This window comes from Molossus molossus, unplaced genomic scaffold (genome assembly GCF_014108415.1).
Source record: "Molossus molossus isolate mMolMol1 unplaced genomic scaffold, mMolMol1.p scaffold_m16_p_13, whole genome shotgun sequence".
Lineage (NCBI taxonomy): Eukaryota > Metazoa > Chordata > Mammalia > Chiroptera > Molossidae > Molossus > Molossus molossus.
In genome coordinates this window covers 92,765,122-93,031,169 of record NW_023425348.1, presented here as the reverse complement: position 1 = coordinate 93,031,169, position 266,048 = coordinate 92,765,122, and the positions used below count along the sequence as shown (strand labels likewise).

Here is a 266,048-nt window from a genome sequence, read left to right as displayed (position 1 = left end):
CAAGTCCAGGTCACCTGGACCATGGCTCCCTGCACAAGGGCACCTGGCATGAGAGGGCTGGGCACCCCAAGCCTGCCTGATGTGTGGCTGGCCAGTGGTGTGCCCTGGCAGCGTCCACCTGCCGGCTGAGAGCCGTTTTCCTAAACCATTAGAAGCTGGGTGTGGGTGAGCAGAGCCCTAAAGGGGAATGGGGCAGAGCGAGGCTGGGACCTGACAGGCAGACCAGGCTGGTGCTTGCTACTCTTTCAGCCATGACTTTCGGTCATGGTCCCCTCCATGTGGAAAGTGCTTGAGAGGTGATGTTTGCTCAGTGAGGATGGAGACAGGGGAAGCACCTCTGCTCCCTGTGGACTGGCCAGGCGCCCGAGCCCCCTGCCCGATGACGATGATGAGCCCGCCACTCTGCCCCTACCGGCCCCCAGGTGGTGAACCAGGTGCTGGACAGGACCAGCAGCGGCGGCTTCGGAGGCAACCAGGGCTTCCTGTACCTGACTCTGTCGTCCATGCCGCTGGGAGGAGTCGGTGAGCCCTGCCCTCTGCCCTCCAGCCCCCATCCCAGGGAGCCTGCATCGGAACCCAGGCCCAAGAAAGCCCATTTTGCTTTCACTCACTGTTAACCTTGATCCAGGCCCTGGGCCTCCCAAGACCTCCGTTTCCCTATCTGCAACATGGCTATTAGAATGGCCCGGCTTTCCTTGAGCCCTCTGCCAGGGGTGGGCAGTGGGCTGCTGCTGAGACTGGGTGGGCTGCCCAGTCTCGGACCCTCACTCAGTGCCCATGCAGGCCACAGCGGGATGGGAAGATACCACGGCAAGTTCTCCTTCGACACCTTCTCCCACCACCGCGCCTGCCTGCTCTCCTGCCCGGGCCTGGAGAAGCTCCAGGAAGTCCACTACCCGCCCTATGTTGACTGGAAGAAGCGGCTGATAGGCTGGGCCGTGGGCCACCACAGCTGCACCCTCCTGTGAGGGCTCTGGCATCTCCACTGCCCTGCCCCCCAGCGCCTGCTGCCCCGGTGCTCAGTGGTCCTGAAGGGCCGGGTCCTGCCCTGGGGTGCAAAGATTCTGCTCCCGGGGTTTTGTTTGAACAGCCCCCTGGCAGACAGGACCTCGGGGCTGCCTCTCAGGGCCCAAATCCCCTCTGTATCCTCCTGACAGATGTGTTGACTTTTTTGCTTGGATATGTCTGATGACAGAGAACTCACCCCCACAAGTCCGGGTGGGTCTTGTGGTTAGAAAGCACTTCCTTGTATTAGATCTATAATTAGGTTCCCAAAATACAGAGCTATTTCTCACAGCTCCACTCACACCTGGTTTGGGGAGCTGGGTTTGTCTGACCTTGAGCCCCATCTGGCCAAGTGCCTGAAGTATGTAATTGACAAGAACTCTGATGCTGCGTGTGGAATCAATGGGAAGGTGTGCGACGATTGATTGGTGATGTCTGCCACAGGCACAGGAAGGCGTTGAGCACATGGGGGCACAGCTGTCATCCCTGCTCTAGACTCCCAGAAGATCAGAGCAGGCAGAGTCTACATCTGACCACCTTGTCTGACATATGGGGAAACTGAGGTCTGGAGACATGGCAGGGCTGAACTGAGTTTCCGCAGCCACGGAGAGCAGAGCCGTGATGGAGGGCCTCTACTGAGAAATGTGGGGGGGGATCAGCAAACAGAGCATCTCTGGGCCACTGTGGCCCGCTTCCTGCTCTCTCCCCAGTCATCAACCTGGAAGCCCACTCTAATACCTCCAGTCCTGCTTTGGGGGGCTCCTCGCCCCTCAGAGCCTGAGCTAGTGGCCTGAGGTTGAGGGAATAAGGGGAAGTATGATCTTCCTGCTCCCCTGGGAAATGTTGGGGACAGCTGCCTCCAAGGGTACAGGGTGGACTCCAAGGAGGTGCTTAGCAGGGTCTGTCGATGAGTGAGGACGGAAGGGTAAGGAAGGGAGAAGCCGGATGGAGGAGGGGGTGGATGGCGGAAGGATGGGTGGATGGTGGATGCCGGGGAAGACATGGGGGCTAGAAGGGCAAGTGAGAGCATGAGTGAGATGACAGCTGGTTGAGTGGATGGGTGGGGGCCCAGGTGGAAGCGGAGGCCCACTGGGCCTGGGTCTGAGACCCGCTCTCCCCACCTCTGCCCTGGGAAGTTGCTTTCTCAAAAATGACCACTGGACTGAAAGGAGAGAGCCAGAGGGATTGAGAGGAATCGGAGTGTGCTGTCTGGGCAGTGGGCCCAGTGAGCAGAGAACAGGGGAGACGCTCATCGACGCCCCTAAAAACATTGCTGCCCTCACCACACCTGATCTCGTCCCCTGGCCCCTCTTGGCCACTGGTTGCGGTGGTTCAGACCAGGGCCAGACCGCCAAGGGAGATGCGGCACTGGACGCGGGGTGGGGAGGGCAGCGCAGAATGCCCGGCTCTGGGGCTCGACTGGTGAGCAGTCACACGAGTGCATCCTGGCTGCGAGGGGGGCTGAACGCAGGTGCGCGCTCCTGCCCTGGGGGGGCTGTTCAAGAGCGGCCACACATGTGACAGATGTGCCCTATTCACTCCATCCCCCAAGCCCAGCCTGACCAGGCGCAGTGCTGAGACGGTGCCATCAGACACAGTACAAGGATTGCGTCCCGCCTTTTTGGACCCAGCACACAGGGGTCCAGAGAGCCTCGAGCCCTTTCAGGCTTTGGCTTAGCTGCTCTGTCCTCCCAACTCTCCCTCGTTCCCACCTCTTCCCCACCCCACTGCCCCCAGGGATCCAGCTCGAATTCCAGACTGGTCTCCCTGGGCCCGGCTCACAAGGAACCCTACGATCCGCTTCCCTGCTCCCCCTAGACGGCCTGTCTGGGTGCGCGTCACTCCGCGGCCAGCTCGGTACTGGCTGCCTTTGGGCAAGTCCCTTCGCTTCTCTGGGCCTCTGTTTTCTTACCTTGTGGACTGGGTTCCCACCTACCTCTGAGAGGTGGTGTGACGGTCAAATGAGGTCGCATGTGTCTGGGGCCCAGGGGTCTCCACTCGAGGATCCAGTGGAATCCCGACTCTTCTTTTTTATTATTATTATTTTTAGAGCGAGAGGAAGGGAGAGAGAGAGAAACATCGATGTGAGAGAGACACACGGATCGGCTGCCTCCTGCACGCCCCCTACTGGGGATCGACCGAGAATGGAACAGGGACCTCTCAGTCCACAGGACTGCGCTCAGCCACTGAGCCATAGCAGCTGGGTGAGTCCCGACTCTTCTGTGAGCCAAGCCAGCGTTGGGGACAAAGGCCCTGGCTGCAGAGGGGCCCCTGACCACACACCTCCCAGGGCTTCCTGGGGCTGTCACAGCCTCGAGAACCATCCAAAGGTCACTGGGGAGAGAGGCAGAGCTGGGCAGTGAACTGTCCAGTCCGATCACCTCGTGCCTGTTCTGTGCCAGGCACTGGGGCCCTGAGGTTGGACCCCGCCAAGGGCATCCCAGGCCTTCTTCGTGCCCAGACTCAGCCCTCCAAGGCCGGTGCAGCCCTGTCCAGAGCCAGGCCCGCCAGCTGGGGCTCTGGGGGCCAGGATCCGCCAGGCCGACCCTCTCTGCAGTTGCTCAGGTCACACTGAAGTCATGGTGAGGCCTGGGCCTGCCTCCACTCTCCTGTCCGCCACCCCTGATCGAGGGGACTGTGGCTCCCATCAGGGCAGCAGGTACCTCGACAGGGCAGGAATGATGGCGTGAAATCAGGTCACCAAGTGGTAGGACTCCCTGACAGCTTGTGCGGCGGGGGCACGGGCCCCTCCTCCTGGGCCGCTGTCACTCACTCTCGCAGTCAAGCCTGGGCTCCAGGAGGGGAACGGCTTGGCCAGCCGGTGGCCTGCGTCTGCCTCTCTCCCAGGCCCTGAGCACGCTCTGGGCAGGGGCTCAGGGTCCATGGTTGTGAGTCAGAAGCCACGGCCGTTGACAGAGGGGCCACAGCTCTGCTGAGATTCTGCTGACGGCAGGGCCCCTTGGGGAGGGAGGAGGGGTCTGCTCAGCATACCTGGCTATTTGGGGGTTCTGGGGGCCAGGATGCTTCCTGCTGGGCGGTGCTGGGCCCCGCTGTGGGAGGGCAGCAGTCGAGGCCCTGGGAAGTTTCATTGCCCTCGGCAAGGCTCAGCTTCCCTGTCTGAGGGTGTTCACGGAACGCAAGGGGGTCCGGGAGCTGCGGCAAGAGCCCCCAGAAGCAGCCCCAAACCAGACTGAGCGCATGTGTGTGTACGTGTGCAGGGGACCTGAGGATCTGTGGGTGTCACATGGGCATGTGTCTGGATGTGGGCCTGCTGAGTCCCACCTCTGAGCCCCAGGAAGTAGAGAGGTCCCCAAGCCCCCTTGGCTCTGACACCCATCCCTGCCAGGCTGTGTGACTTGGGGAGAGTCAGTGCCCTCTCTGGGCCTGGGCGACTACGAGGAGTGAGGGCGAGAGGGGCAGCCCCTGCTTGGAGACAGCACACACCCAGCAGGCCCTGGCATGACCCAGGGCAGAGGCATCGTCAGCGGGTCCAACCGCTCACTGCAGTTGGGGGACTGAGGCCCGAAGAGGAGCCAAAACCTGAGCCAACTCACAAAATTGTGAGGCTTGACCCAGGAGAGCCAGGTGACCAAGGAGCAGCCCTGGCCAGCAGCTTTGGAGGCCTTGCCTGACCGTGAACCGTCCTCAGGGTCTAACTCCCTGTGGCCCCTGCCCTGCTCCTGTTCACTCACAGACCTTCATTCCAGCCTGTTCCTTCACCCCAACCCCCACCAGGAACACCCTGCTCACTGGCCTGGTGCCCTGGGTGGGGGTGGGAGGAAGACTCACCCCATATGGCCCACTCTGGACTCTGGTCGGTCCCCACAGTGGAACTGGCACCTATGACTGAAGCTGACCCCTGAGCTCTAAGGGACCCTGGGATGGCCCCCAAGCCTCAGGCAGCAGAACCCCACGACCTCTGAACAAGGGCAGACCTTGAGGCTGTGGCAGAGCCCTGGGAGGTGCGGTCAGGGGCCCCTCTGCAGCCGGGACTCTGTGCCCGGTGCTGGCTTGGCTTACAGAAAAGTCGGGACCCCACTGCATCCCAGAGCGGGGACCCCTGGGCCCTGACTCATGCCTTCTCACCCCAGGTTCCAGCTCCACCTCTGTGCCCTGGTGCCCTTGGCACCCTGTCTGGGCCCAGGCTCCACACCTGTGAAATGGGTCTGAAGGTCATTTCCAAAGCAAGCTGAATCTTGACTCACACCCGACCCTCCAGGGCTGCAAGGGCAGAGCACCGTGCTGAGGGTGAGGGGAGGAGGCCATTCCTCAGCCGGGTGGCCGCCAAGGCATAGCCTCAACGAGTAACTCGCAGTGGCCTGGTCTGGTGGTCGCCCCGGCTGAGTGCCCGGCTCCGCGAGGCTGCTCCAGGCCCGCCCACCCTGCTGGACACCTGTGAAGTAAACACCACGTGTTTGGCCACCCTGGGGCTCTCGGTGGGGTGTTCGTGTTCATCCCAGGCCTCAAAGAGTCCCTGCAAGTGGTTTCCCCGAGCAGCTCCCCACCGGAGCCCCACCTGGCTCTGGGAGGTGGGGGGATCTCTATTCCTAGAGGAGGGGCAAAGGGCAAAGACACCGGCCTGGCTGCAGGGCCTGCACTCCATGGGCGGTGGCAGCCACCAGCAGGGGAGGACTGGGCGGGCAGACCTCAGCGCTCCTGACCTCTGGCTGGGCCTCGGCCTGCACCACCCACCCCTGCCCTCTGCCAACTCTTCGTCACAAACACTTCCTGCCTGGGGATCTTCCAGCCCATAAGCAGCTGTGGGCTAGCCGGTGTGCACCCAGCCCCGGAGGCCCAGAAAGCCCGGACCTCTCAGCAGGTAAGGGCTCCTGCCCTGCAGCAGCTCAGAGGAGCACACTGGAGGGCAGGAAGGAGCAGCGGTCGCCTGGAACCCTGACCGCTCACAGCCAATGCACGGGCGCTGTCGGCTCCCCTTGCTGTCTGTGCCCTGGTCTCCCCATTTTAACGTGGGCGTGCAATCCTCTTGCTAATCGAGGGTAACCTGGTGAATCCTTTGCTCTGAATGGCTGGGCCCCTCGTCAAAGGGAGCAGGGAAAGGTCTTGGAGAAAGGGGGGAGAGCGTGCTTCCCCTCCCAGAAAGGGCAAACCTTGAGCGAGGTCACTGGAGGTGCAGTGGGACTCAGCTGAGCTACCCTCAGTCACATCTTTTGAGAGACAGCTGACTTGTCTGGCTTGGACTCGGCAGGCCTCAGGGAGCTCACCACCACCGTCTGGCTCTGAGCACCGGATCCTGCATCTGTGCCGGCCGCCTGAGCAGGTCCGCCCCGGGGCCTCCACCCCACGCCGATGTGCTCGCTGCCTGTGCCTCGGGAGCCCCTGCGCCGTGTGGCAGTGACCGGGGGCACCCACGGCAATGAGATGTCTGGTGTCTACCTGGCCCGGTACTGGCTGCAGGCCCCGGGAGAGCTGCAGAGACCCAGCTTCTCCGCCGTGCCTGTGCTGGCCAACCCAGCAGCCACTGCTGCCTGCCGCCGCTACGTGGGCCGTGACCTCAACCGCACCTTCACCAGCACCTTCCTCACGTGAGTGTCCTTGTTGCTGTGGGGCCCCTGCCCGCCAGGCTGGCCCAGTCCTTGGACTGGCACTGAGGTCCTCACCTCAAACTCGCCCTCCAGCCATTAGCAGGGCACACCCCTCTGCTTTCGATGCCCATGCAGCTTAGAGAAATCTATACTGATAGCACCTCCTCCAGGAAGCCTTCCCTGATCTCGGGCTGGACAGGACCTTCTCTGGGCTTCCCAGACCCAGGGCTTGCCTCAGAACAGCCCCACAGGCTGCATTTACTTGTCTACATTTACTTGACTTCCTTTTACAGATATTCGCTGAGCCCCATCTCTGAGCCAGGCTCTGGCCACCTCTCATCAGAGAATGGGGAGCCGAACCAAGGTGTTATTCTCAGCTTACTGGGGGAGACAGAGAGAGAGTAACCACAATCCAGGAGGCTAAATGCAGAGCGGGGGCTACACAAACCTGACCAAAGGTAGTCAGGGAAGACTTCCTGGAGGAGGCAGTATCTCAGCCAGGCATCAGAGAGTGAATAGACATTAACCAGGTCAAGAGAGGAGAAAAGACGTTTCCAGGGAAGGGCCCAGCAGCTGCACAGGTCTGGAAGTGAGACCAACACGGGGCTCGGAAGTGTGACTGCAGTGAGAGCTGAGGCAGGGTGCAGGGCCAGGCCAACAGTTTGACCTTTGTGGGGGCAGTGGGGAGCCAGCAAGGGCCCTGAGGGAGGCAGGCATGCATCGGAGGAGGAAGGACCCGCCCTTGAGCTGCTCTGTCTCTCCTGCAGGGTCTCAGGGCTTCACTCACGTCAGAACGTGAAGCTCCCTGCCCTCCCCCATTAAACTTCTGATGATTGACCGAGACTGTGGGTGGCTGATACCCCCTTCCCTGCCCCTGTAGTGCCAGGGCCCACCCGGATGACCCATATGAGGTGACAAGGGCCCGAGAGCTGAACCAGCTGCTGGGGCCCAAGGCCTCGGACCAGGCCTTTGACTTCATCCTCGACCTGCACAACACCACGGCTAACGTGGGCACCTGCCTCATCCTGGAGTCTGCCAGCAACGTCTTTGCCATGCACCTGTGCCGCCATCTGCAGGTGGCCCTGTGCCCACTGCGTGCAGAGGGATGGGTGTGGGGAAGAGATCAGGGAGGTGTTGGTGCCTCCTCTGCTGGGGACCAGGGTTAGGGGAAGGGTACTTCCTGGGGTCCAGTCCCAGGGGCCTCCACCTGCAGGTACTTCGGGCCCTCGCGACCCCCGCCCCTCCCCACAGGGTGCGGGAGGCTTCCTCCATGCTCCGCCCTGGCTTCAGTGTCCCCTCCCAGGTAGGCCTGGGCCCTGACCCACGCCCCCACTCCAGCTGCAGAGCCCAGAGCCGCCCTGCCGGGTCTTCCTGTACCAGATGCCCAGAGAAGAGACTTTCAGCATCGACTCAGTGGCCAAGAACGGAATGGGTGGGCCCCCACCCGACCCCCTGGGAGAAGCTGTCAGGGGCCGGGAAGGTGGGGCCAGATGCTGGGCGGTGTCAGGAGCCTGGGGTCTGGAGGGCCTGCCTGACCCCTTCCCTCCTGGTCCCCAGTCCTAGAGCTGGGCCCCCAGCCGCAGGGAGTGCTGCGGGCCGACCTTCTCACTCGGGCGCGGGCCCTGGTGGCTGCGGCTCTGGACTTCATCCAGCTCTTCAACCAGGGTGAGACCCAGGAGGGGAGGGCCCGGCCCGGGGCCAAGCAGCCAAGCTCGTGGGTGGGGGGAACCAGCCCTGAGCGGCCCACAGGGCCCACTCCTCCCGGGCCGGAGGACGGACAGGCTCACGAACGCAGCCCACGCCCAGGCACCGCCTTTCCTGCCTTCGAGATGGAAGCCTATGGAACCGTGAGCATCGTGGACTTCCCGCGCACCGACGCCGGGGACCTGGCAGGCGCTGTGCACCCTCAGCTGCAGGTGTGTGTGGGGGGCAGAGACTCCTAGTCAGAGCCTTGGGAGGTGTCAGAAAACGGAGGCACAGAGGCTGGGACCACAGTGCTTCTCACAGTCGCCAGCACCTCAGAACCAGGTGCAGGGGGTTAGCAGCCTGGGCGCCCGTGCCCACCCGGACTGCCTCTGCAGGGCTCTGCGCCCGCCTGGAGCTCGGCCCAGTGATGCCGACAGTGCCCCGGAGGGCGCCTGGTCCCTCCGCAGCTCGGACACGCCTCTGCTGGCAGCAGAAGGGGGGGCGCGGGCACGACCCTGCGTGGAGGTACAGCTACAGAACCCTCGATTTTCCCATTAACTCCTCCAGCACCAGTGCGTGTTAGCAGCGAGTCCAGCATCTCCCTCTCCAGGCCTCCCCTTCCTGAATGTTCCAGGAAGGGGAGCATTCCAAGAAGGCCAGATGGGGGCTTGGGGAACCTTCAGACATGACAGGGGCCTCAGAGGGGGCCACCCGCCCCGTTGACACAGGCCCTCCTCACTCCACCTCAAGCTCCAAGGCTGAGCCCAGTGACCAGCCAGAATCCCCTTTTCCAGCCTGTGGGTCCCTGTGGGCCAGCAGGACCCTGTTCTGCCAGTGGAACCCAGGTGGGTGCCCTCTGGTGTCAGAGGAGACCGAGGCATCCGGAACCTCTGCAAGAATGGGCGTCTGTCTGGGGGCCTCCGCCTCCCTCGGGCGGCCCTGTCCGTCCCGCAGCAGACAGACCTGCACGAGCCCAGAGCACCGCAGGGCGCGGCCTGAAAGAGAGAATACTGGGAAGTTCGATGTTTCACAAGTGTTCTAAAGGACCAAAGTAACAATTGTAGGAAACATCAGAAGGTGGTTGGACTTTTTGTATCTGATTGCAGCCTCGCGTTTTGCTTTGAGGTGTTATCTTGTGACAATGCTATGGGGGAGGGGCGCCACCCTTTCAGGGTTCAGGGCTAGAGGGCCTTGCGCCGCCCATCTTCTGTGCTAAGCAGTAAGAGTCATTTTGAGTGATTTCTTCCACAATTTCAAATTTTATTTAATAACTTTTATATTATATTTACGAAGTGCCAAATACTTTTAAGCACTATTAGCCATACAATTTGAACCTCGGGGTGATAGAGGGAGAGATTATAATCCCTATTTTAAAGACGAGGAAACTGAGGAACAGAGAGGTTAAGTGACTTGCTCCAGGTCACACAGCTAGCAAGACTTTGAACCCAGACTTCACTACCTGCCTGTAACCATTAGACTATACTTCCACAATGACAAATGTCTTTCTAAGATGACTGGTGTCTCCATTTCTAGAAACAGGGCCAGTTGGCATCTTAGTAGACAGCCTGTCACACTGACTGAGGAAGTGAAGGAGAGAGTGGGGGAGGCCCTGAGGGGCATCTCTTGGGCAGTCCCTGCTGGGCAGGGGCAGAGGTCAGCCCCAGCGCCCTTTGCCCTTGGCTCTCCCCCAGGACCAGGACTTCCAGCCCCTGCTGCCCGGCGCACCCATCTTCCAGCTATTCAGCGGCAAGGACGTGCTCTATGAGGGGGGGCCCACCACGTACCCCGCCTTCATCAATGAGGCCGCCTACTATGAGAAGGGCATCGCCTTCTTCCAGACTGAGAAGCTCACGTTCTCTGTGCCCGCCCTGCCCGCGCTGGCCCCCGCCCCCACCCCAGCTCCCTGACCCGGGCCACCCTGCCCCACCTCAGCCCTCCCATCTGAGGCACAATCCCCAGCTCAGGGCTCTGCTTTGCCACCTACTATATACAGTGACCCTTGCTCCCCTCTGTGCCTCAGTTTCCCATTCTATAAAGTGGAAGATGTCCAGGCGTCCATGGTTTGTGTCCTCTGTCCTGTGTGGCCCCTCCCTGTGGCCGGCCTCAGGATCTGGGGCAAGTCTGGCCCCGGGTGGCCTTGGACATGCTGTGTGTCCTCTGGCCAGTGGTAGCTGTCTCTGTGTCCAGGGGGAAACTTTGTTTTTTGTTTGTTTGTTTTCATTTCCTTTATTGCTTTTAGAGAGAGAGAGGAAGGGAGAGGGAGATAGAAACATCGATGAGAGAGAACATCGACTGGCCGCCTCCTGCATGCCCCCCACTAGGGATCAGGCCCACAACCTGGGCATGTGCCCTGACCGGGAATCGAACCAGCGACCTCTTGGTGCCTGGGCTGATGCTCAACCACTGAGCCACACTGGCCGGGCCATGGGGGAAACTTTGAAAGAGGCTGTCCTCAGACCAGCAGAAGGGCTTCCAGAGGCCATGACCAGAGCGGGGTCTCCAACATTCTGCATCCTGGGGCCAGGGAGTCAGTCTGGGAGAGCAGAAGTAGGTGCCCATGTGCGTGCACACGCAGGCAGTACCACGCATGTGCTGCCCCAGTACCTTGGTGGTTCTGGGAGGGTCTGTGTGTGGCGGGCGCACAGCCTGGATGTGCATTTCCAGGTGTATGAGCCTGGCGTCCATAGGAGCTCAGGGGAGTCAGGGCTGGGGAAGGGGTGCAGCTCGAGAGTTCTCACCACCCAGGACAGCAGGTCCAGGTGCAGGCACACAGGGGGGAGGTGCCCAGGACACCCCACCCCATAGTCAGGGCAGGAGTGTGCCCAGGGTCTACTGCTGGGTCCCTCGGCCCTTACCTGGGCACTGTGTGCCAGGTGTCCACAGCAGCTGGAGCCGGCCAGGGTGGATGGGACCCTGAACACACCTCACACTGCCCACACTCGCCTGAGCCCGGCAGGACGTGGTCCTTGGCTGACGGGGGCTGGTAGAGCCCAGAGCTCCGTGCGACACTCCGGGCCCTCCACACCCCGCCTGGCCCATCCATCTCCCCGCGGCCACAGCTGCCATCTGCCTCCTGCTATTGAGCAGTGAGATGAGAAGGTGTGAAGGATACGGGGACACGAGGGACTGGCTGGCAGGCAAGATGGATGAGGGGGCAGGGGGCCAGTAGGTGCCTCCGGCAGGAAGGCTGGCCAGCCGGGGGGGCTGTGCAGGGAGCAGTGCCTGTGTACCTGGTGTGTGTGCATGAGGGTGAGTGTGTGTATCTGTGCACATGTGAACATGGGTGGTGGCAGGTTGGCATGTGTGTGCACGTGGGTTGGCATGTCAGTGTGGTCATGCTCACGTGTGGGGGTGTTTCCCAACACACACACCCAAGACATTTGCAAGTGCGCGCATACACACACACAGGGCTGGCCACCCCTGGAGTCCGGGCTGAGATGGAGCTACCAGGCCCCTCCGTCATCCATCCCCACTCCCACGTGCCCCACTGCAGATCCTTGGGCAGGATGGCGTGGCCATACCTCACTGGCTGGTCCCTGGGTGCCTCTGGGACCCTCCATCACAAGCGCAGAGAACCCCCCCCTATTCTGTCCAGCAGCAAACCTCAGATCTGGCACAGCCTCCCGCCAAGGCTGGGCGTGGGTGGGTGCCAGAGCCGGCCCACCTTCTCCCTGGGGACCCCTCCCGGCTCAGCAGGCAGGCATCCGGGACCTAGAGACTGCAGCGGCCGGCAGGCCTGACGGAAGGGAGGAGAGGTCTGCCTGAGGCCTGGGGCTCTGCGGACTAGCAGCTTCGCCCACTGTTGGCCCCGCTGTGCCCGTCTGAGGTATGGGCCTCTGCCACCCCCCCGAACCAGACTCTGGAGGAGGTTATGTGTGGGGCTGGACGAACAGCTCAGCCTGGGGCGCTCTGGCCTGCGGACTAGCCTGGGATGCTTGCTCCTGGAGTGGGCTGAACTCGGGTCCAGCCAGAGGTCCCTTCCTGGGCCATGGGGCAGGGCTCGGATAGCCAAACAGCACTCAACTGAGAGCAACCAGCTTTCGGGGACCCCCTGCCCTGTGCCTTCCTGAGCAATGATCCATGTGTCCCATGAATGCCCAGCACAGGGGCAGCAAGGGGCATCCTGGAGAAGATGCCCGGTCTGGCTGCAGAGGACAGACCGGTGGGCAGAGCAGACATGTACCCGGTGGCCTCCGCCCTGGGCCAGCCTCCCTGGGGACTGTGTGGGCCTTCCCAACCAGGACGGGGCTGGTTCTCCACTCCCCAGCCAGCTCCCCAGGCCGGGCCAGCCCATCCCAGACAGAAGAGAGTATGCACTTCGTTCATTTGGGGAAACTGAGGCATGGGGACTCTCAGGAACCTGCCAGCACAGCACAGCTCCTGGGCCAAGCCACAAGGGGGACTAGGCGCCCTGCCCCCAGGCCGGGGCTGTGTCTCCCCCAGCGCTTGCCGCTGCTGCCCTTGGACTCCTGCTCCAGCTCCCCGGGGGCCCCACCAGCAGCCAGGTCAGGGCTCTGGTCCTGGTGAGACGGCACCACCTCTGCTATTCAGCCCTCGATGCTCCTGCCACTGCTGTGGCCTCCCCGACCTCCCGAGACCCCATCGGCCCCCAGCCCCTGCGCTCAGCCAGGCCTGGCCCCTGCGGACCACCCAGCCCATCCTCATGACCGGCCCCACCCGGTGCCTAGGCCCATTGATCAAGAATGGCTGGGGGCTCCTCGCTGGGAGGGGAGGGAGCCAGGAGGGGCGGGCTGGGGAGAGGAAGGTTTGCCACGTCACAGCCTCCCACCTGCCCTCCTCCCACACAGCATCGCAGGACAAGCCCGGCCGGTGGCTCAGACAGTGCCGCGTGAGGGGCGCTTGGAGAAGGGGCCCCGCACAGCCCAGAGCCAGGGTCCCACTGCACAAACCAGGTGTAGAACAAGCCCCGAGAGACCCAGGAGGGAAGGACAGTCCCACCAGGAGACCGGGATGGGACGAGCACCTGGGAGCTGAGCTGGGCTGCTGAACGGACCGGAGACCACGGCCCTAACCGAGCAGGGCCGCCCCCGGACTTGGACACCTGCTGCCCCATGGCAGGTACGGTACGAGCCGCCAGGCCACCCCGGGGTGGGCTCAAGCTCCAGAGTGAGTGGGGCAGAACCGGGCCTGCGCGTGGGGACATAGGAAATCCCACTGGTCCCAGGACCTTGGGAAAGAGGGTGAGCAGGGGCACCCCAGGATGGCAGGGCAGGGACGCCGGACTCGCAGTCACCCAGGTACAATTACGTGCCGACAGGCAGAGGACAGAGTCCTTTTTGGGCGGTGAAAGCCTTATCAGGTGTGGGTGACCTTGGGCCTCCCCCCCTTCTCTGGGCTTCACCCCTTGAGGATCAGGGTAAGGGCTGGACAAGAAGCCCCAAATTTCCCTCCGGACCTGACAGCCTGCGGGAAGCTGTCATCCCCTGACCTGAGAGGGGCTGGCTCTCAGAGGAACTGGGCAGGGGACAGCGCCCCACAGTTTCTGAGGGCGCAGAGGGGCGGGGCACTGACTGGGATGAGTAGGGGGCTCGTGGAAGACTTGGGAGCCAGTGACCAGCCTGTGAAGCCCTCGGGCCCGGGGAAGCCATGAGCTTCTCCCTTGGGACCCACCACCATGGACCCTGGGGGCTGCCATCAGTTACCTGGATGTCATACCTGCAGCTGCCCATCAGAGCCTGGTTCCAGGTGGGGGGACATCCACCTATCTATCCTTCATGCCTCACTGGGGGATGCGGACCTGACATCCCGCCCTACCCACCCCAAACCCCAGAAATACTAGGGGCTTCAGAAGGTGACCCTTTTCCAATGTGGTCCTGGGCCCCACACTTTCACAAGACACCTACCGACTCAGTGCCCACTCTGGCCAGGTTAGCTCTTCAGACACTCCCTCCACCCGTCTGTCTGTCTGTCTGTCCATCCCTCTGCCGCCGATCTTCCACTCTGGCCAGGGGATTCCCATGGCTTCCCCAGGCCCTCGGCTCCCCCTGGGGCTGCTCAAACTGACCACCCGTGTTCCAGGATTTTTTTCCCCATTTTTACCTGTTTTTCTGCATAACAGAAAAAAATGAGCATTTTAACCATTTTGAGGCGCACAGCTCGGTGGCATTAAGCGCATCCAAAGGGTTGTGCAGCCGCCACCATCCAGCTCAGACCTTTCTGCGTGTCGCAAAACTGACACTGCCCCCGTTAAACACTAACTCCCCTTCGCTCCCAGCTCCGGGCACCCACCGTCCTGCTTTGTCTGTAAATGGACAAGTCCGCGGACTTCCTTTAGGTGGAATCGTACGGCGTTTGTCCTTCTGTGTCTGGCTTATTTCACTGCCATAATGTCCTCAGGTTCGTCCACGTTGTAGCAGGTGCCAGGATTTCCTTTCTAAGGCTGAGTGATGGCGAATCGTGCCTGGACAGACCACAGTCCGCTTGCCCGTCTGTCCCCTGGTGGACACGCGGGTCGCCTCCACCTGGGCTTCTTATGAATAACGTTTCTGTGGACAGGGACGTGCAGGCATCTGTTCGGGCCGTGGCTCTCAGTCCTTTGGGATATTACCTGGAGGCAAAGCTGCTGGGTCACACGGTCATTCTGCGTTGAATTTTTTGAGGAGCCATCATTCTGTTTTCCACAGCGGCTGCCCCACTGACATTCCCACCAACCGTGCGCGGGGTTCGGTCACTCGGCCGCTCCGCGTCCTCGCCAGCGCTTAGATCGTCTGGCTGTGTTTCGTTGTTGTTTTGTTTTGATAACCACCTCCTCGTGGGTGTAAAGTAGGGCAGCCGGCCCTCGGTTACCGCGGTTCATCAGCTCCAGACTCTGCCGCGATAAACGAATTTGCGCCAAGTAGGGTTCTTTACATACCGTCGTCCCTGCCGCTGGGCGCTTCGACTTTCGCGGCTTCTCTGTCGCGGCGTGGCGAGGGACGACTGTATCTCACTGTGGCGAGGATTTGTAACCAGCAGGGGGCGGGTAGCAAAGCTTCGGGCTAAGGCTGGAGCCAGGATTGCAGATGGCAGGATCTTGAGAACGAAGCTGAGACCAGGGCTGAAAGCGGCTCCTGGAGGCCGGATCTGGGCAGGCTTTCTGGTCAGAGATGGGTGAGAGCAGTTGTGGTCATCTGGGGTCTCTCTGCTTAGCTCGGCTCTTCTCACACAGGACAAGGCTGGGGGGTCTCCACGGAGCTGAGAAAGGCCCACCTCATCCACCACGGTCGCGCGTGTCCTGCTATCCATGTGTCGTTTGTGAAGGGCCCACTGGTGCTAGGCCTGTGGTGTCCTCACAAACCCCAGCAGCCCAGGAGGCGGGGGGTAAGAACCTCTTGTGCCCAGTCGGTGCGGCTCAGGGGACTGAGCGTCATCCGGTGGACTGAGAGGTCCGGGTTTGGTTCCCGGTCCGGGCACGGGCCCGGGTTATGGGCTTGGTCCCCAGTAGGGGGCGTGCAGGAGGAGGCTGATTGTTGTTTATCTCTCCCTCTGACCACACCCCTAAAAAAGACCTCTTGTGATGGATGTGGACACTGAGGCGAAGCGGTTTGCTTGGGCCCCACAGCCACGTGATGGCTCAAAGTCCCTGGGGAGCCAGGCAGGCCTGGTGCCAGCCTCCAGGAGCGTGAAGTGAGCACTTGCCTCGCAAGGCCATGCTGAGTCAGCTGTGGGAACACACACCTGGGCGTCAGGGAGTGCTTCCTGGAGAAGGGGGCACCTGGGTGCAGCCCGAGGCTGAGGGCTGGCCGGGCAGAGCGAGGGTGGGTAAGGTGCGCAGGGGCCCATGCTCTTCCTCTCCCCCAGCCTTCCTCTCTGCCAACCTGGGGGTACTTGCAGCCTCGGAGACCTACCACCTGCCCATGACCAGCTCCAGCTGGGAGCCCCGGCTGGTTTCTCCATTCCCATCAGGCCTGCCGACTGGCTCTACGGGGGCGCACGTCATGGGCGAGCCCACTGGACAGGGCCCCAAGAACCCGCATGTGTCCAGTGTGACGGTGCAGCTGGAGATGAAGGCTCTGTGGGAGGAATTCAACCAGCTGGGCACAGAGATGATCGTCACCAAGGCAGGCAGGTGTGAGCACAGGTGGGGTGCATGTGCGGTGGGCAGGGGCCGGGCCGGAGCCGCATTCAGGCTGCCGGGCACCTCCCTTCGCAGGAGGATGTTCCCCACCTTCCAGGTGAAGATCCTGGGCATGGACTCGCTGGCTGACTACGCCCTGCTCATGGACTTCATGCCCCTGGATGACAAGAGATACAGGTCTGGGGGCCACGGGGGAAGCGGCTCAGACCTCAGGTGCTGAGACGGGGAGGCAGGGGCCAGTCCCCGCAGGGTCAGGGAGGCCTGTCCTGGGCAGCAGTGGGGAGCCTGCTGGCAGGGGGCGCCCACCCTAGGTCAACCGAGTCTGAAGTGGGCAGCGGGCCAGCCCGGACGGGCAGAGCGGGCTAGCCCAGGGCAGAAGGTGTAGCCACAGGAAACTCTCGGAGCCTCCAGTTCGTCGTGTGGGGATAGTGACTGGGCAGCAGCAGAGATGCCAACAGCCCCGCTGCCCCGCCAGTCTTGGCTCCAGGTGCTGTGTGACGCAGACGGGGCACCCTCACCAGCCGGCTCTGCTCCCCAGGTACGCCTTCCACAGCTCAGCCTGGCTGGTGGCCGGCAAGGCGGACCCGGCCACGCCCGGCCGAGTGCACTTCCATCCCGACTCGCCAGCCAAGGGCGCCCAGTGGATGCGCCAGATCGTGTCCTTCGACAAGCTCAAGCTGACCAACAACATGCTGGATGACAATGGCCACGTGAGGCCCGGGTCACCGGGGAGGGGCTGGGCCTAGTCAGGGACGCCGGGGCCTGACTGTGACCAAGCCGAGGGCCAGGGCTGGCCGGGTCTTTGGTGCCCAACGGCCTTGCTGCCCAGCACCCCCACCCGCCGCTGCTGGTCAAAGCTGGCCCGGGTTGGACAGCAGAGGGCACTGTTCAGGCAGGTGGGGGAGTGGGCTGAGGGAGAGAAAAGGTTCCAGCCAACGCTGTCCTTCTCGTGGGCAATGCTCATGGGACACACGGGACTGGTGACAGTCAGACAAAGATCCCTGCCTTCACCTCCTGGGGTAGGGGGCAGATGATAAGCAGAAAATCCAGAAGACACTGGATGCAGTGTCTCAGATGGCGATCAATGGCAGGAGAAAAAGGACCGGGGAGGGGCTGAGACGGAGGGGCTTTCCCTGCCGGGCCCGGGGTCCGGAAGCTGCCGAGATCTTCGGACAGGGCTGTGGAGACGGTGGAGGGAGCCTGTGCGTACAGAGCGGGGGACGCTGCAGGTGGGCAGGGCACTGAGGCTGAGAAATGTCCGGGGAGCTGGGGGGAGCGCAGGGAGGCTCCCAGGGGCTGGACTGGCGGGAGGCGGGTGGGGAGAGGTCCCGGAGGCGCTGGGCTCGCCTGCAAGGCCCGCTGGCTGCAGAGAGGATCCTGGAGGGGTGGGAGCCACAGCAGGGTTCTGAGGGAGGGGTGACATGCTGTGGCCACTGGGGTTGCTGTGTGGAGAATGGACAGAGGGGCCAGGTGAAGGCAGGGGGACCAGCCAGGAGGCAGCTGAGGAAACCCAGGTGAAAGATGATGGAGGCCACCCTGGTCGGTTTGCTAAATGGTTAGGGCATCGGTCCATGGACCGAAGAGTCTTGGTTTTGATTCCCGGTCAAGGGCATGTACTAAGGTTGCAGGTTCAATCCCCGGCCCCAGTCAGGGTCATGCGGGAGGTAACCAGTTGATGTCTCTCTCTCACATTGATGTTTCTCTCTCTCTCTCTCCCCCCCCCTCCCTTCCACTCTATCTAAAAATAAATAGAAAAATATCCTCGCCTGAGGATTAACAAATGAATGATGGAGGCCAGATAGGGTAGAGGCAATGGGGTCGGGGAGACAATCAGATGTGGACAGTTCTGAAGGCAAAGCAGGCAGCTGAGATGTGGACAGTTCTGAAGGCAAAGCAGCAAGGATGCTCCAACACAGAGGGGCCTGGCTACAGACCCTGCCCCCCAGCATGAGGCAGGGGGCAGCAAGCCCAGGGCATCCTCCCAGCCTCAGCGAGAGCTTGCTGCTGTCCCCCCACAGATCATTCTCAACTCCATGCACCGCTACCAGCCCCGCTTCCACGTGGTCTTCGTGGACCCACGCAAAGACAGTGAGCGCTATGCCCAGGAGAACTTCAAGTCCTTCATCTTCACGGAGACCCAGTTCACGGCCGTGACGGCGTATCAGAACCACCGGGTGGGTTGGGCCACAGCTTGTGGGGCACCTGCCAACCCATTTCATAGAGATGGAGACTGAGGCTCAAGGTTCTTTTTAAATTTTTATTTATTTATTTCCTCACCCGAGGACCTTTTTTTTTGCATTTTTATCTTTAGATAGAGTGGAAGGAAGAGAGAGAGAGAAACATCAATGTGAGAGAGACACACCAAGTGGATGCCACCCACACCACCCCAACCAGGGCTGGGGACAAACTGCAACAGAGGTGCATGCCCTTTGTGGGAACCGAATCCAGGAATCTCTGGTCCATGGGCCGACACTCTAACCGCTGAGCCAAACCAGCCAGGGCTCAAAGTTCTTTTTTTAAAAATTATGAACCTTCCAGTTTTTTTTTTTTTTTTAATTTTTTTTTTTTTTAATTGATATTTTAGAGAAAAATGAAGGGAGAGAGAAACATCGATCAGCTGCCTCCTGCACATTCCCTACTGGGGATCGAGCCCACAGCCCAGCATGTGCTCTGACTGGGAAATGAACCGGGACCTCTCAGCCCATGGGTCGATCCGCAGTCACTGAGCCACACCAGCTGGGCTGAGGCTCCAGGCTCTTAGCTCCCACATGCACACAGACCCGAGCCCTTCTTTCCTTCCCTGGGACTCAGTGAGCATCTGCCCAGTCATTCCCCTCCCCTCACACCCACAGGGCCTCTGGACTGGGGGGTCCAGGGAGGTCAGGATGGGTGAGCCTGGGGCCCCGCAGCCTTTCCCCAGTTCAGTGCTGAACCATAGCTTCGCTTCTTCCTCTGCAGATCACCCAGCTGAAAATCGCCAGCAACCCTTTTGCCAAGGGCTTTAGAGAGAGTGACCCAGACTCCTGGTACTGTCTGACCCCTGCCAGTTTGTCCAACTGCCCTGACCCAGCCCCTCAGCCCCATCCCCAGGCATCTTCTAAGGCGTTGGCTCCTGACCCTTGTTTTAGGGTCATGACCACTGACTTGTCCTGGGGTTTCACTGGCTGACTCTGAACTAGACCATTGGCATGGTGCAGCGCCTTGACTCCCTGCCCCCATTCCCGCCCGCCCCTCTTCAGGACTGTATCTCCACGGCCCCTGCTCAGCATCCCGGCTGGGAGTCGAAGCAGCCTCAGCCCCTGTCTGCTGAAGGGCTCTGCAGAGCAGGGCAAAGGTCAGTCCCCAGACCCACAGACCCAGTGGGACCAGAGCGACATGGCGGGGGAGGAGCAACAGTGCACGGGGCCTCCAGGGAGGGCTCCAGCACGCTCAGCAGCCCGGTGGGCACCTGTGTGGACAGACGGGGGAAGCAGAGATGTCCGAGGCAATTTGGGGCCAGGGCAGAGAGCACAGGGTGCAGACAAAGTGCTGAGGGCAGGGGTGGGGGTGTCAGGTGGGCTTCCTGGAGGAGTGGTTCCTGCCAGCTGAGCCCTGGAGGACTGGGAAGGGTTTGCACAGAGGGAGAAGGTGGAAGATCCAGGCAGAGGGAAGAGCTAAAGCAAAGGCTGAGAGGTGGGCAGCTTGGGAGGGGAGGGGCAGATGTGGATGTGAGGAGGGTCTGGGGTTCACTGAGACCACTTCCTCCCTCAGACCCCAACAAAGCTCCAGCTTCCACCTCCAGGACCCCTGCCCGGCTCCACCATCAGCTGCTGGCCACCCCTGAGGCTCTGCTGGCCCCGGCCACCTACCGGGTCCTCACCTATCAGGACCTGTACCCCGGAGCATCAAGCCCTCTCGGAATCGCAAGGGCCCGACCGACACCATATCCCCTCCCCAATATCCAGGCTGATAGGAATAATGGGGGCCTGCCCCACCAAGCTGGGCTGGGGCGCTTGTCCCCCACTGCTGTGTCCCTGAGGCCTCGCCAGGACCCTCAGTGATGGTGGGTGGCCTGTGGACAGAGTCCTCTTACCCTGGAGCCCACTCCCTCCGGCCTCACCTCTGCAGAGACTCCCTCCCTTCCCAGGGAGAGCAGTGAAGATGGAAGCCTAGAGAGGGAGGTTACCTGCCCAGAATCGCGGCAAAGCTGGGACAGTGCCAGGCTTGGAGCCAGGCCTCCCCCCTCCCAACCGGCCCCTTCTGCCTTGGGGATGACTCTTCTAAACCCGGCTTTCCCTCTTCCTTACCCCAAACATTAAACCATTTGGCATGGGTGTCAGCACTTCTGTCCTCAGGGATCAGGGTGGAGGTCCTCAGGAGCACCCCATCCCGAAGCTCTCCCCGTGCCATTGGCATCCCTCGAAGCACAGAGTAAGGGTAAAGGGGGGGCACCTGCCGTGTGGTGGGGGGTTGTGTGAGGGAGCCTGGAGTTCCTGCTCCCCAGTTGTGTGCCCAAATGAGAACTGAAACTGTAGCTCAGAGCGGTACTTGCCCACGTCAAAGCAAAGTCTGGTGACACCTGCCATTCCACGTTTAGGTGCTGTGCGCAAGGGTGGGGTCATCTGGGCGTCCAGGGGCCAGGGCCTGGCAGAGCCTTACAGAACCACAGCAGGCAATGACCGCACGGCCCGAGGTGGGTGGGGGAAGGATCTGAGAATCTCATCAAGCCCTGGCTGGTCGTGGGTTCAATTCCTGGTCAAGGGCAAGTACCCCAGTTTCGGTTAGATCCCCGGGGGGGGGGGGACGTGTGGGAGACGACAATCCATGTGTCTCTCTTACATCGATCTTTCTCTTTCCCACTCTAAAAACCATCAATGAAAAATATCCTCGGGTGAGGATTAAAAAATAGTAATAAAGAGGGAATCTTTTCAAGACTCCAGACGGGAGAGTTTCTGGAGAAAGTGACTTTCAAGCAGGAGAAACTGCAGGGGGCGAGAGGCGAGCTCAGGGCAAGGCCAGGCTGGAGGGGCCCCGGGCAGGGCCAGGCTGGAGGGGCCCCGGGGCGGAGGGCGCCACGCGCCACCTGGCGGAACCAGGAGGGAGGGCCGGAGGGAACCCCGCTGCCCTGACGCCCTCGGCCTCCTACGGGGCGCCTCACGAACCCCCTGAACGCCGACCCCCCCATCTTGGAGCACTGCCTCTGAGGTCCTCGGAAAGGAGGGACGCACGCGGGCGCAAAGGGACGGGAACCCGGCGGGGCCTCAACAGCAAGACGCTCCGTTTCTGAACCCGGGTCAGAGGCTGAGCTCGGTCCCCGGGCCCAGCACGACCCGAAGTCAAACTCCCCATGTCCGTCCGCGCTCCGGCCGGGGCCAGGGTGTCCCCTCGGCGGGCAGCCCGGGCCGCCGGCCCCGCCCCTTCCGGCCCCGCCCACACGCGCGGCGAGGCCACTCCCTCAGGCCCCGCCCACCGCCTCCCGTCGGGGCCCCGCCCCGTCCTGAGGCCTCGCCCCTTGTGCCGGCCCCGCCCCCTACAGCCGCCCGACAGCCGCGGAACCCCGAGGTTGGGGGGCGGGGCGGGGCGGGGCGGGGCGGGGCGTTCGGGCCAATTCCTGCCCCGGCCCCGCCCGGGTCCCGGGCCTGGGGTAAGCCCCGCCCCCTGCCGCCCTCCGTGCAGCCGCAGCGCCGGGCCGGACATGCTGCCTGACTGCCTGTCGGCGGAGGGCGAGCGGCGCTGCCGGCGGCTGCTGGCGGAGGCCACGGCCCGGGTCCGCGCGCGGCCCGCGGCGGCCGCGGTGCTCGTGCCGCTGTGCGCGGTGCGCGGGGTCCCGGCGCTGCTCTACACGTTGCGGTCCAGCCGCCTGGCCGGGAGGCACAAGGGCGATGTCAGGTACACGGCCCGGGAACTCCTCTTCCTCCTAGTAGGAGCCCCCCCGAGCCTCGGTTCGCCCCTGTGGACTGGGTCTGCGGAGAGCGCGTCGGCCCCCTCGAAGCGCGTCCACAGCGCCTAGTGCCTGCGACTTCTCTCCGAGCTGTGACCCCCTCTCTGAAAAGGCAGGACCCCGCCCCCTCCCGGCCACGACGGGGCGATTGGCTCTCAGAGCCTTGGAAGCACTTGGGGCGGGGCTTCCCGCCCTGGCCCCGCCTTCGGCGGAAATTGGGGGACGCCCTAGGGTCAATGCCAGTGGGACCACCGTAGGCAGAATTTGCGTGTCTGAGTTCCATTGCTCAGGGAGGTAAACTGAGCCTGGAGAGGTCTTACGGTTTACCAGAGGCCTCACTGCAAAGCAGGGGCAGGAGCCTAGGTGGGTCACTGGCCCTCTGCTACAACTGCCATCCCCACCCCTCCATGGCCCCAATAGACCAAGGTATTTAGTTTCCCAGGTGGCAAGTGTGACCCCGCTGACCAGGATGTGGTGCACACAGCCCTGAGGGAGACCCAGGAGGAGCTGGGCCTGGCTGTGCCTGAGGACCACGTGTGGGGTATCCTGCAGCCTGTATATGACCAGGTGAGCCCCGCAGGCCCTGCGGCCACAGCCATCCCTTCCCCATGCCCTGCCTGCCCTGGGCCAGGAGCCGGGACGCCAAGGACAAGGAGCATAGTCATGGCCTCTGGCAGGTGTAGAACGCAGTGGAGCACCAGACACGCCTGGCAGTCGCCTTCCATCCCCACACTACCCATGGGGAGGGGCCAGGGGTATTTTTGCCCTCTTTTCGTGGGGATACTGAGGCTCAGGTTCCCAGGTGGAAGTGGCTCTGGGGTGAGCCAGCTCTGCCCAGTTTGGTGGGTGAGGGTTGGTGAAGGCTTCACAGGGTAGGAAAGGCTTGAATGACAAGTGGCAGATTTTATAGTAGTAAAGTAAGGGAAGGTTGTTCTAAGTGGAGGGAGCAGTCTGTAAAGGCCCAGAGGCCTGAATGGGGAACTCCTGGCTGGAATGAGCCCCAGGACAGTGGCCAGGTGGCCCTGGACTTGACTGATAAAGGCCTCCGGCTAGCAAGGGTGGAGTCTTCGTCTCAGCCTCCCTTCTCCAGCCCCAAAGCCCTGCTGAGGCCATGCCTGCCCTGACTGCCTGTCTTCCTGCCCCAGGCAAAGAACACCGTGGTGCCAGTGCTTGCCAGTGTGGGCCAACTGGATCCCCAGAGCCTCAAGCCCAACCCGGAGGAGGTGAGCAGCGGCAGGGATGCTGGGGGACTAGGTTGTCTCAATGGGGGGAGGCTGCAGTGGCCAGTCTGTCCGCCCTCCCACTGCCTCCTGTCTATAGGTGGACGAAGTGTTTGCACTGCCCCTGGCCCACCTGCTGCAGGCGCAGAACCAAGGCTATACCCACTTCTGCCAGGGTGGCCACTTTCGCTACACACTGCCTGTCTTCCTTAACGGGCCACACCGTGTCTGGGGGCTCACAGCTGTCATCACTGAGTTCGCCCTGCAGCTGTTGGTACCTGGTGCCTACCAGCCCCGCATGGATTTTCCTTGGAGGTCCAAAGGCTGAAGACCTGGTCCTAAGCCGCCTCTGCCTTCACCCTGCCAGGCCAGCTCCACTTCAGGACTGAATAAAGAGCCTTTACCAACTCTTTGGCAACTGTATCTTCTGTGCTAGGACGCTGACCTTGGGCAGACCCCAGGGGACAGCTGGTCTCCTGGCTGGGGCACCTCTGTCCATGCATACTGTCCCCCACGGCAGTGGACGTACTGTGTGCTAGGTACTCGGCATCATTTCTCTCATTTCACCCTCACCTCGGCCCTATGAGGTGGGGCCAGCACTGTCCCTGGCTGGTGAGACTGGGGCTCAGAGACGACAAACACCTTGCCCAAGGTCACCCCAAGCTAGGATTCGAACCAGGCCCTCTTTGACTAGAGCCCAAACTCTTAGCCACTGTACTGTTCCCTCCTCTGCCTGGCTGACCATGAGCCGGGAATCTGGAGAGGACCCCTGCACATTACGCCCACTGTGTGCCAGCTGCTGTGCTGGCCTGTGGGGGCTGAGGGAGCTCGGTCTAGGGGAGACCTTAGACCAGGTCACCCAGCTAATCATGTGATTGCACATTAATCGATCACATATAAGTAATAGTGGAATTATACATCAATTATGCAGACCAGGATTCTGTGAAAGAGTTGAGGGAGGAGAGTTGGGCTTTGACATGTGGACTGGGCAGTGTTAGCCAGGACAAATGTTAGAAAACTCCACCTACTAGCTGACTTTGCCAAAAGAGGAATGGTGATTACAAACTCCCGAGATACACTAGCTTCAGGCATGGTTGGATCCAGGGGCTCTCTTTCTCTGCTGTGCTTTCCACTGTATTGGTCTCACTCCCAGGACAGTCTCTACTCCACAGGGATGAGATGAGAGGGCAATAGCTCTCGGATGGCATGAGCATTCCACCAACAGAAAACAGTTTCTTAGCCAGTCTAACCCAGAATTGCACTGTACTGGCCTGCCTTGGGTCGCATGCCCTTCCCTGAGCCTGTCATGTGGCCTGCTGACTTTGGAATTCATTTAATGACAGTCTGAGGCACGACCCTGGGGAGGAGGGTGACCCTCCTGGACTGGGAATAGGGAAGGGGTGGCCTCCAAAGGACCAGTAGGAAGAGGGAAGGCTGAGCAGTTAAAAGCCAAGTCTACCTTCAGAGTGACCTTGAAACCAAGGGCGAGCAGGAATGAGCCAGGTCAAAGGGCAGGGCAGGGCATTTAGGGCGGGAACACACATGCACACAGCTTGGGGTCCTCAAGGAAACCGTGAAGAGTGATGTGGAGTTGAGGGGTGCCAAGGGGACATGCTTCAGTGATGGGTTAGGATTTTATTCTAAGCCCATAAAAGGAAAGAGGTGTTGACATGATCTGATCCATGTTTTAAAAAGCTTGAGCTGCATCTGACCTATGAGGGGCAGGGCAGATGCCCTCTTCCCCAGGTGTCCCCTCCTTCCCGGGCACCCCTCCCTCTCCACATGAGCCTTTCCATTTCACATCCCTGCTGCACCCCCTCCACACCTCCCTACACGCTCCCTCCTTCTGCACCCCTCCCCTCTCACCTACGTCTTCATCCCCACACCCCTCCCATTGCACCTCACACCCTGTGTCACTTCTGGGCATCTAGCCTTCTCCCCTTGGAGCAGGCCCCATGATGATAAAAATAACCAACAGCATGTGAACGTGGAGAGGGGCTGACAAGGGGGGCGGGAATCTGAGGCCCCCCTTCCCCACACTAAAGAAGAGACCCTTGGAGTTGAGGGCAGGGAGGTGCCCTCTCTTGAGCCCGGGAGGTGGGCTCTGAGCCCCCTCCCCCCGGGTACCTGGGAGTCCTGGGTCACACAGCTGAGTCGCCTCAGCCAGGCAGGCGCGCATCCAGCTCCAGCAGCGAACACAGCCAGGCGGAGGAGCTCTCGGGGAGGTAAGTGGCCCAGCTGGCACTCCGGCACACCGGGCGCCTCTCCAGCCCGGGGACCCCCACTTCTACCGCACCCGCCTAACCCTGCCTGCTGTGCTCAGGTGCTGGCTGCCACCCAGGACCCTCCTCAGCACCCTCAGTGATGCCTCTTCACCATGTCTCGGCCCAGTGTGGTCCCCTCATATCCCGTCCAAGGGGGCTTGTCTGAGCCCCACGTCTGAGCCCCCATGGCGGGCACTGCAGCAGCGAGCTCCAGGCGGCCACAGCGGGTGAGCATGCAGGAGCACATGGCCATCAACGTGAACCCAGGACCCATCCGGCCCATCCACCTCATTTCCGATTACTTCCCACACTTCTACCCCTTTGCTGAGCCCGTCCTGCGTGCCCCCCGCCCACACCGCGCAGTGGCCTCTGACATCCGCTCTGCACCCCAACTGCAGCCAGACCCAGAGCCAGAGGGAGACTCAGACGACAGCAGTGAGTTGGGGCAGGGGATGAAGACTTGGTGCCATGGTGGGGGTCAGGGTGGGGTTTGAGGCATCTGACCTATGAGGGGCAGGGCAGAAGGCTTGGTGCCATGGTAGGGGAGTTCAGGAAGGAACTGAATCTGTGTACCACCTGCCCTTAGCTACCCTGGGTACCCTGGAGTTCACACTTCTTTTCGATGCGGACAACAGCGCCCTGCACTGCACGGCTCACCGTGCCAAGGTAAGGATAGGGCAGGGGTCCCTGGGCCATGGGCCACAGGCCTGCCCCATATTCACTGTCTCTTTCCAGGGCCTCAAGCCACCAGCCTCAGGCTCCCTGGACACTTATGTCAAAGCCAACCTGCTGCCAGGGGCCAGCAAGGTGAGGGCAAGACCATGCCCTACTGCTGCCCCTTGGCCACACGCCTAGCCTGGCGCACCCGCCTGTTCTGCCCAGACCCTCCCCCACAAGGCCTGGGCATCAGGTCCAGAGCTCCTCATTGCTGGGTGGACCACTGGAGTCTACCAGGGAGGTGGGCCAGGGTGGGGCCCTAGGGCCTGAGGAAGCCCTGACCCACCTTGCCTGGTCCTCAGGCCAGCCAGCTGCGGACACGTACAGTTCGGGGCACGAGGGGACCTGTCTGGGAAGAGACACTCACTTACCATGGCTTCACCTGCCAGGATGCTGGGCACAAGACCCTGCGGTGAGGACTGGGTCTGGCCCCGAGGGAGCAGGGTGGAGTGGGGGCTTGCCTGTCCCGGTCTGACTTGGCGGCCACCAGGTTGTGTGTGTGTGAGGACCCGCGGCTGCGGCGACCTCGGCGACGAATGCCTCCCCTGGGGGAGCTGCGGGTGCCCCTGAGGAAGCTGGTGCCCAACTGTGCCAGGAGCTTCGATGTGTGTCTGGAGAAGCGCAGGCTGGTGAGTGGGGTGGCACACAGGTGGGCCTTCAGGGTCCAGCAACCTTGTGATGGGGAACGAAGAAGGCAAGGGCGAGGGGGCACTTGGGCGGCGTCCAGCCAAGGTAACCGGCCCTCTGCTCTTTCAGACCAAGAGGCCCAAGAACCTGGACACGTCCCGTGGCATGTCCCTGTATGAGGTGCGTAGGGCAGTGGAACAGAGCAGGGGTGTGGAGGGGACAGCCTGGGGTGCCCAGGCATCAGGCAGGGGCTGAGGTGGGCTTGAAGAAACCTCTCTCGTATGTTGAGTGCTTGGAGCCTGGGGAACAGCCGGCCAGAGATGGGCGCTGATAAGCAAAGCCCTCAGGGGGTAGAGGCCCAGGCCACCTACAAGCAGAGGCTGAAACTGATGGGATTTATCTGTGGCCAGAGAAACCGGGAGGGCAGGAGGAAATGGTCAAGATGGGGTCCCTGACTGCTAGGTTGATCCCTGGAACAGTGTGGGTGCCACTCCTGGGCTGGTAGCTCTAGAAAAGCCCTCATCAGGAGGCAGTGACAGTAACTGCAGGGGGCCCTGCAGGAGACCAAAGACTAGGCCAGAACCCCTTTGGCCTGGGACAGGCAGGGATACTGCAAGGCTGAGGCAGGACTGGCCCAGGCCCCTCTCAGATTGAAGGGCCAGGTGCTGCTGCCCTGCCCCTAGTGGAGCCACAAATTACTGCAGCTGCAGACGAGGCGAGGCAAGGCAAGTCCCGCCAGAGGGGGCAGGCACCTTGTGCAACCCACTCACTTCCTGTCCCAGACCCTACACAGAGCAGTGCCTGGTGCAAGGTGGGTGCTCAGGGAACAGTCCCATACTAAGAACTAAATGCTAGTATTGTGGTTGGGCTTTCGGCAAGTCGAATCCTATGTTAAGTACGGGAGACACACGTTCTTCCCTGCCTCCCAGACTCCTTTTGGAAGCACCTGGGGCAGAGTGTGGCAAGACATTCAACATCTGGTCCCCAGGATGGTGGGGGCTGAAGAGGGAGGGTTTTGTAGCTGAAAAGACCTGTATGACCTTGGGTAGAGAACAGCCTCTCAGGGGTTTGTCCAGGAGGAGGGTGGTGATGGGCACTTGTGGGAGGCCACTTAGCAAACTGCGGGCATGTCTGTGACACTCAACATCATCAGTTCCCTTCCTCCCAAGGCAAAGATGTGCTGAGCTGACCAGTCACATGGCCTGAGCAAGCCCCTCCCCTTCTTAGGCCCTGGAGGTACAGCTGGTCAATGGCTGTTTCTGGAAACGGAGCCATGAAGTCAAATCACTGGCTCCTGGTTTCTTTGCAGCCAGTCTAAGTTCTCACATCCTGGCTGATACTGGTGGGGGTGGGCTTTGGGGGACACGGGGCTGACCCCAGCCTACCCCGCAGGAGGAGGCGGAGACAGAGGTGGCTGGGGAGGAACGTGGGCGCATCCTGCTGTCACTGTGCTACAGCTCTCGGCGAGGGGGCCTGCTGGTGGGGGTGCTGCGCTGTGCCCACCTTGCCCCCATGGATGCCAATGGCTACTCGGACCCCTTCGTCCGCCTGTGAGTGTGAACAGAGGTGGACAGGTGGGCACGGGGGTTCCTAAGAGCCCCTCTGGGGCTCACCTCTCCAGAGCTACACCTAACCCAACCTCATCCTCCACAATCAGATTCCTGCATCCAAATGTGGGGAAAAAATCTAAGTACAAGACTAACGTTCGAAAGAAGACCCTGAACCCCGAATTCAATGAGGTAGGCCAGGGCCAGGCCAAGGCAGTCCTGGCTTCTCTGGGGTGAGGGAGGGCAGCATCCTGCCGCAGTCAGAAAACACAGGTCCCAGCTAACCTGAGTCCCGCGCCAGCCTGAGCCTGTTTCTGAAGCTGTGAAGGACCCGAGGCCGCCTCCCTTCCTTCCTGTCTCCTTCCCTGCAGGAATTTTTCTATGCAGGCCCAAGGGAGGAGCTGGCCCAGAAGACACTACTGGTATCAGTATGGGACTATGACCTGGGTACAGCCAACGACTTCATTGGTGAGTGGAAATGCAGGGGAGCTGGGTGGGGGACCCAATGGACTCACACATCTCCTGACCTCTATCCCCCAACCCAGGTGGGGTACAGCTGAGTGCCTGGGCCAGTGGCGAGCGCCAGCGGCACTGGAGAGAGTGCTTGGGCCGCAGTGACCACCGGCTGGAGTTGTGGCACCCGCTGGACGGTGCGCCCCTCCAGCTCCGCAACTAGCTGGGGCACCTGGCCTCGCCCTGCTCACTGCTTCTCCCCCAAACTGACCCAAACATCTCCACACAGTCGGGAGGACCCGGGGCTGCCTCACCCACCATGCCCAGCCCCTAATCAAATTGTTTCTTCCCTTTTCCCCTTTCAAATTTGCCCACTGCCAAATCAGGAAGCAAGAATAAACTCCTCCAAACCAGACGAAACCAAGCCTGTTCTTTCCTTGCCCATCGCCTCGTGGGGCAAACTGGGCTCTGCTCTCCTTGTCCCCACCCTCCAGAGGCCCAGGTTCTGACCCCAGGCCACAGCTCTCCCCTCCTCCCACCCGCTTCCTACACTGAAGGGTGGGTGTTCAGGATGGTCTAGGACAGACTCACTAACCCACAGGAGGCCAAGGTCCGGATTCACGACATGACCTTGAGCTGACCTTTTCAAGCTTCATCTGGGAAACGGGCCTCCATGAACAATGGGCCTCAGGTGGCAGGGCGGAGAGCAAGGCCAGAGAAGCTGCAACGGGGTAGTAGGCAGCACTCGCTTTATTGTCCCACCATCTGGACAGACGGACGCCAGCCCAGGGCGGCAGGTTCAGGCGGCAGCTTGCCTGACCTGGTGCTGCTGGGCAAACCGCTGCATCCGGTCCTCCAGCTCCGGCCGGAAGTGGCGGATCAGGCCCTGGGAGGGGATGGGGGCACTGTGTGAACTGGAGTCTACAAATCCCCCAATGCCCTGGGTTCTCTGCACCCCCCCAGAGCAGGGCAGAGTACCTGCACTGGCCAGGCGGCCCCGTCACCCAGGGCACAAATGGTGTGGCCTTCTATCTGCTTGCTGATCTCCCACAGGGAGTCGATCTCGGCCGGCCGGGCGTCCCCCCTCACAAAGCGCGCCATCACCTTGTTCATCCAGTCCACACCTGCAGCCACGATAGGATAAAACGAAGAGAAGCCACACATGCTGGAGGCAGCATCTATCTATTCAGGGACCAGAGCCCACCCTACCTTTGACCTATGCCCACCCCAGGCCCAGGGAGAGGCACAGAGAAAGCCCACCCTGCCTGGGGTGCTCACCCTCTCGGCATGGGGTGCACTGGCCACAGCTCTCGTGCTTGTAGAACTCGATGAGGCGGGCGATGGCTTTCACGATGTCCGTCTGGAGGACAAAGAGCAGTGAGCCCAGCCCTCAGAAGCAGCCCCTTCTTGTCCAACAGCGACCTGGCCACTCTCCAGCCCTCCGGGGGTCCTGTACTGCCCACTCTCCATGGGTACCCTGCCTCAGAGAGCCTGTCCCCTCCTCTCCCACCTGTGTCTCAGGCTGCAAAAGCTGGGGCCCAAGAGCTGGCGAGAGTTCTCAGAGAAGCCCAGGGAGGAGTGCCAAGCCCGCTGTGAGGCAGGACCTGGAGGGAAGCGCGGGACGGCCATTACCGAGCGGTCCATGACGATCACTGCAGCCGTGCCCAGGCCCGTCTGCGCCTGCACCAGTGCGTCGAAGTCCATCAACACCGTTTCACACACGGACTTGGGGATCAGTGGGGTGGACGAGCCGCCGGGGATCACAGCAAGGAGGTTGTCCCAGCCACCCGTGACACCCCCTGGGGTCCCAGTCAGTCCCCAAAATGATGGATGGTCAGGGCTGAGGCTGGCATACCTGCCTAGTCCTGAGCCCAAGACCTGTCGATCCTGATCCCAGCCCCAGCCCCAGCCCCAGCCCCAGCCCCAGCCCCTGCCCCAGCCCCAGCCCCTGCCCCAGCCCCAGCCCCTGCCCCAGTCCCTGCCCCTGCCCCAGCCCCTGCCCCAGTCCCTGCCCCAGCCCCTGCCCCTGCCCCAGCCCCTGCCCCAGCCCCAGCCCCTGCCCCAGTCCCTGCCCCAGCCCCTGCCCCAGCCCCTGCCCTAGCCCCAGCCAATGTTCCAGCTCCAACCCCTGCCCCTGCCCCAGCCCCTGCCCCAGCCCCTGTCCCAGCTCCAACCCCTGCCCCTGCCCCTGCCCCAGCCCCTGCCCCAGCCCCTGTCCCAGCCCCTGCCCCAGCCCCTGCCCTAGCCCCAGCCCCTGCCCCTGCCACTGTCCCAGCCCCTGCCCCAGCCCCTGTCCCAGCTCCAACCCCTGCCCCTGCCCCTGCCCCAGCCCCTGCCCCTGCCACTGTCCCAGCCCCTGCCCCAGCCCCAGCCCCTGCCCCAGCCCCTGCCCCAGCCCCTGCCCTAGCCCCAGCCAATGTTCCAGCTCCAACCCCTGCCCCTGCCCCAGCCCCTGCCCCAGCCCCTGTCCCAGCTCCAACCCCTGCCCCTGCCCCTGCCCCAGCCCCTGCCCCAGCCCCTGTCCCAGCTCCAGCCCCAGCCCCTGCCCCAGCCCCTGTCCCAGCTCCAGCCCCAGCCCCTGCCCCTGCCCCAGCCCCTGCCCCAGCTCCAGCCCCAGCCCCTGCCCCAGCTCCAGATCCAGCCCCTGCCCCAGCTCCAGCCCCAGCCCCTGCCCCAGTCCCTGCCCCAGCCCCTGCCCTAGCCCCAGCCAATGTTCCAGCTCCAACCCCTGCCCCTGCCCCAGCCCCTGCCCCTGCCCCTGCCCTAGCCCCAGCCCCTGCCCTAGCCCCAGCCAATGTTCCAGCTCCAACCCCTGCCCCTGCCCCAGCCCCTGCCCCAGCCCCTGCCCCAGCCCCTGTCCCAGCTCCAACCCCTGCCCCTGCCCCTGCCCCAGCCCCTGTCCCAGCTCCAGCCCCAGCCCCTGCCCCAGCTCCAGATCCAGCCCCTGCCCCAGCCCCTGCCCCAGCTCCAGATCCAGCCCCTGCCCCAGCTCCAGATCCAGCCCCTGCCCCTGCCCCTGCCCCTGCCCCAGCCCCTGCCCCTGCCCCTGAGGCCCTTCCAGCCCCTGCCCCAGCCCCTGCCCTAGCCCCAGCCAATGTCCCAGCTCCAACCCCTGCCCCTGCCCCAGCCCCTGCCCCAGCCCCTGCCCCTGCCCCAGCCCCTGCCCCTGAGGCCCTTCCAGCCCCTGCCCCAGCCCCTGCCCCTGCCCCTGCCCCAGCCCCTGCCCCAGCCCCTGCCCTAGCCCCAGCCAATGTCCCAGCTCCAACCCCTGCCCCTGCCCCAGCCCCTGCCCCAGCTCCAACCCCTGCCCCAGCCCCTGCCCCAGCCCCTGTCCCAGCTCCAACCCCTGCCCCTACCCCTGCCCCTGCCCCAGCCCCTGCCCCAGCCCCTGCCCCTGCCCCAGCCCCAGCCCCTGCCCCAGCCCCTGCCCCAGCCCCTGCCCCTGAGGCCCTTCCAGCCCCTGCCCCAGCCCCTGCCCCAGCCCCTGCCCCTGCCCCAGCCCCTGCCCCTGCCCCTGCCCCTGCCCCTGCCCCTGCCCCTGCCCCTGCCCCAGCCCCTGCCCCTGAGGCCCTTCCAGCCCTGGCTCTCTTCATGGCCACCCTACCCGCCCCGGCCCCAGGCCTCACCGGCATGCTTTTCAATCAGTTCCTTCAGCGGCACAGACATTTCCTCCTCCACAGTGCATGGGTGGTTGACGTGGCCAGAAATGTTGAATAATTTAGTGCCTGAGTTACGCTCGCGGCCAAAGCTGGCAAACCAGGCGCCCCCACGGCGGCAGATGGTGGGGGACACAGACACTGTCTCCACGTTGGCCACAGTGGTGGGGCAGCCAAACACTCCTGTGAGGAAATGGAACAAGAGACTGGTCGCTGCCAAGGGTGAAGACAGATTGGGGTGGTTTTCCTGGCAATGAGTCTGTGCCAGGGTCCTGCTCCCATGCCAGAGAGTGCTCCCCTTCTACCTCTTTATCATTCTCATCCCCACTGGACCCCAAACTCCGGCAGGTCCTGCACTGCCTTGTTCACCACCCTGCCCTTTGCCCCTGGAGGGATGTCGGGACCTGGGTGTCTGACGTGGGGGCTAAGGCAGGCGGCGCCGGTGGAGTCTGTGTTGTTACCACCCTGCTCTCTGTGCCTGGCTCCACTGCAGAAGGAACTCACAAATTCCCTAACACCAGTGGGGACCTGAACCCAGATCCCAGATTCCACAGGACAAGGCCCAGGGTCGAGCCGGGTCTTACCCACGTCTGCGGGGAAGGGTGGCTTCAGGCGGGGCTTGCCCTGCTTGCCCTCAATGGACTCAATGAGCGCCGTCTCCTCCCCGCAGATGTAGGCCCCGGCCCCTCGCACCACGAACACATCGAAATCATAGCCGGAGCCGCAGGCATTCTTGCCAATCAGACCAGCCTCATAGGCCTCTCGGATGGCCACCTGTGGGACAAGGATGAGAAGGGAGGGCACTGTCCCCAAGAACCTGAGAATACTGTGTGTGTGTGGAGGGTGGGGGGGAGGGCGGGGATACAGGCCCATCACCAAATCCAGGACAAAAGCCCCCTTATGACACGAGTGGAGGATGCTCTGCGAGGGGGTGAGGACTTCTACAGTGTGTGTGCTATTGTAACAACAACACTTAAAAATGATCCAGCCCTGGCCGGTTTGGCTCAGCGGTTAGAGCATCGGCCTGCGGTCCCAAGACACCCGGGTTCGGTTCCCGCTAAGGGCGCGTGCCTTGGTTGCAGTTTGTCCCCAGCCCTGGTTGGTCGTGCGGGTGGCAGCCACTCGATGTGTCCCTTTCACATCAATGTTTCTCTCTCTCTCCCCCTCCCACTCTACCTGAACAAAAAAATGGAAAAAATGTCCTCGGGGAGGAAAAAAAAAAAATGATCCAACTATATCTGTTTTTAAAAGAAAGATTTCAGAATAATGAAAATGTACCAAGTAGTTTCTCTAGGTAGTGGATCTGTGTGAGAGTGTTCTCTTTTGTCTGTGTGGTTTCCTATCTTCATAATAAGTACTGCTTCTTCAATTGAGGGAAAGACCCTAAAGGTTTAATTTTAAAATATATAACAATAATAAATCTTATACGTAATACTACTACGTGCCAGGCACTGTTCCAGGTGCTATTCCTGCATCCCTTGTCACTGTTGTGTAGGAACCTAATAGAAAGGTAAGACTCTGGCCCTGGACCAATCACTACAGGCATCACCAAGCTAAGCATTACTGAAATGGCCCAGCCGGTGTGGCTCAGTGGTTAAGTGTCGACCCATGCACTAAGAGGTCACCGGTCTGATTCCCGGTCAGGGCACATGCCCAGGTTGTGGGCCCGATCCCCAGTGGGGGCATGCAGGAGGTGGCTAATCGATGTTCTCTCTCATCAATGTTTCTATCTCTCTCTCCTTCTCTCTCTCAAATCAATAAAGAAAAAACAATTTTACGAATTACTAAAATGACCCCTTGACCCTTCTGCAGAAAATATGCCCTCTTATAAGTTCCCCTGCCCACCTGCACCCTAGAAGACATGGAGCCCTGGAAAACCTCCCAAGTTGAGGCTCTGGAGCACACTGGGAGGGCCCAGGGAAGGAGGCTTTGGGGGCCATGTCCCATTCACAATGCACGAGGGAGTGACCTCCCCTCTCCCAGTCTGACCCAGAGAGACCAGGTTCTAACATCCGAGAACAGCTGTGCCGGGTAAGTGGGTGTGTGAGTGCACAAGGAGCGCCCCCCCGCCCCCTGCCCACCTGCAGATTGGAAGCCTCATTGTAGAATTCCCCGCGGATGTAGATGTAGGCTGCACGGGCACCCATGGCCCGGCCCCCCACTAAGCAGCCTTCCACCAGCTTGTGGGGGTCATGGCGCATGATCTCCCGGTCCTTGCAGGTGCCTGGCTCCCCCTCATCCGCGTTCACCACCAGATACTTGGGCCTGTGAGGGGCCAGCAGGCCAGTTAGGCTACAGGGTCGCCAGGGATGCTCTTTCAGTCCCCACTCTACCCAGCAAAGTTTCAAAGATGTCTCCTCTGAGAGCCAATCCCTCTCTGCTCTCCCATGTTCCCAGGGGTTCTGCTTACTCACCACCCATGACAGGAAGCTCACTGTCTATTCCACCTTTGGGTGGCTATGACCACAGGAAGTCTTTGTTCTGCCCAGTCCAAATGCCTCTCCTTGTGCTTTCCCAAGAGCCCAAATTCTGCTCTTGGTCACAAAGGGCCTTCCTGAACCTCTGCCTTATCATTGGGGCCAAAAGGAGATAAAGTAGCTGACATTTATCATTTGCTTTCTATGCGCTGACTAATAAGCAGATCAAAAGGATTATTTCTTTAATCCCTACTAAATATAAGATCCATTTACAAATAAGAGCACTGAGGTTCAAAAAGGTCGAGAGACTGCCCAAAGCTAAATGATTAGAAGGCAGAGTTAGGAATTGATCAATTTAGTCTGTCTGAATCAAAATCTTGTGTTGTCCTGCCCAGGCAGCTTGGTTGGTTGGAGCATCGTCCCATACACCAAAAGGCTGCAGGTTCGATTCCCAGTCAGGGCACATACTTAGATTGCAGGTTTGGTCCCCAGTTGGAGTATGCACAGGAGACAACCAATTAATGTTTCTCTCTCATGTCAATGTTTCTCTCTCTCTCTAAATCAATAAATATATCTTCAGATAAGATTTTTTTAAAAAAAATCTTGCCCGGCCAGTGTGGCACAGTGGATTGAACTTCGTCCCACTGACCGAGAGGTCCCAGTTCGATTCCCAGTCAGGGCACATGCCTGGGTTTTGGGCTCAATCCCCAATAGGGGGCGTGCAGGAGGCAGCCAATGGATATTTCTCTCTCACATCAATGTTTCTATCTCTCTCTAAAAAAATCAATAAAACATATTTAAAAAATCTTGTGCTAATTCTGCTGCCTCTCAAGTCTCCCCTGAGGAACACCAGACAGAACTAAGTCCCACCTACTTAAGCTCCAGTAACATTTTCCCACTTGACTCACTCCAAGAAAACAACCCAAAGCCTGGGTAACCCAAAGCCACCCCAGAGCCACTCGCAAGGTTTCTCCTGCAACTCCATCTCTGCCTCCCTAAACACACCTGCCATCTGAGGGTTTATTCATGAAGCTCCACTTGAGGCCAGTGGGGAAGCCTGCACCTCCACGGCCCCGCAAGCCAGATGTCTTGATCTCACCCAGGATCCAGTCAGGCCCCTTCAGCAATATCTCCTTTGTCTTGTACCAGTCACCTCGACTCTGGGCACCTTTCAGCCTGGAGAGAGCAGGGAAGTCAGTGAAGGGAGGCCCTGCCCTGCAACCCACCAGGCTAAGGGCACCATCTCACCTCCAGTCATGGCGGCCATACAGGTTGGTGAAGATCCGGTCCTCATCCTTCAGCGAGCCAAATGAGGTTTTCTTGGGTGCTGTCTGGGGACAAAGAGGGTCAGGAGGTCCAGTAGAGCCCTGGAGTCATGAGGGGCCAGGCCAGAAGCTACAGATTCTTGAGTCCCCCTGATTAGAAAGGGCTGGGCTAGGGGGCAGACAGGGGCCTAAATCTTAGAACCCTTGCACCATCATAACTACCAACATCACTTAGTCAGCACTCCCTGTTCCGCAGGCACTAGGCTAAGCATTTTACATCCAAAACCCCATTTCCTCCGCATAACCCTGAAATAGAATGATTTTAGAGGAAACTGAGGCTCAGAGCAAAATGAGCTTATATAAGGGCACACAGCCAAAAGCAGCAGATGGAATCTGAGCTCAGGTCTATCCGTGGCCAAAGCACACAAGCACCATACTACCACTCTCAGTCCAGTGTGAAGTCGTGTCCATTTACTTGTCTGGCTTTCCTGCCAGGGCCTTATATTACTAACTGCTGGAGGCAAAATGTGTTTACTGATGGAAAAGAAATGCCTCACTAGGGCTGGGTGATGGAGGCAGACCCACTTGGGATAAAATTGATGAGAAGTGGGATCTCGAATTCCACACCGCCCGGTGGTGAGCACCCCAGCTGAGAGCTAAGGGGAACTGGCTTTCAAACTTCGACCCGCTTAAAAGCTACTACAGGAGGCAGAGCGCGGGTCGGGGAATCAGGCGGTGCACATCTCTCCAAAACTGTTTTCCACATCTGCAGAATGGGTCAATGACACATGCACGCCCTACAAGGCTGTAGCAAGGAAGGGAGGAGACACGGACGCTTCACCACCTGCAAAACGTCCCTCTAAGCCTTAAGAGTCTAAGGGAAGCCGGAGGTGGGAGGGAGTCAGCCTCCCGTTGGGACCAGTTCCCCTTCTGCACCATGCCGGAGGGGCAACTCCCTGCCGGGCTGCGGAGACGAGGAGAGCTCTCCAGGAGGCACTACAAACCCAAGGAACAGCGCGCGCAGAGATACGGCAGCGAGACCGCCACGAACACCCCTGGTCCGAGCCAGGCCGGGCCTCACCGTGCCGCCGCTGAACCGCACAGACACCCGCGCGGGGAGCGACCCGCCAAGCAGCCGCCGTGCCGCCAGCATCGCGGGGACTAGCCCAGTCACCTCCTGCTGTCACCTTCACGGACCTGAGGCCGAGAAACCGGCGCGACCCAGACGCCAGGCGGCGCACAGGAAGCGCGTCATGCGCCCCGCTGTCGGCGGCGCGCCCAAGCATCCCTGCGCCTCTCCCATCGCTCCCTCGGCCCCGCCTCCTAGGGGAGGCCGGAAGTGGCCTGTCTAACGCTGGGGCTGCTGGGAGATGTAGTCCGACCGGCCTCGGGCCCGCTTTTTTCCCGCCACCCGGCTGGCAAGCCCTTGTTCCCTGGGACAACCACTCGCCAGCTGCCTTAGCGTTTGCTTCGCGTCCCAGCCTTTCAAACCTCAAGTAAACAAAACTCGCGTGTCGCCTCCTGCCGGGTTCTGGTGTTTTCCATGTTCTACAGATTTAGCATTTAGTATGCAGCTGCTGTATGCACAAGTGTATGGGGGGAGAAGGAGAAAACAAGTCGGGTACAGCCCGACCCTCGTGACTGTGTTGTAAATATTCTATCCCAGTCCAAGCCCTCCTAGGCTGTGATTCTCGTGCCCCCTTGTATTTAGGGGAGGATTGGTTTATTAGCAGCAGAGAGCCAGGCAGCTCCAGAGGTAGGCAGAGGTTGATGGCGGAGGCCTTCCCAGTCCTTGTAGGATGTCAGTGGTATTTCCAAAAGAGGCACCAAAAACATTGGCACCTTGTCAGAAGTCTTACAGATGGGTAAGGCATTATCAGGCCCAGAGCCCAGAAGTCCTGGCTCCCAGCCTCAGCCCCCTCTCCTGGCTGGGGAAAGAGATTGCCTAGACAGATCTGGGGATTACACCGCTAATCCGGGGCTCAGACCTGAGTCCACAGATCCATCGCTCTGGAGCCGGAGAAGGGGAGTCAGACTGGGGCCAGAGGATGGATTCCTTCCTCATCCCTTTCTAGATGGGTCAAGAAAACACAAGGCTGTGGGGAGAAGGCAGCCTAGGACAGAAGATGGCTGGACATGGGGTGATGGGAAATGGAGAGTGAGGGGGCAGGATCTCCTGTTAATCCAGTGCCCGGCTCTGTGCCAAGCACTTGCCATGTCTTATCTCCTTAATCCTCCTGCAACCTAGGGTGTAGGAATAATGAGCCCTTGTCTTCAGAAGAGGATGGCGTATCAGTAACACTGAGTGGTCTACCCAGAACAGCACAGCTAGAACTTGGCTTGAGGTCTCCAGACCCTCCATCCCCCACTCCATCCTCACCCACCTGGAGCACCTGCTTGCCAGGTTCCCCTCTGAGTCACCTCCCAGGAAGCTCTTCTCCCAGGTGTCACAGGGCCTGGCTGTCACCTTTCCCTCTGCGCCTGTTCCATCCTATGCCACTGTTCACATCTGCCTCCCCAACCAGCATCCAAGCCAGAGTCAGGGAGGTGTCAAGATACCCTGTCCCCAGATCCATTGCGTCCTGCAAACTCTGCTTTCTGAACACTGTTCCTGTGCCTTGGGCCCCTGCCCTGTGGCCATGGGCCCTCAGCTTTCCCCTGGAATTTTGCAAAGCCTGCTTGAAGCCACCCAGCCTCCCATCTTGACCCCTCCAATCCCGTATTTGCACCCTGGAGCTGTGCCTCAGTTTCCTCTAATGGAAAATGAAAATATGCATTTGTTAGGGTTGACAACCATTAAGTGAGCAGTGCCTGACACGTAGCAAATGCCCAAAGAATGCTGGACTGTATACACTGGCCTGTTGATTAATTTAGAGAAGATACGGTCTAGACAGTATTGAGTCTTCCCACTCAGGAATCGGATGTCATTAATTTTTTCAGGTCTTTTAGGTCCTTCACTAAACAATTATGATGTTTTCTTTTTATAAAATCTGTAATTTTTTAGTATAGGAATTTTATGTGATGTTTTGCATTTCTATGTTTTTGTGATTTCTGTTCTAATAACATTTTCTAATTGGCTATCGATTGTGAATAAAGAGCTATTGATTTGCCTCTATTGAGTTTGTATCTGGATCCCTTAATGGACTCCTGTTATAAAAGTGGGTCCAGCCCTGGCCTGTTTGGCTCAGCAGCGGTTAGAGCGTCGACCTGTGGGCCAGAGAGTCCTGGGTTCGGTTCCCACTAAGGGCATGAACCTCGGTTGCAGTTTGTCCCCAGCCCCGGTTGGGGTCCTGTGGGTGGCAACCAGTCGATGTGTCCCTCTTACATCGATGTTTCTCTCTCTCTCTCTTTCCTCCTCTCTTCCTTCCACTCTATCTGAAGATAAATGCAAAAATGGCCTTGGGTGAGGATAAAAAAAAAAAGTGAATCCATTGAAGCTTTTCTGTTTTCTATGCTGATGATCATATTAGTGAGAAGCAATGAGAGTTGCGTCTCTTCCTGTCCAATATCAGGTGTCTAGCTTCTTTTTCTTACCTTCTTGCACCAACTAAGAGCTTCAGAATAAGGTTGAGTAGCGGTGACAGTAGTGAGCATCCTTATATGGGGTGTGATTTTACAAAAGTATGTAAAATCTCAATATGAAAGCCCCCAATTCCACTTGTTAGAATTTTTGTTTCTCCTTTTCATTTTATGTGCCTTCAGACTTCCTCAGGCCATTTTTCACTGGCTGCTCAGAAATGGAATTTCTGCGAATGGATGTCTGTTTGCCCCCTAATTAGTAATGGCTGATTGTGAAGGTAAAGACAGAGTGACTGCAGGAAAGGACCTTTGAAGTGGGCGTAAAAGGAGATGGAATTCTAAACAATAACACCATAAAGCTTTTTTAGATAAAGCTTGAGACTGGGGACATTCACAAAAGCGTCCTATCCTAGCTTTCCTCCAACATCCTTTCTTGACTTTTCCAAAGATCGTCTTCTTCCCCGTTAATTAGAGATACTTTTGATGACACCTGCTGCATCCTGGGACTGTACCCTTAGCCTCCACATGCTGTGTGGATCAGAGGTTCTGGGCACTAACCTTCGAGTTGCCCTACCTGATCTAGGTGTGGCTTGGTTGTTTATCCAGAGGCACATCAGAAACGGGCTCCTCCTCCCATCAGGCATGAAGGTAAAACTCCTAGAGGACTCTGGCCCCTTTCCTATCTCAAAACAATACATATGTATATTTGTCATGGCAACCTCTAAGAATGAGGTTTGCAGAGGCTTTTGGTAGAGACCTTGATTAGATGGAAGAAACTCTTCCAAGAAACAGTTTTATCTTGAAGAGATGCTCAATTTCATTGGATGGTTCCTCTACATCTGAGCTGATCATATTGTTTTTCTTCTTTCTTATTAATTATATCAATATGTTTTTCTGATCTATTGAACTATTGTTGACCTAAAGGGGCAGCAGAATGAGGCACCTAAGAGAACAGATTGAAGCCAGTTGGGACTAAATCTTGGGCTCTATACCACTTACCAGCTGGGCAAATTCCTTGACCACTCTGTGCCTCATGGCATCATTGGCACATTTTAATCTCTATGAAAAGAGTACAGGGCCTGGAACATAGTATGTGCTGTGTAAATGTTTGCTGTTCTCTTTATTTTAAAATATGTTTTTATTGATTGTTTTAGAGAGAGAAGAAGGGAGAGAGAGAGATAGAAACATCGATGTGAGAGAGATACATCGATTGTCTGCCTCCTGCACGTCCCGGGCACGTGCCCTGACCGGGAATTGAACCGGGACCTCTCAGTCCATGAGACGATGCTCGAACCGCTGAGCCACACCGGCTGGGCGGTTCTCATTATTTTATTACTCCTGAGACAAACCTTTTGGTCATGCTGTAATATTCTTTCATTGTACTGCTGGACTGATTTTTACATCAGTGATGAGGGTAGCCTATAGTTATATTTTCTCCAGGGAATCTTGTCTAGTTTTGTTAAAATGAGGTGGGCCACTTTCCACATTTTCCTATACATCACAGGAGTTTGCTGAGGGTAAACATGATAATTTCCTGAAGAGTGACTAGAACCCATAAGGCCTTCTCGAGTTAGGGCCCCTGCTTACAGGTGATCTGATCACTGTTTCCATTGTGTGTGTGTGTGTGTGTGTGTGTGTGCGCGTGCACGCTATTTCCTTTAGCCAGTTTTGAACACCTATATTTTAAATACAGTTTTCTTTATGGATTGTGAGTTTTTTTTTCTGATTTGAAATATTTATTTCTGTCTCTTTTAGTGATCTTGCTTTGAAGTTCAGTTTCTCTGATATTACTATTGCTACACAAGCTTTCTTTTTATTTGTAATTGGTGTTTTTTTCTTTTCATTTTCCACCTTTCTCTTGTTTTAAGAATACCTCTTAAAAATATATGTAATGAAATTTCATTTTGTTGTATTTTAATCCAACCAGTGTCTGTCTTTTAAAGAGAGAGTTTGACTCATTTACATTTATTTTATTTTTTATTTTATTTTTATTACAGATGTTTCTCCTTTTTTACCTCACTAACACCCTCCACCCCATCCCTCCAACCCTGTCCCCGGCTTTGTTGTCCATGTCCATTGGTTATGTGTACATGCATATAAGTTCTGTGGTTTATCTCTCCCCTCCCCCCACCATCCCCTCTTCTGAGGGTTGTCAGTCTGTACCCTACTTCCATGTTTCTGGGTCTACCCTATTCATCAGACTGTTATGTTTATTATATTCCACAAAGAAGTGAGATCATGTGGTATTTGTCTTTTTCTGCTTGGCTTCTTTCACTTAGGATAATACTTTCCAGGTCCCTCCATGTCCTCTCAAAGGATAAGAGATCTTTCTTTCTTACAGCTGCATAGCACTCCACTGTGTATATGTACCACAGCTTTTTTATCCATTCGTCTATTGATGGACACTTGGGCTGTTTCCAGATCTTAGCTATTGTAAATAGTGCTGCTATGAACATTGGGGTACATATATTCTTTCTGATTGGTGTTTCAGGCTTCTTAGGGTATATTCCTAGAAGTGAAATCACTGGGTCAAATGGCAGTTCAATTTTTAATTTTTTGAGGTAACACCATATTGTTTTCCATAGTGGCTGCACCAGTCTGCATTCCCACCAGCAATGTACTAGAGTCCCCTTTCCTCCACACCCTCGCCAACACTTGTTGTTTGATGATTTGTTGATGGCGGCCATTCTGACAGGTGTGAGGTGATACCTCATTGTTGTTTTAATTTGCATCTCTCTGATGATTAGTGATGTTGAGCATTTCTTCATATGTCTCTTGGCCATTTGTATGTCCGTTTGGAGAGGTGTCTATTCAGCTCCTCTGCCCGTTTTTTAATTGGGTTCTTTGTCTTCCTTTTGTTGAGTTGTATGAGCACTCTATATATTTTGGAAATTAACCCCTTATCTGATGTATCATTGGCAATGATGTTCTCCCATACAGTGAGTTGCCTTTCCATTTTGATGGTTGTTTCTTTTGCTGTGCAAAAGCTTTTTAGTTTGATGTGTTCATTTTCTCCTTTGTTTCTGTTGCCTCAGGTGATGTATCAGTGAAAATTCTGCTGCGTATGATGTCTGAAATTTTGATGCCTACATTTTCTTCTGGAATTTTTATGGACTCACGGGTCACATTTAAGTCTTTTATCCATTTTGAGTTTATTTTTGTGTATGGTATAAGTTGATGGTCTAGTTTCATTTTTTTGCATGTAGCTGTCCAGTTTTCCCAACACCATTTATTAAAGAGGCTGTCTTTACTCCACTGTATGCTCTTGCCTCCTTTGTCAAATATTAATTGAGCATAATGTCTTGGGTCCATTTCTGGGTTCTCTATTCTGTTCCACTGGTCTATATGCCTGTTCTTGTGCCAGTACCAGGCTGTTTGGATTACAGTAGCTTTGTAGTATAACCTGAAATCTGGTAATGTGATCCCTCCTACTTTGTCCTTCTTTTTCAAGATTGCTGTGGGTATTCGGGGTCTTTTTTGGTTCCATATGAACTTTTGAAGTATTTGTTCTAGTTCTGTGAAGTATGTTATTGGTATTTTGATGGGGATTGCATTGAATCTGTAGATTGCTTTGGGTAATATGGAAATTTTAATGATGTTAATTCTTCCAATCCATGAACAGGGTATGTGCTTCCACTTTTTTATATCTTTCTCTATTTCTTTTTTCAATGACCTGTAGTTTTCTGCAAATAGGTCCTTTACTTCTTTGGTTAAGTTTGTTCCTAGGTATCTTAATTTTTTTGCTGCAATGGTAAATGGGATTGTTTTTTTAGTTTCTTTTTCTGTGAGTTCATCATCGGTGTATAAGAATACCATCGATTTCTTTTTTTATTTTTTTCTTTATTTTTATTTTCTTTATTTATTTTTTATGAATTTTTTATTTATTTTTTTGTTACAGATATTTTACCTTTTTACCCCATTGGCACCCCCCTCCCCACCTCACCCCCGCCTCGTCCCCGGCTTAGTTGTCCATGTCCATTGGTCATGCATACATGCATATAAGTTCTGTGGTTTATCTCTTGCCACCCCCCCACCCCCTCTTCTGAGGGATGTCAGTCTGTGCCCTACTTCCATGTTTCTGGGTCTACTGTATTCCTCAGACTGTTATGTTCATTATATTTCGTATATAAGTGAGATCATGTGGTATTTGTCTTTTTCTGCTTGGCTTCTTTCATTTAGGATAATACTTTCCAGGTCCCTCCATGTCCTCTCAAAGGATAAGAGATCTTTCTTTCTTACCGCTGCATAGTACTCCATTGTGTATATGTACCACAGCTTTTTTATCCATTCGTCTACTGATGGACACTTGGGCTGTTTCCAGATCTTAGCTATTGTAAATAGTGCTGCTATGAACATGGGGGTACATATAGTCTTCCTGATTGGTGTTTCAGGCTTCTTAGGGTATATTCCCAGCAGTGGGATCACTGGGTCAATGGAAGTTCAATTTTTAATTTTTTGAGGTAACACCATATTGTTTTCCATAGTGGCTGCACCAGTCTGCATTCCCACCAGCATTGTACTAGAGTCCCCTTTTCTCCACACCCTCGCCAACACTTGTTGTTTGATGATTTGTTGATGGCAGCCATTCTGACAGGTGTGAGGTGATACCTCATTGTTGTTTTAATTTGCATCTCTCTGATGATTAGTGATGTTGAACATTTCTTTATATGTCTTTTGGCCATTTGTATGTCCTGTTTGGAGAAGTGTCTATTCAGCTCCTCTGCCCATTTTTTAATTGGGTTCTTTGTCTTCCTTTTGTGGAGTTGTATGAGCACTCTATATAAATTGGAAATTAACCCCTTATCTGATACATCATTGGCAATGATGTTCTCCCATACAGTGGGTTGCCTTTCCATTTTGATGGTTGTTTCTTTTGCTGTGCAGAAGCTTTTTAGTTTGATGTAGTCCCATGTGTTCATTTTCTCCTTTATTTCTGTTGCCTTAGGTGATGTATCAGTGAAAATTCTGCTCCGTATGATGTCCGAAATTTTGTTGCCTACATTTTCTTCTAGAATTTTTATGGATTCACGGGTCACATTTAAGTCTTTTATCCATTTTGAGTTTATTTTTGTGTATGGTATAAGTTGATGGTCTAGTTTCATTTTTTTGCATGTAGCTGTCCAGTTTTCCCAACACCATTTATTAAAGAGGCTGTCTTTACTCCACTGTATGCTCTTGCCACCTTTGTCAAATATTAATCGAGCATATTGCCTTGGGTCCATTTCTGGGTTTTCAGTTCTGTTCCACTGGTCTATATGCCTGTTCTTGTGCCAGTACCAGGCTGTTTTGGTTACAGTCGCTTTGTAGTATAACCTGATATCTGGTATTGTGATCCCACCTACTTTGTTCTTTTTTTTTTTTTCAAGATTGCTGTGGCTATTTGGGGTCTTTTTTGGTTCCATATGAACTTTTGAAGTATTTGTTCTAGTTCTATGAAATATGTCGTTGGTATTTTGATGGGGATTGCATTGAATCTATAGATTGCTTTGGGTAGTATGGACATTTTAATGATGTTAATTCTTCCAATCCATGAACAGGGTATGTGCTTCCACTTTTTTATATCTTCCTCTGTTTCTTTTTTCAATGACCTGTAGTTTTCTGCAAATAGGTCCTTTACTTCTTTGGTTAAGTTTATTCCTAGGTATCGTAATTTTTTTGGCGCGATGGTAAGTGGGATTGTTTTTTCAGTTTCTCTTTCTGTGAGTTCATCATTGGTGTACAAGAATGCCGTCGATTTCTTGACGTTAATTTTGTATTTTGCTACTTTGCCAAATTCATTTATTAAGTCTAGTAGATTTTTGATGGAGTCTTTAGGGTTTTCTATGTATAATATCATGTCATCTGCAAATAATGACAGTTTCACTTCCTCCTTTCCAATTTAGATCCCTTTTATTTTTTTCTTCCTGTCTAGTTGCTGTGGCTAAGAATTCCAGTACTATGTTAAATAAGAGTGGCGAAAGTGGGCATCCCTGTTTTGTTCCTGTTCTTAAGGGAAATGCTTTTAGTTTCTGCCCATTGAGTATGATATTGGCTGTAGGTCTTTCATATATGGCCTTTATTATGTCGAGATATTATCCCTCTATTCCCACATTGCTGAATGTTTTTATCAGAAATGGATGCTGGATTTTGTCGAAGGCTTTTTCTGCATCTATTGATAAGATCACGTGGTTTTTATTCTTCATTTTATTTATGTGGTGTGTCACATTTATTGATTTGCGAATATTGGACCAGCCTTGCATCCCTGGGATGAATCCCACTTGGTCATGGTGAATAATTTTTTTGATGTATTGCTGGATCCGATTTGCTAGTATTTTGTTCAGGATTTTGGCATCTGTGTTCATCAGGGATATTGGCCTGTAGTTTTCTTTCTTTGTAGTGTCTTTTTCTGGTTTTGGAATTAGAATTATGCTGGCCTCATAAAACAAGTTTGGAAGTCTTCCTTCTTCTTGAATTTTTTGAAATAGTTGGAGGAGCCCTGGCCAGTTTGGCTCAGCGGTTAAAGCGTCGGCCTGCGGTCCGGAGAGACCCGGGTTCGGTTCCCGCTAAGGGCACGTACTTCGGTTGCAGTTTGTCCCCGGCCCTGGTTGGTCGTGCGGGTGGCAGCCACTCGATGTGTCCCTTCACGTCGATGTTTCTCTCTCTCTCTCTCTTCCTCTCTCTCCCTCCCACTCTATCCGTACAAAAAATGGAAAAATATCCTCGGGTGAGGATAAAAAAAAAAAAAAAAAAAAAAAAAAAAAGAAATAGTTGGAGGAGAATGGGTGTTAGTTCTTTTTTGAATATTTGATAAAACTCCCCCCATGAAGCCATCTGGGCCTGGGCTTTTGTTTGCCGGGAGAGTCTTGATTACCTCTTCAGTTTCCTTAGTTGTTATTGGTCTGTTCAAGTTTTCTATCTCTTCCCGGTCCAGTTTTAGGAGACTATGTGTTTTTAGAAATTTGTCCATTTCGCTTAGATTGTCGAATTTGTTGCCATATAATTGTTCATAGTAGTTGTTAACAATCTTTTGTATTTCTGTGGCGTCAGTTGTTACTTCTCTTTCATTTCTGATTTTGTGTATTTGGGTTCTCTCTCTTTGTTTCTTGGTGAGTCTAGCTATAAGGGTCCATCAATCTTGTTTATCTTTTCGAAAAACCAGCTCTTTGTTATATTGATCCTTTGAATTTTTTTTTTTTTGTCTCTATGTCATTTATTTCTGCTCTGATCTTTTCTATTTCCTTCCTTCTACTTCCTTTAAGTTGTGAAGTTAGATAGTCTATTAGAAATTTTTCTTGTTTCTTGAGGTAGGCCTGTAGTGCTATGAACTTCCCTCTCAGAACTGCTTTTGCTGCATCCCATAGATTTTGTGTTGTTGTGTGTTCATTTTCATTGGTTTCCAGAAAGTTTTTAATTTCTTCCTTGATCTCCTTGGTAACCCATTCATTGTTTAATAACATGCTATTTAGCCTCCATGTGTTCAAATGTCTTTGCATGTTTTTGCTGCAATTGATTTCTAGTTTCATGCCATTGTGATCTGAGAAGATACTTGATATGATTTCAATCTTCTTGAACTTGTAGAGATTTAGTTTGTGTCCTATCATGTGGTCTATCTTTGAGAATGTCCCATGTGCACTTGAGAAGAATGTGAATTCTATAGTTTGGGGGTGTAATTCTCTGTAGATATCTATTAAATCCATTTGGTCTAGTGCTTCGTTTAGAGTCTCTGTTTCCTTGCTAATTTTTTGTCTAGAGGATCTATCCAGTGATGTCAGCAGGGTGTTGAAGTCCCCTGCTATGATTGTATTGCTATCGATTTCTCCTTTGAAGTCCTCCAGAAGATTTTTAATATATTTTGGTGCTCCTATATTGGGTGCATATATGTTTATCAAGGTTATATCTTCCTGTTGGATAGATCCTTTCAATATTATGTAGTGACCTTCTTTGTCTCTCGTTATGGCCTTCATCTTGAAATCTATTTTATCAGATAGGAGTATTGTTACCCCAACCTTTTTTTTTTTTTGCTTTCCTTTGCTTGTAAGATTTTTTCCATCCCTTCACTTTCAATCTATTTGAGTCTTTTGTTGTGAGGTGGGTCTCCTGTAAACAACATATAGATGAGTCATGCTTTCTTATCCAATCAGCTACTCTGTGTCTTTTTATCGGAGCATTCAGTCCATTTACATTTAAGGTGATTATTTTTATGTACTTATTACCATTTTTGTTGAGTTTGGTTATATTTTTCTTCCTATTTCTTCTACTAATTACCCATTTACATTTATTGTATTGCCACTGGAACTTATATCTGCCATATTATATTTTTGTTTAGCATTCTTTTTCTTTTTTTCTCTTTCCCTCTATTTTTCTATCTTCTGTTAAATTGAGTTTTTTGTTTATTTGTTTGTTTGTTTGTTTTTCATGTGTGCTAGTCCCTTCTCCCCCACTATTGGTTTGGAAGATATACATTTTATTTCTATTTTTAGTGGTTTTCCTTACATTTCTAACGGTCATAACTAATTTTTTTTCCAGAAAAAAAGCTAATTAACATGTCTATCCTCTTGCTGAATATGAATCTGTAACAGGGCATTTTGAACCCCTGCCCTGGCCTTCCTTCCCTCCCAAATTCGGCACCCCTATTTTTTGGGTTGGCTCCATTTGTGACATGGCAGGGAGGCCATTTCTGGTCCCCCGCTTAATGCTGCTGGTGAAAACTTGGCCTCAATCATAGGCAGCTCTCAGCTTTGCTCTCCAGAGCTGGGCACAGACTGAGGACCTGGCCCAAAGCCCTGTGCATTCAACCGGGCTGTGTTCCTGCCGTCTGGCTAAGTTCCAGCCCAGGCTGTGGGGTTCTTCCTATTTCTTTCCTTCAGCGAGAGGTTTATTTCAAGTCCACACCGAATTGCCTTTTTCATTTCTGTGTGTCTGTGATTTCATTCTTAACAGTTTTCTTGTCTGGTTTGATGTGTTTGACAAGGACAGGGTGGATTTCAGGTTGTAGTCTGCTCTCTTGCACTGGAAGCCCCCCCTTTAATTTACACTTGAGAAAGTAAAGTTAATCAGTCCTGGTTGGGGGCTCCACACGGAACTAGGTGAGCACCTTTGGGGAAGCAGTGCAACAAGGAACCTGGCCAGGTCTCCCCTGCTCTGCGGCACAGGGCGCCCTCAGCTGCTCTGCAGACTCTAGCGCTGCCCTGAGACACCCCCCGTTAGCCCGCCAGTGTCTCCGGGTCCCCCATGGCTCACACTGTCCTGAAGCACCGTGCCCTATCTGCAGTCCCCATCAGGGAGGACCTGGGAGGTCTAGTTGGATAGGTCCCAGGCACCGATTCAGTCTCCTTGGCCCACCCATCATGGCACCTCTCTGGCAGCAAACCACGTTCAGACAACCAGCAGAGTAGGTCTAGGTACCTGGAGCGTCCCCCACGTTGGTTCTTTGCCACAAAGACTTTAACACAAAAGCTTCCGTCTATTTTGTTTCACCCGATAGAACCCTGATGGCTATTTGGGATAATAGACACAGAAAGAACTCACATCCCCTTGACTAATCCCAAACTGTCAGAAATGTAATGCTCATCTTCCCCATTCCTCAAGGGTTCTGATTTTAGCCCTGGCTGGTTTGGCTCAGCGGTTGGAGCATTGGCCTGTGGACCAGAGAGTCCCGGGATCGGTTCTCGCTAGGGGCACGTACCAAAAATAAATGAATAAATAAATAAGTAAATAAATAAATAAGTAAATAAATAAATAAGTAAATAAATAAAAGAGTTCTGATTTTAGAAATGCCAGGCACTAGCTTGTAAATCAGCAAAAAGAAACGAGAAAAACCTGTTGAGTGTTCATTATTAGAAAAAGGTTGAGCCTGGCAGGTATGGCTCAGTGGTTGAGTGTTGACCCATGCACCAAGAAATCGCTGGTTCAATTCCTGGTCAGGGCACATGCCCAGGTTGTGGGGCCGATCCCCAGTGGGGGGCAGCCAATCGATGTTCTCTCTCATCGATGTTTCTCTCTCTCTCTCTCTCTGTCTCTCTGTCTCTCTCTCTCTCTCTGTCTCTCACTCTCCTCTCTCTCTCCCTTCCTCTCTAAAATAAATAAAGGGGGGGGGGCAGGTTGAGCTGTTTGTCTTCTGTCAATTGTCCTTTGTCCCATGACCACTTTGAACTTTGCAAAGATGGTTTCCTCCCAAACTCAGTCACCAGGGACACATGGAGGGGACTCTGTTGCTGCAATGGGTCATGATGCCACAGCCAGTATTTACGGCTTCCTTTCTCCTTCACGAACCCCACACCCCCTTCACCTCCAGCCAGCACCTCAGCTGGTCAGGGGGCTGCATCAGGTGGGGTGCTTTCATAACATAAAGATGTCACATCTCACCCTGGCTGGTTTGGCTCAGCGGTTAGAAAGTCAACCTGCAGACCAGAGAGTCGCGGATTCGGTTCCCGCTAAGGACACATACCTCGGTTACAGTTTGTCCCCAGCCCCAGGTGGGGTCATGTGGGTGGCAACCAGTCAGTGTGTCTCTCTCACGTCGATGTTTCTCTCTCTCTCTTCCTTCCTCTCTCCCTCCCGCTCTATCTGAAGATAAATGCAAAAGTGTCCTCAGGTGAGGATAAGATAATAATAATAATAATAAAATTTTTTAAAGATGTCACATCTCGCCCTGGCCGGTTTGGCTCAGCGGTTAGAGCATCGGCCTGTGGTCCAGAGAGACGTGGGTTCGGTTCCCGCTAAGGGCACGTACTTCGGTTGCAGTTTGTCCCCGGCCCTGGTTGGTCGTGCGGGTGGCAGCCACTTGATGTGTCCCTTCACGTCGATGTTTCTCTCTCTCTCTCTCCCTCCCACTCTATCTGTACAAAAAATGGAAAAATGTCCTCGGGTGAGGATTAAAAAAAATAATAAAAAATAAAGTGTTCCTCTTCTAATATGGAGGATGTTTAAAGATGTCACATCTCTTCAAATTAACCTATAAACTCACTGTGAAGTCCAATAAAAATCCCATTAAGGTTTTTCATGGAACTGGGAAAACAGATACTAAAATATAGACAGAGAAACAAAGAGCCAAGAATGCCCAAGCCGTTTTGAAGAATAAGGGGGGGGGGGGGCCTGCCCTGCCAGATAGCAAGAGTGATTATAAAGCTAGAGTATCGAGACCAGCAGACCCCCTGCTACCGATATGTGCTGCTTCTTTATCACAAGTTGCTGGAAGTTCTGCAATTTTGGTTTTGATTTCTCCTCTGACATGAGTCATTTAAAATGACTAGATTTATAAATCTAGTAGATTTATAAATATACTTATAACTAGTACAACTATGACTATTATATCTACAGATATTAGGGTCTTTTTGATTCCTGGTTTTAAATTTTGTTGCTGTTTTGTAGTCTTACAATGAGAGACTGTCATCTGGACGACTTCTCTCCCTCCGGAATGTCCCAAAACTTTCTCTGAGGCACAGTAGATGGTTAGTAAATGTCCCAAGAGCAACTGGAAAGAAGCTGCCTTCTCTTGTTGCCTGTTGTAGAGTTTGAAACCTGTTGTTTCCAGTTGCCAAAATCTTTATCTTCCCACTGGCTTTCGCTTTATAAATGTGGGGGCGTTTGGTGCATAGAAGCCCACGACTGTAACCACGCCGTCTCCCACATTCATGAGAGTTGGAGTGTGTGTTTTGGTTTTTCATGGTATATGCGACTTTGGGAGGATTCTGAGATTAGTGGGGATGCCAACTCCAACATTAAAAACTACAGGTGGGCCTGACTGGTGTGGCTCAGTGGACTGATGGTCGTCCCGTGGACTGAGAGCTCCTGGTTCGATTCCCAGCCAGGGCACATGCCCGGGTTTTGGGCTCAATCCCCAGTAGGGGGCGTGCAGGAGGCAGCCGATTGATGTTTCTCTCTCACATCGATGTTTCTTTCTCTCTCTAAAAAAATCAATAAAAACGTATTTTTAAAAAACCCACAGGCGGTGGCACATATTTCTTTTGAGTTTACCATCTATCTGATCCTCTCATACGCAATAACTATCACGGTACAAAATAAAGACTTAGTGTGGGTGTGTATTCCACTTTATTCTTGTGAGGACCTTGTTTAAGAACTTCATCTCCAGCCAAGGTCAGGCAGAAATCTCTTGCATTTTTTCTGTGAGTATCTCATTTTCCTCTCCTGTGTGCACGCGCACCCTGCGCAGGGTTTCTCGGTCTTGCCCTATGGACACTCGGGGCTGTGTCATTCTCTGTGGTGGGCAGCGTCCTGTGCTCTGTAGGATGTTCAGTAGGACCCCTAAGTGCCAGCAGCATCCCACAAGTTTCGACAACAAAAATGTCTCCAGACATTGCCAAATGTCATCTGGGGGACAAAATCACCCCCAGCCGAGAACTACTGATCTATCTGGAGTTTATTGTTGTATATGGTGTGAGGTAAGGATCCAGTGATTTTTCTCAATATGATGAATCAGTTTTACTACTGATAAAGAACTCTTCTTTTCAAACTTATTTATGATGTCACTGCTGTTACATAGCAGGTTCCTGTATGTGCATGAACCTGTCATTGCATGTGGTAGACACTGTGCCTGGGCAGAGCCCCCTTGCTTCCAGACGAGGTAGAAGAGGAGACTGTGACTTCCAGGTCCTGTCCAGCTTCCATGGGAGGACACAGAGCTGCTGGAGCGTCGAAGTGCTTTCGGGCATGTTTCAGGATCTCCACAAGAACTCTGATGCGGTTCCACACCCCTTACCCTGTGTCTGAGGGCTGTTTTGCTCTCTGGGAGGTGGCAGGGTCTTCCCTTTCGTTCCGAGGCTCTGCAGTTTCACCCTCTGCGTTGGTGTTGGTCTCTGGTCATTTTTCATTCAATATGTTCGGCACTTGTGACTGTCTACCGGACAGCGCATCTGCCCCAGTCCTGGGGTTTTATGGTGGTGTTCATTTGGTCACCTGCTCCCTCGTTTTTTTCCGCCCTCCCACTCTCCCTCTCTCTGGACCTCCTTGGAGAATCTCTATTTCCCTTATCTTCCCATGCTTTTATTTTTTTGTTCTGTTTTTCATAGGTATTTTCCCACTTCACCTTCGGAGATTTCTCATTTCTGCATCCTATTTTGCAGTTCCAGGACCTACTTGTTTCTCTGAGTTAAGAGTGTCCTCCTCACCCCGGTCGGTTTGGCTCAGCAGTTAGAGCGTTGGCCCTCGGACCAAACAGTCGCCCTGGTCGAGGTCGTGTGGGAGGCAACCAATCGATGTGTCTCTCACATCGATGTTTCTCTCTCTCTCTCCCTCCTACTCTATCTGAAGATAAATGGAAAAATATCCTCGGGTGAGGATTAAAAAACAAGAATGTCCTTCTCCCCCAGCCGGTGTGGCTCATCCCATGGACTGAGCTGTCCGGTTTGATGTCCGGTTTGATTCCTGGTTAGGGCACAGGCCTGGGTTGCAGGCTCGGTCCCCAGTAGGGGGCGTGCAAGAGGCAGCTGATTAGTTTCTCACATCGCTGTTTCTGTGTGTGTGTCTCTCTCTCTCTCTCTCTGAAAAATCAATAAAAACGTATTTTAAAAAATATTAATTCTAAAAAAAAGTGTGTCCTTCTGCCTTCTGGGTGTGGTGGTGTCTGTATTCTCCCTGAAGGTAATGAGTCAAGTTTATCTGAGGTTTTCTTATGCAGCCTGCATGGCCTCTATCTTGTCTGGGTTCGTTCTATTTTCCTGTTTATTATCTCTATGTTAGAGATTCTCACATATCTGACAATCCTTTGTTGTCCATGGACGTGTGCCATGTTAGGGGAAAGTTGACAGAAGTTCTGGATGAGAAAGGGGCTTGCACATGTCAGGGCAGCGTTCATGGACGCAGACCCGGGCTCTGGGGTTCCCCAGTCAGTTTCCACTTGTCCCACTTGGGGTGTAGGCTTCTCTTTGTCTGTTCCGGAGGCCAGGCTCGTGAGCCAGCGAGGAGTCCGGGGTGGGGTGTGCAGACCCTCCCCCGACCTGCAGCTGGCCTCACCCGCCCACGATGATGGCCTGCTGTGCCCTTCCTGAACTCCCGTGGAGAATGATGCCACCAGGTTTGTAATGTGGCAATAGGTGTCAGAAAACCTGAGCTGGGGAAGGGTGACTCAGTGACAGCTCCGGGGTGGGGGTCACTGCCCCCGACTGCTGGCAGCCTCTTTCTGCAGCAGGGTCGGCTGAGCAAGCATTCCCACGGGACATGCACACTGACATGCCGGGGCCACCCCCAAGGCCCTCCCTTAAACCTTCTTGCCAACAACCCCAACACCAGTCCTCCAGTCTTGCCTCTTCCCAGTTCCCGGATGCTGGCCTCTGGCCAGGACTGGGGATGCTGACCTTGGCCTTCTCTCTCCTGGCAAAGGGCACAGTGAGAAGTGCCACTTGAAGTCCTGCCCAGGGACTGCCTTCTGCAAGGTCCTTCAGGGCTGCCTGCACCGTCTGCAGCCAGCTAGCCACACAGTGCAGAGCCCTGAAGAAGCCACACTCGGGGTTAGCTCCTCGGGCCCTGCAGGCTCAGGTGTGGCAGGGGCAGCACAGTGGGGTGAGTCACAGGCTCCTGGCAGTTCCAGGCCTTGGGGTCTGCTCAGCAGGTCCTGCAGTAACCACGTTCTAGAGGCAGTGCCGTGTCGAACACCGTCTCTGTATGTGGCTGTGCTAACGGACCACCCAGACTGGTCCTCTTCTGTCCCTTGATCAAGTGTCCCCAGAGCCCAGACATGAGCCAGGAGCTGTTCCTTAAAGGAGAATGCTTAGGCTCTTGCTTTCTCCCTTTGGGAAGTTTCTCCACCTGTCTCAAAAGGCCCGAGGAAAAGGATTCCAGAGGGCAGCTTGGAGACTGAATTTGCAAAGGCGCACTGGCCAGACCAGGTGTGAAAACAACGCCAACCCGCAGCCTACACCACCTGCCGGGGAAACCAACCTCTTATCTGCAGTAACCAGCCAGGCCAGCCTGACGAGTCAGACTCAGGGAAGCCAGACCCTCCCTGGGAACAATCCAGAGAGCCAATCGCCCCAAACAGCCAGGACTTTGCACGTGACAGCTTCCTTCACCTTCACCCTTTTCCAATTTCGGAGCAACCAGAGAAAGCCAGATCCGCTCCCCTAAGCAATGCCGTGGGGCACCCACTGCCAGTCAGCCCCCCGAAGCTTCCCCAGGCCCAGACTCCCATCAGGCACACCTGAAGTCTGCTTTCCCCCTAGGGAGCTCTCCCCTCCTGCCTGCGAGTCTGCCAACTCGGGCAGCAGTGGCCGACCCCCGTGCTGTCACAAGCTCTGAGTCAGCAGCGCCTCTTCCTCTCATTTGTGGGACATTGACTTTCAGAGGCAGCTAACTAGCTGTGAGGGAAGTGGAGTTTGTGCCCGCGTGGGAAGAAGATGGGGGGCAGAGCAGTCTCTGGCAGTCCACGGGGCCGGCCTTTGGGGCACAGTGACTAGGTGCACATCTATGATTTACCCCGTGAGCCAGGAGCAGGCCTGGCCCAGCTCTGACACCATCCTTGGCTCTCCCCAGTGGCCACTCGGCTGGGATCTCCATAGCCACACACTGTGCCCATTGTCCTTCAACAGGGCACCCCAGCACCTGGCCAGGACCCCATGGTCTACTCCGCTTTCCCCAGCCCTGCAGCCACACATCCATGCCAATGGGAGGGCGCTTCAGTCTCTCTGATCACCTCCTTCAGCCAGGTGTCTCCCCCCAACCCAGAGGAGGAATTTTCTATTCCCCCATCAGGGCCTGGTCTGGGGGAGGCAGAAGGGACTGGTCTTGGAGAAGACTACCCCAAAGTCACAGCTCTCTTACTCTATCCCCTCCCATCACCTTTGGATCAAAGGTGATCAAATTTGGGCAAATTTGGGAGGTGACGTTTCCCGTGGTCCGAGCTGAGAGCAAGTGTCCTCTGCTCCCCAAGAGCCTGACCCAGGCCCCGTGTGAGGCTCCTGCTGGGCATTTATGCTGTTTCACTCCGCGTGATCAGTGATGCGACGAATAACCTCGTCTGTGCCTCAACTTACACATCAGCAAGTTACTTCGACTTCTGGTGACTCAGTTTCCTCATCCACAGTAGGGATGAGAGTGCCCACTCAAGAGTGGTGAGGACTAAGGAAGGTAACATACTACAGCCTGGTGCATAATGCCTGGCATGGACCAGAGATGCAATAAGCTTAGCAACTGCCGTCCTCATGCCCTCCGGTCACCCTCGGAGCCGAGCCCTGACCTGCTCGCACCCCAACGCTCCACTTTGCTTGGGGCTCTCACCACTGTGGACATGTGCCCACCAGCTCACCCAGCTTGGGTTGCTCGCTTTCCCAGGCTCCATCCTTTGGCTGAGAGGAGGCACCTGGATCGTCCAGTGTTGCTCATATGCCCGCGATGCCCAAAATGCCCACGGAAGCCAGGAGAGCCCCACCCGAAAAGCAGAGCGAATGGCCCTCCCCCCAACCCAGCCTGGGCTGCTCCGAGCTCCTCAGCCCCTGCCCACACCGGTCTCCTGAAGGGGCCTCCGCTCCCACAGTCCAGGACTGAAGTCCTTTGGCAAGCAGCCTGCGGGGCTGGAAAGCATGCTTGCACAAGCGAGCCTTTCCTCTCGAGCCTGTGGGCATCTCGGGTAGGGACCACCGTTTTCTCTCTTCCTGTTCCTTTTTTTTTTTTGGTCTCTTCTTGGAGTTCAGCAAACAAGACTGGGTTGAATGATCCCAGAGACACTGATTGTGTTTTAGGGTTTCAAGTACCCTAGTCAACTGCCACCTCCCGAGTGTGACCAGTGAGGGTCCCAGCCCCTCCCCAGGAAACTCAGTGCTCACAGCACCACTTTTCTCTTGAAATTTTATTGGACCTGGGGAAGGGGAGGCAGGCAGCCCCTGCCGCCTGATGAGGGTGCCCCAAGCTCTCACTGTTTCCCATTGCCATTGATGGGGCGGTTCACATGCTCGGGGGAGACCAGGAAGGCCTTGAGCTTGGGCCGGGCGCTGAGGCGGGCCACGTAGGCCGAGAGCAGGGGGAGGGAGTCCAGGCAGCCGGGGGCCAGGACCTGGTGAATCAGCAGCAAGTCCAGCAGGTTGTAGTCCGCGAAGGAGATCTGTGGGGCAGGGGCCGGGGGTCAGCAGGTGGAAATAGGCCAGGCGGTGAAGAAGGGAGGGGGGGACTAAGGGCCGGAGCCATTAGGTCTGCCTAGTAATGAATGGCTCACATCCGCTCTCTGCACCTGGTTCCCATCTGCAAGAGAGCGTGACATGGTAGGGGCAGGACAGGGACAGTCGCTCACCTGACTGCCCACGATGAAGGCTTGGCCCCCCTGGTTCTGGGAGAGCAGGGTTTCGAAGGGCTTCAGGCGCCCCGGCAGCTCCTTCACGTAGTCCTCTTTGCCTGCCTCCTGCCAAAAAGAGGCCACTTTGCATCAGCCTCCTGACCCTCACGCTGCTGCCCACCCCCGCCCGGCCCAGACACGCGCCCGTCTGTGGGCCCCACGTGAGAATCACCAGCCACCTGGAGCCTCGCTCACTCCCACCCCCAGGCTACGGCCACGTGTCCACTTCAGCAGCTTATTCTTTTCTTCTCTACTCTGCGCTCTCTCAGCTGACTCCTGCAGAAGCCCTGGAGCCTCCTTCCAAACCTCACATCTGGGCACCACCCCACTTAGACTCTCGGATGACTCCCCACTGCCGGCAGGAAAACGTCTCGGCCAGCGGGTTCAGACCTGCAGGCCTTGGGCCTGCTGCCCCCCCAGCCCCCCCTGCCGCCACCCTCTCTCTCACGCACAGCCACACACGCGCCCTGCCTCTGCTAAGGTCTCGGGTCCCGAATGTGCTCCGTGTCTGCGTCCTTTGTGCACCCCCTTCCAGAAGCGGGCTACAGGTCCTCCTCTTCCTCCACCTGCTCCAAGAAGCCCTCCTGACCACACCCATCCCAGGTGATCAAGAAACACCTCTGGCTCCATGTCTCCTGTCCCTGCGCTGTTCTACTGCTGGTTACTGGCCCCCAGCACAGAGCCTGACCAGACCAGGCCTCCAGACCGAGGGAGGGCTCGGCCAGAGCCAAGTGGTGTGGGCAGAGTTCAGGAAGCCCCTTTGGTTGCCGGTCCCTGTGCCCACCCCGTGCTCACGTAGTTGGTGTAGATGAGGGTGGCGTATTTGCAGCGGAGGTCCTCCACACCGTCGTTCACCATATCCACCAGGGCGGCCTCCCGCTGGTCCTTCCCATACAGCCCTGGGGAGGGGGGGGGAGCCCACAGCATGACTGGTCGCCTGACACACAACTAACTGCGGGCTGATCTACTGACAGGCCATTGGCTGCCTGTGGCCACGGCCAGGGAGGCGGAAGGAGGATGTGGACGGAAGAATGGAGCAGTCCTGACCCACAGTAGGTGCTCGGAACTTGGTAGGAGACAGCCATGGGGCAATGACTGAAGGTACACCTGGGCGTGACCTTGGGCAAGTCATATAACCTCCACCTGCCTGTATTTCCTCCACTCCACAGGGGTGCTGGGCAGCTTGATTTACTGGAAGAGGCTGGCGCTGGGCAGAACCAGCTGACGCCCACCCACCCAGCCCCGGACGGGGCCACCTGCACTGTCAGCACTCACCGAGGGAGCGGCCCAGATGGCGCAGGATGGCATTGGACTGGTACAGGGTCAGCTCTCCGTCCTGGAACTTGGGGAGTTGCCCGTACAGCTGGGGGTGGTACAGCTCTGTCAGAGGTGCTCAGCTGGGCTGCCCCCACCCTACTTTGACCTCAGCGCCCACCCGGTCAGGTGCCAGCACTCACACAGGAGGCCTTGAGTGAGCCCTGCAGCCAGCTGTCCTTGGTCACCACCTCCTCCTTCCAGCTCTGGCCCTGGTCAGCCAGCAGCATGCGCATGGCCTCGCAGCGCCCTGGGGGACAGCAGACGGGAGTGAGGGTGCAGGGACCCCAGCCTCACAGTGCCGGGGAGGGACCTCCTCCCATGACCTCAGCGCATGCTGGGGAGAGGCCAGGCCACAGGAGGCTGGGTACTCCAACCTCCGGAGTCAGGGACACGGGAAGGAAGGCCCGAGCTAGTAGCCACGTGAGGAAGGATAAGTGAGGTTTGGAGTCATCCCTAGGTGGGGGAGAGGCCACGGGCTCAGCCCCCAACCTGTCTCCCTCCCTCCCAGTCACAGGCCCCTACCTCGAACAGGAAAGTAGACGATGGTGTAGGGCGCCACTGGGGGGACAGAGAAGTTTGTTAGAGTGCTGGGAAGGCGCCCCGCGGGAAGTGCACCACCCGTCCTCCCTGGGGTCCCACCCCGTGCTCTGGGCGCTCCACCACACCCCGCTGGCGCCCTGGATCCTCGTCGCGGCTTTGAGGGGTGGGAGTGGGGGAGGGGAAGGGCTCTGCAAGGGCCCCGGGCCGAGCGAGGGTCCCGGCCGCAAGCGAGGCGCATGCGAGGCGCGCTCCAAGCCCCGGGGAGCCCTGCCCGCCTCGAGCCCCTCCGAGCCGCCGCGTGGGCTCCCTGCCCGCGTGGGCTCTCTGGCGCGTGCACTCACTGGCTGCGTGGGCTCCCTGGCTGCGTGGACTCACTGGTGGCGTGCAGACGTAGGCGGCGGCGGCTGCAATGCTCTGGCGGCGCGGTCTCGAGCCTCACAAAGGTGGTCCCGCCCCGTCCTGCCCGCTCCGCACCCACCCCTGCGGAGTCACGTGGAGCCCCGCCCCCGCCCCGGCCCCGCGGCCCGCCCCCCGCACCGGAGCTCTGCCCAGCCTGCTGCGCCCGCCCCGGAAGTTTTGCCCCACCTCCGCCTGGAGCTGGAGGACTCTCGGTAAGGGCTGGGGTACGGGTTCCAGAATCTTCTCCAGGCCATGTCTTTGCCCTCCCTGTCTGGCTCCTTTCTTTGCTTGGGTCGCAGGTTCCAGAGGCACAAACCTTTGCATTTGCTCCCATGAACGACATGAAAGACGCTGCACAAAGACGGACAGACCCCTGTGCCCTGTACACAAACACGCGTGCACTCTCACGCGTGCACTCACACTTTGTAAAGGACAAACACCCCTTGAGAACGTACAGTACACTTTTTCCCATTAGGCAGGCCTCACCCCCTGGACTTTAAGAGAACGGCAAGAACTAGCTGCTCCAGTTAATAGATAACCAGTGCTTTGTGCACACCGACCTGCTGACCTGCTTGCGCTCTCGGGCACAACGGGAGCCGCGGGTACCGGCTTCTGGACGAGCTTGCTGGCCCGCAAACCCGCACGCACCAGGCGGTGCTGAGGAACCAGAAGTGCAGGCTTTTTTAGGGAAAGACCTGCGGGCTACCGCTAAGGAGAAAATAGCAACCGCTGGTGCAGACTAAGGATTTGTAAACTTAGGGCTGGGGTGGGTGGTCGTCCTTGATTGGTCGGGGCTGGGGTCTCTCGAGTTTTTCATTGGCGGGGGCTGGGGTCTCCTGAAACTTGTTTTTCTTGTCCAGCGACCGTTTGCAGTTTTTTGGGGGGTAGGTTAAGGTGATTCCTTCACTCCATCTGCCTGGCTGGAGTGATGGGCTTTGGTGTCCTGGAATGAGAGGCTTGGGGCATCGGTATGAAAGTAAAAGATTTAAGAGGCTTGGGGCAGTAATATGGAAGTTAGAGCTAACAAAACCTTGAGCCCAAATTCCTTAACAGGGGCGAAGACAACTATATAAACAGCCCTCCCCCTGGGCTGGGGCTGCTCTCTCCTCTGTAGGATGGGACAGTCGCCACGTGGCTGATAAAGCTCTTAGTTTGAACCCAGTTCGGAGTCTGAGTCTGGTCTGTCTCGCTGGTCTACAACAACTTCACGCCGGGTTTTGCACACCTATCAGCCATGTGGAAGCCACCTTCGTGGTGCTTGTGCCCTGATGCTGTCTACGTAGCCATTTCTCTCTAAATAACCTCACTTAACTCAACACCTATTGAAATGGAACCTGTTTCACTCCTAAGTGGAAAGGGCACCAGTGGTTAAAAGCAGAGGTCACCATAACAATGGTGATGTGGCTCATGGTTGAGCGAGGACCCGTGCACAGAGAGATCTCTGGTTCAGTTTCGGCCACAGGCTCCATCTGGTAGGGGGTGTGCAGGAAGCAGCCAATCCATCTTTCTCACATAAGTATTTCTCTCTCTCTCTCTAAAAAATCAGTAAAAAATATTTTTAAAAAATAGTCACAAGGAGAACAATATGGTTTTTAAACCTATCTGGATACTAGGACACTGGACCCTCCTTTTTCAAAAGTAACATTAGCGAGTGTAGGTGTCGGTGGCACCAAACGGAGTGTAGGTGTCTTCGGGATTGAGGACAAGTGCAGACAATTGCAGAGGGTTCCAGGATGAGCCACAGCACTGTTTAGCCCCAGCTGTCTACCGGGGACCCCTTGCTGGAAGTTCAGGCCCTAATCTAGCATCTGCGGATGGCAGCGTCTCCCAAAGACCCTTCCCACGGAGCTGGCAAGGTGTGCTGAGGCTGCGGCCAGCGCCCCAGGTGGGGGCTGGCCTGGGCATAGAGGTGGAGGCTTCCAGACTTGGTGATTGGCGGGGAGGGAGCCTTCCAGGGAGCCTGAGGGGTCCTTCTTTCCCTGAGATGGGAGACCCAGGAGTCAGCCACTGAGGCACACTGCATTCCCTGGGCAACTGTGGGATTGGTTGGCAGGGGGTCCCCAGGAGGCGGACAGAAAACCCAACCGGGAGCTCAGCAGAGTGATGGGGTTAAGGCAGGAGAACCGGATTCCTGCCCGAGGGCTGGTGCCCTCTCTTCATCTTTGATGCCCCTTCCTGCCCAGAGCAGCAATTCTTCAGGAGCAATAAGGATGTTGAAAACACCATCAATATACCCTTTTTACTTTTAAACGTTTTTATTGAATTTTTTAGACAGAGAGGAAGAAAGGGATAGAAACATCAATGTGAGAGAAACATCGATGGGCTGCCTCCTGCACACCCCCTACTGGAGATGGAGCCCGAAACCAGGACATGTGCTCTCACCAGGAATTGAACCAGGACCTCTCAGTCCATGGGACTGCGCTCAACCCACTGAGGCAATACCATCAATACAAGGTAACTTTATATGTGGACAATAAAATTACCATTTCCTTATAGTGCCTCGGCAGGTAGAAGGCCGGAATGACACCTCCGGGACGGAGGGCGGGGCCTTCACCACCAGCACTGTGCCCCTGGGCCTTACAACATGCTCCAGGTTCCAGCCCAGGGGCCTGGGCACCCCACCCCTGGTGACCTTCTTCCCTCAGGTCCTGCCAACACCCTCTTTATCCCTTAACAGGCAAAACTCTTTTCTTATTTTTCTCCCAGAAGAGCATAATTTGCTGTTTTCCTTATGTTGAAAACAACCTGAAACTTGCCCAGTCCTCTGTAGCTGGTGTTCTGAGCTACAAAGGAACAAAGGAAAAGGCTAAGAAACAGTTGCAGTTTTATATCCGAAACAGTGTGCACTGTTCCCTTTCTGCTACATTCTTTCTCTGTGCAGCAAACTCCACAGCCCTCCCCCATCTCCAAAACCACACTCACACCCTTACACAACATGCACACACCCACGCACACACACTCCCCGTAGGGACTGGAATCATACAGGCAATCAGAGGCCTCCTGTGGGCTCTCCAGGGCCTGGCGGGGACAGCCAGATGTCAGGGTCTGCCTGTGTAAGTAGGCACCAGGGTCTGGGCTGTTTGACTGGAAACGGGGGGGGGGGGGGGGGGGGGCTGTGGCTGATGCTTCTCCTCCCCACCCCTCCTGCCACTGCTGCAGCCCCAGGTCTCTGTCCCCTCCCCACCTCTCTGAGCCTAACTCAGCATCCCAGTTTGTGTGGGATGTGCGATGCTTTGCTTACCCCGCCTTCACCCCTGTGCTGTGGACCATAGAGCTTTCCCGGGTTGTTTGAACTTGTCTGCTCCCTCTCCTTCCACAGCTGGGCCACAGGGTGGTCCTGTGTGCTGGACCGTGGGTGTGTGCATGTGCGTGCACACGAGTGCTCCTTAGTTTCTGGTGCTAGCCTGTGCTGGGTCCCCCCTGCCTGGCCCAAGAGTTTGGAGGACACTAAGCCCTTCCTTGCCCCTGACCCCAGGCTGAGCCCCCTTGGAAGAGGGAAGGTGGTCTGAGCCCCCTGGACTGGTTTATGACCCTTATCGCTTGTCCTCCCATCTCCCCTGGGATATTCCCAGATGCCTTTTCTGCTCCTCTGAGGCTGGCTCTTGGGAGCAAACCCCACCCCCACCCCCAGAGGCTCCCAGAGCTGTTCCACCTGTCAGGGGGCTGAGGAGCTGAGTCCAGTGTGGGAGAAGCTGGGGTCAGTTCTTGGGCCCAGGTGACTTTTCCCTCTTCCCTCTTGGAACACACACCCTCAGACCCACAGCCAGGGACCTGTCCTGGGGCGTCTCCAGAGCAGGGACCCCAGACCCAGTCCTGGCTGCCTCCAGCCCAACGCCAAGGTTCTGGCGCCCTCCAGGGGCAAAACCAGGCAGTGCAGCGGCCAGGATGGCATCCAGAGAATGCCACCAGGAGCAGCAGGTATTTCTGGAGCACCCACCAAGTACCTGGCGCTGCTCAAGGCACTGCGAACGGCCCTGGGATGAGAGTTTGCATCTACCTCCCTGTGCACGGAGCGATCGTGCTGGTCAATGTCCTCAGAAGTGCCTGCCAGTCCCTCCCTTCTCAGGGTCGGGGAAAAAAACCCAAATGTATCACTAAGCAGTCCCTGCTGTCCTAGGCGGGGCCTCCCCAGAAGGCAGAGCCGGAGACCAGGGCTTGTATGTGGGGGCTTATTTTGGGGAGTGGTCCACGAAGCAGGAGTGGGGACCGGGAGAGAGGGTGGGGCAGGGGCAGGAGCAGGAGCCCGCAGGCCTAGGGTGAAGCACCATATCGCCTGGCTCACAGCTCACTGCGTCAGTAAATTCGCTCTGGTCGAGTGGGGTGTGTGGCTGGTAGCCAAAACTGTCCTGACGAATCCCAATGGCAGAGGTGTTAGGAGGGAACCCTGCCGCTCCCAGGGCGTGGGGGCAGCTGTGCTGTTACACCTGCAGCATGTCACCAGGGTGGGAGGCAGAGACCTCCAGGGGCCAGCATAGGAGAGTGGACTGGGGTGAACCGGTTGTGAGCAGTTTACCTCCCCCCACACACATTCCGTAAAGGACCGGTTACATGTGACTTGGCCCTCCCCGCTGAAGTACGCAAAAGGAGCAAAAGGGCTCCTCGACAATGTTGACCTCTCTCTGCCGAGTACTTCTCAAGGCGTGTTCACCAGAAACCGTCATCAGTGCAAAGTCAGAAATTCCAAACCAAGTGATGCATGGGATCACCGTGTGTTGACAAGTGACTTTGGGGGGGGGGATCCTCACCTGAGGAGATATATATGTTTTCCCATTGATTTTTAGAGAGAGTGGGGGGTGGGAAACATTGAGGTGAGAGAGACACGTAGACCAGTTGGTTGCCTTCTACACATGCCCTGACCGGGACTGGGGATTGAACCTGCAACCCAGGTATGTGCCCTTGACTGGGAATTGAACCCGAGACCCTTCCATGCTTGGGCTGATGCTCCAACCACTGAGCCACACCAGCCAGGGCAACAAGTGACTAATTTTATCATGTGTGTGTAAACCCTAGCCCGTGCCTCCCCAGTAGGTATGGTTCAGAGAACCCGCTTCCCCTGGCTGGAACTTGGGGGAGACAGGGACAACACCCTTAGCTGGACAGAAATGGCTGCTAGGAGCCTGGGTCCCCAACACCCCAGAGAGTGAACACCAGCCCCATCCACATGACTTTGGACGATAATTTGAAAAAACCTTTCTAGCTTGTTTCCTGCCGCTACTTGGAGATTTTGTAACCTCAGTTAAACTTACATCTAATTAATACACAAGCTGAAGCAAGGATGTCATTACAGAGAAGCGGAAACGGTTAAAAAGAGTTTTCAGCATCTGAGAGTGAGTGTTTCTGTATACAGTCTTTAAAGGGGGGGGGGGGCAGCTTCTATGCAGCCAAACTAAAGACATGTTGAGCAAATATTTGAAGACTTTGGTTTGAAGGGGGAGCAAATCACTAGCCCACCTGTGGCTGCATTTCACAGCCCAACCCTCAACATTACATGATAGAACCATTAAGCATATGAAAAGGTGCTCAGCATCACTAGTCATCAGGGAAATGCCAGCGAAACCACAATGCCCATTAGGAAACCGTAGAGCATGGCCGATTGCAAGTGTTAACAAGGACACAGGCCAGCCGGAACTCTGTCGCAGCTGCGGTGGGCGTGCGGAGATGGCTCACCCACTTTGAACACCTGTCTGCTTTAGCTACGAAAGCGCCACTCCTCGGGGATGGTTAATTTGATGTGTCAACTTGGGTGCCCAGACATTTGATCAAACAGGATTCTAGATGTTTCTGTGAAGTCATTTTTTAGAGGACACTAACATTTAAATCAGTACACTGTGAGTAAAGCAGATGACCCTCCATACGGGTGGGGTGAAAGTAGGTTTACGGTTGAGTTCATGAAACACAGAGTATATTTTTGTATTGTTATTTATGAATTATTGTATTATTTTCCATATGAACAACCGTAAACCTACTTTTGCCACACCCTGTATAAGTGGGCCTCATCTAATCAGTTGATGGCCTTAAAAAAAGACTGACCTCGCCCTGGTCGGTTTGGCTCAGCAGTTAGAGCATCAGCCCGCAGACCAATGAGTCATGGGTTTGATTCCAGTCAAGAGCACATACCTCGGTTGTGGTTCGTCCTCAGCCCTGGTCGGGTCGTGCAGGAGGCAACCAGTTGATGTGTCTCTGTCACATCGATGTTTCTCTCTGTCTCTCTCTCCCTCCCTCCCACTCTATCTAATGATAAATGGAAAAATATCCTTGGGTGAGGAATAAAAAAAAAAAGACTGACCTCTCCCAAGGAAGAGGGGATTCTGTCAGCGAACTGCCATCAACTCCAACTCTTCCCTGGCTCTTCAGCCTACCCTGCAGACTTCGCATTCACCAAGCACCACACTCACACAAGCCAATTCTTTTTTTTTTTTATCCTCACCCGAGGATATTTTTCCATTTTTTTTGTACAGATAGAGTAGGAGGGAGAGAGAGGAAGGGAGAGAGAGAGAGAAACATCGATGTGAAGGGACACATCGAGTGGCTGCCACCCGCACAACCAACCAGGGAAGGCCGGGGACAAACTGCAACCGAAGTACATGCCCTTAGTGGGAACCGAACCCGGGTCTCTCCGGACCACAGGCCAATGCTCTAACCGCTGAGCCAAACCGGCCAGGGCCAAGCCAATTCTTTATTCATGACAACCCCAAACTGGAAACAACCCAAATGCCGACCAATAGGAAAATGGAAAAGTCGGTTGTAATGAGACAATGACACACGAGAGAGTACTGCCATGACCAAGGGCGAATCCCACGGACATTATAAAAATGAAAGACACCACCCAAAGGAATACATAGTATATCACTTCGTTTAGATAAAGTTCAAAAACATGCATCTTTGTAAAAATCGATTGGGCGTATCTGTGCGGGTTGTCTAATTACATGCAGCTTAATTCCTGATGCGTGTCTGTGTTTCGGTGTGTCCTTGTGCTACTTGCCCCGCCTGTTCTGTTCTCTTTCTTGTCTCCTTTGGGATTGGCTGAGTGTATCATTCCACTTTTCTAACTGCTAGTTGATATGGCGTTCACTCTGTTTCTGTTTGTTTCTGGGTTACCCTAAAAATTACCCACACATTCGCCAGTGTGCCTGCTGGTCTTCTTGCATCTCTGTTCTTCTACTTCGATTCTTCACCTTCTGCCTGAAGAACCTCAGCGGCTGATTGCAAACTGACCCCAAATCCTTCCCGTTCTCCTGCATGAGCCCCTCAGAGGTGGGAATTGGCTGCTCCTCCCACCAAGAGGCAAAGAATTTCTCTACCTATTCATAATGTGTTGAAGTAATTTGAAAATATATAGTTATCCCTATGTTCATTGAAACATTACTTACAGTAGCCAAGATATGAAAGCAACCTAGGTGTTCATCAGTAGATGGCTGGATAATGAAGGTGTAGTACATATATACAATGGCATATTACTCAGCCATAAAAAAGGATAAAGTTTTACCATTTGTAACAACATGGATGGACCTAGAGAGTATTATGCGAAGTAAAATAAATCAGACAGGAAAAGACAAATGCTGTATGATTTCACTTATTTGTGAAATTTAAAAAACAGTAGAAATGAACAAACAGGAACAGACTTATAGATACAGAGAACACACTGAGTGTTGCCAGATGGGAGGGGGTTGGGGGCTGGGTGAAAAGGTGGAGGGATTAAGAAGTACAAATTGGTAGTTTCAGAATAGTCATGGGGATGCAGAGGACACACAGGGAATACAGTCAATAGTATTATAATAACTATGTATGGTGCCGGGTGGGGACTGCACTCATTGGGGGATCACTTTGTAAGTTATAAAAATGTCTAGCCATTATGCTGTATACCTGAAAATAACATAAAATTGAATGTCAACTGTAATTGAAAAAAAATTGTAAGTAAATAAAGTATTGATTTAAAACGTTGAATAATAGCCCTGGCTGGTTTGACTCAGTGGTTAGAGTGTTGGCCCGCGGACCAATGAGTCGCAGGTTTGATTCTGGTCAAGGGCATGTACCTCAGGTTTCGGTTCGTCCCCTGCCCTGGTCGGGGTCATGCGGGGGGCAACCAATCGATATGTCTCTCTCACATCTCTCTCTCTCTCTCTCTCTCTCTCTCTCTCCCCCCTCCCTCCCTCCCTCCCTCCCACTCTATCTGAAGATAAACAGGGAAAAAAAGCGCTAAATAATAAAACACTGGGTTTTTAAAAACTGCTTGGAGAGGAAGTCACAATACTTATTCATTTTGTTCTAGACTCAAGTGCCCAAATGATTACTTGGCTGAAAGTGTCAAACTTCAAGTTTTGCTAGAGGTCAACTTACCACCTACCCTTCCTCTCGCTCCTTTGCTTCTTAGTACAAACTGTGCTGAAAGAAGACACGAGGCTCCCTCGGGACCGGGACGGCCCGAGCTGATGCCGATCGTCCTGCAGAGCGGGCTTCTTACGGCAACGGGTTCCAGCCATTCGGTGAACACATCATGTGCCAGGCGCTGTGCTGAGCGCGACGTCACCGTGTGTGGGTCTCTAGCTGGGATCACCCAGCAAGTACAGGGCAGAGTGGGACCTGACGTTCACCTGCAGGGTGGCCTCTTCAATGTGACTGAGCTGCGCTGGAAAAATGAATTACTGGAACGTGGCGTGGGTGCTGGGCCACACTGGGTCCACGGTCAGGAGTCGGGACCGTGAAAGGAAATGCTCCTGTTTGAGGTTATGTGGCTTTGTCCCAAGCACTGACCATCACTAATTCTAGGAGGGGCAGTATTCGTCAGAACACGGGAAATACAAGCCGCGGTTCCACAGTCTCTCGGGAGGTTGTGGTCAGGGTGGTGGCTGGGGCTGCAGGCGTCAGTGACCTCAGGGACCTCAAACCTCCACCGAAGGAACCAGGAAACCTCTGGAAAACAGCTCATTAAAACTCAGAGCACCTGCCTTGCCTTGTGAGCCTTGGAATCGGCTCCCCTTTGACCCACACTGTGGCCGGATGGTGTCCCTTGGTTCTGACGCTTTATCTATTTCTGTCTAACAAATTACCTCAGCGTTTAGCTGCTTAAAACAACAAGCATTTATTGTCTCTGTTTCTGAGTCTGAAATTCGGGAGAATTTGGCCGGGTGGTTGTTCACAGGGTTTCTGGTGTATTATTATTAGATATGGCAAAGCCAACAGATCGAGAGGTAACTGCCATCAACAAGGTAGTTTGTTACTCCCAGGGCCCAAGGGAACGGGCCATGCCACGGGCCCGCCACGCCACGGGGGCCGCAGGGGGCCGCACCAGGGCGGGCACGAGGCAGAGGGAGCCTGGCAGCTGCGGGCAGGAGCCTCTGCTGTGGTGAAGGAAGGAATGGGCAAGGCAGTAGGAGTGGGTGGTTAAGGTCACTCCAGCAGGCTCGGCCGCCGCAGGACGGTCAGGGCAGGGATAGTGGCACACTGTGAGAGCCCAGTGAAGGGGGTCCTGGGGGGGGGGGATCTGAATCCGTTGGTTTGCATTTGAAAGGCAGCTGCTCACCATCTCGGGAACAAGCTAATTCTAGGAGGGGCAGTATTTGGCAGAACACGGGAAATGCAAGATGCGGTTCCGCAGTCTCTCGGGAGGTTGTGGTCAGGGTGGTGGCTGGGCTGCAGGCGTCAGAAGGGCTCCCTGGGGCTGGAGACTCTCAAGGTGACTTTGTGCCAGCTTTGGTGGGAGGCCTCAGGTCCTCACCACCTGAGCCTCTCCACAGGGCCGCTGAGTGTCCTCGACAGGGCAGCGGGCTCCCCAGCACTGAGGGGAGGGAGCGGCAAGCCGCAGGCCCTTCTGTGACCCAGTCTCGGACGCCGGGCACCACTACCTCCGCGACACCTGTGAGTTAGCAGCCACTCTGTCCAGCTGCGCCCAGTGGGGTGGAACTTAGGTTCCACATTTTGAGGTGAAAATTGTCAAAAGATCTGTGAACATATTTTGAAACTATCATGGTCTCTTCCCACAGAAGTCACAGAAACTCATCTCCAAAAGGGCTGCATGTACAGCGGGCTCACAGGAGCAGCCAGGGAAGGGCAGAGTGGGGCTGGTTTCTCAGGGACTAGAATCAGGGACCTGCACACACACACACACACACACACACAACACAAGCACACACTGACACACACTCACACACACACACACATGCTCTCACACACACCAACACACACTCACACACACACTGTCACATGCTCACACACACAAGCACACACTGTCACACACACAAACACACATGGTCACACCCATACAAACACATGCACACTCTCACACTTCTCTGTACATGGGCTACACTCTCAGCTACAACCAACCCCACAGTCTGTCTGAACTCACATCCTCACAGCCTTGTGCACAGAAAGAAAAGCCCGAATCTCGAGGGCGCTCCTGGCGCCGGGCCCGCGGCTGCTGTCTGGACGGGTCGGGAGGACTGATGGACCCCGCCGCGCTCATGGGCTCACCCCTTGGGCCCAGGGCTCGTGAGTGGCTGGGCTGGGGTCCCACGAGTCGGGAGGACAGGGCCTTCCCAGCAGGAGACGATGGGGTCCGGTAGGGTTGCCAGGCTGGAGCTGAGTGGCCATCCCAGACTGCACTCTGCCTTGGCAGGGTTTATGAGCCAAAGTCGCAGTGTCCCTATTTTTGGAATAACAGGAAAAAACATCTGCTTCAAACTCTCAAAATGGTAACTTTCCACAGGTGTGGCCTAATCAGCGGGTCTGTCTGAAGACTGAGCCCGAATCTCTGAGAGGCCCCTTCTCATGGTTGAACCACTTTTGAGCCAGAAGCGGAATCTCGGGCGCAGCAGATGAGTGGGCCAAAGGTCTCTGTTTTGTTCTGTCCCCTGGGTGCCGCTCTTAGGATCAAGGCTCGTGAGAATAAGCTGCAGGGGCCACAAACGCAGCTCAGGCCTGCGGGACGCCGGCTGCACCCGGAGCCTGTCCCTCCGCGGGCTCAAAGGCTGCCCTACCCCGTCCAAAGTCTTCCGAGAAGGTTTGGAGCTCAAGTGTGGTTTCATTGCCAAAAACACATCCAGACAAACTGGGGGTAGCTGTCTGCCGGGTCTGTGAGGAGCCTCAGGGCACACGCTCACCCCAACTTCATCCTCAGTGTTTGCAGAGCTGGGGACAGCAGGCCAGGGCTTGGCTGTGACCTGTGCTCTGGCTTCTCACATTCCCTGTGGCTTTAAGTTTATTTCAATCAGGATATTTAACATTTAACTAACATTAACATTGTAAATAACCTCTTCAATGACCACTTTGTCCAGAGCACATTCGAGAGCATTTCCCGGGCTTTTGGGAGAGAAACGAGGCTTGGCAGGCAGGGTACAAGTTCCAGCTCTGACTTCAGCTTTCTCATCTGTAACACGAGATCAAGACCTGCAAGTGCCTGGCCCCGAGGAGGTGCTCAGTAAACAGTGTGGCGCTTTGTGATGTCAGAGAGGATCGGTCACTTGTCCAAGGCTGCACAGCTGGGGAAGGACAGGCAGGGGTCCCGACCGCCAGGCCCAGGTCCAGGACCAGAGCAGGGAAGAGAGTCTCAGGTAGCTCACCAGGGGCACTGAGGGTTGGGAGTTGGGGGGAGGCAGCCACAGCCTTTCAGGAGGGAGAGGTGGACTGGGCATGGGCACTGGGTGGGGCACCCCGCCTGGGGCTGACAGAGGTTCGCTGAAGCGGAGGGAGACCTTGTCCTTCCACTTGATCCCCAAGGGGAGGCTGACTAGAGCTCCAAATCTGCCTTCAGCCACACACCTGCTGGCCACCTGCTACACGGCCTGGGTGACCGTGGGTGACACACCAGCGCGGACAACGTGAGAGCCCATGTGAAACACCCAAGCGTGTGGGTCGCTCCCCAGTGTACCTGTGTGCACAGAAGACGGGGCTCATCACACAGACAGCAGGGTCTGTCCAGTACAGCCACAGCCACCCTGCTCTCAGATTGGGGGTCCCCCGTCACTGTAATCCGGGTGCCTCCGGCGTGGTTAGCTCCCTCTTGCAGGAAGTCTTCCGGATGCACCCCTGTGGTGTGGAGTCATTTTCCTCTCTGGACTCGAACTCCTCTGTCTCCTAGCAGCTTCGGGCCTAGAGCCATTCAGGGCCCAGCCTCCCAGCCACCAGCTGGGCCCTCCCTGTCCCTGAGGCAACCTGGGAAGGGACAGGGGGTCCCCTGTGCCCACCTGGTCCCTCATTGACCACAACACAACTTTCCTCCCACTGTGTTTATTGGTTCCCAAGGGCAACCCCTTTCCTGGGGCTGCCGAGTGGGCTCATATCTTTCGGGCTCCAAAGACGGGGCGGTTCACGTGCTCGGGGGAGACCAGGAAGGCCTTGAGCTTGGGCCGGGCGCTGAGGCGGGCCACGTAGGCCGAGAGCAGGGGGAGGGAGTCCAGGCAGCCGGGGGCCAGGACCTGGTGGTTCAGCAGCAAGTCCAGCAGGCTGTAGTCGGCGAAGGAGATCTGTGGGGCAGGGGCCGGGGTCTTGAGCAGGGTCAGGGGTGATGGGTGCTGGGGCCAGAACTCTGGCTGCTCCAAAGAAGCAGTCATGGCCCTGCTCTGGGCTTCTGTTTGCCCACCTGAGAAATGGACCCACAATGGGCCAGACCCCGCACTCACCTGGTCACCCACGATGAAGGCCTGGCCCCCCTGGTTCTGGGCCAACAGGGTCTCAAAAGGCTTCAGGTGCCCAGGCAGCTCCTCAACATATTGGGCCTTGTCCTTCTCCTGCGAACGGGGGCGATCCCAGTGGCGGATTGTAGTGTGCCTGGGCCGATGACCTCCCCGCCCCCGGGCCTGGCCCTGAGCACCAGCCTCGGCCCCCACGCACATAGTTGTGGCGGATGAGGTGACCACAGAGCCTTCGGAGGTCCTCCACACCGTCGTTCACCATGTCCACCAGAGCTGCCTCCCGCTGGTCTTTGCCGTAGAGCCCTGGGTCAGAGGCCGGGTCCGAGGCCGGGTCCGCTGTGTCTGCGCGCGCACCCTGCTGCGCCCCTCCCCCAAGGGCCCGCAGGCCTCAGGCCTGGGCAACCAGGTCCGCTCTGCTCAGCTCTGCCTGCTTCCAGCTTCCCGAGTCCGCCACATCCCTGGTGCCTGGGACTCAGTTTCCTGCCCAAATGGCCCCAAGCATCCTCCCCGAAGCCTGAGGTGACAGGCTGCAGAAGGTCTCTGTCCTCACCCTGGGTCCTGCAGAAGTTAGGGTCCCACTGCTCCTCACCCCCTTCCCTAGCAGCCACGTCCTCCTGGGACTGGGAGCTTTTCCGCACCACCACCCCCAGGCTGGCTGAAGAGGCAGCCACCTCCCTGAGCCACATTCCTGCCGTCCTTGAAAGGCCACAGGCCTGCCCCTGCACCCATGGATCTCCAGATTCAGAAAGGCCAGAGCAGGAAGAAATGGGCAGGAGGTCCACTTGGAAGCCCCTGGCCAAGCCCGCAGGGACCGCTAGCCTGCCACGCACACACGTGGGGCTGGCGGCGTCTCTGAGCTGGGCACAGTGACCCCATCTGGCGCTGCCTGGCTAGGGGCTAGCCTGAGCTGTGTGGCCCCTGCCCGGGTGGACTGGCCACCCCATCCCCGTAACCCAGAGCCCTCCTGACTAGTCCTGCCCCTTCCCCCAGGGCCCTCAGCCGGGCAGGGCCCTAGTGGCTTTGTGTGCAGCCAGGCGCCTCGAAATCCTGCTGGGACCGGCAGGTACTTTCCTGGATCTCAGCACTCACCGAGGGAGCGGCCCAGATGGCGCAAGATGGCATTGGACTGGTACAGGGTCAGGTCTCCATCCTGGAACTTGGGGAGCTGCCCATACAGCTGGAAAGATGGCACAGCTTGGCGAGGGACGCTGAGCTCAGGGATCCCCTACCTTAGTTTTGTCCCCCAAGGCTCAGTCCCTGCCCCGTCGGGCATCAGCACTCACACAGGAGGCCTTAAGGGGGCCCTGCAGCCAGGCGTCCTTGGTCACCACCTCCTCCTTCCAGTCCTGGCCCTGGTCAGCCAGCAGCATGCGCATGGCCTCGCAGCGCCCTGGGGACAGCAGACGGGAGTGAGGACGGAACAGAAACCCCAAACCTGCAGCCGTCGGGGAGCGGGTGGACCTCAGAAGGAGAATGGAGACCAGGCCCCAAGAGTGCCTTTGAGAGGGGGACACCCCGCCCCTCCGTGCCCCAGGGAAGACAGGAATAGCGGCAGAAGCCAGTCCCACCCCAGCCCCCGAGACCAGGGAGCAGCCTGAGTGTCTGGCCTGTGCCCATCGGTGCCCTTTGTCTTCCCCGAGGAGCAGGTGGCACACCTCGGGCAGGGAAGTAGACGATGGTGTAGGGTGGCACTAGGAGACACAGACCGACAGGGCAATGCAGGACTGCCCCCTGGACTGCAGGGCCCAGCGGCTGGCAGCCAGAGCCTCAGAGCCCTGGAGAGAGGGTGGCTTAGCCAGGGCCTGCCCCCACCCGGTCCGGCCCCTACTCACTGGCCGCGATGAAGGGCAAGTGCGCAGGAAGGAGAAAGGAGCCCAGAGGCCTTATATTTACCGTCCTGCTCCAAACCCTCAATCCTCCCTGTCTCGCCCCAGGAATGTGCCAAGTCACTCCGCTTGGTCCCGGGCGAGGCTGGGTGTGGTGGGGACAGGGCCGGACAGGCTTACTTGCTCCTCTGCAAGGGTGTTCCCTGCCCGCAGGGCAGCGGCTGCACCAGGGCCCTCACCCAGGCACTACCCTCCCTCCCTGCCGCACCCAAACACACGTAACCCTCCTCAGGACCCACAGGGCCAGGATGAGTACCCTGCTCACTGCTGGGTCCCCAGCACCAGCACACAGTAGGTGCCTAATAAAAGCTTGTTGCATTGCTGGCTGGTGTGGCTCAGTGCTTGAGTTTCGACCCATGCACCGGTTCGATTCCCAATCAAAGCACATGCCCGGATTGCAGGCCCGATCCCCAGTGGGGGGCAGCCAGTCGATGTTCTCTCTCATCAATGTTTCTCTCTCTCTCTCTCTCTCCCTTTTTCTTCCTCTCTCTCTCTCTCTAACATCAATAAAGAAAAAAAAATTTTAAGCTTGTTGCATGAATTTCAGTACTTACCCAGTTACACATCAACTGTCCATGATAATAATAGTAGCAAACCCTTAAGGGCTGAGGACTGTGTTGAGAACTTTACAAATATGACAACTGTAAGCTTGATACTGTTCTGATCCTGTTTTGTTTTGTTTTTTTTAATCCTCACCCAAGGACATTTTTTCATTTTTTGTTCCGATAGAGTGGGAGGGAGAGAGAGAAACATCGACGTGAAAGGGACACATCGAGTGGTTGGTACCCACACAACCCAACCAGGGCTGGGGACAAACTGCAACTGAGGTACGTGCCCTTAGTGAGAACTGAACCCGGGTCTCTCTGAACAGCAGGCCGACACTCCAACTGCTGAGCCAAACCGGCCAGGCTGATCCTTGTTTTATAGAGGGGGAAACTGAAACAGAGAAGTTAAGTGACTTTCCCAAGGTCACACAGCTAGTACCCAGGATTTAAACCCGGGTCTGACCAGCTTCAGAGGCCTCCCTTTGAGCCCTCACCCCTTCTCCTGCAAGGTCTACCCCCTCCACACCATGTCCACGTGCTCTGTACTCTTCAAATGTGGGCTGGACCTGGGAATATGGGTGGATGGAAAGACAGAAAGACTGGAGTGAGCAGGACCTCCTGAGACAGCACAGGCACTTGGGAAAAATACCGGGTGGCCAGGAAGCCAAGACTAGGCAGCCAGGAGGAAGGCGGGACAAGCTGGCCTCAAAAATGTCAAGACCTCTCCACTCCCTGCTCAGAAACGCAGAAGTAGCTGATTTTACCTCCCTCCCTCTAACAGCCTGCTTCCTTGCAGGTGTTGGAACTACCGACCCTAACGTGCATGATCAAGGCTTGACAGCTCCCTGAGCTCCCTGACCTTCCTGGCAGCGGGGGGGCACACCTCCGTCTCGCCCTGCAGGTGCGAACGTAGTTACCAGGCAACGCAGCAGGAAAACGAAGTCGCAAGATCCTGAAATGGAAGAATTTGCAAAACGCCTGCCTTTCCACGCAAGCCCGTCCTGTCCCCAGTTTACAAAAGCAGCCAAGCAGAGTCCGCCTCGGCCAGTTCGGAGAACCCGCCTTTCCTCTGGGCTGCCTCCCTTGTGCTCAAGCATGAACTTAATAAAATCTGCCTGGAAGTGTCTCTGGGGTTTCCTCTCAATTTCTGTCTTGGAGAACCCAAGAACCCCAATGCCGGTAACGCTCCTGGACCTGGGCGGGGGGGGGGCTGTGTCCTTCCAAGCAGAACCCAGTGCCCGTGTCCCTGCAGGCCCAGCAGGCTCCTGAACCCAGTTCTCCTCCATGCCCCGAGCCGAGGTGGGGACGTGGGGGTGGTTATCAGAGGGTGTGGTGGGCTTCCTTGGGAACCGAGTCCTGACAGAGCTGAACGTCGGCCTGGTTTTCCTGTCAGAGCTGCAAGGAGAGGAAGGGATCCTTCCCAGGGGCATAAGGCCCCACCCAGAGCGTGGGGAAAGTCCGTGCCTACTTGCCGGCATCCCTTAGCTCCGTTTGAGCTCTCCAGCTGCCTGGCACTGGGAGTGGGTGGGGGAGGGCGCCAGAGCTGAGTTCTATCCGATCCACATCTGGAGGAACATCTGCCCAGCACTTAGCAGCTTACAAAGAGCTTTCATATAAATGGTCTCGTTTCATCTCCACAATACCCTGGGAGGGAGGGAGTCTTATTCCCATTTTACAGATGAGGACACCAAGGCTCAGAGAGGGTCATTCACCTGCTCCTGCCTGGAGTATGGATGCCCTTCCTCTGTGCACAATCACCACAGACCTTAGAAAATGGGAGACCCCCTGCCACCCAGGGGGCCAGCCCCCTGGAGTTCACACCCTCCAGCCATCACGCTCAGGGCCCCTGGGCGGCTGTCACCCAGGACAGCTTGGTACTATGCTGTAGTGTTCCAGGTGGCTGCTTTTACCTGCGGTCCTCTGGCTCCACGGGCCCAACCTGTGGTCTAGCTCCGCGGCCACCCTGGGGCCTCCTGCTCTGGGGCCCAGGTGCACAGATTTCCCCGCCCACTGGGCCAGCACCTCCCTGTGTCCAAGTCCCACCTCCACTTCATGTACATGTCAGCATCTGTCTTTGGTGGGGTTTTAAATATGTATAAATAAACAGCTTTATTGCTACATAAAATTCACCCTTATAAAGCGTACGTTCTGGCCCTGGCCAGTTTGGCTCAGCAGTTAGAGCATCAGCCTGTGGTCCAGAGAGACCCAGGTTCGGTTCCCGCTAAGGGCACGTACCTCGGTTGCAGTTTGTCCCCGGCCCTGGTTGGGTCTTGTGGGTGGCGACCACTCGATGTGTCCCTTTCACGTCGATGTTTCTCTCTCTCTCTCTCTTCCCCTCCCACTCTATCTGAACAAAATATGGAAAAGTGTCCTGGGGTGAGGATAAAATAATAATAATAAAGCGTACGTTCTGTAGTTTTTAGTACATTCGGTGTGCAACCATCTAAGTCCAGAACGTTTTCGTCCTCCCAAAAGAAACCCCACACCCACAGCAGCCGTTCCTCGTTCCCTGTCCCCCACCCCTTGGCAACCACTAATCTGTTGTCGCTATGGATTTGCTTGTTCTGGACATTTTAAATCATACACTGTGTGGTCTGTTGTGTTTGGCTGCTTTCACCATGTGTTCTCAAGCTTCCTCTACATCGTGGTGTATGTCAGTACGTCATTGCTTTCCACGGCTGAACAGTATTTCATTGTGTGGATATGCACATTTCCTTTCTTTTTTTTTTTTTAATCCTCACCCGAGGACATTTTTGCATTTATCTTCAGATAGAGCAGGAGGGAGAGAAGGAGGAAGAGAGAGAGAGAAACATCGATGTGAGGGAGACACATCGACTGGTTACCACCCACACAACCCCAACCGGGGCTGGAGACAAACTGCAACCGAAGTACATGCCCTTAGCGGGAACCGAACAGGGGACTCTCTGGTCTGCAGGCCGACGCTCCAACCGCTGAGCCAAACCGGCCAGGGCAATACGCACATTTTCTTACCCAGTCGTGGTCGATGGACATTTGAGCTGGTCCACTTTTTAGCTACATGAATAATGCTGTTACGTACATCAGCGTACACGTTTTGTGGGAACTGACGTTTCAATTCCCTTGGCATACACCGAGGAGTGGACTCTCTGGGTCACAGGACAACTCGTTCTGCGGAACTGCCACACTCTTCCGAAGGAGCTGCCCCATCGTAAACCCGACGGCAGCATGTGAAGGGTCCCAACTCCACGTCCTCACCGACAACTGTGGTCTTTCACTTCCGCCAGCCCAGCGAGTAGGCAGTGGTGTCTCAACACGGCTCTGTGCACAGTGCGTACCAGGTGCCAGACAGGGTTTGGCTTGTGGGGAGCGGGGTGGAGGAGCCATCATCGCTGCCGTCAGAGGAAGCTGTTCTGAGTGGGGGGCTGGACAGACGCAAGTCTTCATTCGCACGTTGGTTACCACGTACCACGTAGTGTGTGGGCTAGACATCATGGGAGACACCAAAACAGGTAAGATCTTCTTACCCATCTCCACCCTGATGGACTCTTTTAATAAGAACTATAAGACCTTCGCCAGCAGTACATCTGTCTTTACGTCCATCAACACATCCATCTAGTCAATCATCTGACAGCCAGACATTTGACCATCAGAACATCCACCTGTCACTTTGGTGGGTGTTGCTCAGGGGTTGGAGCATTGGTCTGTGCACCAAAGGAGTGCAGGTTCCATTTCCAGTCAAGGGCATGTACCTGGGTTGCAGGTTCAACCCCCGGCCCCGGTTGAGGTGTGTGTGGAAGGCAACCAACTGATGTGACTCTCTCACACTGATGTTTGTCTCTCTCTCTCTCTCCCTCTCCTTCCCTCCCTTCCACTCTCTCTAAAAACCAAAGGGGAAAAATATGTCCTAGGGTGAGGATTAACAGCAACAACAAAATCCACCTATCCATTTATCTACCCATTCATCCAACTACCAACCAAATCAACCCACCTATCCATTCTTTTTTTTTTTTTACCTATTCAACCACCCAACCAACATTATCTATGTAATCATGCATCTATCCATCTACCAAGCATTTAACTACTAGCCCATCAAATCATCTACCCATCCTTCCATTTAGTCAGTCACCCACCTGTCCATCTATCCATCCAACTTCCCATCTACCTTCCAACTATCCAATCACCTGTCCATCCTTCCATCCATCTATTGAATCATCCATCCTTCTAACTACCAACCATTCAAACACCAATCCATCAAATCATCCAACCATCCTTCCATCCACCTGTATGTCAATCACTAATCCACCTGGACATCCTGGACACTGAAGCTGGGACCTCAGCTTGGCTAAGTCGGGATGGGCAAACCAAGGGCACCAAGGGGAATGCCCTAAGATGCTGTTCATTGAACTCAAGCCAGGAAGGATTTTCAAGCCAGGTTTTCTTCACCTAGACTCTAAGGCTTTGGTCCTTGATTGAAAACGCTTCTGCCCACTGTACCCTGACCAGTCATAGCCCCCACTCCTTTGGCTTATATTTTGGGACACCCATTTCTCACCACTTCTCACCTTCTTAGGTGGTTATTTGGACATGAGGTCATTTATTACATGTAGCATCCACCATTTTTTGAGCCCTACCTATGTGTCAGGAACCTACAAGATCCTTTAGCATTTAATATTCACAAAGGTACCACGACGCAGATATTAGGTCAACTCCCCATTTTCTGGATAAGGAGACTGAGGCTCAGAGACATGAAATACCTTGCCTGGGTCACACAGCAAGCTCATCGGCAGCCCTTTCTAGACCTTGCAGGAAATGGGAACGTTCCTACCTCTGGGAGGCAGTGCACTCCTGGCCCTGGGGGGAGACGTGACCGGGGTGCAGAGGCGCTGAAGGACGCTGAAGGCTGAGCCTTCAAATGGCCAACATGAATGGTCGTGATGAGCCCTTCCCACCCTTGACCACCTGGCCGGCGTCCACTTGCTCTCAACCCTGGCCTTTTCTCAGATCCTCAGACCCACTCAGGGCTGTGTGGCAACTGTTCCCTCTGCCTTCGTGGTCACCTGTCCCTCCACTCGGTCACTCCCACCTCCCTCTGGTCTTGGCTCACATGTCATGTCACTTCCACAGGCCCCAAGTGACAGCAAGGTTCCCCTCTCCTCCCTCTCGACAGCCTGTGGGCCTTCCCCGCACTGACCCCTCCACAGCCACTGGGTTTGCTGAGTGTGCGTCTCCCGCCAGGTGGAAGGTTCCAGAATGCAGGGACTGGGTTCCAGCACCCAGGAGGGCACATACCGCAGGTGTTCCACAAATGTTTGCTAAAGATTCAGCCCCTCTGAAATGTTCTCCATCCTCGTGCCCCCCATGCCCTCTCCAGGGGCTACTGAGCCCGGCCTCCCCCGAGGGCCTCTGTTCGACATATCCTGCCGACTGCGGCACCTGGACACCCGCCACCGCAGTCCAGCCCAAGCCCAGGTTCCACGTGGATGGGCGGTGCCGAGGATGTTGCCCCTCCCCTCCTCGCCTCCATGAAGCCTCCCAAGCACTTGGAGGTGGTCTGTTGGCCCTTGTCTGAGCCCCTGAGAGCAGGCCCTTGGGCAGAGGAGGTCTGCCGTGTGGCCCGGCAGCTTGCCTGGGTCTGGTTCTCGGCCGGCCTCGGGTGTTTGCAGAGGGAACACATGAATGGGTGGCACGCGTAGCGAGGGGCCAGAGCCAGAGCTCAGGTGGCAGGCCTCTGGCAGGATCTGGTTCCCTCGGACAAAAGCTGGGGGGTGGGCAGGTAAATAAATAATGAGGGGCCTGGAGCAGGGCTGGACAGCACAGCTGACCTCATTCTGGGAGGTGAGGAGCAGGCAGCCGGTGGTAAGTGGTCTGGAGACCTAATAAGGGGGCACCAGAGGCCAGCGGGGGGCTGCCTGGTTTACCCCCATCCTTTTGCCTGAAGCAGGAGGTTGGAGGTCAGCAGAAGGAGGGGAGCCGGGGAAGCACAGAGGTACCTGTGGGGGGGGTCTGGGGGGGGCCTGTCTTTCCACAATCCAGGAGCCAGGCTGTGAGGGGGAGGGGGAGAACAGAAGAACAAGGATGGACAGACAGAAAGACCAGCGTGAGAAAGAGCCCTCACAGCAGAGGGAGGGGCGTGAGGGAGAGGTGGGCCTGAGCGGTCAGAGATCCACAGACACCGCTGGACAAATGGCAGCAGGGGTGGGGGTGGAGAGAGGGACTGCAGGTGAGACAGACAGACAGAGTCCACGGAGCCAAGGGGCAGAGAGCAGGACAGACACGGAGGAGCGCCGGGAGCCAGAGAGGCTGGACAACTGGGGTCTGCGCAGCATGACGGGTGGTGGGGGCAGGGTGGGGGAAGAAGCTGTATGAGGGCATGAGGAGCTAGGAGAGATATGGGACTTGGGGGCCTGGGGCCCTCTCAGCCCTGGAGCAAGGAACAGGGAGGAGAGAAGCAGGAACCCACAGCTGCCCACTAAATACCCCTCCCACAGGACCAGGGAGACCGCAGTGGGGCGGTGCCCCTCGGCCAGCCAGAGGGGCCAAGCCCTCGTCTCCATGGCCCTTCCTCAGAGCCCAGAAAGTGACAGTCTCCCCACGGGGGTCCCTAAGCCCTCTGAGGACACTGCAGGGCCCAGCCAGGCCCCTGCCAGCCCAGCGGTCACCAGGCGGAAGCTACTTCTGCGAGAGCTTGAGGCCCAGGTGCAGGCGGCCTATGGGCAGGTACGTGGGCAGGGGTGTGGATTGGCCCCAAGTGCGAGGACCGTGGTGAACAGAGGGGATCCCACACCCCAGCGGGGGCCCTGCAGGGCAGACCTAGGGCTGAGCCTGGGGAGGGAAGCCTGGACGTGCATGTTGATTGAGGGGTCAGTGGGTCAGCTGCTCCGGAGGGGGCTGGTATCCCTCCCACCTCTGTCCTTACTGAGCCCTCCCACAGGCCCATGGCACCCAGTCAGCTCCCTTCAGCTCTTCATCAGGGGGCGGGTCCAGGCAGAGGTGCCAAGGGCAGGCAGGCGGGCAGGTGCTCTGAGGTGAGAGCCATTCAGACAGGAGAGATGCCCCAGACTGCCCTGGCACAATGGGCAACCTGGTTTTCTCCTCCCAGGTCCATGCCCTGCTTCTGAAGAAATTAAATCTCTCCTGATTGGGAGAGATTAGGGGTGGAGGTTGGGGGGGATTCTGGAGGGGTATCTGGAAGACCCTCGGGAATGAACACAGGGATGCTGAGCATTCCAGGGGGCACTGGGGCCCGAGTGGTCCCCCTCACCAGCAAAGATGCTCAGAGATAATCCTGGATTAGGATCCAAGCCCCCGGGCCCAGGGCTCCCCGCCTGCCCACACGCCTGAGATCTTCCCCACAAAACCCTTGGAAAATCCCCTGCCGGGATCCCAGACTCACTGGGAGCATCTGGGGGCTGGCGAGAGCCCACAGCATCCGCTGAGGCCCAGCTCTGGGTGGCCCCGGGGACTCCAGGCCCGGCATGGTTCAGGGGCCCATGGGAAACTGTACCAAGCGGCCCCGACATCGGGGGCCTAAGGTAGGAGGGCTAAGGGGGAGAAGCTCAGGCCAGGAGCCTGGCTGGACCTTGGAAGGGTCAGGAGGGTGGGCGGGGCCCTGTGTGAGGAGTCCGGCAGGGGTCAGAGGTGGGCACAGCCGGGGGATGGAGAGATTGGTTCCCACTGGGCCTCCCCCCCAGCTCAAGTCCCCCAGTTGCCCATCCGGCTACCTGACCCTGCTCTCTGCTAGTCAGTCTTGACTTGGGGACACAGCTTAAGCTCAAGGTCTCGCTCTGCCACTGGCTTTCTTGCCCTTGGCCAAGTCCTTTGCTATTTCCGGGCCTCGATTTGCCCAGCTGAACAGTAAGCAGGGGAGCCTTCCAGCCTAGAGTGTTAGAGGTGAGGTGCCAGGTGCCAAAGACAGGACAGGCTGATGAGGAGGGGTGCAGAGCTGCCCCAGCTCATGGTCGGCTCTGCTGCAGGACAGCTGGCAGGGGCCCGGCTTCCCCCCCGGGGGCTCCCTCCGCAGCCCCGAGGAGCAGGGGCGCCCCGGGCTGGGCGTCCAGGGCTACTCGGTGCTCAGCAGCCTGGTGGGGCCTGCCTGCATCTTCCTGCGGCCCAGCATCGCTGCCACCCAGCTTGTATGTACGGCACCTGCCCGACCGCCCACCGCCTGCTGCCCTTGTTCTCTCGCTTCGCCTCTTCCTAGTGGGAGAGGACCGAGTCGGGGGGCGGAGGCACAGAGCCAGGGGGTGGGGGCAGAGAGAGACCCAGAGAAATGTCAGAGACAGCCACCAGCGATGGGCAGGGAGGTGGCAGGGAGGTGGCAGTGCCCCTCGGAGACAGACAGTGACATGGAGGCCCCCAAGCCTGGGGTCTGCCCAACCCCAGACCCACCTCTGGCAGATGGGGCTCCGTGCCCTAGAAGAGGGTGGCGAGGGTGGAAAGGCCCTGGGAAAGGCCGGGCAGATGGCAGGGAAGAGGGGAACCCAAGACCTCCAGGCCAGTCAGCAGGGATGGGTGGGAGGAGCCGGGCCTGAGCGGGTCAGACTCGGGCCCTGTGCATACATGTGAGGAGTCGAGTGGGGAGCACAAAGAACAAGAAGCGAGGGGTCCCGGGGATTCCTAACCCCTCTGTGCCCCTCAGGACCGGGAGCTGCGGCCGGAGGAGATCGAAGGTAAAGGCTCTGGGGAAGAACTAGGGTGCTGGGAGGGTGGGCGTGGGCAGTGCACACGGGGAAGGGGGTGTTGCAGGGGCCTCAGCGGTCTCCAGGGGGAACTAGGAACAAGAAAAAGGCTGCAGGAGACCTGTTCGAGGAAACCGGGGACAAGACTAAGCAGGGACAGGTTGACAAAACCCCCAGCTGTCAGTTGCCTGGTCTTGTTTGCCAGGTGGGTCATGGGCCCGTTATATGTTTGTTCATCCACTGCCAACTTCCTGAGTGCCCACGGTGTGCCTAGCCCTGCGCTGAGCTCTGGGAAACATGGCCAGCTGGACAGGCATGGCCTGTGTCCTCTGCAGACAGATGTCAATAAATCAACAAGTACAAATGGTGCTCAGTGCTTTCAACTACAAACCAAATGGGCCGGAGGGCTCTGAATTTAGAGGGAAGACTTCCTTGAGTAGGTGACATAAGGGCCAAAGAGGAAGGGAGAGTGTTCCAGAATGTGAGCTCCATGAGGCTATGGATTTCCTTCCTTCCTTCCTTTCTTCATTGTCATACAATAAGTGTTCCTTAACTATTTGCTGAAAAAAATGAATTATAGGAATAGCATGTGCGAAGGTCCTGAGGCAGCAAAGAGAAACTGATTTTTAGGAGGGACTGCTTGGACCAAGGAGAAAAGAATGAGTTGATCCAAGCTGGGATCCAGGGAGACGTTGGGGAAGGACTGACCCTGCCCTGCTCGGCAGAGCTGCAGGTCGCCTTCCAGGAGTTTGATCGAGATCGCGACGGCTACATCGGCTACCGGGAGCTGGGCGCCTGCATGCGGACGCTGGGCTACATGCCCACTGAGATGGAGCTCATCGAGATTTCACAGCAAATCAGTATGTGCCTCAGACCCACCCCGTCCCCTGTTCTCAGAGGCCAGGGCTTGGGCAGCTGGACAGCCCGGGCACAGAGATGCCTGCACCAGTTTGCCCCCAGAGCCCAGACCTTGGTCATTCTCAAGGCCAGGGCTCTGCTTCCAGAGAATCTCAGCACCCTTATGATGTGAGCAGGGCAAGGACCATTAGTTCCATTTTTCAGTTGAGGCAATTGAGTATCTGAAAGGTGAAGTGACTTGCCTAAGGTCACACAGCCAGATCGTTGGATCCAGGACTTGAACCCAACCAAACTCTTCTGGAAAATTAAGGAAAGTCATCAAAAAGTACAGATGACCCAGCCTGTGGGGCCCAGCGGGAGGGAAGGGAACATTTAGTGGGGAGAGGCCAGAAGGGGAGGGCAGAGGGCTGAGTAGGGCCAGGGCTGGGCAGGAGTCTCTGATGGCCCAGGGTCTCTGAGGCACGTGACCCCCAGGTGGCGGGAAGGTGGACTTTGAAGACTTTGTGGAGCTGATGGGCCCCAAGCTGCTGGCTGAGACGGCAGACATGATCGGCGTCAGGGAGCTGCGGGATGCCTTCCGAGAGGTGCGGCCACCGGGGCTGGAGGGCGGGCGGGGGGCTGTGTGTCTGCTGTGAGTGAGGGGCTGAGTGAATGAACGACTCATCGGTGACCCAACGCCATGACCAACGCTGCCGCAGTTTGACACCAATGGGGACGGCTGCATCAGCTTGGGTGAGCTCCGGGCAGCCCTCAAGGTCCTGCTGGGGGAGCGTCTCACTCAGCGGGAGGTGGACGAGATCCTTCACGACATCGACCTCAACGGGGACGGCCTGGTCGACTTTGAAGGTACGGCCTGCCACCCCACAGCCTGGAAGGTTTTCAACAGATAAAGAACAATAAAGGCAGCGTTATCACTGTGTGCCAGGCCCTGGGCTAAGCACGCCGAGTCCTCTCCCAGTGAATCATCACAGGAACCCAGGAGGAAGGCACTATTATCATCCCCATGAGCAGAAGAAGTCAGTTCTTAGGGAAGTGCAGGTGCTCAGGAAAGGGAAGTCGATGCAGCCAAGGTTTGAATTCGGGCAGCCTGATCTAGAACCTGGCTCTTCCTCGACACTGTATTCCCACAGAGGGAAAACAAGGATTAAATAATCAAGGGAAGCCAAGAAAAATCAGTATGCAGAAATTCTCCAAAATTGTTCCTGAGCTTCCTACCAGCCAATGCAAAGAGAAAAATAGTTCAGTTACAAAATGTTTTCTCTCCACAAGACAAAGCCCCTCTTCTTAGCCTAGAGACCTATTACCTATCAGATCCAGGAGAGCCCCTCGCAGGCCCTGCCCTTGACCACAGCTCCCTCACACCTCAAGGCCGGTACATTGGCCTCACCCCTGGGGGGGTCCAGAGAGCAGACCCCAAACTTGGCTTTGTTCTGGCAGAGTTTGTGCGAATGATGTCTCGCTGAGCCTGCATGGAAGCTGGAGGCAGCAGAGAGGACTTGAGACCACAACCACTGGCCACGAGTGTGTCCTGGAAGCCCAGTGCCTCCAGCTGGGACCCTGTCTCTCTCCCCCACGCCCCCTTCCTGTGTGTGATGCCCTTGCCTGCCCTCACCTACCCCCACTCCTCCACCAAGCTCCTTGCCCAGCTCTGTTCCTCTGACAATAAAGTACCTTCCGATCTGGGGAGATGGCTTTCACTTCACTTCCTCACCCTGGAGGACCCAGTATTTGGTCCCCAAAAGTTAAGTCCTGGGCCACAAACCCTCTCAATGGTGAGTTCTGGGTGAGCAGGGATCCTGGGCCCTTCCACAGAAAGTGTCCGGAAAGGCCACCCTGGCCGCAGAGCTGGCCGTGCCTGGCCCCTCATCCGGCGACGCCAGATCCAGCCCCAGAGAGGGTGCAGCGAGCGTGCGAGGGCTTTCCCAACCCCGATCTCATGCACTCCTGCAGGGGTGCTGCTCAGAGCCTTCGAGAAGAACTTCACTCTCGGTTGGGAAGAGTGACTTCGCTGTGGGCTCTGGCTGTCGGTCCCTTCAGGATGCAGCTCAGCTGACGCCGCGTGGCGGGCGCCGGGATGAGTATAGCTCTGCCCCCTCCTGGCGGGCTGCGCCTCAAACCCCCCTCGGTGAGCCAGGCTGCCCAGGCCCCCCTGCCACCTGCTTTCCGGCCTCTTGCATTCCTAACTTCACCTCGCTGTCTGCTTCCTGGGGGACCCGAGTGACATGTCTGCTCGCCCGGCTCTGCCCTGGTCGTCACAGCCCCATTTTCCAGACTGAGGGAACCGAGAGGCCCAGCCCAAGCGCCCTGCTAGGGGTCCCGCCGCCCTCTCTCCCTTCCGGTCCTCGGAGCACACGCTGCGGATTATTCTCTCTAAAGTATCACTTGCGTTTTGGGACACTCCTGTTCAGGAACTGGCCTCACGATCCCCATGGTCCTCAGATGAACGCTGGCCCCTTGGCCAGGTGCGAGGGTGTCGGGGGGACAGGGGACTTGCACCGTCACATACCACTGGGGTGAGCGGAGCTTGCACTCAGGCCTGCGGACTCTGAAATCAGTGCCAGTGACAGAGGGTGTCTCGGGGTCAGAGCGGACCCAGGCCTGGCCTCAGCCTCCTCTGCCCCAGCAAAGGCTCGGTGTGCAGGGCACAGCCGGACTGGCCGGGAAGGGGGGGGGCTGTCAGCCCCGGCCGGTCCTCACCAACAGGGTGGCCTCGGGACCGAGCAGGCGGGCAGCCACCAGTACCCTGCCCAGCCTGGAGCCTGGACCGAGATGTCAAGACCGGCTGCGGCAACTTCAACACCGCTCTCCTGGAAGATCCCAATTCATCTTCAACCCTCATTTAGGTGATCTCGCCTGCCAGCCAGCCTGGCAGGCCTGGGGGGCGGGGAGAGTCGCCCCAGGCCAGGAGCTTCACTGGGTGCCATGGCCCATCCTCCTTCCCATCACCCTTCACTAGCTGGCACAGATGGCACTGCTGCCTGAGAGTGTCCTCTTTGCAGGGGTTGGAGGGTACATGCCAGGGGAAGACCAGAACTCCACTCAGAGTTAGCCTCCCACCGCCCTTTGGCCCCCAGCCTGGGAGGCTCCGTGGTTGGGGGTTGAGGGAGTCACTGGGATGGACTTAATTACCTGCAGTGTGTCTGCTGGAACCAGGCATGCCCACAGCTCCACCAGGTCTCACACATGCCCTCTTACCCCCAAAAGGCTGCTAGCCCAGAAGGTCTCAACAGGTCAGAGCTGGAGCAGGACCAGGGCCAGGAAGGAGCAGCAGGCAGGGGAGTTTGCTGAGCTGAGGGCCGCTTCCCGCCTCAGAGGTACACCTGCCCGTCAGAGCAGGCCAGAGCCGGATCGTGTGACTTTCCGAGAGAAGCCGCACATTCAGGTGTGTACACTAAGTCCACCTCAAATAATTTGAGTATAATATACAGTCAGTAAGGCGTATACATCTTGAGTACAGCTCAATGAACTTTTACCTTTGTATGCACCCAGGTAACCATCACCCAGCTCAAGATACTAAATCCACTTATTTTAGAACAATTCTTGGTTTACAGACTCATTTTGAGGATAATATAGTGAGTTCCCATATACCCCACACCCAGCTTCTCCTATGTATTAGACCAGGTTCTCCAGAGAAACAGAGGTTGTGTGTGTGTGTGTAAAGATATTTATTGTAAGTAATTGGGTCAGGTGATCCTGGGGGCTGAGCAGTCCCCAGACCTTCAGCCAGCAAGCTGGAGGCTCAGGAGAGCCACGGCGTAGTTCCAGTCCGCGCCCGAAAGCCTGAGCACCAGCAAAGTGGATGGTGTAAGTTCCATCAGGAGAACACTGATGTCCCAGCTCAGCAGTGAGGCAGGCCAAGTTCCCTCTTATCAAGACTCTGTTCTATTTAGGTCTTCAACTGATTGCACGAGGCTCACCACATCGGAAAGGGGAATCTGCTTTACTTAGTTCACTGATTCAACGAATGTTAATCTCATCCAGAAACACTCTCATACACACACACCCAGAATCACGTTTGACCACATGTCTGGGAACCCCATGATCCTGTCAAGTTGACACATAAAATTAACTATCACACTACTACTAACATCTTACATTGGAACGGCACATTTGCCACAGTCAATGAACTTGTACTGATCCATTATTATTAACTGAAGTCCACATTTTATGCAGGTTGCATCAGTTTTCTCTGGATTGTCCTGTTGCTGTTCCAGAATGCCATCCGTGACCCACATTTCATTAGGTTTCATGTCTCCTTAGGCTCTTCCTGGGGTGTGTGTGTGTGTGTGTGTGTGTGTGTGTGTGTGTGAGATCGTAACAGTGTTGAGGAGAACCGGTCAGGTATTTTATACAATGTCTCTAAACTGGGATTTGTTTGATGTTTTCTTCATGATTAGTGCTCATCCATCACATCAAGGGTGCATACTATCAACATGACATCACTACTGATGTTGACCTTGGTCAGCTGGTTAGAGGCCGTGTTTATCAGATTTCTATACTAAAAAAAATTACTCTTTTTTCTCTCTTTATATACTGTGCTCTTTGGAAGGAAGCCACCAACTTACAGCCCACTTTAAGGGCAGAGTATTGATGTGAATTACTTGGAATTCTTCCATATGGGAAATTGGTCTTTTCTCCCTCACTTATTCATTGATTTTATTTAATCAATCATGTATTTCTATCCCTATGGGCTCATACTTTAAGTTATAATCCAATACTTTAAGTTATAATCCAATACTATTTTATTTCTTCTGTTGTTCATACTTTAAGTTATAATCCAATACTATTTTATTTCTTCTGTTGTTCAAGTGGTCCCAGCTTTGGCCATTGGACACTCTCTCAGTGGGCTCCTCTCTCTTTGACACACCCCAATCATTGTAGGTTTTCTTTTTTTTCTCTGTTTGTTTTGTATTTTTTATCAAAAAAATTTTTTTTTCTTTATTAATTTTAGAGAGAGAGAAGGTGAGAGGGAGAGAGAGATAGAAATGTCAATGACAGAGAACATCAATTGGCTGCCTCCTACATGCCCCCCACTGGGGATTTGGCCTATAACCCAGGTATGTGTCCTGACCGGGAATCAAACTGGTGACCACTTGGTGCATGGGTTGATACTCAACCACTGAGCCACATTGGTCAGACTGTTTTTTTTTTGTTTGTTTGCTTGTTTTTTATCCTCACCCGAGGACATTTTTCTATTTTTTTGTTCAAATAGAGTGGGAGGGAGAGAGAGAGAGAGAAATACCGATATGAAAGGGACACATCGAGTGGCTGCCACCTGCATGACCCATCCAGGGCCGGGGACAAACTGCAACCGAGGTATGCGCCCTTAGTGGGAACCGAACTCGGGTCTCTCTGGACCACAGGCCGATGCTCTAACCACTGAGCCAAACCGGCCAGGGCAGTCAGACAGTTTTTAATTTTTTAAATTTATTGGAGTGACATTGGTTAATGAAATTATATAGGTTTCAGGTATACAGTTCTGTAATATATCATCTGTATTTGTACTGTGTGTTCACCACTCCAAGCCAAGTCTCCTTTGGGGTTTTGTTTTCTTCCCAGCATTTTATTACTTTCTGCCTTACAAAATGCTCCAGGATCATGTTGTATATTTTTTGCCCAGTTCTAGAATCAGCCATTTCTTCAAGGAACTCGGGTTCATTTTATTAGAGAATGGTGTTAGAAACCAAGATCTGGAAGCTAGATTGCTTCTAAGCCTCTCAGCTGAGACAGTGAGGAAGTATGTGTGTACAGTAACTTGTGTATACATACATTTATAAATGTTTCTGTATGTAACCAATTGTATCTATATTAAGCTAAACATGAGTTCATATTGATGCCTCTGATTCCAATCTATTACCACGGTGCATCATTCTAGCCTCCGCCCTTGGTTTAGCTGTAACTTCTCATTCCAACAGTGAGAAATCATCCATCTTACATCTACTTAATCTTCCCTTCTAGAGTACGTGTGCAGTGGTTTGAGTTGTTGACCCACACCCCCACGGGAAACCACTGCACCTACTAGAGTACAGTGATACGTGCAGGTCCTTTCACCGTTATTCCTACAGACTCCACTCATTTCCAGACTAGCACCTTATCCCCCTACCCCTTCACAAAGGCTGTTTCATACATCTGCAATACAGCTAGATTCTTTTGTCATATTCTGCATCCCATCCTGGGATCCCCAACCGCTTAAATGATTTTTTTGAATTTACACACATTAAAGTTTACTCTTTGACAAATGCTTACTGTATTGATTTCACTGTTACAGTCTCATACAGAATAGTTTCACTGCCCTAACAAAAGTCACCTATACTTCACCTACTCAATTCTACCCCTCAGCACCCTTGGCAACCAGTAACTTACTTTCTGTATAAGTTTGCCTTTTCCAGAATGTCATACAATAGGAATCACACAGTATGTGCCCTTTTCCAACTAGTTTCTTTCATTTAGCAATATGCCTATATTTGTCATTTTGTGGCTAGATAGATGATTTCCCGTTATTGCCGAATAATGGTCCATTGTAGGAATATATCACAGTCTGTTCATCTATTGAATGTCACCTCCTCTGGGAACACTATGTTGTCACCAGGCAGGCCCCTTCCTCTAAGTTCCAGTGCACCCTGTCCCAGTCTCCACATTGTCTTACTGCACTGTATGCCTTTGCCTCCCAGTATCTTCCTTGAAACTAGGGAACTCCTTGAGGACAGAGGTCATGGCCATTCATTTCCATATCAGTGTCTTACAGAGGTGGGGGACGTCCAGACTACAGGCCATACAAGGCCCTCGAAGTCAATACCAGCTAACATCACATGCCTCATCAAATTAGCCTGACCAAATATAGCAGGATAATTTTTAAGTTGATAATTTTGGATGGCCTGGTATTATAAATACTCAAATGGCCCTTGCAAGAAAAAAGGTTCCCCACAAGGTCTGGGATAGAGGACAGAGTCAGAAAAATGCTTGTTGGATGAGTGAATGAATGTTCTGGAGATGAAAAGAATCTACAGACTTGGGGGCATAAAGGGCACACAAGGACAGAGATTTTAGGGACAAGAAGCCTGGGAGAAAGAGTTAGTGTTTGGAGGAGAGTGTAAGATCTAGGGTAGAGGCCCAGCCGGTATATCTCAGTGGCTGAGCACCGACCCATGCACCAAGAGGTCACCAGTTTGATTCCCAGTCGGGCACGTGCCCAGGTTGTGGGTCAAATCCCCAGTGGGGAGCATGCAGGAGGCAGCCAGTCGATGTTCTCTCTCATCGATGTTTCTCTCTCTCCTTCTCCCTTCCTCTCTCTCTCAAATCAATCAATCAACCAATCAATAAAAAGGATCTAGGGTAAACATTTGATGGGAGGGGTCTGGGTGGAGAAATGGAAAGATTTGTAGGCACTGGGGTGGGACAGAAACAAGAATGAAACAATAAGCACTTTATAAATAAGCATTTAATCCATACAACAAGCCTATGAGATAGTTATTAGCATCTCCATTTTTACAGATGGAGAAACTGAGGCGTATTGAGGTAAGCAACTTGCCCAAGGGAAAATTGCTAGTGGAGGTGGAATGAGATTTGAACTATAATTCTGACTCCAGTCGGTGCTTTTTTTTTTTTTTTTGGTAATCTTCACCAGAGGATATTTTTTCCATTGATTTTTAGAGAGAATGGGAAGAAGGGAAGGAGGATGAGAGAGAGGAAGAGAGAAACATTGATGTGAGAGACACTTCGATTAGTTGCCTCTTGCACGACCCCAACGGGGTCTGGGGATCCAACCTGCAACCCAGGTACCTGCCCTTAACCGGGAACTGAACCCACGACCCCCCGTTGCGTGGGGCCCACGCTCTAACCACTGAGCCTCACCGGCCAGGGCTGGTGCTCTTTTTTGATACAAGGCCTGGCATGCAGTAAGTATTTAACAAAGATTAGCTATTCCTACTGCTGTTATTTATGTGGCACAGGAGTGGGGGGCCTTGCAGGAGCAGGTTGAGGGGTCTTTGAGGTCGCCCTTGGGCCTAACACTAGCCAAGACCCCAGGGGGAGGCAATTCAGAGGAAGAGGTGCGATGGTGGCGTCGGTGAGAGACCCATTTCCATGGGAACAAACGAACGCTTTAGGAGAGGGCGCATGCGCGGATCGTGAACAGGTTGTTGAACCGGCGAAAGGTGACGTAAAAGCGCACGGGGTGAGACGCAGGGCTCGGAACGTCAAAGCCCTGCGTCCTCCGGCGTCGGGGCGGAGGAAAGGCGCGCTCTGTGGCGGCGGCGGCGACAGCAACCCCAGCAGGACCAAGGCCACAGCAACCCCGGCTAGAACGAGATCGGGCAACGCGCAGCTGACGTGCGAAGCAACGCGACTTTGGCGGGGAGGCCGTGCCCGCGCCTGAGAAGACTCTCAGTGCGAAGCGCGGCGGACCAGACCCAGGTCCTGGCTTCCGAGGCCCCGCCTCTCGAGTCGTGGGACTAATCGGTTTGAGAGCGCGCGGTCCGGAGCCGCGAACTCTCCAATTGTGGAGGGCGTCGGCCACCGCCCAATCCGAAGCAGACAGGTGCGAGGTCCGGAAAGCAGAAACCAATCAGCAGTGGTTGCGGCCTGTTGGGGCCGGGCTCGGCCAATGAGGAGGTCCGAATGACATCTTTGCGCACCAATCGGGAGTGAGAGAGCGTTTGTGCCCGTCCGCCCTTCCGGCCTGAGCTCTATTTACTAGGGGCGTGCAGCCCGCCTGCCAATCAGAGCGCAGCTGAGTGGCCAGGCAGCCAACCCCGGAGGAGCGGCCGGCCGACGTCCGCCGCACCCAGGAGTTGGGGATGTCCTACAAACCCATCGCCCCCGCCCCCAGCAGCACCCCGGGCTCCAGCACCCCTGGGCCCGGCACCCCAGTCCCTACAGGTGAGGATCCAGCTCCATCCCTGCTCGCCTGCCCGGGCAGTCGAGGTTTCGAAAAGAAGACGGCCTGAGTTCTGCAGTACTGGGCCTGCCGCCTACACTCTCTGAGCCTCAGTTTGCTGGCCTGTAAAGTGGGCGTGGTCACGTAAGGGTCTGGTGGGGTTCAGGGGGAGGGGTTCGTCCCTGAAGTTAAGCAGCTTGGAATGAAGCATCCCTCTGGACGGAATCGGGCGAGTCCGGTCAGGGCTTGGAGTGCTGGGAGGAGATGTCCCTGCCTTGCGCTGACCTCTTAACTCACACATGTTGCAGCCGGAAGTGTCCCATCGCCGTCGGGCTCGGTGCCGGGAGCCGCTGCCCCTTTCAGACCACTGTTTAACGACTTTGGACCGCCCTCCATGGGCTATGTGCAGGTGAGTGGGGCCGAGAGATTGCCTGTGGTTGGAGACTGGAGGCCCCCCCCAGGGCCTGAGCTCACTGCTCTGTTCTCTTTTAACATAGGCAATGAAGCCACCCGGCGCCCAGGGCTCGCAGAGCACCTACACGGACTTGCTGTCGGTCATAGAGGAGATGGGCAAAGAGATCCGGCCCACCTATGCTGGCAGCAAGAGCGCCATGGAGCGCCTGAAGAGAGGTGAGTGCGGCCAGGCCCCCAACCCCACCCAGAAAGGAAGGACCACCTGAGCCTAGCTAGGGCCAGGATTACTATCCATAGGTGTGTTGAATTGAAATTTAGTCGGTTTCCAGGGAAGGACCAGAGAATTTATATTTCAACAGGGTCAATTTGAGGATTAGCTAAACCTCTAATCTCACCTAGCCCTTCATCATATTATGGTTAAAAGGAAAGGAAGTGGGGAGGGATGGGTTTTCCTCTGGAGCGCGTGGGTGGGACTGGAGGGTCGCTGTGACCCTGTGTGTTACTTCCCCACCCCCACCCCCATCCCCACCCCAGGCATCATCCATGCCCGGGCCCTAGTCAGAGAGTGCCTGGCAGAGACAGAGCGGAACGCCCGCACGTAACAGGAAGCATCTCCGCCTCCGAGTCTGGACCTTTCCCGGCCACTGCAGGGCACCTGCTTCTCCCTGGCCTTCACCCTGAGTTGCACTTCCTGTCCTGTGTCCCTTGGTGGGTGCCCTCCAGGAACCAGGGGTGGCTCTCACTCCAGTCAGCAGCACTAACTTGAGACCCCTGGAACACTTAGCAGCGAGGTCACTGTGAGTCCCACTCATGAGCTGCCATCGGTGTTGATCCAACTGGAGCTTTCTTCTTTCTGTGGCTCCCACCACTCAGCAATTACCCAGGACTTCGCACCACTTTGTCCCAGATCCTTCTCCCCCAGCAGGGCCTCAGAAGGCCTGTCACCTCCCTGCCTTGTCTCCTGGGCCATAGCCTCTCTTTTCTCAGTGTGTCTTTTGCTAAACTTGCCCTTTTTGTATAAATAAAAGATAATTTGGAGTTGTTCTCTCAGCTCTTAGTCTTTCTGAGTCTGGTACTTCTGCTAAACTGGGGTGGGCTGGAAAGAAAGGGAAAAAGAAGACTCAGAGTGGTGCAGTGGCCGACTGAGCCTGGCCCCACCTGCTCAGTCGACAGCCTCCTGCTCTCCATTGACCTTGGGAGGGACCCTGCCCCTGTCTGCCCTCAGTCTTCCCAGCTTTAAGTAGTGGAAAGAGCGCCAGTAGCTGAGAGCCTCGCCTTGCTTCACGTGGCGCCGCCAGGGGGCAGTGCAGGGCCTTGGCCTCCACAGCTGGAGGGCAGTGTCACTAGCCAAGGCCTAGAGGGTTCTACCTCTGGATTAGCTGTGATGCCTGGCAAGGTGGAAATGCCAGTTCGCTTAAGCCACGCCCTCATGCCTTACTACGCTAACAGTCAGCTGAACCAGCCCTCAGAGGCTGAATACGCCCCATCTCTGACTCCTCAGAGAGGAGGCACTGCTGCTTCCTTCCCCCCAGCACCTGCGAAGCAGAGCCAAGGGGAGAAGATAGGCTTCCAGCATGGGTGCTGCCATCCACTGTCCCAGCGCCTTTAGGGGACTGGGTGTGGTCCCACCAGCCCAGCCCACGTATTCTCAGCCTTTGCCCAGGGTCTGGTGGTGGCTGGTTGGCCAGACTTGTGGACCCGGAAGGTATTCGTGGGGCCACATGGAGGGGCTGGTCATAGGAATGACTGCAGGCCTCTGCTTGGGTGTGTAGATAAATGACCCTAGAGGCCTGGGGCGCTGGAATCTCACCCCTTAGGTAGAGGTAAGTCAGAGACCAGCTTCTGGCCAGAATTTGGGGGGAATGCATTTTCCCTGAGTCTCAGCTTTGAGGGGTTGGGAAGAACGGGGGTGGGACCCTGCCATGTTTCCCTAGCACATGGGGAGAGATGGACTAGGTTGGAAACAGAAACCAAGAGTGCTTTGGAGATTCCAAGGAGCACAAAGGTAGTAAAAAGCACCGGCATTTGGAGAACTGCCTCTTCCCCCGCTGCCTTGGGGAAGGAAGGAAGGGGCCGCCCTCCTCCGCTGCGGGCGGGGCTGCGGGGACCCCGCAGGGGTGGGGAGGGCCCGCCGGTCCCAGGAAGGGGGCGGGGCGGCCGCAGTGACGCGGCGGGCGGCGGGCGGCAGGGAGGGACGGCTGGGGCGCCGGAGGGCGAACAGGGAGAAAGGTCGGGGCCATGGGCCGGCGCTGCGGTTCCCGAGGGTCCGGCCACTGCTGGAACCCGAGACCGGGGGTGGGGGCGCTTAGGGCTCAGACCCTTAGCCCGTCCGCCCCCACCCGTGCCCGGTGAGGGGCGCCCGCCCTCAACTAGAGGTGAGCTGGGACGGGCCAAGAGCACGGCGGGGGAGCTGAGGAGCAGAGGGAAGTGGGGACAATGGGGCCTCTCGCCTGCTTCTGGCGGGGTGGTGGGGTACGATGGGTTCCTGCAACGGAACCGGGTCTCGGGTGAGCAAAGAGTCTCTCGGGATTGGAGCCCGTGGGATACCAAGTGGAGCCATTCAGCCCGAAGAGGAGTCAACCCCTGGGAAGGATGATGGGGTCCAGGAGGGATGCTGGGGAGTGGGGAGTCGAGGACTGGGCTGCGGCCAGGGTAGGGAAGGCAGGTCTGGGGGACGGAGGGTTTGGTTAACTGGTCCTGGAAGGCTGGTTCGGGTGTGGGGAACACTGACAGATGCTAATAGGAGGGGCGCACGGGGCTGCTCCGTGGAAAGACACCTGGGGGGATAAGGTTTTAAGTAGACGAAGGGAGTGGGGGACACGGGACCCCACTACTCCAAGTAATGGATGCAGGGGACGGCCCCGAAGGGCCGGTTGTGAAAGGCAGGCCCGGAAGGAGGGGCCCCGGGGACTCCAGGGGGCGGGTCCCCAAGGGATGCTGTTTCCAGGGGGCTTCGAGCACCGCTGGAAAGGCTAGGCTGGCCAGCCCCGCGCCGCCGCTCCGGGGGGCCCGCGTCAGCACGCGGTTGCCATGGCGACGGGCGGGGGGCGGGGGCTGTACCGAAAAGAGGTCAGTGCTCAGCCTAGCTGCGGCTCCGGGCCCCCAGCGGCGCTGGCGGCAGCGCTGGGTTCGCTCCTGCCTCCCCCGTGGCGGGCCCGGGCATGGGGTCCTGCGGCACAAACCCCTCGGCCTGCGCGCGGGGCTCGGGACTGCGCGCCGCCGCCCCGCTCTGACTGCCGCGCCGTGCCCTGCGCCAGGCGGAGCGGAGGCCGCGCGCAGCCGGCTGAGCGCTTTCAGGATGCTCATCAAGGAGTACCACATTCTGCTGCCCATGAGCCTGGATGAGTACCAGGTGGCCCAGCTCTACATGATCCAGGTGAGGGCGGTGGGAAGCGGGAGACCAAGGGGGCCACGCTTCCTGATACTTCATCATACTGCATGCAGGAGCACACAGGCCGCACCTGGAACAAGGGGCTGGGGCTCATCCCCCACCAGTCCTGCTCCAGGGCTTGAAAGGGCTCAGAGGCCAGAGAAGAGAGAGATCTCCCTTCAGATGCAGGGGGAGAGTGTAAAGGCTGTAGGGAAGACAGACAGAAGGGCCTGGCGGTGCCTCCCCACCCCCCAAGTGCTCAGCCCATGTATGATCGCCTTTAATCCTCAGAATCTGTAATCCCATAGAGAGAGGGAGCACATGAGGTAGAAGTGAGAGGCAGGGAGTGAGGAGGGGTCCTAGGTTGTAGAGAAGGCTGGGAGGGCGTCCCTAGAGGGTACAGGATCCTGGCAAGCCCAGGTCAGGGAGATGGGATGAAGATCAGGTACCAAAACTGAAATAGAGGGGCAGGCACGGACCCCAGAGGATAACGGAGGGGGTCTGGGCTTGGGCTGCGAGAAAAAGGAGCACGGGCAGGCTCTCAGGGAGGGGAGAGGGTTGGTGCAAGCCCGCGGGGAGGCCTGCCCCAGATGTGTTCCCCAGAGTTTTAGTATCACAGTCTTCAGGGACAAGAGGGCCAGGATCCAGCCTTAGGGCTGAGTGGGCCAAGTTTGGGCTCCAGAGCTATAAAAGGGCAGGATCTGAGCGCTCTGAAACCATGAGGGGTGTGGCAGGAGCTGGTTGTGGGGTCCCACAGAGAGAGGGGACTTAGGGTCAAGGTCCTCAGAGTGGTGGGGGCCCCTTTTATCCTCCTCAGTTCTCCCAGCCCAGCCTCCTTGCTGCCCCTGAGCCCGTGCAGCATGCTCCCACCTCAGGAGCTTGCGTTGGCTTTTCCTGTGCTTGAATACCCCCCCCCATCCACTCAGCACCCTCCCTCCCCTCCTTGAAGTCATGTTCAGATCTGTCATGTTATCTCCCTGAGGTCTTCCTGACCATCTGTGGAAACTATAATCCCCAAATCAATCCCCCTTACCCCATTCTATGCTTTCTTTTTCCCATAGCACTTACCCCTTCTAACATATCATTTGCTTTATTTCTGTGTGTCTCCCTCCATTAGAATGTAAGTTCCACAAGGGCAGGGGTCTTTTTGCTTTGTCAACATATCCTAATTAACACAATCCTAAACAGTCCCTGGACTAAAGCAGACACTCAGTAGACACTTGAATGACTGAATGAGGACTGGGTTGCAGAGCCCGTGCGGCACTGGACAGTGGCTGTGATCCTGATCCCAGGAGCAGCTGGGACCAGGGTAGGGTTTCAGGGAACTGGGAAGGCTAGGACTAGGGCCATAGAGCTGTTCAGGGGGCCAGGCACAGCTCGGGGTCCCAGGCGCTCAGCCCGGCTGAGCTCCATCCGCATTCTGCTTTGCCCTGGACTACAGAAAAAAAGCCGGGAGGAGTCGAGTGGTGAGGGCAGTGGCGTGGAGATCCTGGCCAACCGGCCCTACACGGACGGGCCCGGTGGCAGTGGGCAGTACACGCACAAGGTGTACCACGTGGGCTCCCACATCCCAGGCTGGTTCCGGGCACTGCTGCCCAAGGCCGCCCTGCAGGTGGAGGAGGAGTCCTGGAATGCTTACCCCTACACCCGAACCCGGTGAGTGGGTGGATGGGCCCGGGGCCATGAGGGGAACAGCCCTGCTGGGCACAGTAGTGACCCTTGGCCTACCCTCTGCCCAGGTACACCTGCCCCTTTGTGGAGAAATTCTCCATTGAAATAGAGACCTATTATCTGCCTGACGGGGGGCAGCAGCCAAACGTCTTTAACCTGAGCGGCGCTGAGAGGAGACAGCGCATCCTGGGTGAGGCCTGGAGCCAGGGGGGACCCTGGACACCCTCTCAGGCCACCTGACACCTTGATGGGCAGCCTCTGACAAGTCCCAGGCTCTCTGGGCCTTGGCTTCCTGTCTTCAGAAGGCTGCCCTGGGGTCCTGAGGCAGGGAAAGGGTGGCAGGGGCTGGAGCGGGCAGGTGGTGCTCAGTGCTGCTGGAACCCCTCAGACACCATCGACATCGTGAGGGATGCTGTGGCTCCAGGCGAGTACAAAGCAGAAGAGGACCCCCGGCTGTACCGCTCCGTGAAGACGGGCCGAGGTCCGCTGGCTGATGACTGGGCACGCAAGGCGGCCCAGACGGGGCCCCTCATGTGCGCTTATAAGCTGTGCAAGGTCGAGTTCCGCTACTGGGGCATGCAGGCCAAGATCGAGCAGTTCATCCACGACGTCGGTGAGCACCCAGCCACGGGAAGTTCTGTGTACCCAGCATGCATCAGCCCCTGTGTTTGAGCCAGGGTGCTCTCAGGCTACATGGGACACAGAAGCGTAAAGCCATCATTTCCATTTGATGTGGTGAGTGCTGAGGAGGGAGCAGCACAGCCTGGCCTGGGGCAGGGCAGATTAGCCTTGAGATTCAGGTGAGAGTGGGGAGCAAGAAGCTGGCGACGACGTGACCCTGAGGCCTAAGATTCTAAACCATTCTGTGCATCAAGTGAGACTCAGAGACCTCCAGGAGGGTCACCAACCTTAAGTGGCAATGTGCTAAGAATAGCAGGCTGAGGCTATGACTCTGATGTCATTCTCTCAGCGACCCTCCTAGCCCCAGCTCCCAGAGACCCATCCTCTGGCCATGGTATCCAGGAGCCCCTGTTTCAGTGCCACCCTAAACCCAACCCCACAGCTCCTGCCTCAGCCCTGCCCCACCTCCCAAGTCTGAGGGCAGGCCAGCTGCAATGAGAAGGACCCCTGGCCTGGAGGGGGGCATCCAGGGGCCTGGGTTCCACTCTCCTACAGACTCTCACAGAACCCCCAGCAAGCCACTTCCCATCTCTGTACCTCAGTTTCCCCTTCTGTGAACAAGGGGGAGTTTGGGCAGATGTTAAGAGCTAAGGTCGGTCACAACATGCAGATTCTTTGCTAATCACTTTTCATGCAAGATCTTTAACACACACAACACCCTCAAGGCAGGACTATTCCCATTTTACAGATGAGGAAGTTGAGCTCAGAGAGTAATACAGGCTCCTTGTCTTACATTTGGAAAAATGCCAAAAGGCACAAGTAAGAAAACTAAAAACACCCACATGTAACTACTCTTAAGATTCTGATATATTTCCCTCCAGAAGTTTATCATTGTTATAATTCAACCATTCTTACTGTATTTCCTAGATACTGAGGTTTCAAGCTTTATTCTGCTTAAGATGAAAATATCTGAATGGGTAATGGGTATCATCTTTCACTACAATCTTCATTAAGTGCGAACGCTTCCATTAACTATTAACACCTTCATTAACCATCAACAATTTCATTAACTGTTAACGCTTAATTGTTAACTCCTCTGAAGAAGTCAGCAGGAAGCCGGATGAAAGAGCGAAAACAAGCATTAGTTCTAGTTTCCTATGGTGTGCGGGTGCAGCCAGCGCTCAGAGTTGGGGTGTCCAGAGGGATAGAAGAGGCAGTGGGCAAGGAGAGAGGTGGGGCAGGAAGACAGACGCCCCAGTTTCCACTCCCATCCCCAGGATACTTGCCCTGCCCTACTTTGCGGCTCTGGGTAGGTGACGTGCCCAGGGGAGCCATTAACTGACCTCGAGGGCTGGGCATGTGGACGTTGAGCAGGGGAACTCGGCGTGGAGAGGGCATTGTTCTGATGCCTGGGTACCTACAGGTCTTCGTCGGGTGATGCTGCGGGCCCACCGCCAGGCCTGGTGCTGGCAGGATGAGTGGACAGATCTGAGCATGGCTGACATCCGGGCACTGGAGGAGGAGACTGCCCGCATGCTGGCTCAGCGCATGGCCAAGTGCAACATGGACAGTGAGGGGCCTGAGGCCCAGCCCTCCGGGAAGCCATGCACTGAGGCCCAGGCTGGGGCCAGCCATGCTGGCACCCCCGATGGGCCCGAGGTCCCCCTGGGCCCCGACGCCTCACCCGATACCAGCTTTGGCAAACAGTGGTCCTCATCTTCCCGTTCCTCCTACTCGTCCCAGCATGGAGGTGAGGCCGAGGCCCTGGGATGGGAGGAAGCGGCCTGCAGGCTGGCTTCCCAGGCTGACCCTGATGTGGCCCTGCAGGGGGCGTGTCTCCTCAGAGCTTGTCTGAGTGGCGCATGCAGAACATTGCCCGAGACTCTGAGAACAGCTCTGAAGAGGAGTTCTTTGACGCCCACGGTCAGCACTGCGGTCCTGGTGCAGGTGGGTGTGTCCCTGAAACGTCTTCCACCCCATGACACAGTCCCTTGTCTCTTCAGAAGGCTTCTCGGACAGTGAGGAGGTTTTCCCCAAGGAGATGACCAAGTGGAACTCCAATGACTTTATCGACGCCTTCGCCTCCCCGACGGAGGCCGAGGGGGTGCCAGGTAAAGATCTGGAATCAGGTTGCCAGCACCCCATATGCAGTGGTGACTTGGGGAACAAGTCAGTCCTGGGTTTAGTGGGGCCCTCAGATGAACGTCAGTCCAGAGGGGTGTCATTGAATGCAGGTGAACGGTGAGTGAGTGACAGGGATGCGGGACGGCTGGAGTACAGTCAAGGTTCAGACAGAGCACAGAGCGTGGAGGAATTCATCCGGAGGCCGGGAAGGCTCCACGTGGGCTGTTGTCTAAGCTGGGCACTGGCTGTCCAACAGCTTCTGTGGCGATGGTGATGGCCTATCCGTGGGCACATGTGGCTGTCAAGCACCTGATTGTGCTCAGCGTGACTGAGGACCTGACGTTTGAATTGTATTTTAATTATTTCCATGTGAAGAGGCACATGTGGATAGTGGCTGCCATTTCGGACAGGGCAGAATTAGGCATTTTCCAGACAAACGGGCATTGTGGGGAGAGGCTTCCCTGGTGGCAGAGGACCGGCACAGACTGAAATAACCTGGGAGAGGTGACTGAGTGACGGTCACAGGAAGGTGGGGGGGGGGGGGGAGTGCCACTCCGGCAGACAGAAGAGCAGGAGGATCTGAAGTGTCAGATGGAGGGACCCCCACAGACCCTTCAGTCTCCTTCACCGACTGTCCCCTGTCCTTCAGACCCCGGAGCCGAGGCCGCCAAAGATACGAGGGACAGGGCCCGAGGACCCAGGGACTCGGAGGTAAGTATGAGCAGTCACCGTGTCACAGTCTGCCCACCCGCCTGCTAGGCCACTGCTGACACCCCGGGCCCCCCCGCCCTGCAGGGCCCAGATGGAGCAGGAGAGCTGGGGGCCGAGGCGTGCGCCGTCCACGCCCTCTTCCTCATCCTGCACAGCGGCAACATCCTGGACTCCGGCCCTGGGGACGCCAACTCCAAGCAGGCGGATGTGCAGACGCTGAGCCTGGCCTTCGAGGCCGTCACCCGCATCCACTTCCCCGAGGCCCTGGGCCATGTGGCGTTGCGCCTGGTGCCCTGCCCACCCATCTGTGCTGCTGCCTATGCCCTGATCTCCAAGTACTGGTCAGGGGTGGAAGGGTGGGGGGTACACAGGGTCCCCAAGGTGCAGAGGTCTACCTGGGGGCTCCATGGACCAGGAAGACCCCATGGTGGGACGGGGAGGAAGCCGGGAAACGGGACACCTTGGCCAGTTGGCCACAGAGCTGGACCTCGGTTTCTAGTCAATGGCTTCATGACAACGGCTTCTGGGTGCTGACGCTGCCCATAGTGGCCCTCGGCACTAGCACTTGCTGGCAGGCCAAGGGGACGTGGAGGGGGAAGTGCAGGGGACACAGGCGCCTACCCACCCACCACACCTCCTCTTCCTACAGCCTGAGCCCCTACAGCCATGACGGCGACAGCCTGTCCCGTTCCCAGGACCACATTCCACTGGCTGCCCTACCGCTGTTGGCCACTTCATCCTCTCGATACCAGGGCGCTGTGGCCACCGTCATTGCCCGAACCAACCAGGCCTATGCCGCCTTCCTGCGCTCGGCTGAGGGCGCTGGCTTCTGCGGGCAGGTCAGGAGCCACGTTGCTTCCGGGGAGCTTGCTGTGGAGCCTCCATGCGCCTGTCCGCCCCTCCTGATGGCGCTGCCCTCACCCAGGTGGTGCTCATTGGAGACGGTGTCGGTGGAATCCTGGGCTTTGACGCACTCTGTCACAGTGCCAGCGTGGGCACGGGGAGCCGGGGCAGCAGCCGCCGAGGGAGCGTGGTCAGTGTGGCTGGACCCTGCCTCCTCAGGAGGGTGGCGTCCCTCCATCTCTAGGGCTCTGCCCCCTGGAACAGGACCTGTGTGCAGACAGGTCCCCTGCTGCCTTGTCCTGTCCCCTCTGGGGCTCTGCCTGCCCACTTTCCTGGACTCCCTGCCCAACATCCAAGCTTCTCTCCTCCTCACTTCCAAATAAGTAGAAAGCATATCTCCAGTCCTAAGGACTTTCTGTCCTCTGTTCCTTTTAGAACAATGAGCTGCTGTCCCCTGAAATTGGCCCAGTGAAGGACCCCCTGGCAGATGGGGTGGAGGGGCTGGGCCGGGCCAGCCCGGAACCCTCAGCTCTGCCCGCCCAGCGTGCCTCCAGCGACACAGCCAATCCTGAACCTGAGAGCTCTCAGAACAGGTGACATTCCTGCCCCATCATCGCCATCGCGGGTTTGTGCTGGGCCGTTGAGGCAGCAGCACTGAGCACCCTTCCCCCACAGCCTGCAGGTGGCCCCCATGACTGCCTCCTCCTCCGGGGAGCCCAGGCGGGCAAGCACAGCCTCCTGCCCACCCACTGCCACCTCTGAGGCTCCCGATGGCCCCATCAGCGCGGCCCGCCTGGACTTCAAGGTCTCTGGCTTCTTTCTCTTCGGCTCCCCGCTGGGCCTGGTGCTGGCTCTGCGAAAAACCGTGATGCCTGCCTTGGAGGGTGAGCCCTCAGGATGGGGTGGGGGCCGCGCGGGCCTTCATCTGCCCCTCCCCCGGCTCCTCGATTCATCTCACCTGAGATGCTGGCCTTGTCGCCATCCCCCACTGCACAGTGCAGTGGCCTAGCTAGAGAAGGGGAACCTGTGGCCCAGAAAGAAGGGACTTGCCAATGCCAAGTTTCCCACAGGGCACCAGGAGGAACTCATGCCCACAGATGCTCTGTGTGAGAAGAGGGTCCAACAAGCATGGGAACCGCTTCATCCTGAACCACCTCAGCAAATTGAAGGCTCTGATCTCTTCTTAGCCAAGAGATCTGTCTCGCTGAGCAGGGCCTGGTGACCTCCCAGGGAGTGCAGTGTGGGAAGCACTGGCTCAGGGTCACACAGCATGTCAGGGTGCTGCCTCCCAGAGCGCCCCGACGAACTGTCTCCCCTTTATCTCCTGGTACCAGTGGCCCACATGCGCCCGGCCTGCGAGCAGATCTACAACCTCTTCCACGCGGCCGACCCCTGCGCCTGCCGGCTCGAGCCCCTGCTGGCCCCCCAGTTCCAGGCCATCGCCCCACTGGCCATACCCCGATACCAGAAGTTCCCCCTGGGAGACGGCACGTCCCTGCTGCTGGGTATGCCCCCACCCATGACAAAGGGGAGGAGGCGGGACCGCACAGGGAGGGATGGGGATAGGCCCCTCACCCAAGGAGACACGAGGCAGTCTCCATAGCACTGGTAACCTGTCGTGTCACCGTCCCCAGGACTAGGCAGCCCCTTGGGGGGTCTGCCCCAGCCCCTTGGGGGGTTTGCATCCCCAAGACTCTCTGACACCCTAAGCCCAGGAGTAGGGGCGCGGTGACGGCTAGACTAGAGCAGGCAGTGACACTGCTATGCCAGTGTGAGCAGCCACCAGTGGGGAAGTGCGGGGGGACACTGTGCCACATGCACTGTGTTCACATATCTGTGGGGCATGTACCTGTGTGTACTTGGCCCCCTGAGACACAGTGGGCCGGCGTTGGGGTGGCGGTGACAAGCATTCTGGCGAGAACGCAGCAGGCCGTTGGGGCGAGCAGTTCGGCCGCCGTCAAGGGCTGGCAGGGAAGCTGTGGAGGTGTGGGGGCTGAGCTGTCCTGGGAGCCCTGGGTGGGAGGGCAGCTTGGCCCAGCCTGCTGCTGAGCTGCCCCTGCTCCCCCAGCTGACACTCTGCAGACCCACTCAGGCCTCTTTCTGGAGGAGCTGGAGATGGTGCCCTCAACACCCACCTCTAGCAGCGGTGCCTTCTGGAAGGGCAGTGAGTTAGGCGCCGAGCCGCAGGCCCAGCCAGCTGCCTCCAGTACCACCAGTGAGGTGGTTAAGAGTAAGCGAGCCCCCCAGCCCCTGAGACACCCCAGTCCCCGGCATCTGCTTTGGAAGCCCCTCCTCCAGCACCCAGCGTCCTAAGGGAGGGGGTGGGCGGCGGGTGGGCGGCCACCCGGACTCACCGCAGGCCTGGCTTGCAGTCCTGGAGCGGTGGTGGGGGACCAAGCGGATCGACTACTCCCTCTACTGCCCCGAGGCGCTCACCGCCTTCCCCACCGTCACGCTGCCCCACCTCTTCCACGCCAGCTACTGGGAGTCGGCCGACGTGGTAGCCTTCATCCTGCGCCAGGTGGGCGGGGACGCGGGGTGGGAGAGGGAACCCAAGGAGGGGAGCTGCGGGCGGGGACCCTGTTCACCTGGCCCAGCCCGGCCCTGTGTAGGTGATCGAGAAGGAGCAGCCGCAGCTGGCCGAGTGCGAGGAGCCGTCCATCTACAGCCCGGCCTTCCCCAGGGAGAAGTGGCAGCGCAAACGCACGCAAGTCAAGATCCGAGTAGGTGCACTGCCCCCTCCAGCCCTGCCTTCCTCCGGATCCCCGCCCCACCCCCTGTGGTCCTGGCCCCGCCCCTGGGGCCACTGGTCTCCTCCCCTCGCCCAGCGAGTTAGGTCTCTGACCGCTCACCCAGCCCAGCTGGTCCTCTGCCTGTGATCATGTCACAGCTCTACCCCCTCGGAAGCAGTCCACACACACAGGGCGGAGGGCTGCAGAAGCACCCACCCCCTGGCCTCGCTCCTGTCCCGCAGCGGCCCCTCCAGCCCCTGCCCCCTCGGGGCGCTGGTCCCTTCCTTCACGGCATCCCCAACACCTGGCTGCACGTTCATGCCATCTTCTCCCGCCAGAACGTCACTTCCAACCACCGGGCCAACGACACGGTGGTGTGCGAGGGCCGCCCCCAGGTGCTGAATGGACGCTTCATGTATGGGCCCTTGGACGTGGTCACACTCACTGGAGAGAAGGTCAGGACACAGGACCTTGGCCCCAGGGGGACCCACCCCCATCAGCTGACTTCGCCCCCAAATGGGTGCTCCCTGCCCTGCCTCCTTTGTCCTCCTTCCACCCCACCCCACCCCAGCTCCTGGCCTGTCAGGTTGAGTGCCCAGCCCCATCCACCCCTAATGACAGGCCTGCCCTGCCCTCTTCCATTCAAAGTCACGGGGTGCCAGAGGTCTCCACCCCATGGACGCTCTGGCCCCCTCCCCCCGACAGGTGGATGTCTACATCATGACGCAGCCACTGTCTGGCAAGTGGATCCACTTTGGCACCGAGGTCACCAACAGCTCAGGCCGCCTCACCTTCCCGGTGCCCCCCGAGCGTGCACTGGGCATCGGTGTCTACCCAGTGCGAATGATGGTCAGGTGAGCACGTGGTGGGCCAGTCCTTTGCAGGGTGGGACGCCACTGAACCTCGCCACCACACTGCTCACATCACCTGTGGACCTCAGGGGCGACCACACCTATGCCGAGTGCTGCCTGACAGTGGTGGCCCGCGGCACCGAGGCCGTGGTCTTCAGCATAGACGGCTCCTTCACTGCCAGTGTCTCCATCATGGGCAGTGACCCCAAGGTGCGCGCCGGCGCTGTGGACGTGGTCAGGTAGGAGCCGCCGCCCGGGCCGCCCTGGAGAGCAGCCCCACCCTGGCACCTGGAGCTGACTGCACTCCACCCTGCAGGCACTGGCAGGACGCGGGCTATCTGATTGTGTATGTCACGGGCCGGCCTGACATGCAGAAACACCGTGTGGTGGCCTGGCTGTCGCAGCACAACTTCCCCCATGGCGTTGTCTCCTTCTGCGACGGCCTCACCCATGACCCGCTACGCCAGAAAGCGACGTTTCTACAGAGCTTGGTGCAGGAGGTGCGGCGGCTGGGAAGGGTCCTGCTTCTGCCCTCTATGTCCGGGACCTTAACCGACGGGAGAGGTCCCTATGGTTCTGCCCTCTCATGCTCCAAGGGGCCCCTATCCTTAGGGCCAACTCAGGAGGTCCAGTTGGTCCTGCCTCCCAGCAGCGCCTGGTGCTGCAGGGCTCTGCCCTACAAACAGCTAGCTCAGCTCCCGAAACTCTCTGACCCAGGGAGCCCGCCAGACCCCGCCCCCAGCCTCATGCCTTGTTCCAGGGGTGGCTGACTGGCCCCATGCACCACAGGTGGAACTGAACATTGTGGCTGGCTATGGGTCCCCCAAAGATGTGGCCGTCTACGCGGCACTGGGCCTGCCCCCTGGCCAGACCTACATCGTGGGCCGCGCCGTGCGGAAGCTGCAAGCTCAGTGCCAGGTAAGGGCCGAGGGAGGACAGGACTGGAGGCCTGGGTCTGAGGCCGTAAGGTCCACCGTGTTAAGAGCCTGAGTGGGGAAGGGGTCCTGGCTAGTTTGGCTCAGCGATTAGTCAGCCTGAGGACCATAGAGTCACAGGTTCAATTCCGGTCAAGGGCGCAAACCTCAGTTGCAGTTTGGTCCCTGGCCCTGGTTGGGGTCATGCGGGAGGCAACCAATCGCATCGATGTTTCTCCCTCTTTCTCCCTCCCACTCTATCTGAAGATAAATGGAAAAATATCCTCTGGACCTGTAGGGGGGCGGCTATGGGAAGGCTGGCTGGTCTCAGGGGACCTGGGCTCCTCCTAGGACAGGGATCATGAGTAGCTTGGGGCTGCTGAGCAGACCAGTATTGATCACTCAGGCTGAAGTGCTGGCCCCACTGTAGCATGGCCCTGGGCAGGGCCTTGACCTTTTTAAGCCCCCGTTTCCCGTCTGTAAAATGGAAATGATAAAATGGCACTGACCTTGACAGCTGTCATGAACATCACGTGACTGACTGCGTGTCAGTGTGCACTGGGCTGGGCACAAAACAAGTGCTAAGTGTTAGCTATTACTACCTCGCCACAGAGAACCTCACTTTCTAGATGAGGAAGTGAGGCCTAGAGAGCAGCAGAGCCAGGAGTAAAGCCGAGGTACCGGCCCCAGCCTGAGGTTCCTCCCCGCCGACAGGAGGCCGGGTCAGGTTCTGCTAGGCCTGGAATGCAGCCAACTCTGTCCAGGAGCTTGGGGAGGGCAGGAGGGCAGTGTGTGGGCCTCAGACCACCATCCCCTCATCCCTGCCCACCTCTGCCCAGTTCCTGTCAGATGGCTATGTGGCCCACCTGGGCCAACTGGAAGCTGGCTCCCACCCTCACGCCCCTACGGGACCCTCGAGGGCCACCCTGGCCAAGAGCAGCTATGGTGGGGCTGCCCCTGTGGACTTCCTCCGCAAACAGAGCCAGCTGCTGCGCTCTAGGGGTCCCAGCCAGGCGGAGCGAGAGGGCCCAGGGACACCACCCACCACCCTGGCCCGGGGCAAGGCCCGAAGCATCAGCCTCAAGTTGGACTGCGGTGAGGCCTAAACTGTGGCTGGACCTGGGTTATTTATTCACACGTTCAGGGGCCCAAGTGACCACGTGTGGGAGGCTGGGGGCCCAGACCTCTGGCCCTGGTCCCCCAACTCCACACCCTGCATCTTTGCCTGCCCCTCAGTATTACTTCCCTTTCACGTGGGGGGACCCAGACCAGGGGGAGGGAGGAGGGAGCAACACGGGCCCAGAGGCTTTTCCAGTGTGTAAACCCATGAAAATAAACACCATGTACCTCCCACTTGATTGCCCACTTGCCTGGTCTCTCAGGGTGGCCAAGCCCACCATTTCCAGTTCGATGGGGACACTGCTGGGCAGAGGGGGTCCAGGAGGAGGCCTGGGCTCCGAAGGTCACGGGGGCTCTGTCTCCCCCTCTACACAAGCAAGACCTTTTTCTGGAGTCAGCCTACCCAGCCCTCCCCACCTGGGCCAGCCTTTCAATTCGCAAGGCCACCCTCAGCCCAGATTTGGCTTCTCGGTGAAACCTCTGCCTCCAGAAGCTGAGACCAGGGCACCACTGGATCAGAGGTTGGAGGCGGGAGGGAGACCATCCCACTCAAGCAGGGACTTCGTCTCCCCCTTAAGCCTGAAGGCTCCTGGGCGCTCAGCTCTGGCCAGCAAGAAACACTTCCCTTGTGGCAGAGATCATCCTCATTTCTCTGAGACACTGAGGCTCAGAGAGGCCTCAGGGCTGGTGAATGGGGTGCTGGGGTTGGAACCCTGATCCTTGGCCCCCAAAACCACTCAAGTACCAGGAAATCTGAAGTGATGACCCCACCTCTCCCAGTGGATCGGCTCGGCAGGCCCCGAGATAAATAAGGCCTTTATGTACAAAGAAGCGCGACACAGTGGGGGCGGACGGGCTGGCAGTGGCGGCAGTGAGCTGGGCAGGGTGAGCAGGGCCGTCAGTGGGAGAAGATGCCCCGGAAGCGGGCCTTGTCCTCTTGGTCCTTCTGCCGGATCCTGGCCTCCAGGGCCCGAAGCTCCTTGCTCACAATGGGTGCCAGGGCGGGGTCCAGCTCCAACACCTTGGCAAAGTCAGCCTGAGCCTCCTGGGCATTCCACACGGCTGCGTGTGCCTTGCCCCGCTTGAAGTAGGCCTTGACGTTGTCTGCAGGGGATATGAGCAGGCAGCAGGCATGCACGGGCATGACGGGGGAGCCGGCCAGCTGCCCATCTGCCTTCTAGCACCATTAGGTCCATCAGGGACAGAGGCCTCCTGACCTTCATGACATCACTCATACCTCATTGGCACAAGGCCCATGGCTCTGCCTGGCGGGGATATTTGGCTGAGCTGGGGGAGCTCAGAATGGGGGTGATGTCAAAGACTCAGTCTTGTACCCCAGTGGTGCTGGGGAGGTGGCGGCGCTGTCTGACCCCGCCCACCCTGGCAGCCCAGGCCGAGTGCTCACCATCGTACTTGTTGAGGATGGAGGAGCAGTGGTCCAGCACTTCGTAATACTCCTGGGCCACCAACTTGCACTGGCAGTAGTTGAGCAGCAGCGGAGTGATCTGCTGATCCAGCTGAATCCAGTCTGGGGATCCAGGCTGTTCCTGGCGGTGTGGGGGAAGGGGGAGGGGAACCAAAGCTGAGACCTGGGCCCCTGGCTCCCACTCAGCCCCTCCACCCCTGCCTTGGGCAGCACCTTCATCTGCAGGTTCTTGAGGCAGGCAATGGCGTCATAGTACTTGGCAGCGGCCTCCTTCACGTGGCCCTCTCGGTACAACCGGTTGCCCTCCTGGTGGATGACCGGCACCGCCTTTGCCTTCTCCTCGTCCGTCATTGCCCATGGGTCCTGCTGGTATGTGCCAGGGTCTTCCACCTGCAGAGCATGGGCCAAGTCAGGGGGAGCCCCAGGGCACCACAGCCGTTTGGCCCCCAGGCAATGGATACCACAGCCACAATCGCTTGTTCCCTCAACAACCATTGGACAAACATTTATGTAGCATCTCCCATGTGCCCAGCACTGTGCCAAGTTCCAGAAACACAACAGTGAGCAAGAAGGTGGAGATCCTTGGCCTCGCAGAGACCTGAAGCGGGAGGAGGTCCCAGGAGGGAGCCCCACGGGGACGGTCAGGGGTCTCACACAGGTGTTCCTGCCTGAACCCCCCCAGCAGTCTATCCATGGAGCCCATGAGCCCGGGGCAGGCAGGCAGGCAGAGCTGAAGCCCACCCTGAGGCTGGGCAGTGGCGGTTTGTCGAGGTGCCTGAGCCTTGGTGGCCCCTCACCTTAAGCATCTCAATGTCGAAGACAAGAGGCTGGGGGTTCTGCTGCAGGGCGTCCAGGTCGGCATGGCCCAGGGAACTGTGCTCGTGCATCTGGGCGATGCCACAGCAGTGCCGCTGGCCCTCCAGGGGGTCCTTGCCAGCTGCGATGTTGCGTAAACTCTTGGCCACCAGCGGATACAGGACCACGTGCTGCCGGAGGGCGAGTGGGCAGCAGGGGCTCTGTCAGTGTGGCCCCGAGGCCCAGCGCCCTGTCCAGGCACCACCTGAGAAAGGACACCGAGGCCCGGAGAAGAGCCGCAACTGGTTCAGCCCCACTCTGCTGAAACACAGGAGGGCTTTCCCCTCGGGACTCTGGCCTCCCAGCCCCTCTCCTGGTGAAGCCCCCCGCCCCTTCCACACGCTTTTGCCGCCAAACCAAGCCCAGCACTTACCCCCACAATCACACTCCCACTGTCAACCCATCTCCCCTGTCCTTACAGGCCCGGGGGAATTCTTACCTCCTCCTCCTCCTCCTCCTCCTCCTCCTCCCAGGAGTGCAGCCCACAGGCAGGACTCATCATTATTGGGGTCCCTCCATATTCTGTTCCCAGTCTTTGCCTTCTCTCCTGCCCCACCAGTACCCATTCAGGGCCTATCTCAGAGCTGAGCTCAGGGCAGCAACTTCAAAACCCACAGCAGGGAAACCCTCAGGCGGGGGGACCCAGCCTTTCACCTTTCTCTAGGAACAGCTGCTGGACGGTGGGAATAAGACTACCCAGGCCCGGCCAGCGTGGCTCAGTGGTGGAGCATTGACCCATGGACCAAGAGGTCGCTGGTTGGATTCCCGGTCAGGGCACATGCCTGGGTTGTGGACTCAATCCCCAGTGGGGGGCATGAAGGAGGTGGCTGATCGATATGTCTCTCTCATCGATGTTTCTATCCCTCTCCCTTCCTCTCTAAAAATCAATAAAAAATATATTTAAAAAAAAGACTGCCCCACCCCTAGTCTGACCAGCTCCTCTCACTGGCCCTGCTGTCTGCATACAGGCAGCAGACTCCCCTAGGCCTTGAGTCTGGGCTAGCCCACACTGGGCATTTTGAAACTGGAGAAAACAAGCCCAACCCCTGCCCTGAAGTAGCTGAGACCCAGGCAGAGTACCAGATCCTAGCCATGCAAGGCAAGATGGATTGGAGGACCCAAAGGAGGGGTTCAAGCCAACGACCAGCAGTCAGGGAGGGCTTCCTGGGGGTGGTGACCCAGGAATTCACTGGGAGGTATGAGGAAGGATCTTGGCCAAAAAGAGAATGGAAAGGAAAGGCAGAGAGGTGAGGGGGAGGGGAAGACTGGCAGGGGCCAGATCCTACAGGGCCAAGTAAGCAACCATAACTCATGCTCAGGCCTGATGGTGACCAGGGGCCTGAAGTAAGGAGTTGAGCGCGTCATCTGCATTTGAGAACCAGTTCCCTGGCTATTGTCCGGCTAATGAAGAGGAGAAGACAGAGTAGAGGCTGTGATGCTGGTGTCCTGGTGGTTCTGGTGACCTGGAGGGAGTTGGTGGTGACCTAGCCAGGGTAGAGGCCCTGGGATGGGGAACAGGGATGGCTGGACAGACATGGCGGACAGATGTGAGATGCCAGGCACCTTGACGTCGCAGTGGAACTGGGCAATCTCCCCTTCACGCATGGTGCTCACGATGGTCTCCCACACGGGCAGCTTGAACTTCTTGCCAATGATGAGCTCCATGGGCTTGCCACGCACACGGCTGTCGTCCAGCACAGTGCCCTCCTCATCGCTGTGCAGAGTCCGGTAGTGGAATGTGGCCTGCAGGCCAATGAGGGATCAGGCAAGGGCATAAACCCTCATCCAGCCCCCAAGAATAAGGCCGGCTCCCAGCCTGCAGATAGCAAACGGGACAGGGCTTGCCCAGGGGTACCTCTTGGCTTTTACCCCACCACCCTAGTGAGGAAACTGAGTCAAGGAGAGGGCAATAAGGGTCTCAAGTCACATGGCTAGTGGGTGCACAGCCTGGGAGGGGAGCCCAGCAGCCTGGCTCCAATCATTCTTCTAACAAATATTTACTGGGCCCCTACGATGTACCTGAGCTCTGTGTTAAACACAACAGTGAACAAAACAGACAAAATCCCTGCCCCATGGAGCTCACATGGGCCATCTAGAGGAAGGAGATGGGCCTCAAACTAAACAATATGCCATGTAAGGTGGAGGTGTCCTGTGATCAGAAAACACAGCAGCAGTAAGGCAGGAGGAGTTTCTATGGAATGGGGAAGGCAACCTTTAAGCAGAAATCTAAAGGGAGTAAAAGGAGCCTGGCCGGTGTGGCTCAGTGGTTGAGCATAAACCCATACACCAAGAGGTTGCCAGTTCAATTCCCGGTCAGGGCATATGCCCAGGTTGTGGTCCAAAGCCCCAGTGGGGGGCATGCAGGAGGCGGCCAATCAATGTTCTCTGTCATCAGTGTTTCTCTCTCTCCCTCTCCCTTCCTCTCTCTCTCTAAAAATCAATAAAGAAGAAAAAAAAATGCCCGGCCGGTGTGGCTCACTGGTTGAGCGTCAACCCATGCACCAAGAGGTGGCTGGTTTGATTCCCGGTCAGGGCACATGCCCAGGTTGTGGGTCTAATCCCCAGTGGGGGGCATGCAGGAGGCATGTTCTTTCTCATTGATGTTTCTATCTATCTACCTCTCCCTTCCTCTTTCTCTAAAATCAATAAAGAAAAAATATTTTATAAAAATAAAAATAAATAAAGGGAGTAAGGGGGAAAGCAAGCCAGGTAGATACTGGGGTAGCAAGGTGGTGTTAACTTTCTAGGCCAAAAGAATACCAGCTTTTGTAAAAGCCTCGTTCAAGAAGCAGCAGCAGAGTCACTGTGGCAGAAGCAGAATGACTGCAAGGGAGGGGTGCACCATGGAATCACGAGGTCAGCAGCGGTGGACCCCTGTACCCATGTGTGGTGAGAACATTGTTTTTCACTCTGAGATGGAAGCCACTCGGTGGATCCAAGCAGAGGAGGGACATGGCGTGACGCATGTCCCAATGCTGCTGGAATGAGAGCAGGTTGTAGAGGGGTGAGGGCAAAAGCCGGAAAGCGAGTTAGGAGGTTACTGCAATAACCGGGGAGAGGCCATGGCAACCTGGACCAGAGTGGTAATGGGAGAAGGGGTAAGACCTTGGGTGGATTTGGAGGATCTGCTGCGGGGTGTGAGAGAACAGGAGGAGCCATGGAGACTGAGAGATTTGGGGCCCAAGCAACCAGAATGCTGGAGGTGCCCTTAATCGAGATGGGGAAGGCACCGGTGGAGCAGTTTGTCTCAGTTGTCAAGCAGACATCCAGGTGTCAGTGGTGAGTAGGGAGCTAGATCTCAAATTTAAGAGAGCGGTAAAGGCTAGAGATACACATTTGGGGGTAGTCCAGGCATAGAGAATTTAAGAGATGAGACTGGATGAGGTCATCTGGGGGTGTGTAGAGAGATCAACAGGATATAGTTAGAGGAGCCCACACTCGTCACCACCACACCATGCTGCTTCTCTGAACTCAGTTTCCACATCAGTAAAACAAAGTCAACAATACTACTTATCTCACACTGGAAATTTAAGGAAATCAACTTGTAAAGCATTTAGCACAGTGCTTACATAGTGAGCACTAAATCAGGGCTGGTGATTGGTCATTTAATATCACCCGTCCCTGTTCTTTCAGTGTCACTGTTCTCAGATCTTTACTATCTTTACAGTGTTCTCTCCTCCTGGTGTCTGTTCCACCCAGACTCCCTTGTCAGGACCTTCTTCAAGGCCACCAACCCCATGGGGACATGCGCCACACCTACACCCTTCTCTCATCTGGGCAAGGATCCCTCTTAATATAAATGATCACTAGAGCTAAGCAGTTCCTCTCTGCTCTCCCGCACTCACACTGGGCCAGGCTAGAGTCTTTAGTCGTTTGCTTAATATGCCAGTCCTGCGTTCCGCTCTGCTGGGCACAGGGGCTTCCCGGGGAAGATCCTTACTTTACAGACAAGTGACACCTGGAAGGCGCTCCAGGAAGAGAAAACTGCAGGAGCAGAAGCAGGGAAGCCTGGAGATGCAGGTTGTTTGGGAGAGGGGGCAAGAGAGGCCTGGTTGTACAAAGGAGAAAGGGGAGGGGGAGGGGCTCTTCACATCCCAGCCTTGATCTGTCCAGAGTGATGCAAGGTAGACCAGTGGGCAAGCTACCTAAGGGTTCTGATCTAGGCAGACCTGACCTCTGGGCCTGTTCTCTGGGCTTGTGTGAACTGGAGTCTCAGTTTTCCCAACTAACGCTGGGAGCTTGTCTAAGTGTTTTAAGGAGACCCTTCTATCTATAAAAGGTCTTAAGTCTTGCAACCCAGAGTCCCCAGCCCCCACCCCCATCACAGTGTGGGGTCCCTCCCAGATCCCGGGTATCCAGCTCAGGGTCTTTTCCAGCGCCGGGTCCAAGCCAGCACTGAGGTCAAACCCCCGCCCTGTAATCTGTTTATGCTGCCTGTCAGCTTCCCGGGCCAATACAGCCACAAGGCCAAGGCAGGGGGCGGGGCAGACGTATCCAAATTCACCCCCTACTAAAATTCAGACCAATCAGCGTCGAGCTCCGCATGTGAGAGGTAGGGTCACCGGCCCCTGCTCTGCTGGCATGCGCAACCTCTCGCCTAAGTCCTCGTCCCGCCTCACGTGCCCACCGCGCAGCAGAAGGTTAAGGGGACGGGGTAAGACACTGACCTTGGTTCCATCCTTAAAGTGAGGGAGCTCTCCTCGGCCCTCCTGTATCACACGCTTTTGGATCCCGTCCTCCCGGAGTCTTGCGATGACATCCGCCATCCTCCTTACCCGCTGCTCTCTTTCGGCAACTTCCGGACTCGCTCGGCAGCTTCCGGACCTGCTTCGGCAACTTCTGGAGCTTCGGCAGCTTCCGAGGTGGCGCCATTTTGGCTGAGGGCAGACGCCAAAAAGGGACTGAACGTGGAAACGGAAGGTGATTGGTCGTCAGCGGTGCGGCTGAGCGCGCGGGTCTGACCAGGGGCGGGGCCTGAGGCAGGGGGTAGGGGTAAACCGAGGCCTGTCAGGGGGCGGGGCGAGGCGGGGTGGGGCGGGGCGGGGCGGGGCGCGGCGGGAGGGCGGGGAGCAAACATGTTTTGAATTGATTAAGACTGCGGCCCTCCCACGAGCCCTTGTGCCACTACATTTAAAGATGTAAAGATGGCCTGTTTGGCTCAGCGGTTAGAGCGTCGGCCTGCGGTCCCCAGAGACCCGGGTTCGGTTCCGCTAAGGGCACGTACCTCAGTTGCAGTTTGTCCCCGGCCCTGGTTGGTCGTGCGGGTGGCAGCCACTCGATGTGTTCCTTTCACGTCGATGTTTCTCTCTCTCTCTCCCTCCCTCCCCTCCCACTCTATCTGAACAAAATGTCAAAAAATGTCCTCGGGTGAGGATAAAAAATGTACAAGTAGTATAACAGCATTTCAGACCTAGGAGAGGGGAATGGGGCCAGGGTGGGGGGAGACCAACCTGATGCCACCCCCCAAAATAGTTTCCAAAACTATTTTGGTGTATTCCCTTCTGGCCTTTTCTTTTTGCATATCTAGCACAATAATCGTGACTTTTAAATCCCGTATTTGTTTTTTTCTTTTTCAAAAATAAAGAGCACGCCCTGGCCGGTTTGGCTCAGCGGTTAGAGCGTTGCCCGCGGACCACACAGTCCCCGGTTCGGTGCCCGCTAAGGGAACGCACCTCACTTCCTGTTCGTCCCTGGCCCTGGTTGGGGTTGTGTGGGTGGCAGCCAGTCCGTGTCTCTCTCGCATGGATGTTTCTTCTCTCTTCCTCTTGCTCTCCCTCCAGGTCTACCTTAAGATAAATGCAAGAATGTCCTGGGGGGGGGGGGGGAGACAGAAAGAGAGAAGTTACATATGTAACTCGCTCAAGGTAAGATCAGGACGAGGGAATGGTGAGTGAGGTGAGTCGTGCAAGGTTGAAGCTTGTCTTTAAAATTTTGATATTTTGTTCATTAATTTTTGCCTTAAATTTTTTAAAATAATGCATTAAAATATTATTGATTTTTCTTACTGAGTCTTTTGGGTGTCCCCTTAAATTTTTCACCCAAGGTGAATGCCTCACTCCCTTACCTTGCTCCTGCCCTGTCAAGACCCCAAAGCCAGTAAGGAGAACACTAGAATTCCAGTGCAGGCAGTTTGGCTCGAGTCAGTGAACTACTTTGTTGCAACTTTGCTAGAGAGTAAATAAAACTATCTGGCCAGCAGAAAAGAATGTTACAGCTGGCCGGTGTAGCTCGGTGGTTGAGCATCCACCCTGCACCAAGAGGTCACTGGTTGGATTCCCAGTCAGAGCACATGCCCAGGTTGTGGGCCTGATCCCCATTGGGGCCATGCAGGAGGCGGCCAGTCGATGTTCTCTCTCTTCGATGTTTCCATCTCTCTCTCCCTCCCTCTCTCTCTAAAATCAGTAAAGAAGCCCTGGGTGGTTTTGCTCAATGGTTAGAGGATTGGCCTGCAGACCAAAGGGTAGAGGGTTCGATTCCAGTCAAGGGCACGTAACTAGGTTTCAGGTTCAATCCCCAGCCCTGGTCCAGGTTGTGTGGAAGGTAACCAATTGATGTTTCTCTGTCATCGATGTTTCTCTCTTTCTTTCTCTAAAGTAAACAAAAACTTTTTTTTTTAGACAGAGTGGGAGGAAGAGAGAGAGAGAAACATCAACATGAAAGGGACACATCGAGTGGTTGCCACCAGCACAACCCAACCAGGGCCAGGGACAAACTGCAACCGAGATACATGCCCTTAGCAGGAACCGAACCCGGTCTCTCTGGACCACAGGCCGATGCTCTAACCGCTGAGCCAAACTGGCCAGGGCACATTTTTAAAAAATGAAATAAAGGAAAAAAAAATAAAATCAATAAGGAAAAAAAATCTTTTTTTTTTTTTTTTCTCACCCGAGGACATTTTTCCATTTTTTGTTCAGATAGAGCGGGAGGGAGAGAGAGGAAGAGAGAGAGAGAGAGAAACATCAATGTGAAAGGGACACATCGAGTGGCTGCCACCCGCACGACCAACCATGGCCGGGGACAAACTGCAACCGAGATACGTGCCCTTAGCAGGAACCGAACCTGGGTCTCTCTGTACCGCAGGCCGATGCTCCAACCGCTGAGCCAAACCGGCCTGGGCAGGAAAAAAAATCTTTAAAGAAAAAGATGTTGGAGGATATCTTTGTCACTTCAGGGTGAGGAAACACTTCAAACAAGACTCAAAGAGCACAAACCTGATGGATTTGACTAGATGAAATCCATGGCTCTAATTCAGAGCGCCTTAGACAAAGTAAGGAGACAGAGATGGACAGGGAGGAGATGTGTGCAGCATCAAAACCCAGCAAAGGATTAATACTTAGAAATGTACAGACATGCAAATCAGCAGGGGAAAAAAAAAAAAAAAAGACTAGAAACCAACAGAAAAAAATGGATAAAAGATATGGGCAATTCACAAGAGGGAACCACCGTGACAGACAAGTGCATGAAGAGCTGTTCACATTTTCCAGTCATCAGAGATCCCCAGATGAAAACGAGGTACCATCTTAGACTCTTCAGATTGGCAAGCCATTAGAAAGCTGGACTACCAAGTGCTAAGAGAAAATCAGAACCCTCATGGTGGGTGTGTAAATTGGTACAACCACTCAGGAAAGCATCTGTGGTACTTTGTGAGGTCAAGGACTCATGGACTCTGTGGCCTGGAAGTCCTACTGCAAGAAGAATTTTTGCCTGGCTGGTGTGGCTCAGTGGTTGAGCATCAACTCATGCACCTAGAGGTCGCAGGTTCACTTCCTTTTCAAGGCACATGCCCAGGTTGTGGACTCTATCCCCAGTGGGGGTGGTGCAGGAGGCAGCCAATCTATGTTCTCTTTCATTGATGTTTCTCTCACTCTCTCTCTCCCTCTCCCTTCCTCCCTCTCTAAAATCCATAAAGGAAAATAATTTTTAAAGAAAGAATTCTCCCACAGTCCATAAGGAGAAAATGTGAAGATGTCCCTAGCAGTGATGTGTGATGTGATGGGGGCATCAGGCTAAGAAAGTGTGTATCACTAGGGGTTGGGGGTGGATAATGAAAGTGCTAGATGCTCAATATGGTATACCACATGCAGCCAATAGAAGCAACAAATGAGATGCATGTAGAGAACATTAGTACTGGGTGTGAACAACCGAATGAGTTTTGTTTTGTTTTTCTTTATTGATTTTAGAGAGAGAGGAAGGGAGAGGGAGAGAGATAAAATCATCAATGAGAGAGAACATCGATTGGCCACCTCTTGCATGCCCCCCACTGGGGATTGGGCCCACAACCTGGGCATGTGCCCTGACTGGGAATCGAACCGGTGACCTCTTGCTCAACCACTGAGCCACACCAGCCGGACCAGAATGAGTTTTATACATGACCTCATGTTTGTAAATGCCTAATACACCCACACAGCAGCCAGAGACATGTATAGTAGAGAGCTAGGATTCAAGGAAGTCAACTGAGCACACTGATGTGCGTTCACTGGAAGGGAGGAGAAAGGAGGGAAGATGGGGAGAGGAGGGAAATTGGTCATAGTGATGATGTGTCACAAACTGAGAGGCATGATTGACACAGCTCTGTACATGAGTCATAAAATAAAGTGGGGTGGTTGGGTGGAGGAGAAAGAGCACTCCTGGAGCTAGGTTCAAATCCCAGTTCTTCCACTTGCAAGCATTTGGGATTTTGACAAAGCACACATTCCTTTCTTCCACAAATATTTATTGAGCATATACTTAGCTCCAGCCAAACAATGTTCTGGGCACAGTAGACACAGTGGTGAATAAAACTATAAAGGAAGGCAATTTCAGGTTCTGCTATCTGATGTGAAACTGACAGTTATTTTACATTGCATAGTCAGGGACAGCTTACATGAGAGGTGATAGCTGCTTTCCAGGCAGGGGGGACAGCAGGTGCAAAGACCCTGAGGTGGGATTAAGCTTGGCCGAGTGGGGTGAAGACTTTACAGAGGCATTTCTAACCACAATGGAAAACCAAGGGACTGTTTTATACAGAGAGAGTGACTTAATAGTCATGCTTTTTGAGAGGGCGGGGGCGTGCCCCTAGCAGGAACTGAACCGCTAAGCCAAAACGGCTAGGGCTAGCAGCATACTTTTTTTTTTTTTTAAATCCTCACCCAAGGACATTTTTACATATTTTGTTCAGATAGAGTGGGAGCATATTTTGTCGAGTGGTTGCCACCTGCATGACCCAACCAGGGCCGGGGACAAACTGCAACCGGCGTATGTGCCCTTAGCGGGAACCGAACCCCGGTCTCTCTGGGCCGCAGGCCGACGCTCTAACCGCTGGGCCAAACCGGCCAGGGCTAGCAGCATACTTTTTAAAGTTTCATTTAAGAACCACACACAGAGAGAAGAATCGGATATGTTTCTGAAGAACACTTGGGCTGCTGAGCGGAGGGCAGACTGGGGGAGAGTGGAGCCACGTCAACTCCGAGCCACAGCGTGCTCCGCGCAGGGCGGGGAGAGAGGCTCGGTGCGGGGTCGGGGTGAGCAGCGTGGGGACACCCCCGGATCTCCGTGGCAGGCAGGAGCGGGCTGGCATGCCGAGGCCGCGTCTCGGGCGGGAGGATGGCGCCTGGCAGGCAGCCCTCCAAGCCCAGGGCACAGACGTGGGCACCGCGTCCGAACCGGCTCCGGCTGCCGCTTGCGAAGGCGACCACTGGGCGGCACTCGGGGCGCAGCGCGGGCCGAACGAGCGGAGGCCCCGCCCGCTAGTCCGCTCGGCGCTCGGCAGCTCTGGCCTGCGGAGGGCGGGCGGGGGCGGGGCCGCTGCGCGGGGGCGGGGCCTGGCCGGAGGCGCCGGGCTCCCTGGACGACGGCGCCAGGCGAGGCCTGCGTGCGGGGGCGGGGCCACGGCGAGGCCGGGCTGCGGCGCGGATGGCGGCGGCGCGGGGTGCCTGACCTGGCGGGGCCATGAGCGCCGCCCGGCCCCAGTTCAGCATCGATGACGCCTTCGAGCTGTCTCTGGAGGACGCGGGCCCCGGGCCCGAGTCCAGCGGGGTCGCCCGCTTCGGGCCGCTGCACTTCGAACGCCGGGCGCGGTTCGAGGCGGCCGACGAGGACAAGCAGTCCCGGCTGCGCTACCAGGTGACCGGCCCGGCCCTCCTCACCCCCCGCCCGGCTCGGGGCAGGGCCCCAGACCGGACCCTGGAGGACCCCGGCTCCGGGGAGAATCTGTCCAGGGGCCCTAGCCGGAGTGGGAGACCGCCCCCCGACGTGGCCACTGATCGAGAGCCCTGCCCAGACCCTCAGCTCTGATTGGGGTCCCCAGCCATCACTTGAGAGCCCAGAGACGGGATCGGGAGCTCCCTCCCACCCCAGCTGGAGTCCTCACCCGTCCTGGGTACTGATCCCCCTCGTTCCTCAGATACTAGGAGGGGGTCAGGGGAGCCCTTCTGTACCTGAACCCCAGACCGTGTCCATATTCAGTGGCAGTTCCCTGAGCTCCAGGCTGGATGATCTGACAGGAACCTGCACCCCCTCTTCTGTTCTAGAAGTCTTCACTCCATCCTTTCCCCCAGAGCTGGGGGCCCCCACTCACATGAGTCCTTGCCCACATCTTGACTGCCACCAAACTGGAAATCCCCATTTTCCCAGATGAATCTCCAACAACTCTAGGAACTTTTTCTTGGAGACCTGGACCAGATTTCTGTGTCCCAAACCTGGAAACCATGGGCCTGCCCGTCCCTGACACCCCAAATCCAGAGCTTCCATATTGGACCCCTGAAATACCATCCTGACAGTTTGACTCCCAAACCTTGGGTATCTCCTGGCCCTGGGACCCCTGCACTCCTGCCATCCAAAGCTTCCAGCTCCCACATACTACCTGGTTTCGGTTTGTGAATCATCAAACCCAGCTGCTCTCCGGGGAGGGAGGAGGGGCCAGGTGAGCAGCTGTCAAGCAGCTAGGCAAACAGCTGGGTAGGCTTGCTTTCCTCCTCTCCCTGAGACGGGGGAGTGAGGGAGGGCCTGAGCTCAGTAACCCATGAGCCCTGTGTTCTGGAATAGAACCTGGAGAACGATGAGGATGGAGCCCAGGCATCTCCGGAGCCAGATGGGGGAGTCAGCACCAGGTCAGGGCCAGGTGGGGACCCACCCCATACCCCTATTGCTGTGCCTGTTTCCAGTTCAGTCCTCCACGTCACCTCACTGGGCTCTCACATCCTGCCCTGCAAGGATTCCCCACTCCTCTTCTGGGTTCCTTTGTCCTGCAGGAATTCCCAGCTTGAATCTCCACCCCTCCACCCCAGTCCTGCAGAAACGCCCAGCCCTTGAATTCCTCTTCACCTCATCCCATCAGTGCTTCTATCCTACAGGAATACCCAGCCCTAGTCCCTCCCCCTCCCCCGCCATCATCATGACTCCTAGCCCAAAGGGACCCCTTCCTTGCCTCGCCCTTCTCTTTCACTGGTCCACCTGTCCTGCAGGGATTCTGGCCGAACATCTGTCCGAAGCTCCCAGTGGTCCTTTAGCACCATTAGCAACAGCACCCAGCGCTCCTACAATGCCTGCTGCAGGTGAGATCCCGTCTCCCTTGAGCCACCTGGGGCAGAGCCCCAGTGCAGGCAGCCCTGGCTGTTCCTCTCAGCAGTCTTGGTTGGGGAGGATGACAGAAGGGTGGGCCCCTGTCACCTTTTTCACCCATCCTGCTCTCCTGCTATGCAGCTGGACTCAACACCCTTTGATCCAGAAGAACCGCAGGGTAGTGCTGGCCTCCTTCCTGCTTTTGCTGCTGGGGCTAGGTGAGTGTCGCTGAGAGCCCGGGAGGGGTCTGCCCTCCTCTACAGGCTCTGCATTTCCTTGGCACACTGAGCCTCCCAGCATCCTAGGAGGCAGCTGGCTACCATCATCCCACCCGTTTTACAGGTGAGGAAACTGAGGCCTTGAGAGGGGCAGGCCCAGCTTCCTGGTCACGCAGCCAGGAAATCACACTTAGTTGAAAATGGAACCTGGTTCAGTGTTCCAGGCTTTTTTTTTTTGGTAATTTAGCCTGTTTAATCCATTTACTCAGTGTCTTCAAACTGGGTGCAGGGCAGGCTAATTTTTCTCACCTTAAAGTCACACAGCAAGGAAAGGGCAGATCTGTGATCCAAATCCTGAGTGTAGGACCAGGTGCTCAGGGAGATGCCCATTCCCATGGCCAGGGATGCTGAGTGCCCTGCCAGCCTGATCCACAGGGCACCTGTCACTCTCCCTTCTCTAGAGAGCTAACAAGGACCTCTTTTTCACCCCCATTGCTCAGATGAGAAAACTGAGGCCCAGAGCAGGCAGATCTCACAGCCAGACGTTTTCTTACTCCCGTACTTTTCATTCTAGGGGGCTGAGGAGTCAGGGTCTCCAGAAGGGTTCTAGGATTGGGATCAAGGGTTCTAGGATTGGGCCCCCACTGTGGCAGCTGCCCTCCCTCCTCCCGGAAGGTCAAGTCCCCTGGACAGAAAGCTGAGCAGCGTCCTTGCCTCAGCTCTGGGTGTCTGTGTGCAGAGGAGGGAGCTACCACTTCCCCAGCACTGGCACACAGGCTCTGGTCACACTAGCCACCTGCCTTATCATTTTTCCTCTCTCTCAGCACCCAACAGGGCAAGCATAATTACCATCCCTGTCCAGAAATAAGGACTCGGGCAGGTGAGGGGACTTCCTCAGGTCACAGCTAAGAAGTAGACGAGCTGGGCTTTAAACCCACATCAATGACATTGCCAGGCCTGGGGGCCACCACAGGCCCATACAGGGCCTTTGTAGGAGTTAGAAAAAGATGCCTACTCTGAGTGGGCAAAGCCCACAGCCCTAAGCCAAGGTGCAGGGAATGAGTTTCAGCCCCCATTATATCCTTTTTGAGGTGCTCTGTACAGGGCACAAACCACATAGCAGTTCATAGTGGTCCCTCAAACCTCTGTGCTGTACCCCTCCACCCCCATTGCTGCAAAGCCCAGCTCCCCACCTCTCCCCAACCCATCCTCTACCTGGGGACCCAGGACTCTCTCTGGGCCTGGAAAGTTGATACAACTGTGACCACCTTCCCCAACGCCCACTGTCCTCAGCCAAAGTTCACATTCGTACCCAGGGCCTGCAAACTCCTCAAGCCCAGGCTCTTGTCTCTGCAGTCCCACCCAAAGCTGGACGCTCCTAGAAAGCCTGAGTTCCCTCCAGACTTCCCTCTGTCTGGAGTACTCCTTTCCCTCTGCCTGCATGAGGCCCCTGGCAAAGCTCTAGTCAGGTTGCACCACTTTCCAAGTACAGCCCTGAGCAAGTTACTTTCCCTCTGTGCCTCAGTTTCATCTTCTGTGAAATAGGGATAATACCTGCCTCATTCCGTGACAATTGAATAAGGTGTGCATGTAACACGCTTAACCCAGTGTCTGGCAGCACCTGGTAGGTGGTCGCTAAATGTCAACTGCTATTGCTGCTGCTACCGCTGCTCAGCTTACAGGCCTCCGCCTCCAGGAAGCTCCTCCCCCACCCCCCAGGCTCCCACGCTGTCCGATCTGACGCCTCCTGTCCTGACCACTGGGGTAGCCGCTTGGAGGTTCTCGTGGGTTGCTCTACTAGGAAAGGGCCTTGAGTGCAGGGACCTTATCTTCCTCTCCCTGCAGCCCCCAGGGATTCCCAGCACCAGGTGCTCCATGAATGTTTGTTGACTGAAAGGCCACATCAAGCCCAGGCCGGTTTGGCTCAGCGGTTAGAGCCTCGGCCTGCGGTCCAGAGAGACCCTGGCTCAGTTCCTGCTAAGGGCACGTACCTCGGTTGCAGTTTGTCCCTGGCCCTGGTGGGTCGTGTGGGTGGCAGCCACTCGATGTGACCCTTTCACGTCGATGTTTCTCTCTCTCTCTTCCTCTCTCTCCCTCCCACTCTGAACAAAAAAATGGAAAAATGTCCCTCGGGTGAGGATTAAAAAAAAAAAGGGCCACATCAAAGGGCAGATACAAGTCTCTCCTTACAGACATTTTCCAGGGCCTGCCAGAGGCCTTGCCCCAGGGAGGGTCTCTGCCCAGGTGGGGGAACACCATTCCTCTGCCTAAGCCACAGTTGGGGGTTGCGGTGGGAGGGCCCAGCTCCTGCCCCCTGCTCCCGCCCTCACCCGTGCGGCCCCATCTGTGTGCAGTGCTGATCCTGATCGGCGTGGGACTGGAGGTGGCTCCCTCACCAGGTGAGCGCCCCCTCACCTCCCAGGCAGCGCCCCTCCCCGCCCGGGATCCTTGGCAAGCCCTCACTCCTCCCATTACTCACCACCCTCCCAGCCAGAACCGGCCCCTTCCACTGCAGAAGGTGCCTCCGCCCTGACTCGGCCCCTCCTCTCGTCCCGAAGGTGTCTCCAGCGCCATCTTCTTCGTGCCCGGCTTCCTGTTGTTGGTCCCAGGAGGTGAGAGGGGCCGGGCGGGGCCAGGGGGGGGGGGAGGGGGGCTGAGACGGGGCGGGGCTTCGGCACTGACTGGCCCCGCCCCGCAGTCTACCACGTGATCTTCATTTACTGCGCGGTCAAGGGCCACCGGGGTTTCCAGTTCTTCTACCTGCCCTACTTCGAGAAGTGAGCCGCCAGCGGGGGCGGGGGCCCTCGTCGGCCCCTGGCCGCCGCCTCGTCCCCAGGAGACGCTCCTCGGGCTCCTCGGCCGTGCTGCCCCGCTGCCCCAGTTCCCTCATCTCAACAGAAGGGCCCCTCCAGAACCCTCAAACCCCCAACCCTGTACGGAGTTTGCTCAGGAAGTTTAGGGTGCACAGACTCGGGCCCACTACCTGGGTCTGGGAAGGTCGCTCCTTGCCTGCTCTGTGCCTTAACTTATTCCCGGGCCCTGAGGCTACTGAGTTGGTGGTGTTCGTGCTAATAAAAGATGTACTTATATCCCGCAGAGGATTGCTCTTTCCTTCCAGTCTGCCCGTCAGCCTGGCCATGCCACCCACTCCCCCGCGAAGGCGGGCCCTGGGGCCGAAGGGCGCCAGACCCTCCCATCTCCGCTTTGTACGGTGGACCGCCCTGGACGCCGCCAGCCTCACCGAAGCTGTGCCGTGGGGACAGGGCTGGGTCCGACACAGCGCTGTCTACCTGCCCATTTCCACCTGTAGGGGCAGCATTGGTACCTGCGCTGGCCAAGGGCATTCAGACGACACAGGCCTGGGCCTGGAGGCTGCTATCCTGGTTCCAGTCTGGCTCTGGGGCCCCGGGCTGCCACATCCAGCTCGGAATGTGGGCCGTGCCAAGGCGGTGGCCCAGCCCCCTCCACCCACTGCCCTACTTCCAGGCCCAGGGGTTGGGAGAAATAGGAGACAAAGGACATGGGATCTAGGGCCTTTTGATAGTGAACTTCAGTGATCAAAGACTCTTAGAACCACAGAACATTGGGAACAGATCATCTCAGGATTTTGAAAAATCCAAGTATCTTAGAATCTTAAGAACCAGGAAACAAAATCTTTGAGAACCCTGAAATCTGAGATCATAATAGCTACCATTTATCAAACTCTTAGAAGGCCCAGGGCCTGTGCTAACACTTAACACAGGTTATCTCTGGTCCTCGGTTCCTCAGCCCCATCTTACAGATGAGGAAACAGACCCAGGGCAAAGTTAGGAACATCACCCTTTGGTTCCATGACACCGTGGGGAGGAAGAGGGCACTGAGCTGGTGGTCACCAACTGGGCAACCAAGGGGCTGAATGAACACGTGTGGGCTAATGAGACCTTGTTCCTGTAATTCTGTATTAACAGTCTGTCTCCCCCAGGAAAACATGAGTGCCATTAAAAAGAGACTTGGCCTGGCTGGTGTGGCTCAGTGGTTGAGCGTTGGCCTGTGGTCCAGAGAGACCCAGGTTTGGTTCCCGCTAAGGGCACGTACCTCGGTTGCAGTTTGTCCCTGGCCCTGGTTGGGTCGTGTGGGTGGCAGCCAGTTTCTCTCTCTCTCTCTTCCTCTCTCTCCCTCCCACTCTATCTGAACAAAAAATGGAAAAAAAGTCCTCGGGTGAGAATAAATAAAATAAAAAGAGACTTGGCCCGGCTGGTGTGGCTTAGTTGTTGAGTGTCAACCCATGCACCAAGAGGTCACCAGTCCAGACACATGCCCAAGTTGTGAGCCAAATCCCCAGAGGGGGGCATGCAGGAGGCAGCCAATCAATGTTCTCTCTCATCGATGTTTCTATCTCTTCCTCTCCCTTCCTCTCTCTCTAAAATAAATAAATAAAACATATTACAAAAAAAAGAAAAGAGACTTGGCCCTGGCCAGTTTGGTTCATCAGTGTTAGCCCGTACACAGAAGGGTCTCAGGTTTGATTCCCTGTCAGGAGCATGTACCTGGGTTGCAGATTTGATCCCCAGCCCCTCTGGGACATGTGTGGGAGACAACCAGTTGATGTGTCTCACATTGATGTTTCTCTCTCCTCCTCCTTTCCACTCTCTAAAACAAAAACAAAACAAACAAACAAAATATATATATATATATCAGTGGAAAAAATATCCTCAGGTGAGGATTAACAAAAAAAAAAACAAAAAAAAAACAAGAGACTTGGCCTCCACTGTGGATGCAGTAGTCAGGACAGTGCGTTCGGATTTCTGTGACTTTGATGAGAAAAATGAACCCGCAGACCCTGCTCTTGCAGCTGCTCTCCTGGCCCACCAGACTTCCAGCCCTTGGCCCTCTGTGCAAGGCACTTTGGGAGTACCACTGGGATGCAGGGACTCCTAAATCACTGGTTCTCAAACTAGCTGAAATAAAAAACAATTTTCATTTCTAATTTTGTCATGAGCATATGCTTGAAGATAAAAACTAGAAAAGTGAAATAAAAAACAAAGATATACAAACTCAAGCCCACAGTTTGTATGGCCAGATTAATCAGACATAAAATTACATTTCAGCGCTGGTCAATTTGGCTCAGCGGTTAGAGCGTCAGCCCACGGACCAGAGAGTCCCAGGTTCGGTTCCCGATAGGGGCACGTACCTCGATTGCAGTTTGTCCCCGGCCCTGTTGGGATCGTGTAGGTGGCAGCCAGTCAATGTGTTTCTCTCACATCGATGTTTCTCTCTCTCTTCCCCCCTCTATCTAAAGATAAATGCAAAAATGTCCTTGGGTGAAGATAAAAAAAAAATTACATTTCAGCCCAACTGGTGTGGCTCAGTGGTTGAGCATCGACTCATGCAGCAAGAGGTCACTGGTTCAATTCCCAGTCAGGGCACAAGCCCAGGTTGTGGGCCAGTGGGGGGCGTGCAGGAGGTGGCCAGTGGATGTTCTCTCTCATCGATGTTTCTCTCTCTCTCTCTCCCTTCCTCTCTCTCTGAAATCAATAAAGAAAGAAAAAATACATTTTAATAAATATAATTAGAACAAACATAGGAAAAAAAGAAAAATCACAAAAGCATTCGTTAAAAGTAAGCAATAGTAGGCTCATAACTTTTTTCCTTCTGATTTTCATTTATTGTTCTTAGAGGAAGGGAGAGACAGAGAGAGAGACATCATCAATATGTTATTCCACTTACTTATACATTCATTGATTGATTCTTGTATGTGCCCTGACTGGGGATTGAACCTGAAACCTTGGCATATCGGGACAATGCTCTACTCAATTGAGCTTCCTGGCCAGGGCGCTCATAACTTTTTGTCATTCCAGAGTCTTAGCAAAGTTAGCCCCAAAGTGGTGATTCTCCATATGACGAGATTGTAGCAGGAGTCAACACGCCACAGTCCACAGGCCCGATAGAGCCCCCAAGCTAGGAAGGGTCTTCACATTTTTGTAATGGTTAATAGATATAGCATAATAGAATAAGATTTTTGTGATACATAAACGTTTACAGAGTTCAAACTCCAGTGTCAACAAATCAAGTTTAATTAATTCTTCTTTATTAAAGTTCCAATGCGGCCACACCTGTTTGTGCACACGCGGACTCGCTGCCTGGCCACACGTGTGACAGCGCCAACAGTGCAGTACGCGGCTGCAGCAGACGCCACGTGGTCCTCCGAGCCTCAGAGCCTCAGATCTTCGCTGTCCAGCCCTTTGCAGAAAACATCTGCCAACCCCTGAGCTATACAAACCCTTTGACACAACACCCAATTGAAACATTTCATAGTTTAATGTAGCCAGTGTGCTTGGTTTTTGCCGGCTAATTTATGTCATCCAAGTTGGATTGACAGCAACACTATCCTCAGAGAATAATGAATAATATCTAAACTCTTAAGTATACTTTGTTTTTAGTTGGAAAATATGCCACTAACTGCATACATTAGGAACATTAGATTTCCTTAGTGAATCGTGACTCTCTCCCTAATGCTTTTCGCCTCATATGTCATGCTTTCTTTGGGTTCATTTTCTCCTAGTAAATCTTTTTTCCAGGTTATCCCTTTCCGCCTTTCAGTTGTCATTATGCTTTGACTGTGTCTCCCATATCCTGCAGCAGCTGTGGGAAGAGTCTGATATCTGCCCTTTGGTGTTCACTCTCTGCCCTCGTAGCTGTAGAGCCTTTGGTTTTTAGATGAGCACATGGCCACCCAAAACAAGGATTGCATTTCCCAGCATCCTTTGCATCTAGGTATGCCAGGAGATGAGTCCTGCCTAATGGGGTATAATTATATGGTTCATGTTCTTTGCCTCCTTTTGTTTTTGTTCCTGCCACCTGGAAAACAAATGTGGGCACCCCCTAGGAGTGTCTGAGCACCCAGCAGAAGAAGCCTGGGTCCCTGAACACCATAGAGCTGGATTTCAACTAGGACTTCCTGTGAGGGAAATAAACTTCTACCCAGTTTAAGGCTTTGCTGTTTTGGTTCCTTGTCGCGCAAGGGAACCCATCCTAATATTGATACTTTCTTCTGGGACTGAGACTCATACTTTTAACTGACAAACATAATCTTTTATATTTAATGTAATTTTTTTTTTTTTCAGGAATCTACCTTCCGTTTTAATGTTTTCTACAGATTTTGTTTTTTATTGCTTCCCCCCCTTTCCTAGCCTTTACTGGCTTAATCAAGAACTCTTCCCTCTGCCCCTTTTCCTCTTTTATTGAGTGGAACATTCTATCTCTATTTACATTATACTAATGGTTACTCTTAAACGATTAAAAAACATCTAAAGTTAATCAATTAATCTGTCCTCTAGGAGAACATTTCAGCATGTCTAAAGCATCCCCTCCCACCTTCCATTTTGTTTGGTCTATTATCTTAGTCCCTCTTTGTTTTAAAAATCACCCAAATTAATTTTTAATGGTAAATGCTTCTTTAAATCTACCAATGTGTTCACTGGTTTCTTTCCTATTATTTAGTACATACTCTGCCTTCATTCTGGACTGAATTTCCTTCCTACTAAAGCCATTCCTTCAATGAGAGTCTGTGGGTGGGAACCCCTTTCACTTCCTTTTGTATTCCGCAGTTCCACTGCAGTGCGGCTAGATGTACATTTCAGTTTAATTACTCTCCTCTGGCTCCAGTGTTCTTCAGTCTGAGCACTTGTCTTTGTGGAAAACCATCATCTCTCTGAATACTGCCTCATGCCCATTCTCTATATTTTTTCCTTTTGAGACTCTCAATGACTTTTGTTATTGTCGCTGTTGTGAATCCTCACCTGAGGATATTTTTCCATTGATTTTTAGATAGAGTGAAAGGGAGGGAGGGAGAGGGAGAGAAACATCGATGTGAGAGCAGAACCTCCATTGGCTGCCTCCTGCACGCCCCCTACTGGGGATCAAGCTGGAAACCTGGGCATGTGCCCTGACCAGGAATCCAACTGGCAACTTTTTGGTGTGCAAGATGACCAACCAACTGAGCCACACTGGCCAGGGCAAAACTGCCCCATGTTTTAATGCTGCCAGTGCCAGGTGGCGGCCTACTTCCCTCCCAAGGGACTGGAAAGGTTCAAATCTCGCTCACACTGGGGAATGACAGGCAGTTGAGCACTTTGGGTGGGGAGGAGGTGAAGATGAGGGTGGGCAGGTGACAAGCCAACTCTCCAGCCAGATGTTGTCAGGGGCACAAGAAGCCTGGGGGCTGCTGGTCTCTTCCATCCTGGGGCCCCGTGGGGAGGGTATGCAGCGTGAACCCTGCTGGTCTGGGGCCGGCAGGTGAAAATCTGCTGGAGCCTCAGGGGGTGAAAAGCATCATCACAAACTCTGCAGGAGAGAAGGGCCCGTCCAGGTCATGGATCCCAAGAGGTGCTGGGCTCGGCCTGGGAGCTGGAGGGGTGGGGGTGCGGGGTTATCTGGGAAGGACACTTACCATCAAAGTCTACGGTGCCATCCCCGTTGAGGTCCACATTTCGGAGCATCTCATCCAGGTCAGGATCCGCCAGCGGCTCCCCGAGGAGAGCTGGTGCTGCCTGTCGCAGCTCTGCCACTGTGATTCGTCCGTCCCTGTCCCTGTCAAACTAGGATCCCAGCAGGGCTCAGCCCTCCCACCCAAAGCCGTCTCCACCTTACCGTGTGCTGTGCTTAATGCCCCTACCTTCCATAGCCCCAACCCTCCCCGCCCGTTCCAGGAAGTCCAACCCCTCCCTGGCCCTCATTCTGCATCTGCAGGGCTCTGGGCCTCCAGAGGCTGAGGTCCCCGTCTCTGTCTCCCCTGGCTGGGGTGGGAGGCCAGGAAGGATGGCATCCAGCCGCCCACGCACCGCCCGCCTCACCATGCCATCCATGCCCACACCTCTCGGAAGGCCATGCGCAGCTCCCGCACCCCCAGCATGTGCGCCGTCTCCTCTCTCAGCTTTGGGCCCATCAGTTCCACAAATTCCTCGAAGTCCACACGGCCACCCACTGTGGACCCAAACAGAGTATCATAATGGAGGGCTAGCGCCCAGGGAGAGACTCACAGGGCCACTCCCTCCTGGCTCTGCATTAAGGAAAGAACGCCCTCGGGGCAGGAGGCAGGACCCCCACTTTCCGCTGGGAGTACACTCAGTGAAGCACCCAGCTGTGGGGGAAAGAAGCCAGGCTGTGGAACCAGGCAGCCCCTGGTCCGAACCCTGGCTCTGCTGCTGATGGTGCGTGGCCTTGGATGACTGCCTAAACTGCCTTCCTTATCCTAAGCCGGGACGAGAGAACCTGCTCCTGGGTGCTCCTGGCGCTGGGGTTCCTGGCCAGCACGTCTGTGGACCCCTGTGGGCTGCCTTTATTGTATTTATTTATTTATTTTCTCCTCACCCGAGGACATTTTTGCATTCATCTTCAGATAGAGCAGGAGGGAGAGAGGGACAAAGAGAGAGAGAGAGAAACATCGATGTGAGAGAGACACATCGAGTGGCTGCCACCCGCATCACCCCACTGGGGCCGGGGACAAACTGCAGCCGAGGTACGTGCCCTTAGCGGGAACTGAACCCCAGACTCTCTGGTCCGCGGGCCAACACTCCAACCGCTGAGCCAAACCTGCCAGGGTGATAAATACCTTTAAAGAAGCATATCCATGCCAAGCTGGTGTGGCTCAGTGGACTGAGCATTGTCCCATGGACTGAGAGGTCCCGGTTCAATTCCCGGTCAGGGCACATGCTTCAGTTGCAGGCTCGATCCCCAGTGTGGGGCGTGCAGGAGGCGGTCGATCGATATTTCTCTCTCACATCAGTGTTCTCTCTCTCTCCCTTCTCTCTCTCTCCAAAAAGTCAATAAAAACATATTTTTTAAAAAGAATAAAAAAGTTAACTAATCTAAATGTCATTAAAAAAAAAGAAAGAGCCCTGGCCGGTTTGGCTCAGTGGTTGGAGCATCGGCCTGCGGTACAGAGAGACCCGGGTTCGGTTCCCGCTAAGGGCATGTACCTCGGTTGCAGTTTGTCCCCGGCCCTGGTTGGTCGTGAGGGTGGCAGCCACTCGATGTGTCCCTTCACATCGATGTTTCTCTCTCTCTCTCTTCCTCTCTCTCCCTCCCACTCTATCTGAACAAAAAATGGAAAAATGTCCTCGGGTGAGGATAAAAAAAGAAAGAAGCATACCCGTGTCACCCCTCTGTTCTAAGGTGCCATCAAGTATAAAAAACACTGATGATCAAATAACAGCTTTGGGGAAAGAAAAGAAGCATGAACCGAAATGTTCACATCAATTGTAAATAACATCCCGGCCTGGCCGGTGTGGCTCCGTGGTTAGAGTGTCGGCCCGAGCACAAGAGTCTCAGGTTCAATCCCTGGTCAAGAGCACACCCTTGGTTGCAGGTTTGATTCCCGGCCACCATAGGCAGTGAGTGTCTCTCACATTGATGTTTCCCTCTCTCTCTTCCTCTCTCCCTCCCTCCCTCTCTCTTTTTTTTTTTTTTTTGCATTTATCATCGATAGAGTGGGAGGGAGAGAGAGAGAGAAACATAGATGTGAGAGAGACACATCTAGTGGTCGCCACCCACATGACCCCAACTGGGGCCGGGGACAAACTGCAACCGAGTTACATGCCTTTAGCGGGAACCGAACCCAGGACTCTCTGGTCCGTGGGCCGACGCTCTAACCACTGAGCAAAAACGGCCAGGGCTCTCCCTCCCTCTCTTTCTTTCTCCCATTCCCTTCTTCCTTTCCACTCTCTCTAAAAATCAAAGGGAAAAAAATATCCTCCAGTGAGGATTAACAAAAATCAGTTGATCAATCAATCACATCCCGCTCTGGAGCCGTAAAGAAAAAGCCAGCGCAGCCCTGGCCAGTTTGGCGCAGCGGTTAGAGCGTCGGCCTGCGGTACTGAGAGACCCGGGTTCGGTTCCCGCTAAGGGCATGTACCTCGGTTGCAGTTTGTCCCCGGCCCTGGTTGGTCGTGCGGGTGGCAGCCACTCGATGTGTCCCTTCACATCAATGTTTCTCTCTCTCTCTCTTCCTCTCTCTCCCTCCCGCTCTATCTGAACAAAAAAATGGAAAAATGTCCTCAGGTGAGGATAAAAAAATAAATAAAAGAAAAAAAAAAAGAAAAGAAAAAGCCAGCGCAGTGTCGTGGAATGGAGAGAACCAGCTAACGAAAAGCACGGGGTCCACCCATCCTACATCTAAGCACAGGGAACAGCCAGGATTCTGTCACACTAGGCCTCGCTGAACCTCAGGAGGCTCTTTGTAGGAGCCACAGAGAGAGACAGGCAGAAACAGAGACAGAGTGAGGTGGCCAGTACTGGCAAGAAGCACTTTGTGACGAGGTCAGAGGCGGGGTTCTTCAACCTAAGTCCCCATGGAGCCCCAAGGGCCTCCCTTGGAGCCCCAGTGCCTTCCTTATCCCCCGGTGTCCCTGCATCTTAAGGGGCCAATGTCAACCTGTCAAACTGTCCTGGACATTGTCATCTCTCCGCCCTGCCCCACCTCCATCCCCCTCGCTGAACGCTTGGGGGTGGCGTCAGGCACTGACTTCGCATCTTGACGTGCTGGGAGACCTCGATGAGCTCCATCTCAGTGGGCATGTAGCCCAGCGTCCGCATGCAGGCGCCCAGCTCCCGGTAGCCGATGTAGCCGTCACGGTCACTGTCAAACTCCTCAAAGGCGGCCTGAAGCTCTGCAGGGGAGGGTGGTCAGGACCAGGAGCCAGGCTCAGGGACACCTCCCACCCGCTGCCGCCAGCAAGGATCACTCACCATCCAGCTCCTCGGGGCCCAGCTCTCGGTCCTGCAGGGCATAGTCCAGCATGTCCCCAAGGCCAGCCAGGACTCTGGCCATCTTCCTCCAACCCCACCCACACTGGCCTGGGCAGGGCCAGTTCCACAAGGGCAGGGGGAGGTGGTTGAAGTCCGGTGGGCTCCAGGAAAGACACACCCCCTTGCTGCTCCTGGGGCCCTGAACTCTCACAGAACCTTGGGTTTGAGGTCTAGCTCCCTCTGCCCAGGCCGGCCCAAGACCTACCCTTCCAGAAACCTTACTGAATAGCCAGGCTCCAGAGTCCCTGCGGGAGCGGCTAGAGGCCTGAGCTCTGGGGCAGGGTGGGCTGAACCTGAGGGCACAAGTCCCCACCCCCACTCCCAGGCCCTGTCTCACCTTCCCAAAGATGCGGTTGAGCAGGGGCCCATATGTCTTCTGAGCAGCATCATGCTGGGAGGCAGGACGATGCCGGTGGGACTGGCGACGAGAGGCTGGCCCGGGCGCCGCAGGTGCTGGCTCCTCCTGTCCTCCTGGCCTCGAGGGGTTCTTGCTGCTCGCTGGGGCCTCGGGGCACTGGATCGGGGTCTGCCTCCCAGAGCTGTCAGCACCTTTCCGGGACCCTTGGGGCCCCCTCTCCCTCCTGCTTCTCCTCCTGGTCAAGGGTTGTCCCTCAGCACCACTCCTGGGAGCCACGACCCCCACAGGGGGCTTCTGGGGGCTGGGGGCCCGGGCTGGGCCATGCTGCCCCCTCACTTGCTCTGTGGCCATGTGGAGACGGGGACGGGGCGCAGAGAGGCAGCACAAGGAAGCACCCTTGGCTCTCAGGACCCGTCAAGCTGCTTAGAGACCCTGAGAGCTGGTGGCCTGGGATCTGCCCTGAGAGGGATTAGGCTAAGTGAGGCAGGCAGCCCGGGCCCTAATCCGGGCCCTCTGCCCCATTTGGCCAGGGCAGAACCAGATGGGTCAAGAGGACCCGTCTCAGAACACGGTGGCTGTCATGAGCTTCAGAATACAACTCTGCCCACTTATGAACTGGGAGGCCCAGCAAATTCATCTCCAAGCCTCAGATGACTTATCTATAAAATGGGGGAGATATTGCTGAAGAGTCGAGGACTCAGCCCAGTTGTGTGACACGGGCAGAACTTAGCTAAGAGAGGACAAGGGACAGCATCTCAGACAAAAGGCATCTCAGTGTGGGCAAAGGCGGGAGGGGCAATGCAGGACGAACTGCCCGCCGCAGCCCCTCACAGGTGGCGTCCTGGCTGGAGCAGAGGGTGTGTGAAATTGAGGAAGAGAGGCCTTGAATGCTGGGTTTAGGGGCATGGGGGTGAGGTCAGAGGAGGTAGAACCTGGGGCTTCCAGAGCCTACACTGTGCTGGAGAGACCCAGAGTGCGGGGGTTCCGGCCATCTGGCATTTTCAAGAACGTGGGGCCCGGCCGGTCACTTGGTCCTACTGGGCCCGGGTTAGGGTTTCCTGGTGAGCAGCCCCATGAATGATTGATGTCCTCTCAGCTTGGGTTTCATGCAGGCCGCCTTAGCGCCGCCGGGTGCCATGCAGCAGGCCCAGGTGTGGGCCCTGCAGACAGCTGGACCTCTGGGCAGCCAGGCACGCCCTGCTCCTTCCGGCCAGCAGCCTTACCTCACAGGTAAGCCAAGCCAGGGCTCTGACCCAGCAGGGGCTGGAGCTTGCGGAGTGGGGTCTGCCTGAGGAAGAGCCCTGGGTGGGCACTTGTGGGGAGGCCACTGGGCTGAAGGCCAAGTGGCTGGGGCCACGGGCCACAGGTGGGACCCAGCCTTTCAGTGGCATCAGTTTCATCCCCTGACTCCACGCTCCCATCGGGGCTCTCTGTTCTCAAAGGGAAACTCGCTCCACCGGTGAGGAAAGTGGGGGTAGCAGCCACCCTCATCCTCATCACACTGCGGAGCCCCCTTCTCTGCGTAGTAGCCGCAGAGGACAAGTGGGGGCCCCTCTGTCTGAGCTGTGAGAACGGGGAGAGGGCCGCCACCGTGGGGCTGGAGAATGATGAAGAGGCTCAAGTTGCTCCCAGGACAGCCCTCCTGGCCGCAGGCCACTGGGGCCCTGAGCTGCGGACCTCACCCTGAGGTCACTGAGCTGTACTCGCTGGGGGAGGGGCCTACTCAGCCCCAGACTCTCTCACCCTTGAATTCCTGTGCACCCATGGGACCTGAGCCTCTGTTTTGGAATCTTAAACACTTCAACCCCAGGATACCAGACAAAAAGGGGCCTACAATGATCTGACCAGGTGGTTTTTAAACTGTGTTCCCTGGGGCCCTGGGGGTACTCTCTTTCCTTTAGTCTTAGTCCTCCCTTTAGTTCGTTGGAATTCCACTCTAATAGTTACTTAAAGAAAAGATTCACCAGCTTTAAAAATATGACATAAAACCTCTGGTTTCGTCTACTGGGACACACTGGGATTCCGAATGGCAGAGTGGTCAGGTCTGAGTTCAAGTCCTGGCGTCTTCCTTCCTACCTCTGACCGTGGGCAAGTCACTGACCCTCTGAATTTCCCTCTCATCACCTGAAAATGGATTGCATGAGGACTAAGTGAGGTAATCCATTAAAGTCCGTGGCAAAGGGTAATTACCCGAAAGGTGATGATGATGCCCAGGGAGGGTCAGGGACTTGCCTGGAGATGCGCAGCACTTTCTCATACCACCATTCATGCCTCCATTGATTTATCAGGCACCCTCCGTGTCCAGCGGTATACTGGGGACTTCAGATGGACACTGCTATGGAAGCCAACCTGGGTGTCTTTGGCCGTGGGCCCCGCACGGAGCTCGATGATGAGGACTACTACCCCCAGGGTAGCTGGGACACGGTCTTCCTGGTGGCTCTGCTGATCCTGGGGCTCCCGGCCAACGCCGTCATGGCATGGCTGGCTGGCTCGCAGGCCCGACAGGGAGCAGGCACGCGGCTGGCTCTGCTCCTGCTCAGCCTGGCTCTCTCTGACTTTCTGTTCCTGGCCGCAGCGGTCTTCCAGATCATGGAGATCCAGTATGGAGGGCACTGGCCGCTGGGGACAGCAGCGTGCCGCTTCTACTACTTCCTGTGGGGCGTGTCCTATTCCTCTGGCCTCTTCCTGCTGGCAGCCCTCAGCCTGGACCGTTGCCTGCTGGCGCTCTGCCCACGCTGGTACCCTGGGCGCCGCCCGGTCCGCCTGCCCCTCTGGGTCTGCGCCGGGGTCTGGGTGCTGGCCACACTCTTCAGTGTACCCTGGCTGGTCTTTCCTGAGGCCGTCGTCTGGTGGTACGACCTGGTCATCTGCCTGGACTTCTGGGACAGCGAGGAGCTGCCACTGCGGATGCTGGAGATCCTGGGGGGCTTCCTGCCTTTCCTCCTGCTGCTCGTCTGCCACGTGCTCACCCAGGCCGCCGCCTGCAGGACCTGCTGCCGCCGCCAGCCAAGACCCGCGGCATGCCGCGGCTTTGCCCGGGTGGCCAAGACCATCTTGTCAGCTTACGTGGTCCTGCGGCTGCCCTACCAGCTGGCACAGCTGCTGTACCTGGCCTTCCTGTGGGACATCTACCCAGGCTACCTGCTATGGGAAGTGCTTGTCTACTCCGACTACCTGATCCTGCTCAACAGCTGCCTCAGTCCCTTCCTCTGCCTCCTGGCCAGCGCGGACCTGCGGGCCCTGCTGCGCACCGTGCTCTCCTCCTTCGCGGCAGCGCTCTGCGAAGAACGGCCGGGCAGCTTCACGCCGGCCGAGCCGCAAGCCCAAGTGGACTCGGCGGGACAGACTCTGCCGGGACCAACTGCTGAGGCCCAGACACAGGTGAACCTCACAGCCCAGCTGCAGGAGAACCCCACGACCCAGCCCCGGGTGGATTCTGTGGCCCAGCTCCAGCCAAACTCCACAGCCCAGCCACCGTCAGATTCTGTGGCCCAGCCCCAGCCGAACCCCACGACCCAGCCACCGTCAGATTCTGTGGCCCAGCCCCAGCCGAACTCCATGGCCCAGCCACCGTCAGATTCTGTGGCCCAGCCCCAGCCGAACTCCACGGCCCAGCCACCGTCAGATTCTGTGGCCCAGGCCCAGCCGAACTCCACGGCCCAGCCACCGTCAGATTCTGTGGCCCAGCCCCAGCCGAACTCCACGGCCCAGCCACCATCAGATTCTGTGGCCCAGCCCCAGCCGAACTCCACGGCCCAGCCACCGTCAGATTCTGTGGCCCAGCCACCATCAGATTCTGTGGCCCAGCCCCAGCCGAACTCCATGGCCCAGCCACCGTCAGATTCTGTGGCCCAGCCACCATCAGATTCTGTGGCTCAGCCTCAGCCAAACTCCACAGACCAGCCACCATCAGATTCTGTGGCCCAGCCCCAGCCGAACCCCACGGCCCAGCCACAGGTAGACCATGAAGCCCAGCCCCAGGTGGACTCTGTGGCCCAGCCACAGGCAAGCCCTGAAGCCCAGATCCCTGGACCTGCTGCCAGCTCAGCCCCCAGCCCCTGTGATGAAGCCCCCTTTGCCCCATCCAAAGATCCCACCCCAGAGATCCCTGAGAATCCAACCACGCCTGCCGCCTCTGAATGAGAAAGCCCGGCAGTGCCCCGCAGAGGAGGCTCCTGGTGCAGAACCCACGTGGGGGCCCAGAAAGCCTAGGTCCGCCAGGGCGGCCAGAGATGGAGGAACCAGCCAGTCAGAGACGAGGGGTGTCGTGGAGGACGGCATCATGGAAAACCCTACCAGGTCTCGTGGGCCTGCAGGAGGACTTGGGGGAAGTGAGAATGAAGTGGCCAAAAGTCCCAGACGGTTTGTTCTGAGCACCGTGTCCCTGTCTAGGTCCCACCAAGCTCTTTCATGCTTGTCCCCCACCCCCACAGTGGCCCAATGGCTGAACTGTCACAGCTGGTGGTGTCCTGCTGGGCTCTGCCCTCCAACACCCTCAGGCCCCACCGACAGTTTAGTTCCAGCGGTGGAGGAGAAAGAGCACCGGGAATTCCCTGGGCTGCATCCGACTCCTTTCTGTCCTTCCCTCCCAGCCCTTCTCTCTATCCCATCTCTGACCTGGGCATGAGGGTGCCAAAGGAGGAAGTGCCCGCAGAGGAGGGAGGCATTCAGGAGCCAGCAGGAGCCCACAAGCGGTGAGGCTGGGGCAGGACTCCCCTCAGCAAGGTGACAGCAGCAGCGACGAGAGCGGCCAAGCCTGGATTCAAATCCAGCTCTGGAACAAGCGAGAGGCTTTGAGAGGCTGCAGTTCTTGCTCCTTAGACTGTTCGAGGTGTCATGGGTGAGTTCCAGCTCAGGGTGCACACGAACTTGCACCCAGACCACCTGTGGGTCTGGCGGAAGTCTGTGAACATGGACGAGAACCGGCGCACGTGGCTGCCCGTAACCATCGAGATAGAAAGTAGAGTCCAATGCTCATGCGTCAGGAAGACATCCCCCAGGGGGAGGCTGTGCGCCCCAGCCAGCTGCCCCCAAGCTCGCTGCCTTTGATGTGGCAGCTCTACCCTGGCAGACGGTACCGAGGCTCAGACTCCAGGTTCTGGGGCACAGTGTGCCACGTCGAGCTCAGCGGCACTGAGGACGTGCTCCTGGAACAGCTGCTGGACCAGCACAAGCGACGTGGTTCTGCGGGTCCAGTCTCCCGGAGCCGCAGTCTGCTGCCTGCAGTGGGGATGTTCGAGCTTCTGTTTGCCTTTCTGACCAGCCCTGTTCTGCTCTGCCACACCCGGGTCCGGGAGGGAATGGACGGGCAGGGGATGAGCCCTGCCCAGGGCCTGTGGACACGGCCTGCCGCCCCCTCGGCCTCCCCTGGCAAATTGGCACAAGAGAGCACCTGGGTCTGTATAGCTTCCCCCGAGTGCCCAGGCTATATTTGTATTTCTGGTTTCTCAGCTGCCTGATGGTTGTTGGCCTCTGTCTTTGTTCTGTCCCTCTCAGCAACTAATGTTATATGCTATGTACACGGGGCTGCTCCCCCTTCTCTTCCCTCAGCTCCGTGTACCCCTGGCTGCAAGGCAGTGGGGCTCACTCGCCTGAGTCCAGGCCAGGCCTCCGAGCCCTGGGACCAGCTCTCTCTCGTGGTGCAGGCCTGCACACAGCCATGTCCACAAAAGTCCCACTGCCAAGCAGGTTCACGTGCAGTTCACAGGAAGGCCTGAGAGGAGCCCTGTTCTGTGCTCCGCACTCAGAAGCCTGCCGGTCAAGGGTCCACAGCCCCTGACCTGCAGGAGGCCAGGCCAGTGAGCTCTGTGGACGGGCCCTCGGGCAGCCCTCCTGTAGGACAGAGGTTGCAAGTCCCCCCTCTTATAGGTACCCTCACACCTGGATGTTATGAGGTGTATGGAGCACGAACACTTTGTAATATTGATTGATTAAATGTAAGATAATTTATCTGAAAAACAAACAAACAAGCAAATCCAGCTCTGGGTGCCTCTGGAGCAGCTGCTCACCCCCAGCTCCTGTTCCCTCTGCCGCGGTGAGCACTGCATCAGAACCATGTGAGGCGTCTAGCAGGAGTGTGTGCGCGCAGTAGGGCTCAGTGACGGATATCATTCCTTCCCTGGCATCCAGGGCTATCCCTGCAGGGGCCGGGGGTCCCTGGCCTGAGCAGCATCTGGCAGCTTGGGAGCTTGGGGCCCGATCAGTTGTGCCCTTGACCAGTTCTGGGTTGCAGACGGCCCTGTGGCCTCAGAGATCATGGGGCCACCTCTGTGCCTTGGGCAGCCCCAGAGGACTTCAAGGTCTGTTCCATTTAAGGGTTCAGCTAGTTTCCACTTGTCCATCATGGTGGGAGTTGCAGGTACAGAGTGTCCTGGGCCTGCCTCCATCTGAGCCTTCCTATCACTCAGCCTAGAGGCAGAGATGAGAGTGTGTCCCAGCAGAGAGCCCTGGGGACCAGTGGCTTCAGAAAGGGCCAAGGTCCCCAGAGGTCACAATATCTCTGGAGCAGAGCCAACCAACCTCTTCCCTCTCAAGTTGCAGACAGTGCAAAAAAAAAAAAAAAACCCTAACCAAACAAACAAAAATAACTAGGAAGTACCGAAAGTCTATTTTCTGACCTCCACCCCCACTTCCCTTTCACACCCATCATTCTCTCTGGCACCCACCCCACTCAGCTTTCTCTCAACGCCCAGTGTTCCAAAACCAGGCTTCCTTTATCCTTTTCACACACCCCCAAGCCTTTCCCCTTAGCTCAGCATTGTGACCTTTAGCAGCTGAGTAATACCCCTATCCACAGATGTAAATGACAGGGGCATTTAACACGCTACCCTCCCCAAGGACGCCTGCATTTTAAAAAGGCAGCAGGCTGCACAGGCAGTCTGGAGTGGTGCGGTCGGACCTGGGTTCTGGTTCCTAGCTCTCTCTTCACCTCGGTGTTCTCTGTAAAATGGGGTGATGACATTCTCCTTGCAAGGTCAGCTGTTGTGACCCTTTCCTGTGCCCGGGACAGAAGCACGCTGGATGGTGGTGACACTGGCAGCAAAATCATAGTATTTCCTAGTGATGGGACTGTGGGCACTGAGGCCGCTGGGAGAGATTTCTGGACGATCACAAACTTGTTGAGTTCATTCATTCCGCCAGTATTTACTGAGCACTTGCTAGGTGCCCTTCCAGCCTGCCTTCCATTTTGGAGACATGTGGGTAGGTTTAGGGGCGTGGCCTATGGTGCCCCTCAGGGGTTGTTTGAATCCTCAGCAGCTGTGTGATCTCCAGCAAGCCTCTTGGCCTCTATGGGACTCAGTTCCCTCATCTGTAAATTGAGAATCATAATAATGGTTCCCATTTCCTGGGAGTGTTAATCCCAAAGAAGTGCTTGGATCCTTGCCTGGAACAGAATATGTGCTTAATAACTGTAAGCTATTAATTTGATTATGCCAGTGGGCACCCCCAGGCCTTATCCAGGCTTGGGACCAGCACTGACCCACGGGTCAGAGCCCACATGGCAGCATCCTGCCCATCAGGCATTGTCCCCTCCACCACACTGCCTCCTCCTCCATGCTTCACACTCCCCCACCTCCTTAGGGTGCACACTCTCTGAGGACAGGTCTGGACTGTGTCCCTTTGGGACTCTGCAGTGCCCTTCTCTCTTCTCCCAGTGATGGGTCCCAAAGCCTTTTCAACATGGCAGGCAGATCAGGAACTAACGCCTCAATGCCAGCCATCTGCCTTCAACTCTGGTCCATACTCCAAACCCCACCTCTTGTAGACTGGGCCAGCCCCAACCCCAAGGTCCCCAAGGGGAACCCACCCATAATGGATGACTGCTATCCAGGAGAAAGAGCAGTGCCATGAAGGGTTTTGAAGAATAAAGAGGAGTTCTCTTGGAGTCTCAGAGGAGGGTTTTGTGTTGGAGGAAATACGCACATCCAAGGCCATGGCAGATGAAGGGAGGGCTCACCCTTGACATTCCACAGCCCCTCCACCTCCCCCCAGCACACCTATGGGGATGGGTCCTTCTCTAGATAAGAGGCACCTACCCTCTCCCTCATAAGGGTCAGACCTTGATTCTGAGAGTTGTGAACACAAACATTTTTCAGTTCTACATTCAGAGCTGCTGTTCATTTATTCATTCAACGTACATTAATTCAACACATACTATGTGCTAGGTCTTCTCGTTCTAGATGCTGGAATACAGTGGGAAAGGAGACAAAGTGCTGCCCTCAGTTTGCTGACATTCTAGTGGGTAAGGCAGACAAAAAGCAAATACACAGATAGTCATCTAATATTATATCAGGTCGTGATTAAGAATGACACAGAGGCCCTGGCCGGTTTGGTTCAGCGGTTAGAGCATCGGCCTGCGGTCCTGAGAGACCCAGGTTCAGTTCCCGCTAAGGGCATGTACCTCGGTTGCAGTTTGTCCCCGGCCCTGGTCGGTTGTGCGGGTGGCAGCCCCTCGATGTGTCCCTTTCACATCGATGTTTCTCTCTCTCTCTCTGTTCCTCTCTCTCCCTCCCACTCTACCTGAACAAAAAATGGAAAAATGTCCTCAGGTTAGGATAAAAAAAAAAAAAATGACACAGAGGGAACAAAAATAAAGGTCAGAGATTGATGGGGGAAGGGGTAGTCAGGGAAGGCTGTTGGATGAGGTGACATCTGAGCAGAGACCTGGAGGAAGTGAGGGATGGAGACTTTTCAAGATCTGGGGGAAGAGTCTTCAGATGGAGGGAGCAGCATGTGCCAAGGCCCTGAGGTAGGAAGGAAGGTAGTGTGTTTCAGGGCCAGGAGGGTCAGTTTCACTAGGCCACATGCAGGCAAAGAACACTAGTAGCTAATGAGGGATAGTGGGCAGGGGTCAGACAGCTAGGGCGGGGTAGGGTGGACAGTCACTGTGGATGTTATCTGGTTTGGGCTTTAGACAATATGGAGAGAGAGGCTCTGTGGCTGCCTTCCCTCTTCCGAGCCATCCACATTCCTGTCCTGGGCTGGAGGGACTGGCCTGCCCAAGATTTATGGGGTAGTGGGCAAAGCAAGGACTTTGGAGCCAAACAAATGGGGCCTGAGTCACAGGAGGTGACCTGGGGCAGGCACCTCTCCTTTCTGAGCTGTTTCCTCAACAGGGTGTGGTGAAGGGAATGAGGTGGGCACAAGCCCCAGCCCACATGGGACACACAGGGGCCTTCACAAAGCCCTAGAAAGGCTCCTTGTGACTTCTGCTCTTTCCCCTCTCCCCCTGCACCCCATTCTTTCTGGGAAAGGGACCTTGTCCACCACCTCTTGGTCACCCAGGGCAGTAGCTGCTCAGAGAAGGAATGAGGGGAGGTGGCTAGTACCCCAGGGGCACCAGCCCCAGGCGAAGAGGCTCAGACTCTGCCTGTGAGACCTACAGGAACAACTAAGCCCCCCTTGTCACTGGAGCTGGTCAGAAGGAGGGAGAAGTCTGTGACTGACCTCCAGGTCTCCGTGGGAGATGGATAAGGAAAGACAGGGCCATATGAGGGACCTGGGGCGCATGGCCCCCTTTGTTTTTAATAAGGAGGCCAGCAAGCCCCGGAGTGTTCCTCGGTAAGAAAGGGTTGGCTAGGGCCTTCCACTCGCCCCTTAAAACATGTGTTTTATTTACACTGTTAACCAAGAGGTATACTTCTGTGACTTAGAAAGAGGCGCGTTCACAGGTCCCAGTGGATAACGTATTTTGGAGTGGGTACGGAGGGCGGACCGGGACCCCAGGAACGCAGGGGTAGGGGGTTGGGAGGGCGCACTTCCACCCACTCCGGGGCAGGGCCAGTCGGCCTCAGGGCTCCGGCCCGCCCCGTCGGGCCCCACCAGCGCCCCTGCCCCTATCCCTTTCCCCAGAGATACCGGGAGCCTGCGGGGCGGGGCTCCCCAGACCTCGCCCAGGCCCCGCCCCGGCCCCGCCCCCGTGGCCCCGCGCCCCTGCGCCCCTGCGCTCAGGGCCTCCAGGCTCCGCGCCCAGCCTCCCGCCCCGCCCCTCTGCGCGTGACCTCGGCCCCGCCCCCGCGGGCCCCGGCCCCGCCCCCCGCCCCCTGCCCCCCTCTTCTCTGTCACTTCCTGATTCCCGCTTCCTGCTTCCCAGAGGCCGGGATCCGGAGCCGCCTGAGGCCGGTGCCGCAGTCTCCGGCGCCCCCGGTGAGCGCGGCGGGCCGGGGCTGGGGCGCAGGCCGCGGGCGGGCGCGCCTGCGGGGGCGGAGCCTCGGGGGTCGGGTGGGAGATCGGAAGTCCGAGGAGCCCGTCCCCTCCGCGGCGCCCCACCCTCAGCCCCAACTCCCCTCGGCCACCCAGTCTCCCCCCTCCTGGGCCGGGGTCCCTGGAAGTTGGGCTCCTGGTTTACCTCGGACCCCGCTCCTGGGCGGCTCAGGGATGCTCTGCGGCTTTCTGACCCCCGCCCGGTCCTGCCAGGCCCTGTGGGCCGGCCTGGGGCTCCCTGCACATTCCTGCGGGCACTGCACATCTTCTGGGACTCAGAACTGGGACCTAACGCAGCCCCAAGAGTGGAGATCGTCCCTGCCTCCTCTGTCCGCCCCCCTCATCACCCAGCTTCCAAATCCTGGGCGGGAAGGAGCCTGCTGGGAATTGACTGGGACCCACTTGCTCTGGCTTCCGCCCTCCCCCCTCCCCCTCCCCCTCCCCCTCCACATACCAAAGTCAGCGAGGGCCCGAGAAGAGTCCTGCAAAGCCTCTCTGGACTCAGCAGTGTGGGCATTTCCCCCTCACCCCGGGGGGAGCAGCCAGGGTCTGCACCTGTGACCCCCGATCTGTAGGGGGAACTGAGAGCCAGGCAGGTTAAGGACCAGGCCCCAGTGGCATCCTCCCCACCTCCCTTCAGGCCGCCCTGGGCCCTGGGAGGCTGAGGGTCGTTGGGTTGGGTGGGATCTGACTAGGCCTCCGCACACTGCAGACATGTCCTTCCGAAAAGTGGTTCGGCAGAGCAAATTCCGGCATGTGTTCGGGCAGCCGGTCAAGAATGACCAGTGCTATGAGGACATTCGAGTGTCCCGTGTCACCTGGGACAGCACCTTCTGCGCAGTCAACCCCAAGTTCCTGGCGGTGATTGTGGAGGCCAGCGGTGGGGGCGCCTTCCTGGTGCTCCCCCTAAACAAGGTGGGGCCCGTGAGGGCTGGGGGAAGGACTGGAGGCCGCCGGGCCACTCCTGCCAGACACTTGCTCAGTCCACATCCCGTGTCCTGCCCACCCCACACTGCTGGGCAGGTGTCATGGCCCACATTTGCTGTGTCAGCTCAGAAAGAGTGTTTTATTACCACGGAGTCAGGGTCAGGGGCAACAAACATTTCCTGCTCACCTGGTGATGCCCACGAGGCAGAGGTGGGCCAGGAAGAGGAGTCACCTGTGGGCCGGGCCAGGTGCATCATTCCTGCTCCATGGAAGGGAAGACAGGCTCTGGGAGGGATGGAGCTTGGGGCCTTGAGTCCTCCTTGACTGAGCCCCTCATGCCCACAGACGGGCCGCATTGACAAGGCCTACCCGACGGTGTGTGGACACACGGGACCTGTCCTGGACATCGACTGGTGTCCCCACAATGATGAAGTCATTGCCAGTGGCTCAGAGGACTGCACCGTCATGGTGAGGTGTGGGGCTGTGATGGTCCCTGGGTCGCAGGTGTGGGTTCAAGGCTGTCAGAAGCAGGCCCAAGCCACGGGTCTTAGCTGGCAGCCCCTTCCACAGGTGTGGCAGATCCCAGAGAACGGATTAGTCTCCCCGCTGACGGAGCCGGTGGTGGTGTTGGAGGGGCACACCAAGCGAGTGGGCATCGTTACCTGGCACCCAACGGCCCGCAATGTGCTGCTCAGCGCAGGTTTGCACCACTCCCCTGCTCTCGCCCCCTCCTTGCACAGCCATGGAACCTCTCGCACCTCCGCCCAGGCCCATCTGACAGATGGCAAAGCTGAGGCCCTCGGGCCAGAGGTCGGGTGTGGTCCCAGGAGGGTGCTCAAAGGGGCCTGGCAGGCTGATGTTCCCTGACCTGGCAGGCTGTGACAATGTGGTGCTCATCTGGAACGTGGGCACGGCAGAGGAGCTGTACCGCCTGGACAGCCTGCACCCCGACCTCATCTACAATGTCAGCTGGAACCACAACGGCAGCCTCTTCTGCTCGGCCTGCAAGGACAAGAGCGTGCGCATCATTGACCCCCGCCGGGGCGCCTTGGTGGCGGTATGCTGCCCTGGAGGGCGAGGGTGGCAGTGACTAGGCCAAGGGTCTCTATCAAAGCGTTGCACTGACCACTCTGGCCCCCCAACAGGAGCGGGAGAAGGCTCACGAGGGGGCCCGGCCCATGCGGGCCATCTTTCTGGCAGATGGCAAGGTGTTTACCACAGGCTTCAGCCGCATGAGTGAGCGGCAGCTGGCTCTCTGGGACCCGGTGAGTGGCTGCAGCTGGGCAGGCTTGCGACTTGGGCCCCCCCATGGGTGAGGAGGGCGGGAGTCACCCTGGAGAGACCTGTGGTTCCCAGCTCAGCCTCGCACCGGACGCTCTCAGGACCCAGAGCCCTGCCAGCCTCTCCTCTGCCTCCAGCTTCCTCCGTGTCTTTGTTCACTTTGTTCTTGCCAACTAGGTGTTTCCCTCCTTTGCTCGCCTGCTCCCACCAGCTGCCCTCTGAGACCCAGTGTAGAGGCCCCTTCTCCAGGGAGCCTCCCAGCCCTTCTGAAATGCTCTGTCCACAGCTCTGTTCTGTATCCTAATCTCCGGGGCCCCTGAGCCAGGCTGATGCTGCCTGCACCCCCAGCTCCCGTGTGGTGGGGATGGTCAGCTCTTGCTCAGTGGCCTGGGATAGTCTGAAGGCCTGGAGCAGTCCAGGGGAGTGGGGCCCTGGGAGCAGAGGGGAGCAGAGGGGCCTCGTGGGGCACACTGTGTCGGCAAAGCCGAGGTGGGAGAGAATGCCAGCGGCAGCGTGGGGCTGGCTGGGGCGGTCCCGCTGGAAGGCTGGGACCCGGCGGAGCGGGGAGCTTCTGGCCTGACTGCACCTACCCCACGCGCCAGGAAAACCTCGAAGAACCCATGGCCCTGCAGGAGCTGGATTCAAGCAACGGGGCCCTGTTGCCCTTTTATGACCCTGACACCAGTGTGGTCTACGTCTGTGGCAAGGTGAGCCTGGGCGGGCCCGGTGGGACAGGGAAGAGGGATCTCTGAGCACTGAAGCCTGTCTCTCCCACCCTGCAGGGCGACTCTAGCATCCGGTACTTTGAAATCACACACGAGCCCCCCTACATCCACTTCCTGAACACGTTCACCAGCAAAGAACCCCAGAGGGGCATGGGCAGCATGCCCAAGAGGGGCCTGGATGTCAGCAAGTGTGAGATCGCCCGGTAAGAGGGGCTGCCAAGGCAGCCGGCTTCGGGGTTTGGAGATGGCCTAGGGCCAGGGTTGAGAGGTTAAATTATAGAAGGCTGTTTAGGAGGCCCTGGGGTCAGAGGTCAGCCTGGGAGGAGCTGGGGTAAGGACTGGAGGTGGAGAATAGAGGGAGCCAGCGGAGCTGGTAGGGAGAGTTCCTCCTACCAGCTCTCCTCTCTCCCTCCCCCTTTTCAGGTTCTACAAACTGCATGAGCGCAAGTGTGAGCCCATTGTCATGACTGTGCCAAGAAAGGTGAGGCCACCTAGTCCCCTGTCCACCTACTCCCTTACTAGCAGACAGGCCGCTTGGAGTGAGGCCTATGCATGAGAAATAGCTGAGTGTGTGTACAGTCATTGGGCTGGACACATGCCAGGGTGTCCCCATGTGTTGGGCTGTGCTGGGCAGGGGACAGGCTGGGATAAGGGTGAGCTGAGGCCCTGCCTGGATGAGCCACAGGAGACAGCCTGGAGGTCTTCTCGTCAGAGGCTGGCTGACCGTGCGGCGGGGGCAGGGCCTCCCGTGGTGGGCAGTAGGCCAGGCGCAGGCACAGAGCTGGGGATGGAGAGGGGGACAGGGAGTCTGGCTGCAGCGGAGGCCCCCAGGAGGAAGGGATCAGGCCACATGTGGCTGGGCCTCAGATGCCCAGCCAAGATCCTTGGGCGTGTTTCATCCTTCTCCAGCCAGCATTTGCTGAGTGTGCCAGGCATGTCCCAGGGAGCCGAGCTGTGAACGCGGCTGGCAGGGCTGCCTCAGGCGCTCACAGTCCTTGGCACAGCCATGGTGCCCTGAATCCCACCAAGCCTTGCTTAGAAAGGTTGGGGAAGGCTTCAGAGGGAGCAGTAGGCAGTGTCCAGAAGAGAAGTGAAGGGACAGACTTGACCTTAGGAAGGTGGGTGACTGGGGGCCAGGCCATGGGGGAATGAGTTGACGGGGTGCAGGCCTGAAAGCCAGGAGAGTGAGGAGGAGGTGGCCACCTAGAGTCCAGACCGAGAGGGCCCTGACGGTGGGCCCCCCACTGATCCTGACCTTCCCCCCCTGCCAGTCGGACCTCTTCCAGGATGATCTGTACCCCGACACAGCAGGGCCCGAGGCGGCCCTGGAGGCAGAGGAGTGGGTGAGCGGGCGGGACGCTGACCCCATCCTCATCTCCTTGCGGGAGGCCTACGTGCCCAGCAAACAGAGGGACCTGAAGGTCAGCCGGCGCAACGTGTTATCTGACAGCCGGCCTGCGGCCCCTGGCTCCACTCGCCCTGGGGCCTCCACACCTGCTGCCTCCATCAGGACCGCTGCCCTCGGCAGCAGCCTGGCTGGAGCCGGGGTATGTGCCGCGCGGTCTGGGTGGTGGTGGGAAGTCCCCGTGTGCTGTGCTCTCTCTGAGCCTTAGGTCCCTGCCTGGCAGTCGATTTGGGGAGGGCTCTAGTTCTGTGCCCCTGAGCACCCCCTCGTCCCTGCAGGAGGCTGGGAAGCTGGAGGAGGTGATGCAGGAGGTGCGGGCACTAAGGGCGTTGGTCAAGGAGCAAGGGGAGCGGATTGGCCGCCTGGAGGAGCAGCTGGGCCGCATGGAGAATGGGGACGCCTAGGACCACAGGCCGTGGATGCCACCCCCCTTCACCTCTTTCTCCTCTACCCCTTCTCACCCAGCCTCTGCTGTCAGGTCACACTGCTGGCTGGCTGCCCCCTGCCCCCTGCCCAGGGCCTCTGGGGCAGGTTCAGGGGCCAGTCCGCACCCTGACCCATCCCGTGGGCCCAGGCTGGAGCCACCGCCTGGCTTTAGTCGTTACTGTGGAGGATTTTTGTACCAAGGCAAGCTTATACTCTGAGGGACCACCTCCCCGCCCCTACCCGGCCCCCTGCTCCCTCCCTCCAGGAGTAGTTGGGATGGGCTCTATATTTTCATTCCAAATAAAATGCTCTTTCTAAAAGCCAGGCCTGCCATTCAGCTGCAAGGGCGGGGTGGGGAAAGAAGTCTGGAAACGGGACAGATGAGGCCCGCAGGGATCACCAGTGTGGGAAAGGTCTGAGGGCCATGAGCGTCCCCCGTCAGCTTCCCTGAATTCTGCCAGGTAGGGATACTGAGGCAGAAGACATGGAAACCTCTAGGGCCATGTCCTGCTTTGAGCTGGGTGCCCAGTTCCTCCTCCTGGAGGCCCGGTCACAGGCTCCACAGCCCCAGTCTGAGAGACCCGTGAGGACCTGGTGTGGGTCAGGGTGGTCCCTAGAGGCCCGAGGTCCCCCAGGGGCCGGTAGCAGGGATGGCTGGGTGGGGTGTCACGGGCAGGAAGCGGAAGCATCGAGTAACCCCTAGCTGCAGGCGAGGCGGGAGCTCACTTCTCACTCGGCACAGCTGGAGCTGGAGGTGGGCACCCGGCACTGAGGCCTGTGGACAGATGGTGAGTGTGGAGCCCCTGGGTCCTTGGGTGGGGGTGACGAGGTCAGAGTTGGAATCCCGGGGCCTGGGAGTTAAGGAGGGATTCCCCCTACTGGGGCCAAAAGCAGCCATCAGGCTGAGAGCAGAGAGCCAGGAGTGGGGCAGGAGCGGGCCTTCCTCTCGCCTCGCCTCGCCTCGCCTCGCCTCAGAGTTGGGCCTCCCTGGGACTCCGACTGTGGCCCCAGGGCCCCACTCAAGGACCAGACCCCCTTCAAAACCTTCTGTCTGCTCTGCTGGTGAGCACCCCTGAAGCCTGCCTAGGAGGGGAGTCTTGCTTGTACCTCTGCACCCCTCCCCCCAACCTCCACCCACCTTGTTCCAACCACAGGCTTCCTCTGGCAGCTGCACCCTCTCCCCCAGCCCGAGGCCCCTAGGGACAGAAAGTTGAACTGAACGGAAATGCTGCAGCTGGGGTAGCAGTGGGCAGTCCCGAGGGCTGGGAGGGAGGAAGAGGAGGCTCTGGGACCCCTTTCTTGGGACCGGTTCCTCCATCCCAGGCCTCAGGAAGAGCCAGCCCAACACCAGTCTGTCGGCTCCCTTCCATCACCACCCATACCCCTGTGGGAACAGTCTTGACACGGTCAACCAATATTTATTGAACCGTGTGCCAGGAATTGTTTAGGTGCTTGAGCCAGAAAGATCCCGGTCTTCCTGCAGCTGATTCTGGCTGGGATGCAGGGATGGGCCAGGGTTGTATCCAGGTCACGTTGGCCTCACTGAGGTACTTGGAGCTAAGGTGAACTGGTGAGCCGCGTGGCTCAAGGGGAGGGGAAAGGGACGTTCCAGGTAGAGTCCCATCTGACCACCCCCACAGGAGCAGGCTTATAAGGTGCAGTGGGAGGGAGGGAGGGAGGGAGGTGGACAGATATCACGGCGCAAAGACCTCGACCAAGTAAGGACTTGGGCTTTTCTGCTGCAGTCCCCATTCTGTCCAAAAAGCAACCGAGGACTCAGTCACCCAGCCTGCCCGTGGCCTGGCCCCCAGCCAGGGTGATGAGCCCTGCCTGTCTCCCCACAGGACCTGCCCTGTGCCCTAGGGCTCGGGACGCTGCTGGCCCTGCCAGGGGTCCTGGGCTCCAGTGGCGATGACACAGTGGGCTCCAGCTCTGTCACTGTGGCCCTACTGCTGCTGCTCCTCCTCCTGCTGGCCACTAGCCTGGCGCTGGCCTGGTGCCGCCTCAGCCACGACTCAGGAGGCTACTACCACCCAGCCCGCCTGGGCGCTGCGCTGTGGGGCCGCACCCGCCGCGTGCTCTGGGCCAGCCCTCCTGGCCGCTGGCTGCGGGCCCGGGCTGAGCTGCAGGCGACAGATGAGGACCCCGAGCAGCAGGAGGATGAGCAGGACGAGGAATACTACAGCCTTGACGGTGGCCAGGAGGCCGCCAAACCCCAGAAAGAGGAGCGGCGGTGTGGAGGGCCGCTCAGCCCACAGCAGGGCCCAGAGCCCGCACAGGAAACACACGACGGTGACACCGAAGGGGGCCTGGGCCTGGGCTCCCAGGGGCCGGAGGGCTCAGCTGGCAGTGCTGAGGCCCTGCTGAGTGACCTGCACGCCTTTGCTGGCAGCGCAGCCTGGGACGACAGCGCCATGGCGGCTGGGGCAAAGGGCCTCCATGTCACTGCACTGTAAGGGCCACACCCATCACTGTGCCTCTGCTTCCCCAGCTGCCATGACTGGACACTGCCTGCCCTGGACCCCACTGTCACCCCCACCACCATATGGAGAGCCTCAGACTGTCACTCCGCCCCCCAGTTTGTCCCCCAAGCTGTGCATCCCTGCCCCCTCCTGGAAGGCCACCCATTCCCAGGGGCACTGAGCAGCCATCTGAAATAAAATCCCTCCAGCCCTGTGGTTCTGTAGCGACCCTTCTGTCACTAGGCAGGGGTTCCTCTGGCATGACCCTGCCCACTCCTGCCTCCAGACGGCCAAAGAAAGAGGCAGGTCAGTACCATGATTTGATGCTTTAATTCTGTAAGCTCAGCTGTGGGAGGCCCTCCCCCGGCAGCCATGGCTGCAGCCAGCCCTTCTGCTCATGATTCAGGGGCACGGCCACCAACAGAGACACACGCTCTCACACTCGCTCCTCTACCCCTAGGTGCCCCCAGGGTTCTGCTGCCTTCACGGCCCGCAGGGGAAGCCGCAACAGCTGTCCTCATCCCTACCCATCCGCCTAGTGCCCAGGGCGCCCACGGCCCCTCTTAGACTTCTTGGTCCCTGAGGGGGGTCGGATGGGGAGGGGGACAGTGCTTGAGGGTGGTGGTGGCGGCAGGAGAGGAGGTAGCGGGGGCTCCATGGGCTCTGGCAGGCTGGGGCTGGGCCGGAACCCCTCAAAGGGTGAGAACTTCAGGGGGCTGCAGGAGAAACCAAGGCAGTCAGCACCTGCCGGTACCAGGGCAGGAGGGCCGACTTCCCCACCTGACTGGGCGCACAGGCTGGGAGGTGAAGGGCCCGCCCTGGCAGTCACTGCACAAGGGGCCCCATGGCGCATGGGAACCAGGCTAATGCTGGCGCAGAGACTCAGCCCAGGCAGCCCCGGGGTTCACGGCAGAGCCCCAGCTAGAACTGGCTCCTGCCCCAGCGACAGGCTCCCCTGTGCTCCGAGGTACCTGATGGGGGTCCGCGGGCTGCTGTTGAGGCGCCTGGGGGAACGCAGCTTGGGCTGGAAAGAGAAGCCCTCCCTGATGCTGTCCAGGACGGAGGGTGCCACGTATGTGAAGCCCTGGGGGGTGGGGCACGGAGGCAGGCCGGCAACACTCAGCGTCCGCTGCTCCTTAGCCACAACCCCCACCCATGTCCCCAGAACCCGAAAGCCCCCCGGACCGCACCAGGAAGGCCTGGTTGGCGCTCTCACTGAGGGTCGTGTCGTCTGGACTGTCCACTGGTGTCTGCCGTGTGAAGTGGGTGTCAAACTGGCTCACGTCCTCCTCTGACTGCTGTGGGCAGACCCAAGTGGGGAAGGGTCAAGGGGTGTCCAAGACGGGTCCTCCACCTGCCAGTGGGCCAACGGGACCACCACTCACCAGACAAGGCCTGAATGGGGGATCCACACGGCGGGCCAGGAGATCGTCCCAATTAATGTGCCGGAAAAAGGGGTGCCTCTGTGGGTACAGCACCCCCAAACGTGCCAACAGTTCACCCCCCTTGGCTCCCTCAGTAACTCCCTGCCCTGCGGCCCCACCCCATGGTGGTTCCAGACCCACCTGCACATCAGCAGCGTCCCCTGGGCCACCCCCAATCCGTTGGCTGGGATTCCGCTTCAGAAACTGTAGGACAGGGCAGAGGGTGAGGGTCTGGGACCGAGGCACTGCTCCTGTGTCCCCGTGTTCCCGGGGGCTGGCTGGGGGAGGGGAAGGGGGGGAGGGGAAGGAGAAGTGGGAGGGCAAGGCCTCTGGAGTGTGGTCTCCATCTACTGACACTCTCAGACTTCCAAGGTTTGGTCCAATGTCCCCTTCTCCATGAAGCCTTTGCAAAGGCATGTGGTTGCTGGCACCACCCCAGGGTGCTTTACTGGGGACCAACTCCATCTGCACAAGGGCCTACCTGCCTCTGCACCCTGACTGTCTATCTCTTTTTCTTTTAATACTTCACCCAAGGATATTTTTTCCACTTACTATCAGATAGACTGGGAGGAAGGGAGAGAGAGACACAGATAGAGCCACATCAACTGGTTGCCCCCCGCACGACCCAACCAGGGACGGGGAAGAACCACAACCAAGGTACGTGCCCTTGACTGGAATCGAACCCGAGACTCATTGGTCTGCGGGCCGGTGCTCTAATTGCTGAGCCAAACCAGCCATGTCCTGATCGCCTTTTTAATTGAAGAGCGGCTAGCTCGTCACCAGTGGTTTGCAGATTAGGATTTAGAGCAGGGCCTTGTCAGGGTCAGCGGCTGCCCTGCGTCCCAGCTAAGCCCGGAGCTCAGTGCCAGGCCTGCGAAGCCCGTGCTTCTCCAGCCCAAGGGCGCGCTGCTCAGGCAGCTCCCCACGACCCAGAGGCGCCCGGGAGCCTGTGCAGGGCCGGGAAGTGAGATGGGGCCAAAGGGCAGGAGGGACCTTTTTGACGAGGTCCCGGGCATCTGGGGTGAGGTAGGGGGGCAGCGCCAGCTTCCCTTTGATAATCTTGTCCATGGTTTTCTTCCGATTCTCTGCAGTGAAGGGTGGCTGGAGGAGGAGGAGGTGAGAGGAGCCTTGTGGGCCTCCCTCCAGGCCCTGCCCCTGCCCGGGAGAGGGACCTCCTCCTGCCCCCACTCCCACCCTCTCGAGGAGGCTGGACTTGCCGATCCAGTGAGCATGTCATACATCAGGGCCCCCAGGCTCCACCAGTCCACTGCCCGGTTGTGGCCGCTGCGCACCAGAATCTCAGGGGCCCTGGGAGCCAGGTGGAACCATCAGTTGGGCCAGGCCCTTCCTGGCTGTCCTCCCAACCCCTGGGCCCGGCCAGCTGCCACTTACATGTACTCAATGGTGCCACAGAAAGTGTGGGTGACGACACCCTCATGAATCGACTCCTTGCAAAGTCCGAAGTCTGTCAGTTTGATGTGGCCTGAGGAAGAATGTTGGAGGGGTGGTCAGGGCCCCGGGCCAGCCCATGGGGCTCTTCAACCCTCCCCAGAGGTGCATCGGTAGATACAACTACACATGCGCACCCTGGCTGCTGAGCATGATGTTCTCAGGTTTGAGGTCCCGGTAGATGATGCCGTGGGAGTGGAGATGGCCCAGGGCCAGTGTGATCTCTGCCAGGTAGAAACTGCAGAGACAGGACGGAACGGCAACAGTGAAGGGGGAGGCAGGCCTACGGGATCCCCGGGGCACCCCAGAGAGGCAGGAAGTCACACCCACCAGGCCGTGTCTTCTAGGAAGATGCCCTCTCGCTCCAACTGCGTGAAGAGCTCGCCACCTGCGACACAAACACGTCAGCAGCCGTGTGCTGGGACCAAGCTCCTTTGTCCTCCGAGTCTCGGTCTCTCCTTGGGGAGTGGGGCTCGTCATTCCCGCCCTACCTGCCTCACAGAGCTGCCGTGGGGTTCAATTCAATTCAGCAAACATCTACCGACGCCTACTCGGTGCCTGGCCCTGTGCTGGGTGAAGCTGGGGACACAGAGATAAAGAGACCCAGCCATTGCCCTCAGGATGCTCAGTCTAATGGGAGACAGACATGCCAGACTGAGGCGACAGCTCCCAGAGCTTAACCCAAAAACACCTCACAGAGGAGACAAAGGAGAAGAAAATCCCAAAGTGAGGACACAGGGGGACTTAACGGGGAAGCTGAGATGGAGCCCAGGGAACGGAGCTCCCGGGGTTCATCTGGTGGGGGGGGTAGGTGAGCAAAGCAGGCCTGGACCGCTCCACGGCGAACAGGAGGCCCCAAGGAGAGGCCAGGCTTTATGCAGTAGCTACAGGGAGCGTGAGTTCTGAGGAGTGTTGGGAACAGCCAGGCTCGAGACGATGGCCCTGGGAGTTAGTGGAGGAGACACCAGGAGAAGATGAGCTGGAGTTAAGACACAGCTGTGCCTCCCCACCCCCGAGAGAGGAGAAAGGATGGAGGACACGGCAGGGAATGACCCAACTGGACTTGGGACCTGACTGGACGCAGAACACACAGGAGAAAGGAACAGGACACAAAGGGACAGTGGAAATGAACAAAACAACCCTCTAGACCTCTAAACAAACTCCCACCATTCCCATCTACCCCCAACACAGGCGAGGGACACAATAGGCGCTGGGCAGATGTTTGCTGAATGAATGAATGAATTAGTGAATGAATGAATGAATGGACAGACAGACTGATGGATGGGTGTGGGGGTCCCCTAGCCATTCTACACGCCACTTCTATCCAGGCTTCCCCTACAACCCTCAGACCTTCCTGTGCTGGTTCCTTGGCCCTGCCCACACCCTTGCTGCGCCCCCTCATACCACTGAGGCACTCGAGGATGAGGTAGAGCTTGCCACCAGTCTGGAAGGCGTAGGCCAGTTCCACAATGAAGGGGTGCTTCACTGACTCCAGAATGTTCCGCTCAGCCCGTGTGTGTGCCGTGTCCTTGGCGTTGCGCACAATTTTGGCCTGGAGATGCAGGGATAGGTTAAAAGGTGGGCACCCAGAGCCCCTTCAGTCCCTCCAGCCATTATCCTTCAGCCAGCCTCTATCACTCCATTATATTTCTCCATAATTCTGCTCTATCAGCATCACGCTCTAGCAGTTTCTCAACCTCGGCACTGCTGACACCTTGGGCAGATGATTCCTTGGTGTGGGGGGCTGCCCCGTGCACTGCAGGATCGCTAGCAGCATCCCTGGCCTCTGCCCGCCAGATGCCATTGGCACCCCTCTATAGTCATGACTCCAAAATGTATTCAGGCACTGCCAAATGTCCCCTGGGAGGCAAAGTGCCCCTGGTTGAGAATGACTACAAAAACAACATACAGTTGTGCTGCATGACATTTCAGTCAACAACGAAGCACATTTATGACAGTGCTCCCACAGATTATAATGGAGCTAAAAATGCCTATGTAGCCCGGCCGGTGTGGCTCAGTGGTTGAGCATCGACCCATGCACCAAGAGGTTGCCAGTTCAATTCCCAGTCAGGACACATGCCCAAGTTGTGGACCAAGTCCCCAGTGAGGGGCATGCAGGAGGCGGCCAGTTGACATTCTCTCTCATCGATGTTTCTATCTCTCTCTCTCTGAAATCAGTAAAGAAAAACAAATTTTTTAAAGAATTCCTATGGGAAGTCCTAGCACAACGCATTCCTCGCATGTTTGTGGTGATGTTGCGCCACCAGCTGTATAAAAGCATCATACGATCGATATGTCTCTCTCACATCGATGTCTCTCTCTCTCTCCCTCCCACTCTGTCTGAAATGTAGAAATATCCTCGGGCGAGGATTAAAAAAAAAAAAAAAAAAAAAGCATCGTACCTACAATTATGGAGAGTACAGAATACTTGTGAACAATAATGATAATAAATGACTGTTACTGACTTATGTGTACTATATTTTGACCTATCTCTCCCCCTCCCAATACCTTCAGATAGAGTGAAAGGAGGAGAGAGAGAAAAACATCAACGTGAAAGAGACACATCGAGTGGTTGCCTCCCACAGGACCCCAACCAAGGCCAGGGACAAACCAAAACTGAGGTATGTGCCGTTGACCGGAATCCAACCTGGATCCAAACAGTCCACAGGCCGACTGTTTGGCTCTAACTGCTGAGCCAAACCTGCCAGGGCTGTATACTATACTTTGTATCTCTACTTTAGAGTGTGCTCTTTCTACTTATAAAGCAGTTTGCTATGCAACAATTTGTGTACTACACTGGCTGCAGCCTCACACGTCTTGCTTACAGCATCTCTGGATTGCATCCCTTTCTCGTGTGCTTGATTTAATTTTGTGCTATTTTTTATAGTAGTGTGCTGTACAGGCTTGTAGCCCAGAAGCAACAGGCTCCGTCACATAGCCTGGGTGTGCAGTAGGCGAGACCATCTAGGTTTGTGTATGTGCACTCTGATGTTCACACAACAATGAAGTTACCTAATAATGCATTGCTCAGAACGTATGCCCTCATTAAGCGGCACATGACAGTAATCACAACTGACAACAGACCAGCAAGTGTCCAAGGCAGGACTATCTCCTCCATCACCTTCAGTGCTGTCTTCCCAAAACCTAGTGTAGTGCAGCGGGAATAGCAACTACTCAGGGAGGATTTGTTGGCTGAATGAATAACTCACCTTCCTCAGGACTTTCATGGCATATATTTTGCCCAAGTTGGTGCCCTGCACCTTTCGCACCTGGAACACCTGTAGGGCAGGGAAGACAGGATCAACTTCCCTCTCCACACCCTATCTTCAAAAGGCCCCACCCTGAGGCACTGGGACCCAGAGGCTGATGCCCACCTAAGGGTGGGGCAGGAAAGATTTCACGTTTGATTCAGAGACGGTTTGCCTGTCTCTCCTTTATGTTTCCACCTCTTAGTTCTGCCGAAGGCTCTCCTGATTTACAAGCCTAGTTTGTTTTGAGAATCCTTTGCTGTGAGGCCAGTGAGGAAGGAGGTGGGGCCAGTACCTTGCCATAGCCCCCCTTGCCCAGCACACGCAGCAGCTCAAAGCAGTGGGGCCCAATGCGCTCAGGGCCGGGGTTCACACTGGTCTCGGTCAGCTCCACCTCTTCATAGTGCCCCACAGGCCTGTGGACACAGGAAGTCAGTGGGGGCTCCATACTTCCCAGGTTCCCTTTCCCAGCCCATTCCCTCCTCCCCCAACACGACCTTCACTCACTCCAGGCCAGCCGCCCTCAACTCGGCAAGGGGACACACGTCCTGTGAGAAACCGAGGGGTAAGAGGCAAGGGAGGTGCAGGATCCCCACCCCACCCCCGCCCCCAGGCTGAGCTGCTTGGCCCGGGGGAAGAGGGGTCAGGAATGGCAGCTGGCTGGTGATGAGCCAGGACCGGTGAGGAGAGGAAGAGGGCAGAAAAGGGAGAATCAGGGACAAGGAGGGCTGGGGTCCTGGAAGGCAGGTCGGGGTGAGGATCGGGTAGGAGCTCAATAGGGGCCGGGATCTGAGAAAGGTCGGGGTCTGCAGGAGCGGAGCCCACTCTGGAGGCGGGGAGCCGAGGCGATCCCATCGACAGGGTGATGGGATCGGCTCTGGGACCGAGCCGCACCCGGGCGGACCACTCACCGCGGGGCTGAACTCTGGCTCGCCCTCGCCCTCGCTGCCTTCCTCTGTCTCCAGGTCCAGGTCAAACACGGCAGCCATGGCGGCGGGGCCGGGGGCCCTCCGGCCCGTACCTGGCCGCGCTAGGACTGACAGCCCCGGCCGGCCTTGACGTTATCACTCCGCGACGGCTGCTGCGCGCGCCCACTACGCAAGAGTATCGCCCTCCCGGGAGCCAGCCGGGAAGCCTTGCGGGGAAAAAACATGGCGTCTGTCGCAAGGCATCTCGGGAATTGTAGTTCCAGAGTGCCAGAGTGCCAAAACCTGCGGAGCCCTGTTTGTCCAAACCTTCTGTCTTCCCTGCACAGCCCGCAGGGAGTGGTACCAGACAGGGGCGGCCTGAGAGTGTCTGACTGCGGACCAAAGAGTCGTGGGTTCAATTCCGGTTCAGGACACATGCCCAGATTGTGGGCCTGATCCCTAGTGGGGGGCATCCAGTCAATGCTCTCTCTCATCGATGTTTCTCTCTCTCTCCCTCTCCCTTCCTCTCTAAAAATCAGTAAAGAAAAAAAACTTGTTAAATAAAAAAAATATAAAAGTCAATAAAAACATATTTAAAAAAAAGAAAGGATAGATGAATGAATGAATGAACACACGAAACCTGGTCTGTGACTTTAGATCTGGGCACGGATTCTCGTTGGATGGGGCTCTGTAGGGGTGAATTGGGCCAGATGAGGCTTTGGATGGGTAAATATAAACTCGGACGGCCAGATTTCAGGGGTCTCCAGACGAGGAGGATTATCTGGTTAGATGTGGCCCTCTGGTAATTCCACCCTCACAAGTCCCTCAGGTTTAGCTCAGGTGTGGGTGCTCCTGGCAGGCTCCCACGGAAGGTCAACCCAAAAGCCTGGCCAGTGTGGCAGTTATCCGTAGCTCCAGATGCTACAGTTGTCCCCTAGACACCTCTCACTCCTCCCTTCCCCCATCTAGCTGAGCCTGACAGGTGTTGTCCAAGTCGCAAGAACCTATGCCAGACTCTGGACATTTCAGTAGTCCTTAAGCCTTTATTTGGAGAGGGATGCTTGTGGAGCTGTCCACAACTCCTATGCTGAGCAGAGACGGGAGTTCTTAAAGCAGCCTCCCCTGAATTAGGGAGTGTAGACTCTCCTCTGTCAATGCCAGTTAGGTGTACCAGAGGCCAAAGCACCTAAGCCTGGTGAAGATAACACATGTGCATGAGGGGGGTGTTCACGTGTCAGGGCCACATATGAATGAGGGCAGGGAGGTGAGCAAGGCTTGGAAGCTAAGTGGGCATGTAAGACTTAGTAAAAGCAGGAACCTGGACCCTACATCTTGTCCCTCAACGTTCCATCCACTGTGATATGATCTTCAGGCAGTGGTTTTTCCTCTTTGAGCCTGTTTCTTCATCTGTAGAATGGGGGCAATTATGTCTACCTAGAGGGGAGATGGTAGCTGCTGACCCCAGGTCACCTGCTTCTACTGCTCAGGTCAAATGAGGCAGGTGGGGCACTGCCAGAAGTTGTCAGCAGTGTCTAGACCTAAATGAGGGGGTGAGAGTAAGAGGACAGGGGGTTTAGTGTCAGGTTTTCTTGGAATTTGTCCAAGGCCAGGGCCTGCCAGGTTCTTTCCTCCTGCGGGTGGCAGGAAGAGAGAGATGCTTGGAGGGGTGGGGTGGATGGGCTAGGTTTGGGTCCACTCCTACCTACCTGGGGTGTGTGTGTGTGTGTTCAGCTGCTGTCCTGTCTCCATGGATAGAGCCCTGGGGCAGCTTTGGGCTGGACTGGGGCCTTTGGAAGGGCAAGAGGACCCAATGGCCTTCCAGTTACTTTCTTTTGTGGCCCTTAAATCTAGGAGGCCTTGGTGTCAAAATGGCCCTGCCACTCTGGAACAGACCTGAGGCCTGGGAGTGGGCTAGGCCAGGGTTGGGGCAGCGCTATGGGAAGAGAGGCAGGGAGAGTATCAGGAAGCTGAAGGCAACATAGCACCCACTTCAGTACTTTGCTCTGCCCTTTGGCCCCAGTTCTATTTGAAGTGGGACAGGAAATGGGCAACAGGGTAGTGGGGCCCATCAATGCCCAGGCCCTGGCAGAGCCCCAGCAGGCGGAGGCGGGCCTCAGCTGGGCTGGGTCCAGCACAGGCCACACTGCAGTAGGGCTCCTCATACTTGCCAGTCACCTGGGCCTCCTCTAAAGATATGAACTGATTGAAGCGCAGCACGCCCTGGTCATGAAGAGCCTGCAGAGCCTCTTGGATGGCAGTGGAACTCAGCACCTGCAAGTGCTGAGACACTAGGCCAGTGACACCCACTATGTGGCCACTGGCCCGTGGGTGGGCAGGCAAGGCAGGTCGCAGGCCACAGGCCACCATAGCAGCAGCCAGCAGCAGGTCCACACCGTAGAGTTCCAGGATCCAGTCCCGAAGGTAGAAGCCACCCATGCGGGGGTTGATCTCGATGAGCCGAGGACCAGCCTTGGTCATCTTGAGCTCCACGTTGAAGACCCCATCCAACAGCCCACAGCCGAGGCAGCAGCGGAAAGCCGCCTGCACCAGCTGTGCCTCCTGCTCTGGAGCTAGCCCAGTGGGCATGCAGGCTGCTGTCTCAGTGAAGCCAGGCAGCCGAGTGGGGCCATTGTCGGAGACAAAGGCAGCCAGCAGTCTCCCACCAAACAGCACCAGATCCACGTCGTGCTCAGTGCCCTCAATGAACTCCATCAGCAGCATGGAGTTGCCCCAGCCCAGCCCAATGCCAGGGTGATCGGCCTCGCCCTGCAGGTCATGGGCGATCTGGGAAAAGTGCTGGTGGCACTGCAGTGCATCCTTCACCAGCCGCACGCCCACTGCCCCGGCTCCAAACTCCAGCTTCATGACACCTGGCAGGGGCACCTGGCAGACAGCCCTCTCCACGTCAGCCTCACTCTCCAGTGGGCAGCAAGGCACAGCATGGAGGGAGGGTGCAGGCCAGGGCGGGCCGTGGCAGCACAACAGGTGCAGCTGGGTGCGGCTCTTCTGCTTGGCCAGGCGCATGGCGGCTGGGGGGCTGCAGGGCAGACCCAGCTCCTGGCAGAGCAAGGCTGTGAGCACCAGGCAGTCGTCCCAGTATGAGAAGCAGCCATCTAGCTGCAGGCCCCGTGCCCGCACTAGCTCTGCCAGCAACCTTGCATTCTCCTCATCCTTCCGATGCTCCGTCACATCAAAGTGGATGAAAGTCTGCACAAGCTGAGATGCAAAGTGGTTGGGGTCTGACTCCACCAGGTGCAGCTGTGGAAACCACATTTGTTGATAATTGAGTAAATGGGAGGTGCAAAGGTGGGAAACTTAATCCAGTCTGGCGGGGAGAGAAAGCATCCTAGAAGAGGCAATGCTCAAGCTGGAAACTGAATAAGAGCCAGGCAGAGGAAAGATGGCTGCAGGAGGGAGAGGGTAGAGGGGTGGGGTGAGGAGGGCAAGGGGCTCATTCCCCCAGGCAGCCTTGCTCTGTACAGGGCTTGTAGGGAAACTAGCAGGCTTGGGGCTCCGGACAGGTGGTCTGGTGTCTTTGAGCATTATGCTTTTGGTCATCCTTTATCTAATGTGTTCTGACACTGGGAGGTACCCACAGAAGAATCTAGTGGGGCCCCGCACCTCCAAAGCTCACTGCCTGCTAGGCAGATAGACACAAAGCAGCTGGTGCCCAGGGCAGTGGCAGCCCTTGAAGAGGGCAAGGGGGTGGTTGCACTGTAACACTTGGCAATGTGAGGAGTAAAGAGACATTCCAGGCGAACGCAGGGTGCAAGGCAGAGAACGTAGAGGCATAGGAATGGCTGGGGCAGGTGGCCTCTGGGAGAGGGGAGAGGAGGCCACTGTGGTAGATTGGGGCCAGGAAGAGCCTAGACATTTGGCCTCTGTTTTCTTATCTGTTCAATGGGAATAAGAATGTCTATTCTGCCTGCATGGCTCCAGATTCTGTAACGAGGACACTGTTGTGAACTTGCTTCGGGATCTGTAAGCTGCTCGCCAGCACCCTCGCACCCTCCTTGTCCCTCAGGAATTCAATCTCAAAGGAAGCCCCTGCCCTTTCTGCAGGATAGGGTCAGGCTCCTGAGCCTGGCATTCAAAGCCCGGATTCTGGAACTAGCCTTGGATGCCGCCCCCGCGTCTCCAGCCTGTCTACCCTAGGCTCCGCTTAAAACTGGCGGGGACAGAACTGGGACAGCAGCCAGAGTTTAGACTTCTAACCTGGGCCAGGCGGCGGACTCGCCTCGACGCCGGGATCCAACACCGAGCGGGTCGATCCCGCACAGACCCCGCCCCTAGTGGTGTTGGCCCCGCCTCCAAACGCCCTCCTTGCGCCTGGGCTCTGCTTCCACCACTCAGGGCGGAACCTGGCCCCGCCCCGCGCCCCGCGCCCCGCCCACCTTGAGCCCGTAGTCACGCGCCGCCTCCCACACGAACTTCTTGCCGACTCCGCCCGCGCCGATCACCAGCAGCTGCTTTCCCTCCACGAGGCAGCGAGCGGAGCGCCGCAGCATGGTCTCCACGAGCGGCGTGGCTGCCGCCGCCTCCTTGGTCGCCGTCCCCGAGCGCGGAGCAGCCCAGAGCCCCTCGAGCGCGCCGCACGCCTCCAGGCACAGGCCGCTGTTCAGCTCCAGGGCCACCGGGATAAGCGCGCCACCCGCCACCGTCAGGGCGAAGTCCACGCCTGGGCCGAGCGGGGCACCGGTTCAGCGCCGGCCGCCCTCAGGTCATGTCCCCCGCTCGCCCTCCAGGTCCCCAGCCTCCGGCCTGGCACTCACCGAGGAAGTCAGTGCAGGCCAGACGCCCGCCGCGCTGCTCAGCGCTCAGACCGGCCTCCAGGGCCAGTACGGCGGCCAGCGCAGCCTCAGACGCCGCCTTGACGCTCTGTCGCACCACCGCCACCTGTGCCGCCTCGCCCAGGCCGCACTGGGCCAGCACCACCTCCAGCGTCCGTGGCAAAGAATTCTGGTGCCGCAGAGGCCGGTCCCCACGGCCCACCGCGCACACCACCTGGACAGGGTGCGACTCAGGGGACTGGCCTAGGAGGAGTCCCACCAGGAACCACCACCCCCGCCCCTCCCCATGCATGCACAGCTCCCCCTGTGCCAGGATTAAGGCCAGACCCCTCTGGACATCCAAGAAACCTTGTTCTCCAATGTGACATACACTGTACAAACCACCTCAGCAGCCATTGCCCATCTGGTCCCTAGACCCCTGGGGGATTCTACCCACGTTCCCAGTCCCAGCTGGGGTCCCTGCTCCCTGAGGGCTCCAAGCATGCTGGCCCCTAGCTCCTGCAGCCCTGGGGGCCTGTGCCGCCCTGGTGCCCCAGGCCAGGAACTCCCTGAGGAGGACTGAGACTCTCTCCCTCTCAGCTTGGCCCAGAGCTGTACACCCAGGAGGGTCCCTAAGCTTTCCTGAGCTCCCCAGCTTGGAGGCCCCCCCTAAAGGGCTCTAGGCACTGGAGGTTTGTCAGGGACCCTGGGTCAGCCTCTTCTGTGGACAAGAGCTCCCTGGGAAGAGGATTCAGCCCTGAGCCCCAGCACGGGGATCAGTAAGGCTCCTGATGTGGGGGCTGCAGGAAGGGTTGGAAGAGGGGAAAAGGGTGAGACCCAGGAGTCCTTCCAGAGGCAGCCAACATCCCCCTTTATCCTCTTGTCCTGGCCAGTGTGGCTCAGTGGGTTGGAGCGTTGTCCTGTACACCAAAAGGTGGCAGGTTTGATTCCCTGTCAGGGCACATAATCAGGTTGCAGGTTTGATGCCAGTTGGGGCGCATGTGGGAGGCAACTGATGAATGTTTCTCCCTTCCTCTCTCTCTAAAGTCAATAAAAACATATTAAAATGTTATTTTAAAAAATTGCCCAGGCTGCTTTGGCTCAGTGGTTAGAGTGTCAGCCCGCAGACTGAGGGCCTCAGGTTTGATTCCAGGTCAAGGGCACATGCCTGGGTTGCAGGTTTGATCCCTGGCCCCGGTCAGGGTGGTTCAGGAGGCAACCAATCAATGTCTAGTTTTTTTGTTTTTTTTTAAATCCTCACCAGAGGATTTTTTTTTCCCCCATTTATCTTTAGACAGTTTTTTGTTGTTGTTGTTGTTTACTTTTAGACAGAGTAAGAGGGAGACAGAGAGAGAGAGAAACATCGATGCGAGGGAGACGCATCAACTAGCTGCCTCCCGCAGGACCCCGACCAGGGCTGGGGACAAACCGCAACTGAAGTACGTGCCTTGGCCGGAATCGAACCCGGGTCTCATTGGCCCACGGGCCGACGCGCTAACCGCTGAGCCAAATGGGCCAGGGCCTATGTGTCTCTTTCACCTCTCTCTCTCTCTCTCTCTCCCCCCAAACCCCCCTTTTCCTCCCTTCCACTCTATCTAAAATCAGTGAAAAAATATTCTTGGGTGAGGATTAACAAAAAATACAAATAAATTTAAAATATTTTTTTAAAAAGATTTTGTCCTTTCTCTGCCCAGGGGTCCTCATCAGCTCAGTGGGGCTAGACTGGGGTATGTCAGCAGGGTCATGACCTAAACCTGGGCCATGCTCACCTTGCTCAGCAGGGGCCTGTCACCCTGTGTCCGACACACCACAGCACAGATCCGCATAGCCAGCTCAGGACCTGGAGGGGCGTTCCCTGGGGGGGACGGTGAGCCTGAGCCCAGCACAGAGCAGCCAGGAGGCAGAGCCCAGCTCCCACCCCTGGCTGGCTCAGGTGGCTCTCACCTGGGAAAGGCAGTCGGGCAGGTGGGCACACAGCCTCCACTAGGACACTCCCCTCCTCCTCCAGTTCCTCCAGCAGTGCCACCACTGTGTCCGCCACTGTGCCCACCTCTGTTCGTGGGAACAGACGCAGTGCCTGCCGCCCCCGCCAGCGCCAGCTGCTGAGCTTGATGGCCACCTGCAACCACAGGAAGGGGAAGGGGCTTCCTCACCACCCACGTGCCTGCGGGATGAGAAGTCACACCATAGGAGCCAGTGAGTAAACTGAGGTAAGAAGGCAGGGGGTTGCCACAGAGAGAGCGGCAGCAGCAGGGCACAAAGTTGGGGGTAGCTTCCCAGCAGGACTTGGTACCCATCCGCAGGTCCCATCCTACTGGCATCTGCACGGACCTGGGGGCAGAGCCTGTTACCTGCAGGGCATCACCCAGGGCCTCAGAGTGCAGAAAGGCCCCTACTTCCTCCTTCACCAGTGCCTCCTGGCCCTCTTTGCCACTCAGCTCCACCAGCCGTAGTCCCGGGCTGGCATCCCCTCCCAGAAGCAGTGTGGGTGGCTTGTAGGTGAAGGCCAGGGTAGCTGGCACAGCCACACCACCCTTCTGGGCCAGTAAGTGCCTTGTCAGCAGCCGGTCCTCCAGCAGCCGGGCCAGCTCCGCTGAGGCTCCTGTAGGGCAGGTGAGGTCGCGGGCGAGCTCAGCTGCTTCCCTACCGTGGCCAGGCCCAGGTCCCAGGCCCACCAGGAAGTAGGTGGCTTGGCGCTGGGGGACAAAGTCATCCAGGAATGTCAGGCCCCCCGGGTGAAAGCTCACTGCCTTGGAGACCAGCAGGGCCGCCTCTCCTGGCCGCCCCGGTGCTGGCACCTTCGTCAGCCAAGCAGGGGACAGGCAAAGAAGCATGTTTCCTGTGGGCAGGTGGGGGAGAGTTGCTGGCCAGGGAAGACATCATGCCCCATGCCCTCCCCCTCCAGCTCCGGCCCCTGGGTAGTGGGGGCCACCCCCAATTTGAGCATGGCAACTGGTCCCCTGGAATGCAGGCAGTTGCCAGGGTCAGTGGGTATTTTGGGAGGTGGCTGGGTCGGGGCAGGGCTGCTCTTTCCGTAGGAAGGGTTGGGGAACTTGGGTACACACTCACCTGGACTCTGGACACCCCCCTCCAGCAGCACAGACAGAAAGGTGCTAGGGGATCCCAGAATGCACAAGGTCACCTCTGCCCCAGGGCAGCCTCAAGGGAAGAGAACATCGCCAAGCTCACCAGGGGCTCCCTTGTTGCCCACCCTTCCCTACCCCCATGGCCTTCTGGGTATGGATGATAAAAGTTAAGGGAACAGAGGGGAAGCTAGAGAGGGAAGAGGAAGCTACGGCCCATCCTGCCCTGTGAGGCTGGCTCCCTCTCTCTGCTGCTGGTCTAGAAGACACTGGAGGCTGGGCAAGCAGAGACCTGGGTTCTAGCCTGAGCTCTGCCGCTGACTTTCTGTGGGACCCTTGGCCCCTGTGCAGTGGGGGGAGGAGCCTCTGCACCTCGGTTGCCCAGTCTGCACAATGCAGCTTAACTCTTTGGTGGCCACCTGGTATGTAAAACAGGTAAAGCAGCCCGGCCAGTTTGGCTCAGTGGACTGAGCATCATCCGATGGGCTGAGACGTGCCAGTTTGATTCATGGTCAGGACACATGCCCAGGTTGTGGACTCCATCCCCAGTAGGGGGCGTGCAGGAGGTGGCTGATTGATGTTTCTCTCTCTCCCTTCCTCTCTCTAAAAAAATAAAAACATTAAAAAAAACAAACAGTTTTAATACTAAAAAAGAGATAAAGCAGAGGAGGAGTTGTGGGTCCCAACTGCCAACTGCCTCTCCAGCAGCTCCCAGGACACTGCCATGGAGGCTGTGGGTCCACAGAGGTGGCTGCGTATCCTGGGGCTGGATCTTCTGGGGTGGAGGGAAGCCTGGATCTCGGACTGGACTGGTGCCAGAGGCCCGTGGAAACACTGCCTGCCTGCCCGAAGTTGCCTGGCTCGCGGGCTTCAGACCTAGCCGGAGCGGGGGGGGGGGGGGGGGGGGGGGGCAGCTGACCTTGACAGGGATGGGAAGCAGTCAGGGCTGCAGCCCCTCCCTCATCCCAGGGGTTCCCCCTCCGTGGAGCCCTTGGGCACCTGTGCGGGGCACCTGGCTGCGGTCCTGGGTCTCCGGAAGGCCAGCTTGCTGCAGACAGCTCTGCAGGAGGCTGTAGTAGTAGGTGGTCCAGGCCCGGGCCTCTGCCCCTTCAGGGGAGCCCTTGCAGTCAAGGCCCACGTCGAGGCGCCAGGAGCCAGAGAAGTAGTCTGGGGGTGGCAGGCCAGAGCCTCCTCCCCATAGGCCCTCCTTGTCTTCCAGGTCCTTGGAGCCCAGGGGGCAGTTCCACTGGGGACCCAGCAGATCCGAGGAGAGCTGGGGGAGGGTGCCACAGAAGTGGTAGGTGTTGGGCAAGGTGGGCAAAGGGCACATTAAGTCACCCAAGAGATAAGCCCCCTTGGGTTACATTTAGGGCAGACCCTGTCCCAAGAACCAGGAGAGGATGAGGCTGGAGTGGAGAATGAAGACCAGGAACAAGTAGGTGGGACAGCTTTGTAGACGATGTGCAGTGCCCCAGGGTGGGGGTGGGGGGCTGGGTCTGCCCTGGCTTGGTTCACAGGGGCAGAGATTTTTGTGTTTTGTTCTTCAAGGCATTCCTGGCATCTAAACAGTGCCTGGCACACTGTAGCTGCCTCAGTGACCCATCTACCATCATGGAGTTCTGCTGAGACTTGAATATGTAGGTGAACCTGTTCCTTGTCATCTCCAGGTCAACCCTAAAGACCTACTGTGCGCCCAGCCCTTGCTAGGCAGTGGTAGGGAAGAAGCGGATGCACGTCTCTTCAGGTGTTCTGAGTCATGCAAATGTTTTCTTGGGATGAAATCTTACATTCCCGACCCTGTCTGAGCCTGGCTGACTCCCACATGGGGCTGCTCGGAGGCTTAGTGTGAACACAAGTGGGCCTCTCCTCCAGGGGACCAGCTGGGCCACGTTGGACAAGTCATGAGGTTCCTTTGGGCCTTGTGGGAGCTAGGTGTCTGCTCTATCCCACCCTTAGGTGCTGCTGAACCTTGGACCAAAAGCATCACCTTGGTCACTGGGGCGGGGGTGGGGGCAGTGGGCTGCACGTGGCCAGGAGGGCAGAGGTCTGGCCTCAGACCTGGGCTTGAATCCCAGCTCACCACTGCCAAACTGTGGGCCTTGGTGCCCTCCCTTAGAAAGCGAATTCCCTGAGAGCCCAGACTGGGTTCTTTGCCATATCCCCAAACCTAGAATGGTGCCAGACGGCTAGTAGGTGCTCAATAAATGTGCGTATGAGTGAATGCCAAAGGGGACCATCAGTGCCTGCCTCCCAGGGTTGATGGTGAGGCAGAGTGCCCGACACACAATAGCTGCTTGGCCCATGACAGACCCGGGAGACAAGGGGGCATTGCAGCTGGTTACGGGGCTGAGCGGTGTGCACGGGGCGGCCCCAGGGTTAGGCTTCTGGGTGCCAGAGGCTGCCCTCTGGGCCCTCTCTCCCGTGCGGTTCCTGGGCACTTTGCGGGAGGGGCCAGAGGGGACTCACCATCTTACAGGTGGAGAGCGGCTGGGAGCCTGAGGGCAGCGAGAGGGGGAGAGAACAGGGAGTCAGGGCCGCGGTCTCTACTCCCCTGCCCAGCCCCGAAGACTCTGGGGGCGGAGAGGTGGACACCGTGGGGCTTCTCTAGTCCCTGCCGGGAGGTGTCCCAGGCTGCCCCACCCCCACCCGAGGAGGCGGAGGGATTGTTGCCGCGCTGACCCCATGGGTCCTGCAGCCCCGGCTCACACATCCCTGGGCGTTGAGCTCCAGCCCGGCAGCGCTGGGGGTCCAGGCGCTCAGCCCGTCCCGCGGGGGGCGCGCGGGTCCCCGCGTGGGGATATGGGGGCGGGTAGAGTCGCGGGTCTCGCTGGGGGGCGCGGGCGCTCAAGGTCCCCGCGCCCGCAGCCCCTGCCCCTGCCCCACAGTTTCCCTCCCTGGCTTTCCCCTGCGACAGCAGGAGCCGGGGTACCTGGTGGGTGGCAGAGGCTCGTTGGGACTCGGCGGGTGGCGCGGACCAGGCGGGGTCTGGAGAGGGCACCAAGGCGACACAGCGCCTGGCTGAGACAGCGCTGCTTTATATAGAAGCGCCTGGGGCATGCCCAGTGCTGGACAGGGGCGGTGCGGGCCCAGGGGCCACACCGCCTGCGAGAGGACCCGCCCAGCCTCCCCCGCCCAAACCCGCCACCCGTCAGGAAATCCGAGGACATCTTGGGTCCCTGGGATGGGAGAACACCTGACCCGAAAGAGGCAGGGCACCAGGAGGGCGAGGGAGAGGGAGGGGCAGTTGGGATCCTCAGAGACACAGACTGTCACCAGGGACCAATGAATGGGGATCGCCAGAGAGGGTCACAGACCTAGGGCTGCGGTAAAGAAAGGACACAGATGAGGACAGCGACAGAGAAAGAATGTCCCGTAATGGAAGAGATGGGGTGGGGCGGCCAGGAGAGCCCCGGGGCACCCAGTCCAGAGCTCTGTCCCTGGACAGTGTCCTGAGCTGCAGCTGTCTGTCCCAGCCCGTTACTCTGCCCTATGGCAGACCCCGGGAAAGACCTTCTTGGCCACGCTCCCTGTGCATTGGGTCCTCTCCTCACCTCTCCCAGCCCCAAGCCGAGTAGTGACCACTCAGTAAGATGTCCCCGCAAGGGCAGTCCCGGTTTCCTGGGACACCCTCTGCACTACAGGGCCTGGGAGGGAAGGGGGTGGCTAGGCTGGGGGAGTTCCAGTGGGTCTGAGGGCTGGAAGGGCGTGCCTACAGGGTCTGTCCTGCCCATCAACACCCAGGTCAGCTGGACACCCGTAGTCTCCCCAAGACACACATCCTTACCCCACAGAAGCACACCCCAAAAGATCTGGCTCACAGCCACGAATTCACCCCAAGAAACACACTCAGAGACTCACACCCTCTACTCAAATGTAAGTGTGTCATACCAGGTGGGTTCCAATCCGAGTTCCAGCGTGGGACCTGGGCACCCCCCTTTCTGGTCTGAACCTCACTTTTCTCCTGCCTAAAATGGTACCAGTTCCCACCTCACAGGGCTGTGAGGATTGGCACAAGCCAGTGTCCAAAACATGTAGGCTATTGTTACAATTCCTCCACCTTACACCCCGGAACGCAGACCACTCCCTGGAGACCCCCTGGGAGCCTCCTGGGCTGGGGAGGGTACTGAGGGGTCCATGGCACTTGTAGGGACAGAGGTGGCAGTTTGGGATCCTTTCTGCAATTGTGTACGGAGCAGCCTGTGAGGACCCACCCCTGCCTACCCCTGGAGGCACTCAGAGGGGAGAAGCGACTTAGGCAGGGTCCCCCGCCCAGCGCACAGTCCCCACACGGCTTTGCAGGGCTGGTGGCTCAGTCACCCCCCAGCTCCAGGTCCACAGCCAGGCTCCGGGATGAGGTGCCATGGCCTCGGGACTGGCGTGGAAGTCATCGACGGGCATGAGCTTTGACACTTAACAAGAGTTGAAAGCCAAAAATTCAACTGAGCAAATTGTAAAGATCTCATGGGCTTTATTCAATGCTTTGTAAATTGGGCAGCTTCCAATCCAGCAGATGGAGAGGGGCTCCGAGGCGCTGTGTGAAAGGGAAGGCTTGATGGGCAGGGGGAGCGGGTGAGGAAGGTGACCAGGCCGAAGTGCAGGCTGGTCGGTGCAAGGTTGGGATGGCGTCCTTAGTGGATGGCAGGCTCTCCCTAGTGCTGACCAGGTGACTCCTGATTGACTGGTTCAAGAGTCCGTTTCTGGAAGAGCTGAAGCTGTAATTAATTCTCGGTTTGGTGACAACGTGTGGCTTAGCATAAGCGACTTCACTTGGGGCCTGTTATCTGTTTTTTTTCACAAGCTCTGCAGACGGTTTTCTCGGCCCCGGGGTCACCCTTTAGCGTAGGCTTGGCTGGGCAAGGAGCAGCCGGCAGAAGGTGAGCGCTCAGTAGCGGGACAGCAAGCATTTCTTGACCTCGTCCCAAGCGCTTGTGAGGTAGCAGTTCCAAGTCTCTGCCTTTTACAGATGAGGAAAGTGAAGCTCAGAGAGGTGGTGTTGCTCTGGCCGGTTTCTCAGTGGTTAGAGCATCGCCCCGCAGACCAAAGAGTCACGGGTTTGATTCTGGTCAAGGGCATATACCTCTGTTGCGGTTCATCCTGGCCGATTGGGGTCGTGCAGGGGGAAACCAATCAATGTGTCTCTCTCACATCAATGTTTCTCTCTCTCTCTCTCTTTCTCTCTCTCTTCCCTCCCTCCCTCCCTCCCACTCCATCTGAAGATAAATGGAAAAATACACTCTGGTGAGGATTTTTAAAAAAGGAAAGAAACAACCATAAAAAAGAGGTGGTGTTACTTGCTCCAGGTCACACAGCTGGTGAGTGGGGAGCTGGGCTCTCCCCTCTGCCAGAGCACGTGCACACATGTACAGAGAGCAGTGTGGTTCTGTGCCCACTCCCAGCAGGCTGGCAGGGTGGCTCTGCCCTGTCCTTGCCAAGGGTGCCTGGAGGCCACTGGAGGCTGAGCTGAGCCAGGAAGGAGCGAAGTGAGGGGAGACCATGCCTAGGCTGCTACCCAGCTCAGCTGAACAATAATCATGAGATTGTAGAGCACTCTGGGGCTGGAGTGGGAGCAATAATTATCCCATTACCTGGAGGGGGAAACTGAGGTTCAGAGGAGCGAGAGGGCCTTTCCCATGCAGAGAGTTTGCAGATCCAAGTCTGACTTCTAAGAGCCCGGGAGTGTGGGGATGTGGGGAACCTCGGGGGTGGGTAGCTGATGGAGACCACGGGCCCGCCCCCTACCAAGGCAGCATTCATTTGCCCTTCTTTTTTGCTTGCCCCACACTGCTGTCACCCAGGCCAACATAGCTCACTGGTGCCTTTGCGGCTACAGCCCCCAAGGCTGAGTGCTCCCGGGTGCCTGGCTGGCCTTCTCTGAGCCTCTTTCCAGAAAGGTTCGTAGGGAGCTGGGCCTGCCACGTTCACCACGTTTGGGTGTACAGGCTGCTCACTGCACCAAGGTCCCGGGCTGAGTGGTCCCTTCCCCTCTGCCAGGCAGGGCTGCATGTGCCTGGTGGAGAGGCATCCTTTCCCCACGTGGGGGCTGGTGCAGCCTTGTGGGGACAGCGTGTGCAGAAAGTGCTCCCAGGAGGGAGGGGGTGCTCTTCTTGTCTGACCCCTGGGCTCTGGCTCCCAGGCAGATGGTTGATGATAGCGCCTGTCCAGAAAATCCTTCCCTGGATAGAAAAGGCAGTGACTCAGCCCCACCTGGAGGCCCCCTGCTGGAGACCACCTGTCCCTAGGGTCTATACCCAGGGGGACTCACTGCCACCATGGCCCCTTCCCAGCCTCATGACAGATGCCTAGGCCAGGCAGAGGCTGTTCCTGTCCTGTTCCCCGACTCTCCCAGAGGAAGAGCTGAGCCCACAGAGGGCAGAAGTTCTGGGGCGACTCCAGGGGCAAGTCCTCCCATCCTAACTGCTACAGTGCCTGAGATCCCGTAGGCTGCCCCGCTCTAAGGCTAATGCATGGTCTACAAGGCACAGGGCGCTGCACCCCAGCTGGCTCTGGCCTCATTGTGACCTTGGGCTGGGTACTCAACCTCCCAGAGTCCCCATTTCTCCCTCGTCTAATGAGGCTGTCAGTCCACCTGCAGAGAGAGGGTGTGGGGAGGCTCTAGAAAGGGGGCTGTGACCTTCAGGTGAGTCATTATTAATGCAGCTTCCCTAGTGGGGGTGAAGGGAGGGAGGGCTTGGGAAGCTCTTTCAACTCAGGTGGCCCAGCTGCCCCACTCTCAGAGGGGCTGGGACCCAGGCTGGGCCAGCCGGGGAGTGGGTGGGAGCAGGGGAGAGAACCCCCAGGAAGGCAGACCAAGGTGGGTGCCCAGTGGCAGGGGGCTGGTTCATGGCTGCCAACATGGGGGTAGGGATAAACCCGGGGCCTGCCATGGGCAGCGAGGCCTTGGCCAAGTTCCCTCCCATCTTGAGCCTCAGTTTCCCCCAGGAAACTGCAGATCTGGGATTGGATCTCTGTGATGCCTCCTCCAGGCTCCTTGGGAAAGGGACGCTCTGCCCTGTGCCAGGGCCTGCAGGCACAGCACCACGCAGCATGCAGAGTGCACGCGTGCCCACAGCCTGTGGCCGTGTCACTACAGCATTCTGACTGGTGGCAGTGCAGGGTTCCAGCCCAGCCACTGGGACGGCTGACGGACTACTCCGCCACTGCAGCAGGGCTCTGATGCTTTGTCCTCTACGCCTGAGTCCTGCCTCCCACCCCCTACCTTCCCCCCTGCGGGGAGGGTGCCCAGGGAGGGAATGGGCACCCAGCGAGGCAAGCGGGCATTGGAACCAGCCCTGTTGTCCTGGTGATGGCTCCTGACCCAGGCACCCACGGGGGCAAGGAGTGAGTGTGGGAGGGGGTTTCCATGGTGGCAGTCCCAGGGGTTGCAACAAGGCTTCAGGAGGGGACCAGGGCCATTGGGACCTTTCTCCTTTGTCTTGGGAACACTAGGCCTTTGTTCCTGTCTGGCTCTCTTTGAAAATGGGACCAGGATCATGGGTGGGGTGTGGGCTTGGGTTAGAGACCCCCTCACCCCGGGGGTCCTGCAGCACACTTGGGGGAGAGGCAGAATAAGGGATGAGCCCCACTTCTGGGCCCAGCATCCCCTTGAGGAGCCCTCCTCCCACAGGGGCTACCTGCCACTAAGAGGCTAAACAAGACGGCCTACCATTGGGTCCTGCTGTGGGTAAACACCTTCCGGCAGCCAATGGGCAGGCAGCCTTGGTGTGTCTGGTGGAACCAGGCCGGACTAGGAGGGGCGGGGCTGTAAGAAGAGAGGGGGGGGGGGACGGCAGCTGGTCTCTGGTGGGGGTGGAGGGCATCAGACCCAACTCCAGCCAGGCTTCTGCTAAATCAGACTTTACTCCAAACCTTCCCAGGAGCCCTTTGGGGTCCCTTAGCCCAGCGTCTGCCCTGACCCTCGTGCTCCTTCAGTATTGCTTCTGTGCTTGCCAGGGGACAGCTCTGTGGGGCGAGGGTGGGCCTGGGCGCCCAAACCCCGTCTGTGACCTTCCTTCATCCCGTGCCTGACACGGTCCGTGGTGAGGAACGAGTGGAGAAGATGAAATCAGTAGCGCCAGGCTGGCACACGTGTTCACGGGGAAGTCACTTTATTTAGGTTAAGTGGCCTGAGGACTTCAGCTTCGGAACCGTCCTGTCGGTGCCTGGAGGTGCAGGAATTCCTGTGGATAGGACTGGGGGGAAATGGAGACCCGAGGGACGGATGTGCACAGTCCCGACCTCCGGGCGGCTGGGAGAGGGCTCTCTCCCCAACGCAGGACTGGTTCTACTCAAGAATGTACAGTAGAACTTGTTTACCGCAGGACTCTCAGCTGTTCTGTCTCCATCGGGACTCTGCGTATTGCTTAGTCTTGTTTCGGGTTTGCAAACCCCAAGAATTTTGAATAAATCTCGATCATTTACCTCTAGCCGGTGCCTCCTGGTTCATGCACTACGGTTGGTCCACGGTGATAAGGCAGCTGAGTCGCTAAGCCCCAGCCATAAAGTGCAGTGCCCATGTGTGAGGCTGGCATCACCCGTTCAGGTAACGGGTTGGGGGACACTGAATCCATGGTACCCTCAGAAGTGGGACCTTCAGAATCGGGTGTCCAGGAAGGAGGTGGAGCCTCGATGGGACTTGGGGGGGCCCTCAATAGGGGGGCCCCTAGACCGAGTCAGGAGCCCATGGAAAGTCTTGCCTCGGGTCTGGGGCTTGCGCCGTGGTGGCCTGGGCTCTTCTGGGGGCTGCACCACGATGCGGGGCACCTCAGGCCTGGTGCCTCCCTGTGCACCTGCCAGCTGCTGGGCCTCAAAGATGGCTTGGGCCCCGGCCAGACGGGCCTTTGGCCGTGGGAGTGGCCCAGATGTCGACTCTGGCAGCTGGGTCAGCTGGGCCTTGATCTCCCGCTGCAGGTCCTGCTCAGACAGAGCCACGCTGTGCACCTGTGGGGAGCGGTTGGTACTGAGTTTGCCTGGACTGCAGGAAGGCAGGAAACCACGAGGTCCCCACAGGGCGGGCAGTACACAGCCCCAGGAAGTGGCTGAGGGGCTGGCAGACAGCCTCGCTCGGGGAGTCACAGCAAGCGACTCGAGGCCCGGGGTGTTCACGTTATCTGCGGCTCGGAGGACAGGAACTGAGCACTGGTTCTCTCAGACTTCCGGTTCTGGGACTCAGTTTCCCCAACCCTGCAGCAGGGGAAGAGGGTCGGCAGGGGGCACCCACCTGGGACATGAAGATCTCCTCCTGAAGGTGGGCAGGGGGGATGGCTCGGAGGGCACCAAGTGTCTCCAGGAGCCCTGGGCAGGCCAGGCGCTGTTCTGAGGTGCCCAGTGCCAGGCGCACCAGCGTCAGCCCCACACGGAACAGCACCTTCACACCTGCAGACCAGGGCTCGCTCAGTGGGGCCAGCCCCGCCCCTCCTCAGTTCTGCACCTGAACCTGCCCTCTCCACCAGACCCCTCCCGCCTCCCCCAGCTCTACAGCCACAACCCACAACCCACTGGATCCCTTCCATCCTCCCACAGCTCTGTGACCACAGCTCACAGTCCGCCAGACCCCTCCACCCTCCCACAGCTCTGTGACCACAACCCGGAGCAAGAAATGAGAAGAGGGGTGCAGTTTGGGGTCACTGGTGAGTGTGTCTCAGCAGGCACAGATGCTCCTGAGCAGAGCCGCCTGCCAGGAGCCAGGGGCAACTGACAACCTCACACAGAGCCTTCTCTCTCAGGGCCTCAGCTCCTGGTCCCTACCAGGAAGGGCTGGGCAGGCGATGCCCATTAAGGCCCGTCCAGCTCAGTCTGGTTCCAGAAAGATTCTGGCCGTGGGCCATGCCCAGAACCCTCAGACTCCCTTCCAGGCCTTGGGTCTTCTGAGAAGAGCAGTCAGGGGACCAGCGAGGTCAAGCAACAACTGTGACTTGTAAAGAGGTGATGTGACGACTAATGCCATCTTTGTGAAGGGAGCCCACGGCAGTGCTTGTTGTCAGTGGAGAGGGCAAGAACAGCTCAGCCACACCAGTCAGGCGCCGCCCTGGAGGTCTGAGGCTGGAGGGGAGGTGACCCATAGATGGCGACCTGGACACCCATGGCCAGAGCTCTAAGCCAGCCTGGAGCCTACTGGGCACACAGCAGGTGTCCAACAAATGTACTGATTAATTTCTACCATTTTTAACTGGATTGCTGGACAACCCACATGGATCAGAATGCAGATGGGTTACTGATGGGAGAACTGAGGCAGAGCCCCAAAGACCCAGCGTCTAATTCAGCTCTGCCCTGACTCCCCGGTTCTTGGCCTGGTCCAGACATCCACCCCTCTCCGTGCCCGTGCTTCCCACGCCATCTGCAGTCTGAACGCTGTGGACGGTGAACTGCCTGGGCTCCCAGCCCCCACACTGCCCTGCGAGTGTGCCTCCTCCGCGGAGCGCCACAGGCCTCTTTAGAAGCAGCAATCTCCTGCCCTGGCCGGTTGCTCAGTGGTTAGAGCGTCGGCCTATGGACCAGAGAGTCGTGGGTTCGATCCTGGCCAAGGGCACATACCTCAGTTGCAGTTCATCCCTGGCCCTGGTCAGGGTCGTGAGGGAGGCAACCAGTCGATGTGTCCCTCTCACGTCGATGTTTCTCTCCCTCTCTCTCCCACCCTCCCACTCTCTCTGGAGATAAATGGAAAAATATCCTTGGGTGAGGATTAAAACATAAAAATATAAATAAAAGCAGCAATCTCTTCCTGCTGCTCTCCTAACAGTCACATCCCTTGCTTTATTTTCTTCATGGCAATTATGACAGTCTATAAATATCTTGTTAATTTGGGTGCAGTAGCCTTCCATCCCCATCCCCCCAGTGTGCAGGCAGCGCCTGGCCTTGTGAGCGCACACCAAGCAGGCACTGGGCTCCGGGGTGAGGACCTCGACCGTTGGCCATGTGCCCCTGTGCCAGTGCCTTAGCCCTTCCACTGCTGTGACTGTCCCTGCTTCTGCTCCATCTACCTTGAAGGAGCATCCCTGGCCCAGCCTCCCCCAGGTAGAAGCTGCCCCCCTTGCAGTTGGGCGGGGGCTACCATTCAGTTACACTGGGAGAGTGTGGCCTGGGGTTGGCCTGTTTCCCCAGAGCCAGCAGGGTGCCATCACCCTCAACACATCCTGGCACCCAGACCCAGGGCCAGGATTGGCAATGGCGGGCCGGACAGAGCAGAGCTGGCAGGCTTGTTCCTTGTGCGCACCGAGCACCCCAAGGCTACAGTCCCGGCCCCCCACCTGCGTGGCAGCGGCCCACTCACCCTCACTGAGGAAGGCGTCCCAGACACGCAGCACTGTGGGGAAGGGCAGGGAGCGGGCGAACAGGCACAGGAACCACTCGGGCAGGTAGAGCAGGGGCCCGACGCCCACCTGCTGCAGGTGCTTGTGCACACGTGGAAGCAGCCGCCGCAGCAGGGCCATGAACACCTCGGCGTCCAGCCTCACGGCCTCCTGCGGCCCACTCGTCAGCGCCTCCACTCCCAGCCGTCTGCCCTCCAGCCCCCAGGCCCGCCTGCCCAGCCCTCCCCTCCGCCCTCTGGCTTCATCCCGCCTCTCACCATGTGGGGCCCATAGTAGCCGGGCAGGTAAAGCTCGCAGATCTGCACCAGGCACCAGAAGGCCTCCTGAGGGCAGAGCACACACCGTGAGAGCCCACCACACAGGGGACCACAGGGGCGGGTACGGGGCACAGGGGAAGCCCTGGACACCATCTGTGGTGACTTGGGAGGATTCCAGAGTTCAAGTACCGGATTCTTGGGGTCATTGGGCCGGGAATCATGGTCACAGGGTTCAGAACTAGGAGTCATGAGGTCAAGGAGACAACCTCCAGACTCCTACATGTTATCTGGGCAAGGGGCAAAGGTAAAGGGTCCCAGGTTTCCAGAGTCAAGGTTATTGGGCTTGAAGGTCACTGAGTGGCAGTAACGAGGCCCTGGATCACTAGGACAGGATCTAGGAGTCAAGGATCCCAGGGACCTGAGGTCAGGGTTCCTAGGGTTAGGAGGTCATGGGTCCAGGGCACAGGATTACTAGGTCCCAAGGTCACTAGGGTTGGGGATCAAGGGTCCAGGTACCTGAATTTAGAGTCCCTTGGGTGGGGGACAAGGTCAGTGGGGTTGGGGGGTCAGGGCCTTGGGTCCCTGGCGCGGGGCTAGGGCACTCACCTCGGGGGGCAGATGCATGAGCAGCACAGCGGCCACAGGGCCCTGGGCCTGGCAGTAGCCCTGTTCCGGCCGATACAGGGTGTAGGCCTTGAGCACCTGCAGGAGCCCCTGCTGCCTGTGCCAGAAGACCCCATGAGGGGCCAGTCCTCCAGGGCCCTTGCCCACCCTCTGCAGCCTCTGCCCAGGCCTCACCACCCGAGCCGTGTGCGTCCCCTGAGATGCAGACATGAAGCTGGGGGCAGTGGCTAGACCAAATGACTGGAGTTGTGAGGCTAGGGGTCCCTGGGCATCACTGGCCTCATACCCATGACCCTGGGGTGACACAAACATCTCGTGCAGAGGGAACTGGCGGTGCAGGTCCCGGCCGATGGTCTCCATCCATTGTGGGTCTCCTGGGGCCTTGGCCAGTTCCTGTGGGTGGGCAGGAAGGTGGGTGTGAGGGCTGAGTGGCAAGGGGCTCTGGGAAATGCAGGTAGGAGCCCTGACAACGCCTTTACCTTATAAGTATCAGGGCTGTTCTTCTGACACACGTGGGCCCCGCACAGCAGGGGCCAGCACCGGGCACGAAGCGCTGAGGGGATGCCTTTCCGGCACTGCATCTTCACCTGTGGGTGAGGCCCAGGAACCCAGTGGGCCAGCTGGGCCAGCCCCCCCCCCCCCCCCCCGCTCTTCTTGGCAGGTACCAACCACAACTTGTCGTCAGGCAAGGGCCACGTTGGGTGGCAGGGAGAAAAGGCAGAGGTGCTGGGACACAGGAGGGTAAAGGTTGCCTAGGCCTGAGCAAGGCAAAGGGGAATGAGCCAAGGAGGCCCCGGTGGGGCCACTGTCCCTCTTACCTTCTTGTACCGCCGGGACATGGTTTTCTCCCAGTGCGAGGTCATCTCCACCCACTTCATCTCCCTCTGCCGGATAAGGTCTGCAGGAAGGTGGCCTGGCCTAGGAGCACATGGTACAGACATCTGGGTGCAGGGCAGCAGTTCCCTGGAACCCACATCTGCCACTCTCACGACACCTGGGTGGGTGACCTGTCACCCAGGAGTTGCCAGTAGTTGTCATGGAGACAGGAAAGGATGTGGCTCCTATGTGGGCGGAAGCAGGAGAGACTGAAGGGGGTGTGTAGGTGTGTGTTGGGGGAAGGGCCTGGTTGGCTGTCCCCCAGGATAGGAACACACACAATTCATAGGGGAAGCTGAGTGGATAGAGTCCTGTACTAGAAGCCAGGAGTCCTGAGTTTGAGTCTGGTTCTGTCTCTGAGCTGCTGTGTGACCTCAGGCAAGTTCCTTTGTGTCTCTGGACTTGTTATCCTATCTGTATATTGGGAAAGGGGGAGAATAGAGGAAAAGGTGTGGGTTTCTGTGATTTAGATTTGGGATTCTTGGGCCAGAGATTAAAAGGGGAAGGCTTTTTGGTTCCAAGGGTGGGTACAAACCCTTGGAAGCTGGGGGTAAAAGAGACATAAATGGACACCCCATCCTATCCCTGTCATCCTTAGGATTCTACCTGGAGCCTGAGAAGGGGTGACACTGAGTCCCCAGACCCTCCCAGGACCCTTGAGGTTGGGCCTTAGTCTGGAATTGAGCTCTTAGCATCCATCCTCAATCCCACACCCTCCCCCCTCTTCCTTCCCCACTTACCCTGGCTCTGCTGAGCTGCCCCCAATGAAGCCATAGCGGTCAGCCTGGCGATATGGGCCCGGGCCATTCAGCTCTGAGTCAGACCCCAAAGAGCTGGAGTCATCCTGCAGCTCGCAAGGCTGCACCAGGTCCTCACCTAGGGCCTGGGCCATGCTGCCACAGACCCTCGATGCAACAGGCTGCAAGATGTGGGGAGAGCCACCAGTGTGAGAGGCAGTTCCTGGCCAGCCTGGGGCCTGGGCTCCCAGGGAGCCAGTCCCCAGCCCCAGAACCTGCTGTGGGGTAAAGGGAGGAGGTTTCAGAGTATGTCACCAAGCCCATCTGTCCCCTCTTCTGGAGGGTGTAGGCCCTGAAGTGGCAGAAAGGCCAGGCCTCTGTACAAAGACCCAGCCCCAGGCCCAGCCCGTCCCCACCAGCCCAGCTTACCTCCCTGCTGCACCTCACCTCCTCCTCTCACTTCCTCCTCAGTCACAGCTTCAGCAACCCACTGGGGGGCCCCTCCCCAGTGTGTGTGGGGGGGTCACCCCTTCCTCTCTGAGTCTCTTCCGGCCTACCCCAGTGCCCCTGGGCCATCAGCTCCTCCCACCCACCCCTTGGGCTGGGTGGCTGCAGGCTTGGTTGGGTTCCTGTGCTGGGTGTGATGGGGCCAGGGCCTGCCAGAGGTGGAGAGGCCAGGCTGCTTCTAGTTTTGAGGATACTGGCATGTAAAACACTCAGTTCAGGGTTCCAATGACAATATGATTTATTTAAAGTTTGTTCTTTACAAAGCAATACATTCCATGTGCACACAATATACAGCCTTATTATGCTACTCAAATATAAATTCAGATAGCACCACAGGCAGTGTGAGCTAATGTGGGTTGAGTTCTGCAGCAGCCGCCTGGGTCCGGGTCAGCCACCTGGGGGACCACAGACTCAGGAGGTAGAGGTCCTCAGTGAATATGAGACCAGCCCCTTGCTATCTCTTGGCCTCAGTTTCCTTTTTCTGCACTTGAAGGACTTAATGCACAGTGTTTGGGAAATGATTATCAACTTATCAACGTGCTCACACCAGGCCCACTCCTGCTCAGCCACAGAGAGAAAAACAACTTCCACAGTACTTCCGGCCCCATATCTTCCGAAAGGGGCTGGGTAATTCTGCAGGGGCGGAACCAGACTCAATCCCTTCCCATAAAGCCCCGCCCACCGACACAGCCCCGCCCCAGCCATGCCAGCCCCGCCCCGTGGCCGGAGCCCCGCCTCCCGGGCGCCGCGGCCGTTGCGCCTGGGGTCCAGCAGAGGCGCTATGGAGCTGGGGCAGCGGGCCGGGAAAGCGGGCGGGGCGGGGCGGGGCGGACCCGGGAGGGCGGAAGGAGAGCCAGGCCGGAAGGAGGCAGCGGAGGGCGGGAGGCAGGAGTGGGCCCGGAACTGCTGGGCCGGAGCGGCAGAGCCGCCATGTCCGACAGCGAGAAGCTCAACCTGGACTCTATCATCGGGCGCCTGCTGGAAGGTTGGCGGGGGGCGGGGGAGGTCGGCGCCCGCTGCGCCCCGACCCCCGCCCGGCCTGGAAGTAGCGCGCGCGGGCGCCTGCCCCTCCCAGGGCCAGCTTAGACTGGGCGGGGACGGGCCGCGAGGTCCCGCAGCCGCCCCCCACTCGCGACGCGCTTGGGGTGGGGTTCGGGGCTGCGGGGGCACGGGTTGGCCTGGTTTCTTGGAGTGAGGGGAAACCTACGAGGCATAGGCCCCACCCCCGAGGAGGCCCCGCGCTGTGTGGGGTTTGGGGTCGCAGCCCGTGCGCACAGCAGCCTCTTTGAGCACCTTGTGGGTAGTTGGGGAGGCTGCCTCCTGTCCTGGGAGGCTCAGCAGCACCATCAGCCCCGGGCAAGGAGGGGCCCAGGAGGCCCTAAGCGCCCCGAGAGTACCCTTGGGGCGCCTGTGTCGCCCACCCTCCTCCTGCCTGATGGACCAGGGTCCTGACGCCCATTCTGCCTCCAGTGCAGGGTTCGCGGCCTGGAAAGAATGTACAGCTGACAGAGAACGAGATCCGTGGTCTGTGCCTCAAATCCCGGGAGATTTTCCTGAGCCAGCCCATTCTTCTGGAGCTGGAGGCACCCCTCAAAATCTGCGGTGAGACCCCCCTGCCCAGGCCCCTTTGCTTCCTGAAGGTGGCACTGGCCCCCCAAATCCCTGGGTCCTTCCTATCTTGAGCCCAAGCTGGCCCTTGTTTCAAGTCTAGAACTTGTACCTAGTGCTGACCCTGTTCCCTGGGTCACAGGTGACATCCATGGCCAGTACTACGACCTTCTGAGGCTGTTTGAATATGGGGGCTTCCCTCCAGAGAGCAACTACCTCTTCCTGGGGGACTATGTAGACCGGGGCAAGCAGTCACTGGAGACTATCTGCCTGCTGCTGGCCTATAAGATCAAGTACCCCGAGAACTTCTTCCTGCTCCGTGGGAACCACGAGTGTGCCAGCATCAACCGCATCTACGGCTTCTACGATGAGTGTGAGTGGCTTCGTGCCCGGGCTGCCCAAGGCCCGACAGACTCTCCCTGCTATTGTCGGCCTGGTGGTAGGGGTATGTGTCTGACAGAAACCCGCTGGACTGGGAGCCGAGTGAAGGCCGAGTCCTGCCCTGCTGCCCTGCGGTCTGGCGCTCAGCAGGGGTCCAGTGAATGGTTACTGACGGAAGGGCTGTCCACATTCTACTGCAGGGCCCTGTCTGGTGACTCTCTCTAGTACATGTTACTTAAGCACTTAGGATGCCTATCTGGACTGGACTCTGCTGGCCAGAAGCTGAGATAAACCAGACCGCGTCTCGGTCTGGTCCTGCTCATAGGGTGGGGGTGAAACCCCAGTATTGTTCTGAATTGGAACTGGGGGTCCCATGGACTCAGCTGCTGTAGAATTACTCCTGGAAGGCTGGTAGGTGGGGGGGACTGGGGGGCCCTGGGGCCTTCTCACAAACATCCCCTTCCTCTGGGCAGGCAAGAGACGCTACAACATTAAACTGTGGAAAACCTTCACCGACTGCTTCAACTGCCTGCCCATCGCTGCCATTGTGGATGAGAAGATCTTCTGCTGCCACGGAGGTGAGGGTGGCTCTGGGGCACCTGCTGAGGGACTTCACGTGAAGAAAAAGTGTCCTTGGGAAGAAGCTGTCAGCTGGAGGACCTGTTCCCCGTCGCCGGAACAGCTCTCCCTGGGCCTGGGCTTGGATGTCATTTATTGCAGGATGTTTCCCCACTCCTCGGTGGTAGGCTATACTCTCCACTGTTGTGGCCTCAGCATCCTGCACGGAATTTGCTTGCCCCCCTTTCTGGGGAGCTCTGCACTCCTAAAGGGCAGGGACTCCAAGAGGCAGAAGGCAATGAGTTTTGCCTGCCTGGACTCCCAGGGGTCCAGGAGGGGGCCAGGGGGTAGTGGGAGGGGGGCAGAGGCTGATTGGCCAGGGCTTCTGAGGGAGGGGGTCCTTGTTTAGAGGCTTGTGGAAGTGATGTGTCACCTGTGCCCTCCAGGCCTTTCCCCGGACCTGCAGTCCATGGAGCAGATTCGGCGTATCATGCGGCCCACAGATGTGCCTGACCAGGGGCTGTTATGTGACCTGCTGTGGTCTGACCCCGACAAGGACGTGCAGGGCTGGGGCGAGAATGACCGTGGTGTCTCCTTTACCTTCGGGGCTGAGGTGGTGGCCAAGTTCTTGCATAAGCACGACTTGGACCTCATTTGCCGGGCACACCAGGTGGGCTGGCAGCTCTGGTCCAGGTGGGAAGGGGGCCTGGGCACCCAGCACCTGCCTGCCTGACCGCTCCGTCCTTGTCCAGGTGGTAGAGGATGGCTATGAGTTCTTTGCCAAGCGGCAGCTGGTGACACTCTTCTCAGCTCCCAACTACTGTGGCGAGTTTGACAATGCAGGCGCCATGATGAGTGTGGATGAGACACTCATGTGCTCCTTCCAGGTGGGGATGGGGAAGGAAGGGCTGGTGGCCCCATGGCTCAGCCCCATGAACCTGACCAGTGTTGTCTTTTCTTAGATCCTCAAGCCCGCCGACAAGAACAAGGGGAAATATGGGCAGTTCAGTGGCCTGAACCCTGGTGGCCGACCCATCACCCCACCCCGTAACTCCGCCAAAGCCAAGAAATAGCCTCCACGTGCCCGCCTTCTGCCTGATGGTGGATTGTACAGAAACCACACAGCCGTGGGGGCATGCTGGCTTCCTAAGCCTGCTCATCATAGGGAACATGGAGCCTTGGTGTATTTTTCTTTTTTTAATGAATCAGTAGCAGTGTCCAATCCCCCAGGGCTCCCTCTGCCTGTGCCTTGGTGGCTGCAAGCAGGATCCTGGGGCTGAGGCTGCAGCTCAGGGCAAAGCAGGGCCAGATTGTGGGTCTCCAGCCTTGCTTGGCCTCAGGGCTGGCAGCCGGATCCTGGGCAACCCATCTGGTCTCTTGAATAAAGGTCAAAGCTGGATTCTTGCCCTGGCCTGTCTCCCTTGTCCCAAACACTGGGCCTGGCATCCTTGGGAGGGCAGGCTTGCTGGGCATGGGGCCACCCCAGCCACACGTTAAGGTCCACAGGGGCTCCTAGAATTCCCAGCAAAGGCCAAAGAATATTGAAAAAGCAAGAACACTCGGCTAGCCATAGGAGATCCCAGAGGTGTGCCCAGGATTTGGGGGAGGGACAAGTCATGATTGGCAGAAAAGGTGGATCGGCAGGGGCAGGAGCCCCACTGTGATTTTTTTCTTACAGAAGGCAGCAGCCTTCCTCACAAGGTTGGAGTAAGAAGTGAAGGGGCCTCCCCCCTCAGTGCTAAGCCTGGAAACAGACATGATTGTTTGGGAATTCAGGGGACATGACAGAACCCAGGCCAGTTACCAATAGCCAACTGGAACATGGGGATGCAGCAGGACCAGCCAGCTCAGCTCCAGCCCAGCCCACCTTTACCACCCAGCAGAGCGGAAACCTAGCCCCGCCTCTGGCTGGCACTGAGAAGCGGGCTGTGGCTTCATCTAGTCCAGGACCTCTGCACACAGAAGAGGTTCTCAGTTCAGCCTTCACCCTCACTGTCTTCAGCCAGCACAGGGCTGGGGCCCAGGGGGGAGTGTGCAGGGGCCAGGATGGAACCAAAGAACAGTGAGCGGAACTGCAAAAATAGGAAGCTGAGTGAGTTTTGGAGGCTACTGCCTCCTGGCCTCCCATCCCCTGCCTCCACCTCCAGCCCCTACCTTCTTGGGTGGCGGGGTCCCAGGCACTGTACTGAGCTCAGGTTCAGCTTCATCTTCCTCCTCAGAGTTGCAGGGGGGCTGGAAATCAGGTGAGAGGGAAATGGGGGGGAGTGTTCGGGAGCTCTCGCTGCCCACAGTGGTTTCCATGGCGATCATATAAGAGTCAATGTCGTCATTAGCAAAGTCATCCAGGTTGGGGGTGCTGCAGGTAAAGATGACGTCAGTGAGAAACAGGGAAAGAAGACAGCCCACCTTGGAGATCTGGGAGGGGTGCTGTGAAGCCTTAGTTTTATGACTTCCTGATTTGGTTGGAGGAGAGGATACAGGGGTTAAGTGGCAGCTTCCTGGAGGGACTGGGCCTGTAGCCTTTTGATCAGAGTTCAGGTAGAGGCCTGAGGGAGGGATCCTGGGGGCCACTTCAGCTCTGATGGGGGAGGGGAGCAGCCAAGTCCGGTGAACTGGGCCACTTGGGGCCCAATACCTCACCTTCCCAGGGGATAGGAGCTGGAGAGCACTAGGGCCCAGGGACCTGCTGGGCGGGGGGCCAGACCAAACTTCCTCTGCTTAAACTATACTGGGCCCATCCTCCCCAGCCCACCTGCCCTTCCAGCCACCTGCTTCCCAGCCTAGGCAGCCCCTTGCCTCTAGCAACCCCTTTCCCTCCTGGCCTGGGAGGAGGCTCAGAGGGGAGGCCTCAGCCAGAGAAGGAAGCTAGGCTGACCGTGGGGACACTTCCCTGGGTGGGAGGGATCTCTGAGCACAGCTGACCAGGAAGGCTGAGCCTGTGGGGCTGGAAGCAGCGAGCACTGTGGGGGCTGGGGCCTTACAGGAAGTGTCTGCGCGTGTGTGGGGGGGGGGGGGAGGTGTGTATGGGGAGGTATTGAAGCTGGAGGCAGGCTCAGACCAGGGTGCACAAGCGAGAGGAGTGGCCCGTGGGAACCCTCACCTGTGCGCCTGGAGCTGAGGTGCTGGCTGGCGGAGCTCCGGGGAGCACAGGTCCTGGGAGTTCGGGGATGGCTCTGAGAGCGTGGCCAGGACAAAGTGGCCATCCAGCAGTGAGTCCTTGATGGCAAAGATGGCGGGCCTGGGCAGACGATGGGTCCCAGACGAGGTAAGGGCCCTTCGGCTCCTGGACCCCAGAGCCCTTCCCTCCCTGTCCTGAGGCTGGGAATTACCTGCCGGGAGCATCGAAGTGAATGCTAAGAGACAAATTTGCTGACTCTGCGAAGCTCAGGAGCCCCTAGGAGGGGAGAGGCAGAGCAGTGAGGGCTTAGGTGGGGTAGGGAGGGTGGGGCAGGGAGGATGGGAAGGAGAGGGTATGGGGGGAACCTCACCCGGAATTCTTTGAGGCAGAAAGTGATGGCCACCCCTTCTTGGGCCTGCAGCTGTTGGAAGTCCTCCTCCCCAATGCTCATCTCAGTCACCATGGCTTTGATGGTGCTGTCTGTGCAGACAGGAACGGGAGGAACCTGGGCCCATGGGTCCTAGCCCCTCCCACCCCAGCTCTGCTCCCCATCCCAGGCCATTTCCAGCTCCCTCACCTGTTTCCTCCTCCTGGTAGCTGCGCAAGATGACCCTGCGGCCACGGCCAATGCCCAGTGTCACTTCAGCCAGTGCAAGGGGAAAGGGCAGAACAGCCTCCCCGAGAACCCTGTGAGGAGGGCAGAGCATCAGACCCAAGGTTTGGCCCTGCCCAGTGTCTCTGTTCTTAGAGGACCTGAGGCAGGGCAGTGACATGCACCAGCAATGAAGGGGAACTGCCATAGGCCAGGCCTAGCATGCTCTAGGAAGGAGGACACGGTGAGCAGGACATGGTTCCTGCCCCATCAAAAGCTCCCAGGCTGTCATGGGAGCCAAGACCCCTGCAAGAGACAGGACAACAATAGCTCCCAGAGAAGGCAGCAGGAAGGATGGGCTGCACATCCAGGGTGAGAAACTAGACCCATCCTATGCTTATAAACTCGGCCTTCAGAAAGAGCCCTCACATCCTGTTTTCAGGGATACATAGTAATAAATAGTTACAAATGAAATAACCTTTAGAATTAGCCTCAAGACAATTGGGAGGAGCTGACATCTGCTTTTCCATGTATTTTAAATTGTCCATAAGAAAAAAAGATTACTCGTTTAAAAGGAGAGAAATAACCACAAAATCTGGACCAGACGTGACAGCTTTCCCTCTTTCTCTACCCAAAGAAGACCTGAGCAGTGCTACCAACGAACCAGACTGTCAGAAAACCACTGCCAGGACCCAAAGGGACCTTCCAGTCACCACGACCTGTGCCTACCAAAAGAAATGAACAAGTCCTGGCTAGTTTGACTCAGCGGTTAGAGGGTCGGCCCGCAGACCAATGAGTCGTGGGTTCGATTCTGGTCAGGGGCATGTACCTTGGTTGTGGTTCATCCCCGGCCCTGGTGGGGTGGTGTGGAAGCAACCAGTCGATGTGGCTCTATCACATCATGTTTATCTCTGTCTCTCTCTCTCTCTCTCCCTCCCTCCAACTCCATCTGATGATAAATGGAGAAAACCCTTGAGTGAGGAATAAAAAAAAAACGAACAAAGACTTTAGGTGACTTAAATGCCAAGAGCATCCAGCATGGCCGAGAAGGGAGCCACTCCCCTGCACGGTCTTCCCCAGGACCTGGGCCTCCACTGGAGCCCTCATCTCCCAGCCCCCGGGTGCGCGGACTGCCCCGATGGTCCCAGCCCCCAAGCTGCTTGTGTAGGCCGTTCACCTAGACTATACCTCCCCACCAAGCCTCCTGCTTTGGCCTGAGGACTCAAGGCTAGAGCCAGGGCAGGTAGGAAGAGAGGCAGCCCTTGAATGGGGAACACCCCCAGAAGGAGAACCAAGCCAAAGAAGGGTTTTGAGCCCTGATCCATAAAGGTTACAGACAAACCTTCAAGGCTGCTCAGGCCAGAGACCTCCTCTCTAGAAGAGAGGTCAGAAGGGGTCTGACTGGCCAGAAAGACAAGCCTGACCCCCAGGGTGAGAATACAGGCTCTGAAGACAGGAGCACAGCAAGGGAGCCCCTGCTTCTCCACTCAGCCTCTTCCCTCACAGGGCCAGAAAAGGACCTGGGAGCAAACTGGGCTGGGCGAACACTGAGGTTCACAGAAACCCTGCAGGGAAAATGGGAGAGGGGCCTTTTTATTTATTTTTTATTTTATTTTTTTTATCCTCACCCGAGGACATTTTTCCATTTTTTGTTCAGATAGAGCGGAGGGAGAGAGAGAGAGAGAGAAACATCGATGTGAAAGGGACACATCGAGTGGCTGCCACCTGCACGACCAACCAGGGCCGGGGACAAACTGCAACCGAGGTACATGCCCTTAGCGGGAACCGAACCCGGGTCTCTCTGTACCGCAGGCCGACGCTCCAACCGCTGAGCCAAACCGGCCAGGGCGAGAGGGGCCTTTTTAAATTGACCCTTGAGCCCCCAAAGAAGGAAGACAGAGACCTAGGGCTCAGCTTTCAGGCAGGGTGTATACTTACTTTGCTGCGGCCCGGAGCACATAGGGACATGAGGCTGGGTCGAAGACAGCCTGCAGGGACTCACAGTCCTGGAAGGACAGGTTGTGAGTCTTCCTCACCCCTGAATGAGCAGACAGGGTCTCAGAGGGCCTCGCCAAACCTCCACCCCCACATCCCAGGGACCCCTCTGGCTGGCCAGCTGCCCACTCACCATATTTGCAGTGCAGCTGGACCACCAGGCGGCTGCTCCTGCCATTCATGGAGATGCAGCATTTCTCTACTGTCTTCTCCAGCATCACCAGTGAGCGGAAGACGGACAGGAACGACTAAGAAGGGGGAACACTTCAGGCCAGCACTGCACCTCCAGTGACCAGCTCTCCTGTCTCCTGTAGGCCCCGGCCCATCAGGGGCTCAGCACTGTCATACCACATTGGACATTTACACACTTCTAGGCCTTTGTTTATGCTGCTCTCTGAAAGGCCTGCTTGAACGTCACCACTCTCCAGGTCCCTGGTAGGATCGATTACCCACACCTGCCATCCCCTCTGTGAGTGTCTTCATTGTGCTCCTCACTGCACTGTGCACTGGATTGCCCCTGCACACACACCTCTCCCCTGTCAGCACCCACTGGGTGCCCCCGAGCAGCCACACTGCTGGCAGGGGCCGTGGAGGGCTGCAGTGCCGCTGCTGCAGGAAGACCTCACCTTCATCAGGATCTTGCATCGCAGTGTGTCCTGACCAGGGGTGGCCACCTGGTACAGCTGGAAGAAGAGCGGGGCAAAGAGGAAGCAGGCATAGGCAGAACGGGAGGAGTTCACCGTCCGGAGAGAGAGCTGGGCCAGGAAAAGCAGGGAGACGGATGCCATCAGGGGCAGCGACAGGCCCAGCCCTCTGGCCCGCTCTTGCTGACACACTTGCCCTAATGTCCTGCACCTTCACCATCACCTGTTGAAATCCTCTGTCCCCTTCCCGGCGTCGGAGATCTGCTCCATGAAGCCTTCCTCCGGTTGGCCTCGGCACAGGTGCCACCGCCAAAGGCCTCACCTCGCCATCAGCACACGGTGCCTTTCCCCTGGTCACCCCACCCGCCACCCCGCACTTCAGGGAGCGCACCTGCTCTCAATTCACACACAGGCCTGGGACGGTGACGGGGCCCAAACTGAGGCTGACACTCGGCTGACAGTCTGTCCACAGCATCCCCCTGCTGGGCGGGACTCGGGCCCAGGTTAGGGCTCCCTGCTGGGATCCCAGCCCCTCCCTCCCCAGCCCCTCACCCCGTCTTCCAGGGGCTCCAGGTAGAGCTCGTCCCCGATACGGGATAGAGAGTGGACGGCCTTGCCGAGCACTGCGTGGGGAGAAGAGAACCGGGTCAGGCTGGAGCCTCGGGCCGCCCCACGTGCCCCGCCCGCCGGGAGCCCCGGCTCACCCTTCACGTTGCCGCCGGCGACCACACACTTCATGCTGCCCCGGAGGGAGGCGGGCCCGTGGCGGGCCGGGCTGGCGGCTGGCGGGCGCGGGCGGCTCCCCGCGCTCGCGGCCGGACCGCTCGGTTCCCTTCGCGCGCACCGCCCCTGACAGCCCCGCTCCGCCTCCTCATTGGTCCGCACGCCCGGGGCTGTCACGTGAGGGAAACGCTCGCCAGCTCCGCTGTCACGTGACGGGGCCGGGGCGGGTCACGTGCGCGGGGCCCCTGGCGCGGGCTCGGGTGGCTTCCTGTGCAGGCCAGGCCCGCCCGAGCCCCTCCGCGCGCCTGGGCCGTGCGTCCCGCGGCGACTGCGCCCCGAGCGCCGGGAACGCAGTACGGACGTCGGGGTGTCCGTCGGGGGTGCGGGGTGCACGCGAGACTGATGCACCCAGTGCGGGCCGGGGCTCGGGCACAAGCCGCAGCCCCCCGCACGGAGGAGACGAAGGCGGCCGGACCCCGTCGCGAGAGGTGGCTGCTCCTGCTGGCTTCCAGGATCCTGCGCCGATCGCGGACCAGCAGACTCTCGGGCAGCCGGGCGGGGGCTGTGCCTCGCTGGGGAACGCGAGGGGACGGGCTCGGCGGTCTGGGGGCTTTACCCCGTGGGGAGGGGAGGGGAGGGGTCTGTGAGCCTCGCAGAGGGGCGGGGCTGCCCGATGACCAGGGGCGCGAATGAGAAGCACTGGCAGCGTTTTAGGAGGGTAGATCGTACCCAGACTGCAAAAGGAAGGGTTTCATCAGCCAGGGATGTCTGCCCTGGCCCGGGGCTTCAGTCCCCCTGTGTAATGTGGAAGGGAAGTCCTGGGGGCGCTCGCTGACCTCTAGTTTCCCGCAACACCAAGGCTCTGCGGTGCTTTGAAGGGCCGGTGCATCCCTGCGTTCTTCAGGGCGGACCTGGCCTTGCCCCTCCGGTACTCTCTGCAGTGTGGAGGATATATCTGTCGGAGACCCCTTGCCCTCCCAACCCCTAACCTGCGGTTGTGGACCCCACTTTGTTTCCCCCCATCCTTGCCCTCCGCTCCCCTCCCTCCCCAGGCTTCCTTAGAGCACCCAGGGAGGTTATTCTTGTCTTCCAGAGGGATCAGTGTAAGGGGGCCACCTCTGCAGGGATTTAGGGCGGTAAACGGAGTCATCCTTGACCCCACCTTCCCCTTGCCCCAAATACCACAATTTGTTGGCTCGTCCTGACTCCTCTATCTCCCAAACAGATGACAACTTAAAGCTTCCTCTCCCATCTCCAGAGCCGTCATCCTGGCTTAGGACACCATCATTTCTCACCTGGACCCCTGGCTGTGGGAACTCTCTGAGTGGTCTGCCTCCAGCCTGTCTCCTCCAGTCCACTCTCCAGAGGCACCAAGGTGACCTTACTAAAATGCCAATCAGGTCATGTCTTTCCCTCCCTTGTTTAGATCTCCAGTGGTTTCCAACTTCTACACTTCCCATAAAATTCAAACTTTTTTTTTTTTAATCCTCACCCAAGGATAATTTTTCCATTTATCTCTTCAGATAGAGCAGGAGGGAGGGAGGGAGAGAGAGAGAGAAACATCGATGTGAGAGACACATTGATTGGTTGCCACCCACACAACCCCAACCGGGGCTGGGGACAAACCTCAACCGAGGCACGTGCCTTTAGCAGGAACCGAACCCAGGACTCTCTCTTCTGCGGGCCAGCGCTCTAACCACTGAACCACACCGGCCAGGGCAAAATCCAAACTTTTTACCCCAAACCTGCAGGAGCCGGCCCAGCCACCTCTTCACCTGCCTCTGGCCTTCCTCCGCAGCCCCTCAGTTCCCTGAACCCACCACATCCTTTTCCATCTTGGGATCTGCATAGGCTAATCCTACCACCAGAAATGTTCTTCCCCCTTCTCACATGCTGACCCCTTTTCCTAGGGCTCAGCTTCCATCAGTAAGCCTCTGCCCCCTGCCCCGTGTCTCCCCGACTCTCTAGCTAAGTCACAGCACTTAGCACAACTCCATTCCACACGTGTGCACGTTTGTTTAATGCCGTCTTCCCCACTAGTAGTATGTCAGCTCTTGAGCACATGGACCATGTCTGCTAGGTCTGTTGCTGTATCCCCGTGCCTCACACAGGGCCTGGCCCGCAGTAGATGGTCAGCAGCTGTTTTCAGTGGATAAACGTGTGGTCCAGGTGAAGGGGCGCTGCCTCCAAGTCCCTCGGCATAGCTCTCTGCCCGCAGCCCCACCCTTCCCTGGACGAGAGCTGCGCCCCCCGCGTTCTGCCAGAACAGAAGACCCTAGCACAGCCACCTCCTCCTTACCTCTCCTCCTCCCAGGGTCTGTCCCTGCTTTTACCCCAGTGTGAGTCGGCTTGGCCTCAGCCCTCTGCCCGCACCGCTGCCTGAGCGCCCCAGCAGGAGGAGACAGACGCCAGAGCTCCCTGGAGGCCAGGAAAGGCAGCTGAAGAATCACACGGGCGTGTCTGCCCCCGACCCCTAGGCCTGCAGGGTCCTGTGGCCTTGAGGTCTTTGGAGCCAGGCCCTGGGGAGAGGGGGCAAACTCTTTAGGACTTTCTTCTGTCACACACACACCTGCCGGAGTCGGAATTGGCCCTTCTGAAGGGTTCAGACAAAGAAAGGAGCCTAGAGCGGGGAGTCAGGAGGCCTGGGTTTCTAGTCTGTGCTTCAACATGGGTCCGCTCGGTAGCTTCGTGCGAGTCCCTCCCTGTTTCTGCGGCTGCTGGTGGCATGAGGTGACACTCTAATAACTGAGTCACACCGGCCCTGCCGTAATTGGCTGTCTAGCTTCCCCTGGGCTACGGGGCCAGAAGGGAGCCCTCCAGTCTGGGGTCAAGCAGTCTCCAGGCTCTCAGGTGGCACAGCAACAAGGCCTCTCTGGTCCAGAAGGGAGGGTTCCCAGTGCGGCACAAGAGCCCTTTGTGTTGGGGGGGATGAGTATAGGGACCCAAAGACTGGGATCTGTGCCAGAAGTCAGGAGGCCTGGGGGAAGCTCCAGTCCTACTCACAGCCTCAAGCAGCTCAAGACTCCTCTGGGCCTCAGTTTCCCCTTGTTAAAATGAGGGGATTGGCCCGGCTGTTGTGGCTCAGTGGTTGAGCATCGACCCCTGCACCAAGAGGTTGGCAGTTCAATTCCTGGTCAGGGCACATGCCCAGGTTGTGGGCCCGATCCCCAGCGGGGGGCATGCAGGAGGCGGCAAATAGTTCTCTTTCATCGATGTTTCTATCTCTCTCTAAAAATAAAATATTTTTTTTTTTTTTTATCCTCACCCGAGGATACTTTTCCATTTTTTGTACAGATAGAGTGGGAGGGAGAGAGAGGAAGGGAGAGAGAGAGAGAAACATTGACGTGAAGGGACACATCGAGTGGCTGCCACCCGCACGACCCAACCAGGGCCGGGGACAAACTGCAACCGAAGTACGTGCCCTTAGCGGGAACCGAACCCGGGTCTCTCCAGACCGCAGGCCGACGCTCTAACCGCTGAGCCAAACCGGCCAGGGCTAAAATAAAATTTTTTAAAAAAGTATTCACCTATTTTTTTTTTTAAATGAGGGGATTGGATGAGGTGCTCTCTTCATACCCTTTCAAACCCTAGATTCTTAGTCTTCGCCATATCCCACATTAGAGGTGGCCTCCCACAAGTGCATAAGTGTGTGGGAATGTGGGGGGAGGGCAGGTAGGGAACAGAGGAAGGTGGTGAACATCTCAAACATTTAAAATAATTATTTAGCCCTGGCTGCTTTGGCTCAGCGGTTAGAGCATCGGCCTGTGGTCCAGAGAGACCCGGGTTCAGTTCCCGCTAAGGGCATGTACCTCGGTTGCAGTTTGTCCCTGGCCCTGGTTGGGTCCTGCAGGTGGCAGCCACTCGATGTGTCCCTTTCACATCTATGTTTTTCTCTCTCTCTCTTCCTCTTTCCCTCCCACTCTATCTGAACAAAAAATGGATAAATGTCCTCGGGTGAGGATAAAAAATAATAATAATAATTATTATTTGTTGCACCTGGCTGGTGTGGCTCAGTGGCCCCAAGAAGTCGCTGGTTCAATTCCTGGTCAGGACACATGCCCAGGTTGTGGGCCAAATCCCCAGTGGGGGGGCGTGCAGGAGGCGGCCAGTCGATGTTCTCTCTTCTCAATGTTTCTATCTCTCCCTCTCCCTTCCTCTCTAAAATCAATAAAGAAAAACAAATTTAATTATCTGTTGGAAAGTTTCTTCAGTTCAACCACCACTTCTAACCCAACTGGTTAGGATCGAAGTCGCAGGAATCGCCAGAGCTCAGTCATTCGCTCATTCAACACATTAGACAAGCTTTTCTAAGTCCAGGGAAGAGTACGGGACACAGGTCCCTGCTGTCCTGGGCTTCCACTGGCCGGAGAGAGGCAGACTGGGGCGGCCTTGAGGCCGCGATGGAAGTCTGCTGGGCTGTGTGCACACAAAATAGTGTTTGTTTTTTTAAATCCTCACCTGAGGATACTTTTTCAAATATCTTCAGACAGAGTGGGGAGGGGGGGGAGAGAAATCACTGTGAGGACACGTCAACTGGTTGCTTCCCGCATGACCCTGATCAAAGCCGAGGACAAACCGCAACCAAGGTAGTGCCCTTGGCCGGAATTGAACCTGCGACTCATTGGTCCGCAGGCCAATGCTCTTAACAGTTGAGCCAAACCGGCCAGGGCCAAAATGGCGTTTGTGTGGCTATGCTGGGGTGACCGAGAGAGCAAGCGAGGCAGCTCTGAGCTGCTGGCAGGGCACTGCTTCCCACCTGTGACTTCGTTCACCAGGTGCCAGGGGCACCCGCAGGCAAGCCTGCCCAGCCCTCCTCATTCCCCAGCCCTCTCCCAGCAGCCAGAGCACACGGTAGTGATTTCCTGAGCATGTGTTGAATGACTGAGGAGCGTGACCTCAGGTTGTCTGCTGAGATGGACAGGGGTTCTGGGCACCAGCCTGCCTGGGTTTGAACCCCGGCTTCATCACTTTTTGGTTGTGTGCAAACGGACATGTTGCTGATGCTCTGAGCCTCAGTTTACTCATCTGGAGACGGGGGAAGGGCTGCTGAAGGGACTAGCCTGGTGTTCCTAAGCTCCGCGCACGCTGCAGTTTGCACGGTGACCACTGCTGTCCCACCACCTGCATCCTGAGTGTGCCCTCACGGGATTCTAGGGTCAGAACCCAGAACAAACATCATTACGGACGAAGCCAGGGCGAATCCCCACTACGTACTGGGGAGGCAGGTCCCCCAGAGAAGGCCCACAGGCCAGAGGCCGAAAGTACTCGCAGGACTTGGGTGGGGGCAAAAGTCAGCCCCAGGGAAGAGGTGTGGGGGAGGCTGTGGCTATTGCCATGTGCTGGCCCCTCCACCCTGGCCCTCGGTGCCCTCTGCCTCGTGAGGAGAACGTGAGTCCTCTGTCCTCACAAGCTGGCACGAGGCAGTGGCTGTGCCCACACTGCCGGGCACAGGGCACGGACAAGACCAGGTCTCTCCAGTCTGCGGGGAGAGAGGTAGAGGGGAGATGGGAGGGAATTTTTTAAACCCACAGCGGGGATGGAAAGGGGGAAACTTAGGCTTGTTCACCAAAACCTGGCACGCTGGAGCTACAGGGCCCCCTTGGAGCGCAAGCGAGGTACGTTTAGGACAAATCAAAGACAGCATGCTTCGCCCAGCAGGGGAGGACACCGATGGAACTCATTACCCCAAGATGTGGTCTCGGCTGGGAGTATAAATAGCTTCACAAAAGGTTTAGATAAATCCATGGATGACAGCTCCATTCATGGAGTAGAAGGGGAAGGAAGCTGGCTGGCGGGGAAGCCTCCCGGTGGGGACTGGGCTTCCCCAAGAGCAGCTCAAAGGGCCCTGGTCACAGGCAGTTCGGGCCGCGGGGACCCAGGGGGCAGCGTCAGAGTTCCGGCAGGCTGGAGTCCAACCTGGATCCCTGGGCTCTTTCCTCAACCCCCAACACTCGCCATCCACTGGGAGACACGGGCACCGCCAGCTCTGGGGAGTTCTGGCCGGGCTGTGCCCTACGGGACCAGCAGAGGGAGACAGACACCGTGTCCAGTCCCAGCTCCCAGGACAGAGCCAGTCTCTGCTCGGCCTGGTAGGGCAGGCAGCAAGTGCCCCTGGGGCCCAGCTCTTTGCCCAGAGATAGCTAGGCACCTGAGGAGGGAGGGGCCAAGGTGGGCTTACTACGCTGGGGGACCAGGAGAGAGACTTCAGGGAAGTGGGGGCAGGCTGGGAGGGAGGCCACTGATTAAAAGCAGAGTGGCTCTGGAGCTGGTTTGCCCTCTGTCCCAGGAGACCCCGAGCCCCTGGCTGGCAGGTGGGTCTCTGTAGTTCCAGACTGTTCTGTGGGCACATGTAAGGAAAGTTCCTCCCCAGCCCTGGTAAGGGTTCCAGGCCAGGTGTGGCTTTTCACTCTTTGCCACCCCAATTCTCCCAGCCCCTCTGGAAGTCCTCCCTGGCCTCTCTGCCCGCTGACCCCTCCCTCCCCTGCACCGCAGCCCTGTAAACCTTCAGCTCTGCAGTACCTGTTGCACTTGACAAGTTTTGTAGCCGGTGGCTGAAACGCATGTGCTCAGCACTGTTGAGGACCACAAGGTGACCTCAGAACAGTGCCTTTGGGGCCGGGAGCAGTGCACAGCGCCTTGGAGACCCAGACCACCCACATCTTGCACGCAGATGGCCTGAGCGCTCAGAGTGGGGCTGGCACCCAGCACAGCCGGGATCAATCGGCTCCTCTCCTCCCTCCCCAGCTCACTGTGCCCTGACTGGTGCCCCTCTGGCTCCAGCCCCCCGTCGGCACACTGAAGCCCTACTGGGGACTGACTGGGGTGCTGAGTCAATGCTCAGGGACCATTTATCACTGGAGGAGAGTCGAGCAACAGCCCAATTCTAGAACTCGCTCGAGTTCTGTGTCTGCCCTGAGTGGGGAGCCCGAGGGGGTGATGGGGACAGGCAGAATCGAAAGAACAGCAGACACGCAGGCATAGGGCTGGCAAGGGGGCAGTGGCATCATTAGAAGCAGAGGATAGGGCATGAGGGGCACCTAACAGTGATATCGACCGTTCGTGAGTGATCAGTGCCAGATATTTGACTTGTATTAACCCCACCGTCCCTCATTCTGGGGAAGATACCATCGTCATGGCCCCTGCCTTATGCAGGAGAAAACTGAGGTGTACAGGGACCAAGGGACTTGCCCAAAGTCACACAGCTAGTGAAGGTGGCGTGGTCACCCTCCGCCGTGCCAGTCACCTCACAGTGCGGCGCTGGGGATGGCAGACACTGGGCGTGGGGCTGGCCCCAGGGAGGTGCGGCCTGTCCTCTGACCCCCAGGGCCCCTGAGAAGCCCAGACATTCCGGAGAAGCCCGGAGGAGGGTGGCTGGTGGGGAGGGAGGGGGCAGAGCGGGAGGAGCCGGCAGTGACTCAGCAGGGCAGGATCAGGCTCTTCCAGCCCAGGGAGAGGTAACCCCACTCCTCTGCCAGGGGAGACGGAGTCACGGAGCCCGAGGCCTGGGTTGGCCAGGGCAATGGAACATCCTGGGAGGATGGCGGGGAAAGCTCTGGCAAGCAGAGGAGTGAGCACGGGGGCATCCCTTCTGCCCCTGCCCATCACTCACCCAGGCCTCTTGCAGATGGGAAGTAGGGCCCAGGTAGCGCAGGGAGGGGCGGGCAGCAGAGGCCTGTTCCTCTGGGCTCGCGGGGTCAGGTGGGTGGGCGTCCCTCCAGGCCTGAGCTGGCCCAGGTGCAGGTGGGGGTGCGGGGCAGGGTAGGGCCCTGGCTGAGGTAGGAGGAGGCGCAGGGGTCTCCGCTGACATCAAGGCCAGCTCAGGGTGAGGGAAAGGGAAAGTGCTTTGGGCACCTCTCTGCCCTCAGTGGCCGCTAGGCTTACACGTTCCCACTGGAGTTCACACGTGGTGGTGAAGGGGAGGCATTCTTCCCGGACGGATCCCCGGGGCCTTGTCTGGCCTCTGAGCCTGCCTAGCCCCGCCCTCTGCAGGCCACTGTCCGGCCCCCAGGGGCACAGGGACACCCTGGTCCGGGTTCTGCAGGCGGTGGCCCTCTAACGCCCAGTGCTCGGTCCATAGTTCAAACTCACTGCTCCTAGAACCTACCATTGCAGCTGAGGGGACTAAGGCACTCTAGGCCTGGTGCCTCCCACTGACCCAGGAGGGTGGGAGGATGACAGCCCAGCGTCACAGTCACCGCTTGTCAGTAGTGGGTGGCGGGCAGGAGAGCCTGGGTCTCTGCTTCAGGCAGATGGGGACTCTGTCCCAAGGAATGGCGTAGTGTCCGGAAGAGACCAGGCGTGCCGGGTGATACCTCCGTGCCGGGCGCTAGGCAAGTCCTGCTGTTTCTGGAGCTGCTCTCGCACCCAGCCTTCTCCTTCCCAGGGTGCCCTGCCTCAGTGCCCCTCCCAGCTTTGCATCTGCAAGGGGTAGCTGAAAGGGCAGGGTGCTGAGGGCCCAGTCCTGCGCTCCCATCCTGGTTCTACTGCTCGTGTGACCTTAGGTGACCTCATCTTACCAAGCCTGTTTCCTCACATACATGGGGAATAACAGTTCCTATTGTACAGGGTTATTGTAAGAACGAGATGGCCAGTGTGGCTCGGTTGGAGCATCGCCTTGTGCACCAAGTTCAATCCCTAGTCAGGGGGCCTGGGGGAGGCAACCGATAGATGCGTCTCTCTTACATCAGTGTTTCTCCCTCCCTCGCCCTTCCTCCCTCTCTAAGAAAAAGAAAGAAAGAACCATGGCCAGTGTGGCTCAGTTGGTTGGGTTTTGTGCCAGGCACCAAGAGGTCGCTGGTTGATTCCTGGTCAGGGCACGTGCCCAGGTTGGGGGCTTGATCCCCAGTAGGGGGCGTGCAGGGGGCAGCTGATGGATGTTTCTCTCTCCTCCCTTCCTCTCTGTCTAAAATCAATAAAAACATATTTTTAATAAATGAGAGGACATTGTCTACATAAAGCCCAGGCCAGGACCTGAGAAGTGGTGGGGTTAAAGGAGTAACATCACTGGAAAACCAGGCATTGCAACAGGCTGGCAGATGCGCCACGGCATGTCCCTGCTCTCCTGCCTGCACGCAGGTCAGCTCCAGCCCTGACCCCACAGCCCCTTAGGCCCCTCCGCGTCCCAGCACTTGGCACGGCCTTGCTGCTCTGGGAATGTCTGGTGAGCAGATGAATGAATTAGTGGACATCCTTACTCACCACTGCGGGCTTCTCTGCCACCACACTCCTGTTCCCCCGTTAGGAGGGATCCGACCAGAAGCCTCCCCGGCTCAGGAATCCAGGACACCTAGAGGCCAAGGCCCCTACAGCGCCAGTCCTTCAGCGGTGGGGGCATAGTGTTGTTGGGGCATCTGAGAGCCTTCCCTGGGGATGCCGGTTACGGGGAAGGTGGGAGGGAGAGGTGGGAACCTAGCTCATGCCTGAGCCAACACTGACTCACTCCCATCCTCTTGGAGGGCAGCTCAGTCATCCCCAGTGCCAGCCCTGCCCCTGCCCAGCCATGCCCCCTGGGGCCTCGCCTGCTCCCCACCGTGGATGGTGAGGCTTGGAGTCTAGAAGGACGCAGAGGGCAGCAGGCAGGTCCTCCTCAGCTCACTGACACTCCCACCATCCTACAGGGACTGGGAGAGGTGGTCTACCCCATTCCACAGAGAGGTGACAGGCTTGTCCCAATGGCCACACTGACCAACTGGAAGTCCAGCGTCCTAACTCCCAGCCTGGCCCTCTGCCCGTTGCAAGGAGCCCTGTGGGCTATGCCCAGGGCCACTCAGGACCTCTGCCTGTGGTTGCCACTGCCCCTCCTGCCACCCAGCCACATTTCCACCCTGACGCTGTACCTCCTCCCAGAACTCTCCTCCCCTCGCCATCCTCTGATCTCAGACAGTTTAATGGGTGTGCCTTGTCACAGACTTGAAGGCAGGGGTGGGTTTCCTCTTCCCTCGGTTCTTTACAGGACCCAGAACCCAGCAGGGCTCAGGAAATGCCTGCACAACACACGGAGGATCTGAGCTCCGGTGGCGGTGGTGGCCCCTCTGCCCTCTGCCCTGCCCCCCAGCAGTCCTAGGTGGTTTGTGCAGGAGAACCACAGGGGCCAGGCAGCTTCCTGAGGTCCCCAGCTGGAAATCAGAGGGCAGCACCTGTACCCTGCCACCCACAGGAACCCTGGAGGTGCTATTCCCTCTCTGCCTCTCCTTCCTTCTCCCCTAATTCCAACAGCCCACTCCCATTTGGGATTTGGTAGAATAAAGGCACAGTCTTTATTCCAGCCCCCACCCCAACCCAACTGGCAGCTCCTAGCTTGCTGCCTTTGCCCAGACATGGCAGAGGGGCACAGGCAGCTAGGAGATGGAGCTGATTTTCCCTTTGGCAGTAGAGAAGAGGGGGAGGGGAGAGGCTTGCCCCCCACTCCCTGATCCCCCCACCCCCGTGAGGGGAGAGGGCAAGGATACAAGTCCAGGCAGGAGACAGAGGCAGAACGTGACTTCCTCAGCCTGTGGGGTCACAGCATCAGGCCCAGGGCGTGTGGAAAGCCAGTGGCCTCTGCACCCACCTGGCCTGGCCTCGCGTCGGAGTCGCAGCCCTTGGTTCCTGTGAACTTCATGCTTTCTAGACTCTTGAGGTAAAGATGTGTGGGGTGGGGGCGGAACAAGGTAAGCCCCCCCCCCCCCAGCTGCAGAGTCTGTTCGGCTTCTCCTGGGGCTTCTGCCTCCTCCCCTCCTTCCCACTCCCACCCATTTGTTTGCCTTTGTGTCTCCTCTTTCCTGTTCTGTCCCTTCTCTTCTCCCCCTCCTCTTCCTTCAGCCCCCACCCTCCTCCTTCAGCTCCCCTCTCCCCCTTTCTCTCCTGCCCTCCCCTCCTCTCCCGCGGTGGGGCTGCTTTCTCCCTGACTCAGCAAGGTGCTTTATAAGGTGCTGAGGGGGCGCAGCCAAATCCAAACCACATTGTCTGTGCAGACTCTCTCCATAGGAGCAGGCTGCAGACCAGGCAGGAGGATTGAGCAGCTCCCCTCTGCCTCTGCTCCCTTCGGTGGCTCCCTCCCTGTGACGGGGGCTGCTAGGGGACCTTCTGACTGGCCTCAGCGCCAGTCACCCACTGGGCACCTGCCTTCTTGACCTTGGCATGGGCATCAAAGATTGTTGGGCTCACCGGCCAAGAATGTCATTGAAACTCCAGTGTGCAGGCTGGGGGAAGGGGGAAGAGGGAAGCTCTGAGCACTTTTCAAAAGGGCCCCTCCAAGGTAGGCTTCATCAGAGCTGCTGCCCATGCCCCAGAAAGTCCCCTGCCCCCAACCTCAGGCTAGCTCCCCTTTCCCAGTTCGTTTTCTTGTTTAGGAAAAAAGGAAAAGAAGAGGGAAAAAAACTCAACAACAAAGTCTGTCCCACTCCAGTGAGGTAATTGAAAACAAACTTCTTCCCCACCCCCCCATCCCCCCCACCTCAGTTCCTGAAGTGCAGAAAGGGAAGAGCTGCCCTGGGAACCGGCGCTGGGCACGGCCGTGCCGCCTGCTGTGACCTGCAGGCTGGAGGGGCTGTGGCAGAGCTGGCAGGGCGTCCACCTTTCTCTGGGGGCACCAGGGCAGGAGTGGGGACCGTGGGCTCTGATGCTGTCCCAGAGAGGAGTCACCATCCAGGTCTGGCCCACCAATGCCTCTATCCCTTTGAAACAACAAATAACAACAAAAGCAACTAATTACCAAATGATTTTATTGCTGGTCTGGTTCTAGAGCTCTCAAGCCATGGATATCAAATAACTGTCCCCCAAGAAAAGTTATGAAGTGGAGATTTCTGCACGGCCCCAGATGGCAACTGTTTTCTCTGCACTCTTCCTAGTAGACCCCTGTAGAGGGAGAAAGACCCTCCAGGGAGGGTCTAGGCTTATGGGTTCCCTGGATATTCCACCCAGCAAGTCCCAACCCGGGCCTGAGGGAAGAAAGGAGGGACAACACTCCAAAGCCAGATCACCTCTACCCCACCACGGGAAAAAGAAACAAACCCCCCCCAAGCCCCAAAGGCAGGAGGAAGCCAAATGTCTCCATGGGGAAGCATTTCAGAAATGGGGTCTGTCCACCGCCTTGAATTGGAACATTCTCGCTGAGTCACCCACGAAGCCCTGGTGTTGAAATGGTCTGGGTGCCTCGTGCTGATTAATGAATTACAAACCCCCATCCATGTGCTCTGCCCGGGCCACTGGGAAGAATGAAGAACCTCGTGAACTTGAGAGGAAAGCCCTCGCCAAGTGCCCTCTTCTTTCCTCCCAGCTGGGCAGTGGGCCTGTGATGCCCTCTTCCACCCCCGCAGGGGGCATTGTGAACCGGTTAGTCACCTGCCCCGGCCAGGGCCTCACTTAGCCCCAGCTTTTGGAAATGGGACAGGCGGCGGACAATAGGCAAGGGGGGCGGTCAGCGCAGACAAAGGGCAGCAGGAAAAACACCATCACTAGCTTGGAGGCCAGCTTGCTGGCATTTGAGAGAATGTGTCATTGCATATGCCGAGGGGGGAGGGGGCGGTAAGGTTAGAGAGGAGAAGGCAGAGGTAGGGCGAGAGCGGGGCCCACGCGGGACGGGGAGCAGCGCCCCAGGCAGACTCCGAGGGCGAGGGAAAGGAGCGGGCGGCTCCCTCCCTGAGCTCTGCGAGTTTGCGGACGGACGGATGCCCTTCCCGCCCCCTCCCCCAGGAGGCCCAGGGTGGTACCCCCGCAGCCTCGCCTCACCTCACCCCCCCTCGGGGTTGTGGGAGGGAGAGGAGCACCAGAAGCCCTCCCTTCCCTCCTCCCCCCTCCTCCCCCCACCCCAGGGAGGGCCGCTACAATTTGTGGTTACAGCTTTACACGTCAGAAAAAAAAAAAAAAAGTTTGCAGAATGTCCCACACTGAAAAAAAAAAAAAAAATCCGAAACCGAGCGAAAAAAACCTGCGAGTGGGCCTGGCGGATGGGATTATTAAAGCTTCGCTGGAGCCGCGGCTCGCCTCCCACTCCGCCAGCCTCCGGGAGAGGAGCCTCGCCCGGCCGGCCCGGCCCCCGGCCCCATGGACCTCCGAGCAGGTAGGAGCCAGGCGCCCGCGGCCCCGGCCCCCGCCCCCGCCCGGGATCCTCGAGATCCGGTTCCGTCCTTCCCCCGGGAGCCCCGAGCCCAGCCAGGACCTGCCCCGCCAGCAGGGCTCGGGCCGGTGGAGGCGGCCGGGCGCCCTCGAGAGCGGCCCGGCGGGGCGCGGCGTTCCTGGGGTCCGCTCGCGGGGCCGGGAGGTGGCCGGGAGCGCGGCGGGGAGTCCCGGCGCCAGCAGCCCCGGGGAGGCGGCCACCTGGAGCCCCAGCGCGGCGGGGTCCCGCCAGTCCCGACGGACAGCCCCGCGCAGAGCCGGGAGAGCGAGAGCGCGGGGAGCGGGCTGCGGGAGGGCGGCGCGGGGACGTGGGGGCCGGGGAGGAGGCGGGCGGGGAGGCAGGGAGCCCGGGGCGGGCCAGCGGGAGGCAGGGAGGCCGACACCTCGGGCCGCCGCTTTCCCTCCCGGCCCGGCGGGAGGAGAGGGCGGGAAGGAGGGCGGGCGAAAGGGGAGGAGAGGCGGAGAGCAGAGCCGAGCCTGGCTGGGCCGGCCGGGCCGCGGGCCGGACTCGCGGCTTCCTCGCTGCGCGCCGCGCGCCCGGAGCCACCATGCTGCCCGCGGCCGCGGAGCCGGCGGCAGGTAGGGCCGGCGGGGCGGGCGGCGGCCGCGAGCCCTCCACTCGGCCCGCCCTGGCCTGGGAGTGATTAGTGCGGGGGGGCGGGCGCAGCCCGGCCGGACCGGGCAGGAAAAAGTCCGTCACCCGCCGGGGAGCGGCGGCGGCGGCCGCTCGGCGCTGGCGGCCCGCGGGAGGGCGGGCGGACGGGGCCGGGAGTCGACGCGCGGGAAGGAGCAGCGGCCCGGCTGAGCCCGGAGCCCCGGACCCCGCCCCCGCCCCCGCCGACGGGAAGGGAGCGACCGGGCGGGAGCGGGCCGGGGGCGGGGCCGGGGGCGCCGGGGCCACACAAGGGGAAGGCGCCGCCGCCGCGGGGAGAGGGCCGGGAGCGAGAGGTCACCGCCGGGGGAGGGCCAGCGAGCGGCCGCCGGCTCAGTTCCCGGGCAGAGCCCCCGAGGGAAACCCACGTCCCCCGAGCCTCTCCGAGTGGCCCCGATCCCTGCTCCTCCACCTTCCTTGTCAGCAACTCCAAGCTGCTCTCCAGAAGCCTCTCCAGAGAGCCCCAGTCCCGGCGGACCCCGTCCCGGTTTTCTCCTGCGCCCGGCCCGGCCCTCCCCCGGGGGGCAGGAGGGGACAGCCGGGAGCAGAGGTCCGGGCCCTGGAGACAGGCTGGGGGTGGGCACCCGACACACTCCTCTGTCCGGCGCTCTGACCCGGACCCAGACGGACGTCTCCGTCCTGCCAGCGTCCCCACAGACCCCTCCTGGGCTCCCAAGCACACCCGGCCCCTTCCGTGGGACAGAGGGGCACATTCCACCGACTGACCAGACCTGCTCCCACCACTGGCTCAGACTCGCTGCCCAGGAGCCACGCACTCACCCGGGGGAGAGCACCGACAGCGGTGGCCCCAGCTGTCACCCAGCCGCCCGAGTCTGTCGTCGCTCTCCCCCTCACAGAGCCCCGCACGCCTGCCCCGGCCACACTGCTGCACACCCCCTGCCACCCCAGCCAGTCTACTGGTGACACTTCACATTCCTCCCCACAGTCCCACCTGCTCGTCCACACCCTGGCTCCTGCCCGACCCTCGGAGCCCCTCCCAGGCCTTTTGGATAACAACACCCTTTGAAACTCACCCACACACTTGCCCCGACTGTTTCCTACCTTGTCCCCCTGCCTGGCTTCCAGCTGGTGGCCCAGCTCCCCTGGTTTCAGTCTCTGAGCACACTGGGGGTCCTCTTACAGCACAACCCAGAACCCTCTCACTCCAACGAAAACCCCACTCCTGTGTCCACACTGACTTCCTAAGGCCAGGCAGCTGGCCTGCCCGGCTGCTGCTTTTCCAGGCCGCGTTTCATCTGTCACTTGGGTGGAAGAGAAGGGGGTGCTGGTGAAGTGCACAGCACACAGCCCCCGCGGTTCTGCCGAGGACCTTGGGCGTGCACAGTGCAACCCCTCACGAAAGCCCCATCGCCTGATGGGCTGGTGGCAAAGTGAGGTCTCCTGACTTCTCGAGGCCCGCGTGCACCCACTCACTAAGCCACCTCTCAGTGGCCTGGGGGGCAGGGGCCAAGGAGAAGATGGAGGGGAGGGGAGGCCAGCAGCCCAGAGGCCAAGGGAAGTCCTGCTCTTTCTGTGGGCCTTTCCCTGGGTAGGCAGGTTGGGGAGTGCCCCCCAGGGCCCTTTCTTACAGTCTCAGTGCCTGGATCTCATACCACCCCCTAAACTGCTCATTCCCCCACATCCCCTCAACAGACCCCTCCAAAGTCACCAGGACGCGGTCCTAGCCTAGCCCGAGGGCCGGGCTTTGCCTTCTGGCTCCCACATTTAGCCCAACACTTCTGGCTTTGTGATGCCTCCCTGGCTCCTACGCTCTCCGCTGATAGCTGCTACCGCTGGCTGCTCGTCCTACCCACCCTGAGCATCCCAGCACGTCTGCACGGCTGAGCCCCACACCCTCACTGAGGTCAGCCTGGGGGATGCAGGCTCGGGACGGAGGGGCCGCTGGCTGAATTCATGCGAACACAGGTGTGCCTGCTGCAGCCGTGTCAGGGTAGCCATGCGCCTGCATGGGCAGAGTGCACGTGCGTGTGTGCACCCGAGCTCTCTCTCTCTCTCTTGCGCCCTCACGCGCATGTGAGTGTTCATGAGGGGGGCCTCGGTTCCCAGGGCCCAGGGATCTGGATGGAATTAGGCGCCGGCCCCAGCGGGGGCCAGGATGGGGTGGGGGTGAGAGGGCTGCAGCAGGAAACGTGAGCTGCACTCATTAGCTCCTCACGTGCTCAGCCGGATTTATAAACACAGGGGAAGACGGGATGTAAACAATCAGTGGGCAGCAGCCAGAGGCAGAGCTGGGGCGGGAGCTGGGCGGGGGCCAGCAGGGGAGAGGGGGCCCAGGACACAGTCCTTAGTGGCCAGGTCCACCTGCACACTATGAACTTGGAGAGCAGGATCGTGGAGGGCTCAGGATGCCCACTGCACTTCCGTCCTAGGGACAGGAGCAGGCAGCAAGCTACTCACAACTAAACCACAGGTGTTCTCTGCCCCGATGCTTTCAGTGCTGATGCCTGAGATATGGGAACATTTTGCCCGTCGTGGAAGCTGCTATAGCAGAGGGTAGAGCCCTGTCTTGTCCCCTTTCTCATTTCCTAGCCTCTTTTTTTTTTCTTTATTGACTTTAGAGAGAGAGGAAGGGAGAGGGAGAGAGAGATAGAAACACTGATGAGAGAGAACATCAACTGGCCACCTCCTGCATGCCCCCCACTGGGAATTGGGCCCACAACCTGGGCATGTGCCCTCACCGGAATCGAACCGGTGACCTCTTGGTGCATGGGTCGACGCTCAGCCACTGAGCCACACCAGCCGGGCTCCTAGCCTCTTTTTCCTCTGGATTTCTGAGACTCCTTTCCTCTTTCTGGTTCCCTCCATGGGTCAGTCAGTTGGATCCTTCTGCTCTCTCCCCTGCCCCCCCACCACCCCCGACTGCAGTGACAGTTACCTCAGAACTGAAATATTCCTGGAAACACCGGCCCTGTCTGGTTAATTTCATGAGCCGTTTTTCTGCCCAGATGACTTAGCTCTTGTTTATCCAAAGGCTTCTCCCGCTCTCCCCCTGCTGTCCCTGTGTAGGGAGCCAGTGCTCCCCAGGGATGTCCCACAGGGCCCAGAAGGGGGGGGACAAGACCCACAGTTGGGTCCCTGACTGCCCCCCATGGGCTACGCAGAGCCGTGTCCCAGAACTCCTGTCCAGCAGGGCTGCCCACGGCAGGGTGGGGTAAAGGGCAGACCAGTTCCTGCTGCAGTCAGGACCCTCGGCATCACCACTAACTGAGCGAGGCCAGACTCAGTCCTGAAAACTCCCTCAAGGCTGGAAGGGCCACTGCCCACCTCAGCAGGTCTCTAACCTCCAAACCGAACCCCACCTTGTACCCCTAGGGTCTTGGGAGTGACTCGGTCAGATGTCGAGGCTGAGAGTCGTCCAAGGCTTCGTGTAGAGAAGGGCCTGGAGTTGTCTTGGGATGTGAAGAACAGGGACTAGAGAGGAACTCAGAGAGTCAGCAAGAGCTCATATGGAAAGAAAGAATAAGGCCCTGGCCAGTTAGCTCAGTGGTTAGAGTATCAGCCTGTGGCCCGAAGGGTCGGGGGTTCGATTATGGTCAAGGGCACATACCTGGGTTGCAGGTTTGAACCTTGGCCCATTGGGGTCGTGCGGGAAGCAACCAATTGATGTGTCTCCCTCATATCAATGTTTCTCTCTCCCTTCCACTCTCTCTAAAAGTCAGTGGGGAAAATCCTTGGGTAGGGATTAACAACAACAAAAAAGAAAGAATAGGAGGGAATGCACAGGCAGGCTGCAGAGGGGGGAAGAGGAAAAGGGGAGACTGTCTCCTCAGGGAGCAGTGACGTGCCTGACCCTGCTCTGTCCTAAAACACATATGTGTGGGTGCACGCACACACCCCCTCAGACCCAGGGCCCTTCACCCAAGAGGGCGGGGTCCCTGAGATAGCAAAGCCTCTCTTCCCATGCTCTGTCCCTAAAGCCAGCCAGTCAGGCATCTGGCAGAGTCAAGATCGACCATTTGGGGACACTGCAGAAGTCCCCACCTGAGCCCTATACATTCTATATATTCGAATCCTAAACCTTTCCAAGGTTTACCCTCTAAACCCTGACCCAGTGTTGTGACTGACTGTAAACGTAACCAAGTCTTAACCCCAAACCTGTCCTAACTCTAAGTACAGTCAAATTGTTAAACCCACATCCAGCTTATTTCTATCAAAGCACCATGTCACTGCAGAACATCTGAAAGTATGAACTAGAAATGAGAAGGGAAACCCCACTCAGCGTCTCCCACCTGCCCGAGCTCAGAATCCAAACCGCCGCGGAGCCCGGCAGCCGCCATGCATCGCCCTGTCCAGCCGGAGTCGGCACGTTCCAGCGCCGTGCTCCCAGCCAGCCCTCTGCCTGCCCAGCTGACCACATCCCCCAGCTGGGCTCAGCCCTCAGCCACACTCTCTCAGCCAAACCCCAGTGAATTCACCTGGAGCTTTCCAAGGAACCCAGCCCTTGACGCCAACCTAGCCCCGTGCCAACGACAGCCTTACCCTGCCCTAGCCCTAGCCCTCGCCCAGTCCCAGTGCTCACTGAATCCTGGCCAAGCGCTCTTGATCTTGGACCTCACCTAAAAGCTGGGGAAACCATGTTTCCCATCTGCCTATGTCTGTTCCCACAGCAGTGGCCCCTGGCCCCTGGCCCCTGGCCCCTGGCATCCCGGGGTGCCCGAACTCCAGCACCATCGGCTGACAAGCCCAGTTCATTGAATACATCATTCTGTCTCCCTCTTTCCCTTCCTCTCCCTCCCCCACCCCTCCACTGCAGGTGACTGAAAGCATCATTCAGGTCAAACTTTTCTTACCTAAAACCCTAGATAAGAATAGGGCAGCCCTGGACGGTTTGGCTCAGCGGTTGGAGCGTCGGCCTGCGGTCCGGAGAGACCCGGGTTCGGTTCCCGCTAAGGGCACGTACCTCGGTTGTGGTTTGTCCCCGGCCCTGGTTGGTCGTGTGGGTGGCAGCCACTCGATGTGTCCCTTTCACATCGATGTTTCTCTCTCTCTCTCTTCCTCTCTCTCCCTCCCGCTCTATCTGAACAAAAAATGGAAAAATGTCCTCGATTGAGGATAAAAAAAAAGAATAGGGCAAACGTCCACACTGCGGCCAGCCCCAGAGAGTGAACATTAACTCTCCTTTAATCAACCCGTCCTCCACTTCCACACCAAGTATCGTGTCCCAGAAGGTCCCCACCACTGACCACATGAGCCAGCCCTGTGTCCTTCACCCTGACCCCAGTGGTCTGACCCTACACCTTGCCTCCTATAGCTTGACCGGGACTGTTAGCTCATTCGGTGGGGAGGGGACAGTCTTCCGCACCCCTCCCAGGCCGACTGCCCTCAGCTGGCCGCTCGGACCTGCTGTTCCCGCCCTTCACTCCCCCGAGCTGCAGTGGAGCTGGGAGGCTGGGGTACACCTGGACCTCTGGATCAGTGAGCTGTGTCCCTAGGCCTGGCCCACCTTGCACACACACCTACATGGCAGCACATGTACAGGTGACTGTTAGCTGACCCTCAGATATACTCTCCACTACCTACTGGTATAACACATATAACATACATGCCTATACACACACACACACACACACACACACACACACACACACTTTCCTGGGCCAGGAGTACTCCCCTCCTCCATCCCCCCCTGCCTTCCATCTGGAGTCCCACCCTCACCCCCTCCCTCCCAGCCCAAGGTGGGGACAGACACCTGAGGAGCTGCCAGCTGCTGCCTCTACCAGGCCCGGCCCAATCTCCTGCTTCTTGCCCATCCTGTCCACAGGGGACTCGTGGGGGATGCTCGCGTGCCTGTGCACTGTGCTCTGGCACCTCCCTGCCGTGCCAGCCCTCAACCGCACAGGGGACCCAGGGCCTGGTCCCTCCATCCAGAAAACCTATGACCTCACCCGCTACCTGGAGCACCAACTCCGCAGCTTGGCTGGGACCTACGTGAGTATCTAGAGCAGCGCAGGGGTCTGGGAATGGGTGAAGGATGAGAAGAGGAGTTGGGGGAAGAGAGACCAAACAGTGTGTGGGGGGGGCTGATGAATGTGGGGTGATGAAAAGGGGACCTTTGGCTGCAAGCAGTCTCCATGTCTGGCCTATCTCTTGCCCTTCCCTCTAGGGTGCCCCTTCCTCCCCATCCCTGGCCCCAGGACTAGGCATGTGGGCAGGCCTCGCACCCGCCTTGGCCCAGTGCCCCACTGGCTGACTGCCCAGCCGCCCGCCTCCCCCTGGGGGCCGGGGAAGTCTCCTCTGTTTACACCGTGTTGTGGTGTCTCTTGCACGGGTGGGGCTGGGTGGGGATGGAGGGGCCCCACCTCCCATGCCTGTGTTCCAGCTCGCCTCTGCCCCAGACCTGGGGCCCTGCTGCTCTGGACCCGCGGGCCTTCCTTCTGTCTGCCTCCCCGTCCTGTCCTAGCTGGGCCTCCTAGGGGGACTTGTGGGAAGGGGGCTTCGGGGAACCCAGGCCAGTCGTGGCAGGGGCTCGGGCGGATTGAAGTCCCGCCATAAGAAGTTGGGGGCAGTCCAAAGGTGTGCAGAGAGCCCAGGAGAGGAGGAAGGAGGGTCAGAGTGAGTGAGGACCACGGGGAACTGGCCCCTCTTCCCGTGTTCCTCTTCTACGTCCCAGACCCTCCTCGGGAGCCAGGGAAAGAAGGGGAGGAGGGTGGCGGGGGAGCTGGCTCCAGCCCCAGGATACACCGAGGAAATTAGTTTGTCTCTGTGCTTGTCAGCGTGTGAACCTCCCCCTGGGCCCTTGCCTATCCCAGGCCTCGCCCCTCTCTTCTCCCTTCTCTCCCTTCTGAACCTTCTCCCTCAGCCCTTTCCCTGGGCCCCAGGCTTCTCCCCCGGGCTGGAAGGCTCTGCCCTGTCCCCAGACGGACTTGCATGCCCTCCCTGCAGCCCGGCCCTCGAGGCTGCCTCAGTTTCTCCCGCTGCAGTCCTGCCCCTGCGGGCTGAGCCCTTCCTTAGGGGTTGTGTGTACTGTCCGCAGCCCTTCAGCTGGTGGGACTGAGCCTGTCAGAGGCCAGCGGAGCTCTGATGCCCACAGGCCCCTCTGCCTTTCGCCCGCTTTCCCTGTCCAGAAACCCTTTGCTCGACTCTGCTACCCCCTCTGGGTCCGACCCTTTTCTCTCCTGGCTTTCCCTGCCAAAGTTTTCGAAGGAGTGGTCTACACCCTCTGCCTCCACTTCCTCTCCACCCACTCACTCTTTAACCCCCTGCGATCTGGCTTCCAGGCCACTGGCGGGCTCTCCAAGGTTGTCAGGCACCTCCTTGCCAAAGCCGACAGCATCTCCGGAGGCTCCTCCTGTTCGCAGCCTCGCTGCTGCGCTCTGCTGCCTTCTCGACTCCTTCTGGGCTCCGCACTCTCCTGCCCACCTTCCACCTCTGCAGCTGGCCTCCTGGTCCTCGGCTCCTCTTGCTCTTCTGCCCGGCCTCGCAGTGGGCACTCGCAGTGGGCACTCGCAGGGGGCGTGCTCTCGGGCACAGCCAGTCAGCGAGTCCTCCCTGAGCACCTGCCGCTCAGTCCTTCTCATTCTGCAGCCCTCCGTAGGCGCTCGGTCCCCTCACTGCTTCAACTGTCACCTCCACGCAATAGTCCTCCGCAGAGAAACTTAAGTTAGCCTGTGAAGAGAGACCGAGCATGGAGCTGGGGCCGGTGTGTGGGGACACCGGAAGTAGAAGCTTTGGGGACAGAGCTCCCGGTGGTGGCGAGCTGGCTGCCTTGCCCTCCTCCTTCCCCATCGCCCTCTCCTTTCCACAGCTGAACTACCTGGGCCCCCCTTTCAACGAGCCTGACTTCAACCCACCTCGGCTGGGGGCAGAGACTCTGCCCAGGGCCACTGTCAACCTGGAAGTGTGGCGGAGCCTCAACGACAAACTGCGGCTGACCCAGAACTACGAGGCCTACAGCCACCTTCTGTGCCACCTGCGTGGCCTCAACCGCCAGGCCGCTGCAGCTGAGCTGCGCCGCAGCCTGGCCCACTTCTGCACCAGCCTTCAGGGCCTGCTGGGCAGCATTGCGGGCGTCATGGCAGCTCTGGGCTACCCGCTGCCCCAGCCTCTGCCGGGGACTGAGCCCACCTGGGCCCCCGGCCCCGCCCACAGTGACTTCCTCCGGAAGATGGACGACTTCTGGCTGCTGAAGGAGCTGCAGACCTGGCTGTGGCGCTCAGCCAAGGACTTCAACAGGCTCAAGAAGAAGATGCAGCCCCCAGCAGCGGCGGTCACCCTGCACCTGGAGGCCCATGGCTTCTGAGCTGACCTTTACCACCTCCTCTTCCCGCTCCCTCCAGCCCTGCTCCCACTCTGGGAGGGAGGAACCTGTATGCCAACACTTGTTGAGCCAGGAGACAGAAGCTGTGAGCCCCTGGCCTTTCCCGGACTCGGAGGGTGTGATGCCATAAGCCCCACCCCCTCCCTCTCCCCAGAGTTCTGCAGGTCTGGGAAAGAGGTGCAATAGGCCCGTCCCACTGCTGCAGGGAGCAGTGCTCAGGAGCCGAAGGGGCCGGGTGGCGTGGGTGTGAAGGCTCTCAGCCTCGCTTCTGCCCACTTGCCAGTGCCCACCCAGCCCCTCAAGCGGCACTTCCGAGAGCACGCCTGCAGGGCAGGGAGGGGCCAGCACAGCACGTGCCTTTCTGGGGGGAACTTTTGCTCCCCGACCCCCAATTAACTCCATACGTTCAATTCAGGAATCAAGCACAGTGGCAAGTCCAAGCAGGAAGGGACGGGATTGGGAAGAGGTGAGGCCTGCATTGGAGGTCATGCTGGGAGCAGAGGGCCAGGGGCAGGCCCGACGCAGGGGTCACCACGCAGTTGTGGCACAGGGTGGCAACCAAGGGACCTTGTCTTGAATTGTCTTGCCAGCACCATGGTGCCTCCTCTCCGCCCCTTTTCCAGGGTACCTGTGGGTTGCCCAGCCTGGGGAGGGCAGCCGTAGCCGCAGCCACAGGGTTTCCTGAAAGTTTACATTGCAGTAGCATTTGGGGTGTGTGGGGCAGCTCCCCCAGGCCCTGCGCCCCAGCCCCAACCACTCATGACTCTGTTTGTTGTATTAATATTTATTTATTTGGAGATGTTATTTATTAGATTATATTTATTGCAAAATTTCTATTCTTGTATTAACAAATAAAATGCTTGCCCCAGAAGCCTCTCTTTGCTCGGCCCTGCCCCGCCCTGGCTCTCACTACGTGTTCTCCAGGCCCTGGCCTCCCCGGCTCCCATGCCTGCTGGGGAGCCTGGAGGGCAAAGGTTACCCAGGCGGCGCACAGAGCCTGGGGAGGACGTGTGCCCAGCAGACTCCAGCTCTCTCCGTGAGGGCCATGGCCCTCGTCTTCCCGAATGCCTTCGTGCCTGTCGCTTAGCTTCCTTCGCCGGCCTTGGCTCGGGCCACTTCGCCTGTCCGGATTACTTTAATGGTCTCATAGGTCTGTCTCTCTGCAAAGCAGTTTGTCTGTTCCTCCCGTGCTCTCTCGAAGTGGTCAGCCCACGCACTCAGTCCTCAGTTCCCCAGAACCCGCACCTTGGGCCCCTCGCAGCTGTGGCCCTCTCCTTCTCTGTGCCTTCATCTGCCAGGGAGGGGTACCTACAGCCAGGCCATGGCCGCGCCGTGTGGGGCCGCGGGGTAGTGGCAGAGAGCAACTCACATCAGACTGCACGCGAGCGGCCGCACGCTGCTGAGGGTGGGCTCCACCTCCAGGCCATAACCTATGTGCTGAATGACCTTGGACATTTGTAGAGCTCTCTATTCTCCAGTTCTCCCATCTGTCACGTGGGGGTGCTAAGCACCTCATGAGATTGTTGGGAAGGGTGAGAGGATAAAGGTGAGAGGCTTGGCTGTAGCCATGGCACTTGGGGAGACACTCCTGCGGCACATGGTGTCGTGACACTAGCGAAGAGCCTCTGGGTAAGTTAATGGGCTAACTGCTCCCGGGTGATACATGGATTGCACAAAGGCCTCCTGGAGGCAGCACCCTAAGCGAAGCAACAAGTGATGCTGTGCTCACGGGTGTCAGAGACATGGAAGAGGTCCAAACCTAACCTGGGCCTGCCCGCGGAGCCGGCAGTCAGTCTACCTGGGAAGAGAAGACCAGCTCACCCGCAATGATAAGGAGCAAAGCACACGTGTGAGGTGCGCGGGGCGGTCCCAAGGGCATGAGCCATTGGAAAGGGAGAGGCCAGAGTGTAGGTGCAGGAGCTATTGGACTTGCTTGTGGGTGGGGCAAGCCAGGCTCTGCTGAATGTCCCTGAGTCACCTGGCCCACGTTGGAGGGAACATGCCCACCCCGAGGGGTCCAGGCTCTTCAGGTAGAGAAATCTGCCCAGACAAGGCCCTGCCTCCCGCCTAACGAGACAGGAAGGATAGGGCATCTGGGCTGTCTCTGTGCAGGGGCAAGATGAGTAGCAGCCTGCCGCAGGGAAGGCACCACGCAAGGCCCAGAATGCAGGGAGCAGGGAGGGTGCCCACACTGGGAGCTTCTTGGGGAGATTCTGAGTCTTCCCGACCTGTCTGTTCAGCACCCAGCTCAGGCTCTGGCCCAGGGAGGGTGTTCAGTTAGTGTGCTAAACACAACAATCTGGAAAAGGGACTGGGCCCCTCCACCCGGATGCTAGGCTCCAAGGTAGAATTCGATTAAGTGCAAAGACCCAGGGAAAATCCTATGGACGTCAAGGAAAGAGCGATTGCTCCCAGCTGGGTGCTGCTCTGTGAGCCCTAGAAGGGAGGCGAGGGGCTGCCTGAGCTCGCCGCTCTGTTCCCAGCGCCTTGCACACAGTAAGTGCTGTTGTATGACTCTAGAAGACGGGATCCAGCACCATTCTTTTTTTTTTCTTTATTGATTTGAGAGAGAGAGAGAAACATCGATGAGAGAGAACATCTGTGGGTCGCCTCCTGCATGCCCACAACTTTTGGGCATGTGCCATGACCAGGAATCGAACCGGCGACCTCTTGGTGCATGGGTCGACGCTCAACCACTGAGCCACACCGCCGGGCCTGACCCCATTCTTGGAGGACGGGCAGGGCAAGTGATAGTTGTGTGTCCGTCCCCCTTGTAAGCAGGTAGCGTCTTGAGGGCAGGCTCTGTGATTTATTCCTCTTTGCATCCCTATAGCATTTCAGCACAATGCGGGCACAGATTAAAGTTCTCCATAATCGGATTTAAACGGATTTAAAGTGTGTCCAGACAATTGTGTATTAAAAGTCAAGAGAGGCCCTGGCCGATTTGGCTCAGCGGTTAGAGTGTTGGCCTGCGGTCCAGAGAGACCTGGGTTTGGTTCCCGCTAAGGGCACGTATCACGGTTGCAGTTTGTCCTCGGCCCTGGTTGGGTTGTGCGGGTGGCAGCCACTCAATGTGTCCCTTTCACGTTGATGTTTCTCTATCTCTTCCTCTCCCTCCCTCCCACTCTATCTGAACAAAAAATGTCCTCGGGTGAGGATAAATAAAAAAAAAAAAAAAAGTCAAGAGAGGAGGGTTTAGGGAGGCAGCTGCCCCAGAAGGACTCAGAGAATGCGGAGAAGCCACTGGCTTTGTTAAGTCAGGGAGTCACTGGTGCAAGAGCAGCTGAGGGGCAGAGACCAAATTGTGAGGTTAAAGAAGGAGATGATGCCCTGGCCAGTTTGGCTCAGTGGTTGAGTGTCGGCCTGTGGACCAGAGTGTCCCGGGTTCGGTTCCCGCTAGGTGCATGTACCACAAAAAAAAAAGGAGATAAGGAGATGATGAGAAGAAAGTGGAAGGGTAAATATAGCCTCTCAGGAGTTTGGTGGCAAAGGGAATATCTAGAGAGGGTGGCTTGCACATGGAAGGTGTTTTGTTTGGTTGGTTTGCTGTTGTTTTTAATCAGAAGAGATCTGAACATGGCAAGGCTGCATGAGGGGTGGCAGCTGGGGAGGAATGGAGAAACTCGGGGAATGGAATCAGAGATAAGCACAGGAGAATCAAAAGGGATGCTGGGCCCTTTTGATTGGTTGGGCTCAGCGGTAGAGCATCAGCCCGCAGATCAATGAGTTGCGGATTCGATTCCAGCCAAGGCACGGCAGCCAGTCGATGTGTCCCTCTCACATCGATGTTTCTCTCTTTCTCCCTCCCACTCTATCTGAAGGTAGACAGAAAAATATCCTCAGGTGAGGATTAAAAAGAAAAAGGGGGGCCCTGGCCAGTTTGGCTCAGCGGTTAGAGCGTTGGCCTGCGGTCCGGAGAGACCCGGGTTCGGTTCCCGCTAAGGGCACGTACTTCGGTTGCAGTTTGTCCCCGGCCCTGGTTGGTCGTGTGGGTGGCAGCCACTCGATGTGTCCCTTCACATCGATGTTTCTCTCTCTCTCTCTCCCTCCCACTCTATCTGTACAAAAAATGGAAAAATATCCTCGGGTGAGGATAAAAAACAAAAAAAACAAAGAAAAAGGGGGGATGCTGGGCAGCCATATGGAACCAGATGACGTCAGCAAACACACCTCTGTTGTCACCAACCCATTTGGCACAGATTGTGACACTCCCTAGCAAGCCAGAGATGCCCAGAGGTAGGGGCAGAGTGCAGGAAGGGCACTTTCTAGGGCCGAGGGCTGGCAAGACTGAATGGCAGCAAATCACGGGATGAGAGACGGGAGGGTCGGACATCGTAGTGTGGAGTGGCGCAGTGCGGAGGGAGGCAGCGAAGGGAAGGGGTGTCGGGGAAGGGGGGCGAGTGCTGGAGCTCACGCCAGCTGCGGACCAAGAGGGTGCCCCTAGGAGAGGGCGGGGGAGGTGGGCAGAGGAAAGCCCGTCATGGAGCACACTTCAGAGTTCGAGTTCCTGAACTCTCTCCAAACACGTCCCTGCTGATGGTGTTGACTGTGTGAGCCCCTCCTTTGGGCTTTCGTACTGTGGACCAAGGGGCAGGTGGCTCCTGGTAAATGACAGGTCATCAGGCTTTTCTGTGAGTTTGTCATTGCTTTTCCAGCTGTTTCGGGAGAGGTGATGATTTTTCATCGGTTATCTTAGGTTTCACCTCTCAGGTATGTTCTTATAGTCAGGGGCCCAGGTATCCAGAGGTCACCCTAAGAACTCGGAATACCTGAGCCCCTGCAGTGTCAGGGAGGGAGGGGTTGTCCCTAGCCCTCCCTCGGCTCCAGGAGGGCCAGGGAGAGCGGGAGGGAGGGAGAGAAGGCCTCCTCCTGGTCATCTCCAGATGCCACAGAGTGGATCAGCAATCTCATCTTCATCTTGGGGCCTGGAAACACACCTGTGTTTAAGAGGATGTGCACACGATGGAGAACTGTCACTTGGGGCAGACAACTTCCAGGGGCATAGGAGGGGTCCAGAAGAGGTTCTGCTGTGGGATGGGACAGGGTAGTCATGCCTTGCCAGTTGCCCACTTTCGCAAAGACTGACCCAACATCCAGGATGTTGGTAAGTTAGAAGACTCATTCAGGCACTCATCACACACACACACACACACACACACACACACACACTCACACTCACCCACTGGCCACAGCCACCCCCGAATGTGGAAGGGCCAAGGGGCCCTTGTTCCCCTTACCCTGAAGGGCCACGGCCCATGACCCAGGCTGGACACTCTGATGGGCAGCCTCTTCTCCGCTCCTCCTCCTCTGGAGTCACAACGGTCCCTGCCTTTGTCACTTCAGTTCTTGAGCTCCCTGACTCAGCCTGGTTCCCCCCGTTTCCCAGCAGTGGACAAAGCCCTTGTCAGCGAGGTGGGGGTGGGGGCAGTAAGAGCTTTAGAACCAGAAACCCAGCCCTTTCTCCATCTCAACCATCGGGGCCCCCCAGCCTCCCCGGTTCAGAGGTCTCTAGGCCCCGCCCCAACTTGCCCTGATCTCCAAGGCTGGGCTGATGGGTGGAAACCAACCAGGACCTTCTTCCCAGCTGGACAAAGTCTGACACCTGGTGGCCAAGGTGAAGAATGTCCAGAAGGGCCCCTTCTCAGATCTCCAGAGCTTCAGAAGGCAGGATGGCCACGGTGAAAGCAGGTGATAGGAGGAGGTTTGTAGGGGTGGCTGCAACAGGACAAGAGAGATGTCCGGTGGAGAAACACCCAGGCCCATGGGGACTTCTACCAGGCTCCCCGCCCTTAAGCCCACTAGGCCAGAGAACCTGGAAGAGCCTGAGGCGGGGTGTCTGAGGCTGTCATGAGGGCCTAGCAGGAGCTGCCTACAAGAATTCCGGCCCACAGGGTGGGAAATGGGGCCCAGGGTGTGTCTGTGGGGCTGGGGGCGTGAGTCAGGGTGGGCGGCAGGGCCTGAGGGCCTACGGAAGGGGTGTGCTGGGGAGAGAGAAGGAGGGCAGCACGCCCCACAGCGCATTGGGCCCCAGGCCGCTGCTTCCCGCCCTCTGCCTGCCCCCACCTCCCCAGCTCTAGCTGGCTCTCCCCACAAGCTCCATCACGAACTGGGGGAGGGAAGGGGCTCTTAGGGCACATGTCCAGTGCTGAGGCCCCCATCCTGCCATGTGGTCTTAGCTAAACCAGGCTTAAACCCCCTTTCCCTCGGAGCAGTTGGAGGTGGGCCTCAGCCCTCAGGAAGGTTCTGAGCGTCTGTTCCAGTTCTTTTCTCTCCTTTTCTTTTGAGTTCCCCCAAGAGTTTGGTCCTGACCATGAAGCAAGGGCCTTGCGTATTCCCAGGCAGGGGTCACTCCTGCTAGTCCCACCACCAGCCTTTGGGAGTCAGGGCTGACACAGGAACCTAGTCTTGGTCTCAGGAAATTCCCTAAAGGAGAGAATTTAGCCTCCAACTCAGACCTCCAGCCTGGCCTTCTCGCCCGAAGCTGACCTGTGACAGGCGCCAGGACAGCAGCTCTGGGCATAGGCCAGGAGGCTGCCTGGGAGGGCAGGGCCTCCGGAAGGAAGGTGACGGGGCAGGCGGTGTTGGGGAAGTAAAGAAGGAAAAGACCTACCCAAGGATGGGCAGGCCAAGGTCCAGCTTAGCCGCAGCACAAGTCATGGAAGGGTGCCTATTGGACAGGGATGGTTCTATACCCCGGGTGCCAGTTCCTGTGAGCCTCGGGAGCTCGGGCCCATTGTCTGAGTAGGAGAGGAGGCTGGTGCTGCCAGTGGGGCGTTTCTGCAGCTCCAGGCCAGAAAGTCAGTCTTCAGGTGTCTGCTCTGATTCTCTTTCTTGGAACTGGGTGAAGCTGAAGGCCAAGGGAGCCATGTTCCAGGCTGGATGGGAGAGGCTAGCAGAGCTGGGGGCAGCTGGCAGGGACGGTCCAGGCAGTGTCCACAGAGCAGGTCAGGGTGCCAGAGGGGAGAGGGAATAGGCTCCCGTGGCAGTAGGAGCCACTGTGGCTGCCCATCGGCACACCCCATTTCACGCTCCCTGGGCGGTGGCAGGGCCTCACGGCTATCAGCTTTCAGGGGTGGGAGGGACCAGGAATGAGGAGGGATCTGCCCCACCCATGGCTCCCTACTCCCTCAGGACTTTGTGGGCTCAGCAGTTGGGTGCCACACTTCTGGCAATGTCCCCTGGGGAGGGGTGGTCAGTCCCACAGAGCCTGGACCCCATCATCCCTCCACAGACTGCTCAGTGCCAGACTGGATCCCACACCCAAACCCTTGGTAGGCCTGGTGGAGAGGGCCTCCCTGCTCCCCTCCCTCAGTGGGCCCCACTTAGTCCGTAAGGCAGATGGGGGGTTAGGTCAGGCCCAGCCCAAGTGATACAGCAGGGAAGGCCCTGGAGCTCTGGACAGTGGTCCATGAGCTGAGCGCGCCCTCCACCACTCGGCCCTCAAGGGAGCGGATGGAAGAGCCGGCGGGAGGCCCCTGGAGACGCCTGCCCTGCTCCTCCCCTTCAGTGGTCCACTCTCCAGAGCTACTCCTCACTGGTGCCCAGCTTCCTCCTATCATGGGCTCCCTGACCCAGAGCAGTGGGAGAGGGGAAGGCAGTGCCCTCTGAGTAGACCCTGTACCCCTGGAGGGCGACTAGAACAGGGCTGGTCCCCGTGCAGATTCCCAGACTCCCACAGGCTAGCACTTTTGCCTGCTGCCAGGAAGTTGGTGAGGGGGAGGAGGGTGTAGGGGTGAGTCAGCGATGACAGGAGCCCAGGGACAAAGGTCATGGGTGGAGAATTGAGAGGCACTGTTTATTCAGCCTGCTTCCTCCAGGAGGTCTTCCAGTGCTAAGCCAGTTCTGTGGTCCAACCCATTTCTGACCCCCCTCCCCCCCTCCTGCTTGTTAGTTTTATCCTCGCACCACCAACTTGTGGGTCCCATCTGCCTGCCCTATAGCCCGTGAGCTCCTGGGGAGTGCCGAGGCCCTGTGGTTTAACTAGGGCCCCGCAATGCCTGTACCTACTTTCCAGAACCATTTTACATCGATTTGAGTTGAGCGAATCTGTAGGGAAGTGCTTAAAACAGTATTTGGCACACTGTATGTGTCATATAAGTGTTAGGGTTACTGTTGGTATTTTCTGTTCACACGCTCACATTAGTGTGATACAGATAAGGCAGAGTTCGCGATGAAGAACTGGGGATCCAAACACACTCTGGTCTCCTGCTCGGTGTGGAATCGTCCTGACTGGCAGGGCCGGCAGGGGCAGGCTGTGGGACCCCAGGAGAGCCGACAAGGCAGCCGCTTGCTTGGACTCAGGGTGGGCAGTATCTTTGGGCGCAGACTGTGAGAAAGGAGCTTTCCAAATCCATGGGCTTCTCCAGCCAGCTCTCCTGGGGCCAGTGGGGGTGGGGTGGGAGCAGGGAAGAGGGCTGGATTAGCCCAAACTCTCTTCGGACCTCCAGACCTGCCTCCACAACATTCCGTGGGCCAAGGGGGAGGGGAGTGGAAGGCTCCAGCTGGGCTCTGGGGAGTTACAAACCTGCCACGGGGATTAGTGAGGCTGAAAAGAACATTTGCCTAGGAAGGGAAAACGGGAAGTGAGAGTCTGAGGATAACGCTCTGTGAGTCCCCCGAGACCCACTGCAGGCCAGTGGGGGGGCGCAGGAGGACGTGGTGCAGTCTGGGGCATTTTGACAGGTCCCCCACCACAGCCTCACCCCTTCTCGCCTACAACACAGCTGCAGCGGCTGCCCCGCCCTCTCGGCCTGCGCCGTGCGCCATTGGCTGGAGCCAGGCCACACCCCTCGGAGGCGACCTGCCATTGGCTTGGGTCTTTGATGTTTGCGTGCTTGTGGGCAAGGAGAGCCATCACATTCTCTGGGAACGCGGACTTCCTCTCTGCTGGTCTGGTCTTTCTGTCTGCCCGTTGCTGGTCCCAGACTCGCTCTCCGGCCCCAACCCCCTCTCTCTCCCTCTTCGACTCTCTCCCTCTCTCAGCAGCTGTCTCTCCCGTGCTGCTGGCCGGTCTCTCTCCTTCCCGCAGTCGCCTCCTTCTCCGCCTACCTGGGTGGCCGCCATGGGCCGGAAGCAGCTCATCACTGACTCCTACCCAGTAGTGAAGAGGAGGGAGGGCCCCGCTGGACACAGCAAGGGGGAGCTGGCAACAGAGCTAGGTCTCCGAGGTGCGGGGAGGGCGGGAGGAGTGGACTCGGAGGGACGTGGGACGTGGGACGTGGGCGGACGTGGGCAATGCAAGGGGAAGTTAAGTATGTCCTGTGCTTCCTACACCAGGCCTGGCAGCGGAAGACAGAAGCAGAGGGGCAGTGAGGGCTGAGGAGCAGTGGGGCAGCTGTGAGGCAAAGGGCAGGGAACCAGTCCTGCAGGGCACAGTCCTGGGCAGGCCTGAGGAGCAGCTTGTCATTGCAGAAGCAGAGATCCAGCCCCTGAGTGTGGACGAAGAGGAGCTGGAGCTGCTGAGGCAGTTTGACCTGGCCTGGCAGTTCGGGCCCTGCACAGGTGAGGACCCCCTCAGGCCCCAGGAGCACATGTTGGAACCAGTCCTGTCACCTGCATATCTCTGAAACAACCCAAGCCCCTGCCTGACCCTCGCAGGCACTGTCTCCTGAGACAGGAGTGTAGCAGTCCCGACACGCCGCTCCACACTCTCTGGCCTGGGCTCTTCTCTACCCAAGGGACCCCACTGTCTTCTTCCCACCCTGGCAGGAATCACAAGGCTGCAGCGCTGGCACCGGGCAAAGCAGATGGGCTTGGAGCCTCCCCCAGAAGTGCATCAGGTGCTGCAAACCCACCCTGGAGACCCCCGCTTCCAGTTCAGGTCAGAGACAGGCCAGAACCTTCTCCAGGCACCACCAACCCGCTGACCCTGGGTGGGGGCTGCCTGACCTGAGGGAGAAATGGATGCTGGCTTAGGGGTCCTTGCTGAGCAAACAAGAAAGTTCTATAAGGTGCCTGGCTCAGGAGGGCAGAGGTTGCTTTAATTATTCTTATCTGAGTTAATGGGGGGGGGGGGGATACCCAGGGCCCAAGGTACTATCTATTTAGTACTGAGGGGATGGCCAAGGACTGTAAGTCAAAGCCAAGAATGGGTGCTGGTGAAATCAGATAAAAAAACTTAACGACTCTCGCTGGTTTCTCTTCCCCCACCCTCCCTTGCACAGTCTCTGGCATCTTTATCCCCTTTGAGGTACCACGTAAGATCTCCTGCCTGCTACTCAAGAACCTCAGGACACAAGCAAGAGCCAGTTGCTGCCCCTCAGCTCAGTTCTGCTGTGAAGAACATTTGGCAGGAAGGAGTCTCACAGGGAAGGAAAGAGGCTGACTTTGGAGGTCTCCGCACTCAGCCCTCCCTCCAGCAGGCCTCCAGAGCTCCTCTGAGAACTGCGGAGGACTCCCTACAGCGATGGTGGTCTCTGAGGATAAGAACCTGGCCATGGCCATTCTGACATCTGCCACATGCCTCCCTGACCTAAACACCGCGATCCTGGGGATGGGAATGCACTTTAGGCACAGCCTTGGCAGACCAGTCTTAAACAGATGCACTCTCTACCCAGGGCTGGGGATCCGCGGGCAGAACTGGCTGAGCTCACAGAGCTCACTAATGCTTATCAATAAAAACACAGCCTGGAAACCTAACCTCCGGTTCCTTAATGTGGCTTTGCTTGGGTTGGCGGCACCCAGCAAGTTGATAGGTGGGAGAGAGCCAGCACCACACTTTTTTACAAGATGCAAGTACCTCCTTCCGCTGCCTAGCCTTAGACCTGAGAAAGAGGAAAGACCCCTTAGAAAACCGCAAGTCCTCACTAGAACTTAGCAACCTCCGGCGCCCCCTGGTGGTACACAAGGAAACTACTCTTTGATCCCCTGTACTGACCAGCCTGAGAAAAACTAGACCAACCACCTAGCCTGCCCAGTGTTCTCCACCTCCCAAAAATGGGTCCTCTGTCAGAGGAGGATCTGTGGGGCCCATGGCTCATGAAGCCCAGACAGACTTACACATTTCCAGCGAGTACCTCTGCTTCCCACATGGGGGTTCAAAGGAAGATTGAGGGAAGGTTTCAACCCACAGGAGCTGCTCAGAGATGGCCACTGTCTGAGGGGCTTTGGTAGGAAACTGGATGGTGCTGGGGATGGAAGAGAACCGGCTGAAGCCAGAAACAACGTTTAGGGGACCCTGAGACAATATGACATGGAGAATGTAATCAGTACTCACAAGGTGTCACCTTCATTTGCTATGCCAGCCCTAGCACTACAAACTCCTTGGAAACAGGCCTAGAGAATGACCAAGTGGTCTTTTTTCTTTTTTCCTTTATTAATTTTAGAGAGAGAGGAAGGGAGAGGGAGAGGGAGATAGAAACATCGATGAGAGAGAACATCAGTTGCTGCCTCCTGCTTGCCCCCCACTGGGGATCGGGCCCACAACTTTTGGGCATGTGCCCTGACTGGGAACCAAACCAGTGACCTCTTGGTGCATGGATTGATGCTCAAGTACTGAGCCACACTGTGCTCTTTTAAAAGTGCTCTTTTTAATACCCATTTTATTGAACACTGATCATGCCTCAAGGACTTTAAATGTTTTATCTCTAAACTCCCTTACAAACCTTCAAGGTAGATTTTATAGAGAGGGAAGCTGAGACCTGGGAAGGTTATGCGAAGCTGCCTGGCAGCCCCAGCAGGACATGGTGGTGCAGAGACTGGGTCCATGTGCACCGGGCTCTTCCTGTCCACACCACGTTCTGCCTGTCTGTGCAGTGCCTGGATGCAGCACTAGAGGTTCTCTTGGGTGTTATTCGTGGTGAGGAGGTGGACGAAAAGAACGTAAATACTGTGTTGGGGTGGTTAGTGGTAAGCAAAATTAGGGTCAGAAACCAGAGAGTGCCAGAGAGCAGGTCAGGGAAGGCTCTCAGACAGGTAGCCTTTAAGCAGAGAGCTGGCGGCCCTGGCCGGTTTGGCTCAGCGGTTAGAGTGTCGGCCTGCGGTCCTGAGAGACCCGGGTTCGTTTCCCGCTAAGGGCATGTACCTTGGTTGCAGTTTGTCCCCGGCCCTGGTCGGTTGTGTGGGTGGCAGCCACTCGATGTGTCCCTTTCACATCGATGTTTCTCTCTCTCTCTCTCTCTCTCTCTCTGTTCCTCTCTCTCCCTCCCACTCTACCTGAGCAAAAGATGGAAAAATGTCCTCGGGTGAGGATAAAAAAAATAAAATAAGCAGAGAGCTGGCGGAAGTATCGGGGCGAACTCTCACCTGTGTGAGTGGCTCCAGACAGAAGGAACCACAAGCACACCCTCCCCGATGCAGGAGTGCTCCAGCCTGGTCAAGGAACACGCGGGGGTCAGTGTGGCCGGGGCAGAGGGAGTGAAGGGACTGTGGTGGGAAGTGAAGCCAGAGAGGCAATAGGTAGGTCCCACAGGGCCTTGCAGGCCAGGATAGAATTTCTAGATTTTATTCTGAAGTAAGAGGAAGGCATTGATGAGTTTGAAGCCAATAAAATGACATAATCAAACATGTTTGAAAACATTACTCTGGTTGTTGGAGAACAAATTGGGGTGCTGGGGAAGAAGAGGCAAAACCACGCAGGAGGCTATTGTGGTTGGCTCATGAGAAGCGATGGTGACTTGGACCAGGGTGGGGAGACGGAGGGGGGAAGAAGTGCCAGATCATGTCTATATTTTGAAGGGAGAACTGACTGATAGGGCTTGCTGATCAGTTGGCTGTGGGGTACGAGAGAGAGGAGCCAAGGATAACGGCAAAGGTTTTGGCTTGAGCACCTGGAAGGCCAGAGTCCCATTACGAAGATGAGAAAGATTGTGGGATGGGTAGGGTGGGGTGGGAATCAAGAGCTTGGGTTTGACATCTGTGACATATCCAAGCAGAGATGGGAGCAGGCAGCAGATGTGTATGTTTGGAGTTCTGGGGAGAGCTCTAGATTTGAAGTATGAGTTTGAGCATCATTTTTTTTTAGATAGAGTGGGAGAGAGAGAAACATCGACATGAAAGGGACACATTGAGTGGCTGCCACCCACACGACCCAACCAGGGCCGGGAACGAACTGCAACTGAGGTACGTGCCCTTAGCAGGAACCAAACCCGGGTCTCTCTGGACTGCAGGCCGACGCTCTAACCGCTGAGCCAAACCGGCCAGGGCTAAGTTTGAGCATCTTTTAAACGGCACTTCAAGCCATGAGTGTGAATGAGGTCACCTGAGCACAGATGGAGGTAAGAAGTGGTCCAAGGACAGCCCTGGGTCTTCCACACACAGCAAGGGAGAAGAGGGCATGCAGGAAAGGAAGCTGAGGAGTGGGTAGGGCCTGGGAGGTCTGGACAGAAGGTGTTTCAAGGTCTCACACAGTAGCCTGGCTGGTGTGGCTCACTGGTTGAGCGTCGACCCATGCACTGAGAGGTCACCGGTTCGATTCCCGGTCAGGGCACATGCCCAGGTTGTGGGCCTGATCCCCAGTTGGGGGCATGCAGGAGGCGGCCAATCGATGTTCTCTCTCATCGATGTTTCTCTCTCTCTCTCTCTTCCTCTCTCTCTAAAATCAATAAAGGCAAAATACTTTTTAAAAAAAGGTCTCACACAGTAAAGGAAGCCTGGGAACAGCACGCTGGACTCCAGTGCAGAGGTCATGGAGATGAGCAGCTTCACGACACGGCGGGGTAGGAGTGTGCGGGGTGGCTCCAGGGGATGGTGGAAGGGCCGACAGGGAGCATGCCAACTCTTTCAGGGCCTCTGGACTGTAAAAGGAGCAGAGAAATAGAGTAGTAACTAGAAGGGGATGTGGGACGAAGGGAGGGGTTTTTATTTATTGTTTGTTTTGTCTTTTGTTTTAGATAGAGTGACATTACAGCCTAATTACACGGTAAATAAAGTGATCCAACAGGGAGGGACACTGACCGGGCAGCGGTTATGAGCGGGGTCTTTGTGAAGGTGAGAAGGGCCAGGATGAGGATGGCCTTGGATAGGAGCATCCACCGTGACAGGAAGGGAGGCAGAGGATGTGGGACTAGACACGGGTGGGGAGTACGGTTGGGAGTGGGGATGTTTGGGAGCCAGATGTTTGCCGAGCCTGGTGTGGCTGGGAGGGCTCTGATGTTTACTACGTGCCATCCGCGCCATCTGCTGTGCTGGATGCTGCACATCCTCTGTCTGGTTGACTCCCCAGAACCTCGTTAGGAAATATTATTCACGTTTCAGATAAGGAAAGGAGTCTGTGAGGGCAAGTGACTTGCTCAGTCAGTAAGGCCCAGGGCCCAATTCATTCCCAGGTCTGTCTTCCCCTCACCTACTCTGCACCTGCACTCGCACGTGCACCTGTGCTCCAAGTGCTTAGGGTGTTGAAGAGATCAGACCCACCCATGTAGAAAGTGAAAAATCAATGCGATACAAGTGCTACCTCGGGGCAACTAGGAGTGGTGTAGATAGGGATTCTCAGAAGGCTCGACACCACCTGCGTGGGTGATCCTCAGGCAGGGGCCCTGAGCACAAGGACCGCCACCTGCACTGCAGCGGAGTCCCTGCCTTCCTCATCCGCACCCAGCCCCCTCCTCACCGCGTCCCTGCTCCTCAGACCGCTTCGCTGCAGAAGGAATGCAGACTCCCCACGAGGGCTGGGGTGGCCCAAGATGCCTCCACTCTGAATATTCTTTATCGTGTGATCTTAAAAACCTTTGGTTAATTTTGCATTCTACATCTGGACATAAAATGAATAAACTTACTTATCAAGGAAAATAAACCCTCCAGGAAGATGCACCACGTGTGGCTGACGGCTGGCTTCACAACCCTGACACCATCACCTAGCCCAGGCTGAGCATCACGGCAGAAAGTGCAAACAAGTGTTTGCCCGGAGGAAATGGGAGACAAGTGGCCCTTGAAGGCTGAGTAAGGCTCAGCCAACAGAGAACATTCTAGACTGAGGGACTGGACTGAGCAAAGGCACTAGGAGAGGCTGGTGTGTGCACCCAGGGGAGGGCGTGCAGACTGCAGCATGCACTGTGAAAACCAGTGCAATAACGGGCTAGCACCTCAGTGCTGACTATGCATCCAGCATTGTTCTATGTGCCTTTAATCCTCACAGTAACCCGAGAAGTGATCACACATTTTTTTTAATATATATAAAGCGATTTCAAAGAAGAAATTCAGGCCCAGAGAGGTTAGGTGCTTGCCCAGGGTCATTCAGCATGTAAATGTCAAGAACAGGATACGATCCCAGAACCCAGCTTCAGAGCCTCCACTCATATCATGTGGGATAATGCCAGTGAGGGGTCTTGGGCCTGAGGTGTTTGGACTTATCTATGGTGATGACAGCTCTCCAAGGTTTTTGAGGACAGAGAGAGAAGATACAAATAATCATTCTGGAGAATCTGTCTGGCCAGGTATGAAAGAAAGGCTAAAGGGGCCCGGCCGGTGTGGCTCAGTGGTTGAGCACCGACCCATGAACCAAGATGTCGCCAGTTTGATTCCTGGTCAGGGCACATCCCAGGCTGTGGGCCCGTGCCTAGTGGGGGGCATGCAGGAGGCAGCCAATCAATGTTCTCTCTCATCGATGTTTTTATCTCTCTTTCACGCTCCCTTCTTCTCTCTCTAAAATCAATAAAGAAAAAATATTAGAAAGAAAGAAAGAAAGAAAAAGAAAAGAAGAGAAGAGAAGAGAAGAGAAGAGAAGAGAAGAGAAGAGAAGAGAAAAAAGAAAAGAAAAGAAAAGAAAAAAGAAAAGACTAAATGGGAAGGCGGAAGAAACCGCAGGCAGGAAGGCCAAGTGGGAAGCATTAAGTATTCAAGACATGGGTACTGAGACCCTGGATTAGCAGACAGAATGGAAAAACAAAGAGCAAAGGAAGTTGGCAAGACTTGTGTTTGGAGAAGGAAGAATGGGGGAGGAGGTGTCAAATATGACTCAGGTTTGAGCTTTTGGGTGGGTGAGAGAATCCTGATTCCATGGACAGAGAAATGGAAACTGGGAGGCTCAATTTCATGCATGTTTAGTTTCAAATGATGACAGGACACCCAAACATCTAGTAGGCAATGGAAACCTAGAGGTCAAGCCTAGCAGCAAGGTCTGGAGAGAAGGTGGTGTCTTGAGGACAGAGGGGAATCACCTGCATATAGAGGACAGAGAGAATGTCAGAGTGTCAGGAGAGTCAAGGAAGAGCAGTGTCCAGGAGGTTCCCAAGAACTTCACAAGAGGTAGTGGGTGGTGCGACACTACTGAGATGTCAAAGAAGATATCATTAGGAAGAGATGGAAAACCTAAAGGATGGCTCGCCCTAATTCTGTCCTCATTTTGTAGTTCTCTCTGGCATCCCAAGCTGTCATAGTAACTACCACTGCCACACCCATCAAGGAGGGCCATACTGATTCATTTTTTTTTTTTTTTTAATCCTCATCCGAGGACATTTTTCCATTTTTTGTACAGACAGAGTGGGAGGGAGAGAGAGGAAGAGAGAGAGAGGGAAACATCGACGTGAAAGGGACACATCGAGTGGCTGCCACCCGCACGACCAACCAGGGCCGGGACAAACTGCAACCGAGGTACATGCCCTTAGCGGGAACCGAACCCGGGCCTCTCCGGACCGCAGGCCGACGCTCTAACCGCTGAGCCAAACCGGCCAGGGCCTGATTCATTTTTTATTGACTCAAGTGTAGCAGCGTTTATCCACCCTCAAACTCAGATAAACTCACTAGTAGTGTGAAGGCTTAAGAAACTAATTTACCAAGAAACTGAAGTAAACAAAGGAAGGGAACACATTTCTGAATTAGTCTAGAAGTTGACCAAAGTCGTAACAGTGCCAGCTGGAGGTAAATTTGGGTTAACACCACCTCTAAGACTTATGGGATCCTTAACATGCTTGCTAGTTTTCTCTGCAGGGATGTCTACAGTTCATCCACCTCGGTCCTAAGCTAGAAAACAACTTTGTGCCAGTTGCGGCAAATGCAAATGATCAGAACCCCAATCCCTAAGCTCCAAGAGCTAACTGGAGAGAGAGAGAGAGAGAGAGAGAGAGAGAGAGAGAGAGAGAGAGAGAGAGAGAGCGAGCAGGTGCATTTCAAACGCTGCCACGTGACAGTTGCGAACCTGACCCTGCGGGAACTCAGAGCCCCTGAAGACAGCCCTTTAGCTGAGTGTTTAAGGACAAGCAGGGGATTCCACAAGGTGCACAAGTGATGCTGGGCCATGTGTTGAGTTCCGGGTCCTTCTTGAGCCCTCCTTTGGTCCTTTGTTTCTTGAAGGCAAAGACATTTCCTAGAAAGCTCCTCTGGGGTGGATGGTGGATGCCTTCTTCACCTCGCCTGGAGGTTCTGATGGCTCCTAGTCCTGCAAGTCCTACCCTCGAGGTCATACTGTTTCTCTCTGTGCCGCCTTCCCTACGAAGAGTTAAGGATCCATTCTCTGCTCCCCATGGTAGCCTGTTTATATTTTATCATTGCACATCCCATTGCTATAACAATACATTTCATTGTCTCCACTGCCAGAGAGAATTTTATCCTTGCCTGTGTGTACCCAGCACAGGGCCAGCTCCATGGTAAGCACTCAAAGCTTCATTAATATATACTGTTTGGTCTGTTGGTCTTGTCCAGCCTGTGAGAATCATTATGTACCAATTGTGAAGGCAAGTCCTAAACTCTAGTGAAATTTGGCCTCTAAGACAGTTCTCCTGGGGGTTGTTTGGCCTTGGTAGCTGGATCCATTTTTTCCTAAAATCTTCTCAGCAAGGAGAGCATCAAATCTGTCAACTTCAGAAGCAGGCTCTTTTTCATATCCTGTTCCAAAGCCTGTGGCCCCACTGGGCCAGTCTGCTGAGCGCTCATCTGAGGTCCTCTCAGATGCAGAGGAGACACGATCGTCAGATCCAGTGTTCAGAGGACCATCCAGCCCACTTCCCAACATGCTTTCTGAACCATGGCTCCCCGGGCTCCTACTATTACAGTCCCACAATGATGGGGTGGAAACTGGTACAACTCCAAGGATGACAACTTAGCAATATTTATCAAAATTACAAATGCAGGTATCCCTTTCAGTCCATATCTAGAAATTTATCCTACAAATACACTTGTGTATGTGTCAAACAACATATATAAGGTTATTTATTACAGCACTGTTTGCAATAGCAAAGACTATAAACAGCCTAAATGTCAACCAATCAGGAACCAGTAAAGTAAGTGATAGTGCACAATGGATACTGTACTGTGAACAAGTTCAAGGAAGCTCCTTATGAATTGGTATAGGTAGGATGATCTTAAAAATATATAGCTAAGTGGGAAAAAAAGGATTTACAAAAAGTATGAATTTTGTTTGTTTTTTTTTATCCTCACCCGAGGACATTTTTCCATTTTTTGTTTAGGTAGAGTGGGAGGGAGAGAGAGGAACAGAGAGAGAGAGAGAAACATCGATGTGAAAGGAACACATCGAGTGGCTGCCACCCACACAACCGACCAGGGCCGGGGACAAACTGCAACCGAGGTACGCGCCCTTAGCGGGAACCGAACCCGGGTCTCTCAGGACCACAGGCCGATGCTCTAACCGCTGAGCCAAACCGGCCAGGGCAAAAGTATGAATTTTGAACTATGTAACTATATTACCAATTTAAACAATTAGTAAGGGGAAAATGTCTTATCAGTTCATGTTAATATATTTAACAAATATTAAAAATAATAGAGGACCTGACCTTCCCCCCATCCTTTCTCTAAAATCAATAAATATAATTAAAAAAATAAACTAGGGTAAAGGGTTATTGTGTCATGTATTGCGATGGCTTTGTGGTTGTCCCTGGACTCACAACACTGTACTCTTTTTACCACATTCCCCTGGGAGAGTGTGTCTTCTACCTGTCCTCATGGGGGCGGGGTGGGGTCCTTGCAGCGCGAAGGTCCGGAATTTGCTCTCTCTAAAGAGCCCAACTCCTCTTTTACAAGATCTCTGCCAGGTACTGGCATTGCCCCACACTGCGGTAGAGTTAACTTGTCACGGCAGCAGGTTTCACAAGAGTCCCGTGTAAGTCCAGCCATTTCATTCCTTTACTGGTTTATCAAGTGCACATGAGCCACCTGTGAGTGTGAACAGTATGAGGAATATACAGCTTGGGTTCCCAGCCTCGAAGAGTTCTCAGTCTACCCTTAAAAGATAGACTGAAAGATGCCCAACTTCACTCTAAATAAGATTGGCAAAGGCTAAAAAACGTAGATGGTCCACTCTGTTGGTAAGGCTTGGAGAAACACACGGGAGCCTATATGGGATGGGGGGGTAGGATTTGGTAGTACTAGTAAGATGATAGCATTTACCCTTTTGGCCCAGTAATCCCACTTCTAGGAATTTACCCCAAAGATTCACTTGCACAACTACTCAGCTCTGCCACTGCAGTGCGAAATCAGCCACTGCCAATATGTATACAAGTAGGCAGGTGTTACTATATCTGGCCCTGGGCAAGATTTGGGCAAGCTATAGTTTGCCAACCCCAGCTCTAGGTCAGGGCCTCTGGTCTCAGTCCAACAGCCAGAGTAGCAGTGAAGTATTTCTGTTCTGGCTAGGCCAGACCTCAAATTCTTCCAGCACTGTGTAATCTCTAGCATCTCCATTCCGCTCCCAAATCCAGAGCAGCAACTCTCTGCCAGGTCTCACGGACTCTCACCCTACACATACACAGCCCATCCTTTCGTAGAAAACCCACTTCTGGGCTTCTGGGCATTCTGCCCTTTACACAGCTGCCTCCTCTCTGACACCCTACCCTGAACTTTCTAGCTGCTTCAGTAGTCCTCAACTCTGATCTCTGTCTTATCAGCTCAGCAGAACTTTTGTGCTCTGCATGGGCTCCACCTCTGTGCTGTGGTAAGCGAACTGACCTCAGCAAAGGATCCGGGGCCAGAGTTAAGGGGGGGGGGGTTCACCTCAAGTGTTTTCCTTCTCAGTACTCACAGTCCTGCTTAATGTTCAGAGCCTAATAATAGTTGCCCTATATATATTTCCCAGTTTTATAGTTGTTTATAATGGGAAGGCTCTGACATTACCAAAAGCAGAGTCATAGGATTCAATGATTACAAAAAAAAAGTTATTCTCTGTCCACTGACAAGGCCTAGAAGCAATAAAACCCTAGTAGCAACAAGTATATCTAGAACCTAGATCTCAGTTTCTAAACATCTTTCCCCACTTAAAGAAACTAGAGACCTTTGGACAAATGGCTGATTCCGTATTTAGGACAGGGAAAATCCTAGGCACATCTGGAACATCAGGTGTGCAACAAAGTGCTCAAAAACGACATGGCAGAAGGACACTGGCCATATACAGGAAAATGTGAGCATCTAAGACAATAATGATGGTAATGGTTTATAACACACTGAATAAAAAAGAGTACACTGCCCTGGCCGGTTTGGTTCAGCGGTTAGAGCATCAACCTGCGGTCCAGAGAGACCCGGGTTCGGTTCCTGCTATGGGCACATACCACAGTCGCAGTTTGCCCCCGGCCCTGGTTGGGTTGTGTGGGTGGCAGCTACTCGATGTGTCCCTTTCATGTCGATGTTTCTCTCTCTCTCTCCTCCTCTCTCTCCCTCCTACTCTATCTGAACAAAAAGTGGAAAAGTGTCCTCAGGTAAGGATAAAAAAAAAAAAAGAGTACACTGATCTACAGTGATGCTGAAAAGGGAATAAGGAAAAATTCTTCTTTACTAAAGAATAATGGTGTATTATATTAAATGCATACTAAGTGTACGAAGAATTATATTATTTTAAAAACACAATGAGATAAATAATTTAGGCAAAGGTCATTACTTGATGCTGAAACTAACAACTGACAGATTGTTGAAGACATGATATTCACACGGTCTCATTATCACCCAATAGATTACTTATGACTACAAAGGAAAGGGTTCCCTGACAATGGAGAGATCTAGCAGATACCATCTTAACCAAGTATGCAAATTCAGCATCAACAATAATGGGATAAAGCAGTATTAAATGACTAAAGTAATGCAATAGAAGGAATATGTCTGACTTCCATAGTATTTTTTTCGATAGAGCAGAAGGGAGAGAGGGAGAAAGAGAGAGAGAGAGAAACATGGATGTGAGAGAGACACATCGAGTGGTTGCCACCCACATGACCCCACCCAGGGGTGGGGACAAACTACAACCAAGGTACGTGCCCTTAGCAGGAACCGAACCCGGGACTCTCTGGTCCGTGGGCTGACGCTCTAACTGCTGAACCAAACCGGCCAGGGGAACTTACATAGTATTTTTACAAAAGGTTTAACCTAAATCTAATTGTGAGGAAACATTCAAATAAATAAAACCAATCAAATATAAATGGAGATATATTTTACAATACAATTAGCTTGGATTCTTTAAAAATGTCAATGCCAGCTTGGCTGGTGTGGCTCAGTGGTTGAGTGTCGACACAGGCACCAAGAGGTCGCCGGTTTGATTCCCAGTCAGGGCACATGCCCAGGTTGTGGGCCAAATCCCCAGTGGGGGGGCATGCAGGAGGCAGCCAATCGATGTTCTCTCTCATGGATGTTTCTGTCTCTCCCTCTTCCTTCTTCTCTCTCTAAAAATCAATAAAGAAAAAAAAAAATTTTTTTTAAATGTCAATGCCATGAAAAACAAAAAGGCAAGACTATTCTAGATTAAAGAACTAAGAGACGTGACAACCAAATGCAGTCTGTGATCCCTGATTGGATCCTGAATTAAATTTTTTAAAGAAGCTGTAATGGAAAATTTAGGGATATTTGGAGAAATGTAATTATGGTCTGTAGTCTAGATAATAATATTGCATCACTGTGAAATTTCTTGGTTGCTATGGAAAATAGTTCGGCGGTTCCTCGGAAAGTTAAACATAGACTTACCATATGATCCAGCAGTTCCACTTTTAGGCACATACCCAAAAGAACTGAAAGCTGGCACTCAGACAGATGCTTCGATATCCATGTTCACAGAAGCATTATTCACAATAGCAAAAAGGTGGAAACAACCTGTGTCTGTCACCAAATGAATGGCTAAACAAAATGTCACATATACCTACAACGGAGTATTATTCAGCCTTAAAAAGGAATGCAATTCTGATACATGCTACGTGTATGGACATAAACCTTGAAGACATTGTGCTAAGTGAAATAAGCCAGACACAAAAGGACAAATATTGCCCTGGCCGGTTTGGCTCAGCAGTTACAGCGTCGGCCTGCAGTCCAGAGAGACCCGGGTTCGGTTTCCGCTAAGGGCATGTACCTCGGTTGCAGTTTGTCCCCGGCCCTGGTTGGGTCGTGCGGGTGGCAGCCACTCGACACATCCCTTTCACGTCGATGTTTCTCTCTCTCTCCCTCTTCCTCCTGCTCTATCTGAATAAAAAATGGAAAAATGTCCTCAGGTGAGGATAAAAACAACAGGACAAATATTGTATGATTCCACTGACATAAAAGTCCCTAGAATAGACAAATTCACGCAGAAGAAAGTAGAATAGAGGTTACCAGGGGGGATGGAACATTATTTGGCACAGAGTTTCTATCTAGGACAATAAAAAAGTTCTGGAAATCAATAGTGGTGATGGTTGTACAACACTGTGAATGTACTTGATGCCGCAATTATACATTTAAAATGGTTAAAATAGCCCTGCCTGGTTTGGCTCAGCAGTTAGAGTGTCGGCCTGCGGTCCAGAGAAACCCGGGTTCAGTTCCCACTAAGGGTGTGTGCTTTGGTTGCAGTTTGTCCCCGGCCCTGGTTGGGTTGTGCAGGTGGCAGCCACTCGATGTGTCCTTTTCACGTCGATGTTTCTCTCTCTCTCTACCTCTCTCTCCCTCCCACTCTATCCGAACAAAAAATGGAAAAATGTCCTCAGGTGAGAATAAAAATAAATAAATAAATAAAATGGTTAAAATAGTAAATTTTATGTTATGTGTATTTTACCAGTTTTTAAAGGAAAATATATTGTGGTTATACAGGTTAATGTCCTTATTATTAGGAGATATGGGCCAAAATATTTAGGGGTGAAGTGTCTTAATGCCTGTATCTTATTGTCAATGGGTCCAGAAAAAAAGAGTAAAAACAGAAATGTGGCAAAAGGCTAACAACTGGTGAATCTAGATGTAGGGTATATATGTGTTCATTGTACTATTCTTTCAATTCTCTGTAGCTCTGAAATTCTTCAAAATAAAAGAAGGTGCTCAACAATTTCCTTTTTTTTCTTTATTGATTTTAGAGAGAGGAGAAGGGAGAGGGAAAGAGAGATAGAAACATCGAAGAGAGAGAACATCAGTTGGCCGCCTCCTGCATGCCCCCCACTGGGGATCAGGCCCACAACCTGGGCATGTGCCCTGACCAGGAATTGAACTGACGACCTCTTGGTGCATGGATCGATGCTCAATCACTGAGCCACACCAGCCAGGCTCAACAATTTCTTTTAATAAATAAATAAATGTAAGAGGGACCCTCCCAGACAGAGGGCAGCATGAGCAAAGGTGAAGAGGTGGAAAAAGTGTTTTCAAGGAATAGTCATCAGTCTAGTTTGATTTGAGTGAAAGGTGTGTGCTAGGACATTCTGGAGGTAAAGCCAGAAAGGTCGGCTGGTGCCAGACTGGGAAAGGCCCTGAGCAAAGAACAGAGTCTATGCTGCACTTGGCAGGAGATGGGAGCACCACAAAAGGCAATAAACATGGTAGTAACGAGTAAAATGATGCAATACTCCAAAAGGTTAATGGAGTCATGATGTTCTGGACAGTCGAAAGGATGTAAGAGCTAGGAGGCTTTTACAGGAGCCTAGGCATGGGACCAGAGACTTGGGCTAGGTGGAGGGAGTGGGGTTAAAAGGCAACTGTTTTGTGAAGAACTGTCAGAATCTGATAACTGATTAAACGTGAGAGTTATCACCCTGAGGTTTACACCTGGGGTAGAAGAAGAGAGGAAACGGGAAAGTCAGCAGGAAAGGATAGTTTGCAGCTCAAGACTCAGAAAGATGAATTATAAGAAAAACAAATGGGTTTAATTTTATCCCAGCCTTCCTGTCAAATGGATCCAGGGTCCAATTTGAAACAGAATTCTCTTTCCAAGGATAGCTTCTCCACCAGACCAGCCTCACCTTGGTCCCACACCCACCCCAAGGATCAACAGGCCCTTAGAGCTAACTGGTACCTCCAGTCCTTCCTTGGTACTGTCTCTTCAACCTGGCTCTTTCCCACTTAGCCTGCACGTAGTTCCGTCTTCTTGCCATAACCTCCTCTCTTATCTGAGTCCTTTTTCCTTTGTTGTTGTTTTTTAACTTATCTTTATTGTTGAATGTATTACAGATGTCCCTCATTTCACCCCCCACCCCCCGACTCTCTCCTCCCCACTCCTGCTTTCCCCACATAGTCCTTTTTCCTTTGTAAGAGAGGAATCAGCTCGGCCAGTTTTGCTCAATGATTAGAGCGTTGGCTCGTGGACCAATGAGTCGTGGGTTCAGTTCAGGTCAAGGGCACGTACCTTGGTTGTGGTTCGTCCCCAGCCCTGGTTGGGGTTGTGCAGGAGGCAGCCAGTCGATGTGTCTCTCTCAGATCAATGTTTCTCTCCCTCCCATTCTATCTGAACAAAAATGGAAAAATATCCTCGGGTGAGGATTGAAAAGAGAGAGAGAGGAATCAGAGATCTGCCCAGGAGCATCAGTCCTGCTGCATGCAGGCCAAGATGGGCACTCCTAAGAAGCTCAGCTGCGGGTAGGCCAGAGGCGGAGGGCGAGGGGAACATAAGAGCGGCTGAGGTGGAGGGAGGCTGCAGCAGGGTGGAGGGAGGCTGCAGCAGGATGGCGGGTGGGGCAGCAGGGACTGCCTGCAGCAGATCTGGCAGCAGGGAGAGCATCTGGCCTTCTCCCCAGCCCCGCCCGCCACGTGGGATAGCCAGCTGTACTAGAGTGGGGATCTCTGCTCACCAGCTCAGGCATCCCACCGACCCAGAATAATTCCATCTGTTGCCCCAAACCACTTACTCTATCCTCATGGCACTCAGCCTGTCTTCCAGTTTCCCACTTCTGGGTAGAAAATAAGAGCTTGAGGTTGGCATGAGTGCGGACATTCTGGTGGGGCAGAGTTCAGCCTAGCACAGGAACATTTGGGACACTGAGCTAATCAGGTTGTGGACAGGGCTGGAGGAAGCATCCAGCTGAGCCAACAGCGAGAGCAGAAGCTGTGGAGAAAGTCTCGGGAGGCCTTCATTATGGGAGTCAAGAGCTAAGCTACACAGCAGTGTGTACTGCCTGGAGAGACGGGCAGCTGCTGTCCTGGGCACACCTGCCCAGCTCCAGCCTTCTCAGGCCACAGGAAGATAATGTATATAAATTATAATCAGCTCTGTCTCCTCACCCCAGCCTTCAGGGGCATCCTCTTTCACTTAGCCTGTTGCCTACCCCAACAATTACTTCCAGCTTGAGTTAGGCCAGCATGTGGAGCCTTGCTTTAGTTTGGGCTTGTTCTGCATGCCGTCTCTGCCACACCCACCTCCCCACCTTTGCCTCTGAGGCTCCATGAGCTGCTGCCAGGGGTGTCAATGGGGTAGGGGTGTGGCTTTACTATCCAGGCCAGGGAATCCCACTGAGCAAACTTTGCCAACTTGCCTCCCTACCCAGTGGGAGAACAGCTTTTGTATCTTGGTTCTCTAGCCCAGATACAGAATCCCCTAAAGTTTCCTAGCTACCCAGGGTAGCTGCCTGGCAGGGGAAGGGGAGGAACACCAGCTCTCTGATGGGACCTGCTGCCATGGGAACACGTCAGTGTCCGGCCAGTGTTTGAGAGTGAGAGACTCTGGTCAAGTATGTCTAGCTGGACTGGGCTGGAGAACTAAGGAAAATGGACAGGAAATCCTGGCCGGAAAGGAAAAGAAGGAGAGTCCTGATCTAACGTCGGGTTAGCCCAGGACTGTGGCCTCTCCAGCAGGCAGATGCACCCCTTCGGTGACAGCTGAGGCAATGGCAAAATCACTGGTCTCAACGCCACCATTTGGCTCTTTGACTTACCACCTAAGAACTCAGATCCCTCAGATGGAAAGGTAAAAGTTGTAATACAAGACTTTCTAGCTGTTGTAAATTGGAAAGGATCGTCATGCCTCTGAAGTAGGCTGACATAAGCCTCCACGGCAGGCACTGAGCTGCTGTAACCTTCTCTCAAGAGCCAGGTCTAGACCTAAGGCTTCACTTGGCACTTAGCTACACAGGAATCTTGACATACCTGGCAGGCACTTACCTGAAGCCAGCGGAGTGGGAGCAAACTGGAGAGGCAGGACGAAGAGGAGCAGGGCTCCCGCAGGGAGGGCACAGACCGCCAGGAAGATGGTGTAACAGCTCACCCTGGGTGACACTGCCTGGAAAAGAAGCTGTTGTGGCTCCCAGAAGTCCTGCACCATCCCACAGCTAGTGATCAAATTGGTAGTCAGTTGTGCCTCATCCTTTCTTTGGTTGTACCCACTAAACCTCTCCCCAGATTCCTCATTCTGAACATACTGCACCCTCTGTGAGCCTAAATACAAAAAAAGTCTAAGTAGGACGTAGGAGGCTTTTCCCTGTCCTCAAGACATTCTCCCTTCAACCTTCTCTACTTTGCCCCCTCAAGTCCTAAGGTAGTTCTCCACTCCCTGGGTCACTGGACAGCTACTCTGTCTGTTTCAGTACTGACTCCTGGCTAGCTCCTGGGTTCAGCCCTAGGCAGGACTACCAGGGCCTGGCCCAGAAGTCAGGATGAAGATGGTGCTGCTAAAGCCAACTTCATTCCTTTGGAGCAGCTGCAGGTGTTGGCAATCTGTTGGCATGGTGAGCACAGTTCCCCACAGTGGGTCACAAATGGGAGAAAAAAATGTCTCTGGGGAAGAATGAGCCACAGAAAAAGAAGAGCCAAGAAAAGACACAAATGTTACAAGAGCCAAAGGAATATCCATCACTGGTCCTCAAGACTGCTTCTGACTCTGCTGCAGTTTCCTCTTCTTGTGGTTCCAGGGAAAGAAATTCACAAACCCTCCTACCCGTTCACAAGACCCTGTTCATACTGTTCCCAATTGGCTGGTACTACACTAAATATGCCAATAATATGGCCCTTACCCCCTGATTATCTGCCTGTCCACACTCTTCCCCTGGAAGAGTGACTGTAAGAGGCCATGTGAGTCTAATAGAAGGGCCTTTGGGTAACAGAGACCACATCTTGGTTCCTCTCTGCAGGAAACTCATAACCCCTGTTTGTTTGGGTTTTGCTTTTTTACTAATATTTACTGTTTGCCATTTACTGTGTCCCTCAGGTCACACAGAACCAGGGGCTACTGTGCACTGGCATCAAAGGTGGGAATAAAATACTGACAAAAACCCAGCCCCTGCCTTCTAGGAGTTCACCATGTAGTCGGGGCTACAAACCTTCCTGCTCCAGGTCTCAGGGCTGGGGTGGGGGTGGGGCTCCCAGAATATCTGTTCCCAACTTCCTGGCATATTCACATTTTCTACCTCCTTCAAGGCCCGGCTCAAATGCTGTTTTCTCCTTGATGTTCTCATTATGTAGCCACCGAGCTAGTCGCTCCTGCCTCTGAATGTCCATAGCACAGTTACTCACACCTCTCTCTCGCCACATCATGGAGAGGTGCTTGTACTCGAAGTGTCTGTATGTATAGTTGGTCTCCCCACTGGACTCTATGTTCCTTAGCGCAAAGACTGTCTTATACATCTTTGTATCCCTCAGAGTACCCCACACAGTTCCATGTACATAAGAGGTGCTCAAAAAATACTCACACTTCCTTCCACATAAGGGTGCCTGTTGGATGAGTGAAGGCTTGTTTGTGGAGCTACTGGGAGTTCCCAGATTTAAATTAAACAAACATTTTTATCACTAATTTAAAACTCCTTGCTATGATTTTCCCAATTAACACAAAGCTTGACCTCAATGCAAGTAGCATAGGATTCTTACGCATTTCTTTTAACTGTGTATCCAGTTTTATGTAATATTGTCATGATATTATAGAAAGATTATCACTCAGTATTCAGCTGTTTCTGCATCATAATATGGAAGTGCTGACATCCTCTACGAATGTTAAGGAAGGGAAAGGATCTTCTGCACTAGTGGTGTTGGGCTTTGCACCTCCCTGGGTGCTGCGTGGTAATGTTAAAACCCAGGAGCCACACCAGCCAGAAGCGTTGGTCTTGGGTAAGATGACTCAGGCTTCCCCACCAGAATCAGCCTACAGAACCATCCTGCCTAGAAAAATGGATCTGCCCAGCATAAAAAGAAATGGGCTCCAAAAATTAGGAAAAAGTCTCACACTGGCTAAAGAACAGTTTCAAGAATCAGAAATGATGGCTGGGACTGGGGATGGCGCTTACTATGTACAATCTTCCGGCTAAACTTATACATTGTCTCATTTAATTTTTAAAAGCCTGAGGTGGGACTATTGTTACCCCCCATTTTGCGAATGAGGAAAGTGAGGCTCAAGAGATATAACAACTGCTCAAAGTCACAATGCCCAAGTTTCTCTAACTAGACCCTGAGCTGAGATTCTTGCTCAAACCATCCAGTGACCATTCTTTCTTCTCCTTCTATAATACTCAACCCAGGACATTTTTTTCTATTGATTTGCAGAGAGAGTGGAAGGGAGGGAGGGAGGGGAGAAAGGGAAACATTCCGGGCTGGAGCTGCGGATTGAACCCGCAACCCAGGTACGTGGCTTTGAACGGGAATCGAACCCGCGACCCTTCGGAGCGCGGGCCGCTGAGCCACACCGGCCAGGGCCCATTCTTTCTTCTTGAACTTGGCGTGCAGTAAGGGACAAAGATCCCGCATCCGCTAGACGAGACCTTAGGGATCATCTGCTTCAACCTCCTTACTTTAGAGAGAAGGAAACTTGGACTCAGAGAGAAAAGGGACCTGTCCCTCGGGTCACAGAGCCAGGGCCTGCGGTGCACCGGCATCGAAATGTGCACTAGATTCCTGCCCAAGCCCCGTTTTACAAGACGGGGACCTGAAGCCCAGAGGGTGAGCCCCGGGTCCCGGGTCCAGCAGAGGCAAAGCCGGGTCCGAGCCCGGGCGCGCTAGCTGGCGAGCCGGGCGCCACCTGCACGTCCCCCCGCGGCGCCAACCGTCCCGGGAATACCTGTCTGCGGCCGCAGGCCCTCGGCCAGCGGTGACGAGACGCCGACGCGGAGCGGGCGGGCTGCGCGCCAGGGACCCACACCGGCTTCGCCTCGCCCGACCCCTTCGCCGCAGAACGCGGAGGACCCCGGAGCGCGCGGACGCGGGGACGCCGAGGAGCATCTGGGGCCGTCAGTCCGGAGGCAGGGCCGCCGGGCCTCCTCCCCGCTAGCCCCCTACTTCCACCCGCTGGGCCGGGTCCTAGAACCAGGGCACCTGAGGGGGAGCCGCAGCTTCGCGCTCCGTGGTTACGCTGCCGGGACACGAGGGGCGAGGTTCCCATGGAAACCAGAGGAGGGTTTCGGCGCCTGCGCGGGCGCGCTAGGCACTCTGGGAAATGTGGTTTCCGGGTTTTCGCCAGGTAGTGAGAGGAACTGGCGCGAGATGGCGCCCGAGCGTCGCGGTCGGTTCGGAGGCTCGGGGTTTGCCGAACCCCCGGCGCCGCCGGCGTAGGCGAGGCCGCCGAGGCCGGAAAGGTAGTTTCTCTTGGCAGCGGCGGCTCTGAGGTGTCTGGGATGCAGGGTGCAGCGCCCGGGCGCGGTCTCTTCGGCGCGTTCAGGTTTGCCTTTTGGAAACTTGTCCTGACGAGGGGCCGCCCTGGCTCCAGGCCTGTCCCAGCCTGGGCCGAACCGAGCCCGACGGAGGGAGAACGTTCTGAAGGTGGGAGCTGGCCCAGGAGGAAGCGACTGTCCGAAGGACGCTAGCTCCTCGTGTCACAAGTGTTCAAGTCTGGGCTGGGCGACCGCCCCTGCTCCCGAGTGGCTGCTGTGTCCGGCGGGAGTTGAACTGGGGCTCGGTGGGCAGGGGTCGTCCTGAGCCCCACCCCTGCCCCCCGGAGCGCCCAGCGCTCCCGCACCGGCCCGCCTGTGGCTCAGCTGCGAGCTCAGGGCGGGGACTGTCGGGACCCGCCCTTTCCATTCCCCGGGTAGGTCCCCGGACTGAGATCCAGAAACCTGGCGTCTGACCCAGGCGCCGGCAGAGACTCGGTCACTTCGCTGGGCCCCCGTCTGCTCACTTCTGAAACAGCGGTCATGATGATCACGACTGCCCTTGCTTCTCTGGGAGTGTTGCAAGGCTCCTAGGAGATGACGTTGATGTGTCGGCGGGACAGTCCATTCGCTGTGTGTTGGTGCAACTTCGTGGAAGGAAATTAGGCAACGCCTTTCAAAATTAAAAAACAGCACACAGCCTTGGCTTCAGCAATTCTAGAAACACGCCCTATAGATTTGGTGGCCATGTGTGCACAAGAAGGTATATATAAAGGTACTTACTTGGAATGGAAAAACAAAACATCAACAACCTAAATGTTCAGTGGTGGATGAGCACTTAAGTAAAGGATGGATTCCATAAAATAGAATATGTGGTTATTTTAAAAAACAAGGCAGAGCAGCAGCTCCTTTTGCTCAAATAAGTGCTTTTTTTTTTTTTTTTTCTTAAAAAAAAGAAAGATAAAGAAGACAGAGTTTTTTGTAGTGATGTGCAACTCTTTGTACTATGAGAAAATGTTCAAAGTGCAGAATAGCCCAGCTGGGGTGGGTCAGTGGTTGAGCACTGACCCATGGACCAAGAGACTGTCAGTTCGATTCCTGGTCAGGGCACATGCCCGGGTTTTGGGCTTGATCCCCAGCAGGGGATGTGCAGGAGGCAGCCGATTGATATATCTCTCTCATCGATGTTTCTATTTCTCTCTCTCTCCCTCTCTAAAAATCAATAAAAATATATTCAAAACAACAAAGTGCAGAATAGTATGTTACTATGCTATAATTCCTATTTTTAAAAAGATTCTAGATATATTTTATGACATAAGCATGGAATGTCTTTGGGGGGATTCAAGAAGCTGGTAATGCCTGGCCATCAATCCATGCACCAAGAGGTCACCGGTTCAATTCCCAATCAGGGCACATGCCCAGGTTGTGGGCCTGATCCTCAGTGGGGGGCATGCAGGAGGCGGCCAATTGATGTTCTCTCTCATCGATGCTTCTCTCTCTCTCTCTCTCTCTCTCCTCTCCCTCCCCCTACTCTCTCTCTAAAATCAATAAAGAAAAAATGTTAAAAAAGAAAAAAAAGCTGGTAACAATGGTTGCTTGTGAAAGACTGGAGGACAGGCTCTGAGGGAAACATACTTTTCATATCTTTTTTTTTTCTTTAAAAAACAATTTTTTTCTTTATTGATTTTAGAGAGAGAGGGAGGTAGAGGGAGAGATAGAAAAACATCGATGAGAGAAAACATCAATTGGCCACCTCCTGCATGCCTCCCACTGGGGATTTGGCCTACAACCTGGGCATGTGCCTTAATGGGGAATCGAACCAGTGATCTTTTGGTGCGTGGGTTGATGCTTAACCACTGAGCCACAACGGCCAGGCTCATATCTTTTTTTAAAGTTTTTTAAATTAGTTTTTGGCAGTTTGTGAGTTTGTATATACATACAGTTCTTAATCATTTGCATTTTTTATGCAGTTTCCCATTTTTGTTCCCCTGCATGCTGAATTCTTACTTCTCACAGCTCTGAGTTCATGATTGGACCCTGCCTTGGCTTCCCTCCTGACTGTCACTTCACCTGCCCCCAGTCCCAGCCTAGGACCACTGAAAGGGCAGTCTGGTAAGATTCATGGTTGGCTAGAGGGTGGCAGGCAGTCCCCAGTGTTTGCTCAGCAGGGTGGATGAGCTAAGTGGATTAAGAGTCCGAACTAGCTTCTCTGCCCCCACCCGCCATCAGGCCAAATGCAGATGGGTACATATGACTCTTCTAGAGAGCGTGTTGAGGCTGAATTCTATCAGTGCATAATGACATGTATTGTTAAAATATCAAAGTGGGAGGGGGCCAACTAAGGGATTTCCTGGTCTCCTCCCCTTGTTTTACAGAAGGAAACAGACTCAAGGTGAAGTAACTTGCAAGTGGTAAAGCCTGAGTTAGAACCCAAGTCTCCTGCCCCTCAGTACTCTAGATTCATTCTTAAAACTGGGCATCAGGTCTCATCAATGAAGACATTTGGTGCCACCTCCTACCTGAGGGGCAGGAGGCTTTGAGGGAAGGAGTTGTGTACCCACCCCCCAAAGTAGTGTGTTGTAGGACAGAGAATGTGATCTTGGGAAGTGGAGCTAGAAGTGACAAAGATGGAGCCACTTACTCTTCTTGAATACTACAACTAAGCAGAAGGAACCCCTTGGCCAGTGGTTCTCAACCCTCCTAATGCCGCGACTCTTTAATGCAGATCCTCATGTTGTGGTGACCCCCAACCATAAAATGATTTTCGTTGCTACTTCATAACTGTAATTGTGCTACTGTTATGTCTTAGGCGACCCCTGTGAAACCCACAGGTGGAGAACCGCTGCCCTGGGCAGAAGGGGAGGGCCCATCAAGGTCCTTCTTCCCTGGCAGTAAAGGGCGGGCTTGGAAAAGCAGGCTCTCTTGCATGTGGCAGGAAAAGGATTCCTGGGACCCAAAGTGTGCTCAAGAACTAGCATCAGGTGTCCAAAAGGAGCCTTAATTTCTGGAACAGGTTTGGTCCTGTCCAGACAGGTGTTGGCAGCTTTCTCTTCCTCAAAGGTAACTCCCTTCAGCTGTCCCAACAGAGCCAAGCACCTGCTGCCCAGTGTCGGCTTGTTCCCCTGCCCACCAGCCTGAGGGGGGCGTGGGCAGCTAACATTTACCCAGGCCCTGCCCTAGGAGAGGAGAGAAACAACACTGGCCTCCCTGCATTCCCATTCTTCCTCCCACCCCCACCCCAGACAGGCCTGTCTCCAGACACCTGGGCACTGTGAGGAGCCTGGAAGGGGTAACGAGAGGCCAAACTCCTCGTGTGACCACAGAAGAATTGGACTGATGGGTAGATGGCTTTATCATAAAATCGAAAATATGAAAATGGTTTTTATTTCTAATACAAAGCCAGATACTATTAAGACTATGAAAAAACTGGCCAGAGGCTGTGAAGGACAAAAAAAGACTCTTTTGGCCTGGTGCCCTGTGTCCCAGGGCCTTGCTGGGGGAGGGAGGGAGGTGTGGGGGTTGGAAGTGACAGCAGCAAAAGACTCCAGCAGCTGTAGGGTGTGTGAGGGAGGCCACCCTGCCAGCCCCATCAGGGGTCCAGCTCTGTGCTTCTCAGAGCCTCCCAGGACTGAGGACTGAGGTTACTCTAGACTGTTGGGGGCCACTGGTTCTCTGGCCTAGAGGGCCCCAGGAAAGAAAGGAGGGCAGGGGTAAGGCAGACAAGAGTGGGTGAGGGAGGGAGCATGAGGGAGTACTGGGAAACTTTTATTCTGTGGCTGCAAGTCCCCAAAGCACCTTCAGTCTCTCTATCATATCCCCGGTTACAGAGAAAGTCTTGAGCCCTTGGACAGGTGGACATGAGTCTGAGCCTTAAGGCTATAGGAACTGAGGCTGTAGTGACAGGGGCCTGGATCCTCCTGGGGAGGGGCTAAGAGGAGTGCAGACAGGTGGACAGGACAGACTGACAGGAGTGAGGGGTGCTCATCCCAGGAGCTGTGTTCAGGGGTGTGGGCAAGTGTGAGGGCTCAGGCCTCACCCTCTTCCCCGCTGCCATCCACGCTGGCCTGCCTCACCACCTTCCCGTGCCTGGGGGTGGAGGGATAGCCAGCCGCCCTCTGCTCCGGCTCCTGGAAGGCCTGCGTCCGGCTGGCCACCAAGGCCGCGCTGTTGAGGGCAACCACAGACTGGCGCGACTGCAGGGCAGGCCAAGGGCCCTTGCGAACCCGCCGGCCTCCCTTGGCCTTTGCCAGCTGGGGGAAGGGCTTTGGAGGGTCTTCATCTGAAGATTCGTTGGAAGAGAAAACCTGGAAGGGTTAAATATGAGGAAGAAGAGTCATGGAACACAGCCTGGGAAAGGGTAGGTGCAGAATCTGTGTTGCCTGAGCTACTCGTGAGTCGCTCTTCCCCAGGAGTGAAGCAGCACCCGGCCCTATGCCCGTGCTCCTCAGCCCTCGCCTGTCCACAGCTTCTCTGGCCCCGAAACCCTCCTCACACCCCTGCGCCATGTCACTGAGGCCCTCACCTCTTCCTCTTGCCCCTCTGTCTTTACTTTTTATTTATTTTTATTTCTTTAATCCTCACCCGGGGATATTTTTCTGTTTATCTTCAGATAGAGTGAGAGGGAGAGAGAAACAGCGACATGAGAGGGACACATGGACTGGTTGCCTCCCGCCTGACCCGACCAGGGCCGGGGACAAACTGCAACTGAGGTACCTGCCCTTGGCTAGAATCGAACCTGCGACTCATTGGTCCACGGGCCGATGCTCTACTGCTGAGCCAAACTGGCCAGGGCACCCCCTCTGCCTTTAGACGGTCATGAAACACCTTCCAGGGGCTGGGTCCTGAGCTGGGTGTGCAGTGAGGACACCCACCCCCATCCATCCACCATCCATTCCTCCCCATCCTTCCACACCCAGGGCCCCCTCCTCCAGGAAAGTTCTCCCAAATGTTCCCTCCCTCTAGGAGATGAGCCCTCTGTCATCCTGGTCAGCCAGGACTTTGGTCACATCAGTGCTATGACTCCTCTGCACCTCTAATGTGTTGCCTCTCAGCTTTGGGAGGGGCTGCCAAGGTCATCTTGTCTACCCCTATTGAGGGTCAGCGGTCAGTGGTCTAGCTCCTGGCCTGGGGAGGGTGCTCACTGCACTGCTGGGCAGCCCTGCCCCGTGGGAAGCAAGTCCTCTGTCAGGCTGAGCTGCCTGCGGCCTGCAGCCCGGGCTGGCTCCCAAGGCGCCCGCTGGAGGCTCCGGTCCCAGACTGCGCTGTAGCTCCCACAGAAGGCCGCCCTCACCTGCCCTCATTTGGTCTCTAGCTGCTCTGCGGGGACCAAAGGAGCTACCCAGGGGATGGTCCCCGTGCTCAGGTGCCCCTTGCTCGGGGCCAGAAGCAGAGCACCAGTCCTTTCTCCATCCTCCCGCCACCTGCCCCCTCCTCTCTTCAGACCCCACCCAGCCTCCGCCGGACCCCACCCAGCCTCCGCCGGACCCCACCCAGCCTCCGCCGGACCCCACCCTGCCTCCGCCTGGACCCCACCCTGCCTCCGCCTGGACCCCACCCTGCCTCCGCCGGACCCCACCCAGCCTCCGCCGGACCCCACCCAGCCTCCGCCTGGACCCCACCCTGCCTCCGCCTGGACCCCACCCACCCTCCGCCTGGACCCCACCCAGCCTCCGCCTGGACCCCACCCAGCCTCCGCCTGGACCCCAACCAGCCTCCGCCGGACCCCACCCAGCCTCCGCCTGGACCCCACCCTGCCTCCCATGGACCCCTTCCTTAGCCCCAGCCTTACCTCTGGCAGGTCGCCAGCCCCTGAGGCACTTTCCAGCTCTGAAGGGGGCTCCAGGAGGCTGATGGACCTCATGACCCCGCGGAGGTTGATGCGGGGCCTTGGCCCAGGCTCTTCTTTTGGGGATGCCTGGCTCTCCTCCAACCCCACAGCCATCACCTCCCCACTGCCCCCTGGTTCTGGCGGAAGAGGTGGGAATGGTGTAGAGACCTCCAGGGCCAGGGACTCCTCTGGGGAGGCCACACCTACTTTTTGCTCCCAGACATGGCTCTGCCGGCTGTGAGGAGGGGGCCCTGAGTCAGCTCTGAGTGACCCAGCAGCCACCCCATCCCGTCCCCTTGTCCTGCACTCAGTACCTGGCAGTCAGGATGCCCTGGTAGGTCTGCAGCTGGCGCAGGAAGCCTGGGTTGGGGCGGGCGATGGGCCGGAGCTCCTGCACGTGGCGCAGAGCCTGCTCCAGGCCCCAGCCATACTGCTTCATGGCATAAGCTACCACGGTGGCTGCCGAGCGGCTGACACCCATCTTGCAGTGGACCAGCACTCGGGTGCCCTGCGCTCTGTGGAGGTGGGGCATGGTCAGCCCCCTCCCTGTCCCCTCACTGTGAGGGGCCCTGCAGTGTGGGGCAGGGCAGACAGCGGACAGACTCACCTCCCGGGCAGGGGGGAAAGGAAGGAAGGACCCTGAGGACCAGAGCAGCCAGGAGGAGGGCATGGGGGCTCTTGAAGGCGGCGGGGTAGGCAGAGGGGCGGGACCACCTCACCTTGCAGCTTCCACAAAGCGGTGTGTCTCCTTCCAGTGAGGTAGCAGCTGGGCTGACTCCTCATCCCAGAGGCGCACGTTGTGGTAGGTGAAGCGATCGGGGTAGAAGTTGTCAATCTCCCGGGCCATGTTCAAGATGTGGCTGACCCTGCAGCAGGGAGTGCGAGGCCAGGCTGACCTGGCTGACTTGGTGTTTCTGTTTGGCTCTTGGTTGAGTCAGGTGGGGGTGGCACAGTTACGGTGGGGGAGGTGATGACTGTGGCCCTGAGCCGATCATTTCACCCCTGGGTTCGTTTCTCCTCTAGTCCAGGTAGCTGCTGGGGTCAACTGCAACACTGAGCCTTCTGTTAGTCTCAGAAGTCAGTGTGAGAACCACTGCTGAGCTAAGCTGAGATGGGGGCTCTGCCAGCTGGGTGACAGGGGCCACAGCAGGTGGACAAATAACAGGAACTTATGGGAGCAGGCAGCCAAGTCCCCCCAGGAGAGGGGCACTTCCATCTCCCCGTCACAGCCTGGGGAGGAGGAACAGTGGGCGAGGGGGCCACCAGCAGGCCAGCAAAGCGGCTGTTCTTGCCTGGCCCGAGACCACGCTGAGGGGAGCGGCCCCAGGCGTGGAGCTGGAAGCTGAGTTAGCAGCTGCTGAGGGGAGTCTGGGGGTTTCTGGATGCCAAGCAAGGGGGGTCACAGAGGGTGGGCAGTCCTGAGGGGCTTGGGAACCTACCGGTTTCTCTGCAGCTCCTCCAGGTTCGCTGCATTCCACTCCGAGCCCTGTGGACGAGAGAAGCATCATTCTCCCTCTGGCCCGCTGCAGCTGTCCTCGCCTCCTACCCCTCACGCCGCAGCTCACCAGGTAGAGGTGGGGGAAGATGCGGGAGGCCCGGTCTCGCTGAGCCATAAGCAGCAGCATCTGGTTATCGATGAAGTCGCGGTACTGTTGGAGAGGGCATCCGAGGCGCAGCTCCAGAGCCTGGCGGATCTGCAGGCAGGGAGGAGAGGTTCCCGATGCCCGCCCTCCCCCCCAGGGTTCTAAGGACAGCATCCTTCCCATCTAGACAGAGGAGCAGAGGCCAAGGAGAGGAAAACCCTGGCACCCAGGTCCCTCCATCCTGTCTAGGCCCAGCTTCCGCCTGGCCCCGGTACTCCACCCACCTCTTTGGAGGTGATGCTCTCCAGGTCACTGGTGTCTAATACCGTCCACAGCTCAGCCCGGATCGCCTGCTCCATCTGCTCCTGTTCCGGGGGCCTGGGAGCCGAGCCCGTCAGCCCAGGGGCCCCTGCCCGGCCCTGCCCTGGCACCCCCCTTTTCCTCCCCGCCCTGCACTGACCGGCCAGGCTCAGCACTGGGAGGCCGCAGGGACTCCAGGTCGGCCATGGCCATCCACTCATTGAGACAGCTCTGGTCAGAGCTCAGTCTGTCCTGGTAGTGGTTGGCCCAGGTGAGGGCACTGCCCCCTGGCACAAGACCACTTCCTAGAGCCGCCTCACATGCCTGGTGCAACACCTGGAGCGTGGCCCTGGGACAGAAGGAAGGCTGGGTGGCAGTGTCCTCCCTGCTGCCCCTACCGGGACCCTGCGGCCATCTCTGAGGAGAGGCCAGCCGAGGTTGGACCGCCCAGCTCTTACCACATGGTCTGGATGGAGACTGGCTTGAAGATTCGGCTCTGCCCACCGGACGTCACACTGAAGCCCCTAAGGGAGGCGAGGTCGGGGTCGAACTCCGCTCCAGGCCCTGGGACAGCCCCTGGAGGCCCACCCACTAGACACCTCTTGAGGCTGGTCCTCAGACTAGGAACACATTATCTGAACTTCAAAATAAGCCCCTTTTGCCAGATATGGGGAGGCTGAGGCCCAGAAAAGTTAGGTGACTTGCCCAGGATCACACAGTGAACCTGAGGTAGAGCTGAGGGTAGGCCCAGGCCCCAGACCCAGCCTGGAACTCAGCTCCCGAGTGCCCCGCCCTCCTCCCACATCACAGCCGATGGCCCTCCGCCTCCTCCCCCTCCCTCCGGTTGCCACCTCTTACCCGTCTCCATCTAGGTACACCTGGGTGTCACTCCAGAGAGGCAAGACCAGGCCCAGGGTGCAACTGGGGGAGCTGGCAGGACACAAAGGGAAAGCCATTGTCCCCCCGCACCTCACTTTCTTGCCCCCCCCTCCTCTCCCTGCTCCCACCTGCTGTCGGGGAAGTCCACCCCCAGGAGCACTCTCTCATCCTGGCTCCCATGGTCTCTCGTGGAAACGACCAGCAGGTAGCGGAGCCGGGGAGGTCGTGCTGCCTCCAGCTGGGCTGCCTGGGAAGACGGACGACGTGGGGAGAAGCCCAGGTCACAGGGGCCCAGAGGACCCTGCTCCCCCACCCTCCTGGACACGCACCTGGGCCTAGCGCAGACCTGCGGCCTGCTCCCTCCACGCCCGGCCCCTTCTTCCCAGACACCAAACCAGTGGTTACATTCCAGTGGTTCCCAGCTTTTGGATTTTATAGTCCAGCAAAATGTTTTAAAAGATTTTCCTTAAAGGGTGTGTGTGTGTGGAAAAAGGGGAGAATGGGTCTGACAAAAATTGCCCATTTTTTATACTTGCCTAGGAAGGAGGTTTAAATAAACCCTCTCACTTGCCATCACCATCATTTCATTGAAGCAATGTTTCTCACCAAAGAAAGACGAAGGACGTGATCTCACAGTAAAAGACAGAGTTCCCGTGGAATGAATTCAGCTTTATGAAAGACTGACTGCACCTTCTTTTTCCCATTTTGCCGCAGTGAGATGTCCCACAGGCATCTGGGAACTGGTCCTCCCCCTCCCACCTGTGTCTCACCCTCCACAGGCACACCAGCTCCTGGTGGGTGCTCAGCAGGGCCCCTGAGCACCGGTCAACTTATGAGCAACTCAGAGTCAGGAAGGTCTTGCTGTGGTTGCACAGAAACCTACCCATGTAACCCCAGTTCTCAGACCTCATTGGGTCCTACGAGCTCATGCAGAACAAACCTCCCTGTCCTTTCCCAGCCCTTCAGAGACCTGAAGACAGGACCTTACCTTGTTAAACGAATTCCAGCAGGGCTGTCAGGGTTTGGGTAACCCCTTCACTCCCCAGGATGTCCCCTGCCCTCACACCACTGTTCCCCAGAGACACACACACTGTGGCTCCATTCCGCCCTCTCTATCCCCCCACCCCAGGGGTGGCTCTCTTCCCCCTCCAAGGGCTTTGGAGGGCTCCTCACCAGGCGGATGTCATCCTGTGGCCTCAGCAGCTCCACCATGAGGTGGAGATGCTGACTCTGCTCCTGCTTCTGGGGACTCTGGGGCCCATGTCCGTTGTCTGTCTGGTCCCCGCCGAGCTGCTCTTCACTGGAGGGTTCCCCCGCTGGCTCAGGGCTGGGCTCAGCTGCATCCCCACTGTCCCCTCCATCCTGCAGCCCCAGGACAGCCCCATGGAGCACTGCAAAGCTCTGCCTGGCAGGGCAGCGGGGAAACCGTTATGGCCTGTCACACCCCTGAGGACAGGGCTGCATCAGAATCACCTGGAGGGCCTGTTAAACCAGGCGTTGGGCCCTGTCTGCATTGAGTTCGTAGATCTGGAGCGTGCAGGCCCGAGACTGAATTTCCAGGCAGTTCCCAGGTATTGTGGCCACCACCCTTTGAAAGTCACTGCCTTGGAGGCTCTTGAACCCCCAGACCACCCTTTTTTTTTTTTTTTTTTTGGTACGTGCCCCGTAGCGGAAACCGAACCCAGCACTCTCTGGTCCGCAGGCCGACGTTCCAACCGCTGAGCCAAACCGGCCGGGGCAGAACACCTATTCTGGTCTGAGGGGAATGGGTGTTGCTCCCTTTCCCTTCCCACCTGCCTAACTCAAAAGATGCTGTCAACTTGATGGGGACCCAGGAGCCCTCAGGCCTTGTGTCCCGTCCTGCCCTTTGGCTTGTGACCACTGGCCTGAGCCAAAATCTAGGATAGTGGCTGAAGGAACCCCAGAGGACCGGGGGAGATGAAAGCAGAGGCAGCCAGCCGTGCCCACGGGCAACACTGCCCACATACCCAGCAGCTGTCTGGCTGTGAGCCCTCCGGGTGGCAGTGGCCAGTACCCATGTAGAGTGGGTGCCCGTAAACATCAGTTCCCCCAGCCCTAGATGGAGGTGTCTGTTGGGGTGGGGTGCTCACCTTCGCTGGAGTCGGCTTCTGAGCTTGGAGGCCTGGTCCTGCTGGGAAAGCAGCCCCCAAGGCAGTTAGGGGATGCTGGGGTAGAGGGAACTGCGTCCCCTCCCCCTGTGGGGAGTGGGACCAGAAAAGGTGTCAGATACCCTTCCCACCCCAGTCTACTCCCCCCCCCCAGGCACTGGGGGAGCCCAGGCCCAGGTCCAGGTAGGGCAGCATGAAGGGGGTGCTAGAGTTTGGCCCCATCTGGCCCACGAAGCTGGTAGGGCCTCCACTGGCTGGTCTGGCCCTCAGGGGTCCACATCTTGCCTTGGTCGAAGTTCCTGGGAGCCTCAAGACCCCGTCAATCCCCTCCAGCCTGAGACCTGGGGTCCCCCTCCCCACACCCTCAGCCTTGAAGAGAGGCTGCCCTAGGCAGGACGAGCTCCCCAGGGCCCAGCTGGCAGCCAACTACGTGGGCAGGACCACAGCAAAGCCAGACTCACCGTGGGCCCCACAGGCGTGGAGTAGCCGCTGGCTGGGGGCGAGCGGCTCACTGTGACCAGAGCCATGGGGTCAGGCCGGGGGCAGCTGGGCCGGCACTGGGCTCAGAGCCCTCCCACAGCCACACGGACAGTCCCTGCCCAGCTGGACCAGGAAGGAGAGACCAGAGCCACAGGGCCTGGCACCTCCTCGGGGGCGGCCCTTAAAGGGCCAGATACCCGTCCAGCCGGGCCTGCGTAGCTGGCACCGAGCAGCCGCTGCCCCTCCCCTCCCGTCTCTTCGGGTTCTGCCCGCCTCGCCCCCGCCCCCCAAGCACGTTAGGGGCGGGGCCCGGGGCGGGGCACAGGTGCGGGAGGCCCCGACCAGCAGGGTAGGGGCCGGGAGGTTCCCTCCCTCTTCCCAGGAAGCACCCCTGGCCCAGTCCTCCCTGCCCCGCCCAGTTAGGTCACCTGGGCTCTGCTCTGGGCCTCAAAGGGTGTTACCGAGCAGAGGTGGCTCCCCGGGAAGGCAGGACTGGGGCCACAGGTCTTAGAGAGGATCAGGCACAGCGGGTCTTAAATTGGGGGGGGGGCGCCCCAAACGTATTTCTCCACGTTGGTTGACTCATGCTGACTCTGCATGAACCACTGGGAGACACGCAAAACTTCGGGGGAAGTCAGGAAGGATTTAGAACTGACTCCTGAGGCGGACGGGGTGCTCCGGGCACCTGGGAGGTGAGCAGGCCGGCCAGCAGGGTGACGGGGAAGTGACTTGCCTACAGCACCCCATGGAGTATGCAGCCAGAGCAGGACCCCGCCTGAAGGCTCGTCCCCCTCACGCGGAGCACGAGTGGCTTCTGGGAAAGGGACCGAATGGCAGGAGGGCTGGTCTGCAGGGGTGGACAGGGCTCAGGGGAGCTGATGATTGTGAGCACCTAGTTTGTGCGGGTACTTGACACATGCCGCTCATTTTACCCTCCTGGCGGCCCTGGGGTGGGAGCTGAAAAGTGGTCTCATTCTACAGCTGAGGAAATCGAGGCTCAGAGAGGCTAAGGGGGCCGTGACGAAACCCGAGCCCAGGTCTGAGGCCATCGCCCATAGTCCGGCCCGCCCCCCCCCCGGCCCCCATTGAACAGAGCAAGGCTGCCGCCGAAGTTCTCTTTATTTCCATCTTGGTCTGCAACGCAAGCCCACCCCCAGCGCTCCAGGCCCCAAACCCAGCAGCAGAGTTTAGTTTATAAATAAATAAGTTACAAAAGCGGTGGGGAGTGGCCTGGACAGCCCTGGCAGGGGCTGGGCGCTCAGTGCTCAGTGCTCGGTGAGCGAGAGCCGCAGGATCCGCTGCAAGTCCTCCTCCTCCTGCTGCCCTCGCCGCTCCCGCTCCTCCTGTTCCTGGGAGGACAGCTCCAGGGCCAGGCGAAGCTGCTCCTCAAAGCTTGGGGCGGCCAGGGCTGGGGGTGTCCTGTGGGGGGATCCCGGGCCCCTGGGCTCTGTGGACATCCGCAGGCTTTCCTGGAGGGCCCTTGCAGGAAAGGTGCGAGAGGGAGAGCAGACTGGTGAGCACCAAGGCTGGGGGGGGGGGGCAAGGGCTGGAACATGGCTTTGAAGGACAAGGATAAGGACAGGGTAGCTGGGACCTGGGACCCCAGAAAGAACAGACACAGTGGGGCCCTGTCTTCCCATCCCACATGCTGCCTTTGGTGGTGAGCAGTGGTGCTGATGGAAGGTGACCTTGACAAGGGCATGGGGTCCTGGGACCAGCACCTCCCTGCTACCCACCCCCATCAGCCAACACGTCCTGGCTGGCAGGTCCCTGAGGCAGGGCAGGGCTGAGACATGGGTCTCGTAGGTCCTAGAGGACCTCACCGCTCCAGCTGAAGCTGCTCCGCATATGCCGTGGCTTGGGCAGGACGGTGGGCACCAGGCCGCGTGTTGGTCAGGGCTTCCCAGACAGTCACCTGCAGCAGCCAGAGCCCAGAGCTGTCACCCCTGCCACCCGTGCCCCTGCCCAGGGCCCAGCCCTGCCCGCACCCCACCTGCTCCGCCTCTGTGCCAGCCTCAAGCAGGCTCTGCTGGATGGCGAACTGCAGCAGGTCGTCGTCCTCGTCGCGGGGGGGCTCGCGCTCTGCCCCCAGCACGCTGTACCCCTCAGGCACCTCGAACACAGTGGGGTCCACCTCGCATGGGAAAGGGCTCCCTGGGGTGGCAGAAGGACCACGCTCAGCGCCCAGGACTCAGACGCCAGTGAGCCGTGCGGCCCCTCCCTCCACAGTAGTACCTGAAGCTGCGACAGCAGAGCCGGGGGCCGGCACCCACACCGAGCTCAGGGGCTCGTCACAGCCACACAGGTTGCCGAAGGTGATGCGGGCATTGAGCACATGGAAAAGGGGAATCTCTGTGAGGAGACAGCCAAGCCTGAGCCACTGTGGCCACAGACCCACCTGTGCTGGCCCCGCAGCCACGTCCACCCCACCCCCTGGAGCTGCCTGAGGCCCATCCTCCCTCTCACCAATCTTGACTGGGAAGCCGGGTGGGAGGCGAAGGGTGATGAAGTCACGCAGCTTGGCAAAGTGAGCATTGCTGATGGCCATCAGGTCAATGATGGGCGTCACCTGGTTACCCAGGGAAAGCGGGTGCTCCTCGCTCAGCCACAGTGTTGCTTTGAATCTGCCCAGCCAACCGCAGGACGTGGGTCAAGGAACCTCTGGTGGCCCCTCTGCTGAAGCCCTCCCACTCCGGACACCTGCCTTTACTCCTGCCCTCTGCCTGGGGTACCCTCTTCTCGGCTCGGTTGCCCCTGCCGGCTTTTTCCAGGAGCTGGTGACCATCGGGCCCTGTGGCCTGAGCTGCCCCAGACGCTGGGCCCAGGCTGGAGCCTATGGTAGTCTGTGCCAGGTCAACTCGTCTACATGAGGACAAGGCTGGGTCTCGTCTGCCGCCCCGACCTCCTCCGCAGCCCTCCGCTGGCCAGCGCCTCACACGTCACAGTGCCTTTGGGTCCAGCACAGCGGTAGCTCAGGACTGCCGTGGTTCGAATGCACTGGTGGCCGAGAGAGGTGCCTGGGACAGTGCTGGGCCCATCATAAGCTCTATGTCACGGCTCATCAGACCCTCGTGAGCAGCTGGCCAAGTGTGACCTCTCATCTACTGAGGAAACCAGACTCGGAGGGGAAGACAGTTCCTCAGGCAACAAAGCCAGGAGGTGGCAGAGCCGCGGGCCCTTCCCGCTCTGCTCCGCGCTGACCCCAGCCAGTGCTCATTCAATCGAACGGAAAACCGTACATGGGTGGTGTTGCCGCCCATTCATTTGCTCATTCACCAGAGTGACCATCCTCTGGTCCAAGCCCCAAGCTCGGTGCCGAGGACCATGGATAAGACAGACCTGGCTCCTGTCCCCAAGGAGTGGAGTCTAGAGGGAAGTCAGCTAAGTGAGTGGGTCCCCTACTCTGGTAGACCCAAGTGTGACAAGAGTCTGTCAGAGCTCAGGAGAACTAGGCAGGGTCCCTGTCATAGAGGGAAGTCCCCAAGTAGCCCCAAGACCTCACCTCTGTACTTTGCTGGACATCTCAATGGGGCGGCCGATGTTCCGTGACTCCAGGCTGAAGTTGGGGTCAAAGTATTCGTCGGGGGAAATGGCTGTGGGGTTGGTGGGGCTGGCTGCCTGCTGCACAGGACCCTGGGTGGGCCCCAGGACCCTGCTTAGCGCTCAGGACAGCACCTGCCGGCCCGGCCCGCAGCCCCCAGCCCTGCCCCCAGCCCCGGCTCACCCCGTTGCGGGAGGAGTGCTGCTGGGCCATCCCCAGGAAGGACTGGAGCGGAGTCTTCCCCCCTGAGGAGAGGGCAGGAGCCCATGAGGGGCTTTGGGCCACTGCCCTCACACTGCCCCCTCCCTATACCCACCCTGGGAGCCTCCTGTCAAGTGGGAGATAGGAAGGGGGTGACCCCCCAGCTTGTCCCAGATACTCTGGCCCCCCAGACCAGGGTGACCCCACCACATGGTGTGACTGGGCAGCAGCAGGCGCACCTGGGTTTACCTTTGCTCCTCGACTTGTCCTGATCAGAGAGGTGCTCCGTGCGTGTGCGTGTCACCAGCTCCACATTGGTGGCACTGTACACCTGGGGGTACAGGGGGAGCTGGGGGCTCAGAGCCTGTTCTCCACACTCAGCCTCACCAGCACAGGACCAAAGTCCTCCCGTCCCCAGGGACAGCTGAGATCTCGCTCCCCACAGTGGAGGAGATGGCAGTGTCTAAACCCCGGGAAGACACTAATGAGGGGAAAATGGTCCTGGTTCCATCTCGGGAACTTGGGAGGGGGTCCATGCTGTGGGTGATCCCCACGTGCTCAGGAGGGGCTGGATGCTTGGGCTCCACGGAATCCCCAAGGCCACGCAGGGCTTCCAGAGCCCACAGGCCCCTCTGTCTCTCCCTCCACGTGGGTGGATGTGGAGAAGGAGCGGAGTTCCCGGGATTGTCTCCTACCCCAGCCCCCACCAGGAGCCTCTCCTGCCTTGGCCTCGTAGCCGCTAACAGTTTCCATCTTCTCAGACCGCCAGCCCCAGATACCACATTTGTTCCTGAAACAGACCAAACAGGAGTTCATGAGGACCTGCACCCCCAAACCCTGGCCAAAGCCTTCCCTTCCAAAGACCCCCTCCGGTTAGCCTTCTCGCCATGAAACACACAGAGACCCTGAAGATGCCTGGAGCGGAGACAAGTGGATGAGGACTGGGACTAGAGGTATGAGGGGTTATTGCTGGTTCTGTTAGGACGAGCATGGTGTTGGGCTGGGTTTATAAACAGCCTTATACGTGAGAGGCACGTCCAGAAGCGTTTGCTGTTGAAGTGATAAACCACCCAGACGTGCTTTAGAACAGACCAGGGGAAGAGAAGAAGAAGACAGGTGAGGAAGGGTAGATTCAACAAGATTGGCATAGTGTTGACAAATGTTGACTCTGTAATGAGTCTATCATGCTATTCTCTCTTCTTTCATATATATATATTTGAAGTTTTTCATAATAAAAAGTTAAAAATAAAAGTATGTCTGATTCACCCTAGCCAGTTGGGCTCAGCAATTAGAGCTACAGCATGAGGACCAAAGAGTCGCTGGGTTTGATTCCGGTCAAGGGCATGTACCTTGGTTTCGGTTCAATCCCTGGCACTGGTTGGGGTCGTGTGGGAGGCAACCAATCGATGTGTCTCTCTCACACCGATCTTTCTCTCTCTCTCCTTCCCTCCGTCTCTCCCACTCTGTCTGAAAATCAGTGGAAAAACATCCTTAGGTGATAAAAAAAAAAAACTAGACTTAGTTAGACTTCCTTAGAACACTCCACCCAACAACGACAGAATACACATTCTTCTCAAGTGCACACGGAACATTCTTCAGGATAAACCATATGCGAGGCCATAAAAGAAGCCTCAGTAAAATTTAAAGGAGAGAAATCACACAATGTGTGTTCTCTAATCACAATAAAATAAAACTAGAATTTAGTAACAGAAAAAGATTTGGAAACTCACAAATACGTGGAAAACAAATAACGTACTCCTAAATAACCAAAGGATCAAATAATTAAATCAAGAGGGAAATCAGAAAACACTTTGAGATGAATGGAAATGAGAACAACAGATCAAAACTTAGGGGACCCAGCTAAAGTGTTGCTTAGAAGAAAACTCATAGCTGTAAATGACTACATTAAGAAAGAAGAAACCTCAAATCAATAACCTAATGTTCCATATTACGATACTGGGAAAAGCGCATACTAAACCCACAACAAACATAAGGAAGGAAATAATAAACATTAGAGTGAAAATTAATGAAATACAGATTAGAAAAACAATAAAGAAAATCAATTAAACCAAAAGCTAGTTCTTTGAAAAGATCAACAAAATCGACACACTTTTAGCTAGATTGGCTAAGGAAAGAGACGAGACTCAAATGACTAAAATCAGAAATAAAAGAGGGGCCATTGCTGCCTGGACAGTGTGGCTCCGTGGACTGAGCATTATCCCAAGAGGTCCTGGTTCAATTTCCAGTCAGGGCACATGCCCAGGTGTCGGGCTTGATCCCCAGTGGGGGGCATGCAGGAGGCAGCCGACCGATGTATCTCTCTCACGTGGATGTTTCTATCTCTCTCTCTAAAAAAATCAATAAAAACATATTAAGCCCGGCCAGTGTGGCTCAGTGGTTGAGCATCAACCCTGCACCAAGAGGTCGCTGGTTTGATTCCCGGTGAGGGCACATGCCCAGGTTGTGGGCCCAATCCCCAGTGGGGGGCATGCAGGAGGTGGCCAATCGATGTTCTCTCTCATTGATGTTTCTATCTCTCTCTCCCTCTCTTTCTTCTCTCTCTAAAATCAATAAAAGAAAGAAAAAAAACATTAAAAAAAAAAGAGGGGCATGGCTACTAACATTACAGAAATAAAAAGGATTATAAAATAATATAATGAACAATTGTTCCCAAACAAATTATATTTTAGATGAAATGGACAAATCCTAAAAGGACAAAAACTATCAAAACAAACTCAAGAAGAAATAATCTAACAGACTTGCAACAAGTAAAGAGATTGAATTGGTAATACAATAACTACTCACAAAGAAAAGCCCAGTCCCAGATGGCTTCACCAATAAATCCCACCAAACATTTAAAGAATTAATACCAATTATTCACAAACTCTTGCAAAAAATAGACAAGGAGATAATACTGCCTAACTCATCCTATGAGGCATTGTCCAGATACTAAAACCAGACAAAGAAAAGAAAACTACAATCCTGGCCAGTTTGGCTCAGTAGTTAGAGTGTCGGCCTGCGGTCTGGAGAGACCCGGGTTCGGTTCCCGCTAAGGGCATGTACCTCGGTTGCGGTTTGTCCCCGGCCCTGGTTGGGTCGTGCGGGTGGTGACCACTCTATGTGTCCCTTTCACATTGATATTTCTCTCTCTCTCCCTCCCTCCCACTCTATCTGAATAAAAAATGGAAAATTGTCCTTGGGTGAGGATAAAAACAACAACAACAACAAAACACTAGTCAACCAAATCTAGCAACGTATGAAAACAATTATACACCATGACTAAGTGGAATTTATCCCAGAAATACAAGGTTGATTCAACACCTGAAAATCAATTGATGTAACATTTATCAGTAGAATTTTTAAAGTCACATGATCATATGAATAGACAGAAAAGAGCATCTGACAAAATTCAAACCCTTTCATGATAAAAACGCTTAACAAAGTAGGGATAGAAGTAAACTTCCTCAACCTGATGAAGTGCACCCACAACTAACACCACACTCAATGGTAAAAGATTGAATACTTTCCCCCTAAAGTGAGAAATAAGACAAAGATGTCTGTGCCTGCCACTTCTTCTTTTTTTATAATTTATTAATTTATTTTTAGAAAGAGAGAAAGGGAGAGGGAGCGAGAAACATCAATGAGAACACCAATTGGCCGCCTCCTGCATGCCTCCTCCCACTGGGGGTTTGGCCCACAACCTGGGCATGTGCCCTGACCGGAAATCAAACCAGTGACCTCTTGGTGCAGGGTCAATGCTCAATCACGGAGTCACAGCGGCCAGGCATGTGCCTGCCACTTTTATTCAACATTTTACTGGCAATTCTAGCCAAAGCAGTTAGACAAGAAAAAGAAATTTAAAAAATCCAGATTAGAAAGAAAGAATACTATCTCTATTAAAGGATGACATACTCTTACATATAACTATCATAAGTAATCCACTAAAAATCCATTAAAACTAAAAAAATGAGTTTTTTGAGATTAACAATATTGCAGGATATCAGATCAAACACAAAAATCAAATGCATTTTTATAAATTTGCAATGAACAATTCAAAAATACAATAAAGAAAACAATTTCATTTATAATAGCATCAAAAAGAATAAAACACTTAAAATAAATTTATCAAAAGAAGCGTGGCCCTGGCCGGTTTTGCTCAGCGGTTAGAGCGTCGGCCTGCGGTCCAGAGAGACCCGGGTTCGGTTCCCACTAAGGGCATGTACCTCGGTTACAGTTTGTCCCCGGCCCTGGTTGGGTCATGCGGATGGCAGCCACTCGATGTATCCCTTTCACGTGGATGTTTCTCTCTCTCCCTTCCACTCTACCTGAACAAAAAATGGAAAAATGTCCTCAGGTGAGGGTAAAAAAAAAGAAAAGAAAGAAAAAGAAGTGTAAAATGTATACAATTGCTCCTCGAACAATGGGGGGGGGGGTAGTGGTATTGACGCCCATGCAACTGAAACTCTCTATAACTTCTGACCCCCCTCAAACTTAATTATAGTCAGCCCTTTGCATCCATGGAGTCAACCAACTGCAGTTGGGAAACCATGGTTGAAAATTCGACTCTGAACCCCACCTGACTTCTTTGTAGAAACTGAGAAGCTGAATTGGGAATTCATATGAAATTGCAAGGGAATCAGAATACCCAAAATAATCCTGAGAAAGAAGAACAAAGTTAGAAGACTCACACTTTCCGATTTCAAAACTTACTACAAAGCAATACCAACTAAGATGGTGTGGTACTGGAACAAAGCAGACATATAGATGGATGGGATAGACGTGAGAGTCCAGAAATCAACACATACATCTATGCTCAGCTGATGTTCCATGGGTATCATGACCATTCAATGGGGAAAATAACAGTCCTTTTAAAAAATCGTGCTGGGACAACTGAATAGTCACAGGCAAAAGAATGGAGTTGAACCCTTACCTTCCACCATATATAAACATCAACTCAAAATGGATCAAAGACTGAAAGGTAAGAGCAAAAACTAAAACTCACAAAAGAAAACATAGGGGAAAATCTTCATGACTTTGGTTGGATTTGGCAAAGTATTGTTTGCTATGAAACTGAAAGTACAGGCAATGACGACAAAAATAGATAAACTGAACTTCATAAACATTAAAAACTTTTGTACTTCACCCTGTCTGCTGTGGCTCGGTTGGGCATCACCCTGTGCACCAAAGGGTTGCAGGTTCGACTCCCAGTCAGGGCACATGCCCATGTTGCAGGCTCGATCCCCAGTGGGGGTTGTACAGGAGGCAACCGGTTGATGTTGCTCTCTCACATCGATGTTTTTCTCCCTTCCTTTCTCTTTAAAAACCAATAAACTATTCTTTAAAACAAACAAACAAACCAAAAAAACCTTTGTGCTTCAAAGTACATAGGATGGGAGGCAAATCTATAGAGTCAGAAAGTAGATCGGTAGGGATGGGGGAGGGCCTAGGGGATGGGAGTTGATAGGTAAAGGATACAGGGTTTCTTTCTGAGGTGATGAAATGTCCTAAAATTGACTGTGGTGATGGTTGCATATCTGTGAACTGTACACTTGAAATAGGTAGACTGGATGGTACTGAAAATGATATCTCAATAAAACTGGTATTTCTTATAAGTGTTTCTGAAGTCTTGTCAGAATTGGAGCATAGATAGGCACAGAAATAACACTCTGGCCCAATGGGTCAGACTCCTAGGCTGCCCACAAAGGACTACTCTGGCCCAAACACAGCGATACTACTGAGGGGCCAACTGTGGTGCAGACATGTCCTAAACCGCGGCCTAAGTCCTTATTTTTATGGGAAAACATGCAAGGTCAGGAGTCCAGAAACTGGGAACCTAGCCTCTTCCCCAGGAAGCCAGCTGCCAGTGTAGACAGGCTCGAAGGTCGCCACAGGGTGCACAGGTGGCCAGTCCCGGGGGCCGCTGAGCTGGCCTGCAGTGAGCCCCTCCCCCATCTGAGCAGCCTCCGCAAGGAGCTCAGCCTCCCAGAGGCCTGCACCAGGAGCAGCCAGGGCACCACCTGCAGTGTGGCCAGGCCCCAACTAACCTCTCAAAAGCCACATTCCGGGTGTCCAGGTGGGTGGAGACGATAGGAGAGGTGAGACGACTGGCCACATGCTCCTCGCTGGGCCGCATGGCGGCCAGCAGTGCTTCCGGCTCGTGCAGGGTGAGCCCCAGCGTCTCCGTGTGCACCACCTGCCGGTCATGGTCCACTTCCATCACCAGGGCTCCTGCCTCTGCCAGCCAGAGGGGTGCAAGAGGGGGGAAAATCAGTGCTAGACCCCAGGCAGTGGGTGGGAAACCATCATGGTACCCTCAGCCACCTGCTGCTAAGTGGGCGCAGCCTCTGTCCCTGGGTCCCCGGGTCCCCTCCCCCCCAACCTCCATTCGCACATCTGGAGAGTGGAAAGAGCGGACGGCACTGCCTTCACAAGCCACAGGAGAGTCTCTGGAGCCCGGAGTGGGCCTCCCAGAACTCACCCTGGCCCTTGAAGATGAAGCTCCTCCGGCCACGCTGCCAGGTCATGTGCTCAAAGCCCAGAAGACTGGTGTCCACCCGTAGGCTCTCACCCCGCTTCCATACACGGTACACATCACTCGGGCACATCTTGGACACGAGGGGCACTGCAGGGGGGCTAAGAGGTTACCAGGGTACCAAAGATACCACCCCAGTTCCCTGGGAGCCGAGCAGTTCCCCACTCACCCCAGCTGGTAAACTCCCACTTCATCTCCACGTAGAAATCAGGGGCCTGAGACAGATCAGAGCACCTGTCAGGGCCCTGCCTAATCCTGGCAGCCAGTGGGCCCGGCCAGCTCCTTGTCTGCAGACCCCTTCGGGAGCCCAGCCCTTTGGCAAGTCCTGATGCACTGCCTGACCCTGCTATGCCCCCACCACAACCAAACCCCGCCCAGGAAAGGGTGGACCAACTGGTGTCCTAAAAAGGCCTCCGAGTATCAGGCTACACGCATCTGGAGGCCTAGGGTCCAGTCTCGACCTGGATGCTGGCCTGCTGGGGGCCCTGAGGGAGCTCCTGCCTGCTCTGGGTCCCAGAATCCTCATCTGTAAAGGGGGTACAAGGACCCCCTCTGCGCCTGCCCCTGGGGTGGCGGCGGGAGTAGCATGCTCTCCCAGCTTCCCCTCCCACACTGTGTGCTTTGAGAAGGGTGGACAGGTATTCCAGGAGTGCAGGGCACATCTGTAGAGTTGGATGAACTCCTCCCTCCAGAAAGTCTGCGTTCACCAGGAAGCCCACGGTCTCTAAAGCTCTGTGGAGACTTCTGGCACTGGGAGACCCTCAATGCGGGCCCTTCGGGAGACCCTCCTCCCGGAGGGCCCACCCTTGTCCATGTGATCCTAGGCTGGGGTCAAGAGAGGGCTTCATGACAGTGTTGGGAAAGCATGCTGCACAAGCTGCTCCAAGGCCAGGCACGCTTGATCGGGTGACCCCATGCTATCTGTCACAGTCCTCTGCCATGGTACTCTGTCCCTTACGGCCACACCTCTGAGCCCCGTGGTACCTGGCGGAGTTTGTTGAGCAATTCCGGAATGCCAGCCAGCCTCTTTGTGGCCCTCTGGTAGTCTCGATACTGGAGCACCAGCTGCACCATCTCAGGGTCCCCAGTGCTGACCGCCTCCTGTAGGACTGGGGGCACCAAGCTGCTGAGGGGTGCTTTCTTGATGGCCCCAGGCCTGGCCACTCACCAACCCTGCTGTCACCCTCAAGGGAGCCCCTCTGCCCTCTACAGTACCTGCCCAGCCCTGACAGCTCTCTTTGCCCACGTTGGCATTGTGTCGAAGGAGAACTCTCACAGACTCCAGGTTCCCCAGGGAAACAGCCAGCTCTAGGGGGGTGCGCCCCCGGGGGTCCTCCTGTTCAATGTCGTGCTGGGGGAGAGGGGACACTCAGCACAGGGTAGGTAAGAGAGGCAGCAGTAAGAAAACCACAGGGCTGAACAGAGTTGGGAATCACTAGGGGAAATAAGGCAGATGGGCGGTGGAAATGGCAGAGGGAGCGCGGTTGTCCCTGCAGGGATGGAGAAAGGGCAGGTGGGAAGGCCTGCCCAAGTCCCCTGTGCTTTGCCAGGAACAGAGCTGTGGGCCCAGTGGCGGGGCCTGGTCAGGTAGAGGTGGAGCTGCGGCTGTCAGAGTTTGGACCGGCCTGGGGACCAGGACCGGGCTGCTCGTTCTCTGCCCGGCTCAGGGGTGGTGCGGCGAGAGGTCAGGGCTGGATGCAGTGGGAAGCGGGGAGCCGGGCGAGGCCCAGCGCTGGGAGCCGAGGCCGGACTCCAGCGAGAGGTGCAGGTCACCTAGGCTTCGAGCGGGCCAGGGAGGGCGAGCGGGGAAGCGGCTGCGGCGCTGAACAGGGACAGGAGGCTTCCAGGATGGAGGTCACGGCTTTGGATGGGGTGGCCGGAGGACGGCCCGGGCGCCCGGCGGGCCTCACCTGGCGGCTGTGCAGCGCGGCCTCCAGTTCGCGGTGCCGGTTCGCCCAGACGAGCCGGTGCAACGGGAAGGTGGGGCCCGGGCCGGCCATGCTGGGCCTCAGCTCCGCATCCCGGGCGGGCTGGCGGGCGTGGCGAGGGCGGTCCGGCCCTGCCTCGGCTTCAGGCCTGGCGCGGCCCCCTCGCCTCGCGTCCTCGCCGCGGCCCGGCTACACCTCCCGCAGCCCCCGAACCCCGCACCTCCGCGGCAGCGGCGCAGGCGGGGAGGGCGGGCCAGGAGGGCGGGCCTGAGCCGCGGTGGGGCGGGGCGTCGGGCCGCGCGCCCCCTCGCCGCCTGCAGCCATGGCAACCGCAGCCGGGCCGCGCGCGCGGAAGGCTGGCCAGGGCCGCGGCCCCGCAG

General features: G+C 56.9%; 26 protein-coding genes across 43 annotated transcripts in view; 15 read left to right on the top strand and 11 right to left on the bottom strand.

Annotated features, from left to right (window-relative positions):
* The window catches only part of LOC118628027 (aldehyde dehydrogenase family 3 member B2-like), a 7,211-nt gene extending 6,243 nt beyond the window's left edge, over positions 1 to 968 (top strand). Inside the window, exons 9-10 of the mRNA XM_036258699.1 lie at positions 423 to 522; positions 784 to 968. Of these exons, the coding sequence (XP_036114592.1) occupies positions 423 to 522; positions 784 to 968 (285 nt within the window). The remainder of the gene's footprint in view (positions 1 to 422; positions 523 to 783) is intronic.
* Positions 969 to 6,312: 5,344 nt separating this feature from the next.
* ACY3 (aminoacylase 3) lies at positions 6,313 to 10,141 on the top strand. Its single transcript, XM_036260228.1, has 6 exons — positions 6,313 to 6,548; positions 7,429 to 7,624; positions 7,887 to 7,980; positions 8,106 to 8,213; positions 8,355 to 8,464; positions 9,926 to 10,141. Exons 1-6 carry the CDS (start codon positions 6,313 to 6,315, stop codon positions 10,139 to 10,141), a joined length of 960 nt encoding a protein of 319 aa, XP_036116121.1.
* Positions 10,142 to 13,306: 3,165 nt separating this feature from the next.
* Positions 13,307 to 20,391, top strand: TBX10 (T-box transcription factor 10). The gene is made up of 8 exons (XM_036259682.1): positions 13,307 to 13,313; positions 16,035 to 16,302; positions 16,387 to 16,488; positions 16,850 to 17,021; positions 18,330 to 18,485; positions 19,270 to 19,337; positions 19,551 to 19,645; positions 20,062 to 20,391. The coding sequence occupies exons 1-8, from the start codon at positions 13,307 to 13,309 to the stop codon at positions 20,349 to 20,351; spliced, it is 1,158 nt and encodes a 385-aa protein (XP_036115575.1). The 3' UTR covers positions 20,352 to 20,391.
* A 1,581-nt stretch (positions 20,392 to 21,972) lies between these two features.
* NUDT8 (nudix hydrolase 8) lies at positions 21,973 to 23,862 on the top strand. 2 transcript variants are annotated; one of them, XM_036259379.1, is made up of 4 exons: positions 21,973 to 22,179; positions 22,666 to 22,798; positions 23,377 to 23,454; positions 23,552 to 23,862. In XM_036259379.1, exons 1-4 carry the CDS (start codon positions 21,986 to 21,988, stop codon positions 23,777 to 23,779), a joined length of 633 nt encoding a protein of 210 aa, XP_036115272.1. In that variant the 5' UTR covers positions 21,973 to 21,985; the 3' UTR covers positions 23,780 to 23,862. The 2 variants fall into 2 exon arrangements, with proteins under 2 accessions (XP_036115272.1, XP_036115273.1); XM_036259380.1 differs by having other exon boundaries at positions 21,986 to 22,179; positions 23,594 to 23,841.
* Positions 23,863 to 25,900: 2,038 nt separating this feature from the next.
* On the top strand, positions 25,901 to 29,282 carry LOC118628830 (double C2-like domain-containing protein gamma). The gene is made up of 10 exons (XM_036259807.1): positions 25,901 to 26,150; positions 26,302 to 26,381; positions 26,451 to 26,522; positions 26,735 to 26,844; positions 26,923 to 27,061; positions 27,189 to 27,239; positions 28,452 to 28,609; positions 28,717 to 28,798; positions 28,978 to 29,074; positions 29,152 to 29,282. The coding sequence occupies exons 1-10, from the start codon at positions 25,901 to 25,903 to the stop codon at positions 29,280 to 29,282; spliced, it is 1,170 nt and encodes a 389-aa protein (XP_036115700.1).
* Positions 29,283 to 29,791: 509 nt separating this feature from the next.
* NDUFV1 (NADH:ubiquinone oxidoreductase core subunit V1) lies at positions 29,792 to 37,626 on the bottom strand. The gene is made up of 10 exons (XM_036259483.1): positions 37,479 to 37,626; positions 36,381 to 36,463; positions 36,138 to 36,308; positions 34,797 to 34,980; positions 33,300 to 33,489; positions 32,686 to 32,898; positions 30,692 to 30,858; positions 30,338 to 30,419; positions 30,038 to 30,183; positions 29,792 to 29,945 (listed from the first exon to the last, which is right to left on the bottom strand). Exons 1-10 carry the CDS (start codon positions 37,548 to 37,550, stop codon positions 29,859 to 29,861), a joined length of 1,395 nt encoding a protein of 464 aa, XP_036115376.1. The 5' UTR covers positions 37,551 to 37,626; the 3' UTR covers positions 29,792 to 29,858.
* Positions 37,627 to 56,684: 19,058 nt separating this feature from the next.
* LOC118628908 (glutathione S-transferase P) lies at positions 56,685 to 59,463 on the bottom strand. Its single transcript, XM_036259912.1, has 7 exons — positions 59,372 to 59,463; positions 59,013 to 59,048; positions 58,631 to 58,737; positions 58,449 to 58,536; positions 57,969 to 58,072; positions 57,132 to 57,239; positions 56,685 to 56,945 (listed from the first exon to the last, which is right to left on the bottom strand). Coding segments are annotated over exons 1-7 (633 nt in total). The 5' UTR covers positions 59,373 to 59,463; the 3' UTR covers positions 56,685 to 56,756.
* Positions 59,464 to 70,543: 11,080 nt separating this feature from the next.
* GSTP1 (glutathione S-transferase pi 1) lies at positions 70,544 to 73,963 on the bottom strand. 5 transcript variants are annotated; one of them, XM_036259908.1, is made up of 7 exons: positions 73,888 to 73,963; positions 73,624 to 73,746; positions 73,339 to 73,445; positions 73,145 to 73,232; positions 72,255 to 72,358; positions 72,044 to 72,151; positions 70,544 to 71,292 (listed from the first exon to the last, which is right to left on the bottom strand). In XM_036259908.1, coding segments are annotated over exons 1-7 (672 nt in total). In that variant the 5' UTR covers positions 73,889 to 73,963; the 3' UTR covers positions 70,544 to 71,151. The 5 variants fall into 5 exon arrangements, with proteins under 5 accessions (XP_036115801.1, XP_036115799.1, XP_036115800.1 ...); XM_036259906.1 differs by lacking the exon at positions 70,544 to 71,292 and adding an exon at positions 71,644 to 71,887; XM_036259907.1 differs by lacking the exon at positions 70,544 to 71,292 and adding an exon at positions 71,644 to 71,887 and having other exon boundaries at positions 73,639 to 73,746.
* A 7,900-nt stretch (positions 73,964 to 81,863) lies between these two features.
* Positions 81,864 to 85,539, top strand: CABP2 (calcium binding protein 2). The gene is made up of 6 exons (XM_036259492.1): positions 81,864 to 81,997; positions 83,104 to 83,134; positions 83,869 to 84,003; positions 84,476 to 84,585; positions 84,700 to 84,847; positions 85,439 to 85,539. The coding sequence occupies exons 1-6, from the start codon at positions 81,941 to 81,943 to the stop codon at positions 85,462 to 85,464; spliced, it is 507 nt and encodes a 168-aa protein (XP_036115385.1). The 5' UTR covers positions 81,864 to 81,940; the 3' UTR covers positions 85,465 to 85,539.
* A 6,832-nt stretch (positions 85,540 to 92,371) lies between these two features.
* CDK2AP2 (cyclin dependent kinase 2 associated protein 2) lies at positions 92,372 to 94,300 on the top strand. Of its 3 annotated transcripts, none has more exons than XM_036258730.1 (4): positions 92,372 to 92,878; positions 93,185 to 93,285; positions 93,374 to 93,506; positions 93,825 to 94,300. In XM_036258730.1, exons 1-4 carry the CDS (start codon positions 92,797 to 92,799, stop codon positions 93,890 to 93,892), a joined length of 384 nt encoding a protein of 127 aa, XP_036114623.1. In that variant the 5' UTR covers positions 92,372 to 92,796; the 3' UTR covers positions 93,893 to 94,300. The 3 variants fall into 3 exon arrangements, with proteins under 3 accessions (XP_036114623.1, XP_036114626.1, XP_036114624.1); XM_036258733.1 differs by lacking the exon at positions 92,372 to 92,878 and adding an exon at positions 92,885 to 93,001; XM_036258731.1 differs by lacking the exon at positions 92,372 to 92,878 and adding an exon at positions 92,885 to 93,020.
* Positions 94,301 to 95,496: 1,196 nt separating this feature from the next.
* Positions 95,497 to 108,519, top strand: PITPNM1 (phosphatidylinositol transfer protein membrane associated 1). 2 transcript variants are annotated; one of them, XM_036260253.1, is made up of 24 exons: positions 95,497 to 95,665; positions 96,548 to 96,666; positions 98,102 to 98,316; positions 98,400 to 98,521; positions 98,720 to 98,944; positions 100,376 to 100,702; positions 100,780 to 100,875; positions 100,956 to 101,063; positions 101,726 to 101,787; positions 101,872 to 102,122; positions 102,437 to 102,626; positions 102,713 to 102,820; positions 103,066 to 103,223; positions 103,306 to 103,514; positions 103,965 to 104,135; positions 104,723 to 104,860; positions 105,003 to 105,151; positions 105,243 to 105,353; positions 105,701 to 105,817; positions 106,068 to 106,216; positions 106,303 to 106,452; positions 106,530 to 106,713; positions 107,003 to 107,131; positions 107,967 to 108,519. In XM_036260253.1, exons 2-24 carry the CDS (start codon positions 96,589 to 96,591, stop codon positions 108,231 to 108,233), a joined length of 3,714 nt encoding a protein of 1,237 aa, XP_036116146.1. In that variant the 5' UTR covers positions 95,497 to 95,665; positions 96,548 to 96,588; the 3' UTR covers positions 108,234 to 108,519. The 2 variants fall into 2 exon arrangements, with proteins under 2 accessions (XP_036116146.1, XP_036116145.1); XM_036260252.1 differs by having other exon boundaries at positions 104,699 to 104,860; positions 107,967 to 108,475.
* Positions 108,520 to 109,047: 528 nt separating this feature from the next.
* On the bottom strand, positions 109,048 to 124,841 carry LOC118629098 (aryl hydrocarbon receptor interacting protein). Its single transcript, XM_036260254.1, has 7 exons — positions 124,763 to 124,841; positions 115,195 to 115,404; positions 112,091 to 112,270; positions 110,470 to 110,658; positions 109,886 to 110,062; positions 109,652 to 109,793; positions 109,048 to 109,350 (listed from the first exon to the last, which is right to left on the bottom strand). Exons 2-7 carry the CDS (start codon positions 115,291 to 115,293, stop codon positions 109,145 to 109,147), a joined length of 993 nt encoding a protein of 330 aa, XP_036116147.1. The 5' UTR covers positions 115,294 to 115,404; positions 124,763 to 124,841; the 3' UTR covers positions 109,048 to 109,144.
* On the top strand, positions 120,379 to 125,375 carry TMEM134 (transmembrane protein 134). Of its 3 annotated transcripts, none has more exons than XM_036260255.1 (7): positions 120,379 to 120,628; positions 121,550 to 121,614; positions 121,969 to 122,058; positions 122,207 to 122,283; positions 124,638 to 124,682; positions 124,842 to 124,895; positions 124,982 to 125,375. In XM_036260255.1, exons 1-7 carry the CDS (start codon positions 120,455 to 120,457, stop codon positions 125,062 to 125,064), a joined length of 588 nt encoding a protein of 195 aa, XP_036116148.1. In that variant the 5' UTR covers positions 120,379 to 120,454; the 3' UTR covers positions 125,065 to 125,375. The 3 variants fall into 3 exon arrangements, with proteins under 3 accessions (XP_036116148.1, XP_036116150.1, XP_036116149.1); XM_036260256.1 differs by having other exon boundaries at positions 120,420 to 120,628; positions 124,774 to 124,895; XM_036260257.1 differs by lacking the exon at positions 124,638 to 124,682 and having other exon boundaries at positions 120,412 to 120,628.
* A 4,864-nt stretch (positions 125,376 to 130,239) lies between these two features.
* CABP4 (calcium binding protein 4) lies at positions 130,240 to 134,828 on the bottom strand. 2 transcript variants are annotated; one of them, XM_036258985.1, is made up of 6 exons: positions 134,405 to 134,828; positions 134,008 to 134,038; positions 133,785 to 133,928; positions 131,135 to 131,244; positions 130,712 to 130,859; positions 130,240 to 130,575 (listed from the first exon to the last, which is right to left on the bottom strand). In XM_036258985.1, exons 1-6 carry the CDS (start codon positions 134,774 to 134,776, stop codon positions 130,460 to 130,462), a joined length of 921 nt encoding a protein of 306 aa, XP_036114878.1. In that variant the 5' UTR covers positions 134,777 to 134,828; the 3' UTR covers positions 130,240 to 130,459. The 2 variants fall into 2 exon arrangements, with proteins under 2 accessions (XP_036114878.1, XP_036114879.1); XM_036258986.1 differs by having other exon boundaries at positions 130,501 to 130,605.
* Positions 134,829 to 135,335: 507 nt separating this feature from the next.
* GPR152 (G protein-coupled receptor 152) lies at positions 135,336 to 138,637 on the top strand. Its single transcript, XM_036259681.1, is given in 3 exon segments — positions 135,336 to 135,655; positions 136,714 to 137,854; positions 138,281 to 138,637. Coding segments are annotated over 3 exon segments (1,644 nt in total). The 5' UTR covers positions 135,336 to 135,509.
* Positions 138,638 to 144,495: 5,858 nt separating this feature from the next.
* CORO1B (coronin 1B) lies at positions 144,496 to 149,716 on the top strand. The gene is made up of 11 exons (XM_036258049.1): positions 144,496 to 144,571; positions 145,341 to 145,543; positions 145,901 to 146,023; positions 146,126 to 146,255; positions 146,431 to 146,612; positions 146,701 to 146,820; positions 147,439 to 147,543; positions 147,619 to 147,764; positions 147,985 to 148,042; positions 148,833 to 149,108; positions 149,245 to 149,716. Exons 2-11 carry the CDS (start codon positions 145,343 to 145,345, stop codon positions 149,368 to 149,370), a joined length of 1,467 nt encoding a protein of 488 aa, XP_036113942.1. The 5' UTR covers positions 144,496 to 144,571; positions 145,341 to 145,342; the 3' UTR covers positions 149,371 to 149,716.
* A 106-nt stretch (positions 149,717 to 149,822) lies between these two features.
* On the top strand, positions 149,823 to 152,064 carry LOC118627655 (protein tyrosine phosphatase receptor type C associated protein). The gene is made up of 2 exons (XM_036258052.1): positions 149,823 to 150,180; positions 151,237 to 152,064. Exons 1-2 carry the CDS (start codon positions 150,043 to 150,045, stop codon positions 151,846 to 151,848), a joined length of 750 nt encoding a protein of 249 aa, XP_036113945.1. The 5' UTR covers positions 149,823 to 150,042; the 3' UTR covers positions 151,849 to 152,064.
* An 82-nt stretch (positions 152,065 to 152,146) lies between these two features.
* On the bottom strand, positions 152,147 to 159,041 carry RPS6KB2 (ribosomal protein S6 kinase B2). 2 transcript variants are annotated; one of them, XM_036258050.1, is made up of 15 exons: positions 158,887 to 159,041; positions 158,483 to 158,523; positions 158,271 to 158,391; positions 157,937 to 158,005; positions 156,132 to 156,279; positions 155,058 to 155,115; positions 154,865 to 154,965; positions 154,671 to 154,761; positions 154,496 to 154,586; positions 154,272 to 154,379; positions 153,420 to 153,482; positions 153,240 to 153,317; positions 153,045 to 153,152; positions 152,826 to 152,938; positions 152,148 to 152,570 (listed from the first exon to the last, which is right to left on the bottom strand). In XM_036258050.1, the coding sequence occupies exons 1-15, from the start codon at positions 158,962 to 158,964 to the stop codon at positions 152,390 to 152,392; spliced, it is 1,449 nt and encodes a 482-aa protein (XP_036113943.1). In that variant the 5' UTR covers positions 158,965 to 159,041; the 3' UTR covers positions 152,148 to 152,389. The 2 variants fall into 2 exon arrangements, with proteins under 2 accessions (XP_036113944.1, XP_036113943.1); XM_036258051.1 differs by lacking the exon at positions 154,272 to 154,379 and having other exon boundaries at positions 152,147 to 152,570.
* Positions 159,042 to 160,623: 1,582 nt separating this feature from the next.
* On the bottom strand, positions 160,624 to 169,704 carry CARNS1 (carnosine synthase 1). Its single transcript, XM_036259241.1, has 10 exons — positions 169,665 to 169,704; positions 169,202 to 169,230; positions 167,735 to 168,008; positions 166,722 to 166,811; positions 166,004 to 166,491; positions 165,597 to 165,771; positions 165,422 to 165,507; positions 163,656 to 163,887; positions 163,278 to 163,561; positions 160,624 to 162,141 (listed from the first exon to the last, which is right to left on the bottom strand). Exons 2-10 carry the CDS (start codon positions 169,202 to 169,204, stop codon positions 160,906 to 160,908), a joined length of 2,868 nt encoding a protein of 955 aa, XP_036115134.1. The 5' UTR covers positions 169,205 to 169,230; positions 169,665 to 169,704; the 3' UTR covers positions 160,624 to 160,905.
* A 4,895-nt stretch (positions 169,705 to 174,599) lies between these two features.
* TBC1D10C (TBC1 domain family member 10C) lies at positions 174,600 to 181,018 on the bottom strand. 2 transcript variants are annotated; one of them, XM_036259844.1, is made up of 10 exons: positions 180,965 to 181,018; positions 180,539 to 180,717; positions 179,741 to 179,840; positions 179,402 to 179,509; positions 179,209 to 179,315; positions 178,905 to 179,019; positions 178,299 to 178,364; positions 178,002 to 178,191; positions 175,953 to 176,107; positions 174,600 to 175,672 (listed from the first exon to the last, which is right to left on the bottom strand). In XM_036259844.1, exons 2-10 carry the CDS (start codon positions 180,688 to 180,690, stop codon positions 175,325 to 175,327), a joined length of 1,341 nt encoding a protein of 446 aa, XP_036115737.1. In that variant the 5' UTR covers positions 180,691 to 180,717; positions 180,965 to 181,018; the 3' UTR covers positions 174,600 to 175,324. The 2 variants fall into 2 exon arrangements, with proteins under 2 accessions (XP_036115737.1, XP_036115736.1); XM_036259843.1 differs by having other exon boundaries at positions 180,539 to 180,813; positions 180,965 to 181,001.
* Positions 181,019 to 181,897: 879 nt separating this feature from the next.
* On the top strand, positions 181,898 to 184,992 carry PPP1CA (protein phosphatase 1 catalytic subunit alpha). Its single transcript, XM_036258555.1, has 7 exons — positions 181,898 to 182,027; positions 182,513 to 182,644; positions 182,793 to 183,023; positions 183,505 to 183,609; positions 184,036 to 184,259; positions 184,342 to 184,476; positions 184,552 to 184,992. Exons 1-7 carry the CDS (start codon positions 181,973 to 181,975, stop codon positions 184,660 to 184,662), a joined length of 993 nt encoding a protein of 330 aa, XP_036114448.1. The 5' UTR covers positions 181,898 to 181,972; the 3' UTR covers positions 184,663 to 184,992.
* On the bottom strand, positions 184,799 to 190,714 carry RAD9A (RAD9 checkpoint clamp component A). Of its 2 annotated transcripts, XM_036258552.1 has the most exons (11): positions 190,643 to 190,714; positions 190,491 to 190,561; positions 189,921 to 190,049; positions 189,428 to 189,542; positions 189,238 to 189,337; positions 187,285 to 187,394; positions 187,078 to 187,187; positions 186,919 to 186,983; positions 186,690 to 186,827; positions 185,744 to 185,945; positions 184,799 to 185,661 (listed from the first exon to the last, which is right to left on the bottom strand). In XM_036258552.1, the coding sequence occupies exons 1-11, from the start codon at positions 190,674 to 190,676 to the stop codon at positions 185,566 to 185,568; spliced, it is 1,170 nt and encodes a 389-aa protein (XP_036114445.1). In that variant the 5' UTR covers positions 190,677 to 190,714; the 3' UTR covers positions 184,799 to 185,565. The 2 variants fall into 2 exon arrangements, with proteins under 2 accessions (XP_036114445.1, XP_036114446.1); XM_036258553.1 differs by lacking the exons at positions 184,799 to 185,661; positions 186,919 to 186,983 and having other exon boundaries at positions 185,796 to 185,945; positions 186,690 to 186,918.
* A 12,887-nt stretch (positions 190,715 to 203,601) lies between these two features.
* On the top strand, positions 203,602 to 212,778 carry CLCF1 (cardiotrophin like cytokine factor 1). Its single transcript, XM_036259825.1, has 3 exons — positions 203,602 to 203,700; positions 210,191 to 210,357; positions 212,174 to 212,778. The coding sequence occupies exons 1-3, from the start codon at positions 203,685 to 203,687 to the stop codon at positions 212,666 to 212,668; spliced, it is 678 nt and encodes a 225-aa protein (XP_036115718.1). The 5' UTR covers positions 203,602 to 203,684; the 3' UTR covers positions 212,669 to 212,778.
* An 8,730-nt stretch (positions 212,779 to 221,508) lies between these two features.
* Positions 221,509 to 223,168, top strand: POLD4 (DNA polymerase delta 4, accessory subunit). The gene is given in 5 exon segments (XM_036260015.1): positions 221,509 to 221,554; positions 221,557 to 221,844; positions 222,098 to 222,187; positions 222,395 to 222,506; positions 222,850 to 223,168. Coding segments are annotated over 5 exon segments (561 nt in total). The 3' UTR covers positions 222,875 to 223,168.
* A 22,833-nt stretch (positions 223,169 to 246,001) lies between these two features.
* On the bottom strand, positions 246,002 to 253,978 carry SSH3 (slingshot protein phosphatase 3). 3 transcript variants are annotated; one of them, XM_036259992.1, is made up of 15 exons: positions 253,895 to 253,978; positions 253,448 to 253,589; positions 252,969 to 253,009; positions 252,031 to 252,262; positions 250,986 to 251,104; positions 250,837 to 250,908; positions 250,437 to 250,502; positions 250,139 to 250,327; positions 249,963 to 250,056; positions 249,661 to 249,789; positions 249,535 to 249,581; positions 248,815 to 248,961; positions 248,410 to 248,610; positions 248,057 to 248,330; positions 246,002 to 246,572 (listed from the first exon to the last, which is right to left on the bottom strand). In XM_036259992.1, exons 2-15 carry the CDS (start codon positions 253,511 to 253,513, stop codon positions 246,294 to 246,296), a joined length of 1,956 nt encoding a protein of 651 aa, XP_036115885.1. In that variant the 5' UTR covers positions 253,514 to 253,589; positions 253,895 to 253,978; the 3' UTR covers positions 246,002 to 246,293. The 3 variants fall into 3 exon arrangements, with proteins under 3 accessions (XP_036115885.1, XP_036115888.1, XP_036115887.1); XM_036259995.1 differs by having other exon boundaries at positions 252,969 to 253,006; XM_036259994.1 differs by lacking the exon at positions 253,895 to 253,978 and having other exon boundaries at positions 253,448 to 253,613.
* Positions 253,979 to 254,577: 599 nt separating this feature from the next.
* ANKRD13D (ankyrin repeat domain 13D) lies at positions 254,578 to 265,759 on the bottom strand. 2 transcript variants are annotated; one of them, XM_036259950.1, is made up of 15 exons: positions 265,651 to 265,740; positions 264,956 to 265,091; positions 264,725 to 264,849; positions 263,910 to 263,955; positions 263,687 to 263,830; positions 263,253 to 263,442; positions 257,932 to 257,998; positions 257,458 to 257,539; positions 257,191 to 257,252; positions 256,969 to 257,087; positions 255,933 to 256,090; positions 255,702 to 255,818; positions 255,460 to 255,620; positions 255,290 to 255,381; positions 254,578 to 254,945 (listed from the first exon to the last, which is right to left on the bottom strand). In XM_036259950.1, exons 1-15 carry the CDS (start codon positions 265,738 to 265,740, stop codon positions 254,732 to 254,734), a joined length of 1,803 nt encoding a protein of 600 aa, XP_036115843.1. In that variant the 3' UTR covers positions 254,578 to 254,731. The 2 variants fall into 2 exon arrangements, with proteins under 2 accessions (XP_036115843.1, XP_036115841.1); XM_036259948.1 differs by having other exon boundaries at positions 254,580 to 254,945; positions 256,969 to 257,099; positions 265,651 to 265,759.
* Between the last annotated feature and the right edge of the window lie 289 nt (positions 265,760 to 266,048).

Excerpts from the sequence above, each read along its gene's own strand:
- ACY3 (XM_036260228.1), top strand. The coding sequence starts at position 6,313 with ATGTGCTCGCTGCCTGTGCCTCGGGAGCCCCTGCGCCGTGTGGCAGTG. Across the intron at positions 8,214-8,354 it reads CATCCAGCTCTTCAACCAGG|GCACCGCCTTTCCTGCCTTC; the intron begins GTGAGACCCAGG and ends GCCCACGCCCAG. Across the intron at positions 8,465-9,925 it reads CTGTGCACCCTCAGCTGCAG|GACCAGGACTTCCAGCCCCT; the intron begins GTGTGTGTGGGG and ends GCTCTCCCCCAG.
- TBX10 (XM_036259682.1), top strand. Across the intron at positions 16,489-16,849 it reads CTGGATGACAAGAGATACAG|GTACGCCTTCCACAGCTCAG; the intron begins GTCTGGGGGCCA and ends TCTGCTCCCCAG. Across the intron at positions 18,486-19,269 it reads CGGCGTATCAGAACCACCGG|ATCACCCAGCTGAAAATCGC; the intron begins GTGGGTTGGGCC and ends CTTCCTCTGCAG.
- NUDT8 (XM_036259379.1), top strand. The coding sequence starts at position 21,986 with ATGCTGCCTGACTGCCTGTCGGCGGAGGGCGAGCGGCGCTGCCGGCGG. Across the intron at positions 22,180-22,665 it reads AGGCACAAGGGCGATGTCAG|TTTCCCAGGTGGCAAGTGTG; the intron begins GTACACGGCCCG and ends CAAGGTATTTAG. Across the intron at positions 22,799-23,376 it reads TGCAGCCTGTATATGACCAG|GCAAAGAACACCGTGGTGCC; the intron begins GTGAGCCCCGCA and ends TTCCTGCCCCAG.
- LOC118628830 (XM_036259807.1), top strand. The coding sequence starts at position 25,901 with ATGGCGGGCACTGCAGCAGCGAGCTCCAGGCGGCCACAGCGGGTGAGC. Across the intron at positions 26,382-26,450 it reads GCACGGCTCACCGTGCCAAG|GGCCTCAAGCCACCAGCCTC; the intron begins GTAAGGATAGGG and ends GTCTCTTTCCAG. Across the intron at positions 28,610-28,716 it reads TCGGACCCCTTCGTCCGCCT|ATTCCTGCATCCAAATGTGG; the intron begins GTGAGTGTGAAC and ends CTCCACAATCAG.
- NDUFV1 (XM_036259483.1), bottom strand. The coding sequence starts at position 37,550 with ATGCTGGCGGCACGGCGGCTGCTTGGCGGGTCGCTCCCCGCGCGGGTG. Across the intron at positions 33,490-34,796 it reads ATGAGGCTTCCAATCTGCAG|GTGGCCATCCGAGAGGCCTA; the intron begins GTGGGCAGGGGG and ends CTTGTCCCACAG. Across the intron at positions 30,184-30,337 it reads GTGCACCCCATGCCGAGAGG|GTGTGGACTGGATGAACAAG; the intron begins GTGAGCACCCCA and ends TCGTGGCTGCAG.
- LOC118628908 (XM_036259912.1), bottom strand. Across the intron at positions 58,537-58,630 it reads GCTCACTCAAGGCCTCCTGT|CTGTACGGGCAACTCCCCAA; the intron begins GTGAGTGCTGGC and ends TACCACCCCCAG. Across the intron at positions 57,240-57,968 it reads CCCTCATCTACACCAACTAC|GAGGCAGGCAAAGAGGACTA; the intron begins GTGAGCACGGGG and ends TCTTTTTGGCAG.
- GSTP1 (XM_036259906.1), bottom strand. Across the intron at positions 73,446-73,623 it reads CCCTGGTCTCGGGGGCTGGG|GGCGCTGCGAGGCCATGCGC; the intron begins GTGGGACTGGCT and ends TGCTGTCCCCAG. Across the intron at positions 73,233-73,338 it reads GCCCCCTTAAGGCCTCCTGT|CTGTATGGGCAGCTCCCCAA; the intron begins GTGAGTGCTGAT and ends CCATCTTTCCAG.
- CABP2 (XM_036259492.1), top strand. The coding sequence starts at position 81,941 with ATGGTTCAGGGGCCCATGGGAAACTGTACCAAGCGGCCCCGACATCGG. Across the intron at positions 84,004-84,475 it reads CGAGATTTCACAGCAAATCA|GTGGCGGGAAGGTGGACTTT; the intron begins GTATGTGCCTCA and ends CGTGACCCCCAG. Across the intron at positions 84,848-85,438 it reads CGGCCTGGTCGACTTTGAAG|AGTTTGTGCGAATGATGTCT; the intron begins GTACGGCCTGCC and ends TTGTTCTGGCAG.
- CDK2AP2 (XM_036258730.1), top strand. The coding sequence starts at position 92,797 with ATGTCCTACAAACCCATCGCCCCCGCCCCCAGCAGCACCCCGGGCTCC. Across the intron at positions 92,879-93,184 it reads CGGCACCCCAGTCCCTACAG|CCGGAAGTGTCCCATCGCCG; the intron begins GTGAGGATCCAG and ends CACATGTTGCAG. Across the intron at positions 93,286-93,373 it reads CCTCCATGGGCTATGTGCAG|GCAATGAAGCCACCCGGCGC; the intron begins GTGAGTGGGGCC and ends CTTTTAACATAG.
- PITPNM1 (XM_036260252.1), top strand. The coding sequence starts at position 96,589 with ATGCTCATCAAGGAGTACCACATTCTGCTGCCCATGAGCCTGGATGAG. Across the intron at positions 102,123-102,436 it reads GCCTATGCCCTGATCTCCAA|CCTGAGCCCCTACAGCCATG; the intron begins GTACTGGTCAGG and ends CTCTTCCTACAG. Across the intron at positions 105,354-105,700 it reads GCACGCAAGTCAAGATCCGA|AACGTCACTTCCAACCACCG; the intron begins GTAGGTGCACTG and ends TTCTCCCGCCAG.
- LOC118629098 (XM_036260254.1), bottom strand. The coding sequence starts at position 115,293 with ATGGCGGATGTCATCGCAAGACTCCGGGAGGACGGGATCCAAAAGCGT. Across the intron at positions 110,063-110,469 it reads TCGACATTGAGATGCTTAAG|GTGGAAGACCCTGGCACATA; the intron begins GTGAGGGGCCAC and ends CATGCTCTGCAG. Across the intron at positions 109,351-109,651 it reads CATCCTCAACAAGTACGATG|ACAACGTCAAGGCCTACTTC; the intron begins GTGAGCACTCGG and ends TATCCCCTGCAG.
- TMEM134 (XM_036260255.1), top strand. The coding sequence starts at position 120,455 with ATGAGCGCCGCCCGGCCCCAGTTCAGCATCGATGACGCCTTCGAGCTG. Across the intron at positions 121,615-121,968 it reads GATGGGGGAGTCAGCACCAG|GGATTCTGGCCGAACATCTG; the intron begins GTCAGGGCCAGG and ends CCTGTCCTGCAG. Across the intron at positions 124,683-124,841 it reads GGAGGTGGCTCCCTCACCAG|GTGTCTCCAGCGCCATCTTC; the intron begins GTGAGCGCCCCC and ends CTCGTCCCGAAG.
- CABP4 (XM_036258985.1), bottom strand. The coding sequence starts at position 134,776 with ATGGCCACAGAGCAAGTGAGGGGGCAGCATGGCCCAGCCCGGGCCCCC. Across the intron at positions 133,929-134,007 it reads GGGCCCCGAGGAGCTGGATG|AGCTTCAGGCCGCCTTTGAG; the intron begins GTGAGTGATCCT and ends CCTCCCCTGCAG. Across the intron at positions 130,860-131,134 it reads TGCGCATGGCCTTCCGAGAG|TTTGACAGGGACAGGGACGG; the intron begins GTGTGGGCATGG and ends CTGGGATCCTAG.
- CORO1B (XM_036258049.1), top strand. The coding sequence starts at position 145,343 with ATGTCCTTCCGAAAAGTGGTTCGGCAGAGCAAATTCCGGCATGTGTTC. Across the intron at positions 146,256-146,430 it reads CAATGTGCTGCTCAGCGCAG|GCTGTGACAATGTGGTGCTC; the intron begins GTTTGCACCACT and ends CTGACCTGGCAG. Across the intron at positions 147,544-147,618 it reads TGGTCTACGTCTGTGGCAAG|GGCGACTCTAGCATCCGGTA; the intron begins GTGAGCCTGGGC and ends CCCACCCTGCAG.
- LOC118627655 (XM_036258052.1), top strand. The coding sequence starts at position 150,043 with ATGGCTGGGTGGGGTGTCACGGGCAGGAAGCGGAAGCATCGAGTAACC. Across the intron at positions 150,181-151,236 it reads CTGAGGCCTGTGGACAGATG|GACCTGCCCTGTGCCCTAGG; the intron begins GTGAGTGTGGAG and ends GTCTCCCCACAG.
- RPS6KB2 (XM_036258050.1), bottom strand. The coding sequence starts at position 158,964 with ATGGCTGCCGTGTTTGACCTGGACCTGGAGACAGAGGAAGGCAGCGAG. Across the intron at positions 155,116-156,131 it reads CATCCTCGAGTGCCTCAGTG|GTGGCGAGCTCTTCACGCAG; the intron begins GTATGAGGGGGC and ends TTTGTGTCGCAG. Across the intron at positions 154,380-154,495 it reads ATGACATGCTCACTGGATCG|CCACCCTTCACTGCAGAGAA; the intron begins GCAAGTCCAGCC and ends CTCCTCCTCCAG.
- CARNS1 (XM_036259241.1), bottom strand. Across the intron at positions 166,812-167,734 it reads CAGCCAGGTGCCCCGCACAG|GCTGCCCTGGGGCAGAGGTG; the intron begins GTGCCCAAGGGC and ends TCTTCCCTTGAG. Across the intron at positions 163,562-163,655 it reads GGCCTGCACTGACTTCCTCG|GCGTGGACTTCGCCCTGACG; the intron begins GTGAGTGCCAGG and ends CGCTCGGCCCAG.
- TBC1D10C (XM_036259844.1), bottom strand. The coding sequence starts at position 180,690 with ATGGCCCAGGCCCTAGGTGAGGACCTGGTGCAGCCTTGCGAGCTGCAG. Across the intron at positions 176,108-178,001 it reads GGACGCCTTCCTCAGTGAGG|GTGTGAAGGTGCTGTTCCGT; the intron begins GTGAGTGGGCCG and ends CCTGGTCTGCAG. Across the intron at positions 175,673-175,952 it reads AGGAGATCTTCATGTCCCAG|GTGCACAGCGTGGCTCTGTC; the intron begins GTGGGTGCCCCC and ends CGCTCCCCACAG.
- PPP1CA (XM_036258555.1), top strand. The coding sequence starts at position 181,973 with ATGTCCGACAGCGAGAAGCTCAACCTGGACTCTATCATCGGGCGCCTG. Across the intron at positions 182,028-182,512 it reads CATCGGGCGCCTGCTGGAAG|TGCAGGGTTCGCGGCCTGGA; the intron begins GTTGGCGGGGGG and ends TTCTGCCTCCAG. Across the intron at positions 183,024-183,504 it reads CTACGGCTTCTACGATGAGT|GCAAGAGACGCTACAACATT; the intron begins GTGAGTGGCTTC and ends TCCTCTGGGCAG.
- RAD9A (XM_036258552.1), bottom strand. The coding sequence starts at position 190,676 with ATGAAGTGTGTGGTCGCCGGCGGCAACGTGAAGG. Across the intron at positions 187,395-189,237 it reads GTGCTCCGGGCCGCAGCAAA|GGTTCTCGGGGAGGCTGTTC; the intron begins GTAAGTATACAC and ends CCCTCCTCACAG. Across the intron at positions 185,946-186,689 it reads CCTCAGCTCCAGGCGCACAG|CACCCCCAACCTGGATGACT; the intron begins GTGAGGGTTCCC and ends CTTTACCTGCAG.
- CLCF1 (XM_036259825.1), top strand. Across the intron at positions 210,358-212,173 it reads GCAGCTTGGCTGGGACCTAC|CTGAACTACCTGGGCCCCCC; the intron begins GTGAGTATCTAG and ends TCCTTTCCACAG.
- SSH3 (XM_036259992.1), bottom strand. The coding sequence starts at position 253,513 with ATGGCTCTGGTCACAGTGAGCCGCTCGCCCCCAGCCAGCGGCTACTCC. Across the intron at positions 251,105-252,030 it reads CACAGGATGACATCCGCCTG|GCAGCCCAGCTGGAGGCAGC; the intron begins GTGAGGAGCCCT and ends CCGTCTTCCCAG. Across the intron at positions 250,328-250,436 it reads GTCTCCATCCAGACCATGTG|GGCCACGCTCCAGGTGTTGC; the intron begins GTAAGAGCTGGG and ends CTTCTGTCCCAG.
- ANKRD13D (XM_036259948.1), bottom strand. The coding sequence starts at position 265,740 with ATGGCCGGCCCGGGCCCCACCTTCCCGTTGCACCGGCTCGTCTGGGCG. Across the intron at positions 263,831-263,909 it reads GTGGGAGTTTACCAGCTGGG|TGCCCCTCGTGTCCAAGATG; the intron begins GTGAGTGGGGAA and ends GCCCCCCTGCAG. Across the intron at positions 255,819-255,932 it reads CGGCTTCCCAGTCAAGATTG|AGATTCCCCTTTTCCATGTG; the intron begins GTGAGAGGGAGG and ends GTCTCCTCACAG.